Source organism: Dromaius novaehollandiae, chromosome 1 (genome assembly GCF_036370855.1).
Source record: "Dromaius novaehollandiae isolate bDroNov1 chromosome 1, bDroNov1.hap1, whole genome shotgun sequence".
NCBI classification, from domain to species: Eukaryota; Metazoa; Chordata; class Aves; order Casuariiformes; family Dromaiidae; genus Dromaius; species Dromaius novaehollandiae.
In genome coordinates this window covers 34,041,705-34,286,866 of record NC_088098.1, presented here as the reverse complement: position 1 = coordinate 34,286,866, position 245,162 = coordinate 34,041,705, and the positions used below count along the sequence as shown (strand labels likewise).

Genomic DNA, 245,162 nt, shown 5'->3' with positions numbered 1-245,162 from the left:
CCTTTTGCAATGAAGGTTTTGAGGGCGTTGCTGTTCAGAGCTGCCGGCAGGCCTGCACCGCGGCTCGCAGCATTTCTGGGTGAGGAGACAGGACGGTCTGCCAGAAGCCAATACACTTTCTCCATGTTGCATGCATGCCTGGTCCAGTTGTTCTTCTCCCAGCTTCAACTACATTTTAAGGCATATTAAGGTAAAATAATAACAATAAAGAAGAAATTCAAAGCTGTTCCAGATGACTTGCTGACTTTGTTTCTCCTGGACAGATTTGTTACCTCTATTTCCCTTTCACCTCCCTATCTAGCCTGCTCTATTGAGTTTGCCTACTATGGAAAAAATTCCTACTAAGGTGAGACGGGGAAGCATCAGGGCTGTAACTGCCTCAAATGGCCTGAAGTGATGCCGGGGTTTCAGAGGAGCCGGCCCTGCCAATGTCCCTGCGTTGGGTGGTGTCGAGGCCTTGCTTGGGGCTATTGCATTGAGCAGGGCCAGCCCTCGCGGTCAGTGCAGCTCAATCTAGAGACCTTGCATCAGCCAAAGTGCTCTGAGCCATCGGTTAAATCCCCAAGGTCTTGCACTGTGAATATAACTTCATGTTCAGTTAGATGATGAGGTGATCAGCCAAGTTAGGGCAAAACCTTAAGATCATGGTCATCTTCAGCTCTCAACTGTGCCAGTAAGGTGTGCTCAGAGGATGCTCTAGTGCAGCAGTGAAACAGCAAGTGGTTGAAACACACACAGACACACACACACAGACACACAGACACACACACACACACACACACACACACACACAGACACACACACACACAGACACACACACACACACAATTTCACAAGTGAAATGAGTCCCAGTTGTTGCTTATTTTTTATTGCAGCTCTGTGTCGGGGTGGCTGCTGAGCTACAGGCCAGCAACATGTCCGAAGTTTCTGCTGGAGCCCAGCTAACTGCACTCTCCTGGGTGCCTGGCTGGCGGCGCCAGTGCCCAGAACGGTTGGGCAAAGTCAAGTACGCTCAAACCCAGCCCCTGCCCTTTGAAAAAGTTGCATTTCATAGCAGAAAGCTTGGAGAGACAGAGGAGAGACATGTGCTGCAGGATTCATCTTTGTTAAGAGAGTTTAGAAACACATGCAGTCAGAAGTCAGTCCTCAGCTTGCTTTCTGATGCAAAGCTGAGGCGTGCACAAAGTGGAGCTGTGCACAGAACAAACAGGTTAAGGGAACAGCAGGATTTAGAAAACACATGCATGCAGATCTGAGCAGATTTATTACCTACCTCTGTGACTTTCTAAAGTTCACAACAACATTCAGATGATACTATTTTCAAAGCATCACAACTTAAAGTTAAAAAAGGGCACTGTATATTTTTGGCTCAGCTCAACATATTTTATTATTTATATTAGTTACAGAGAGTGAATTTTAATCCCTTTACAAATACCCCATCAGAGGCCAGGAACAGCCTTGTTGCACAAATCTTTCTATGGAGATGTGAATTTTTCAAATGGTTTAGCACACAGACCACGTCTGGCAAAGTGCAGCTCACAAGCAGCTCAAATGCTTGTGAGGGACGTCCGCACAAGTTCTTTCCAACATCTTTCCCAGCAGATCTTTGGTGGCTCACCTGACACAGAGGGTCAGCCCCATGACAGAGGAGGGGAGGAGAAGGAGGGGAGCCTGACCGCAGGCTGTCTTCTCATCTGAACATCCGTGGCATAGTGCTGAGCCTGGAGGTTGGCCGCATCTATCACCAAAAAAAAAAAAAAAAAAAAAAAAAAAAAAGAGAAACACCTCTTTTAAAACTTGCTTTTCTTTAAAGCCATTTACACATTTGTTCAGGGTGTCTAAATCAAAAGCCTAAGTGTCCCAGGAGAAGGGAAAAGGGCTGAGCTTTTTCTTCAGACAAGCTGTGCTTCCAAAACATGCTTTGGATATTTAGAGTCCAACTAGATTTTATAGGGAGACCAAGGTGCTGGCTTGAACTTGCAGTGACATCATTCACACCATCTCTTGGCACATCACACTCTCCTGTGCCTGAGAAACAGAACTTGAAAGCAGTGGGTCATGCACACGGCAGCTCCGGCGAGTTCATGGCCCCATATAACCACTCAGCATGATGATGGGCTTTCAGACACCTTCTTTCGGAGTCTCTGCTTGTAGATCCCACACATAATGGGCATGAAGCGGTAGTAGCAGACTGACCACTTGTGCGGAAAGGCTAAACAGCTGCAAAATCAAACCACAGGCAATGTTTCTTGCACTATTGGGTTTTGTAAAGGCCGTTCTTGTTTTGGGTCACACCCCGGTCTCTGCCTCCTCCTGCTCTGCCCAGCTGGGAACTCTATGGCATCCTATCAGCCTGGGCTTCCAGGAGCAAACCCTGCGGCATCTGCAGCACAGCCTACGAGCAAGCGTTTCCTAATGTACTCTACCCATTGAACCTGCAGGATGAAAGATGGCGCCTCAGAGCCACCAAACCCAGGCCAAGCCCACTGTAGATGTGAAGCTTCCTTTGGGGTGGGAGCTGCAGCTTGCAAGAAAGGTACAACTACCCATGTTTATGTCCTGCCCATCCTGTGTCCTGGATTAGAACTGTACACACATTTATGTACATCCTAGGTTTTCTTTGTATTAATTATACATAACATCTTGCATTTTTGCAAAGGACAGCATTTGGGTTGTAAAGTCAAGCACAGCTCTCAGGACAGCCAGACACAGTTGCTGTATAACCCCAAATAGGCTCCCCCCCAGCAAGCAGGTATATGCTACAGTGCTGTCCCTCCGTGTCCCCCAGGGCTACCAGCCTCTGCCCATATGCAGGGTGGCAGCGGCCCTTCACTAGGCAGCTCCTCAGGCTTCTCCATGGTCTTCTCTTCTGCGTGCAGCCTCCCACGGCTTCCCTGCACACTGTTCACCCTCTCTCCTCAGCTTTTCTGAGGTGTTCAGCACCACCACCCTTGTACAAACATAAACATATTCTTTATCTCCTCTCATCCTCCCCATCAGCCTGAAGGAAATCATCCCAATGCACTGATAAAGGTTTAGACAAAGATTAAGGACAAAATGTCCACTAATTCTGAGTGCCTGATATGAGACACATTGGACTTATTTTCCAGAGTCTGCAACTTTATAGCAGTTCATGTATCCAAAGGCTTCCTTTGTGGCTGCAAGTGCTGAATGCTTCTGCTAATCACACTCAACTCTCACAAGCTAGAAAACAAATGCACAATCCCCCATCTGTGGTACAGAGTGATTCATTAGCATCATGTAGGAGTGCTATGGCAGAAACAGAAATCAAATTTGGAGCTCCAAGGCAGCATTCAATTGCCTTAACCTTGACACCATCCTCTCACTGACCTCACTCACTGCGTGCCATCTAAATTCATTTGCAAATTTGGTAGGAACCCTACCACAGCATAACTCAGCTCCTTTCACCGGCAGGAGCCACCCTGCTCATAGGTTCTTAAGAAAATAAGATAATATGTAATCACATTATCAGTGGCTATCTTTTAATTCATACTCATAAAGCTGTCTGCATAACCTGCCGGGTCATTTTGTCATTCATAACTTCAGTATACAACATTTTGTAATCTCAATAAATATTCATCTAGAAGTGCATGCAGTCATGGGCATGTGCAATTTCTTCTTTCAAATAGATTAAAGAAATCCTGAATCTTTGTACAGCATTTTACTCACACTTCTCATCTTTGGGTTGTAACCTGTAGCTCCACAGAGAAAACTGCACTTGGCAGCAGTAGCAGGCAGCCCTCTTATCCATGCATCTCATATACCTGGGGATGAGACTCACACTTTACTAGCTGGTGTTGTGGTTACTTTCTGAGAGTGGAGGAAAGAGGAGTTTCCACAGTGTGATCAAGTAGATGCAAGCTCTGCTGCTTAGTCTCTCCACGCCTGAGTGCTTCTCTCCATCCTTTCTTACCTGACTCAGACATTTCTTTATTCCTAACTCTCGGGGGCAAGGAGTGGTTGTTTGTCTGCTTGCTTGCTTGCTTTGCTAGTCAGTTCTGGTCTTCTTTCATAGGATCTTTTCATAAATTAGGCGACGGGGATCTCTGGACAGTTACATCCTGGACAGTGACTATTGTGAATGGGTAAGAGACGCCTCGATTCAGCCTCATTCAGACTCCCCAGCCAGCAGCCCAGTGAGTTTAGCTAAAAGTATCAGACACAGCCTAAAGTTAGAAGCAACTTGAAGGGTTCAGGAGACCTCTGAATAAGGCAAGACAGAAGGGGGCTGCACACAGGTCCCTCTCCCACTGCTTGCTGCTGGCATTCATGCTGCAGACCCTGGCCAGCCAGGCTGGCAGCACGAGCCGGACAGGTCTGTCCAAGGAGGACAGCATGAAATCACAAATCTGTTTCAGAGGGATACAGAAGAAAAGGACCGCTGTAAAGCTTTCAAAGGTCTTCAGTAACATAACAAATCAGACTAACTCCAAAGGCGGTTTCATGGCTGTTCACTACTGCCAACTTGCTACCCACAATAGCCCATCAAGTTTCTTTCTTTCACTTCATATTTCCTGGTTTCCATTTCATTTATACACTTGCCAACTCTTCCTACCAGCAATTGCAATAAAAGCCTAGAAATTGTCCATCACCCAGTGAATGCGTGGTGCATTATTCCTAAGCCCATCAGGTGCCGATACACTTTGCTCACCAGCACATTCCCCTTGTGCTGCTTCCTGCCTGCCCAGCGACCCAAGCAAGCTTCACACGTAGCTGAGGACCACCAGGACATCATTAATTGTCCAGCAGGGAGTATTTGGAAAGGTGGCTCCACGCCGTTTAAACCTACTGCGCCATGTTTCATTGTCTGCTGTGTTACCCATCACACCCCGATCCCAGGAGCCTCGCCCAAACGGAGACTGCCTTGACCCCGGCCTGGCACTTCCTCTAGTCCTCATACTACCAACTGCCAGACTCCACTGGACAAACTGACCTACTAGGCAAAACCCTTATGCACTGGGCTCTGGCCTGCTTCAAGTCAGAGCTCTCAGTTAAAGTCCTGGTTCTTTTCAGCGTCCTCAGTTCCACCATTCGACCACCAAGGAGGTGGTTGTTGTTGGTACCACCTCTGCCCTTTTCTATCTGGAGAATGACCCCCCCACCTAGTACATCTCCCAGATGGTACTGCCAGTTAAAAAGCTGAGTTAAAAGTAAGAACAATTCATCCCCATGATGTGCTTTCCCCAGCCCCCAAACCACCAGATTATGCAAAGGAGGAAAGCTTTCTCTCCTTTTACAGTGACAGTAACAGTTAAGAGGGTATTTCCTGCACCAGAGGTTTGCTACTGAGTCAGTATATTTCTTTACTTTATTTGTCATGTGCGATGTGGTGATTCAGTAGCGACAGTTGCACCTCCAAGGCTTATTCTTGAAAGGATTCAATCGTGTTTGCAATGCAGCCGAAATGCCAGCCCAGCTGGAAACCTTCTCCCACCCACCCCCCACTCCAAAATTATCAGACCTTCCTAGTGTTTCTGCTGTCATGACTTACACCAATTCGCTCAGCAATGAGGCATAAAGGTTTTTCTTTTTGCTTTTTTTCTTTCATTTCTGGGTACCTTTGAGATCCATGGGAGTAAGAAGAGAGTCACCAACCCTCCCCAGAGCCCAGGTGAGCCGCGCAGACAGCGCTGCGGTCAGGGCAGAGGCTGCTCCCCCGGCGAGGTTGGTGCACTGACCCACTGGGACCAAACTGCTCTTTGTCAGCCCCATGGAGCTGAAACTGGGATCACCGAAAGCCCAGTGGGTCTCTGCAGCTGTTCCTCAGCATCTTTACAAAGTGTGATTTAGTCATATTTGATTCAGGTTTTTCCTCACTATTTCTACTCCGTTTTTTGGATAAGTTAAAACTCAGTAACTTTAAATAAACAAAAAAAGTCAAATAGACCCCAAGTAACTGAAAAAAAGCAAAAATCGCATATGTTCTGAATTCCCCATTTCTAGCCTATTTGGAACAGCATTTCAATACTGCGATAATGATGTGTTTAACTTTACCCTTTCCCCTTGCAGTACAATATTACTATAACATTTGAGCACCTTGTGGACCACCCACAGGCAAAAAGAGCAGAAATTGCATGGCCAGCACAACGCCTTGAATGTGAGGTTTCCTTGGGGATTTAGAGGACAATAAGAAAACAGTTTGTTGGCTTGTATTTTGACTGAAATAGCTTTTGATCGTTCAGACGAGGCTGTTCTGCTTGAGGGAAATCAGTCTTCTCTGAAGCAAAACACCTAAGTGAAATGGGGGGGCTGTTAAGTACAGAAACCACCTGAAAACAGCCGTGAGGGTGGTTAAATATTTAGATTTCTGTTTAGTTCTTAAGTGGATTTGATACATCCTCATGCAACAGCTCTGACTATGCTGCAGTACTCTCCTGTCCATTGCAAGAGTTGCTCTGGAAAAATTTAAGATAAAAGAAAAAGAAGGGCTGAACACAACATCTTGAAGGAGGAATGCACATTTCCACATTTATTTTTAACTACAATTTCCCTCCTAGCACAAGAGCATATGTGCTAGCAGGGCTACCATTTCTTTTGCATGCAGCCCCTTCAGCATCCCAGAAAATACAGGGAGAATAATTACAGGCAAAAGAGGTGGCTAGTCAGGAGGTATGTTTTGTCCCTCTCACTCAGTGCAACCAGTCAGGTCCTTTGGGACATGTGGTAAAAGATGAGCCAGTGCGTGGCCCTTTGAAACGAAGGGAGGAAATCTACTAAAAACCTTGCAAGCTGTTTACAATAATTATAACTTCATCAGTTATTAACTCCACCTTCCTATCCACTGTCTAACACTCTATTCAGGCTTCCGCCTCGTATAGATAGACAAGGATACAACAGTGTTATTTCATATCTATGAAGTTATTATTAGGCAAAAAATTTTGCAGTGAAGGTGGACTGCAGCTGTAAAGCTGCTGCCTCACTGCTTCAGTTGGGACAAACCTAAGCTGGCTCTTTTGTAGGATGTGTTTGGAGCCTAGAAGCAACTTCAGCTGAACCTGTGAAGTTTTGTTTGTCTCACAAGCTGTTCTGGATCCATTTTGCTAGTCATGCCCTCGAGATTGTCCCAGACTGGTGAGTATCTTGAACTGTTTGATCCTGCCCATTTTTCCCAGTTTGACAGAGCTCTCCCAGCTGAGTTATGCAGCCAGGCACAGATGGCAGCAGTGAAGAAGATCTGACAGTGGCTCTCTTCCGTTCAGATCCTACTGAATCATCCCTCACATGAAAAGGCTAGAGAGGACCTTGCAGTGATGTTGATGTAATTTTCTATGACACGCAGAATTAAAGATCTTAACCAGATGTTATTATTCAAGAGCTGTAGAACTAGTTCCAGAAAAAAGAAAAAGTCTGTTTCCAGTATTCATATTTCAGAAGAGATCTTGGATAACATACGAGAGTTGAGAAGAAAGCAGTAAGAGTTATTCAGAATTGTAGAAAAGTGTGTCAAAGAATGAGAGCCTTTGAACACAATTCAACAAGACTGGCTGAGCTGACCAAATGGCTCACTGCTGCTGGAAGAGAAATCTCTTCCTCCTACACGCCATCCTCAAATTAAAAAAAAAAAATAAAGCTTTCTGCTGGATAAGCTAGCTCAATTAACTATCTAGCTGATCAGGTGAGCAGAAAGGAGGAGATCTTTGAAAGGTATCTCAGCCATAGAAATGCCCTCTGCTGCTGAAACACTGAATCTAAAGAAATTTCAGACTGGATTCAAGGTACACATTTTAGTAATGATTTAAGTAACCATTAGAAGTTATTTGGGACTATAGCAGCATTAAGTAACCATTAGGTCTGACTTGGGACTATAGCAAATTCTTTATCACCTTAGTCTTAAAACCAGGACTTTCTAAAGGATACATTATCAGCTAAAGAGTGTTACAGGCTCAATGCAGAAATGACTGGACAAGGTTCTGATTCTTCCCCACATTACGATCATCTGGTCTGAGCTTTTGTCTAACAGCTTATCCCGGCCTTAAACATAGAAAATGACAAATAATCCCAGAACTAGGGCCAAATCCAGGTATTATATTTCTGATTACCTCTCTATGGTTTCAAATGACTTTATCATTCTTCTCATTCTGTTCTGTAAAACACGGCCGGGTAGTGTTGCTCCACATTGTTGAACAGCTGCCACATTTCACTCCAGAGGTGGATGAGGCTTATTAGTGGCTGAAGGTACTGTTGTGTGTTGTTTACATATCAATATTCTGTGAGTAAGAGGCATTACAACTTCAGCTAGTTGTAACAAAGCAAAGAGATCAAAGCCATGCCAAACCCTAAAATGTATAATTTCTGAAAAGCAGTAGCTTTTTTATTTCCTTCCTTGCTTTTGAGCTCTGAAGTATGTGTTTTTCACTGTCCCATGGCGATTGCAAGTTTTTGCTTATGTTGTTATGTGACGGAATTAAAAAAACTATATTGCGAAGGAGTCACGATAAAAACATCAGAAATTTGCATCATTTAGAGACAGGGAACAGAGAAAAGTTCAAAAGAAGGACAAAGAACAGCAACATGCCTACAGATAAGAGCCTTTATAAAGGCAGTTACTCATGAAAGCTCTGCAGCAGAATGAATGGCTTAGTATATTTTAAATGAAATGTTTTTGCAGATATGATCACTTCCCTGTCGCCTTCATTTTTCTGGGTACCAAGTATGGGTCACAGTGGGTTACGTGATTGTTCCTTCGTATCTTGGCAGGTTGCGTTTTCCAGTCCTGGCCAAACTCCACCCGGGACAATTGTTGCCTTCATTTGCTGGCAGATCGTTCAAGGGATCTTTTCATTTAAGTGACAGCTGAAAGGCATTAAATTATACAGTAAATCATTTAACTGGAGCCTAGAATGTGTGAACACTGAACCACAAACTCTGACAGAAGAGATTCAGAATTTATTTTCTGTTCTGAACAGTTTTAACATTAATGGTCCAGTTTAACCACATATAACAAGGATAATCTGTTCAGTTTTCAGCAAGATCTTCAACTGGATATTATATACCTCTTTGGTGGTTTCCTATAATTATTTGAGGTTTCTCGCTTGGGATTTTTGTTTTTAAAATGAATTTTATTCTCTTAAAAGGTGACAATGCTATCTGTGGAGGACAAAATCTATCCACACCACGGTTCAGCAGGAGCAGTAGCAAACCTCCTACACTTCGCTTGATCCCACCATGCAGGCATGAAGAATGAAGAAAGACAATCTGGGATGAAAAGCAAAAAAAAACATGACACTGTTCACACTCATCCTCAAATTCTCAACTCTTCGGGGAGGTTCTGCTTTTTGTCTTCTGGGTTCCAAGAAATGCTTCCTTCTGATAGTTTTATAAGAAAAAATATGTTCTTAGGGGGGAAAAAAAAGTTGTGTTTGACAAATCAGCATGTCCTACAAGAGCCATTTTGTTGCAAACTCCAACCCACTCTATTCAGGAAGTATCCTCATCCAGCATCCAGTCAATTTGTCTGCATATAAGCTCAGAAATGAACCAAAAAGGAAAGCCACATTCTGAAATCAATGGGGACCGACCAAGCCAAGGAGAAAGCCACAGGCTGAAGGAAAGTGAGCTCAGTAGGCAGAAGGAGACAGCTGTTAAAGGAAGACTTGCTGGGAGCATCCCAGGAGCTGGGAACGGGAGCTGAGAGCAAGAGCCGCTGCTGTCAGGAGACCAGTCATGGCTAGTGGCAGGGACAACACGCGCTAATCTATTTATCCTGCTCTGGACTGCCCCGGCAGTTTGGGAACTGGAGAATTAGTTATTTATTATAACCATGAACAGTTTTACACCTAGGCTAAGCCCAGCTTTTCACCTATATAACCAACAGCGAAAAAGCCTTGGTCATGGGAACGTCAGATGTGCTGTAGCCAGGTTAGCGCTTGGAGAGGGGCGGCGGTGTTACGGCCAGAGCGTGTGGCTGCCTGCAGAGCTGGGCTCCCCCGGGCCTCCTGCGGCGGGAGGAGATGCTGCTCTCGTGAATGGCCGAAGCTGTATGGAGGGAAACACGTCACCTTCTGTCCAGCAAAGGAGCTCCCAGCCACTGGGCTGCTTGCCTCCCCCACTGGCCCTGTGCACACCATCCACCTGCCCGCTTCTCTGTCACCACTGCCAAAGGGGTAGAGCGTCCCATTCAAAGTCACTGGGCTACCAAACTTCTGGGATTAGCTACAAAAGGAACCAACTCCGAAGCTACAGCAAAGCTCACAGTAACCATAGGTCTCCAGCTCACCACGTGAGAGGAGTCTCCTGAGCGCAGCAGCGTGAGTGTGCCCCTCCTGGGACCTCCTCCCACTCTGCCTTTACCAGGCTGCTTCCTCCAGTTGCATCCACTAGCATGGCATTGTAAGCAGAGGCCTTGATTTTAACATTGCTGCTACTTTCACCACAGTCAGGTGTCACATGTATCGCTCTCATTCCTGCCATCAGCTACCCTGCGATGTACAGGCGGTCAGTGCCACCACGCTCCCAACACGTATGGGGTAGCTGGGAAGATAAATGCTGCAGAAGCACCATCCTTAGCACCCTGGCATGACCGTGCTGGACTCCCCAGCAACCCTAACCTCTTTGTAGCCCCATGTGTTTCTTTGCCACTGCGCTTTCACCCTCATTACTTTCCTCTTTGCACAGCAGTTCATGCTGGTGGGGAGTTTGGCTTGGTCGTTTGGAGCAGATTAATAAAATAAGAGCTATGAAAGACACTGATAGGACTGCCACATGGCAGAGCTGAAGAGCAGAAGGATTCAGGAAGCCTCTCACCCTGTCTGTGAGTGTCTTCCGTGCCGCAAGCGACTGTCAGGCCGCCCTGCGGCCGCCCGGGTCTCCCATGACAGTGGAATTTCAGCCTTTTCGACTTTAAGCAGTTTGGATGGCTCCTGTGTTTGAAGTTGCTGGAACTACATCAAACGGCCACGAGCAAAGAATGCCGCTGAAGGATTTATTCAGCCTGGATATGAGTGTTACTGATGGGAGAAAAGGGAACAACAAAGATTTCTCAGCCACCATTGTGATCTCCCCATTTAAAAAATAAAAAAAATAAAAAAGTTTCCTTTTTACTATCAAAACCATTTGGCTGAACATTTTACTGCAGGCCCCAAGTTAGCTCCAAATTGCCTTGGTTACATAAATACCTCTTCCACCAGCGAGCGTTTGTGAAAGGAAAACATGTATAATTGAGTAGTAAACCTTACTAAGTGACAATCGTGTGATACAATACATTAAAAAGAAGCCAAACGTCAAACTTTCAAATTGAAAACCTACAGCTGGAAATATAAATTCCAAAACAATAAGCAAATTAAAATGCTACTGTAATTAAATTAATTAGTTTCACATTGGTATAATAATAAATCTCTGTACAAAAGGTAATAAATTGCAACATTTTTGCATAAGGAAGAAGATTTTTTTAAAAAAGATCATTTTTCTTCAGTTCCTGTTCTATTTTCCGTATTTTATTCCAGCTTCACTGAAGAACATCAATCCAACATATTTTCATCTTTATCTTAAATTTAGACAACTGAGTGTAATTCTGGAGAATTAATTAAAACAACAGAATTTAAAGGGGGAAATAGAACATTGTTATTAATTATGTGTTAATTTGTCTGTGCTGATCCACAGGTTATGATTCAAAAGGTTTCGTCCCTGATTCCTCTGTGCCTTTGGAAAAATCCTATTTTCAGGAGTGTTTCAGAGCATTTATATCCTCTCTTTCAGGAGAGCTCAGTAGCAAAACCATTGATTCATGTAAGGTTCAAGATGCACATTGTTCTCTACAGGACTGCAGCTCTGCAGTTCCTTACAAAATACAAGCTGAGAGAAAAACAAAAAGCCATGTTTAAGACCAAATAATATCAGTTTTGCTCAACATGCGTAAGACCCCCTGACCTGGAGAGAGGACAAAACAACAACAGTGCCTAGGTGAAAGAAACTACTTGAGAAATATTGCTCCTCTAGAGGGAAGGTACAGAGAAGATGGAGCCAGACTCCTCCAGGAGGTGCACAGTGATACCATGAAAGGCAACGGACATAAGTGGCAGCAAAGGCTATTCCAGCTCAGTAAAATGAAAGAAAAAAAAGAATTTACCATGCCAGTGTTCAAACACTGGACCAGGAGCCCGGAGAGGCTGTGGTTTCTCCACCCTTGGAGATACTCACAGCTTGCCTGGACACAGCACTGGGCAGCCTGATGTAACTTTCATGCTGGCCCTGCTCTGAGCAGGGCTTTGGACCAGGCGATCTCCAGAGGTCCCTTCCAGCCTGCTTTATTCTGTGATCCTATGATGGCCTCCAATGAAGGGAGACACGTAAGATCACAGACAGGTATGAATTGTACCTAATGTGTATGTGCTCATTCTGCATATTGTCTGAAGATAGGCTTGAGACAACAGATGAAATATTATCCAGTGTTTATGTCTGAGAAGTGTGACAGGCATGATTTGCTCAGACCTCTGTTTTGTTTTTTAAAGAGACAACACAGCCCATTCAACTGGGATGCGTAAGTAGGACCGATAGTGCTCAAACCGAAACTTTTGCTCCCTATCCATATCTGAAGACACTTGGAATTTGAGAAAATTCAGCCCTTTGGACATGTGTGTCCAAAAGACTTCTGTGGATGTCTTTGCATTTTGAGGCACCGCTGTAAATTTAAGGCACAATTTGCCATTGCTCTGCAGTAGTCATAATCTCACCTGTCATTGATGACAGGCTTCGCACACAAGCACACTTTGCAATGACCATAACCCTTGGGACCACAGCATTTCCCCAGGATCTTTTGCCACCTCCCTGCTGGACACTGGGTCACAGAGCAGGAAAGGGAGGGAAATGGATGGAGAGAGGATCAGGATGAGATAGGAGGGCAAAAATTTGCCTACCAAAGTATAACACTTTTATTTCATTTTAAAAAGGGACAGGTGAAATCAAGGGCCAATGGTTTGGGGATTTTTTTCCCCTCAGAAAGAAGAGGCCAAACAGAACTGTACATGAAAAGGGAAGAGCATCAATGAGTCAAGGAGAGGACAAGCAGCAACCTTAAATACCACCCCAAATGCTACTACCTTTCACTCTGAGTGGTGGCTACTTACCTCTCATTTCCCTGCTCAGCACACAAAGCAAAAATCCTCTCCTTTCAGTGGTTTCTTTCTGCCTAGTGAGAATTAAAATACCTAAGTTTAAGTTAGTATTTCACACTAGTTTGGAAATATGTCAGTTTTCTTGTGTGTATAATATAAATGCCTCCCACTGCAATTAGTCTCTGCTGCAAGGGGAGAAACAGCCTGCATCAACATTGCTTTTCTGCTGAAGTGCTGCTGCAGTTTCAGTTCATCATACAAATGTGGCATTGTCTCCTAAAATTACATTACTAATTACAGCTAATACACCCAAGCCCAGATGAATGAAACTTTGATCTGGGTAGCACCCCTACGCAATCCCTCTGGCATGTAAATGGCAATTACACAACAAGGCTCAAATACAGCTTGAAAGCAAAGATGTACGGCGAATTTATTTAGCACCCCTAGACTAAACAAGGTGCTTATTCCAGTGCTAGATTATGATTGACTGAGATTTACTCACAAAACATTTCCCACTGAGAATGTGCGACAAACTGCAATTATTACTAGTCCAGTTGTTTTTTTTTTTAAAAAAGCCCATCTTTAGCTGCTATTTTGGCTGGGCTGCCTGACATTTAGAAATCTACTGCCAACTTCAGCAGCAAAGCAGGATAGGGGAGTAGGTGTGGGGTACAAAAACCAGAACAAGGCAGGCTTAGAGGATGGCAACAAACAACAGGAAGGAAAGAGAAAGAGGAGAGAAAGGGAGAGAGAATGTGCCTGAAAGGGGCAAGGAAGAAAGGAGAAAGTAAGAGACATTAAAGGAACATAAGGACATACATTAAAGGAACATAAGAAAGCAAGGATAGAGAAGGGAAAAGCAGATGTGAGAAAATGAAGGAAACTGAGAGAGAAAATAGAGGAAACAGGTTAAAAAATAAAATTAAAAAAAACTAGTCAAAGATAGTTGCCTTGAACACTTGCCACGCATAGGGAAGAGCTGGACCACACGCCTTTGGTTTCTGAAGGTAGCCAGTTTAGGCTTCTGCTGTTGCAATCAAGCACATGAAATCCCCGTTTCTCATATTAAACGCTAACAGGCATGAATTCAAAAGCAGAGACCTCAGCATAGATAAACTAGAAAGCACTTGCCATGTGGCACCTAGTCCTAGATGCATTGTGTACAAGCTTTGCCACATAAACCAAACTGAAGGAACACGGAAAGACTTCACTTCAGAAAAAGAAGTTCAGGATCAATAATTTAGCAGTACACTATCACAGATCTAGAGAGCTGCTTAGAAAGCCAGGTGCAGAGCAGACATACCTATTTGATTAACAAGTATGTAGCAGTTACATATTGGGCAAAAAAATCAAAGAAACAATTTTTTCTCTGCATAAAAACAGGGAAGATTTTTTCTGCACTTCACAGTTACAAGAGAGGGTCACAAGCCAAATCACAATGGTGCTTTTTATCATCTGTGGTGGAAAGTAGTCATCACAAACATTTGGTTGATATATTGGTGGAGCTGAGATAGAAAAGAAAAAATTACAATCAATAAAAAAGCCAAGTAGTCTGAAAACATTTACAAATTTTTATTCTTTGAAGAGGCACCAAAAATGTATTTAGAAGACACAAATCTCATTTTTCTCCTTCTGCAGAAAAAACAAAAATAAACAAAGAACTATTGTGACAGGAAGACTGACGTGAACAAAAAAATAGAAAGGCATACTCTGTTTGTCTTAACGTGGAGGGTGCTACAAAGCCAATATCTTATTTTTTTTAATTCTGATTTACTCTTTTTTTAATTCAAGTCTTATTCTCTGATTTAACATCCACATTTAAACCTACCAAGATAAAGCATACAGCTCTCAAATAAAATTCAGTCATAACAGATGCAAATAGCAGAGTTATTAAAACATTGATTGTATAAAATCATCATTTGCAATAAGAACAATAATGCAGGTAACATTAAAATCTTAATGAAATTCAAGCCAAACAGAAGGCAGTTCAGGAGAACCTTGGTGATATTTTTAAGCAAGAATTAGGGACTAAACTGTGCAAGTGTATAAAAATCCTTCCATTGACTCACCCGAAGCTTATTTACTGGAATCCCGCATAAATATTCAAGGTAATTACTACTTAATCACTAAGTCATGCTGCCATGTGGGCCTAATTTGTTTTGAGAGAGATGGAAAATGGGAATTGTCTCTTTAAGCAACAGATCAGGGCAGGAAACCTCAGGAGAAGAAGTTCAGGTTTGTATTTCTGTGCATTATTTTTTTCAAGTTAAATCAGTCAAGCCAAAATTGCAAAGTAGATCTGACTGCCCAGTAACCTGGCCTCTTTTAATTCTCTGGAGTAGTAAGTAGGGTTTCTATCCATTTTCAGTCCCCACTCAGAACATCCTTTTCTTATAATTAGGAAAAAATAGGAAATTATTTAAATACCTTAATACCTGAAAAACAGAATTCCTGAAGTTAAAGGTTTCTTTCCATATCCTTGTGTAGATTTTACAAGACCACAGAAACCAAATACTTGTTAAGCAATAATGCTATAAGGCACCCTTTACAACCATGGGTCCAGATCCAGCAGGGTTATATTATATTTACTAGTTCTGAGAGATCCATCACAGCCAGAAGGTAAGGGTGCACATGAAATTTCACCAGATGGGTCTCATCTTTATGATTTTTTTAAAAACATCTAACCGCTTTCCCTTATTGTTCTAAAAAAGCTTGCTAAAATAGCAGCACAGGTTTCTAACTCACCTTTTCCCTTGAATGAAGGAAAAGCCACCATAGGAGTTAATGTTTTAAACTGAGGCCATTACAACGCAACCAAGCAATATCATGTTGCATCTGTTGACTTTGCCACCCCCTGAAATTGTAATAAGAACAGACTGAACTATGGTCATGACACTGAAATGAAGAGCACTGGGTTCAGTTCTCTGCTCTGATGCAAACTTGGACATGTGACCTTGGGCAAGGGATTTAGTAAAGGCCCATCAGCAAAATGGGGACAACAACCATATCACAGTCGCATAGGTGTGTCTGTTTGGGCCCTGAATAAGCAAATTCTTAAAGCCTGTGACATCCTATGGGACAGCAGACATAAAGATACCCATATACCAGATAGCAGGAAGAGTTTGACTGAACACTGTTTTGAGAAGCATCTCTCTTCTGACGCACAGTATCCAGGACAGCAGGGCTTCCAGCATTACAACTTCGATACAACAACAAACAATGCATCCTGTGGTCTTTTCCTAAGCCAAAAGCAAATGTTCCTGCAAAATATGCAATTAACAAGATGCTAAAATTGTTCTGCGGCTATGGAAGTGCTCAGAAACAATCATTTTTAGCTCTCAGATTATTTGGATGGATTTTTCAAGGGACTGGGTAAACACACCAGTCCTATAAGAACTGGTGTCAGCTTCAAACTTGTGTGTCACCTTATTCCTACAGGTTTAAATCTCCCACAACATTTTGATGCCCTCTTGTTGGCACTGGCAAAGCAGTCAAGATATTGTCATCAGATACGGCTTCATGGCTGCTTTGTGCTCTTAGATCCTGAGATGTCACAGCACGTGGAACAGGTGCCTGTGGCTGCTCCATGCTATACAGGTATTACACAAACAGTTGCGGGCACAGGGATCTACAGGACAACAAGACATTTGCTTTCAGTTGCTGGAAAAGGAGTTAACTAAGCACCTATGGTTGGGGTTAAAGACTAGATGCATAACAGATTTAGGACAAGATCTGTAAAGGGAATATGACACTTGGCACCCAAGAGTCAAGGAGCTTCCTAACAGAGTAGGACCCCTGGCACTCTGGATAAGCTTCCTGAGCTTAAAACTCAGAATACCTCAGAACATCAGAAAGATGAAGGGAGATGCTTTACTGATCTGCAGATAACTCAGAAGTGCTTCAGAAAGCACTTACATTGTTTTTATGGATTTCACCAGCAAGCATCCAGTTCTGAGACTTGTAGTCATGCATAGTGCAGAGTTCAGCACTCTGCAATAGATGTTTATTGCTTTCAGGGTGGAGCAGGTGTCTATGGCTCAGTGGCTGGGAATGGGCAGAACTAGGCTCCAGTACCTTTTCTAAGAAGTCCTTATGTTGTTTCTCCAATGAGTGGTTCACCTAAAAAGGAGAACCAATATTAGAAAAGGAAAGCAAACTCTGGGATTGTCTCTTCCCAGGAAAGGACCCAGTCAGCCATTCACACATACTTTTAGACCCTGTTTCTACATCATTGTGTCTTGAATTCCTTGTATCATGACCCAGGTTCACATACATATCTCTAACCTCACAGGTGAATGCTTTAACCACCAAATTTTATAATAATGAGGAAGGACAGCTGCAAATGTTTTTGGAAATCATAGGTTTAAGCTCATCTAGCAAAGAGGAAAAGAAAAGCCAAGTGGCCCACATTCTGGGCTGCTCTCCCAATTACTGAACCATTGCAGTTCAGGCAGGCACCATGTTTTATAAGAAGGAAGCACTGATCAGTTCTTCCAAAGACAGGTTGTAGGCACCTCAGCTGAAAGAAGTGGTTCAGGCTTTTTGCCCCATGTGAATGAAACTACCTTTTGAAACCATAAGTGATGAGGAGTTTATGTTTGCTGCATTTGGATAGCTTCCTGGTCAGTAGGCTAGCTACTGTAGATCTTCTGGGCACTCAAGAAGCCAGAGACAGCTGGTCCTAGGATTGAGTTTCTGCTCTAGTGCAGAAAAGCTGCCTTGCATTCTCCTACTTTCAGGCAGCTAACTAGGTCTCATCTCAGATGTGTACGTGCAGGAGGGGAGCATTTGTTGCTGAGGATCAGAAGTAAAGGGAGATATCTATCTCTGGCTGGCCATAACAAGTTAACAATGTTCACCCCGACATCACCTTGCTGGCATTGGGGGATCTTGTTGAACAGACAAATACCTGAAAATGACCATCTTAGAAGTCTAGCTTTGTTCACATACTCAGTCATGGACCAGAACTGCCTGATGTTGCCTGATGCTGAAAGTCCGAGCAGGTTCTCAGGGAGTGTTCCAAAACAAATTCCTGCTGAGCCACACATAAACCGCGTTTTAAACCCAGCTATTGTTCCTGCAGATAATGCTGCTTTTGCCACCCTGTTTGTGTTTGTCTGAGGATTCCTAAGAATACAGCTCCTCAAAAAGAAAGAGCAGAAGCTCCAAATTTTCTTCAAGTCCCTGGGAATGTCTCCTGTAATTTAGTTCTTCCTCTAGGGTGAGAAGTCTCTCTCTGCTCACATGTGCATATGATAAACACATGGATGGTTAGGGAAAAGGGCTTAGCTTTCCTTCCTCCTACACCACTCTTTCAGTGATTTTTTTCACAGAACATAAAGAACTTTATTTTTATCCCACTTTTAAAACTCAAATCCAAAGGGATATCATATAAGAAGCAGCTTTGCTAAAATCTGGGAGGAAAGGGCTTCTCTCTGGAGGAGAAAGCTTTGCACATAATGTTTTTCTTCCATCTCTTCCCCACCCCTCCCAATCTTTACCAATTGTTCAGTCACAAATTGAGAAAATACTAGGACTTTTATTGGTCATTCTTCCTTCCCACTTGATCCAGGTCCTGTCAGCTCTTTCCTTCTGAAAGGCCACCTGGCCCAGCTGTGGCCAATTTAACAACTAGTAACTAACCAAAAGCATGAAGGCAGCTTTATCAAGACTTCATTCTTGATTGTTTTGCTCTATAATAGACTGAGCAGGACCCAGGGTCTACTGTAACCTACTCTTCTCAGACAAGAGTGTTTCAGAATAAGGCAGTTCAAAAATAAATGAGTAATTTCTTAGACACAGAAGCTGTAGAGGAGATTCCACACTCTGCTGCCTCCATGGGTGTTGGATAAGAAAGAGACTTAATGTTGATTCTCTGCCACCATTTTGAGATTGTGCCATTGCATGCTACCAGCTAAGGAGAGATATGTTTCTGAACTAGAAAAGTGCAGAAAGAAGTCAGAGATCTCCAAGTAGCCTTGCCTGGAAAGAAAGGCAGACATACAACGGAGAGAGCACTCTTGAAGTGTCGTGCTGATAGGTTAGATACAGTGGGCAAGATTGTCTTTGCTCGTCTTTGAACCACCTCCATCCCCAGTGACGAGAAGATAAATACTTTGGTTTATCAACTTTTTCTTAATTTTCTTTATAGGAGGAAATAATTGAGATCAAATTCTACTAAAATCTTTTAAACTTCAAAGCCGATGCAACCCCATCCTGCTTAGGCTGTGTAATTAAGGCATGGGAGAAGCAGGGTCATGGACAGGAGGGAGTGTGTTTGCAAGAGTAACAAAGCAATGCTGTGCGAATGGCTGTGGAGTGGGAACCAGGGAAATGGCTGTTTAGGAAAGGTTCAAACCTGTTTTAGAACAAGGCAGGGAACATTTTGAGAAACCAGTAATTGCAGATCCTTGGTTCATGTTCAAATCAATCTGATTTCTTTTAAACTATTTTTGTAATCAGACTTTTTACCTCTCCATCCTCAAAAAAAAAAAAAAAAGAAAGAAAAAAAAGAAGGAAGAAAGAAACTGTTGTCTGTATGTACAAATGGTCTGATTTCTTGCTGCTAGTGAGTAGCAGATGCAGAAGCCATTTTCCTTGCCCAGAGTCATGATGAGTTTGAAAAACTTAATAATGGCAGCAGTGCTTCTGTTAAAAGTAATGATCTAATTTTGAAGGCATAGCAGCTCTACCTTTTTGTCAGTGAAGGCATAGCAGCTCTACCTTTTTGTCAGTGATTGTGGGGGTTTTTCCACCTTTGCAACGTTACTTTTTATAGCCACAGTTGCTGACTCTACCCAGTAACTAAGCATTACTGTCTGGCATGGCAGCACCGAGAACAAGAAGATGCGCCCATTTCATCTGTTTATTTTTAAAGCTTCCTTATTACTGTTGTTTTTGTGGGTTCAAGTACTGTAGGCCTGTCAGGAGATAAAGAGGGCTTTCCTGGCTGCTGAAGGCAGGCTCCAACATCTGCTCTGTCCAGAGGGAAGGAAAGCTATGTTAAAGGAGTAAAAAAAGACACAACAATTGTTAGCTATTTGCTAGTATGTTTAGGCAATGAGATCAGAGTGGTCAAGCTGAAGAAAAGTTTGCTCAGCTCTGATTAAGAGAAACAAAAAGCTTCTGGCACATAGGTTTTCATCTTACGGTAAATCAAAGTAGTCTCTCATGAACAAAGCCCTTTTTATATTTTACAAACTATAAAGCACTCCAGTGGGTGTTTACTTGTAAATGACAAACCAAATGACATGCAGATTTCACAGTACATTGGAAAACACTGGTCAAAAGTTAGTTTACATTCAAAAGCAGTTGTTGTAAACTTGATTGTATAACATGCTGATCTTTAACAGCAAACATCTGCTTATTCCTCTCAGACATTTATTTTCCCATTTTTCTTCTAACAAAATGTTTTGAATACTGGATAATGAAAGGATCGCCATGCCATGTAGAATATTCATGCATGTAAAGTCAATGTGTGAGCATTTTGCAGACACATCCCATGAAAGTTCATATGGTTTTACTACCAACAATATACCCCAGAGCTGAGAGGAGTGTCTGCCACAAAGCATAGGTAAATAGAACTTCATTTTCATGTCTGTATTTCAAAAGACTATTCTTTAAACCATTCCAAGTTGTCTGTAACCTCTGGAATATTGTCTACAGTGAAAAAATGATGAGAAACATTTGCTTCCAAACCTGACTCTCTAAGACTGAAAATCAGCTGCACACATTGATTGCAGGTAGAAGTCATTTGCCAAAACATGTACTAGAAGGACATTCTCACTGTGTTGTATACCTGCAAACCACAGGTATAGAGGTCCACATTATCAAATGTTCTTTCCACCTTCGTTCTGCTCCATCTGGACATAAGGAAAAACTTTTTCACTGTGAGGGTGGCAGAACACTGGAACAGGTTTCCCAGAGAGGTTGTGGAGTTTCCATCCTTGGAGATATTCAAAAGCCTTCTATGGGCTGTAGGTTCAAAATGCAACTCTCTTCATCTGACTAGCCCCGCCGAAACCTAGAAAATAGAGCAAAGCCCAAATACGGCATTTCCTTTATATAATTAGATTAAGAGGATCTGGAGTTGTCTGGTTTGAGGAGCTGTGCAATTGCAGTGTCAGTACAGCTCAAAACTTAAAAAAAGAATGAATGAACTTCATGGAAATCACCCATTGAGAATATTACTTGACCCCTGTGCTGACCATTACATGTTTCAGATGGATGTATTCAGATGAATGTATTTCAGATGGATGAGTGCATTAGGATAAACATACTGTACTTTTCAGAAGAGAAACCCACAGCAGCCATAGCAATGGGAGATGGGATCACTTTAAAAGCAATGTTTTCAGTCCTCGAGGGAGGAGAAGGTGCCTCATGCTACTCAACACTGATGTGAATGGATAAATAAATGCCAAAACCAGGGAGGCCCTTCTAGCCGCCAACCACAGGAATGGCTGGAGGCAGGTCTCCTAGCAGCTGGATGCACTGGGCCAAATCAGTTTTGGGCACCGCACTGAGCGAAAATAAGAAAATGGTGGCATCCTTACTGATTTATCCCTGGAAGGAGGATAGGGAACAAATGTGACTCTGTCATCAATAAATGATAGGTCTTCTCTCACTTGATGTTGGACGGTGAGCTAAATTTATGCTAGTATGCCTTTTCTAGTCAGTGGAGCACTTCACTGGAACTGCTCTGTTTGTTTGTTTAGGATAGGAAGAATCATGCTGTAGAAGTGCCTGTTTCTCTCCGTTACTTATAGGTGGCATCTAGAAGACTTATCTTAGCTACAAACATCTACACTGGTCAGATGAGATTCTAAAGTAAACTCAGAAAGCAGAAGCTCAGAGTGTTTGAGTGCCTTGGCTAGGAACCTAACTGTGTCTTTCCAGCAGGCATGATTCATACGGCTGGGGAAGGCTCACATATTTCTGGGAAACAACATGTTCTGGGTTTTACTTAAAAACGAGTGATAAAGGAGTCATTAAGCAATGCACATTCTCTGCTTGGTCTGCAATGGCATTCACCCCAGCAGTCCCATCCTACAATGGAGATACTGAATGGTGTGAGTAGTGGAGGAAGGGCACAGCTGAAGGCAAAAGGACTGGTGGAAGAAAGGTATGGGCACTGTAACGTGTGTGCTAGCTAAGGAGGCACAGTACTGTTGGATAGGAGCTTGGCGCAGAGGGGCTTTCACTTGTTTCCAGCAACTGCCTAAACTACATTTCTCTGTAGTACATTGAGAGGGACTGTGAAGATAAGGCATTTTGTTTGATGGTCAGGGTGGAGCACTGCACGGTGGAACAGGGCTGCGAAATGGAGGAGAGAGAAGCTGTGGAAAAATGGGTCTAAGACCAAATCAACAGGCAGTGGACTTTCCACTTCTCCTACCAACCCTAAAGCTAGGAGAGTTTCTCCTCTCACCCTCTGCCACTTGCTGAGAGATCCCAGTCCCCACTGTGAAAGGCTTGTCATCATACCCATAACAGCTGCCAAGCACTAAAATATCATTATGAAGAGTGTCACAGTAGCTCAATACTGAAGAAACAGGGCACCTTTTCATTAAAGTGAGGTGCAGCTCTACTTTGTATTGTCACCCATTCAGTTAGAGAGCAGTCAGGGTGCTTTGCTGACTGAAGGGACTGTGACATTGGGGTGGAGAGGATCACTGGGAAAGGACATTATCCAGGAGGTAGGACACTGAAATTTCACATGCTTCAAAACTGTTGCCCTTCTCAGAATGTCTCTTATCGTGCTATGCCGGCTAAAACAAGGATCACACAGGGACTGCATCCTGCAGGTGCCCTTGGTATACTATCACCTGCTCAGCCAACAAAGCACTGGATTTGCAAAGGTCTGGGTGCCTCAGGATGCAGGAAGGAACATCTTGCAAGTCTAACTAGACACTTAATTCCCATTCCCTACTTGCATATTTAGCACACAGGTATCTTTAAAAACCTGCCCCCACAGAAATTAAACCTTTTTTTAGGATTTAGTATTTTGTCAGTCTGTTAGCTGGATTGTTTGACAGTAACTCTTGTGCCCAGGGCTGTGACAATATTGAATATAGGAAGTTAAATGCCATGTTACAGGTCTGAATTTTTTCAAAGGTCACCGGGTGCTAAAATCATCATCCAAAGCAAGGTTCACCCAGCTGGAACTCAGAATAAAAGGGTAGGGGAAAGTCCCTCCCCACTTTCCTAATATTTGCATTTCTTCAGGATAGCTCTCCAAGCTGTTATTTGAGCCTTCTGCTCACTTTCTTGGTGCAAACAGAAAATTCACATCCCTGGCCTTCGTAACTGCTCTGTTCAGGCCAATCTCAGCACCCCCAGCCCTTAGTACCAACAGATGACCTTAGATTTTATGCAGATTTAGAAAGCTTTTCATGCAGAAAGAGCTTGCAAGGCTTAGGTATTTTATCACGTTAATGTGCCCCAAATTTGTACCAGTTCTGCAGACATTAGATTCCTTGGAGCCCCTGTTTTCTCCCGGTAGAGTTCGCTGCTAATTTCAGACATAGAACTGATCTCGCTTATGAGTGAGTTGACACCACAAAAGGGACATCATCTTACACTTTTCAACACTGATGAACTCCTGAGGACAACACATTCAGCTCTCATCATGTTCTCATTCTCCTGCAAGCAAAGCTGAGCTAGGAGAAAATGGTCTGCAAAGTTTGTTGTCATTCTTAAATAAGTGAAAATCTGGAGTCTTTGCTGAAACTTTCCTGCAATGTTTCTTTTGGTTTTGATAACTGCTTTGTATTGATAGGCACATGGTAATCGCATTACTTCAAAGGATGCCCCACTCCTGAACATGAGGAAGCACTGGTGACACAGACACCAGTATCTTATGGATATTCCTCTTAACTTTCTTCTCCTACAGAAGATTCTCTGCCTTTCTAGGCATAATTTTTCGATCAGAGCTCCTCTTAAAATATGGCAGATTTCCAGTAAGATAAATGCACCTGATCCTTGTTATTTATAGATACTCACACAGCAACAATTCAAATATTAGGGCTGATCAAGCCCTTACAATTCCCTCTGAAGTTAATGGCAGATGAAGATACTTTTTGAATATGTGGACATATTTATCCCTGAAACCTCAGAGGCACCTATCTGGAACACAATTAATAATACAGAGCAAACTAAAATCAAGAAGTAGCATTTTTGGATGTTATGACAAGAGTTTGCTGCACATTCTGAGAACAGTTTTTCATCTCTCAGTTGGTACGGCCAAATTCTAGAGGTACAATTAGGGATTTGATTTCCTGTAGAAATCAGTGAAATTAGGCATCTAAATACATATGTGAAGCTGGCTCAGAGAAATGTGAAGAGTTTCCCAATTTAGCTAAAATCCTGAGGGTCTCTAGTAGATTATACAGTAGCTTCAGCCTTCCAAGTTCATGCTGTGAGCTGCACTGGCCTTTACTCAGCCCCACAGCCAGGGAACCCCTACAAGAAGAGACACAGCTGTCATGCCTGCCTCCGAAAACATGAGGACAGCACTGAAAAGATTGATCCTAAGCAGTTTATTCAGTGTAACAGGACCTAAGGAGTTTATTCAGTGTAACATAGGAAGCAGGGGTAGCAGAGCCAAGAAAGAAGCCAGCCAAACTTTAATCATAGTACCCATCCACAAAAGCTTTGCTATGTCCTCTCCAGCATGTAGCAGGCATAGCCCAAACACAGCCACCTTATACACTAGGTCCTGTGGAGACAAACAAATAGTGATCTGGAAATAAAATCTACCACCACAAATTGGGAATTAGAGCCTAATCTGAAGAAAGCAGCTTTATTTCCCAGTTTTACCATGAGCTGTCTCAACCTGAGGTTCCCAGGCTACCACCATAGGATCCAGGGATTGCCAGCGAGAACACGGATGACTTCCAGGGAAGTCAACTCAATACAACTCACTCTCTTTTCTTTAGCACAGGTAAGTGCAGTTGTGCCTAATGCCCACTACAGAGGACTTCTAGTCCTTTTTAAAGAAGTAGGAGTATAATCCAACTTTAGTTGTTCCAGCAAGTTTCCAGTGGGCCTTGTAGATGAAGTGTGTTAAGCCTATGTGAGGGTGTATAGATCTACATATGGGTGCACATACGTATGTTCCACTTAGTGTGTTTTCTATAATAATACTTCCTGCCTCACAGGGCTTTGGGGAGAGATTGTAGAAATCCTTTAAGGAGAAGGTGTTAATATCTCCTCCTAAATAGAAAGGACAAATGTCTTTCTGACTGATAAGACAAAACAAAGTTCGAAGTTCTTACAAGCCATTAGGAGCAAACCTGAGGAGCCTGTTGCATACCTCCACTGGAGCAGCCTCTGAACTCAGTCTAACACATTTATTCTTACAACAGCCCTTTTGCAGTTGGAAAAACACTATTATTTCCATCTATACGGAGTAAAGCAAGGCACAGAGACTTACCGAGATATTAGCTCCTGTGGAGAGCCTGGTCCCCCTTAGCACCCTCTATACTCAGTGAATGGTGAAGTCTCTTACAGGCTGCAGTGCAGAGCACCTGAGTTAAGCTTGGCTCAGTGCCTGGAGGTACCCTTCCCTCTTCATCAACAGTGCTGAGGGGTGCACAGGGAACCACATGGATTAGCACTAGAAATTTAGTGGGTTCAGTTTCCCCTGTACTGAGTTTCCTTCAGGCCAGATTTTTCTGGTGAATCTGGAACTCAGTCAATGTCCTCACCAGCATTAGGCAGTTCCTTAACGCTGAGTTATCCTTGCTTTCTAGAGAAAAGCTCACCCAGAGCAATATGAATGTAGAGCAACAGGGTTCCCTAAAACTACACTTCATTAGGAGGCAAAAGCAGGGCACATCCAAAGGTGTTGCTCAGTGAAATCCATTTCTCTTAGGTCTAATGTTGCATGACAGAAATTTGCCATAGCAAGATGGCACTGTTAACGCAAATCTCACCTGTAGTTTTTCAGAACTATCTGTGTTCTGAGTACTGTCTGCTGTTGTACTTCTTTCTAGTGCTTTCTGATGACACTAAACTTTGAGGCTTTCCTATTCCCAGCAGAAAAAATTCCATGCCTTATCTTCTCAGTTACAAGTATTTTTTAAGGCTAAGGGATATCCAAATGTACATGAACCTGAGTCCTGACTGGATGTTGCTAATCTAATCACCGTTCCCACCGATGTCAATGAAAGTTTGAAGTATTAACACATTGTGGGATCTGTGTATATCAGCAAAACTGGCTACCACTAAGCAGATGAAGTGGTTAACCTGAAATCTCTCTCTGATCCTGATAGTCACATTAACATCAGTTTGCTTGTGTAGGTATCTTGTGCAGTCTTGACAGACAGACATCTAAGCCAGTACAAGGGTATCACTGTAGGTTTAAGACTTTAAGATCTATTTTAGCCACAATGCCCCAGCTGAGACTGAGACTGTGTTAAGTGATATACAAACACATAGTCAAAGAACTAATATCTAAAGCCAATGGCAGTGCACTGTGAACCTGGCAAAAGTGTGAAACAGCCTTCTTCTAGCCCATGTACCCCACAGAACCCACACTATTGATGAAATTTTACACCTGGGTCTTGACACAGCTGAGATGCAGATGAGGTACCTACCCAAATCCAAGAGTTAAGAAGCACTCTACATTTATCAGTTTAAATGGAGTAAGAAAATCCTTTCTCTGATGAGTGTACACACTAACCCAATCAACAAAGGTCTTTGTCTCTGCAGACTGACTTGCTCCACATCATGCAACAGATCAGGTACAGAAGCAGAAGAATCTAGCTCTTAGTCTTACTTATCTGCTCAATTCTGATGTCTTATTTCCTCTGTGCCATACCAGTGCATGATCCTGACTGCTCTCCTTCCTTCTGCACTGTGTAAGGTTCAGCTCAATGTTAAAGTAATAATTCCACTGTCGTTAGCACAAGTGCTAATGTTTGTTGCTACTTGTTATGGTGAAAGTCTGATGGTTAAACATAGCTTGAAAATTTAAAGGATGCCTTTCTCTAAATTTGGGAATAGAGAAAATTGTAAATATGTAAACAAGGAACAGGATAAAAAAATGTGGTAAGAGAGATTAATTCTAAAAAACTTTCTTGGTCTTGCTTGACTTTCTAGGTGACCACTAGATTGAAGAGTAAATGTTGTAAAATTTAGAAAATACAAACTAGGGATGGAGAACATTTTCCGTTTGTTTGTTCTGTCTGTTACAATTATGCTGTGGTTTGTGAATCATAAATCATGGAGTAGAACTGCTGCTACTCTAGCTGTATTATACAAACTCTGTCCTACACATGAATTTCATGTAATCCATTTGTACCCTACGGCAGTGTTAATATGTCCACCTGCTTATTCACTAGTCGGTAAACACAGAACAGGTGAAATCAGAAGGAAATTTAAATGAGATCAAAAGATATGTTCAAAAGAATGGCTTAAGCCATCTGGAATTCTTCAGAACTGCCAATCACAAGTACAAGACCCACTGGAATTTTAAGTGGAATTTCTTGCTTCCCTTTCGTTTCAAGCTGGAGGAAGTTCAAATGAACACTCAGCTAACAGTTGGCACTTTCTTTGTAAGACTCTTCATTGTTCTGAGAGGTTAGGTCAGACATACATTTCAACGACGCCAAGATTCAAACCCTAAAAGGTTGCTGCTTTTGTCTAGGGAGCTCTTCAACACAGAAAAAGTGGATTACTCTCTATTTTTCCATTGTTTCTTAACATACTTTAACTTGTCCTACATCTTTCTTTAACTGAAGCAGAACAAATCCAGGAAGGCCACAGGAATATTTGTTTGGCTTTTTGTTTGGAAAGTCTCTTTATTTAAAAGAAGCAAAATAAACAAAATAAGCCCCAAACCTTTGATTTCAGAGAGACTGGTCTGGCTACACCGTAAGTAAAGAAGCTATAGACTGCCTTGCTATGATTGGAATAACGTGTGCAATTCCATTACAGAATGAACGAGATTAGAAATCTAAAGTAAGTAGACACACATTTTCAGTCCTAAAAGTCATGATCTCAATTACCGGGATCCAAATACTTCAAGCAAACACCCAACAACATTTATATATGAAGAAGCAACATTCTTCCCTCTTCTTCTCCCCAGGCTTTTAAAACAAGGTTGGGTAAGGAATGCTTAATGCAACACCCTTAAGATATTCAAAAATGTTTTCAGTTCTATCTGAGCTAAGACACCCCAAAGCTAAGGTAGTAATTTTTAGGTACTTCTACGATTAATTTCAACTGTATCTGGATGGACATATGTTTACCACAAAATTTACCTCCCATGTATGCTTCATGGAAGCAAGGCCTCCCCTCCCTCCCCCAAACAGAGTGGCTTTTGGCCACTCGTGATCATATCACACAAGTAAACTGATGTTAATGTGAATATCATATCATTCAAAGAGAATCCAAGCTTGCATTTCCTCATACTACAAAAACAGCAGGCAAAGGTGGGTCCCTATCTGCTCAGCCAGTGCCTGCAAGACCTACCACAAGGCTTGGTAATGGCAGGGCACGGCTAAAACTGAATCCAGTATTGTGCTCCAAAAGGCAACGCAAAACGCAGAGCCAGCAGTACTGCAGACATTGTGACACTGTGGACATGCAGAGTGGGGTCCCAAAGCACACACCTCTAGCCTGATCCCAAGGACAGCATAGATACCGTATTTAGTCTATATTTATTTTGGCCTTAATATATAAATATATGATATTTGCATGGGATATTAGAATATTTCATTATAACAGTGTCTCTGAAGTGGAGACCACAATATGGAAGAACTCATAAAGGAAAGCAAAGTAAAAAAACCTCTTTTATGTCTCCAAAAGAGACTTAAATACATACATTTCTATCATAGCTGAAGCCCACAATAACCTGTGTGTGCTGAACAGTGTTTCATAGCCTAGAAAGTAATAATTTCAGTTGTAGAAATCCACGAAGATTATATCAACCACACACATTCCCAGAAAACAGATACTTTCCTCTTTAAAATACATGTTATAAATCTACATAGACTTTCACTAGAACACAGAAAGATATCCTTTAGCAGAATTAAAAGAGATCTTGCTGCCTTAAAATGCCTCCTGTTCTGCAGGATTCTTCTTTGTATTTAAATAGAAAAGCCATGTGAACTAGTGGCATTCACCTGGAAACTGAGAAATCATCTTGCTAAAATCAAAGAACTATCTGCAAGAGCAAGTTCTTCAGGAGGTTCTCTACTCCCTGCTACTAGAAACATGAATACATACAAGTAATTGTAAATGAATCAACTATATCCTCTGATGTTCTGTAAAAGATAAAATAGTAAAAAATGAAAATTAAAGGGAGAATAAACAATATTTGCGTCAATAAACAAGGAGTCAGTGAAGTAACAGAGTGCTTGTGGCAGGAGTGCTTGACCATAGCTGGGTAGAAACCATAACAGATAACATGCATTTGAACGACGCCAAAGGTAAATGCTGTAGGTTGAACCCAAACACCAGTATCAATCTTGCACGGATTCTTCAGCATTCTCATGCTCACTGAGATGTTGCTGTCCTTTCTTTTCCAGGTCTTCCAGTCTTAAATGTTAATTAGTCTAGAATATTTTTGTTCTCTCTGTTTTGTCTTAGAGGAGAAGGTCTAGTAGTTGCAACTCAGACTTCACGACAGCTTGAGAGATTTATCCTTCATCCAGTCTGAGGTGGGATAGGAGGGGAATGAAAGAACGAGGTCAGGGGAGTAAAGCAGATGTTAGCCTGAGAAGCACCAGGTATCCATGAGATCTCATCTGAGTGGAAGGTGCTCTTAGGATCTCTCTGCCCAGGGCAGGGATTCTAGGGAGAAAGGCCTACAGAAAAGCCAGCAGAGTGGTATGCCAGCTAAAAGGAGAAAGGAGATTGTTTATGTTTGTTTGGACACTGACATCTTGGAAAGGGCAGGTTTCACACAGGGTGTACAACCACCCCCCAGCTTTTTCTGAACTATGGGGTAGATTCTTTGTATGGGGTCATGGAGAGACAAGGACCTGCACAATAGACCCCCTGTCGCAAGCCACATGAAGGGATGGCAGCTGAGAAGAATATAGGAAGTCCAGCCCCTGGATACAGCCTGGGGCAACACCCTCCCCCTCCTGCCTTTGTGCCAGGTGGGGTGGGTCACAAGTGCTCTGCCAGGGGAAGCTAAAGGCATCAAGGTGCTTGAGATTCAGTGGTGAGTTACAGTGGATATAGAGAAAACGTGATTTCTGAAGACCTCAGAGAGATACCTAACGCCAGTTACCTCTGCCAAAGATCACTTAGGCTGGCTCACCTCACCCCACAGACCCACAGCCAAACAACTCAGTGTTTCAGAAGAAAAAGCAGCTCTTCTCCATTTTCACCCCATCTTCAAGTGTTCCCAGACAGATGCTGCACTTCTTAATTTTTCACTAGCTTTGATGCTTGTTGGACTGACCTATGACCTTATTTAATTTACTAATCCAGTCAAAACAGTGGACTGTTCTGCTGGGTTAATGAGTTGTTTCAGTTCACAGATGAGTCTGTCAGGCACCATGCTGGGTCTTAAAGAGGAACAAACACAGAAGAAGAGGCCTTGTCCCTTTCACCAGTGGTGAGCCAACTGATGAACCCCTATGTCTGTGAAAAAGCTACCCAAGAAGGACTACATAGGAGATACAGAACTGCAGTTCACTCTCTAATGGGATTGAAAGGGTTTATAATTTTCAAATGAAAGAGAAAAAAAATACTCTCCCAGAGACCTTGCTGGACACTTTCTGCATATGGAGTGATGCGGATGTGCGTATAAGAATGAAAATTTCTTCACAGTTTGTGTTAAGGGTTCAGAAAGCAGACTTACAGCTCTTGGCTTGACAAGGTATCCACAGAGGAGTCTACTTACCAGTAGCACTGAGGTTCCTCTTTCAATAATTTCAGAGGTTTTGTGGCAATCAGAGGTCCTGAAAATCCACCTCTTTATGTCCAACATGTTTTGCTTTGTACAAGCAAATCCAGAGACCTATGAAACTATATCAGGCTTCATTGGCTATAGAAAAGAATTTCATATCTGGTTTTGACAAAGTGTGGATGGTTAAAAAAATGTTTTGTATTATATCCAATTAATATTATTTCCACAGCAAAGGAACTCAAGTTTGGGCTAGGTCGAAAGTTTGAATGATGATTGACTCCTACAAGACCTATCTGCAATGTTCACAAAGGAGAAAATAAATGTTTTAAGGGTCTCATGCTGCAAATACAAACTTTTCCTTCATTTCTGAGAATCATAGACAATAGCTAAGTTCAAATATTATATCCAACATGAGAAGGATTTATATTTAGCTCTCCTATTGACACAGGAACCATTCACAGAACTAGGAGTTAGTGGTAGTTTAGGTGCCAGCGATCATGGTTTGATTACCTTTGTTCTGTGTAAGTAGAACAGAGTCCAAACCAGTAAACTATACACATCCTTGGGGCTTGAAAAGGGCCAACTTTCTACCAAGCCGAAAACAATTGACTCAAGTCAGTTGGGAGATGACTCTAAGCAGAAAAATGTTAATTAGGAGATGTTTAAGAACATTTTACTAGATGCTAAGAAAGCCACAATACCACAATTGGGAAAGAAGGCTGTGCTGGTTACAAAATAACCTGATTTAGAAGGAAAGCAAAAGAAGCTAAAAGCATTTTTTAAAAAAAGAATAAACAGAAGAAAGGAGAAATTGATAACAATGCATACAGATTATGAACTACAAACTATAAAAACACTGGTAAGACAAATGAAAACACACAGGTAGAGTTTTATGGCTGGCATATTGAAGAACAAAAAAAGAGTTTCCTTAATAGACCAAAACTGAAAGGATTCCTGACAATGGTGACATTTTATTACTGAAGAAAAATGGTGGCATTGCTGCTTTAGGAAGTGACATATTCTATATTTGGGAAAAGAGCAACTGTTTCCTAATCCTTTTACAAACACATTTGGCCTTGAAGACTTAAATCCTCCCATATCCAGACTTAAAGCCTCTCATATCTTTTCTTGTCCCTGTTTTCTCTTTTCTACACTAAACCAGGCAGGCTCGTTTCTTTTCAACCTTCTACCTTAGTTTCACGTCGTAGGCTGCTAAGGGGTCACACCTCCACCATTCTCTAAGGAGAGCGTGGATGCACTGCAGAGAGTGTCCAAGAGGTGACACAGCACTCTGCCAAAACTGGCCCAAACCCTTGCTTCACAAAGAACATGTTCATTTTAGGGGACAGGAGGACATTTTTTCCCAGATCCCCAGGAGCAGCTGATAGTGTGCAGAGCACCACCCTCCTTCCATCGTTCTACAGTGATTGCTACCCCTCCACCTCTACTAGCACACAGCATACCCTTACCACGCAAAGACAGCCAGGGTAGCTCAAATCCCCTACTCTTTAGCACAAAGCAAGGTCACTGCCTTTGCACAGAAGCAGAGCCTCAGCACTCACCTGTTCCACAGAGGCATCTGGGGTTTTTCACCTAAGTTAAGTCACATCTTAACTGCTCCAACCTTCACAAAGTGACCACTCACTTTAAAGTACCTTGTTCATATGACAGGAAAGCAAAACACAAGGCTAACTTTTTGCCTTACTCACACAAGCCTCATATTGTCTTTCCTCCATTCAGAAAATTCAACTGAATTTAGTCAGTACTCTTTGGAAGGAAAGCTAAGTCCTCAGAGAGTATATGCTGACATCATTTCTTGTCTGCCTCCAGGTGAAGCCAGGAGAGCTACTAGAGCTCCTCAGATCCATTTGTCTTTTCCTTGACAGTGTGGGATGTATATCCTCCTTTGGAGAAGGTAGTATAGTTAATACTGATTCACACAGCCTAGCAGAAAATAGATTCTGCTATAATTTTTGTATGAGATTTTTAGTTTGGGTGACAAAGGTAAGAGCACTGATGTAATATATCACAAATGGCTGCAGGGCCACTATTTTGCTTTGTATTACTAGCAACTGCTTAAGATGTTAGAACAGTATCAAGGCAACATGACACAGTATAAGTGAATTAGGGACTGGATAAATTAAATGTAAATGAAGTTGGGAGAATCACTCTCAGATGACTCTCTAGTCCTGTAAGGATCTGTACTTAACCCCACTCTAGTTAACATTTTTCAACAATAACTAAAAAAAAGAGAAAAAGAGAAGCTGAGTGTCTTAGAAATCATACAGACACTAAGAGCCATTCTCTAAGTCCTACAAGCAGTCACTAAATCTCATCTTAGCTGCCAGTTAATGTTGCAGATACCAACATTTCTCCCAGTAAAACCCCATAAATATCCAGATTTCTAAATCACGTAAACCTGAAGTCCTGATTTGCAAGGCACAGCAGAATTCACAGGAAGATGAGGAAACAAATGCCTGTTTGGCTGATAGGACCTCCTCAGAACACATCTACCAGGGCTGGCCTAGCACAGAGCACAGCCACAGGGCTTCTCATACTCCCTCGGTAGAGAACATGGTTTTGAACCCAGTTTTTTCCGCCTTATAAGATTATGCCCTACTGACTGTGGTACAGGCCAGTCTGCAGTGGGCTTCTTTCAACCTCTCTTGTTGAAACTGTTTGTATTTGCCTAAATTAGTTGCGTATTTGCTTGGTCAGGACTAATATGGAGATTCATGGAGATTCAGAGATGAGCTGTGAGAACAGCTAAAGGTTTAAGGGCTATCTTCAGTTAGTTTAGGGCGGGGAAAGCTAAAAGTGGTCGTTATCTACATACCTGCACGGGTACATCTGCTATTGGAAAGCACTTCTCCCCTGAGCCAATGTTAGGAATTTCCATTTAACTAAATTCAGAGAACAAGGTCCACCTTTCTAGCAGAAACAGATATCTAGCCATTGCAACTGCCATTGTCTGTGGAGACTGTATATCCCTGGTAGGCTTTGCAGGAAAACAAGGCTGGGTGGATTTGCGAGTGTGGTCTGCTCTAGTTCAAAGGGCAAAGGCTTATGAGTATGTTAGACAGGGAACCAGACAGGATTATTATAATGGTCTCTTCTAGTTTTATAATATATGGCAGAGGATAACAAACAGTTCATACAGCTTTATCTCTCACTAGAATAACTCCCTGCAACTTTATTTTAACATTTTGTATCAGACTTTAATAGGCTTTCAGGATCCCATATAGTTTACACTCAGAAATATTTCCATCTATTCTCTATTTCCCCAGATTTAATCTCCCTTCCCTTTTCTCTCTGGCTTCCCCATCTCATTCTACCAAGCAAAATGTCCTTTATCCATTTTTGTTAAAGCTCTGAAATTTGGAAAGAGGAGATCAAAGAAAAAATATCCTTGAGTTTGGACTAAACTTACAGAAGACTGAGCAGGCGTATTGGACAATATAAATAAATGGCATAGCTGGAGGCTCAGTGTGTCAAGAAAGGTAAATACCTCAGCACTGCTGTTTATCTCCTATTCAGTCCTCTTTCTAAGTTGGATTTGTAAATCATCAAATAATAAAGAAAGCGTTTCTAAAATTTTGGAGGGGAGAAGGAAAGGAGAACTATCAAGACAAACTAATTATTTACACTTGCACAGAAGTAAAGGAGTTCGATGTATTTAACCTGGACTAAATACACAAAACAGGCATTGTTTTAAAGTCATGAAACCACAGCCCATAGATAAAAATCCAAATCAGCTGTGCTATGAGCAGAATGGCAAAACCTCAGCAAATGATAAGCACCATCCCAGAAGTACATAGACAATAATAATCTCCACTAACACTTAGCAGGACAAACTCAGTAAAGCCCCCTCTTTGAAAACATTTTAGCTGACAGTCACTGTTCTTTTCTTGGAAGGATTTTGAATGGCATCCTACACTTCTGGCACCTACATAACTGTCATTTGCTCCAGTGGAAGTTATCTCTCCTCAAATATGCATAATTTGGCTGTTTTTTAACACCTTAGGGATGAAGTGAACAGAAGTCAGTCAGTAATACACATGACTACTCCCTTCTCAGTAACAGACAGACTTTCTAAAGTGGAAAAGTCACAATTACATACCCGTTCACACTAGTCATTAACATTTAACAAAGACTAAAGAGTAATTCATTTATGCCATTGGCATAGTTTACATAGTTTCAAGGACATTGAAAGCATGAAGAAAAATTCTCTCATCAGGTTCATTTGGTGAGCACTCTCCTTTTCTACCATGCCTGAACTCCCCTCGAAATCAGCAGGGAACATCTGCCTAGTAAGAAGCAGAATCAAAATCTCCAGCCAAAATCTCTATCCTCTGCTGGATAATTCAGAGGAGAGATTTTTGCCTTTAAGCTCTCAGATATCCTGGTCTTCTTAGGACCACCACAATTTTATGACAAGGAAGGATTTTCATTTGTTCCAATCAAGAACTTTCAACTGAATTTTAAAGAAAAACTGGAAACAAACTACAGGAAAGTTCTATGGAGATGAGAAACAGTCCAAGCTAAGGCAAACGAGTTAAAACTGGAAGAGAAATAAACCTGAAACTTACCATTTTTAGGAAATTGCACACAACAGAACAGTCTGTGCCCAACTTAAATTTCAAAGAGCAAGGATTATAACAACAGATTTTTGTTGAGACATGCTCAGGAGAAATCAGTTTATTCATATAAGATGCAGGACCATCCTGATATTGTGAAACTGTGGAAGATAACTAACATGTCAAAAGCATGACTGAATGCAGAACTCTCAGAGAAAGGGCACATCTTAGCGTATATTCAAGTGTGTGTTTTTTAAGTAAATAAACAGATATAAAATTGATAGTTCCAGCTTTAGTACCCTAGCAACAAAATGTATAATCAATCAGACACTGGAAGGAACAAAATCCCACAGTTATTACAAAATGGTAAAAATCTCTGAACGACAGTGCCACTTATGAGCAGTTTAGAGGTTACCAGCTTATACCCAAGAGGGATCTGTTTGTTTTGAATTGGCTATTTCAAAGAAACATTTCTTAAGCTTGTATGTGAGCCTGGAAATGATGGTGTTTGAGTTCAGCTTCTTGTTGCCTTTGGCTCACTGTGTCATAGTGACCAAGTGAATTAACTTCTCTATATCTGTCTCTCTCAGACTATAAAACATCAGTAATTTCTATCTTTGTAACCTTCAGACTGCCCTGCAAATTTTTTGGTTGTCATTTACTATCAATATCAGCCCTGCCATAATGAAATTCCAATTTCATTGATCCTTCTTGATGCCATAGCACATTATAGCTGTAACAATAACAGTAAGGATAACAATCATGATATACAGAGGTCTATACATTCTCCATCTGTGGAATTTATTCCTTAGCAAAGAAAAGGCTGTTCATTGATCTTCAGAGTAGCTCAGGTAACTGTAATGCTAAAAACCACGAGGATGCCATTCAACGCTGACTGCCTGAAATTAGAAAGACCCTGAAAAACTTTTCCAGCAGATAACCCTGAGGAATATCTGTCTCTATAAGAGGCATTGTCTGTCATATAACAGCCTATAAAAAATTCTGGCAAAGGCTAGTTATTGTAGCTGGTTAATGAGAAGACTGACTAAGCAATAGTGTTAACAGCATGAGGGGCTTCCCTCCTCCCTTCCTGCCTCCCTCAGTAGCTCTTTCCTTCAGTATTTTTATCTTATCTGTTGTTACATTATACACTTGCTATGTATTATTTGCTTAATTATTTAATTACGGGTTTCTACCCACAGTTATTATTAATCATTATACCAAAGTGGCACATGACAGGGTGACAGGAACTGAGAGAGAAACAGAAGAGTACAGCTAAAAACAGAGAACTGGGAGAAAAGATAATGGGTAGAAAACATGAAACTGAAAGCTCCAAAGAAACTGGAATTCTTCAAATTTAGGTGTTTGGATAAGAACAAGAACACCATCCTTTCCTAGAGACAACAGGAGAAGATGTTCTTCAGCTTCTGAAGAGGAAAAGAGGAGTGGAAAATAGCTAACTTCTTAATGATTCAGGGTCAAAGACAAGAGATCTAATGATAGAACATAAATTCATATGAACAGCTGTACTAGATCAGCCCAAGAGTGCCCCTACCCCAGTCTACAGCACAGGCCAGAAAAGCCTATGAAGGCTTTTGTTCGGTAACAGGGCAAACTAAGTGATATTTCCCTGGTATATTCTCCCAGTGATCAGCAGCCCTTGAGACAAAGGTGACATCTTCAAGTTAAGTAAGCTGGAGAAAGAGAGCCTATCTACACACTCTGCTATAGAGATTTGAATAGCATTGTACTCCCAGAAGGAATAAAACTTTCAAAAGATTGCTGTTTTGTGAGGGATAGAAACTTGATGTTTTTATCTGAATCTGAGCTTTTAATTCAAATATGCATAATGAGAATTAGAATGGGAATCAAAGAACAAACCCCAAGAAAAAAACTTGAAAGTGGAACCTGACCTAGCCTTAGAAAAAGCCATTTGCGATTACCATGCCTGGAGGTTTGAAAGGCCAGTTTGAAAGTTTTGGAGAGAAAGCTAGGGATGGCTGCAGGGCACTGGACTAGCAAACCACTGATTCATAGAGACATGCAGAACCAAAGTAAAAATAAAAAATCCAAGCAGGAGGTTTCAAGAAACAGAGTGATAGATTGCAGACTAAGAGAGCAAAAACAATACCAAGCATTATCCAGTCTTTGGAAGAGCTGTTGCTTTTCTGAGAAGCAAACCCTGTTTTGAAATGTCTATAGAAAATGTTTATTGCAAAGGACTATACCTAAAAAGAAGCTAAACTACTCTCTGCACAGTGCAGTAGCATTACCTGTAGAAGCTGTTCAGGAGGTGATTGCTTCTAGTAACTAGTAGGTCATCTGGAATATCAGTGAGACCTGTTTTTTCGTATGAATTAGACATTGATGTACAAGATAACATGACAGTAGAAGGTTTGAAGAGAAAATGTCAGCTGTCATGTACTAAACCAATGGAACTCCATCATACACGAGAAAAATCACTCCTACTGAGAGTATGTATAAATGTATATGAAGGCAAAAGAAAAATGTCAAGATTTTTCTCAGGAACTAGATCAGCTGCTCCAAAGTTTGAAACTTGTCAGACATGAGGATCCATAAAGATTCATGTCCCAAGAAAGACAACAGCCCATGGAGACTGAAAGAAGAAACACAGTAAAAATCAGGACTAAGTATAAAAACAGCAAAGGAAAAGCCAGACTTGGGGGAAGATGCAGGGGAAAATATCACTTTATCCCTCAAAAGTAGGGTTGGGGGGAGAGTGTCACTTACCCCAAGCCCTTTATTGCCACCAAGTCCTTCAGGTACTCTGAGGGATGGGTAGGCAATCACATGGGTGCTGAGCTGAGCACCAGAGCAGCCACTCTCTGGCTCTGCATGTCCAAGATCGGTTGGCCAAATGTCAAACCTAGTTTCTGTTCAAGGTAAGGGTCTAGACATCCACATCTAGACATCATGTATCTGAAATACAAAATGAGGTAGGCTCAATCTTCTTCAACAGATGGAACCTATAGGGGTGCTTAAAATCTACAGGCAGGCAGTTGTGAATATTTGTCAGGTACATCTCACAGAGTGAAAAGAGCCTTTGTACCTAATCTAAGCAGTACCTAGAGATAAGTCTGGTTTTCTCTTAATTTTTCTCCATGTGTTCTAAAAACTTTGCAATTATACTGTTTGTATTTCAATTTTTGTTCTTCTCTTATTTTCCACTTCCCACATCCCAGCTCATGCCAGCATGACTTTGGAGCATGGTAAACATCAAGACTACCCCTTCTACAGATGTGGTGGTCATGAGATGTTTCCATAGTGCCCAACACAACCACATGTTTTCTACAAAACCATGCAGGAAACAAAATGCTCCTTTCCTTCTCTGCATGAATATTTGGGCTTTAGTAACATGGGAGAAATAGAGGTGTCTGTCAGGGACAAATGTTATTCAGGTAAGCATTTTTGGCAATAGAAGTACTTGAATTCAGAAGGTGCTAGGAGAATATGCATCACCAAAATACAGTAAGAAGTTTTCTGGACAGCTTGCTATTTTCCCACCCTTGTTACTGGGTCAAATGTCTTTAAAGCTGATTCCCAAAGGATGCTTTCTGAGATTATTAGGCCGTTGCACCTGTCCACCTGGTATGGCTCCCATGTACAGCAACAGCACATGAACAATGTAGAACATATCAAGAATTTGTTCTCAGAGCACTGACAAAAATCAGCTGCTAAATCCACTGCTCTGTATCAAGTTCTTCACTGTATGAAACATGACCTCCTTTGATGTAAAGTTAAGGGAGCTTTTGGTGTCTTAGAAGATTAGTCTAACAGAAAACATACGAATATTATGCTTATTGTTTAGTGTGTTGAACCTCTGTCCTGAGAGATGCAGAAATCCTTCCTAATAAACGGAAGAGTCAAATGCAAATCTCACACTGATAAGAAATATCCCATGGGAATGTACTTAATAAAAGCTCATCTCCTTAATGCTTTGTCCTACAGTCTGCTCACAGCTTTGGCACAGTTTTATGTGAACTTCAGAAAACATAAGGTCTTTCTAGAAAACAGGAGACCATCTATAAATCCCTCAGAAAAACTGCAGCTTTATTTCTATGTGATTGGGACACCATAGCTACATAGCAGAAGTTAATTTAAAAAAAAGAAAAAAAGAAAAAACAAGAACTTTTGAACTTACGTAGAATAATGCTCACAAAAAGAAGAATGGAAAGGAGAGCTGCACTGAGTTCTGTTCCAGCCATGACTTGACACCTGAAGATTCATCTGATGTGATGCAATATAAAAGCGCTTTTGAAGGCACCTCAGAGCAACATGAGATTAGCCTTGCTGCTGGCTGCATGACCTTCCACATGCCAAGCTCTTCTTGGACTACAGAATGGGAACTTCTGGTCTAGCTCCTCACAGTGGCTCCTTATAGTTCATTTTCTAGGACATATATCTGAAGCAAGTTGGGGCTCCAAGTCTGCTTCCTAGAGCAGGTCTCATCATTTGTTATTTTGGGGTGCTTAGGAGCAAGGCAGCCACTCTAGAGAGGGGAGAGAGAGAAGCTCTGTAGTCACACAGGATCTCCAAAGCCATGTAACAAGAAGCAATGACTGCCCTGGACAATAGTGGTGGAGAATAGATGTCCTCAGAGCATCCCCACATGTATGTTGCTGCCAAAGAATCCCCAGCAAAAAAAGAAAGACATGTTCAGACAACAAAGACACTCTGATTCAGCCAGCTCCAAGTCTAGGTGCCTGACAAAGCTCAACAGGCAAGTAAAACAGAGGAATGTGTGAAAAAAATGAGTAATTTGGTTTTTGCTGATTTTTTTTCTATTATTCTTTGGATACATTTTCCTTTCTTTCCACTTCTCCTGCTTCTATATTGCAGGACACCTCCTTCCCCAGCTTAAACTTTCCTCACCTCCCCTACATAAGTTCCAGCCATACCTTGCAATAGCTTTTCTTCTCTCCAGTTTCAGTGGTGCTCCTGGCAGCTTGTTAATTAAGTGGAATCACTGTGCTGATAAATTTCCTTTTGGTGCCATTGTGAAATATTGAATAACATCAGAGATTTTCTCTAAACTGTACAAATAGTTGGATCCAAGTCAGAAAGCATTCTACTGAACCTGAGATGCCTGTGAGCATGAAAGAAGAAGAGAGAGATTGTTTTCTGCTGAAGTCACAGCAAACAGTTGACAGAAGACATTCCTTTCACAACATCTTATTGCCGAAATGAAGGGTAAAAATTACTGCAAAATGAGAGCTTATATACCTACTCTTCCTCAAACCAAAAGCCCCTCTATCCCTTCAGGGCTTCTCTATCGCTTAATAACTTCCTTGTTTATTTAATATGTATTGTATTCTTGCCAGTTGCATCTCATTTTGCACATCTCCAAGCATCCTAACTTGCAATTTTGGTTCAGTTCTGACTTTGTTAGAAACAACAACAAAAAACAACAAAAAGCACTAGTATTCTCTAAGAAGGACAAAAATCTGCCTTAGGTTTCAGCTGAATCAGAGTAGACACTCTGCAGGCAACTGAAGTTTTTGTTGCACTTAGCCCTCAGTTAGCAAAAGCCAGAGGCCAGCCTGTTCCACGGGTAGCTTATTGCTCAAAAGAATCTGTTTACAGAAAGGCACTTGTGTATTGTGCCAAATGGAGAGAAGGACAAGTGGTTATGGAACTCCTCCTCCTCCTCGAACAGTGAAGTTGTGAGAGTTAAAAAAGAAACAACAGTTCTCCAAAAGGGAAAATGCCAGAAGACTGGGGTGTTCCAAGTAAACTGATGAGGTTTTTTTATAATGTAGGACATATGATTTGAGTTAGATCACCTAACGGAAACATTTTAAAAATAGAAACTAAAAATCACAATGTCTCATTAGAAATGTGAGTGTGAGGTGTTGTCAACACTTGTAGATTTTTTTTCTTTATTTCACTTTCACTAAATCTAGCATAATCCATTCAAAATGTTTCAACCCCCTTTCTTATGAAATACTAGTCTACTTTTTCCTGTCGTCTCTATACCTTATAGTCTGGAATCAAACTGATCTTTTTACATTCAGTGCCATACTTTTATACACACATAATCTGTTAGTGATTAATGTGCCAGTAGACAGTGCTCAAAACATACTGCACAACTCTCCCTTTTTTTTACAGGTATTAGAAATCTCTGCAGCGTTACAGAGACCTTCCCCTATGTAGCTCTTAAGCTTTTCTACACAGAGATCTGTGCCTGCTAGACAAAGAGATTTTGTTCATCAGCCTGATTATGTTTTTCCATTTAGCTCTCAGCAGTGATACTCCAATTTCTTCTAAAATTTCTACTGTTCAGAATTCTGGTCACGGACTAAAACCTGATGTGGTATCTCAGGGTAGTCCAATGTCCAGCTGCCACCAGGGCTGGATCCCAGTTTTGGAATGCCTTTTCCCCACAGGCTATGTCATTGATGGTGGCGGTTCCTGGCTGGCTTGGCACTGATGGGATACTCCTTCCCCACAAATCCTCTTCCTTTCACCACTGCCCTGCACAGCCTCCCACGCAGCTGCTGAACTGTCTAGGCAATGGGTCTAAGCAACTAAAGGATGTTGTGAGGATAAAGCCAGGGAGGCATATTTCCTGTACTTCAGCCTTAAACTCATATCTTCCAAAGGAAACAGCAATGCAGTAAGCAGGTGGAGGCATCCCACAGAGCAGTAGTCATACCTGAAGAGCCGTGCAGAACCTCCAGCTCAAGCTGTGAACTTGGCCTGATTAAAAAATGCGCTATGACCAGGGAGAAGAGTCAAGAGACAGCTTACCCTCAGGTCTCAGCTGCCTTTGACAGCCCCAAGAATCTTCCAAACAGTAGTGGAAAAAGGAGTCCATTCTTCCTCATCTGAGACCATAATCTGAAGGCAGGCAAGGACCTAAGGTGACATCCACTTCACATCCTGAGGGGGGCTTAACTTCAAAGAAGAGTCTGTAAAGCAAGCAAACTAAAAATCTACATTGCAGCAACATTGCATATGATTTCAAAAGCCAAAAAGAGAGGCTGGAAATACAGCTCAGACAACATACTCATATTGCAACACTTATTCTGAGAGTAATAACTGTGTGACAATGCATGAGGCATTCCCTGCCCCAGTCCATCTCTGCATGGGAGTAGTGAGCAAAACAACATCAAGAATACATTTCATCTGTAATGATCTGCATATGTGAATGGCAGAGCTCGAAAATTATCTGGGCACATGTTCTTTCTGACAGAAAAACGGGAACAACAAGCAGGACTTACTCTCTACTCTGTGATCCTGGATGGAGTTTAAAGCTGGTGAATAATCAAGATGCAGCTTAGCAATCCCATTTCCAATTAGTCAGTCCATTGTGCTAGAAAACAAGAAGATAAAAGAAGGAATTCTTTTTATTTCTACACATATGGAATGGCTCTTTTCATCATCTTCAAAGAACCTTCATCAAAGCTTTCCGTTTTCTCCAACAGAACCTGAGAGCAGAACACACCTCTGAAAGAAAGAAATCTGTATCTCACTCATTTACTATTAGAACAGTTCTGACTGCAGCGAAGTCCCAATGCCCACGTCTTCTCTGTGCCCACCATTTGCGGTCCATAGTGAAATAACTCTAGACTGAGTGATTTTTAAAGGTAAACTTGCAATTAGCTCTGCAGCAGTGTTAGCTGCTTAGTAATTCCTTCAAATGACTTTTATTTTATTGGAATAAAATGAGCACAGGAGTGCAGTCTCAGAGGTGTACTTTACCTGTTTTCTACCAGAGGATGGCAGAGCGGGGAGGAGAAGAGCCCTGCCCAGCTCCCAGGCTGGAGCTTTGCTCCCACGTCCTTCCATCCTTCCACGCTCTCCGGCTTGTCTTCCTCTGAGAAAAGTTGCCTTCATGAGGCAGGTTCGCTGGCTGCTGGCTGTATCTACTTGCTGCTGGGAATTTGAGCAATCACTGGTTTTCGAGGATAGCACTGTTCTTCACAATAGCAAAGCTCTCAGAAACCGTACTTCCAGCCTCTGAGGGCATCCAAATTCAAATAATGTTAATAACTTTGGGAGACCTTTTTCCCTTCTGATGTCCAAACTTCCGGCCACAACATTCTCAAACTCTTCTTCATACGTAACAGAGCTGGAAACACACTGTTCTTGGTTTGGTTATGTAAAGAAAACAGATTTTCTTTTCTAGTAATAGCCTGATATTAGCAGCTGAGCTTCCAGAAAAAACCCACCCCAAGACAGTGACTCAATATCTAACTGTGAGAGCTTGTAACATAAGAAGAAGAGCAAAAAATCTGATGGGGAGAAAAATACAGACAGGAAGGGGAAAAAAAAAAAAAGCAAAGTTGTGGCTGGTTCTTAACAGGAGCATGGGTGTCGAAAATGGCCTTGCTTGTTACCAGATGGCGCACTCAGATCACTGTAGCATAGCGTAGGGGAAGGGAGATAAATCATACAGCTCTTTCCATAACTTCCCCTGGAAGCCTGGACACAGGCCGCAAATCTTGTGCAGGAGTAGGAAGAAATAAATATGAACGCAAAAGCTGAATAAATGAAACATCACATCCAGGTCAGGCGCCGCTGTGCACTTTTTTTAAACCAGCTATGAAAAATGCTGCTGATCCATTTGGAGAGGAAGGAAGGGGGGAAAGGGATGGAAGGAAGGAAGGAAAAAAGTCCTAAGTATTTTATTTTTATGCAAATATTAGGTGGAATAATCCACTAAGATGCCTTTGAAAACTTTATGAAACCTATGATACCTGATCTCTTTGTGACACAAAAGACATAAAGTCACTAAGGCTTCTGCGGGGCCAGTTCATACTTGGCTTCAGTAGCTTTCGCTGAAGGACAGGAGAAGGGCCTCCCGCGACGGACATCCGTGGATGAGGTGCCGCCGGGCAGCGGCACTAACGGCAGCCACTGGCCCTCCCTGGCGCCTCACAGGCCCTTCTGCCAGGCGCCATTTTGTGCCCCCGGGCAGCAGGTGCCGCCATGCTGCTGGCTCCTTGCCGAGAGTCCCCATGGAGCCGGGGGCAGCCCTGCCTCCGCCTGCCGGCCTGCCAGAGGGCACAGCGACGGGCCGGGGCGGCAGGGGGGCCATGGGGGAGCTGCAGGGCAGGGCAAAGGGAGGCACGATTTTACCGGCAGTTCTGCGTTTATGTTTCCCTGATGGCGGTTTGGTTTTAGATTTTGCCCAGTGAATCAAAGGGAGATCCCAAACCACCCTGGAGAGCCGCGCGGCCTCAAACAGAGTAAAGGACAATTGCTCTCTTTCAGAGCAATTTCCAGGGTTTCAAAACTGATTTATTTCTGAAGTAGCACAAGAAGGAAAACCCTTGCAGCAACTCTCTCACCATCAGTGCTTTCCAAACCAGGTTTTCGGTAAGGCCTGAGCATTTCCATGAGCTGCATCACTGCGTGTACTCAAAAAACTCACTGTGTCAAAAATACCCTGCCAGCCCTCACAGCGGTGGCACTAACCTGTTTGTCGCCGAGAGCCTGTGGCAGGGCATAAGCCAAAGGCAGGACATTCATGCGTGAGGTAATTCCTTTCTTGGGGATCACGACAGCTTATAGGCTCAATAGTCTGGCTAGCAGTATTAAGATAAGCATCACTGCACAGTAACCTGCTAACAGGGGAGCACGGCAAAAAACAAATCACCTGCCAGCAGAAGGGTGCAGTAACGGCTTCATTCTGTTTCCAGTTCACTTTTTCCTGATACTGAGTTTCACCAAATCCCGAGCTCGCAGGCATTGCATTCGCAGTGCACTGGCTCCTCTAACCCGCTGCCGAGGGCCGCGCGGGGCTTCAGAGACCGGCCATCGTGGCCTTCCCTGCAGGCAGCTGCCGGGGGAGCCACCGCTTCTGACACCAAGAGATTGGGTTGGTTAGAGCAAACTTCCCGTGACATTAATTCAAATAGCACTCAATGCTCACTGTGCAGGATGGCAATGCCTGTAAGGTAACAAATGTAACAGTTAAATGCCTGATGAACTGTGTGTCCCTGAAGGAAAAAAAATAGACAAAAATCGATATATTTGAAATACGGACTGGGAAAAAATAGCCTCTTTTCCACTCCCTTTCTTATCCATCCATTCTTCCCAAGCCCCATCTCAGTCTCAGTAACCACTTCAACTCACCCAGCGTAAAGTACAGACAGTCTTTCCCTTAGCCAAAGTTACCCAGATCTTGCCCAGATTTTGCCCAGACTTGCAAATAGAAACGGAGAAGCAAACTGGGCCATGATGGATTATTCTAAATGTAGGATACATATTTAAATTATGCCACTGGCACCTAGAGTATTTGGATGCATTTTTTCATTAATTAAATAAATAAGCCCTAGGTAGAGGTTATTCCCTGCACATTGGTTCTCTCCCCTTTTTCTATAATTTCTGTCTAATGTAAAGTCTAAACACACACAGGTGCTGGGAGCCAGGTCTCCCTCTCCCATCTCAGCGCTCCAATCTCTAGGATAGGGCTTTTCTGCTGTCTCTGGTTTGCAGCCTTTCCAGTGAATGCACAGACCCATCCATAGCTACGCTTTTAAACAGCAAGACTGTTGCCTGTAATTTTAGAAAAACTCCATGTCTTCCTCCCCCTTCACTCTCACGAAGCCACAGCCCACAGGATGAAATCGTTTAGCACAGAGCCATGGCCCTGCTCCCTGGAACGTGACTGTGGGTCTGCACGGTGTTGCCACCTCAAGAGGAGGCACAGGAAATGCCCCCTATGTATCCCCAAGTAGACGGTAGCCCAATAGTTAAGACCCTGCATCAGGATGGGAGGTGTTGCCAGGGGCTGTTTGGGGACACTGATCATGGGTGAGAACACCAGGCTGTAGGTTACTGTAGAAGGTAAAAACAAACTCCGGGGATAAAAGCAGTTTTTGGAAACAATGCCTTTCTTTGAAGCGTGTCTCAAAATGGAGGTTGAAAACAATCAGCTGCTGAATTTCCCCAGGCATATTTGGACTAATCATATTAGCAAGAGCTAAAGGCATATCTTGATGTAATGGCCAAAATCAGAACATTTCTGGCTCTGCTCAGGCACATCAAGAGATGCTCTGTGTTGAGACTCATTACCCAATGGCAAGCAGCAGCTCTAGCTATGCCAGCCAAGTCCCAGAGTCAATCAGAGTCAGTTTTTCAGCTTGATTTGACTAGATTTTTACTCACATGTGGATTTGCCAAGGGACACAGAGATGTCATAAGCAAAAGCAGAGCTCTAGCTGCTTTAGGAGTGCGGGAGCCAAACAGGACTTTTACAGAGTGTCCGGGCCTCTGTTGCTATGCAGTAGCTCAGCAAGGGTTTGTATTTCTTTTTAAGCATCTTAATAACATCCTGGTCTTGTTCTAAGAGCCTAAGTCCTTAAAGGGATCTAGGGTGTTTGTTTTCAAACGACCTGCATTCAGCTGGCACTTTTCCCTTTGCAGTGAATGGGACAGTGTGCATTCGGTAAGCCTGTGTCAAGCCTGCGTGTCTCTGCATATGTCTGTTCACTAACGTTTGCAAAGCATGCTCCTGAAAATTTGACCTGTAAATCTAAGGCTCAGCTTCTTTGGCTAGGATGCTGGCAAAGGATGTGTCAGGGGTACACATGGACCTGAGAAGTCAGAAGGTTGTGGCAGGCAGACAGCAAAATCCAGCTCTCAGTAAGAGCAAGTAATTCTTCAAGGCACAGGATCCACGCGCTAGAGACCCAAACATACTTTCTCCACAGACTCCAGAAGCTTGAAGAATACTCAGAGGTTCGACTGGGAAGTCCCCAGGGCAGGGTAGTGAGCTGGCAAGATGGGGTACTCATTAGTCTTGTTATGTTTTGTTTTCTTAGTAGTTTAGAAAAAAGGGTTTTTTTTCTTCTAACTGTTAGAGTGGAACAGCTCACGCCAGTATTTATGATAGAAACATATCAGCAGCAGGACCACAGCTGATTCTGTCAGGCAGTATCCGGTGACCCTCTCCTAGAGGTTGCTGACCCTCTCCTAAGACAAAATAAATCTCTACAAGGCACACAGTGAATCTTGCAAACTTCCTTCACCTGCCTGCAGCCTAAATCGTGCTTGCCAGCACATCCTCCAGAGACAAAAAAAGTGATTCTGCCTCTAAGAAAGAGTCTTTGCAGTATTTTACTCAATTGCTAGAGACACTGTTTCCAAAAAGACACTGTTAGGCTGTCTCTGTACTTTGTTTTTCACTGTGCTCAAGGTTAGCAAACTTATTAAGAGGAGGCAAGCAGAGCAGAGAAGCTGCAACTTGAAAACAAAGGTGAGCGTCTTGGAGACTGTTCCACACCTGATCAAAGATGAAAAAGATTTCCCAAACACTGAGATCATGTCTATGTTTCCTTCCCGAAGAATCACAGCTTTTTAGCAGCATAGCTGGCTTTGTGTAGAGCAACAGTGGCATCTAGTGATCACGCCTAGAAGATCACCGTGGATTTATATTAGCAAGAAAAGAAGTGGTAGGGGCTAAGGGCTGAGGAAATAGCACAGACCTACTGTTGGCAGTGTCTGCAAACCTGGTCTGAACATACTGAATCTCTATCAGTTAGTTAGCAACATTTTATCTTCACAGGCATTTTTTTGCGTTTTTACTGCAGATGCTATCATGCCTTGCAAACTGTAACAGTGAAATGTCCCACCAACCCTCTCTTTCTGTCGTAGCAACCTGGAGGGTTCAGCAGCAGCGTTGGTCTGTTTGCCTCTCACACGACAACAAAAGCAGCTGCTCTTCAGCGTGAACAGAGCCAACGTTTCCCAGTCTGGAAGGAAATCAGTGACTCAGCACTGGCTAGCAGGGATGGAGAACGTGGCAGCCAACATCAAGTCGTCTGCCCCTCTGCAGAGCAGACAATAGTCCTTCTATTCGCGCTGAAGAAAGGCCTCTTCTCCAAGAGTGCCGGGGGCCAGACAGTGAGCAGTATTGTTGCAGCTGGGTGAAAAGTTTACTAGTGCAGCGGACACGCAGTGTAAAAAATTATCATATACAGTAATCTTGAGTTCAAAAGGGCAGGATGTCTAATGTAACTGGCTGGTAGTGTGAGAAAAAGCAATCAATATGGCTTCTGCATTTTGGTGCAGATAAAACAGAGCAACAGATCTATATTTGAAAGAAAAATCATAAACAGTTTTATGAAAAGATGTCACTGGAAGCATAAAGAAAATGCAATTACAGATTCCAGTTGTGAAACAATTATAAGAGATCTGATACCACTTTTGATCTTTGGAATGACAAGTTCAAATCTCATTCAGCTTCACTCAGCTCTCCTCTCCTTGAGTGAATATCACTGATTGCAGGCAAGCTATAAATCAATTGTCTGTCCAACAAAGTTTTGATACCAGACTTCTACATGTGTGTTGAATGGCCACTAAAGACTTCATCTCCTTTTCCAAAGAATAGCCTTGCCCCCTTGTTGCTGGCCAAACTTGCTTACTCCACTAGCCCTTCTGTGGTGTATTTGCACTGTCTCCCTCCTGCCTTTGGCTCTGGGCTGGTGTTTGTGGCTTTGTGTCATTTGGAGAAGCCCCTGGAATCTGCAGGAATAAAAAGCACCACGTGTGCATACATGGGTAGGTTCAATGACAGAGAGCATTGGAAGCATAGAAACACCTTTTAGGTGTGTCCTAATAGGGCTGAAAAAACTGGTTTGGAAGAACTGCCTGCATTTCCTTAACCATAGCACAGTCCATCTGAAGTGCTGCCCTTAAATCAGGATTCTCAGCCCATTTCTAAGGCTTTCAGGCTGAGGGGTGGGCTCCTGGTTCACTCCAACTTCCCACCTTTTTTGGAGGACTCCTTGTGGCCGATACCATAGCATTTCCCAGGCAAGGGGATTCCAGAGGCTTGTGAACCTAAAGGGGAGGAATGGCCACGCAGACAAAAATGCTGGCAGAGCCAGCAGAGAGGCAAACCAGCATGCAGCAGGAATTTATTTGTGAGGGAAAGTCTGCTCTTTCCTGCTGTTGAACCGGTGTGGCAGATTCACACCCTTTGTGATCATCACATCAGCTGTGCTACTGCCACCACTTTTCCATTTAATTTCCCCACTTTTTAGCATTCTCTGCTCTCCCAGAATCTCACACAATGACAATGAGAAATGACTGAGAGCTTTACATATGGATTTACTTGGAGTTTGATGGGCTATTAGTCTCCATTTCCCCCACAAGTAACTCGACACCTTTTCTCACACCACATCCTACATCCACAGTAATGTATGTGACATGGAACACCGTGTCGTGTTCTCCTCCATTAAACCCATCCCTAGTCCTTACCTCTGCTGACTGTCGTGCCCTTCCTTAGCCTCTTCACCTGCTGTCCTCTAGTCCTGTGTCATACCACTGCTTTCTTAAATATACTGGAAATAGAGATTGGAAAATATATTTTTCACTACTTACACGAGGTATTGGTTTAAAACCTAAAAAGACTGATGAGAGGCGTATGTATATATGGAAATGCCATCTCACTATTGCAGTCTCTGTGGACTCCTCCTCCCCACGCCATTACATTTGGATGTTGCCATTTCTTGGTCTGCTATGTCTGGCCAAACCAGAGGCCCCTCCAGCCAGAAGTCTGGATTTTCAGTGGCACTACAAGCACCACAAATTTCCATCATGTCCTCCACAAATAATTCAGTTTTATGCCCACTGAGTTTCACTTACCTTTCAGTAACACAGACAAAATCAGATGGCTGAAAGCTGAGAAGTTGCCTCAGGGGAAGGCTGTGTCTAGATACACCATGTTCCTACAGGACTCCTTCCCTAGGCATTTCCTACCGTTAGTGGTCGGGGCAGGATCCTGGGCTAAGCAGACCAGCATGGCTATTCTTATCTTCTTGTAAACTCCCACCAAATCCAGAATCAATGAGTGCAAACAAGAGTTGGGAGTTCACAAAGGGAAAGAACAACCCAAATGCAGAGAACAATTGCAAAAACTATTGACTTCTGTGATGTAGAAAGTGTCTCTGTCTCCTGCTCCAGTATTCAAAATATGAGGCATTGTGTGAAGAATTTCCTCATGTTACCAACAATCATAAATGATTAGGAAAAATTCTATGTGCCCTTGAAAGAAAGAGAGAGACGACAACAGATCACACAACAGCCATTTACCAGCGTGCCTGCTGCTAACAAAACAGATGCAGAGGATCAAATCCCAGGTACTACTGTGGTTGAATGGTACATACATCTGCAAGATCCTGTGCAAACTGATATAAGCTGTGCTCTAAGCAGACACAAGCTTGCAAAGTCTTTAGGCTGCGCTAGCTGGGGAAGCTAACTCTGCACTGCAGAGCTTTAGAGAGCACTGTTGTGCTGCTTCACCCATGGTTACTTGGCCACCTCCATCCAGGCATGGCCTGGCATACCTACCTGTTAGCAGCACTTATTAGCTTAGTTTTTGGGCAGTATAATCATATCTACAGCCTCTCCCCATAGCTGGCTTGCACCCATCCGGCTCACAGTACAGACCGAGCAAAGCCAGGTGTGCCTGCGAAACAACTATGGCCTTATCCTGGCTGGGATTCAAGTGTTCACTCCCTTTTTAATGGTTTGCCACGTGAACAGGGCCTCTGTGAGCTGACTCAAGGTTCTCTGTTGCTGTTTCCCTTTTGCTGAGGCAGGCTGGGAGCGATCGCTGGGCTGCAAAGTGGGTGAACATTACACGATTCAGTTCCCCACTGACATCAGGCAAGTAATGGCCGCTCTCAGCGCATGGAGGATGAAAAAGTAGGACAGTGTGGGGGAAGAAAGAAAGTCCTTTCCTATGCCAATGACATAGGGGAATTTTTTTGGAAAAGATTTTTTTTTACTATTAAAGAAATGACCTTATGTAGCAACAGGGACTAGGCAAGGCCTGTTTAACACAGTGGAATCTATATGCCATTTTTTGTTTCATTTTCCTTTTTGCACTATAAGTAATATTTACCTGCTAGTTGATATTTAAATAAACTAGTGGGCATAAATCTAAATTGTTTCATTATTTGCATATATTCATTGAAGAAGAAGAAAAGACAGGTTTTCCTATAAGCAGCCAAACAGAACAGAGTTTATCCGACAGCGCAATTCTTGCATAGTTTTCTCAGCTAGATACAGGATGTGTTTTGCGCATTACCAAATATGGGTTTGAACCTGGTTCTGGTATGAGTATTCTGCACTGAAATGAATGCAACCTAAAGGGAGCCACACACCGATCACCTGATCCTTTGATTTGTTGTTTATATACAAGCAATCTAAAAGAAGCACAGACAGGAAAAGCTTGTTTTCCCTCAAAAGTCCTCGCACCTTTTGAGCTTGCCTCCCCAAAGCACCTACAGGTGCTCCTTCCCTCCTCCCAACCTCTATCCTCACATATTACCTCCTACAGCAGCACTTCCTGCTGATTTGTGGTAAGCCAATATGGTTTGATATGGTTTTATCAGAGAAAGACTTGGAAAAGTTGGTGGTTTTTTTTTTTTAAAAAAGCTGTGGTTAGCTAATAGCTGCTGCATGTTGCGTGTTGGATTGAGCACATCAGAAACTGCATCTTGCACCCTGAGGGAGTCTGGGTCCAGTCGCTGACTAGCCTGAAATGATCTTGCACTACAAACAGAATTGGAGATGACCTTCAATTCTGTGTCTTAAACCTTGTTAAATACTTCATGTTGGTCAAAGTGCTTTACAAAAACTAACTGAACTCCTCATCAGAGCCGAGCAGACAGATTTTCATGCTGTAGCTTTCATTCACCACTTTTAAGATCTCTCAAATTCCAGATAATGCAACCATAAAGGCTCTTCTCTTCAGGGGGGAAGGGTATCCACACCACTTCCTACGTCCACTGACACCATCCTGAATCCACCTTTCCTATCCCTGACACTACCAGACACGTACATTGTCCCAGGGACACCAAACTATCAGCAAGCAGGGAGAAAGCAGAGGTGTCAAAGTAAAGCAGTTCCCAGGTGTTTGAGAAACTAGTCACAAAACCAGTTCCTGCTGGCTGGCAACCCTAGTCTGCAGATCTCAAAGCACTCCCAGGGCTCCACGCAGACCCACCACTACGAACACTCCTTTCTCCAACAAAAGGTGAGCAAAACTGGAGCAAACAAAGCATTGACAAGGCAAGTGTCCCATTAAGATGAATTTTCATCTCTTTACGCTTCAGTGGCTGTCAGTGGAGCTCATGTCAGAAGATGACTTTGGCTCCTTGCCACTTAGTCAGGTGACTGTTGTCTGTGGATGGGCACCAGGTAACTCATTGCCAAAAGGTAAAGTAAAACTACAAAATGGTGAAATGACCTACATTATATCTGTATAAATAATTTCAGGTACTTTAAAATGCATGTTATGGAAGTTCCAATCAGATTAAAAGTCTCTCTTAAAATTTTCAACTTGAACTTTTACCTGAAATGGAAATATAATTGTAAAGGCTGTATTTTATTTCAGCTTGAAATAACATTTTGTTGCCTTTTTAGCAACCATTTATATTACTTTGGATGCATTCTAGTATGATTTTTGACAAGGATAAAAAATTACAGTTTCTCTAGCTGCACTTGTGGATGAAATCAATTGTTTGCCATCTGCAATTCTGAAAAACTGATTTCTTCGATCAAAAAAAAGATAGGCAATTTTGAATAATCTCAGAATAGCTTCAGACCTGTTTCCACTTGCAGGACTATAAGTATCCTCAGAACAGAATCAAATGCCCGTCCCTGGAGAGCTTCTCTTTGATGATGTGGAAAAGCAATCTAATGAACAGATGTCAATCTGACCCTAATGAAGTAGTTTCTCCTAAAATAGACTCCAGGAATGTTAAAAAACAACTAACAATACACTCATTTGGTCACATGGAAAAAGTATTAGTATGAGGAAGCCTTAGGGAGGACAAAATGCAGAGGTTTATGCAAGGGAGACTCCTACTACCGTTCCCAAGGCCCTCACAGTTGCAAAGCCACTCTTCCAAACTCTGGTGCATCCCCAGACCACATTTGCCAAAGGGATTCTCTAGCAAAAAAAAAATTGGAAACTTCTACGGGATTTCCTGGTTTCCTGGAGCTCTTCTGAACATATCTCCTCAGTACCAAGTGAAGTTGCTTTTACTGTATGTTCACCAGAGGGATTTCTTCATTTTTGTGGGGAACATCCTTTGAGTTATTGAACAACTGAGGTAATCATAGTTATAGGAAACAAGAAAATTGAATGCCGTCTTAGAGAAAACAAATTTTCCCACAGCAAACTAACGCACTGAGTTGCTATGATTCCTTCTCCTCAGTCTGAACAGTCCAAGTACAAGCCCCTCAGAGCACATTTGTTGATACGGAGTAGGTCTAAATCTCTAGGATTAGTATTTTATTGGCATTTCTTTCCCAAGACCAGTACGTGTGCAGAGCTTGCTAATTTTTCATTATTTAATCACATTTTAATGTGTTGAAAATTCATGCACTTGTGATATTTTATCAGCTTTTTTCAGAATGACAGTCCTTTTATTTTCACCATTTCAGTATACAGCTGCACAGTACACTCATGCTAGGTAAAAACAGGGAGATTGATTCACAATGAAATTTTGAAAAGTGCATTTCCTTTAAATCAAAGCGGAAACAACTCTCATACAGTCCATAATCAGTGACTAAATTCTACATTATTTTAAATTTACTCATTGCTACAAATAATCATAAGTGACAATACTACTTTGATCTGAAAATAAGGCAGGGGCAAGATTTGATCTATGCATGTTTCAAATTTATAATGTTCATACTTGTATATTATTTTATATCCATACACTTGTATAAAACACAGTAATAAAATTATCCTACAACAATAAACAGGGTATATTGTACAGCTTATAATATATGGCATACAATAAAACTGGTATCACATCCTATAGATTTTATGGCATAAATTAATAAATAGACCATGATATATTAATTTGCAAATTTAACAAAAGAATAATAAAAAGAGGAAGATATTACACACAGTGGGACTGATTCGTCATTACTGCTTTTACTCCAGATTAGAGTCATGGCAATCTTACGTCATGGGAAACTTGGAAGTAATAAGGTAATGAATCACAGTCAGTACGTGCAATATGGCAGAGCTATAGTATTTTAGGAGCAACCTGAAATTTTGGAGTTTGAGTGCTTGAGCTTGCAACCATGAAGTTGAATTATTCACATTTAGTGCCTCTGCCTGTCTGTTTTAATATATATAGAAAAACATCCATTATTTGTCTTATGATATTCACCAGCTTTGAAGGACTTCTAAGTGGGAAACAAGAAAAACATAGGCTTCTGAGAAAATGCTAGGAGAAATTAACAAAAGAGATTGACGGAGAAGTAGAAATTCAGCTTATAGCTTAGCCAGTGCTGTTTCACAACAAACCAGAACCAAGTGATGGATCCCATGGCAGTCCAGTGGATCCAGTCCACTTATACAGTGGCTGATATGCTGGCTTTTAATGATAAGTGGCAGCTTAAGTATCTCATCACTCTATTTATAGGATTGAAACTCCTAAACTACTTTGGAACATTCATATATTTTATATACTGCCAAGCAGGCAAATATGAATTAATTTTAAAAATGGCTGTAACGTAGATACTAGCTTTTAAGTCCACTGTAACCAGGATGTGTCATAACGTTCAAACGACTACACATACATATCTAATTTAGCAGTGCTGAAACTCTCCAGCAGTTATATGTAATAGAAAAATAGCAAGCCAGTGTTGTGGACAGACTTGTCTGTTATTTTCATGCTTGCTGACTAGTTATATTATAAACTACAGTATCAGAAGCGGACTGCCATGGGAAGAAAAGCATGAAATGCTGTTCAAGAATGTCCAAAGCCAGATGGCCCAGTAGGTGAGTGCAAATATTCGACACTGAAAGTGATATTTTCGATTGCTAGGGCTGCTTGTGCTTCCATTAGTTGTGGCTTCTCCAGCTACTCACAGAGCATGATGATGTCTAAGAGAGAAGCTGCAAAACAGCCATAAAAAGTGCTTTATGGATAGGTTTTGCTGCAACAGATGGGCAATTTGTCCTTAGAGCTTTGACAGAGACAGGAGGCAACCATGGGGGGGCTGAAGGGTTAAAGGCAGCTGGAAATTTTATGTCTGGATTAGATTTAAAGAAACAGTATGCTTCACACTGTAAATCGATGTTTATTTTACCACAGAACCATCAGAATCTACAATAGGGTGCCGGAGTGCATCTTCTCTAATCTATCCCATACCACACAAGAGCACAACTTTCAAAGACATGTATTTATACATCTGGTAACCACTTTTGTCCCTATTACTTTAATTAAAGTTTAGAAACTCTTTGGGACACACATACACGCGCACACATGAAAAAAAATACAATTTTTTTTGTTGCTGTCAGAAATAGGAAGTGCCAGGGGGTATGTCACCGTTTCTTGGTCCCACTGTTGCCACTGACAGACTTACTGAAACTTTTACTCATTTGCGGAAAGTGTACAGTTGGCGTTCTTTCAGTGGGGCCATACAGCCCTAAATTCCTGGCTGTGGCTGACTTTCGAAGAGGCTTGACACTGGGAAAAGGGTTGAAGACTTGCGACTTTGGGTTACTGGGCTGGGGAGATTTACCCAGGTTTCCACTGTCACTGGATGAACCAGAGGACTCAGATAAATGTGTCTGGCAGGACTGACTGGATGTTGACTCAGCATCAGCTTTGCTATCTGAGGTGAGTTCCAGTGCTTCCAGTTTCAGCTGAACCACTGACATGTTGGTGCTGGTGTCCCTAGAGACTGGCTCAGCAGACTGTCTGTCAGCCTTTCGGGGAGTCCTGTCATCCAAACCACCACCTTCTCTTTCTCCAACATCAGAATGTGCAGAAGTCTCCTCCTTTGCACCAAGACTATTTGTTTTACAGGTCTCACTCTGCTCATCTATTAGTCCAATGGTATCCCCATAGCCCAGCTGGCCTTTGGCCCTAGCAATATTCTTTCGATGAACTCGTATGTGAGTGCGCCACGGAGAGTTCAGTTTTGTTTTAAGATCTTCTTGGGGAATGGGAGACATTTTCCCTGTAGCATGACTTGGGATGTGAATGACAGCATTCTTGAGAGACCTATTATTCGACTTCATCTTCTTTCCTAAAAGAAGGTGGTTTATCACCGGGGAATAGTTTACCTGAGAAGGGAGAAGGCTGGTAACTGGCCCTTTGTCTGAAAGAAAGTGTTTAAAAGAAACACAGTGTTGTTAGAGATCAAAACAAATTGCTGTTCTAAGAATCTACTACCAAAGACAATTTCGATGCCTTTCTTGAGGTATAGCAAAGGTTTGTAGGACTGACGCTAGTAAAATCAGTGAATTTCTCTTACATCTTGGAGTCAAACAGAAAGCCGAAACTTGTGCGATAAAGTTTTCCTGACTCCCTCCCTGCTTCTTACCTATCGGTAAGTCCTGAGCCAGATATGCTATGAAAATAAAGGGTATCGAAAAACAGCTCTGTAATTTTTGGAATTGCAAGAGTGAGAACAACAGGTAACTGGGTAGTCACAGAAAGCACTTGCATATCCACTGCAATGCAATCCTTGCATTAGGTATAATCCCACACAAGTTTTTTGCTGTTAATGGTATACTTGCTATAACTGAAAGTTTAACATTAATATTAGCCTCTGATCCTCCCCCCCTCTTTCATTTCTCTTCCAACTGTAGGAAGCCATTCAGTCCTTACATGATGTCAGTCACATAAGCCTCTCCATGAGGCCTGTGTGACTGAAGAATGAGCCAATATATTTTTTAATGGATGAAAACACACCAACTCATTTCCATTAGGTACTCTGATTAAACCAGAGCAATAGACTCAGAATTAGGTGACAGTTTGATTAAACCACAAACCTGGCCATTAATCATGATTAGTAAGTTAGAAAGGTTTTTTGGCAATCCTTGGGAGTCAACATCTTACTGTTTGCACTGTTTCAGCATGGCTACTGCCTTTGTTCAAAGCAGACACCTTGCCACTATTAAAAAAAATTTCCTTATAAATGAGCTTAGTGTTCACGAAAAGCTGCAGCTGTATGGACTCAAATGTTCCACGCAGGATGGGCTTAGCAAATCTAGGAGAGAAATAAACTTCTCTACAGTGATCCATCTGCGGGGTTCAATGCTGACTTGGTAAGATGACTCATAAACGGGAAGGAATGAGTGGGGCGGACTGTGTTCAGCTTGCACACCTATTAAAGTCTTCAGCTCCTCTGCTCACGCTAACCCTAGAGTTGTCCAGTTTGCCAATTGTGGAAATAGACATTGTAACACAGATTGAAGCATGCTAAATAATGGACTGATCTCCAGCTCAGTTCTCACACCAGTATTATTAGAGCTAGATAGACTGTCAGCTGCAACAGAACATTTGAGCCAGCTCCGTAATCTGCCATGCCCTGATGAACTCAGGGAAGTTAGGATGATATGCACCGTCTACCTGCTCCTTGATCTAAAGTGTACTCATTTCACTTTTTAAAATGCATCAGTATGTCAACTCCAAGAATGCCAAAGATTTAATTTTTTAAATCAGAGAGATCAACGCAATGCACCCAGATAGCAAAAACACCTTTAAATACCATTGTTCAGCTGGTCCCTGGGACCCAAAAAGATCCCAGGGTCGTCATCTTCAGATCCTGACAAAAGAAAAACAAAAACATCATCTTCTCATTGACAACTTGTGGGTATGAAGTGGCATCCACTTTATTACAAATGTGTTACATACTCTATCCTCTTTTGTTTTCCCTGTTTTGTTAAATGTAAAACACCATTATTTGCCTTGTCTCCTATCATGAAGTCAGCCTGTAATAAATCAGTAAGTAAAGCAAGTTTAAGTATGTTACCTGCTCTGATATACACATGGTGAACCTGCTGTTGCTGCTTCTTCTTTATCCTGGAATATTGCTTTTTCAGTGCATTAATATCAGTGGTCATACGCTCCATCATCATGCTGTTAAAAGCAGCATGATACTCGCTTCGGCAAGAGTCTATTGCTCCTGGACTTAGTTCTGCAATGTTGCTGGAGCCCAGACTTTGTTCTTCATTCTGATCTGCACAGAGTGGGAATAAAGAGAAGATGAGGAATTCATCAGCATAGTCAAGAGTTCCTCACATTACCTGCAAGGGAAGTGTATGCCTGATTCCTGTTGTCTTATTTACCTATAGTCTTTAATGAAAGCAACTGCTATTATAATATGCATATTTGACACAGCTGCCATATTTTAATAAAAAGTATTATATTTCTAGAACTACTGCTTAATATTATTGGAGAAATATTTTTAAAGAGAGTACAAAACCAATTAACCTAACAATGGAAAGTGTGGAAATACATTTTATAAATTACCTGAAAAAACCCCAAGCCATCCCTAAAGTAATTCAAAAATTATTAGAGACTCGCAGTTGGCCAAAAAAAAGGCTACCAATCCAAGTTACAAAACACATTACAGTCAAGCAGGCATGGGATTAAAAATTGATCTAGTGATACTGAGCGAGAAGCAAGAAGCAGCAGTAATGGCCCCACAGGGACAAAGCTGCCAGTAGCAACAGAAGCAATGAGTGCAGAGCAGCTGAGGAGGAGGCTTCTCTCATCCAACAGCTGCTGAACAACAGAAGCAGTGCAATTTATTTTCAGAGCTGTTTTTAGTGCACCACCAAACTGGTACTCCAGGGTCAAGGGGTAATTCTTTCTCAAGGAATGTTTGTTTGTCTTTGGCTTAGTTTGCAATAGCAGCTTGAGGCTCTAAGGGCTAGCTTGAAGTAGCAGGTAGAGACGTAGAGTCCCTCAGGAAGAGAAAAACAAAACACCACAACATCAAGAGGAGAATTACAGCATATAGGTCTCAGCAAAACCAAGCCACAAGAATGGTGATGTGTAACCAGGCAACAGTGACTACTGACATCAGTCTGCCTTTTTCTAACTCCAGCCATTCTGTTTGCAGGCAGTCCTCTGAAGATCCAATGAACAATGTTGCCCTTACCCTGAACATCACTGAAAACAAGCAATATTACCAGCTACTTGTGAGAGGGATCTAAATCTATCTTTTCTTGTAAGCCCTTCTCTGCCTCCTCCTCAGAAACGTAAGAGATGAAACCTAAAAGCGCTGCACCTGTGAGAGAAGCTGTTTTGTAAGAATCCTCCCCCAGGGTATCATAAAATCAGTCTCCAAAGCCACTGTTTCACAGACACTGATGCGAGTTAACAATCTACTTTTCTCAAATGTATCAGAATTTTACTTTGCTTATAGAGCTTGCACAGCTGAATGTACAATTCTGTCAGAAACTTTCTTTCAGTGTGGAGGGATGTGAAAAAAATGGTAACATTTTGTCAGAACACCCTAAAGCATACACAATTTTTTTAAAAATGAAATTTGACACAGCCATAATACACAACATTCTGAACGTTTGGCCAAAAAGGAGGTGAAGTGACCTGCAGAATTCAGTTGCTGTTTCACCACTGACAGGTTCCAACTGTATTCAAGCGTATGTTAATAAAAGTCAAGAATATTTATTATACTTGCACTCTTCAGAAGATGCTGACTACCTAATAGCTCTCTTTGAAATTAGCAACAAGACAGGGTTTTTTTATATGCTTGCTTCTTTTTTGTGACTGGGGAACACTGGGATTGTGTGGCAAGTATTTATCCCATTTACTGAACATATATAGCCTTCAAGCTTAGCTTAGAAGGCATCTTCATAGACTGCAGAGCAAACCATTTGACATCTGCTGTAATCTCTATGTGAATTTAGAATACAATTTTCATAGCAGCTTTCACAGTTGAAGCTACAGATGATTTCTGCAAGGTTATGCAGATTTAACTAGATTTTTCAAAATCAACTCAAGCACCTTTACCTTTGATCTGTTTTTGGTACTTCTGGAGCTCTGGTACCAAAAACCCACTTAATGGTCCAAGACAGCCAATTGCATTGGCCATAGAGTCTTCATCATCTGGGTCATTCTCCTCATCGCTGTCTCTGGTTCTGCCAAGCCTCCTATCAAACGAGAACATAAGGGAAATAGGAAAGAAAGACATTCTTAAATATGAACACTAGCAAACATCTTCAGCTTCTTCAAGTGAGTATAAGGGAAGATGTCATCTGCCATTATCTACCTAAGATAAATAGTGACCCTATATGCCATAAGCAGTGCAGTTCAAACTTACCCTGAAAGTGAAGTTGATTTTACTGCAGCAGGGAAAGGAGTAATGTTGTATGTGTATTTCTCCCGTAATTCTGCCAGCTGTGGAAAGGGAAACTGAGCCATGGCATAAACAGTCTAGGGAAAAAAAAATGCAGCTTTTAAAATTGTCCTTTTAAGCCACAGACCCACAAAAAAATTCTCCTTGTACAGATTTGCATAGTCTTATGGGACTAAAGGCTGCACATTCTCATGTGCCATAAGAAAATGTAAATGGCTTAGTTTTATGATGCAATCAATATTTCCTGTAGGAAAAATAAAGAATGACTTACTAGAAAAAGATTTGGCTCAGAGTAAAAAATACATAATAACATGAGAGGTAGCACAGGAACATGTGCCTGTGAAATAGCCTTTAAGTCTGAGAAAGACCTCAGGTGGAAAGAGGATAATTGGAAAAATACGTTGTTTATGGAAATAAGGATCTCTACAAGGTTGTTCGCTTTCCATAACATAAGAATGTAAGGTCTTTTTCAACTACTGTACTTATTTCTTAATCATTTTCAATCCACTACTTGCCAGCACTTTGTAAACCCTCCTCCCCTAATTACAATTTCACTTATATGAATGCATTATTGAGTTTTCTGGGATCTTCCAGGAGACCTACTTTTCTGCCCAAGCATTCAACAAGATACTGACACTATCATAAATAGTACAGAGCAGATCCTCACTTGATGTAGACTGTTACTGATCCATTAAAACCAATAGCATTATGCCAGCTGAGCCCCAAGAGTTCATGTGATGGAAATCACTTCCTCAGCACAAAAGTTAGTCAGACAGAAGGACTTTACATTATCCAGCTAACTTTTCTCCTCTCATAGTTAAAAGAATAATAATAAAAGACTTATTCTATGACAAACAAAGAAACCACTCTGCAATATTCTGAATTCAACACAGCATTCCTTAGAACATAAAACAAGACTATTAAAAAAACTTTAATACATTTTATTTATTCCAGCATCCAGTAACAAAGAAGACAAATAGTTGTATATGCATTTACTTTAGCATTATTTTTCCTTTAAGTCATTTTGTAACAATGCAATGTGCATCACTAGCTGACCTGGCATAAAGACACATCATATTCATTGCAATACCACTGCTGATTTGTTCCTACAAATTTACTAGACTTTTTTTTTTTTTCCTGTTTTCACACAACTATTCAGGACCTTCAAATATTTGACACACAATTCATTTGGAGTCTTGATGCCAAAAGGAAAAAAAATAGCTGAAACAGCTTCTTGGAGCTTCTTTGAAAATCACAGCTTTTCCCCTATTTTTAAAATTAAATGTCTTCTTAAAGACAGCAACTTAAAAATTTCTCATTAGCTGTGACAGGAAATCTTGGCTTGCATGTTTTTCTTGTGCTATAAAGCCAGTGACGTTTTCATTTGAAGGCAAATGGTCAATTAAGATGAAAGGAAATTCTGAACAATTAAGATGAAAGGAAATTCTGAACAATGTCTACATAATCTATTCATGAGCAGTGCCTTGTCTGGGCTAAACACACTAAGAAAGTCACAAAAACGGAGTCAGAGCTGGGCCCTCCCTGACAGGAGGAGGAAAGAAATGCTTCTCAGTTGCAATGATGCAGGCAATTGGAGCAGGAACGACATTCCTGGCTGGATCAGGCACAGGGCAATAGTGCAGTTGAATAGGTTTCTGCATGAAAAAGCTTTCATACTTTGAGGTATGCGCAGGCTCTGAGGTAAGGAGGACGCCTTCAAAAACCCAGAGCACGCACTGAAGCTTTGCCACTCCATGAAACTACAGCGCTACCATGAAAGACAAATATTCTCTGGGGCCTGAACAGTGATATCCCGGCAGTCTACCAGACCAAGGAATTTTATGATCTGGAGAAAGACCTACCTCCGGCCCAACATGTCTGCGTGTTTCTTTGATCTCCATCACACTTTCCTGTTTTTTCACCATATGTCTCTCATATTTCCCCCTTCATGGAGCAGAGGTGTGTCTGGAATTTATTTCTACTCTTTATGTCAACAGCCTTTTCAGGTAACTTGTTCCATATGTTAGTTACCCTTTATGTGAAACAGTCAACCTGGAGTCCTCCCTTTACTCCTTGCACCTACTGTTTTAGATTATGCTTTCAGCTTTTGCATGTCTCCAATCTGTGTCTTTTCCAGATCCTGTGCAATTTCTTCCATTTGGTGTACACACTTTTAACTTAATTACTTGTTATCGGATTAAGCTAAAGGCCTGTACTTGCCATCTGGCTAAAAGATCTACAACAAAAATTTTATCCTGGTGCAAGTTCCACTGAAAATTCAAAACTTATGATAATCGACACCTGTGATTTCCTCCTTTCAGCAATGTTTCAGAGTCTAAGAATCTTGTTCCTAGTTTGCATGTGGCTTTGGATACCACTTGGTTAATTTTGGTGAAACTGTGCTAGTGGGATTTGCCTACGAACAATAAGCCTGATACAGCCAAACTCATTAGCTTATTTATGGCCATAAGGGACAGATTCTGGAAACATTAAAAAGAAATTAACTCTCTTCTGACCTTAAATAAATAGCTTTTTGTCAATCTTATGCCCTACTCTGAAAATGCAAAGCCATCTACACTCCCAGAAAAATACCAAGATGATGGGCTATGGCTTCCAAAAGAAGGTAAGCAATTTTGCTTTTCCAGATGGCTCACAAACGCCTCACTCAAGAGTTGGTTGAAGGCTTTTATATCTCTCTTTTCACTAGGAAAAGCAAAACAGAAAACAAACAAAACAATCCCCCCTCCCCTCCAAAAAAGTTAATGGTGAATACACTCAAATCAGAATAATGGTGTCTATATGAGATAGTCTAAAAATGTTACGATAACAGAGGGATTAATGCCTACTCCCCTCCACCACAGTAAGCACACAGGGATTCCTCTCCTTTTCCTGTTTTCTTCTCATCTCCTTCATACTGGAATGTTTTTTAAGTGTACAAACTGAATTAATTTAGTTGCTTATAAAAATGCTCACTTTCTGCAAAGGCATGAAAGTGTGCACTACTCATAAACTAGCACATAGTGTTGAGAGTATCTGCACACACCTGGCGTACAGCCTTCTGTCTCCGTGTTAGAACTAAAGGGGCTTATTAATAGGCCAATAAAATGACCTTACCAAATACCGTACTTGTTTAGCTTCTAGTCCTGAATATATACCTGGTCTAGCATCTGAAGTGCACAGCACTTACCCTTATTTAACTTAATTATTTAATCTGAAAAAGGGGTGAAGCTGTAGCCTTGCTTGCTCCTCCAATCCTTCCATGCTCTCCCCAGCATAACTAAAAAGAACCCTTTCCATTTAAGGGCCAAATTTGCAGAAGCTTTAAGCCCTCAGTCCTAGGTACATGCACCAACTATATGGACGAGAAGAGTCTTTAAATGATGAACTTGTACCAAGTATACATGCTAGCGAAGAGAACGAGGGCAAGAGTTCCTCTGATCCAGGTTAGACATTGGTCCTGTCAACACTTGCTCCTGAGGCATCAGCCATGCCCCCTGTAACTCCTAACTAAATAAACAGGCCTTTTAGAGCACAGTTTGTTTCCTGGTGGCCTAGAAGTGCCTGTAACTATTCACTGTCTTAAGTGAGGACACATGTAGCTCAGGTGTAAATGTCACTGTCATGCAAGTTTAAAGAAAAAAAATGAGATGACTGCCACTAACAGACTTCACTGATATGTGTGGGAAAGGCAAACTAGGATATTAACCCTTTCCGACAGTTGGAAAAAAAGTAACCAGGCACGAGCATACTGCTTTGATTTGAAAAAAAAATTTTTTTTGAAAACAAAGCAGCCTAAACATTAATCTCTGGCTGACTCCTCTGGAAAAGCTTAAAACAATATATAAAGACGATGCTTTCAAGCAGTCTGGATCCTTTCATTAATGCACTGGTTCATGTTTCTCTATTTTCTTCTCCAATACAGAGAGTGAATAGTTCAAACGCAGCCCAGCACAAGGGGTGAGATTCATCTCCCCTCACGCCAAACACCTACCTTGCCTAATTCTCTCCACTGAGGGGGAAGGGAGCCTACAGCGAGCAGCTCAGATGGACATGGCTACACTGCTGATGCCTGCCTTTACCTGCATGCTATCTCAACTATTGGATGGTTTCTTTGACTGAGCAGACACACAGAAAAGAGACACACTCCTACTTTGCAAAAAAACTTTATATCTACTATACTACCTCCATACCAGTGGCAATGATATCCTACCCTAACGCTCCTGTAAGCATCACACGGCATACACCTACAATATGAATATGCATATACTTTCCACTAAGTGCTTCTCATTTTTTGCTGAAGCACAAAGAGACTGCTAATTTGGTATATTCATATTATAATGATTGCAACAGTTAAGAAAGAATCCTTCCATCCCTGCAGTCTGTAAGCTACCTATGATTTATCTTCCATTATACACAACAAGAAAGAAAGAAAGCCAACACTGAGTCATTTAAGCACACCCCAGCTTTCCCAGCATTATTTTTTGTGACAAATGCCGCCACATCTTCCTTTTGTACTGTACTTGAGGCCAGGAACTGAAACATAATGCATATGAGAAGGCATCAGTTTGTGCTGCCTTCCTCACACTTCAATATCTGAACTGTCTTGTGAGGATCCATAACATCCAACTAAAAACCACGTGGGTACCTCTGACCAGCTGCATTTCCATTTTCGAAGCAAAACAAAGCCTCATTGCTGACCTCTCCTATCCCTAGAGCTCTCTCATTAGACAAAACCAAAAATATATATATTCTGAAAGTGATCTTTTACTTCAGGGCAGTACTTCACTGGTCTATGGAACTGTATTATCCCAGACAGCCAACACATATTGCTTCCAGTAATGGGCACACTATGTACAGTGACAAAAGTCACCTGCCAGCTATTATAAAAGACACATCCAACTTCATATTCTGAGACTAAGGCAGGTTAAAAATTTCAGGTGAACTATTTGCTCCCATATTTGCGCCACTTAATCATCACACTCTAACTCATCAAAAGCAGAGTTCTAGGAGTGTATCATGAACTCTTCACCAATCACGTAAATAGACAACACCTCATGGATATTAGAAAAACATGCATGTGCAAATCAATAAAATTGTATCTGCAACACTAAAAGCCCTTTTTCCCAGAACAATGTAATCTTTGTTCTTATACAATGACGTAAGTTTTAAGAATCCAGTGAGCGCAATTATCTACAAATGTCTTTGTTTATAGTCCACTGACGACTGTTCATGCCTTTTTTTTTTTATTCATGAGTTTTTTTTCCCTTTTCAGTTGATAAACTCTAGTCTCCCACAGCATCTGCAGAATGAAAAGGACACCCTGTAATGAATAACTGGCAAAAAAAAAAAAAGCAAAACAAAACAAAAGAACACTCTAAAAATAAGATGTAGAATCTTTTACTAGTCATAATTTAAGTAACGCCAGTTGGGCATTATACCACAACAAACTTTCAGCTGTCAGAATGGCATCCAATTTTTATCAAACAGAGCCTTAGTAGTTTTCTATACTTAATGTATAAGGTAAGATTTTAGCTCTAATTGCAGGCCATCCATTTGTTCCACTGACATGTTAGTTTAACCCAGTTACCTTATTTTTTATTCTTGGGAGAGTTTAGGTTTCTGCAGTTCCTGAATAAAAAGTGTAATTCTTTAGAAATCAGTATCCAAAGAATGCACAGAACACACAAACAATAATTATATCACATTTACTCACCTGCATGAGTTCATTGCTGTCAATCAGACTGTCTTCCAGCATCTCCTGCGTCAGCTTGCCCATGGTACTGTAAAACTCGTCTGCAGTTTCACAACACTCTATTTGCCTACATCAAAGTACATGTTGGGCTTTTGTTTTATTTTTACATATGATTATACATTTCCCAAACAAAATTGAACTTTCTGCACTCATAAAATATGCACTTCTATTAGTAAGCTTAAGTTCATTTCAATCCCCACACACACACTCTCAAATAATAAAGTCACGCACATCACATTAGAAATACTGCTGCAATAAAAGAATGGACTGAGCACAATTTACTGGCCTGACTGCCCACGACAAAGGATTCATGCACATACAGACAGGTTCTTCATTCTGCTCCTTTCACTTCTACAACTTGAGAACTGATAAATCCGGCCTCCTACTAACACAAGGGAGCTTTCCCATCAGTTCAAAAAAAGCAGCATAAAGATTTTTTGATTGCGTCAACACACATTCTTCACGAGGCACCAGTAAGCTGAATTCACTGGCTGAATTGTCTTTTTGCCAAATAGGAAAATTTTGTTTGGCCAGGAAACACTCCAGTGGAGAAAATTAATATGTATATATATATATAATTGTATTCAGTAGAATTGTGCTCACACAATGCAGAATGCAGAAAAATTCTCTCATATCCTGCATACCTATGAACACTATTTCAAAATTGTCTTTATCTTTAGAGATACAAGCATTTTTTTGCTTTTCTTTAAGTTTCTGAAAACATAAAATCACCCACAGAGAGTCACCTAAAGGAAGAGAAGAATGCGTAATATGCCTTTGTGAATGGCTGTTGGACACACTTTAGGTCAGTCAGTAAACATTCTCTCCCATGAAGGAAAATATTTGTTTGACTTCTATCCCAATGAAGTGTAAGGCTGGCCAGAAGAGAAATCTATCACCTCAGAAATACTGAGAATGAGCTTGAGCTTTAAAAACTTGTGTCATCACATAGTATTCAGTGCAGTAAGTGTCTCTTGTCAAATTAATCTTGTAACATCTCTCATAGACACGCAAAAAACAAGACTGGGCTATTCTTTTGCACATATATGCCTACGAGTTGGTCAGTTTAGCTGCATATATTATAAAGCCATTGTGTCACAGCTTGATTAAAGGATACACTGGCCTGATCCAATTAGAAAAGCTTTTGAACTTTCAAGGCCCTTCTTCAGACCTCTCAGAATAAAAATTAATCTTATTCCTACCAGTTTTTCTGAGAACCCTTGTCTGACCTGACAACAAAACCAACGAAAGATGGAGGTGAGGAAGCAAAGACGAATAATAAACCACTGGTTAGCTAGTTAAAATGAATCAATTCTTTGCACTAACAGTAACTTCCATTCAAAGATATCAATATATTTTGCAAATATTCATTTAACTTTACAGCACCTTCAAGGGGAAAATAAGTATTATTATCCTCATCCTGTGGATTAGAAGTTTATAGGTTTAAAAAGACTCACAACTTTGCAATAAATCTGGAAGAAATTAAAGTAATCCACATTCTCTTAACGTGGCTTGGGTATCTTAGAGCTATACACAAGTTAATTTTTCCTTCCTAAAAATATCCTTAAAGAAAAAGGAGCATACATTCTTTGGCAGGAAATCTAGCTCTAATAGTTCTACAAAGATCTACTAGGATAGATCTTTAGTTGGAAAAAATCATAGTTCAAGAATCACTCTGGCTGAAATCATTGTTTTGAGGAAATTTACTGAATGACCTATTATTCATCTAAGCTTTATCCTAGGCATTTAAAAATGAAATACCTGTGTCTGTAAGATGAGGCTTCAGACCCATTTTGCCATTAGCTTTTGGTCTAAAATCTAAGTCTAGCAAGCTGACTTGAGAAAAAGAAAAATATAGGCTGGAGAAGTAAATTGCATTTCTTCTCTGGACTTCATCAGAACAGAGAGGCATCACACTAACAACTATTTTGAAAAGGAGCTCTAAAATTGCTCTTTGTTGATTAAGAGAACAGTGATTCTGTCCAGGTAACTAAGATGAAAAAACAAACAAATTCAAAACAATGACAAAATCTAAAAAAGTGTAAAGGTGGACACAGATTTTTTCATGGTCTTTGGCATATAGCATCTTAAAGTTTTGGACTTGAAGTCTCCATGCCACCAGTTTCAGCCTGGTAACATGAAAATGTCTGGAAACATCACTGAAGAAATCAGGTATATACAGGAAAACTTCCAGCACACAGAGCTACTTCTGGTCTAAAATCACGATCTACATGATTCACCACTGGCAACTTTCCTTTTGCTCCTAGTACACCAGGAAAAGGAGGAGACAGTGTCCTGAGCCTGCCTAACTATGAAAAGATGACCATGATTTTCAGCTGAAGCACTGCTTGCAGCAGAACAGGATTTCTCTGCCGTGGCTCGGCCCAAAATGGACTAACTTGAGGCAGTCTCCATCTGGATAATACGGCCATTGAACATCTGCTGATCCAAATCCCATTTCCCAAGTGACACTGGGCTATGTAACAGTTGGGTTTCCTCAGGAAATGCTCTACTTTGAAAGGCAGTACTCTGATCTTTTGTAACAGTAAGGCTTTCTTCTCTCACTCAGCAAGCAGCTCCAGGTTTCTTCCTGATTGTTTACAATCACATTGTATAAGAATCCGCTTCTGACTACAGGAATCTTTACCATTTTGACCATTGCTATTTTTCTTCCTACGTTACTGCACACATCAATTACAGGAGGTATTCCTAAAACTAAAACACACTTGTTTTTACAAATCATTTGTCTTACCTATTTGTGACCTGGAACACTCAAAGAACTGAACATATTTTAGCCTCCCCCTGTTAAACTGTAGCTGCTGGAATGACCAAAAAAGTACACTGCCTTTCTCCTGAAGGATCAGAAGACAAAACTTCTCTTGATCTACCTTAAGTATCTACATTAGGAAACTACCATTGAACTATGGAGCTACTACTGAAATCTTAACATACTTTAGCTAAAAGAATGATTGAGCAGCGAAAAGAAAATAAAAGTAAGAGGTATATAATCAATTATTACAGAAATTTACTACTTATCTTCCCTAATACCTTCAGTCTCTCATGAACTCACATATTACTTTCCCAATGCCCCTATTTTTAACCTGCCCATTCCTTAAGTCTCCTTCCCTCAAAACACAAGCATAGCAGGACCTCCCACATTTTAAGAAAGTACTTCCCACACCATTTTCATGTCTAGAAAGATATTCATGAAAAGTATGACAATCATGAGACTCTGACTGTTGTCTCTGGTTTCACTTCTCTAAATCCCTCCCTGTACTACTACAGCATTTAGTGGAGGAGAAATAAACAAAATCGCAGTCTCCTCCCAGAAAAAACAGTGCCCAGTCTTCTTTCACTTCCTCATCTCATGTGATAACATTAATCATAAAATTACTGAATTTCAGTTGTTCAGTTTTTGTGACCTGTCTTCTTCTGCATCTCTGGTTAACCCATCACTGCCGATTTCTGTTAAGTGCCTTCAAATCTGTCCTGAAGCCACTTCATCTCCCACTCCCCACAAACAATAGTTTGGTGTGCAGCATGATTAGCTTGCTCACTTGGCCTTATTCTTATATGTGATTTCCCCACCCTGATCCTTCCAATTTTTGTAATCCACATGCTTTATTTTTGCCTTGATTAGATTTTACGGTAAATTCTTCAAAGCAGTGACTTTCTTTTTTATCATGTTATGAGTTGGAACATTTGTAATTGCAGCTTATAAGTGCACAGAGACTCAGTGCAATAGCAACTTTTATCTTGAGGTATAGTACAAAGTAATAATACACAATGGGACTACATCTAGCTTAATCCTAATGTAAATGATTCATGAAAGTTTAATTCATGAACTGAACAAATAAAGGTTTTAGACAATTATTATTCTAATTATTATTCTTTAGATTAAAAATGAAATACACTAAATGAGTCTCACAGAATGTTACTGGCCTATGCTGCTAATTTATTCTGAAAGAAAAAAGAAAAGAAACCTTCAAGGAGAGAGCTGAATGTAACCTCCCAGTGGTTCAGTCTCAGGGAAAAAAAGGAAGGTGAGTATTGGTAGATGTCACAAGAAAAATTTGATGTAGCTGCTGATGTCAACTGAAAGAAGTTTCCAGCTGAACGAGTAACTGCTTGGCATGTAAGAGCCCACACTTCCCATTGAAGTCAGTGACAAAACTCTCATTTCTCCGGGAGGACTGTTCATTCTCTTTGGAAAGCAAATATTTGCTATGACAACAGAGGCAGTTAAGAGGAACTAATAATTTCGTCTTTTGTCCTACGTGGCAGGTTTCTAAAGCCATAAAAGATTTTAATAGAAAGCTAGAATGTGCTTAGAAGCAGAGAATTTCAGGAAAACTTTTTAGCAGGACTTAACAGAACATAATCATGTAATACTAAATCATTCTTTTAATAACACTTAACTCTTCTCTCCGTAGAGCCAATGGGCTCAAATCCTTAAGTCCCTCTGCCTGGAAGGTGAAAATGAGGGAAATAACATCCCCAGTTTCAGGTACCTGAATAAACCAGCTAGTCACCGTCAAGTCTCTCTGTATTTCTTTCCACAGAGTATTTACCATCTCCCTCAGATTTCTCTGTACTTGAAAGTCCAATCAATATTTTAGCATAGCATGAAGCCATTATATGCAGACAACACAAATAACTGGAGACATCTGCTGCAAGAAGGGTTAATTCACTATCAGGCTCATCTTTCTGCAATCATGATGATGTTTTCCAGCATAGATTTTTGAAGAAGCCATAGAGATACTTCATGCAGCTTTTTCAAAGTAGAAGTATTCTCTCGAAAGACCACATCTTGCTTAGAATTGAAAACATGCTCTTCAGAACAACATGTAAGTTATATACACTGGTCATATTAACAAGAAAATCAGATAAAAATGATCACTTACTCTCCCAACTTTGCCCAGATAGCCAGGGCTACTCTCAGTATAATTTCAGAGCCTTCAAAGAACACTGAATCCCAGATCTTCAGAACTGTATGGTTAGGCAGGCAAGTGGCAAAGAGGGTCAGAAACCATTGCATTGTGAAGACGTTGGTAAGTGGGGGTTCATAGCCTCCTGAAAAAAGAAAAGAAATCCTTAAAGTCATTCTGATTCTACTGTTATTTTACAAGCAGTACAAACTGATGCCGTTCTACATGCCGAAATCTGCTAGTCATTCTAGTACATCTGTTGTTGCTCAAAGCCTTTTCAGGTTGCAGCTGTCCAAAGAGGAGCCAAGAACAAGAGCAATGAAAAAAGTGACATATCCAGTCAGCTTTCATTCTGCAGCACTGCAGAAAGCTCTAAGCAGCAGCACTGGTATTGGAGATGTCCGTTAACTTTGGAAAACACTGGCACACATTTTTGTATTGGAAAGATTGCTTTTCCTACCCCAAAGCCACAAGAGCCAAAAGCTTGTTTTTTGTGTTTTTTTTTTTAAAAAGATATATTTCTACAGAAACTAATGGGGGAAAAAAAGTCTTTAGCTGCATGAAGCTGACTGTCCTTTAAAGTCTTATCTGTGGTATTAAAATCCCAATATACTGTCTTTGCTAAGCTTCTGCCAACCTAGCAGAAGTGCCTATAACACATTCAGTTTTCTGAAATGTGAAGCAGTTGGCTTTCTAACAGTTTCAGATGAGATTTATCATTTCAGCCTGAAAACCTGAAATACTATATTCTTATTATGCTCAGAGTACTTAATGCATCCGAGGGCATTGATGGATAGAAGACCATGACCCAAAGAAGCTGCTGCCCGCAAAAACACTTTCAAAAAGCAAACGTGTACTTGATATCCTTTGTTTGGTACAGTCTGGAGATTCTTTATTTACTACTGCAATATGGTAGTAGATCTTTTCTAAGATGGAGCTCACGGTGCACTTAACTTCCAGACTGGGGAAAAGAAAACCAACCAACCTCCCACTCCAAAAAAGCTCAGCTGTACCCTGTTAAAAAGTAAGTCTGGAAGGAATGCTATACCTGAACTTCGCAGAGCAAAGCCAGGTAGCAACACAGAAAGTGTTGTTTTGCATCTGTGTATTGCTAGGCATCCAGGTGAAGAAATAATAACCAGCCAACACTCACTCTTACATTGTAACTCTTCCCAAAACAAGTAGGTAGGTTCTAGCAACTACAAGCAGCAAGCGGTTAGACAGATACTTGAGCAAAGCCAAGAAACACCCCCTTCAAGGTAGCCCTTGTACTAAGCTTGGTTAGCGTTAGCACTCCATGTTTTATGTCCTTGTCAACACAATTCTGTTTGCAGTCAACTGTTGGACCAAAGTATCTCCCTATTTATTTTTCCTGAGAAAACTGCCAATTTGTTAAGCTTATCAATAATGGAAACAGTCTTCTTTCACTTTTAACAATTTTAAATATATATTCCAAGCTACATATTTATGTAAATATTTAAGAGACTGTATTTTAGGCCAGTATACAAATGAAACAATAGCAAGAAGGAATTTAATAGCGTTATCTGTCGAACGTACCTCCACTTTCTCTGTTAGCAGCTCTTTGCAGAGTATCTAAGTGCTGGGACAGTTCAGGAAGTTTCATTCTTAAAAGATCTCGGAAAACAGCCATATCCACAGACAGAGCCCGGAGATTATTGACAAAATAGCTATCAGGAAGTACTTTATCAATTAGGTATATCATGATCTGTAAGAAAATTAAACATAACCGTAGGACTTACAGTGCCTGTTATTTTCTAGGAATAATGAAAAAAAAAACCCTATATATAATCCTAAAATCCTCTGTTACTGAACTATGGCTTTGAGCCAGTGGTGACACATGCCTCTGGCATCTCCGTTTACATGCACTCAGAGCCCTGGGAAAAGCAATATCATTTTAAGCATCCATGGGTAATTCAGGTATCTGCAAGCAATCAAGGCACAAAAGTTAAGACAGCTTCTTGAAGCTGTTCAGACTTTATAGACCATTAATGACTGAAATCAATTTCACAGTGAACTATGCCCAAATTGTAATCATTATTCAAATCAAAGACAACTTTTCACACTTCTGCTGCTATAGGGGTTTATGAGATGCTCCAAATTGTTGGAAAGTTCCACTGTCCTGGGTCTGGTTGTTAAATGTCCCAACTAGAAGACTTACCATCCAAATAATCATCTTTTTTTGCAAAAATGCAAGATATTGTTCATTAAAAAAAACTTTCTTCACACATTTTAATCTGTGTGATGTGTTACTGTGTGCTGCACTTCATCTTCCCACTTTATAAGGTGCTAAATTAATCGACATAAGACAATTTAAAAAGACTTCTGTTTCAAGTGAGACAAAGTTCAACTATATTGGTAACAGTTAATCAACTGGATACCGTGAAGCTTTTAAGAACGAACAAACGAAACAGAAATATGCAGAAATCAATATATATCATCAGCCCAGTAAAATATACTGCCCTTCACTTCAGGATCTTTACAATCTCTTTGCCCACTCTACAAATAGCATCAAGAGAGCCTGCATGTGGTCACCCAACATGCTATTACTCTCCGTTACTCATTTGTTAAAATTTCAGACAAGCATCCTTCAGAAATCTCAGATATATGAGAGAATAGGAAAGAACAGAAATCTTTTTGCAACACTGAATTCTGTTCTACTTCACTGGCATCTGAAGTGTTTTGAGAAGGATTTGTGTTTTTTAAAAGAACAGTTCCATGTATTTACCAGTTTGCAATACACATCTTTCACACAATATATATTTTTCATGACACATTCTCTACACATTTCTTTTTATTAGTTGATTTAGTAATTTTTCCCCCACAAAACAATGTGCTATTTATCTGTTTTTTATGATTCAGTAGCCATGTGACTCGTATCTGTGCTTTTATAACTTCCACGAGTGCGAGCTGTGATTTTCTTTCTTACCGTAACTTCATTAAGTTGCTAAATTTGACGTTTCTTCAGGGATTTAATATAAACAGGCTTACCTTAACTAATGAAGACTCAAGCTTCCCTGGCTGGGCACTCACCAAAGCTACCATGTCAGGTCCTGCGCTGTAAAAGCCCCATAGTCTCAGTAGTACCATCTGTTTCCTGGCTTCTGAGAGACACTTCCCAGTCACAGAGTTTCTGTTCAGTATTTCCTTCCCTGAAAGAGGACCTGACTCTCCAGCAAGCCCCTGGAATCCCCTCACTCCCTTAACCCCCAGACTCTGCAATAGCCTAAGCATAGTGTTCCCTATTGCTCGAGTCCTGAGGGGACTCTGGCTTGCAGCTTAACAGGCAAAAGATTCTGCAGCTTTTATAAAGTCACTCATCGCTTACTTTAGATAGCGCAGCGATTACAGTAACAAAACACCCATATGTGCCACCCACCTCAACAGTCTAAAGGGTTCTTCAGCCCTCGGTCACTTCAGAAACCCCTCAAAACCCCTCTCTCTCATCCCTCCTTGCTTGCCCTCCAGTTAAAAATGATAAAAGCCAGGTGCTTCATTCCTCTCTTGCCTTGACATTCTTCGTCTCTAAGACCATTTGTGCCTCTCAGGTTCAAGCTGGTGCTAACTTCCAATTCCCTCTCCTCCCTCCCTTTTTTTTTTTTTTTGTTTCTGGAGAAATTCAAACCTTTCAAAACCCAATCCAACTCATGCACAGAGGTTGGAGAAAACTGACTTTATTTTGGATTTACATTTTTGCCAGGTAGGACCCATTTGGGTGCTAACAGCCTTCAGTGATTTACCTCTCCAGAACTGGGTATGCTGGTGCTATCCCATTGCCTCCGTAATACACCACAATAAAAAACAATCCTAACATATAAGGATGCCCACAGTTCTTACAATTAGGTTGAAATTCATAAACCTTAGGCAATTGGATTTCCTGTACCATCACAGTATGTCTTAGGAGCTTCTGGAGAGTATATCATTACAATAAAATGTGACACAATTATAGTTGAAAATACTGATGAAATTTTTAGCAAGAATTATTCAAAGGAAATTTCCTCTATGATATAAAGTAGGCATATTGTAGTATTTTCTTACTATTAGAGGTAGCTCTACAGAATGAAGTATTAAATACCAGCTAGCTCGACTCTACTTCCAAAAGCTTTATATTTTAGGAGCTTTGAGTTAATTTAAGTATTTAGCATATTTAACATTATCTAAGGCAAAATAAACAACTCATTATCTCAAGAGCCACAATCATCTTTTATTAATTTGACCCCAACTCACATGTATGAGCATGTTTATTTAAGGAAACTTGCACATGACTTTGGCAAGCCTTAAACCATGTCCTGTATTAAGCTGGACTTCCATTTTGTGACATATTATAAACTTTATGAAGCCTCCTTTTAATTAGAATAGAAAATGCCTAAGAAATCAAACACTGAAATGAATAATGTAGCCCAGACAGTAGCTTCAAAGCTATTTATTCTCATTTTAAATCATATTTATTCTGTTTTTTCCTAGCAATTTGTTTAAAAAGATAGTAGATTTTTTAACTTCCTCACAGAAGCTGTTAATGGAAGCTGGAGGTTTTGGCTGCCTATGCAGCCTGGGGGAAGTATGGGGCTTATGGGATAACTTCTTTCAGAGTCAGTAGGTGTGTTCTCATTTATTTTATTAAGGCCAACTCCACTCATTACTGACTGAAATGTTAACAGTGATAACATTCGAACTGTCCACTTCAGCTTAGACAGGATAAAAAACAATTCACAGATATGAACCTGTATATTCCTTTGGGTCCTGCTCCTTTAGGCTGTCTACAAATCCATGCGCTGGTTTATTCTAAAATTCACCAACTGAAAGCAATCCTCAACAATGCAACAAACAAATTTTACTCACTTTCAGGGCGTCCCCTTCATTGCTCTCCATTACTTCCAGAATGAGTGCAGCTAGTATGTTAAAACCTTGACAATAGCCAACAGATTTATTCCATCTGGCATAAGCCAGCAAAACTCGTTTCAGTACCACTCGATCTTGCTCTGCCTCCTGGCCACAGTAAGAACTGCAACCAGTTCGGTGAAGGTCCTTTAAAGGAAAAGGGGGAAAAAAAAGAAGAAAAGAAAGGAAAAGGAAAAGAAAAAGAAAAGATATACATTTTCCTTCCCCTTTTAGCTCTTCTGACTATCCGTTTTCCTTCCCCCTCCACCCTCCCAATATGTATTCCCAAAGTTGATGAGAATGTTTCTTTTTTTAATTTGAAAACCTTTAGCTTACTGAAGAAGTGAAATAAGTTGAGCAAGGTCTTAAATAAACAAGTTACCTAAAAGATGTTCTTATGAAGTTGCCACAGAAGATATCTACGTTTCAAAGAGGCAAAACATAACAGCTGCATAATTCTTTTTAAAATCTTCCTCCACAGAATGCTGTTTTCTCTGGATTTTATAGATTTTCAGAAGTAAGGCTTCAGAAAAATGTATTCTGCGTATCTTAAACAGAAGCCTAAGGGAAGAATATTACATTTTTCTGTTTCCAAATCACTTTCATTGCATGGGTCAACCATTATAATGGTTGGGTCAGCAGAATGTCATGACTTGTTAATATTGCACAACACAGAATGAGAGATTAGAGTGGATGCTCATATGCGACTAATATTAACAGCAGCAATTTCAAGATTTGAAGCTAGATACAGTATTTCTAGTAAGCATTTGCCAATGACCTTCCCCTCCAAAACTTTGTTTTAGAAACCATTAGAGTTTTTGACTGAAACATGCTCTCTATTACTATCACATTCTTTGAAGTGGCAATTTCTGCTGAAAAAAGAAAACAGACAAAATCCTTTTTTAAAAAATGACCAAATGAAAAAGAGCAACTGTTTGTATGAAAGCGTAAAAGAACTGCCAAGTTACTAAGTTTTCAAAAAGTAAAAAAAACCCAAAGATGACATTGAGAAGATTTTAAGAGACTTGTGAGTGAAAGGCAAAACACGTAATACAATTTTTATTATCTCATGAGTAATTTCTATAGCGTTAAATTACCAAATACAGATGACAATTGTAATAATCAGGAACACAAAGTACTTTGCTCTGTGTACTCTAATTACGGTGACTCCAGAACATAAACAATCTCTCCTATGTAAATAGGCTGAGATTGAAAGAACCACAACAATATAAATCTCTTGCCCAAAAGTGGCTGCCGTTTTCAATAGAAAATGGCAATCAGCTGAGAAAAATACATAGGCGAAGACATTTCACTACTGTAAAATAACTGAAAATATGCTCAGTAACTATATCATAACACTGTTTAATCCCAGAAAATATTTATATTTATTTATAAAATATAGAGAAGAGGAAGAACCCTTGTGTACCTCTGTCTCCAGAAAATTGGGGAAAAATGTTCCAGTAATAGCTTTTTTTTTTTTTCAGTAAACACCAACCAGATGAATGCAGAAGAAAGACCAAAAAAGCAGAAAAAATAATTTTGGTGGACCAAGGGAAATTAAGGTATAATCTTTGCCAATGCAGAAGCAGAGAAAAAAATAAATCCAAACTCTGTTTCTTCTAAAAAAATCTTCACGTTTCATTAAAAAAAAAAAAAAACTAATTACTTGACTACCTTTACTATCTGGATGCCCATGGAGTCATCATCAGGATTACTTCTTTCATTAAATGCGAAACGCATTGTTTTGTCCCAGTCAATGGCTATACTGTGCAAGTATTGATCAGCTAGGGTCAGCCAAACCTAGAAATACACAAAGCAAGCCAGCAAAATGCATTATTTTTCAGGTAGAATATGAGCAGTTTATATGCACCATTAGATGAATCTCACCCGCTCTAGCCATACATCATCTGCTCTTAGACTTGAATTATGCAGAAGAGAACTATATTTAAAACAGTTTCTGAACAATCAGAGTCATACCTTGTTCCCTAAAACAGAAGGGAAGAAACAGCATTGTGTGCTGTTCCGTAAACCTCGTACAAAGATGCAAGTACATTGTCAGAAACTGAATCCACCTTGGCCATCCAAGATGGACGTCCCTCTTCCTGCGAGAGCCCTCCTGACCAGGTCAGCCCTTCTAACCTCATAACCAGCAAGGAGTAGTATAAAAAGGTAACACAGCTCCAGGTTTTCCTCAAACTCCACCATGGATCCATCTCCCGAAAGCTCCACAAGAGAAACCCAGTAGTGCTTCTCTCTCCCAGAGGTCTCTTCTGATCAACACTACAGAAGAGGTGGTGTCCAGTATAAAACATTTGAGATTAATCCCAAAGTATTACTCAGATCAGAGTAAGTTACTCATAAGAAGGCTGCCTAAACTGTTGGCACTACAGGTAGTTTTGAAAACAGACATTTTGATTACCCAATAATTACCAAAACAAATTTATATATGTATATTCAAGTTAAAGACAGACCTTCATTAAACATTTGAAAAGTTCCTGAACAATAAAGAGACACAAGAGACCACAAGCGATACAATGACAAAACAGTGGTGAAGCACTTCTCTCTTCAGGAAATTGAAAGAAATCATGAAAGCAAGTGGGAGAAGTTTTATATTAGTCATTAACCCACCCAAGTGAGAAAAACAATTCAGACACTTCCCACAGATATAAACACTTAAACAGTTGCATGCTGAAGGAATTTATAGACAGCTCACAGAATCATAGATTTTCTGCATTTAACCATCCCTTCCCACGCTTTCGAAAAGCCTCCTGTGCAGGGGAATGTCACTGTGCTCTGCCTCCAAACAGGCTTTGGCACTTCTCTCACCCTAGTGATGCTGTTTGACTGCATTCTTTACTTCTGCTAGCTGCAGAGAACAAATGTTAGATGCCACAGCTGTAATGCAGATGTCATCCTGCCCCTTCTACTGCCAGCAAAGCAGAAAATCACCCATCCTGCCAACACATCAAATACCTCATTCTGATGGCAATCTTAAAATGATTGGGAAACCAGAGGATAGTGTGAAAAGGCCTCATCCCTTTTTTCTTAACACTGCTCCCCTGGTTAGTATTATGTGGCCATGTGTGAGCAATCATATAGGCATGGGCTGGATGAGGAGGACAAGCGAGAAGAGAGACATCTGCCACCCATGCACCACAGAAAAAATGAAAGGGTAGTTCTGAGACACTTACTGCAGTGTGGAAAGAGAACTTTACAAGAAGAAAAAGGCTACTGAACAGATATAATGATTCACTGGAGTCATAGATTAAAAATAAAACTGTAGTGGTGCAAGGAAAATGATGCCCCTATAATTCTTCCATTTCCTTCCTCCAATTTGTAAAATGACTGAACAGTACAGGTTGGAAAGAAAATCATAACATACTGAGCTACACATATTTAATATAGTTTTTTAAAAAACTCCTTTCAGTAAAACTGCATTTTTAAAACCAAGATCATGTTTCTCATTTAGTTTTTACAAAAGACAAATATACATGTCTTCTTTTTTTAATACTAGGAAACATCAAATATTGTTAAAGCAAGCAGTAAAGTAAATTTAGTGTAATCCCGCTAGACCCTTTCCTACAACACTAACTCAGTGTAATCTCACATTAATGGCACTTTCTACCACTTTACATCACTCCTGAATTCCCCTGTCTAAGCAACTTGCCTTTTCCCATCAAATGCTTCTATGAACCCTCTTGCCAGCACTAGCATTTATCAATTTCGCCTTCCTAAGTACGACAGCCTACACTGGAGATTTGCTCTCCTTTCAGTCACTCTTCAGCTGCTGGGCAGCTTCACCAAGGCAATTCCTCAAGACTGACAAAATAAAGCAATAATATCTGCACTGGAATAAATTACCTAAGCCCCAAGCAGAAAGAACCTCACTGGTGTAAACACCATCTTTACTTGTCTCCTCAGTCTCTCCAGCTGCCCTATGAGGTGATCACTGAAGAACGTTAACTATGAAGAATCCTCAGTACAAGTTAAATTTAAAACTCCAAAGTATTTGTTAAAAAACACTGGTAATATTGATGTTGTTCATCTCTCTCTCGTGAGAAACCCACAAGGTGACATGCACCACGCAGTATACAGAACTACCTACCCTTCTCCGCCATTCTTTTGGTATGCCTGTTGGCAGTCTGGCCACTGCTTTGAGTGCATCATGCCACTAAAAGCAAAAACATCAAAAAGGGTAAAAATATGCCATTAGCTCAATGCAACAACAAAATCTACACCTGGTAGGTAAAATCTACCCCACCTTGGTAAAATCTATGCCACCTCAGACATGCACATTCATTTCATTTTACTGCCCACATTTCAGAGTTTAATTGCTTAATCTATTTTCAGGAAAAATATGAATTAAGGATATAATAAAAATGTAATATTCTAGGATACAAAGATTTATGTGGTATCTTAGAAAACAAAGAAAAACTATTGCTGTTTCCAAATACTAATCGAACAATTCTTTATGCAATCAGAAATAATGTACAGACGTTATGATGACAGAGCAATGCACTTTTGAAATAGGGCAAGTATCTTTATCAAAAAGAACCCAGTCTTTCAAGTCCAGAGAAAAAATAATTATATTACCTGCTGAAAACCATTTTGACCTAAAGATGGTTCAAGAGTGAATTTCAATTTTGTATCAACCCCTAGAAACAAAAAGGGAAAATATAAATGATCATGACTTTAATTTAGTTCAGAAAGAAAAAAAGTAATTCAAATAACACCAGATTTCAACTACATTTGTTCGAATAGCTATATTCCAATCTGTTTCTGTCAAGTCTTGTCTTCACAGTGAATTCAAGGCATATGTTAAAAAGTATATATAAACAATGTCTTTAACGCGGTAGTTCACAGCGTGATTCCTTTCACTAAAAATCATGTAGTTCACTGTATTCTAAAGGCCATATCTGAACACTGCAAACTGCCATATGCACCCACAGAAAAAAATATATACAGAGACAAAAAAAGAGTTTCTTTCCACCTGTTTCAACTTGATGTTAAAACACTTCATACTCATTTCTAACTTTGGCATGTTAAAATTATTCTATTGCACAGGATACTAAATATATTATAATTCTTCAAGACGCAAACCACATTTGGTCAGTGTTTACATTTAAACTTAGATTTTATTTTCACTATAAAAGCAAATTATGTTAATTGTTATATAGAATGTTAGCAGAGATGCTTTAAAACACAATATTACATAAAATATTAGGATCTCAACTGCAGCATCTGGACAGGCATAACAGGAATAATAGCAGCACTTTCAATTTGATTAATATCACACATTTTGAATCACAGCATTCTTTAGCCCTTCGAGTGTCGCTGTCCAAAGCACGGGTGCTGAACATTGCAGTCCTCCAGTTTTCTGGCACAAAGAATAAAGGCGGTCTTTATTTCTCCTCCATAATTTAGTATGACGTATTGCTTCATTTTTAGAATATTATGCATAGCTTCTGGTCTTCCTAGAATAGCAAGCCTAACATTTTTGAATATACATTTTAACAGCCATATAAAAAGAACTTTAATCCTGCAAGGTGTTAAGTATATTAAATCCATGCAAATCAACTCACCAGTAATACTCAGTGCTTTGGAAGACTAAGCCTATGAGTCTGACAAAAAACAAAACTGTAGTGGCATTTGCTAGTGCTCAAATGTTAAAAATCTGTCAGCATTTGCATACTGAATTGGTGATAAGTAAATTAAAACCTAGTTGCCAGATTAATAGAAAGACAAAGCCTTATCCTTCGAGGCTGGGGAAGGGGGGAGGGAGAAGAGAAAGAAAAGACAAGCAAAAAAAATCAGTATTGTTTAGAGCATTTTAGAATTGCATCACTGAGATCTGGGGAGTGGTGCTGTTCGTTCCCTGCCTCAGATTTTAAAAAACGCTTGTCAAATCTAGGAACGTAAGAGCTTCAAAACATAATACAAATGTCTTGAAAAAAGAAATCGAGGCTTAACAGTTATTCTTGGAAGTAACTGTTTATTAGTATTCCACCACAGGACTCCAAGGCACTCAGCAGGGATTCCTAATAGATAAATCTCTTAATAATAATTCAAAACAATGTAATAATGCCAGTAATGTACCAAGACAAAATCATATCACATTTGTTGTAAATATGAAAAAGTAAGTCTCATTCCCAAGCAGTCTAGTGGTAAGTACTGGGTAACCCAAATACCTACACAAAGATACCATGCCCAGAACTCCTTTTGTTAAGGTAACATAACTGACATGCTGTCTAACACTGCCTGGTAGCGAAGAAGCAATAACCTTCCAAAATAATCACGTATTCATTTCCGACACAACAGCCAAATACTGAGCACTTCACCGTTTTCCAAGATTTAAAGACCCCCAAAATAACTTCTCTCTTTGTCTTATAAAGTGCACAAGAAAGCTGCAAATAGAGACAGCCAGGTATACAAAAGAGCAAGCACAGTCAAAAATTATCTCAAAGTAAGGTAGAATTATCTATCATTTACATGAACATTATGACCAGGAACCTCACACAGGGCAGCAGATAGCTATATCTCTCTTGATTAAATGACACTGAAATGAGACTCTTGGATCTCAGTCCATAAAAGCTTATTAAATCATGGCAGAGAATTAAACAGGTGTGAAAATTACTAGAAATAAAAATGACATCCTACGGTAACACTAGGCTACATGGCTGGGTATCTCTCTACAGTACAATGAGAAACCTCTTGGTCAGGCCATGAATCATAATGTCCTGTAGAAGCCATGGAGCCTATGTCCACTTACTTGCTCCCAATCCCAGTTATATGCCCAGAAATATGTCCAAAATCACATGACATGATGCTTTTGATCAGATCGTGTGACAGGGGAGAGACAAAAGCAATACTGAGTAAGCCAGAGAACATACAGGGATGGTGCCTCATTACTGCTCTGAAGTATTTAGATTTCCTAAAACCAGAAAATTAGGACATTGTAAAACAAAAATACTGTACGTAAACATAAAATGAAGCAGCAAGACAAACAGTACAGACTGAGACATTTGCTTTTATCTAAAGATTTCAAGGGCCAGACAGGTTGGAAAAGCTATTCTTCTAGGAACGTCTTGTGACAAACTTCAGCATCCATTCCTGGGACATCTGCAGGAAGACAATCAGCAAGCTGGGAGCACCGCATTGCCTGCTACTTGTTTCTGGCACAGGAACGGTCTTGCAATGTGCAGCTTCTGCACTCTCCACTAAATTTGTCCCTGGACTTCACAGCTTCCCCAAGGAAATTAATGCCTATCCCTATTCCAACCCCCTCTTGGTTCCCAACCCTTTCTACCCCCATCATTTCCCTTCTCCTAATGAATCTCTCATCTCTGCACATATTTCTCCTTCTGCACTCAGTCCTATTAGTATTTTCATCCTTTCTGCTCTGATCTGGACCATCACCAGCCTTTCCCTGGCCTCCTTTCACATATAATCTTCCCTCCCTTACACTTCCATCATGTGCTACATCTTGCCAGTGACTCCCTTTAGTCCTGCATTCAGTTGCCTTCTCCCCACACACTAATGTAGACTCCCCCAACTCTCCAATCCCTTCTTTCCTCCTCGGTACACCACGCCTACCCAATCCTGCCACAGACCAGCACCCATTTTCACTGGATTTGCCCCTTTTTCTCCATTCTCTATCTCTGGGCCACCTTCCTCTCCATTACATAGGCACATGCTCCTTATAGACAGACTCCTGACCCTGTGGGGCGTTGTGGGAATTTTTGTTTCCAGCTTCTCTGCACAGACAGCCTGGCAGAAATGTACCACATATGCAGCAATAGCTCCTACTCTCAAGGACTGTAAGCTCTGTCAGTACAATTCAGACCTTTTACATCAAGCCAGCCAGGCTGTAGTGACATTTGACATATTAAATATCACCGCCAGGTCATACACTTTCAACTGACGCTTCATGCCTAAAAAAATTATTAACCCATGTAGGCAGGAATTCGTTGGGAGCACATATGAATTAATTTGTTTTACAAATACAAACATAGGTGAAGGTATTGATGTTTGTCACTAGTCAAATTCCTGAAGGGTAGAAGAATGCCAAAATAGAGCCTGTTCTATGCCCTTGCAACCAGGTCACCAAAAACAATTGCAGAAAAGCTATTTGAAGTTAAAACAGGCCCATTGGTCTTCCCACATAAAAGACACTATAACTGCTAATATTAAAAGGCTAAAAGAGGGAAGACTATCCACCTGGGATTCCCAAGCCCTAGGAGTCTTCCATCGCATGACTAAAATGTAGCACAGGACCACATAACGAGCCACAAGGGCAGAGAAAAACATTGTGGACAGCCAAGTATCTGGGTGAGGAATCAAATCCCTGCTCCACAGACATATTAAACAGCTCCACTTGCACAAAAGGATGGAGCTAAAGTCTGAGAATTTTTCAGAAGTACTAAAACACAATGAGTGTAGGAAGGTGACCTGTTCGGACACACACATATGAGCTATACAACCATAGCTTCAAACATATAAAGCACATCACTGTAGGTTCTTGGCTGTACTTAAAAGCTGCTGTTGAACCTCTCCCACAGAAAGTCAATAAATATTTTATGGAAAACAAACAAGGAAAAAGGCCTACAGCGGCTTCCTGCTGCAGCGGGAGTCAGAACTTGGAAAAGAAAAAAAAAGGCAACATGAAGTACCACCTTATTGTTGCTTCTTGTTTCAGAACTAGAAAGATTCATAGTCTTACCCTGTAATTTATCTCTAAATGTATGTGTTCATCTGCAAAATAAGAGTAAAAGTAACATTCTGAGTAATCCTACATGAACTCACTTCTGTCAACAGCCATAGCTCACTGGTAAGTGCCAAAGCACATCCAAAATCTGCAGTCCACAGAAACTTCTCAATATAAACAGACAGCAGATACAGACCACTAAGATAATCTGAAGGAAATTTTGTTAAGCTTATTTTTAAAAAGCCTCATTAAAAGCTCCATCACTATATGAAAACTTGCATCCTGAATGATGTCACTGTATTTACTTACAGATTAGGAATATGGAAACCCCAAATCAGTGGGACTTCCTAGCCACAGGACTATGACATTCATGCTTACACCTCCTATCACCTCTTCTAGTCTTCCTGGGAGTATACGAATGTCGTTACCCAGATAATGGTATTATCTGGAATAGCAGAAAACTGAAGGGAGCCGGGGTCAGAGAGGATTATGAGTCAGGAAGCCGCTTTGATAACAGCAACCCAATGAACCTACACCAGAATATATATGAAACCTTATTAACAATAACTAAGTTCTCTGTCAGAGACTATCCAAAACTAATCTCAAGCACAGCACCAGTAAGGATTAAGTGATTCCTAAAGCTGACTCGTATTTTTGAGTGCCTGACACACATGCAGCCAGTACAATGGGGAAACTGCATCTTACATATTTCTGTGCATTGTTCTGGGTTTTGATAGGCATCTACAGACCTTTATATGCCTAGCATTAGGCAGAAGATCAACAACATCCTAGCTACAGTGATGGCTCAGACATTATAAATTGAGTTTAGATTTCCAACACTTCGTAAAAAAAAAACGATCCAACGTTTTGATGGCAAGCAACCAAGATGGAGCATCCAGGAACAACTCCCCTCATTAGTGCTTTTGCTGAAAGCGAATCTCCCCAGAGCAAATACACAGTGTTGACTGACCACCTGGTTCCTACAAGATTTTAATGCTGAAGTAGAATCCGGAAGAAAACAGCTGCAAAATCGAGGCCTTCCTCTTTAAGAAAACCATCGCTGCGAATTTAGACAATACCGCGGCACAGACAAAGGCTGGGTGGGACGAGGGGGTCCCTGCAAGCCTAGAGCCGACGGCCGCGTCAGCGGGAAAGGCCCGGGGCGGCTGAGCCTTACGGCAGCCACGGAGCGGTGGGCGCAGAGGCGCCGGCAGGGAGGGTGCCGCGGGGCTCCGCCAGCCGCGCCGCGCCGGGCAGCCCTGGCCCGCGGGAGCCGCCGCCGGCGCCGCCCCGAGCCCTGGGCCCCGAGCCCGGCCCCGGCCCCCGAGCCCGGCCCGCCCGCGTAGGCCCCCGCCGAGGCAGCGCGGGCCCGGGCCGCCGAGGCGCGGCCATCGCGCGGGGCCGGGGCGGACTCGCCCGCCGCCCCCCGGGCGCATCCCCCCCGCCGCGAGCGGCTCCTACCCGGGGGCCGCATCTGCCGCCGGCCGCCCCCTCCGCGCCGCGCCGCGCCGCGCCGCCGCCATCCGCCGCGAGCGGATTAGGGGATTACGGCCCAGGCGGCAGCGGGGCGCAAAGCCACCGCCGGGCGCCGCTGCCCGCGGGATGCGGCGCGCCCTGCCCTGCCCTGCCCTGCCCTGCCCGGGCCGCGCCGCTACCTGGCTCCAAGGTGCAGAGCAGCCGCGGCGCCGTGCGGGAGATGCAGCTGCGCTTCTTGAGCACGTTGCTGAGGATGGTGCCCACGCCGCCGCCGCCCGGCCGCTTCGCGCATCTCCCGCCGCGCCGCAGCGAGCCCGTGAGCCGGTCCTGCCGCATGGGGGGCGCGGGGCCGCGGGCGCTGCCCGCTCTCGCTCTGCGAAGGGACCGGTCACGGCTGCCCCGGCCCTAGGGCAGCCGGCGGGGTAGGGCGGGGGGCATGGCCGGGGCGGTGCGGCCGCGGCTCTCTGCTAGCGGTAGCCGCAGTGCAGAGACAGCAAAGTCCAGGTGCAGAAGAGGAGAGGGAGGAAAAAAGGGGAGAGAGGAGGGGGGAAAAAAAGAGAGAGTTGCTCCCGCCCACAAGCCCAGCATCACCGCCTGGAGCCCCGGCAGCCTTTCCCCCTCCTCCCTCAGCCCCACCTGGGGGGCGGCCAGCGCGGCTCAGCCCTGCAGCCGGGCGGCCCCTCGGCTCGCCCGCCCCGCACGGCAGCCCCGGCGCGGAGCGAGAGCAGCAGGGAGCAGCGCGGCTGCTGCAGCGCGGCTGCCGCATCCTTCCTGCCCTCTCCCCCGGCTCCGCCAGCCCCCGCCGCCGCCCGTCCTGCGGCTGCAGGCCTACCCCGGGCTGCACCCCGCTTCCCCGGCTCTGACCCTTCACCACAGAGATCTGGCACAGCCTCAACATACATAAGCGCCATGAGGGCCAACCGGAACCTCACTTATTACTAATGACAACGTGCCCTGTACTAAACACTTCAAAAGGGAAATTCTGCCCAACAGCATTTTATCGGGTGCGTTTTCAAGTGCTACTCTTTCACCTAGCAGCAACTTAAGAGCGTTTGATGCAAAATTTCACTTTCAAATTAGTGGTTTGACTGACAAGAAAGAGGATTATTGGAAACGATGATAGCTTTTACAATCTAAACCACTCAGGGTTTCTATGGAAGAATAGATTTATCACATCACATTAGTCAGACTCAAAGATCAAGCTGCCAGGAGTCTACCTGCCAACACCTGCAGCTTTGAAACAGCCATTTGTCCTTTCATTAAGAGATGTTTTTATTATCACCCACGTTACAAAGATATGAGAAAAGTGGCTACAGCAAGCGGTGAAGCCAATTATGCAAAAGATGCATGAGATAAAACAAGAAGCAAGGCTGTTTTTTTAAAAAAAAAGTTATAGCTATCTTTAGAAGTTACTATTATTTTTTCAGAGAAGTATGATTTTGATCATGCTCCTTTTAATATCTGGTTCAATTTTGGAGAAAAGTCACTACATTTGAGCTGCTAGTTTGCACTGTGAATAGATAATTAAGTCTGTGTTGGTGGTTCCTTTTTTAACAAAGGTGACACTTCTCTACTGATGTAGATGATGCAGAATAACTTTATTTCAGTGCCAGCTGGAGATGATGACTTAGTGGTTAGAGAATCAAATTTGAAATGAATTAATCTCCCTGAGTGTACAGACTGTAACAGAAATATTTAAATACAGAAATAACCATTTAATCTTTCTTTCTCTTTTTCTCTTCTTGGAGTGATGTATACAAGTGGCATCATATCATTCTTCCATCATTTCAAGACTAATTCAACACCACACACCTTTGGCCAAAGTCTCAGCATCTATAGCCAGTTTTGGGACCCGCCGTATGTAGGTGATCTTGTTGAACCATTCAGTGAATCAGTCATCCCACAAAACTGAACATAAGCATGTTACCTTCAATTTTTAAACAATTACAAATCAGCTTTAAGAGAGATGTTTATATTTAACTGGTTAGGATAACCAGCTGTTTTGGTAGAACCAAAGTGAGAATTTGGTGTCCTCATTACTGCTATTTCTCCCCCTTGTCATCTTGTCACTCTACGAGAAAACCAGGAACAGAAACAGGACAATAATTCTGTGATTCAGTATATGGCTCTTTTTAAGGACAGGCAAGCCATTAAGCACACTTGCCTACATGTCAGCCTACACATCCATGCAACCTTGTTCTTAAGAAAAATGCAGCAATGAACTGCAGTCTCCAGCAGGAGACAAAATGAAGGAGTTAAGCCATAGGTCTGAAGACTCAGTGGATCATTAGCACAAACAGTTTCAGAGGCACAGAAAAGCCTCTCACCAAGCATACATATACATATTTTAAGATAAAGAGCCTAGCTCTAGAAAAATGGGTGGCACTGTTTTTTAACTACTGATCAGGCAAAGCTGCTAATTTGCCAGTGACAAGACTTGCTCTGTACCACTCCCTGGACTTGCAGACATCTAAGCATACTACTGTATGGCAGCAGCTTGTATAAGTTTGCTGTATTCACCACTGTATGTTGTAAATAGTCTTCAGTGGCAGGGGAAATTTCAAAGTGCATGGACACTACAGTTCACGCTGACAAATCACCATAGCTTTGAGTTGGTGAAAAGGCAACAGTTTGAAGGCTTGGACCCAAAAATGTCACCAGCCAGCATGAATCCAGTTTGATCCACCAAGGCATAGAGGTCCACAAGCTCTCACCTACGACTATTGGCAAGACGGATAGTGCTCAGAGAGAGAGGATTTTAAATTAAAGAGTTTTGCCTACCCCAGATACTTCAGCTCCAGATATTTAGTAATAACCAACTTGAGACTTTGCTTCTTTTCCCTGTCATTCATTTACTCCCTCCCACACAATACAGTCACTTTCTAACAAAACTTTTCCTCTTCCCTTAGCATCTCTTCGCAGTCTTACCACCACCTGCTAAATAGGCCTTTTTAAGGCCTGAGTATACTTTGTAAGAAATACTAGATCTTTGTAAGAAATACTAGTCTTGACCAGCTGATTGGTCCTACAATCACTGCTAGTTTTTGGCCAGGTTTTGACATAAAGAAACCAGCTCCATTTACCTTAAGCTTCCCTGTTCCTCAGCCCATTTCTATTTTGCCTGCACTGTGGCAATGAGGTAAAAAATGTGCAGCTGGAAAGGATCTGGAGAATGAACATAAGCAGATGGTGCAGTGGCAGGAACCGCAGCAGAAATGGGGCTGCATAGAAATATTGCTATTAAAGAAAGGGACGCTTCTCTTTTTCACACGGAGCTTTAACTACCCAGATGTAGGACTACTGGAAGGTACATTTCATTGGTTCTCTTTTGATGTGTGCAAAGAAGACTGAATATAATCAAAAGACTAAAAATGGTAAAAATCTTTAGCTGTGTCACTGTTTCTCATGAGCTCCATATCCTCCCTTTATTTCACACAAAAGCATACAGACCTTCTGTAATTATGATTCACATTGCAACATCCCAGTAAGAGAGTAAACAGTGAAAGTTTGGGGAGAGAGCCTGTTTACCATGCTTTTGGAAACCTGTGTTAGCAAAAATGCTAAAAGCGACATGTACTTGTGATCTTCAATTAACAGCTTTTCTTTTAGAGGACAAATATTTGGAACATCATGTCTTTCTTAAAATTTGATGAAAAACCTTTTAGTACCTACACAACTATTTGTCTAGATACATTTGGAAAAAGGAGTTGTACTATACTGTGCGCAAACATACATGAGAGGAAAGGCCAGCTCTGGAAAAAATCCAATTTAAGCAGTCAAGACAACAAAAGGCAGGAAGGTTTAAAAACACCTTGCCTCATGCAAAAAAGTCAAGCAGAAGATAATAGAGCACTTTCCTGACCTCTACACAGGAAGTACATTTAACATTAAGTTACATATTAAGTCTCGAATGGGATTTACACTAACACTGTAATAATGGTATGTTTTATCCGAAAGCATTTTAGAAATTACATACAGGCAGCATCACCACACCAGCTACTGGTACAACAGACAACTATTAGGCAGCATATCTATATCAATGGAATGAGGGAAAAATTTATATTGCAGTCACAAGCTCCGATGCACAAGATGGAGCCGCATCTGATAGCTTGAAAAGAGATCTCTGGCATGTTGGGTCCCCTGACACTGAAGGAGTATGGGTGCTAGAGCAATGTTGGACTGTCTCCTTGAGCGCAAGAGCCCACAAGGTGCCATAGCCCAGCACTCCTCCCACCTGTCTGCAAGTAGAGCTTCACCTTCTGCACTGGCAGTACCGCTCTGCAGACTCTCTTCATGACTTGCTACCTCAGACACCGCAGGCCAGCAGATGCTTTGATATGACTACTGTGCAGGCCACCTAGCACAAATGTTTTTCATGGCCACAGTTGGATCAGCATGCGAGAAGGCAGTCTACTGTAAGAATGGACACATCTGTATTAAACAGAAAGAGAAACCTGATTTTGGACTGACAGATTCAGTTCTGCCACCAAGCTGATGCCAGAAAATTAGGGCTGTCTTCATTGGGCAAGGAACGGTTCCAGGGACAATAAAAAAAGGAAGTTTTGTTATTGCGTTTGTGCCTAGAGAAATTCAGCTTATGTACACTAAAAAGCTGGGCTCACAAAAATGGTGCAGTGTGCTGACACACCACAGTCCCTTCAACATGTCATTAATATTTTAAACTTTTCCTTGCTTTAGTAATTATTTGTATCACTACGGTAGGTAAATGTTGCAAGAGAGGTCAGGAACTTGCTGTGTCCTATATTAGATGCCAAAGACAAAAAAAGTAAGCGTCAATCCTTGCATGCAAAAGCATGCAGTGCAAATATAAACTGTTCAATGGACAGAAAATAACATCTTTGATGTTCAGAGATAGAGAATCAAGATTTAAATGATCAGTCTTGGGAAGTGCAGCAGAGCTCAGAAACAAATCCAAACATGAGGAACCAGAGTCCAATGCTCCCTCTTCCTTTAAACTGCACATAGCCTATTTACTTATTCCCCCCTAAAACATACCTACTGTGTTGCTAGTTTTTGAACAGCACCTTCTCTTGAAGGAAGTGTTAAAACAGCAAGCTACTTGTTCTTGGAGAAATTAAGTCAAACTAGAGAGGATCTAGGGAATACTCTCACTAGAGAGAGCTCCATGGCAGTAGAGCTTTCTTTTTAGCTAAAATGTCTGAAAGAGACTATTACCTGCATGTTATTTAGCCATATCTGCACAGGACTGATCTAGAAAATGTAATTTAAAACAGGACTGCTTAGTGTAGTGTATGTCTTTCAACAGGAAACAAATCCACAAGACTTCTGTGGTAAGGAGCCCACAACTGTATAGACACTGCATGATCCTTCAGCCTATCATAATCAAGATGTGGCCAAGAGAAGACTATAGACTTGAGATTATTTATTGTGAGCTTTAATATTGCTTCTCATTCCCTCCCTTCCCTCCCATACACACTATCCACTTTTGCCTTCTCTTCTGCATGTGCGTACACTGGGGCAGGATCAATGAACATTGGCGAGGCAGAGAAAAGAGCAGGTCCCTTCAAAAGGGCCAGCTCTCCTTGACCTCAACATCACCTACCCATTAACACGTGCTGTAATTTTCTTTTGGGGAATGATAGGCAGTTATGCCTAGTAAGTGTATTTACAAACTGTATGTTATTCATAGTCATATTCCTTTTTGAAATTTCTGCCAGATGAGTTACAGTCTGAGGAGTCTGCTTAACCTTTCCAATACCAATGAAGTAACTTCATTGGAAACATCATGCATCTGTAGTGAAGGCATCTGTAAACCAGTTGTGAAAGCAGTCTCTAATACACCTGGCTATAGCATGATGGAATGGAGCTGTGGTGATCCACTTCCTATCTAACCAGGCACTGCATTAATGGGCAGTGAATCAGCGTAGGTTAAGTTGACCGCAGTCCCTCAATTCTTGCCTTGCTCTCACAGCAGCACAGGAGATGCTTCTGCAGTAGGATCACACAGGTGACTGAAAGCTCTCAAAAGCATCACAGGTAGCTGAACCAGTGGTACAGGCACGCATCTCAGCTCCCTTGAACCGGCTTCTGTTTGTGAAGACATAACTATTTACACAAATGAGTGAGGTGCAGAAAGACTGATATCTGTACAGCAGCAGAAATCACTATGGCCAGCAACAGCAGAACTGCAGGTACTTGGCTCCTCAACCTGTGCACAATCCACTACAGGACAAAGACTCTATCTTCCCAAGTTCTTTAGGAAACCACTCAGAAGTAACTACAAGCTTTTAAAAGTCCGTGCCTACAACATAACCACGTTTTAAGTTAGGAGTACATCACAAGTTATTGAATCTTCTCACTATATCATCAGCTCTCACCATCACACCACTAAAAGCTAATATTCTGCAGTATTTGGAGTTCCTAGGAAAAGCTGGTTTTGAAAAAGGAAGAATTAAATTTGCTGACAACACAAGTGGCAGCAATCAGTGTCAACGGGCTGGGTAGAAAAGGTGGCCTATTTCCTTCCAGGCCTGCCAGTTGGAAATGACTCTTCTGAGCTTAAGAGGAGAGAATGAAAAGAATTTCTGAAAAGTAGAAACTAACTCACGTTTTTTAATCAACATGTGCCACAAATCATCAAAAGCACCTCAAATATTTCAGGGAAAAAAAAATCTACCTTCACATTGTAAAACAGATGTGGTTTTGGAAACCTTTATCCTAACCAATGGTTCTCTGGCTGCACTGAGGGCACAAAATAGAGATCTAACTCAGAACCATCCATGTGGAAAACAAAAAGGGGTTTAGATTTGATCGTGCTTGATCACAGGACAGGAGTAAGTGAATTCCTCTTATTATGCTACTAATAGAGGACAGCACAGACTTGCACAACTGACTAAGCCTGATATTCTATTGAAACTATTTCTATTCACTGCGGTGCCTGTAAATTCTAGTTCTGGGCTGCAGCACTACTGTACGAAGAGCTGTATAAGCACAGCAAAAGATAGACTGCTCACTTTAAAAGAAAGAAGAGAAGAGAAAATGCATTAGCATAGGCGCATGGGGAGACAGTGAGATGATATTTGTAAATGTGACAGACAGCATTCATAACACAGGAGCTGCTGCTGTGTTTCTGAGAGCTCCATGGCAAAGACGAGTTCAAATGGACACATCTACAGGAGAGCAATGAGGCAGCATGAGGAATGAGAGATTATGTTTTAATCATCTACTCGAGTTCAGCATGACTAAACACCTACAAGAAAATACTGACGTGAAGGAAAGTAAGAGGTGCTTGTTTTAAAACCTGTTAAGTGTGGGATGGAGGTAGGAAGCATGAACTAACCTTGAATACTGAATACGAAATGACAAGTAACGCCACAACAGAGAAGAAAAGGTTGAGAAGGGATTTGTATACTAGAGCAATGGGAGCAAGACACTGACTAGATCTCCATTGTCTGTAAGCGAAGCATCAGCACCTAGCACACATAAATACCTATGTACAAACACTGAAACATACATGTGTTCATCTCAAACTTAAGTCTACTGTTGCATTTAATTCTCTCTACATATATATATGTATACACACACACACACAGATATACTGTCTTCCAAAAGGACATAAGTACACTCAGGGGAAAAAACATTTGCAGAAGTTTTCTTTGCCCCAAAGGCATCCAAATACACTCAATCTGAGAAAAACAATAGAAAAGTTGGTAACCGGATCTTCTCATGCTGTGAAATTACAGGGAAAAAATTCAAAAGCAGCATCCAGGGTTTTTTTTTCCTAATTTGGTTAAATTTTTACATAAATTCTAAAGTCATAACTGCCATTTGAGCATCACAGTGTTCTGTGTTGTCGTCATTAAGAAAATACAGAAAACAGTAGAGAGACCTATTTATTTCATATATCTCCTCTATGGGCTGAATGTAACAGTAAAGCAGATCACACGCAATCATATTTCTTTTTCCAAAGTGGACACTTGCACCTTATGAGCAAGGTGAAAAGCCATGTTATGCAGAGATTGTTATAGTAGCAATATACTTTAGACTCGATGCTACCATTTACTACAGCAGTAGTTAACAACTGGAACAGTCACAGCAGTACTTATATGCCCAGCAAAATACATACAGAGGACATTTTCAATATACAGTAATGAACTGGAGTCTCGGATAGTAAATGCCTCTTTTTGTGAGAGAAATTCTGTCTCCACTGAAGCATAGAATTAAAAATCTTATTTTGGTAATGAGCATATTAGGAAAAAAAATCTTTGAGGAGGTCCTACATAAAATATTGCCATAAAACATGAGTATAAAAATTAAGAAATGTTCCCTTATCTTGTTAAATGATAGAAAGTAAATGCATGTCTTAGGCAGCTATTCATATCCCAGAATCCTGCTTAAATGCCATGTGGTCATTTTAAAAAAAATAAATCACCAGGCTTACAGAAAAAGTAGAGAAATATATGAAAAGAAAAAAGAATACTAAGAACTAATCCTTTGGCAGGTATGATTTGTGGTCATGTTTACAACAATATTTGCAGGAGGATAGAGGTCACGGTGCATTGCAGGCTCTCGGCTCTAAGACAGAACTCTTATTCCCTTATTAGAATTTGATTATTTGCTTAGCAGCTAGCATAGAAATCGAATTTCACAGTGTGGTTTGCTAGTTTGATTGGTCTGAACTGCTATTTCAGAAACAGCAAGGTTTTAATCCCCCCAACATAACTAATGAAAGCAAAAAAACAAAACAAAAAAAACAAAAAAACACCACTATGCCCCTAAGATGAGATTTATCCACAGGCAGAACAACTTCAAAAGATCATAGATTAAAAAGCAGTTGCCAAAGTTAGAGACATAATGAACCACAGAACACCTTCGCATTGGTCTGAGAAACACTATAAGGGACCGTGCTTATACATAAAAGCTTTTACATATCTTTTATTACTGCACTGCTCAAAGCTAACACAGTCCCTTCTCCAGCATAAATCCCAGTACCTAGAGCCTCCATGGACATAACTCTGACATAGGGGAACAGAAAGAAAACTGTACAAGAGACTCTTGAGACAGCAGTTGGGGAAGTGAATGGCATTCACTCCAACATAAGCTAATATAAGCCCCACTGATCTCTTAGGACCACAGAATTTTCATCAGTCAGTATGGAAGTCCTCTACCGCTGCTCATGTGCTCTGACCACGCAAACGTCAGTCCCTGCTCACAGGTGCCTCTAGTTCACCAATGAAATGGAAACTTTCCCATTGACTTCTTGTGTGTGAATGAAGCTTTTGCAGCCCTAAGTCCCTCCAGACCACGATCCCCTTCTCCGTGGGCTGTAGCTTCATGGAGCACATTCTACAAGCACTGGAAGAGGAAGTGACTAACACAAAAGCAAATGAACCTAGAACTACCACCTCACCCTCTGTGAAAGAAGAAAGTAAGGAGTATTAAGCATTTAAACAAATTTGACAAAAAAACAGATTTTTATTGGGATACATAAGTAAGATGAAGAGGAGAAAATAGTTGTCACAACAGCATTACTATTCCAAACTTCTTTTATTCAACAGTTAAATGATGTTTCAGTCCATAACCCACTCTCATAGGTTAAGTTAACTGATGGTGGTTATGATTAATCAAAGGCTCATCTGGTACTAAAGCCTGAAACTTTAAGATTGATTTTAATATGTACAAGAGCACTGAAGTGTCAATTTTGGTGATGGCAAAGGCAAAAACTAAAATTCAGAACTGCGAAGCTCTGTACCTGGCTCTGGTTGCTTATTTACTACTATACAGTTTGGGGCAACGCATTTCATTCCTCTGAACTTGTGCTTCTCCTACCAGCCTTTGACTGGTCTCGTCTCATTAAAAGTGTTTTCAGAGTCTCTTACTCTGCATTTGTCCAGCAACAAGTGCATCAGGTTCCTGACTTCAGTGGGCATCTCTACATATCACTATAAACAATAATATTTAATTCCCCAGTTTAGAATTCTCTTTAAAACAATCAGCTGTGTACACCAATTGCCTCCCCATTCCGACTTTCCTGAGTCTCATTGGATAATTATTTTTCTTTCAGGGTCCCTAAAAGGCCCAATAGCGATTGCAGCCAATCACTATTAGGCCAGATGAAAAATTAACAGTAACATATTGAAACAATACATAAAACTGTTAGACTATGATGTCTCATGCAACTTAAGGACCAAACAGAACAGTTCATGCTCTGTATTTTGGCAATGTGTTGTATAAATATCAGGGAAAAAATTATAACGATTGGTACCTTCCTAAAATCACAGCAACCTAGTAATCATTATTACAGGGAGCTAAGTCTATAAGCTGTTTCACTGCTGGCAAAATGTAACAAGAAGTTTCTAATTTTTACTAAGACAGAGATAAATAATAGGCTTATGTCACTTATTTTTTTTTCTTTTAAAGAAAGGTTCTGGTAAGATGATGTAACATGGAGAGGCAACATGGACTTAACATCCTTTGCAAATGTCAGTGTACCTGAGGAGCACTCATTCACAGCTCAACAAGTCAAATTCAGGTTATAACTCCAGGGGGCAAAATATTTTAATAATCAAAGGTTCTCATTTTAGCCTTCCTCCAGAGTTGCACTAGAGCAGAACTATAAATAGGAGTATTGATCTGAGTGGACGAAGTTTGCAACCCACTTTTCTCACATCTTCTTTTTAAATGTCAAGCCTGTCGCACAAAGCTGCAAAAATTTAGCCACTAGCACTGCCTGATGCTCCATAAATTAGTCTATTCCTAGCACTAATTACTCCAAGCAGCTGTTATCCTCCATCTGATCTTCAGTATCCAGGAAATCTTTTCTTCAAAGAGTAACTCAACCAAAGAATGCTTAGTGTGTGCCTGATTCAGAGATAAAATGCATCTAAATTATTTAAAGGCCATGTAGCTTATTGGGCAGTTTCAATGAAGCCCCATTAACCCTCCTGCAAGTTCGCAATGGTGAAAATGCTGTTATTTCACTTGGCAAAAGAGAAAGGTTATTTGTACTGAAATATAATCCATAGAACAATAAAAAAAGGAAGCAGTGCTAAGCTAGACAAGTAGAAAAGATTGTATGTACAATCTAATTGCACAACTCTTTCCACATATAAAAGCATGTCACAGAAAGACTAAAGATTGTAGTGACATGGTGTTATAGTTACAGACCTCAGACGCCCATCCTGTGAGCTTATTTACACAAACCCACCCTTACATCTTGATTGTGCAATATTTGCCATAGATGCCATGGGTTTTCCCTCTCTGCAGGAATTGGAGCAGGGTCTGTCATCGGTTCAAAAGTACCTAAAGGATTTGTGAAATGTGAATGCTGGAAATATTTCCCATGTGCATTCCTCACACATCACCTTTTGCAGTACTCCCAGTACAGTCAGCTTCCTATCAAATTCCCATTTAAAGCAATGAATTCCTAAGTTATATCCCGGACACCAACAGAGTCTTGCAGCAAAGAGCAAGACTACTTTTGATTCCGTCTGTGACGGTGTTGCACAGAGCAGGGTGTTGAGCACTTCGCTGAGGAGGTGCACAGCCCAGCTGTATGCTCCTCTCCCGCCCCTGCCTGACACACGCTCTGCCCCAGGCAGACTTCACTGGGCCACAGCAGGGTGATAAATTCAGCTCACACTAATCCTGAACCTACATGGAAATCAATATTGCAACTCATTTAAGCAAAATAATTCAGGGAATAACACTATTAAACTAACCAAACTCTACTACTGATCAGGTATCCATCTCAATGACTACAGATGGACAGAGGAAATAACTTGGCCAGTCGATGTTATTTCTGAGGTCACGACTAGCTGAAGATGGAGTGTAGATAAAGACCAGGCTATTTCAACTTTCTTATTGTCAGCAGAAAAGAGGATCCTTCCTTCAGGCAGCTAGAATGCCTCCCAAGTCTGAGTTGATCAAAAATCATCTTCTGAAGTCACTGCAGTACTGCAGAAACAACAGGTCACTGATCTGAGAATCACTTTGCTCAGGTGAATTTGTATATAAGCATTGCTTGATAACTTATAACACAGACAATAATCTGCCATCACTTTAATTCGCATTTTTAATGCTTAACAAGTATTTTACATAACAAGTACTATACCCAATACATCAACTTTTCATGGCATAGCTGTTATGAAAAGCATAATTCCGTGGACTCAAAATTCTATATGCATCAAGGAATTAATCCCGTCAAGTCAGCTCTGTAACAGTACTAGCAATATGGTTACAAAGACAACTATGGAAAAGACGATAAACAGCCAATACCTGGGTCTTATGCATATATAAAATACACACAATCTCAGACATAGCACAGACAACCATTTCACTGTTGCCACAGCTGTCAAAGAATATTTACAACAGCCTACACCAGATGATGCAGGACAAGAATTTGGTAGCGATTCCGCAATCTATACATTCATATACTGAAGAATCTGCATTTTCTGTCACAAACTGGGCCTAGATTCAGCAGCAATATTATTGTTTACAGAAGGATTTACTAAATTCATTGTTCAGGTCCATGGTAATACTACTTAAGAAAAACTTATTTTACATCATATGCACATCCTTCTCAGTTCAGGCTCCCACTGCAATACAATAAGCTTTCAGGTTTGCTGGAATCTTGGCTGCCTGAAGCTGAATGAAATATAATAATCAAATGGCATTTAATTTTATAAAAGCATATACACAATTGTAGTTGGCTCTTTCTAAAGGTTCTCTGGCGATATTTTAAAGCATCACACAATTTATTAATAATCCTGGATAACACTGAGCAAGTCAATTAAGGTCATACCTTTATCTACAGTCATTTTTTCCCATGCACAGCCTAAACCCAAGGGCCGGTGAACTTCACCATTCAACTCAGAAGAACTGCAGCCCACTGGCCAATGCAGCTTACAGACCAAGAGCACAGCTACAGTCCCCACTGTGCCAAGCTCAGGCATCAGTCCTAGCTTGACCTCCACCTAAATACAGGTTCTGCACCTTCCCTTTTCTGGCTACCCCATTACTTCACTCCCCGCAAACGAGCACAAGACACAGAATGGATTACAAAATTCTTCATTACCAGTCCTCAGCCCACCTCCACATCTTAAGTCATAAGTAACATAGAAAGCCTTCACTCTATGCAGCGTAACTAACAGCTTGTTGACAACAGCACTAAACAAAAACCAATAGCAACATTGCATTTAGTTACGTACTCATGGCTACAAGGAGGCAACCGACTGTAAAGAAAATCCACCTGGGGGAGGAGAAGAGAATGCTTTGTGGCTGACCAGCTTTGGTGACGGTTTACCAAACAATGAAAGGTGATTATCATATTTTCAAGCTTATGATTCCATTTCTTTTCATTTCCCCTTTCCCACAGAAAGCCATGCAAGAACAAAAGATCAGGCAGGACTAAATTAAGAACCATTCATTAAGAAAACCTAAAACTAACCGCAAGCAGCATTTCTTATGTATGCATTTCAAAAAGCTACAGTATCCATTTAAATTATGAAATTCATTCACAACCGTGAAGGGTAAAGCCTAATAATATAACCAAGCACACAAACATAAATGAGTTAATGGAGAAAACCACTGAACTGAAATATACAGCCCCTTGAGTCATTCGAAGATGACTCATCAGAAATCAGACTCCATAAGAAGCAAACCACCTATTTTAGCTGCACTAGAAGAGGAGTGTATTTTTGACAGATCAATTAAATAGTTTGTGCTATAAAAAGGTACTGAGGTAGATCAATCTGGCTTCAAATAACAGTGCTACTGAGTTCAATTTAAAATGTATTACTCTAACATCTGGAAAATGAGACATGCTTTTCCAAAATAATGATCTGCTTCACATCCACTTGGAAATCTAAAGAAGAGTTGGAGATGAATACAGCAAGTACACAACAGTTTCTCTTTTAATTGCAAAAGCAACAATAGAAATTGCAAAGATATTAGTATTTTTTATTCTTATTACAGAACATCCTCTCCTCTAATATGTATTTCAGACTTTTGAGTAAGGAACATGAATGTAGTATTGAACACAAGTTTAAAATTCGGCCACTAATTCATCATAGTGAAGATTCAGTGTCGTTTTTCTTTGGGTTTTTTGTTTGTTTTTAAAAGGACAAAACTGCCACAAGAGCAGTATTCACTGAATCTTTCTCTCTTTTTTTTTTTTTTTTTTTAAATAAGGAATGAAAAGAAATTAAACCATACTGCAGCAGAGAGGTTCTGTGGTAAATCACATACATACAACTGCAAGAGTACCTTAACTGGGATGCGAGATGGAATAACTTGCATAACTTCATCTGGATGAATTACTATGCACATACACAACTGTTTGCCCCAGGTTAAGACAGACATCTGACCACAGTGACAGTCAAATCAACATTAGCTGTAGGATGTTTTAAAAATTAGATTGTGGGGACTGCATTAAAAGTCCACAGCATATTGTACTAAAGCTATTTTATTAAAGTTGCACGATAAGCCATCATCTCCACAGTCGTGTGGGAGTCATTGATCTCAGTTACAAATAAGCCATTTGTCACCATTTGTTCAGCTGCTTCATATATGGAACTAAATATTTTTTGTGAACAGCATTTATTTACCAATCTATGCCTGATTTTTAATCATTTTGTCTATTTATTGTCTGACCACATTTGTAAAGCACTTATAATTTCATATTTAAAGAAAGGATATGAAAGCCATCAACCTATGAAAACCAAAAACATAAACATCAAACTCTGCATGAAATAAAATATTCTGTCTCCCTCTGCTGGCTCTGCTCTAAATCAGACCAGGAGGAGGGGAAAAGAAAAAAAGAAGTAAACAGTAGCTTTCTGTTTTTTGTTTGTTTTTGTTTATTGTCATCCTAGAGAATTCTGTATAGAAGTCAACAATGAAACAGCAGAAGAACACATTTACCTTTAATCTCAGTTTCTCAACCAGTATTACAAGAGTAATTAAATGTCTTTTTAAACACAGCAAGAGACACATTTAAAGTTATAATAGGTATATAGAAACTTTCAAAGAAATTTCATTAATTTGGGTGCTACTAAAAATATTTTTTCATTAAAAAAAAGACACTATTACTAAGTGTTCTCTTGATATAATTTCAACCTACTTTATAATGAATCAGATTTAAGCATCCCTGCTTGCCACCAGCTGCATGAGCCATTACCATGTTGCTGGATGATTTTACTTGTAGATGATGTATAGTTAACACACACATTTTTTTATTAAAAGGACAGGAGATCAAAATTTGCAATCAATGAAATTTGGTTTGCAATTTGATTGCTCAAAATAAATTTATAAATATAAGCAAGCTGTCCCTATATAAAAACAGGGAGAAAAGAATGAGTTGTCTTTTGCATATTATTTGGATGATAGCTGCAAAAGTAATTGACAAAATTATTTTTGATACATACGCCTTGGTTTATTTTACTTTATTTACTGAATTCTGCTTTTCCCAAATGGATATAGTTACTGTGTTAAGCTCTCTGCTTGCTAGGATGGATTTGAAATAGTTCACAATGCTCCAAAACAATTTAATTCTTTTTATTTCAAATAAATCAAAATTGCAGGAGTAAGAGATATGTGCACCTTGAAGCCATGTTTGGTACCAGGCCATCACTGTGATTTCTCTTTTACAGATTTAGTTTGCTGGAGTTTAAAATTTGTAGCATAAGAAGCATTTTTAAAATCAAACTGGTCAGCCACACACCTTACAAATCAAAGCTACAGTGCACAGTACTGCCCTTAGCATGTATCCAGCAGAGTAATTTATCTACAGTCGAACAGAGCCACAGCCATTCATACTTCTGATCAAAATGCACTTCACTCCACAGTGAATTTTGTTTTCTATGGTAATACTTATCTGTAAGCAAAACACATCAGCTACCAGTGACAGGGACTGATAACATCAAGAAAAACACCAAAAGTCCTGCAGGCCATGCTGACAGAGCCCAGCACCGGCAGGTACCCAGTGACCCTTTGCTCTTCCACATTTATTCTATCTGTTCTGCAGCTGAAATCCTGCACGTGCTGTGCTGGGTATCGTGCCATGCCTCTTCAGTGGAAGCCAGTGGAGCTGGAAAACTGACCCATGGACAGCTTTCTCTGGTTTGCAGAACTTTAATATCTTAAATTGGACAGTTCTGTGAAGTTTTTGCCTGTTTATTCTTTGTAGAAGACAAAACTAATGCATGATATATATTTCATCACAAAATAAGGGGTCCAATCTATCAACACTGCAATTCCCTAAATAACTGAAATGACCACAAAGAGCAGATTTGACAGGCAGTGTTTAATAAAGGGCCTGACATAACAAAGCTAGAATTCAGCACCAAGACAGGATTTCCATCTGTTTTTGAAACAGTATTGTTTGCAATTGGTCTGTACAGCCTGTGTAAAAGAACCATTCAAGCATCTGAATGTGATCTTAATGTTAATTTAAGACTGCAATTCTACTTTTACATTGGGACTTCAATACTGCCACATTGGTAATTTTTCTTCTTCACATATTCTATAAACATACCATGGAACTCTATATAAACTAGCTGAAGAATCACTGTATTCTAGATTTTTACATTTAAAAATTATTTTAATGATAACACAACTCCAAAGAGTTTTAGCTAAGCACTATGAAATTAATCTTAAAGAGGAAAATATGTAACAACTTTTCCTTCATGACCTGATAAAGATTTTAGTACTACAGGTTATCATAATGCTAATGCTGTACACGAAAGCACATTATAAAGCTTCATGGCATGTAACACAATATTGCAAACATACATTCTCATCAGAAAAAAAAAGTTTTTCAACAATAATAAACTTCTGCAAATTAATATATTGAATATTTTTAAAGGAGAGGGTAGTCTATAGAAAATCCAGTTTCCAAGGGCTTTAGTCAGCAGAAAAGCTCAGTTACGTTTCAATTATTTTTAAAGTGAATTTCTTAACATCCCATCACATTAACTGTTCTTTTTTTAAAGTTAAAAGATGAGACAATAGATGTTTCCACTGTTAGCATAATAGCTCTGCTGAGATTTTAGGACTTAACTACATATTTAGCAGCTCTACTTCTTAAGCCAGAAATCACCTTTTGCTAGCCATTCATCCCTACATCTCCTACCATCTTCTGCATCATACACAGAACTGAATCAGGGAACTGCTACAGAAAAGAAAAAGAAGATTTATCTTTTAATCAGATCACCTCTCCGATTTGGTTCATTATATACCACTCAGGGGTTGCTACCACTACAATATAGGAGATGATACAAATACAAGAATAAATTGTTGGAGGGAAGAAGGCCAGCTGGGCCTGCCTTTGGACAGCTGTTCATCAAGTTGCGCCTCAGACATGAGTACCAGGCCATTCAAAGTTGAACAGCCTATGTGAAAGGTTTATCGTGACATTCTCTGTCTAGTGCTAGTATGTCTGTACTGACAGATACAAACACAATCTGAATCTACTCCAAAGTCATTGCAGTCATCAGGAGTTCTTCGACCATTTCCAGTGGCTTTGGATCAGATCTTAAAGTAAGAAATAACTAAGTTTTAGTTGTGCTTGGACATACATGTTTATATTTCCTGAGATGTAAACTGGAAATCAGCGCTAGTTAAATTTTTTGTATTAATAATAAAAATACCTAACCTAAAAGAGATTTAATATACAAACCTATACAAAAGCTTCAAAACCTACATACATATGCATGGTTAGTAAGCAACAAACTGCATTACATTAGAACTTCAGCTGTCACCTTAGTTGTTACTAGCACGTTTAGAACATAATGCTTCTTTCCATTAATCTAAGTATGAAAAAGGTACCCAAAATCTGTAAAGCCACATTACCACATTCATATTTAGGATGAAATGTCATATCCCTTGGAGTCGATAGGATTTTACCTGACAAAGGTGCGCAGGATGTTCAGACCTTCAGAATTTATAGCCAAATCCTCTAAATACTTTAGCACATGCAAAAATCAAATAGTATCATTTAAAATGAGACTACAGTGTATGCTTAAGTGTTCACAGTACTGAGGACTCAATTATCAAGCTGATGTTCAGTAGGAAAAAGAGTAAATGAGAAAAAGAAATATGTTAAGTAGTGTATGTCAGACAAGAACTTTCATGCTTGGTTTTAAGTAGAATGAGAGTACTTACAAATACTTGAAAATAAAGCTTCACAGTAATAGACAAACCCTTACCTAAACTACATTAGCATATGCCACTACAGTAAGTTTTTTAATAAAATTTTTTACATGCACCTCAAAGCTACTACAGCCATTTTTGTGATGAAGCCGTGCTTTATTTACTGTACCTGAACATTTCTGTACCTGTCACGCTGCATGTTAATGAAAAAATAAGATAGGGAATGTTAGATTATTTTCATATATCCTTTCTAAAGGCATAATTTCTTTTTTATTTTTACAAACGATATGACATTCAATTTCACTTTAACAGAACTAACAAAAGCACTACAGTGTATCTTTAGATGATGACTTTGCCAAGTCAAATAAAAAGGTTTCACTGTGTTGGAAAAAAAGACTAAATGATTAAAGAGCAACATTTCTCTTCTTTCTCATGCATTCCTTTTGAAACCCCCAAAAACCACAGATGCTGATAAAGCAGTATGAGGAAAGTGGGTTTGTTTTACTACTACACCTCACCTTGAATCAACTGAGTTATGCACTGTTAATAACATTCTGGAAAGACAATTATATATGCTGTCTATAGCTTCCAATTAGAAGAATTTCCACTCACGCTATCTCCCTTATGCCACACAAAAGTCTACAGTTAAAGACAACATGACACCAATGAATTCAACTCAAGAATTCCTGCATATAAAAGCTGAAAAGCCTGGAAAACAACCTACAGTAAGAAGTGCCTCACCAACACACAGATCTGAGGCTACTACAGCATATCTAGCTGACTGCTTAGCTCAAACTGTACTTCGTCCATTCCCTGGCACATACCACAGACATCATAGGAAGCCAGTCATATACAAATGATAGTATAACCTGACCTCTTGGTTCGAAAAATAATTTAGAGATCACATATAATCAGATGCAAGGGCTTAAATGAACTACAGCCCACATTAATGAAATAAACTACTTAAACTAATACACGCGTACACAGAACAGTACTTACGTCGTTTCTGGGAAACCGCCTGTAAACAAGCTGTGACAATATCACAGTTCTTCTGGACTTTATGTACGAGTCTGTCTTTCTGCTTCAGAAGACGAAGCAACTTTGCTGACTGAACAGAAATTCTGCAATTCAGTTCTTGTTTTATAGTTTTCAGTTCATTGACATCTGCCAATAAGCAGAGAAAGTTACTTTAGTCCAGGCCAAAACATAAGTAAACAGCTTATTGCAACTGATATGTAAAGGGACTTGCCTCACAGACATTTATATAAACAAACTTTCCACAAATTAGTAGTTCTATTGAACAATACAGTTCCCAATACATCATTCCCAAAAATGATTTAACATCTGGAGACAAGAGGCTTTTGTACAGTCCTCCTCATCAGGCCAGGTTAGAGCTGTAAATCATGCCCCTTCACGAACATTCAGTGTCACGTCTGCTTGTTTTTCCATCATAATTATTTGATAGTTTCACTTTGGTTAGTTGACCATTGCAATTATATTTTCTATTAAGCAATTTTTTTCCTGGAACACTTGGGTTTATCTGCAAATAAACTAAACCTGACAATTGTGAAGCTCAAGTCTGCCAGAAATAAAAGGACCTGAAAACTAACAACCTCTTAGGACATAATACATGTAGCGTCTCTTCTAGCTGAACAAAATATGGACTCAGTATATCACAGACATTTATATGTATGTGCAAAAAATTTTTTCCTGAGGGTGTGCTCTGTCCAGTAACACCTAGCATCAGCACCAAGAAATCTCTCAGGAAAAAGAAAACTGGTCATTATTTAATACTCCAAGCAAAGAAAGCCACTGAGCCTACACAATCACGGTAGCTTTGCTGAATCCCTCACAAAAACTTTAACAGCAGGCGACACCCTTTCGGCTCTACTGCACCCGAAACAGCGAGGGAACAGCACGCACAGCACAGCTTTCAACGAGATACCGACTACCTCCTTCCCAAGGAAGCTGCGCATGGGAAACGTTTGGGAAGCGACAGACGTGTATACTTAAAGACTGAGGCAATAAATCAGAATGTGAGTGAATGTGTATGTGTATATATACACACACGCACATATATACACGCGTGTAAGCAATGATGCAGGGACTATACCCTTTGAGCAAGGCTCTTTTGCACGGTCAGAGGAAGAGAAAGAAGCGACAGAGCAGCAATTTCCAGCCCAGACGGCGGCACAAAGCAGCCACAGGCCCCGCAGGACGTAACCCTCACACGGGGCAAGGGGAGCACGGCTCCGCCAGGCAGCAGGGGTGGGGGCTGTCCCCCGTCTCCCCCCCCACCGCCGCCCCCGGCCAAGGACGAGGCGAGGGCGGGCGGTACCTTTCAGCCGCAGGTACTTGATGTGGCTCGGCCGCTGCTGCAGCTCCCGGAGGACGCGGGAGCGGGCGCTGCCCGACGGGGCGGCCGCCTCAGCGGTGGCGGCGGCGCCATCGGCGCGGTACAGCTCAGTGAGCAGCCCGCTCACCAGCGACGAGGTGCGGCTAGACCGGCGGCGGCCGCCAGGACCCTCCTCATCCTCTTCTTCCTCGTCGTCGTCCTCCTCCTCCTCCTCCTCCTCGGCCAGGCTGTCGGCGCTGCTCCCCCCCCGGCCCAGCGCCGGCTCCATCTTCCCCAGCGGCCGGCGGCAGCGCGGAGTTCCGGGTTCGGCCCGTTCCACAGCGAGGGACGGGGGGGGGCGGGAAAGCCCAAGCCGGCAGGACGTTCCTCCACAGGCAGGAGTAGCCTCGCGCCGCCCCCCTCTCCCCGCCCCGCCCCGCACCTCGCGGCGTGGTAGAGGCGGCGCGCGGTGATCGGGCTGCGGGTGGGGGAGGGCGGGTAGCCCGTCGCACCTGCGGGGGGGGAGGGGGAAGATTGCCCCGCCCCTCCCGGACGTGTCGCGGCCGTTGGCCAACGGTCACTCATCACGGCCGGAGCGCTGAGCCGCGCGACATGTCCGAGGAGCTGAGGGTGAAGGATGACTTCCCGGTTGCGTCTGCCCACAGGAAAGGCCGCGGCTACCTTAGCGTTCATCCCTTTCCTGTTATCTCGCTGGTGCGTAACACGTTCGTGAGACGCCGTCTGGTTGTGTGTCTGTGCTTTGTGCCTCAGAGGAGGGCGAAAAAAAGAGCACGAAGAAACGCAGGGCATAACTCTAATCGTGTAACTATGAGACTATAATTATACAAGTCACCATAAAACACGGCAAAAAACAGAGTTGATAATAGGGTTTATACTACCACCAGAGCTGATGCTGGGGGAGCTACACTGCTACCCTGTCACACAACCTGAAGCCCCTGTATCGCACCAGGTGATGCCGCTGCTGTCACAGCCCCCTTTCCCTGATACATCGTACGATTGCACCACGACATGGACACAGCAATCCTCTGTCACGCAGCCTGTTCCAGTCCCACTGCAATCAGAGGGCTTATTTTCCCAGTTTCTCCCTTCCAGCATATCAGGAGCTACACAGACCAAATTATTTTAATTTAGTGTTCTCCTCCATACAGTTTTTATCTTCAAGCTCAAGAATGTGAAACTTCTTCCCTACAGGAATCTTGCACAGATCGAGGCAACGGGACTCAGAGCTGATGAAGACGCTGTTAATTCACTGCGACCCTCTAGAAGGACCGTTGGTGTCGTTCGTTGATCACACGTTTCCTGGCAGCGTAGGCTAAATTCCTCGCGAATATATGGAGTTCCCAGCATTCCCGTTCCTCTGCCGAACTCCCCTCGGATCATGCTCCTTGTTGTTTCCTCCCTTTAGTTTTCTGCTGCATCAATAAGATAGTTTCCTTCAGGCTGAGAATTCATTAGCTACGATAGATGTAGTGACCACACTGCAGGCAGGCAGACTTTGCAGACTTTGCTAATGAGGCATTTGATAGCAGCCTGCAATATTCTGAAATAAAAAATGAGGACGAAAACAAAACACCGTTTCGGCCATCGCCGCAGGTGCCGACCGCAGCAGTGAGCCCACCCAGAAAGCAAGAGGACGGTGTGAGAGCGGGCGGGGTACCGCAGCCTCGCCACCACCCGAGGGCCGCCAAGTCGAGGCTTCGCAGGCGCTGGCGGGGATCGGGGCAGAGCCCGGCCGCCCGGCGCGGAGCACCGCGGCGCTAACTCGCTCCGAAGGCGGGAAAACCGCGCAGGTCCGGCCCGGCGCGAACCGAGACACTGCGCCGCCGCCGCGCGCCCGCCCCATGGCAACGGCGTCCGCGCGCGGGAGGGCGGGGCCACGCCGGAGGGGGCGGGGCGGGACGACGCGCGCGGGGGGGGAAGGCTGGGGAGGGGGGCGGAGCGCGCTGTGGGCGGGGAGGGGAACCGCGGTGGGCGGGGCCGCCGCGCTCCGCGGCGGCCGCCCGGGCCACGTGACAGCCCCCCCACCCCGGTCTCTCTCCCTGGTCATATGCCGGGGGCGGGGCGGGCCCAGGCGCTGCTTCCCCGCGCTCCGCTCTCGGCTGCGCCGGTGTCGCGGGGGGCGGCAGGCAGCGGGTCCCTCCGTCTCTCTCCTTCCCTCCGCGGCGGCGCAATGTTCCCCGCGGCGGCTGTGGCGCGGCAGCTGGCGCTGGCCGCGCTGCTGGTGCTGTGCCCGGCGGCGGCGGCGCGGCAGGCGCGGAGGCCCAACGTGGTGCTCATCCTCACCGACGACCAGGACGTCTGCCTGGGCGGCATGGTAACCGCCGCTGCCCTGGGCCCTGCTCCCCTTCCCGGCGCTCCCTCGGCCTCTCCGGGCGCTGGCGGGGGCCCGGCGGGTGCGCGGGGTCGGGCCGGGGCCGCGTGGGGTGGGGAGCGCTGCGGGAGGCCTCGCCCGCCCTGTCGGGACAGGCCGAGACCCCCCCCCCTCCCCGGTGCCCGCTTGGGCACTGCGCTGGCGATGCCCTGTGCCTGGGGCCGGGGGGGTGTTGGCGGCTTGGTGAGGGCCTGTGTCAGGTGGGGCTGCTCGCAGGGGTGGGCTTATCTTGGGGTGAAAAACGTGGTATCCGGGGCTCCATAAATAGCTGCGGAAATGCTCTCTTCTGCCCGCCGACAGGCAGAGTTCTGCTGTCGGGTGGCTGCGCTACCCCAGCGCTCCCAAAAAGGGGCCGAAACGAAGCGTAGCGGTGGGCTTCATCTCGAGAGCTAGGGGTGAAGTTTCTCCATAAAGATATGGAGGTTTGGGCTTGTGTCGGTCAAGCCTAGGGCTCGGTAGCTGCAGGTAATCACTGAATATTTGTGTACTTCTGCTCTCTTAGACTTGCTTGCGCAACCACTGTGCATTGCTGTGGTCACATGCAGTCATAGCGAAAATACACTTACGAATGACTTGCCTGGACACTACCTAGAAACTATGGTGACAGGCCTTGTAGCTAGTTGTGCCAATAGCTTCAAGACTGCTCCTTTAGCTGCATGCAGAAACATACTACCTAATCTTATTTTTGGTATCATTCTTCCAGACCCCTCTAAAGAAGACTAATGCCCTCATTGCGCAGATGGGAATAACCTTCTTAAATGCAGTAAGTTTTTGCATTAACTCTTTGAACTGCAGAGCTATATGTGTACAGTTTATGTTTTAAGTAATCGAAAATCTCAAAACTGCACCAATTATTTCACAAAGTACTTTACAATGTTATTTTTTTGAAACCAATCTCTAACTAGTTTCAGGTCTTGAAATGAATATAGCTTACGGTCATATTCAGAGTCTGAGAGAGAAGATTTCACTTCCTAAAAGTAGTCGTGCTAATTTACTCAAGCAGTGAAGTAAAACCGAATAGTCTAAATAGATTTTTTTTTTTTTTTAATGAACTGAGAAGTGCTGGAAGTAGTTACTTAAAAGTTTTAGTTTTATATGTGCTGAAAATCTGCTTCACTCTTCTTTTTCTAATGTATTATCGTGGCTAAAATAATGGAATGAATCAACTGCTAAACAATATCTTAATAGATACTTGTTGCTGTGTATAAGCTGCATCTAATCCGTAATGGGGGGGAGAGCATATGATGCAGAAACCTAAAGCTGGTTTCATGTGCAGCTTTTTGTCAATGAAAATATTTGAGATGTAATTCTGTGTGCCCAAAAAGTTTTTGAAGATTTAAAGTGGCTGGACTCTGATCAGTCTGTTATCTAATACCTCAAACCCTCAATTTTTGAGGAAATATTATTTTACAGTATTAATCTTAACTTTTTATCCTGTCTTTCCAGTATGTTCCCAGTGCACTTTGCTGTCCCAGTCGAGCTAGCATTTTAACAGGAAAATACCCACATAATCATCATGTTGTCAATAACACTCTGGAAGGAAACTGTAGCAGCAAATCATGGCAGAAGATTCAAGAACCATACACCTTCCCTGCACTACTCAAAACTATGTGTGGCTATCAGACATTCTTTGCTGGAAAGTATTTGAATGAGGTATTTTGTGCTTATATTTTTACTGTGACACAGTTCACTTGCCTTTTCTAACTTTCTAAAATATTCAGTGGCTTTATATTTGTAATTGAATATGGATTCTCCAAAATATTTAAAATGGTATGGATGAAAGATTCTCTTTGCTGAGGTAGAATAAATAAGATGCAAAGTTCCAATCCTCAGCTGAGCTTAAGATCAGGTTCTGTAGCTGCCTGAATATTTTTTTGAAGTTAACTGTGAAAACATGATGGAATCCAAAGCTGGGATTTTTCTGTTTTGTTTTAAGTTCAACTGTGTTAATTGCTAGAGATGATGATTTTAATGATGGTAAGAAATGGATAGAGGACGAGCATGTGGTTTGTATTAAGAACACCGTCAGGCCAGCCCTAGAGCAGGTTAATAATGTTACTTAAGGAAAAATATGCTTGTCTCAATATTCCTGATTCTTATCTAAGATTTTCTTCTTAGCAGGTAATATGTTATTTTAAATATTAAAGTCTTGATTGGGAGAACAGAAATTATTAACCTCTCTACAGATGTTACCCAACGTTTTATTGCTGAATCACTTGCATGGTGCACGTGTGTGCGCGTGTTTGTTTTATTAAACTAAGTTGTAGTTTATAGTACTTTATGGTAGGTCTTTAAAATTCAGCACTGATAAATCTCTAAGATTAGGCGTGCCTCTTGAGTGATGAAATTTTATTTGGAGCTAGAGGAGTTAAAAAGTTCTTAACAGCAGTTTTTTGCGGGGGTTTTTTTGTGTGTGTGTTTTTTTTTTTTTTTTTTTTTTTTGTGGAAAATGCTGGTGCTACAACAGGATAGCTGGATATGAATATTCTTAGCCAGGCACAAATCTGTCTCTGCTGATGTTACTGAGGCGGCTAGGGGCAGAGAAGCTCATTTTGCTTCTTTTGAGCATCCCTTGACTCAGCATAATCCCCTGTCCCTGCAGTGAGGGGAACCATGTAAGTGGGAGAGGGCAGCCGTGAGAAGTGTTGTGTTGCTCTGAGGCACCCTCTGTTTTGAATTTGGCACTGATTCAGCAGACACTTTTCCCTTTTGCTGGCTTAAAGACTGGCTGTTGTAGATCATTTGGCACTAAGATGACAGAGGCTAACATTGTTTAAAGTTAAAACTGCCTCTTCAGGCAGGATGATGGAGGCTGTTGGTTCATGCAAAATTTTCTTGTGTGCTAACAATTCACAAGATGCTAAACTTAAGACTGGCTTGTCACATACATGCCTTTTGATCACGTCTAATTACATGATGATATACCATATGTTCTATAGGATCTCTGCATACTTTCATGTGCAGAGAAAAACGGGAAATAAATTTTATATTTTGCTGGTGAATGCTAAGCTTTCAGTCACCTTCCTTCTAGTTATTTAATTCTGCTCTCTTTAACAGGCTGTACATCTGTCTTATATGTGTTTCTGGGGTTTTTCCATTCTGAAATGGAATTTGGCTAGCAGAATTTCTGACTGGTGTTGAATAAAGCACGTGAATGTGAAACACAACTTCTAGCTTTTATTCATCATATTTGAAACTGAGTCATTTGTCTCTTTCTCCCTCCCCCCTTCCCTTTTTCTTTCAGTATGGAGCAGAGGATGCAGGGGGAGTAGGTCATGTACCTCCTGGATGGAGTTTCTGGTATGCTTTGGTATGTGGCTGTTTTAAAAATATTTAATTTAGGTTGCTTTACAGTCTAACTTGTGTTCTAATTTTGCTGATCATGAAATAGCAGGCAAAGAGCATCTAACAGCTTAATGTAAAATTTCTTTCCTTTTTGCCTCCGTTGCATGTAAATTCCTTGTTTTTTTTTAATGAAGGCTACTCCTACTAAGATGTCTGGGGAAAAACTCTGACTTTTAAAGCCAAAAAAAGTATAACATAATATTAAAACACATGATGCTGTTGAAGACCAATTTTGAGAATTCTGCCGTTTGGTTATGACAAATACTTACATTTGCCAAATACTTGCTGGCAGTTCACATTGACTATTCCAAGTAATCAATATGGATATTGCTTTTTTTTTTTTGTATGTGTATATATGACTCTTTTCTCTTTCACAGGAGAAAAATTCAAAGTACTACAACTATACTCTTTCAGTGAATGGCAAAGCACGAAGGCATGGTGAGAACTACAGTGTAGATTACCTTACAGATGTACTGGTAAGAAACTTCTAGTACCTGTGATACAGAAGCTGCTCATGACTGGATAATACCTCATGCTGGAGGGTTAGGGGTTGGGGGGGGGCAGTTTACTAGGCTGCATTCATTCATAAAAAGTACATGATCATGCTGTCATAGTGGTGGGGCTTTACTAGCAAAACAAGATTCCAGATATATTAAAAGATTAGAAGTTTGTATGTACAAGCTGTGGACTGAGAGGTTAATATTGACTTCTGTGGCACGTGAGGAACACAATGCATGTAGGCAACCCAGTATTACCATGCTAGGTATCTGAGCATTCAAGAGCAGTATTTTTTCAGGCTACTTATCTGAAATAACTTATTTCAAGACATAAGGCTGTTACAAAAACTGTGTGTATTGTAGTGAAACAGATATAAACCAGGTCAAGATTTCAATGGGAAGTTAGGCACTTAAAAGTAACTTTACACCATGTTTTGTTTGTTAGTTATTACAATGTGTCAGTATCTTCTAATCTGTAACTACATCAAACTGATAACTTGGAAATACATTGCCCTTACACACAAAATTGATTAGCCTTTTATATGGACTGTTCTGAAATATGTAGCAGACCAAGGACATTTTTAGCCTCTTTACCCTCTTACAGTAGAGTAAAGACAGAAAGAAAAGGCATAAAATAGTTAAAAGAAAATTGCAAGAGTTACTTAGCTTTTTTTCTGCTTTATGAGTCTGTTTAGTAAGTAGTCTTAGTAACAGTGGGGCGCACTCTTCCGTGTGTGCACACTCGTGCGCTCGCTCTCTCCTTCCACTTTCCCTGCCCCCCCACTCAGTCTCAAGTTGACATGCTGTGTGTGAGCTCCCCAGCAATACCAAATAACGTACTCTAGCAGCACTCAAAAATTCTTTGCTAAAGATGAGAAGTCTTGTCATGCAGTCATTTCATAATCTTCCACTGAAACTCTAACGAGTTTCATTGCCAATGGGTTCTTTAACATAGACAGTTGCTTACTAGGAACTGACTGATGTTTCTTAGGACACTGAACAGCTGTCTGATTAAATTTAGATTTTACACTGGCCTAGGCTAGATTGGAATTGATAAGTCAGAAGTGAGGCTATCCTATTACTAGTATTGTACTTGTCTCTTTTGATCTTTCAGCAGCTCATAAACATTTTGACCAATAGTTTATTGCTACATAAAATGCTTATTTGTGGTGGGCTGCCTACTGATGAAGCAGCATTATGATAATTTTTGGTGTGTTGCATTCTGTGTTCAGCATGTAGTTACCAAATAGGTATTTAGCATCTCTAAGCTAGTGCTTGAGTTTAAGCCACTCGATGTGCAGTAACAGCCATGCCTACACTGCCAAATCTACAGTGAGAGAAAATCACCAGGAACAGGAATAAATAGCTGATGAGAAGTTTTCTGTTGCACAAGCTCCTTTCTCTCTTGATTGAGGGTATCTGCGTAATTAAGTCTAGTACTGAAAATCTGGACACCTGGATCTGTCTATTGCAGTTCTGAGATGCTGCAGTTTAATCTCCTAACAAAATCTAAGTTGACTAGTTCTACAAACTTCTCCACTTCTTGGTTTCTGAAGACCTTCATGTAGTTCTTATCCTTTAAGTCTGTCATCATATGATTGAAGCCCAGTCCTAGCTGGTTAGGTATACAAGTTGAGGAGAGGAAGGAAGAGGAGTTCCTACTGGGTTTTGTACTGTGGGGAATTCTTAGTGTATTGTCTCTTCCAGAAGAAAAGGCAATCTAGAGTGGGATATGGTAATCAGGCAGGAAAGGAAAATGTGATATTTGAGTAGTGAAGAGCTCATCTGTAAGCAGTAACTTTGAAGTCTTTAATTGCAAAGACTGACCAAGGGAAAGCTAAAATGTAACTCATTTCTTCCAACTTGCCACTTCAAATTGCCTATAGGCTGAAGTGAAAATGAGCGTGCAATAGAGTGGTACAAGTGAGTGGGACCTAGAACTACATTTTGTTAGAATTTTCAGCCTCACCAGCAGAAATGTGGCACCCACTGGAAACTGGGAGTTAGCTACAGAATGAGCATAAGTTATAAGCTGAAAAAAACCTCTTTTTAGAACAATTACCATTTCAGATAACAACTGAAACTGCCAAACTCTGATTTGCCAGGCCAGAGATTTGAGTCCTTTCGAGGCTCTCAGATACAGACTGTATTAAAGAAAAAGATATTTCTCACTTTACTCAATAAAGGGAGAGTTTAGGTAGATTTTCAGAGTAGGCAGAATGGGATGAAAAGTTGGAGTCATCCTTTACAGCCTTTTTGAGCCTTCCCGATCTAAATAATGTAAAGGTCCAAAGTAGAATGCTATTCAGAAATATGGGATAAAGGATTTGTTTAGCATGAATACTTGAGATATTAATTAATCACAAGCTGCTATTTTGGATGTAGATGTGCAAGCAGTAAGTTTCTGAAATAGTTTACACATTCCCAGTGCTATCAAGCTCTAAATAAGTTACATGTCTAGTTTGGATTTTAAGTACTCTTTGTTTTCCTTTGGCATTACAACTCTTCTCCCCCCCCTCCCCCCCCCCCCCCCCAAAAAAAAACCTTTTGCAGGCTAACATGTCTTTGGACTTCTTGGAGTATAAATCCAATTTTGAACCCTTCTTTATGATGATCTCCACCCCAGCACCACATTCACCTTGGACCGCTGCTCCACAGTATAAAAAGAGTTTTCAGAATGTCAGTGCACCAAGAAACAGCAATTTTAACATTCATGGAAAGGTAAGCTAGCTGGAAAGAATCTACATAGATTATTTCACAAGTTCATGAGAGCAGTAGACAATTAACCTGACTTGCATATTAAGTTTAAATGGTGAGAAGAATAGGCTGATACCATGACTACTGGTTGGTTGGTTATTTTAAATGCATAAGGCTGATTATTGTGACAGTGAGAATTTTGCATACTAATATCTTGTAAATAAAAAAAAATCACTGGAGGAAATTATATGCAGTACAACAGAAATGATTGATAAATAGAGAAAAGGTTAATTCCTTAGCCAATTTCTAGACCTTTCTGAAGTTCTTAAAAGGTTCTTTCATTGCCCTCCAGTATGTTTAAGAGAACATATAGGTAGTGTGCTATGTAAAGCTTCAGGTGAGGAATGAAGAGTCCTCCGTTCTTACACAGGGTCTGCTCAGATGGGCAGGATTGTCCATTATTTGAGTTCATGGAAAAGCTGTCCTTAGTTTACAAGTTTATCAGGCTGACCAGAGGCTTTCCTGAAATCATGAGCTGCAAGGACCAGGGTCACCACGGACTTTGAGAGCTTGCCTTTCATTTATTGAAATAATCAGACTTGCTGAGCCTAATGTTAGAAGCTTGTAGATATATTTGTGACAGGACAGTGCCTTCCACTGCCAATTCACTTAGCCACATAAGGTCCAGCTCAGACTGATCTGCTGCAACTTATTCTGCCTATAAATTAAAGTGAAGGTCACACACACTTAATCTAGTAAGGTATTTAACTTACAGGTTTCTGTATCTTTTTGTCCAATTAATGTCAAATGTAGACCTCTCTGTTGTTCAGTGCTCAACTGATTCACTTCAGGATTTACTCCTGACCTTCAGTATATGGGATGTCACTACCTGAATGCCTGCCTGGAGCCCAGTGATACATATATCTTTGAGGTCACTGTGACTCATGTAGTCTAGTCTAGGGTGAGACTTTTTTTTTTTTTTGACTGAAGATCATAGCTTGTTGAATGACTGTATGCTTATCAGCATGATGTAAAATCATCTGGAGGAAAGGGGGAGGAAAGGGTGCAAGTAGTAAAGAATGAAACTTAACAGATTGGGATAAAGTGTCTATACTAGGGAGTGGGAATCTGAATCTTTCTCCATGAAAGGAATCCTAAGTGTATCTTAGACTCTACTACTGTAATAACCAAATGGTATTTTAAAATAATAAGCTAGAAATAATTTGACCAGTAAAGTCAGCAGCTAGCCAAAAAAATAAAGCATAGGAGTTGCTTTATCTGTGGATACAGAATTGTAATCTGTTTCACAATAGGAAGAGACTAACATTACTCTTCTTCCTACAGACGGAATAGCTATGATCATTGACAGTCTGCTTTTCTTTAATTGGCGGTGTGTGGTCCTGGAGCCTAAGTCTTTTTGGAGCTTCACTGTTTCCTAGAGCAAGCACAATTTCTACAACAGTAATAAACAGGCATTCAGGCTCAGTCACTCAAGTCATTGGCGTTGTGATGCTTGCTAGGCAGCCTTGCATTGTACAGTCTTGATTCCTGAACTAACTGCCTAGCTTCCTTGCATAGTATGTGGGCAAGGGGTATTAAAAGGAGCCAGCTAGGGGGAATCTGCATAAAGAGTAGGATTAAAATTCTTGTCAAACTCTGGCCAGTTGCAAGGACTCTAATCTCTGCTTAAGATCCTCAGCTATGACCTATCACTTGGTATAGGTACCTGTCTTGTTTTCAAAGCAGGACTCTTGATACACCAGAGGAGCGGTGTAGCTAAACTCTTCTGAGACAGAAGTTGTCCAAGATACGTGTCACATGTTTTCTCTTGCATGGGTTGTTTTGCCTGCAAGATCAGAGCACAGCTATATTCAGGTCCTGCTGGCAAGATACAGTATCCTGTCTCAAGGTCTCCCAGATTTCCTTGAAAGCAGGATGCAGGCAGACAGGAGGACTTGGTGGACAGCTTTGTACGTATCTGGTGAAACAAACTTGACAGGGACTGGCAAGGACCAGATCTGAGGACACTGCATCAATATCAAATTTGCTTAAATCCACAAAGATATCTAAGTGCTGTGTGAAGTTCCTGAAACTTCAGAGAAAGCTAGAAAGAGCAAAGTACTCCAGAACAAGAGGAAGATTCTACTTCACTAGGTGGCTTATCAGTCTGATTTACACAGCCCAGCTGTGCTGTGGGGAAGGCCCCTCCTGAGCCCACCTCCAGTGAAAAGTGTGTAGGTGAGGTTGCCAGCCCCTTTGTTCTCTGAAGAACTTCTGCTGAGCCGGGGAGGGGGTGTGTGAGGTGGCTTCTCTTACCTTTCCTTCCCCACCAATAGGTGATGAGTGCTAGATGTTTGGTCTTGATCATCTGGTCAGCTTTCTTGCTGAGACAGACTTGGCATTTCTCCAGAGAATTATTTTACAATTGCCATAGAAGTAAGATCTGAATATTACTGCCAGGCCCAGTTTATTTTAATTTAGTAATTCTCCATGCCAGAAATCCATCCCTCAATTTGCAAAAGCAGAAAACAGGGAAACTGAGAAACTGCAGAACATGAGTCACTTCACTGTGAGTCCTTAAAGCCTGAGCCATTTCAGAGTCTGTCTTGTGACAGGATGGAAATTGTGTAACTAGAGGTTCCACAAAGAAGTGTCCCAAACAAATACAGGCTGGAGCTGAGGATGATGACTGGATGCAACTCAAATCTCTGACTTATTAAATGAAAGTGTAAAGTTGCACTGACTCTTCCTTTATTCTGCTCCTCACTAATACTAATCTAAGTTGTCTACAGTAGACCTTTCCATGTATCTGTAGAGTGGCTGACCCAGTTCAGACTGGTGCTTCAGGATATGCAAGTACATCATTTTTTATGAGTTAAACTGTCTCAGTTGCCTTTTGCAGGAAGGGAAGGGCTGTTTCTGAAAATTAGGGATGAGGCTAGAAGATATAACCCTTCAGTAAAACAAACACTCTTTTTCTGGAGTAAAAAAATCCAAATGAAAGTGTAATATTTCTGCTCCCCAAAATTTCTTCCCAGATTGCTTTGAAAAAATCCACAGCTATTGTTTTCTCACCAAGGCCTGAGTATACTGTAGCTATATTCTGCTCTTACAACTTAGATTTTACATGGACTGAAAGGAAAACTGGAGTCAAGTCAGTTTGATAGCATTATCTGGCTACTTACAGGAGTCATGCAGATGTTTTACCCTAAACAAGATTTCTGTTGTAGTGAATCTAACAAAGGTTTAGAAGTTAGCACAAAACTATTCACCTGTACTTCTCTGCTGCGCTAACCTTTGTCTTTTTTCTTCAGAACAAGCACTGGTTAATTCGACAAGCAAAGACTCCAATGACTAACTCTTCAATACAGTTTCTTGATGATGCTTATAGAAAGAGGTAGGGATTTCTTTTGATTCCTAAAATTCCTACTATCAGAACTCTTATCTTCCAAAAAAAAAAAAAAACACCCAACAAAAAAAAATCTTTTTAAAATGGGCTGTAGTAAGTCTGACAACAGACAGCCAGTTACCTGTAATAGTTTTCTGGAATCTGTCTTAGCACACCTGGCTTTCAGTTCACTTTTTGCAAAGAAACTTGCAATTGACTTCAGAAACTTTTTGCTCTCAAACGTTGCTATCATCTATCATAAAGACCAGTCATGCTGAGTTTCTCTACTGTTTCTCTGACTTTCCATGTACAACAGATTTTCACAAAATGTATGCTTCCTCAAAGGCACTTGAATGCCAGATTCTTCTGTGATATACATCAAATAAGATCAATTTATCTGCCAGCTCATCTGTTCTGTTAACCTTGCCTCTTGGTCTGTGCTCTTGTTAAATGGGAATATCTGTAATAACTGACTAGCTAAGGAGGATGGGTTTTTGTTTTTCTTTTCTTAAAATACCCTCCTCCTCCATCTCTTTTATAAGTGTGTGTGTAAAGGGAGTATTAGTTTATATTGTAGGAGTATTTTCTTTAAAAGTTCTGAAACAGACATTAATCTAACTTTAAATGTTAAACTCTGTTTTGGGCAGTTATCACACATTAGCTTGTCACTTTCGAGATGGAAGACTAAGTTGGGTTTTTGTTGTTTGTTTTTTTCAGGCACTTGCTTTATACAACACTTAAGTAAAATTATGCAATAAAATTTTAAATAAAACTTGAAGACCGTAGAGCCCAAGAAGTGAAGAACTTAGTTAATTCAGCATAATACTAGTCTGTGGACGTTTATTATTGGCTTAGCAGTCACTTGTCTCAACAGCAGACCCCATGACACAAGACAATAACTACCAGTTCAAGGCCTTTATATACACCAGAAAAATGGACCCTGATATTGAAAGACTAATACAAAATACCTGATGTAGTTCTCAAGCAGAAAGGATCCTCTATAGATAACTAAATTCATGGAGTACTTGTGTTTAATATTAAAACTAGGTACAAGGAAATAATAACAAGTGACCTTGCAGGAGATCACTCTGACTCTTCGTTGCTTGTACTGCTTCAAAGCTGGTCTTGGCTGCCTCCAGATAAGATTACAAGTAATCAGCGTTTTGACCTTTCTCAGACACTACAGAACAAAATCAACAAGTGGAGAAGACAAACAGTCTATTTCTATCTTAAAATGCTGCCTCAAACAGTACAGTATAGTAATCTATCTAGTTTGTTTTCGGAATACACAAGATAATCTGCTTACAGCATGTACATTGCTGATTTAAAGCATAATATGAATGCTAACAGCATTCATAATTCTAAATTTTAATACTCTAGGATTAATTACTTTCTTGTGTCTGTATAGGTGGCAAACTCTGTTGTCAGTAGATGATCTGATAGAGAAGTTAGTGAAGAAACTGGAATTCCATGGAGAGTTAGATAACACTTACATCTTTTACACATCAGACAATGGCTTTCATACTGGTAAGATGTTCATCGCTTACTGAAAACTTGTAGATGATCTGGGAATTGCTTAACTTGTCACCCTCATGACCGCTCCAGAAAATGGAGACAGCAGTTGTGAAAAACTATAGATGTGAAAAGTACTAATTTGAGTTGCAAGACATTCTTGCGTTGCAATTTTTGTTGTTGTTCACTCAGCATTAATCTCTACCACTATATTGTAAATGTAAATATAAATAAATGTATAATGTAAAATTAGGACAGAAATGGAGGAAAGATCTGTGTTCTGTAGAAAGAGTTGCAGTGAAAGAGCTGACCTGTAAAAATCTGTCTCAAAGAGCTCTCTGCAGTGTTGCACAACTGAGAAAGCCACATCTAAGCTGTTACATCCTGTAAAATGTGGCTTGTACTTCCAAGTTCTTAGTTCACATCCTCACACTTTGTTATTGTAGTTATTGTTAAGAACCTCTTCTGACTTTGTATAATTTCCAAGAACTACTTTTAAAGAGTAATGCAAAACTGTTTTAAACCTAAAACAAACCATTTAACTTTTTTCCCTTTCTGATGTTGTTGAATAGGCCAGTTCTCATTGCCAATAGACAAACGGCAGTTGTATGAGTTTGATATCAAAGTTCCATTGCTAGTTCGAGGACCAGGAATAAAACCAAATCAGACAAACAAGGTAAGATCAGAAATTAAGACAAAATACTTATTTGCTTTTAATATTGTTTCACAGTTACCAGCTTTAGGTTTAATTTATGCCCCTGCATATATAAGTGAAATCTGTAGGGTGGCACAAGATGCAAAGACCTCATTTAAAAAAAAAAAAAAAAAAAAAAAGCTATGTGCCCCCACATTTGATCAGTAAATTGACAGATTTGCAAACTACAGAAATAAATGAGGTGTGGAGATTACATAAGATTTTCCCACCAAAATGGTATTTCTTGAGACTGTTACAGGTTCCATTACCCTGTAAAGTTGAAAATAAATGCTGTTTAGATGTACCTGAAATTACAAGTACTTAAACTACAGAAGTCTTATTAAACCTGTTAGGTTCCAGTCTTTGAAACTTAACTGTTTCCCTCACCCTACAGATGCTTGTTGCAAACATTGATCTGGGTCCCACTATTCTGGATATCGCAGGGTATGACCTGAACAAGACTCAGATGGATGGGATGTCACTACTGCCACTGTTGGTAAGTGGACAGACAGGGATAGCAACCAGTAATTCTAGTAAAGGTTATTCTTTAAAGTGAATATTACTTCCTTCAATGGACTAGGTGGGCTTGCAATCCATATTCTCCCCTTGATGGCACTTTCACCCAGGGTTTTTATAACTTAGTGAAAAAGCAGATATGCTGTTTAAATGCAAGTGTATTTTGATAAGCTCTGCAGCTTCTGGGTCTCCTGGTAATAAAGCTATATCATCTTCTGGTAATCCTGCCATTTGTAATCATTTCTGTCAGGCTGTATGTTGTTTCTACCTTTTACCCTCCCTCCCCCTTTGATTAGGTCTTCTTAGTATGCACATAAAACAGAAGCAGACTGTGCTTACTTAAATCTTTTGTTTGCTTCAGTTCTAAGTAGAACTAGTGCTTCCCCCTAAATTCTGGCAAAACTTACGTAGTTTCATAAAGTAAACCTGACCTTTCCAATAAGTGACCAGAAGCCTATTTAAATAAAGCTGCTTGTAGCTGATCCTTTTAGTTTTAATTAAATTTAGTCTATAAATTGAAGGCAGATTACTTGGAAATGTAGGAGATCATCCAGATTTAAAACAGTGCTTTGCTATTAAAACCCTGTATGCAAGCCTTAAGCTGTTCTTTAGATGGAAGCAGCTAAAAGACATCTAGCTTAAATTCTGTCAGAATCAAAATTCTGGAACTCATTCTTTTATTGTATGTGTCTGTGATGGTGCTGTATGTTAATTTACAGCTTTTTTCCCCAGCTAGCTTTTAAAAAAAGTAGCTACAAATAGAACAGCTTAAAACTTAGTTGCTGCTTAAAGCTGTTTCTTTTCTTATGCCAAGGCTATCTTTTTCCATTTGTTGTGGTAGCTGGATTTAAAAGCTAAAGAGAAACAGCCTATAGAAAGATCTTGCCTGTAATATGGTGGTATCCTCTGGCCACATGGCTCCTATTTTATCTTACTGCATGATTCTTTATGAATCAAAGCTCGCACTTTAGTGCACCTTCTTGTCAGGGTTTAGGTTTTTTTGAATTGGATCTCTGTCTTCCAGTTACATGAGGCATTCTAACCAAAGGCTGAATATTATCTTAAGACTGACTCAAATTGGGGACCATAACTCAAACTGCTGCGTAACCAATGAACAGCTTTTGTTATCCCAGGCATGGAAAACGTCTTCTGATTCAGTGTAGTAAATAATAAGTCATATTAACTTCCTGTCCTAGAGAGGAGACAAAAATGTGACATGGAGATCAGACTTCTTGGTGGAGTACCAAGGAGAAGGATACAACGGCAGTGATCCTACCTGCCCTGGCCTAGGACCTGGTGTTACAGTAAGCAGAACAAAATTTGTTAATTCAGCAGCTGTTTTCTAATATTAAACCTCTGACTGTTCTATGGGCTAACCTGGTTCTAGAAATAAGCTTCTAGAGACTAGTTTTTAGGATCTCCATATGTAAGAGCTCTGTAGCTGCTGTACAGCAACAATGTCTAAGAGACACCAGCCATACAAAACTGGTATGTCTGCATACTGTTACAGAACACAATCACCCTTTCAATGGAAATCTATAGGGCCTCTAGACTAGAAGAGGCCTTAAAATTATCCACAAAGATGTGGGCTTGGGGAAATGGGTGGTAGTGATACAGTGTTCCTTATAAACCTGAAGGCCGTGTCACATGGTGTTTATCTGAAACTGTTGCTCAGGTCACTAGCTATGCTCTGAAAAATCAGAGGAGGTCATCCTAGTAGTGTGGGTTTTTTGCTGTTCTCTTTGGTGTACTTGAATTTTGTCTGGAAAGCTAATATATTGTGGTGGGAGTTAACTAGTACCACTTTCTCAAATTTAGAAGAGCTATTTTTGTTTAAAATCCCCAGTGGACACTTGCGCCTATTTTCTAAGATTTTTGGTGTTCATCAATTAACTGCAGTTGGCTTGAGCTGTTACAGACTTTAGGGACAGGACTGCTAGTTTCTTTTTTCTTCTAAAGTATTTGTTCACTGCTTCCTTCACAGCACTGTTTCCCAGACTGTGTGTGTGAAGATTCCTATAACAACACATATGCTTGTGTAAGGACACTGTCAGCTTCCTGGGATCTGCAGTACTGTGAATTTGATGATCGGGAGGTAATTCTTTGTCTCACTAACAGATGTTAACTCGTCACAACTATGCTAGTCACTGTCTGCAGTCTTATCTGTTCTCAAGGTTTGCATAAAGTACTCTGAAAAGCAGATTAGCATTGCTTGCAGGATAAGCAGTAAAGTGTTTAACTACTGATGAGAATGTTTGACCAGAACTCTGGTGGGGTTTTAAAAAAAAAAAAAAAAAAAAGGGGGGGAGGTGAAGGCGGGGGGGAGAGAAGGGAAATAGCCTAAACTGTGATAATTGCCTTCTAGTAGTCACCTAGCAGCCTCATGAAGAGCTGTACTAGGGCTGGGTTCAGTTCTGCCTTATCTTGATTCCATGTAGCAGATTCTTTTGTACTACAAATATTTTTGTTACATAGTACTTCTGCTGCTGTTGCTCTTACGTTCAATTGCAGCTCTCTTTCTGGGGAAGAACTGAAGTCTCAGACTAATCATCATTTCTCTTCTACCTGGCAAGCATTTGCTTGCCTCTTGTGTGCTTGCCTCTTGTGGCAAACTTTCAGAAAGAACCTCTAACTTTAGCTTAAGTTGTTTGGGTATATGGGACATAACACCCCCTGCAGAAGCAGTTCAAATCATTAATGAAGCACCAGCTTTATGCACAAAACTGAAGTGTTACAGGGCTGATCTTACTTGTGCCCATTTGCGCAGAGTCAATCCTAAAAAGCATATCAGGTTCAAAGCAACTATTTGGGCCACAAATTTAATCAATCACCCTGTGAGTAGATATATAGTAAACACAAAACTATCAGGTGTCCCCAACTGCCATGACAGCATACAAAGCACTTTCTGACAACTTAAAATAAACTTAGAACTTACAGCAGAAGAGCAAATCCCATAACTAGGTTGCTGCAGGGAGACAAGATGACTGTATAGCTGATTAAGATGCTGATTAACAGACTCTGCCCTCTTTTCCATTTGCTGACAACTTAGGATGAAGCAGAATGAATGCCATATCTTTCTTTGTAAAAGTAGACTCCAAAGCTGATCTCAGTAGATGTCATGTCATCTTTTTTTTTTTTTTTCTATAAGAGGTATAGCTGTTGCACTTCTGGGCTACCCAGTTTACGTGGGTCAGCTAAATTAGGACTAACTCAGGAAGATGCAGCAATGTGGATTTTAAAACTTTGTACTGAATTTTACGAGAGACCTTGCAACCAAAGCTTCTGCTGACATCTTTAAGTTAGACACAACCCAGCCAGCTTAAACCCAGGCGTTTAACCAACATCTGCTGCAATCGCACCTACTGTAGCACAGACAAAACTTTAGCTGAATTCTTGAGGTATGTTTGCACAATATTTGTTCTACAAAATAGTTCAAAGACTTTTTCTACCAAAAACTGAATCTGCCCTAAAATCTTCCAAGCAAACCTTCTAGTTCTCAAAGCACACAATTAAAAAAAAAAAAAAAAAAGCTTTCTTCTAGTAGGCTTGTATATTTGTATTCAGTATACATTGTATACATAGTTAAGACACATCTCAGTTGTACAGCTGTATGTACACAGATGGTTGTGAAACTGTATCTGTTAAGATCAATTAATGAAATGATAGCCATGGTCAGGAATTTTCCCCATGGTCTTTTGCTTTCTATTTGTGAGCTTTAAGGCAGGGTCTATTTATCTGTCAGAAAAACAACTACTATACAGCAGACTGGGGTGTATGTGTTTGTGGGGTTTTTGGGGTGTGGGGTGGGGTATAAGTAAAAACACTTCCAACAACACTGTACTGTATCAAAACATTACCTTTACCTACCAACTTCCCTGCCTTTGACCACTTTGCCACTAGGGCAAAATACAGCTTATGTATGGGAATGCTGCAATGTAACATTTGATACTGTATGTTGTCATAAACTGTTCTTCTCAAAAAATGTTAATTAGCATTTAGCTCTTAATACACTGCAAGAACTTTCTTCTGTTAAACAGGTGTTTGTGGAAGTATATAACTTGACTGCTGATCCACATCAGATCAATAATATTGCTAAAACAATAGATCAAGAAATTCTAGAAAAGATGAACTATCGATTAATGATGCTGCAGTCCTGTTCAGGAGCAACCTGCCGTACACCAGGTGTCTTTGATCCCGGGTAAACACTGTTTTGACTGGTTATAAGGCTTTTAAGTATAACCATATATTTTTAGAAAAAATAAGTTTTCACAAAGGTATTTATGGTGGAATAGAATATCACTAGCATGTACACTTTTGTTTAATAGGGAGGATTTCTTGATCCTTCTATTTTAATCTTTATTTTAATTTAACCAACAAAATATATCTTGATAATATTAATACTACTACTTTAACCTTGTTAGCCACTGTTGACTTAGAATAGTGGAGCTTACAGCTATACTGAGTAGTCAGCAGACAAGCAACTTCAGGTTTGCCTGCAGATAAAGAGCTCCGCATATTTCTGTAGGCAGAAATTACTTGCTCTGATTATTTCTGGAGATGCTGTTAGTAAAGAAATACTTACTGCGGGACCTAAGCTGTATGTATTAGTCAACGCTTGTAAGTAAATTGCACTTCTTAGCTCAAAACTAAAAATCATTTGATTTAAAGCCCTTTCTCTTAGGGCATTTAAAATGTCCTTTCAGTTGTGCTACACAGACTTGTAGTGTGAGACAACAAAACTTTCTACTAAAGTGCATCTCCTGAATACTTTAATATTATACATGTGTGCTGTTAGTATGGTGTAGCTAGTATTTATTGTAGCAGTAGTTTAGTACAGCTACTATTTATTTTTCTGATAACATCTGCTCCTTAGTTCTGTATCATCATGACTCATCTGTTGCAATATGTAGGAGAATGTCCCTACTGTATGCTATCAAAAAAAAAAAACCCCAGCTATTCATGTAGCATTGTACCAGCTATTCTAGAAATACGCTATTTTTAGAAGTATTAGTTACTACTAATTGTAGCTCACACAGCTTGTTTCCTTTCATAGGTACAGATTTGACCCACGCCTCATGTTCAGCAATCACGGTGTTCGGGCTCGCAGGTTTTCTGCACAGTCCTTACAAAGCATTTAAGAGCTTCTTGCGGTCAGCTCCCACTGAGCAGTGTCTCCAGTGACTGCAGCAGGTCTGTCTCTTAACTTTCATTGATCACAGCTGGAAGACTATTAATGGGCTGTTCAAACCCAGTTTGGAAGAAAAACCCTTGTCTTTAGCTGGTTGCCTTGTGCAATATGTATATTTACAGCTGAACTGTAATTCTAAATTGTCAGACATAGCTAATCTGTCTTGCTCAGATATTTGATTACCACCTTTGTCTTTCAAGTACTTTTTCATATCACAGGCACAGAGGTTACCTATGGCCTCTGAATCTGAACACAGTTTATTTTGCTCTAAAAAAAAAATCAATAAATACATATTTGAATTTGGTTAGGTAGGCAGGTGCTATTGCACAGAAATGCTCACCCATATTCACACCCTGTCATATGGACTTTCTTAAACGCTAGGTTTAATTATGGGCTTGTTGTACTGAGCTCAAAGCTGTTAATGACAATAGCAAACTAGCCCAAAATAGCATAGGAAGGCACTAGTCAAAGCTGTAGGATCTGACTGGCAAGTGTCTTGTGCAGAATTAAAATCAGTATGCTAAATACCTTCTTTCAACAAGACCACTTCAAATGATAACGATGCATCTTATAGATCTGCTTTGGTAGCCTGTAAACAAGAATGTAATTTGAACCTCATTCTAGTTTGAAATGCTAGAGTAGGTTAACATGTACTACTGAAACTTTCAAAGTTAAGGTTTTAACTCACTAAGAAGCCTATCAAAACAGTGTTGAGACTAACAAGTATTCAAGTAAGTGTGCCTGTTTTGAGCCGATTTAAGTATGTTTGAATATATGAACAGGAATACTAAAATTCAAAAACAAAGCACCACAATAGAGTTGATCTTTTTCTAACCTCCAGTTGTCTCCAACTGTCTAACATCTGAAGCCAATTAGATGCTTGAAGGTAAATTATTTTGAAAGTAAACTAGCTTTAAAAAAAAAAAATTTCTGCTGGGTAGTAGCAAGAGGGCTATTTAAGGCAGTTTAAGTGCTTCATAGATTTGCTTTCTCGTTGAGACATAACTACTCAGAACCTGCAGTAAGTGGCCTTCACACCAAAAGACTGCAAGCCAGACTTCTGACTGCAGTACATGATCACATGTTTTCCCTTTGGAAGGGTGATGTCATCTTTTCAACCTTCTTGTTAGTGTCATCTGAAATGCAGCCCATCAAATGAAACCTTCTACCAAGTAAACATGAAGTAGGCAACAAAGTATGACTCTCCCCAAATCTATGAAGGTACATACTCCCATGCATACATCCACAAACTGGATAAAAGCAATGCTATAAAGATCTGTTGAATTTTCCTCACTTCTGCTTCTGAAGGATAGATGTTGACCTTCATGTAGCTTAGAGTTGTAGAACTTCTGTGATGGTATACAGGTTAGACCTTTTTTATAGAGCTTTTTGTCTCAAATCTAGCTCACTGAAACAATCTCTAGAGCGACCAAACATTCGGAGAAAAATAATTAGCTTGAAAGGGAGTTCCTCAGCTGCAGTATCTGTATAAATGCTGGGGGTTTTGGTTACTATTTACATGCTTTCAGATACTCAAGATTTTTTTTTTTTCTCTCCATTACAATTGTAGCTTTATCTTGTTCTGTTTATTGAGCCTTTGTATTGCCCATCAACATCCTTCAGACTCTGGCTTCTCTTTAAAAACAAAACCAAAGTTGTGGGGTTTTTTATGCTCTCAAAGTGTTTGCTCTTGCACACTGAGCTAAGCCTAAAGTTCATTTAAGTAGTGTCTTGCTCAGATATTTTAGCAACTTAAACTTGTTCTTTGTTTAAGCTCTTTTTGGTAGCTGTATAGAGGCTAGAGTGAAATAAATTGATAGTTGCAAATTAAACCCTACAGGGTTCTATCAAATCAAAGAAATGACATGACAAGCTTCTACTTGAGTTAAGTTTCAGTGAAAGTTGTGTGTCATGATGCTTCTTAAGAGAAAAGAAATGTCATAGGTACAAATCTATAACTTGATTAATTTAACACTATCTATCTCTTCTTAAAATGATTTAAGCCATAGCAAGCAAATTTTTGTATGACTTATGTGCTGTCTAATACTTAATTGAAAGTTAACTGAATAGAATCAATATAGAATATTCAGAAGTGGGATTACAGAATGTGTTTTACTCAAACTATCACTCCTGATATCTGTACACCTGTAAAGCATTTTTGTCTGTAATGAGACTCAATATCCTACTTTTTTCCACACTCAGTGTCAGAGAACCACACTATACCTGTAATCCATCATAGGCAATAAATGTCCTGTTAAACTCAATTTCAGAATAAAATTAGTCAGTCCTTACTTACCAAAAGAGAATAGCTGTTCAGGAAAATATCTGCTTCGCTCACACTTTTTGATACAGACTTAAGAACTGTTCAGCAAAAGCATCTGGCTGAAGGAAGAACAGCAACAAACAGCTGCTTAGCTTCCACTGCCTTTAGAGGAGTTTGTTGCAACATGTCTGGTGTCTCTTCCAAAGAAGCAGTTAATTCCATGGGTATTTTTACAGTCCTGAATGGACAGTATTAATACTTATCCTTGATGATTAAAAGAATATTATGAAGGGACTTTTAACTCGCAGCCAGACCTAATTCCCAGATAAGTCATTTTAAAGTTAAATGCTCTTCCTAGATTTCCCTTTGATACATGATTTGACCATGGCTGTATCTATACCTTGTTACCGAAGGCATTTCTATTTAAATGAAGGGACCTTATAGGTGCAGAGTTCAAATGAGAGTGAAATGTGACTTTTTTTTTTTTACTTTTTTTTTTAGTTCATACCTGGTTCTGATCTAATAAAGCAGATATGGTACAGTGAGAAATACAGCTAACAGATCCCTTATTACATTAACCTAAAATGAAAACCTTACTCAGTATCATTACTTCAGCATAAGTGAACATAGCTAACTACATGCTTACTCAGCACAGGCCCAAAGAACTGACATTCTTGCATTTTTGGGAATAAATCTGTAAAAACTCACATGCATGCATACACACAAAGCAGGTGTAAAAATCTGTTCAAACTATCAACGTTAAGACTGATCTGTTACACAAGCTAAATACAATATTTGATTCTAATTAAACAATTGTCATTTTTTATTTTGATTGAATTAAAGTATACTTTATTTGTATTACTCTTCTCTGTATGTGAGCATACTTTGCTCTAGCATGTTGTGAGCATACTTAATTTCTGCTCTGTTTTGAACATCTGTTTAGAAAGTGCCCTTCCAGAGGACCCTGTTCACTGCTGCACTTTTGGGGAAAGACAAAATAAACTGCCTGTCAAATTTCTGATGTTTCTGTTACTGAACTAAAGTTAAACCTTTCCAAAAGATCAAGCTAAGAGATTGGATTCCTGATTTGTAAGCCTGTTCTCTGCCTGTTGTGCTGTTATATAACTGCCATTAGTGAATTTTTCCTCCTTCCTCATGGTCACAGTTACTGGATCAACCTGCAGTTGATCGTTATGTACAGTGTCTGGCAAAACACAACATGACTAATTTGCACTAGGAAAAAATAGTGGAATGTGAGAACTTTAATACAAACTGTATATGTTCAGATATATTTTCTTGGAAACTGTTTGTTTTCTATACATTCAACCATTAAGAAAAAGACAATGGAGAACTACTGTTCATAATTAAAAGCAGTATGTTCTCTGCCCCTGGAAAAGGGGAATAAGGATTCTTTCAAAATACGAACTGCAGGTAAGAATAAGATATACAGTACTCACCTTACAACCCTGTTAGAGTTGAATGCCTTGGATAACTCTGTGCAACTGTTCAAAAACATAACTATTTCCTTAAACTATAGAGGGGAGTGACTTGCATCTAACCTATTCACATCTGAGGCTTTCCCAAGCTTCTAAAACAAGCATTTCTATGCTCCATTTCTGTTTAGCTATTTGGTATTAGTTTCAGTTCTACTTCTTTGTTGCTGTAGCAGCCTGCTAAGTAGAAAAAATGTTTAATAGCTGCTTGAAGGAATACTGCTATTTTTCTTTTGACACACCAGCTCATGAAAACTTAAGTCTACTGTAGCACCACAAGAAAAGGCAGTTCTGTATTACCTAGATACACCTTCCCATTGTGCTCAAAGACATCACTGACAGTCCAAGTGACACTACCATCAGGGTCATGGAAACTTTCCACGATGTCTCCTTTGTCGTTAATTTCTAAGAACAAGCCATGCTTATGAAGAAAAATGCTGTAGAATGATAGAGGAGTCACCTGTTTTAGAAAAAGAAATACACATTTCTAACATTTCATTCAAGGGGCAGGGGGAACAAAACATGTGAATAGAAAGAAATGGAGCCGTTTGTTAATATACTGCTTTCCAGATGTTGCTCTGGTCAGACTCAGCTGTCATTTATATCTTTTGATAATATCCACTGGATTGTGTCTGAAGCTGGCAGCCTAATAATAGCTCATTAATCTTAAAGGACAGTCAGTACCTGCTTGCTAAAGAAGGTGTGGCTATTGCTTGAATCTATCTGAGCTGCCAAAAGCAGACCATTTTCTAAAAACAGGAATAAAAGGGGCTTGATAGAGTGCAACTGAATCACCTACTTCTATTTTTCCTGTACAAGTTCCAGGGAAAAGGCAGCATAGTTCCTAGTTGTGATTAAACAGGCTATTTATTCTAACCACACGACTGCTGCAGGACCAGGATGACTTGCTCATGGTTTACCTTGTGAAGAGTTTGATTCCTATAGCAAAATCTCTGTATTGTGCAGAAAGGGTTCTTTACCTGCCTTGAAAAAATACAGTGTTGCTATAAACAAAAGGATGAGAGCTTGCACATGGACTGTTTTTGTCAAAAACAGCCTTATAAATGGGTTCTCAGTGTTACCACAATAATAAAAGTGCTATGGTTTAAAATGTAAAAAGAAACCAATCCTCAAAAGTGCCAATCCCCAGATATTCCAGAAGAGCCTAGGTCTATATGTGTTGGGATGAATGAGGGCTGGTAAAGATCAAGCAAAGTTTCTTGGACTTCCTAAGGAAAAATAACAAGTTCCTTGGTACTGTTCATGCCTTAAAAAGTTAACATTTTTTTGAGGAAAAACTCCCAGTGGTACCAGCAATTAAGTGACACTACGCAGTGTCAAAGTTACCTTTGCAATAAATTTCTGCAGTGTCAAAGTTACCTTTGCAATAAATTTCTTCAGGAATGGGTATGGTCCTAAAGCATCCAGAAAAGGAGAAAAAAAACTAGGAAAACGAGTAGTAGATATTCCAACTCTGTATAAGCCTTTCTTTGATAATCTGATGTTGTCTGGATATCCAGGTAGGTTGTCCACAAAAACTTCTTTTTCTCCTGCATTAGCTCCGCTTACCCAATAGCTGGAGGAAAAAAAAAAAAAAAAAAAAAAGGAATTCAGTAGGTTAGTCAGAGGGGCCAGGGCAAAAATACAGCAAGCTTAACAGCATGGAAGACACGTCATTTTGTGATTCATACAAGGAATTGTTCAAAATTAGAGGAAGGAACTCTGCAGGAACTGGTAAGTGCTGAGAGGGACTACATTTGAACAGCAATGATTTGCCAGTAAATTTTCTATATGTAACATACAGAAACTGTAACAACAGTATCCCCAAAAAAGGATCACATAGTGTTGCAACTTATAGAAAATGTGCCTGTCAAATGAAGACTAATATTATATTTGGCTTTGTTTTTGTAGAAAGGGAACCTAGTGAATTCCTTTAGAGCTACTAAGACATGTAAAATTACAAAGCATTACAAAAACATGGACTCCCTTTAAAATGGAAGAAATGTGATAGTATGCTGATTGCTATAATCATGCAGTGACAGTTGCCCTTTGAGGTCTGTTTTAGGCAGTTAAGGTATAATTGTAATACAGGAGTAATCAGGTAACTGTAATTAATAAAGACTGAGGGAATTAGGGCCCAATACATCAGTAAATAGGTATAAAATAATTTTGGCAGTAGAGAGAGAGCACCTGCTCATTTCTACCTAGATTTAACTAAAACCTGAGATTCTTGCCTTTAAAAAGTTTTTTTTTTTCTGACTAAGTTTCCAGTAGTAACCCTGTTAACTGCTTATCTTCAGTTTAAATTCTAGAAAAGTGAGGAAAAACAGAAGAATAAGAAAACATGAAAATCCTGTCTGCAAATTGATTAAAAGTAAGCAATATATGCTAATATGTAATATTTTATATTCAGGAGGAGAAAAAAATTAACATACCGTATGATTCTACATATGCTGGTTTCCGCTATTAATATATAATCTTCAAAGGGAGACAATGTAATCCCATTTGCCATGTACAAGCCACTGAGCACTGTTCTCGCTGTTCTCGTTACAGGATCATAGGTCAAGAGGCGTCCAAGATGGTTTGTTTCTATTACCTTAACCAATACATCTAATGAAAAACTAGTCTACCACAATACCTGGTTTCAATTAGAAAATATTCAGAAGCTTTATTAACATAATTTAGGCAAAAGTAGATCTTATAGATGGCAGTGTCATCTTTACAAAAACAGTAAGTTCACAACACTAAAGGTGCAAACTATTTCATTCACATTTTACAGCAGTGAATTCCCAGGCTGATCACAGCATTCTCTCAAAAACACAGGATAGGGGGTGGTACAAAGCCTAGAATTCAAAATCTGTTCCTCTGTAGTTCCTCCTTTAGCAAAATATTGAGGCCTATGAAGCCTCTATTACAACTGCAATTACAATTACAACTGCAAAGAGTCCATGAGTGTTTTTCTAAAGCAAGTAAAGAGTTGACATTTTACTTCAGAGATTAAATAATTATGGTAAGTTTTCTCTAAAAGATCTGCAGGATAGCTTTGAAATGTGTAAAAATAAACCTTTACTTTTGTCTTTTTTACTGGAAGCACCTTGTCAACACTGAAATACTAATTGAAAAAAATGAGCTAGGCATAATGCACTATCAAACAATAAAACTGATAGCTTAAGAAACAGAAAGCTACACATAAGTGATTTCAGCTATTCCTCTTTTTCTTCCTTTAATAACTTGTATCTCAAGTCCTGTCCCTTCTTCATGCTTTAAAAGAATTATGTATTTCCCTTCCTACAATGCTTCCCCAGCCTAATATTAGCCAAAATTCTCTGTAAAGATGAGACTCAGCAGGAACTTTATGTCTGTGACCTTACTGAACTTCAGCTTTACTAACAGACAGTTTTTTCTGGATAAAGTTTTGTTTAAAGGATATGATTACACAGAAAAGATACCTTCAGGTACAACAGCAGTGAGCTACCTTGCTTTTATGGCAGAATAAAAGCATACTTGTAGACAGTTACCATAGAGGAACTAACATGCTGTAAAAAAATCCAGATCATAGCATATTACATGACATTTTCTTTGGGTAGCCACACCCTGCTTTTCTTTTCAGAAGAGCAGCTACAGAACAGCGCAGCCCATTCTCTGCCTCAGGGCCTGAACATGCTGCCTTCATAGCATGCTTGGCTGAAACACCAAAGAACAAGAGAGGAAACTTGTCTCTTCTGTACCTTAGTACCTACTGCTGCCAGTACAAAAATTAACACTTAAGCTTCCTGAACAAATGGCTAAGAAGATTACCTCATCTCACCTCATATTTGTGATGCCGTCTCTCCCACTTGCTACTTGAATCCGTAAAATAAATCAAATTGTTCTTTGATATTTCTAATCCATTTAGGAATTTGAAAGGAATTCCATCCACACCTAGTTAATAAAAACGACGACTAAAATAAGTACAAATTCACCAAGTGTTCAAAATGGTTCAGATCTACACAAGTTCAACACTTTAGACATTTCAAGTCCAAATCTTGTAGCTAATGCTATCCTAAATCTGTCCCAAGCTAAAAGCCAAGCTCCAAATGACTTTCATTTGCAGGGAAAGATAGTCAGGTTGCAATTCCATGTGACATGTACCAAGCAAAAAACCCGTGACATTAATTTTTGCTTTTCATTTTTTTAAAACAAATCTTAAAAATATAAAGCATGTTAAAGTCAATGAGCTTTCTATCATAGTCCCCCTTATCACTAGTACTGATCTCAAATGATTGAAGTGCCTGATTTTCAATTTATATACATGTATGAAGACCAAAAACAAGCTCAATCAACTTCCCCACTGACTGTAGCATCACCTTGTTCACTCGATAGCAGGAGGGTTTTCTCTCCTGTCCTTGGATTGACTTTATACAGGCCAAAATAAGAATCTGCCACAATCAAGTTGCCATCCTGATCCACTCGGACTCCGTGAGGCCGTCCACATATTGGTTCATAATCTGGAGTTCCTGTGATACAAATAGGAAAACATACAAGACCAAGAGGCTGACAAAACAAAAATACCAAAATGTAAAGTCTGAAAAGCACTAAACTATCCTCCTTGAATAAATCAGATCCTTAAAAGCCTCCTTAAACTGCATCTAAAAGTACCTCGCAAAGGAAGCGACAGGATAATGTCAATCTAGTCATCTCTGTTTCTTCTGTTACTTTAAAAAAAAATTTGCTCTCAACCTTCAAAGAAATTCAGCACTACTCTATTTTCCCGTACAACTTTAAAGATGACTGAAGACCTGGTAGGATTACTAAATAAGTAAAACAAAACTGACTAGCTAAGGGGAAAGAAATCTTTCCTCAGTTATTTACATTTTTAAAGCTGCTCTTTAATTTATATCAATAAGAAAAAGATGGAATAAAACTGCTTTGAGGAAAGATTTAACTCACTGCTTCCCTTCAGCTGAGGGTCCCAAGTTCCACAGGTCACCTAAGAGTCCTGTAAAGCATTCCTCAGGTACAACTACAGAAACCAGATGTACTATATTTAGTATCTTTATAGTAAATACGTTTTCATGTGAGCACTGAAATTAATGCAGCTTGAGATCCAGTATGATACTTCACCAAGGAAGGGACTACGTATGTTACAGCTCATCAGAAGGGTAACACATCAGCAACACAAACTGACTGACTGACTGACAGCTGCAAAAAAATTAACAGCTGAGTGCTGGTCTCACTCTGGATGGATCGCTCATTTTGGTCTCTAAGCTTCCATATGGTCAATTATTTTCACAAGGCTAAAAAAGTTCATTAATCTGTGAGACTTGTTTCAAATTCAGTTGAGGCTAGCCAATAGCACAGGAACTTCAGGGACAGGGAAGGTTCCTACAAAAACTGTTGTAAATTAAGGAAACCAGGCAAACAACAATCAGCTATTTTAATGGCTTTTCAGGCCTGCTTGATTCATCAAAAAGCAATGAGATAAAAGGGTGGTTTTTACCCTTTGCTTCAGTGTTTGTCTCCCTCCTTTATAAATAAAGAAAATTCAACCTTTCAGTTCAGTTAGTGATGATGGAACCACGACACTATTCTTCTGCCACTATTCTCCCATTCGTTTGCAAGATCTGAAGTGTTTCTAAAACACATTTTGATCGTGACGCAGGAAAGTAACAGGATAAATCAATTGTGTCTTTAGACCACCCTCAAAAAGCTTTATATAGATAGGCTTATATAAGTTGTTATTCTGTATTTAAATGGAAATCCATGGCAAGTCTATCCAAATCACTCTCAGGGACTACATTAGTGTGCCACTATGCCTTAATCCTGCCTACACTGGGAAAACTTGAATATATAATTCATCTTAAGTAAGGTTGCTCAGCACCCAAACAGTGAAGCTGTAGTACAAACAGGCCTTTAAAAGAGTAAAAGTCCAACTGGTTAATAAAACAAGGCCTGGCGGTACCTAACTGTAGAAACTAATGGAAAAAATCCATGAAGGCAGTAGTAGGTTTAGGGGTTTTTTTTAAAGAATTTTGCATGAAAGAATCAGAAAGTGTTAACAGTAGGTAAGGTGGCATTTCAATTTCTCATTCAACGCTGTTCATATAAACAAGTTAGTTGTCATTTTCACATCAAAAGCATCACTTACCACATTCAGGCATATTCTGCCCCATTTGAGTAATGAAATGCAACTGGTCACCACTGATCATCCACAGTTTCCCATCCACGGTACCAGTGTAGAGATTACCTTAAATTTTAAGTATTTTAAAAAACTGTTTTAAAAGAGACCAAGGCAAGTAAAATATACTATATAAGAAGGATACTGCTCATTACTCTGATCTCCTCCTCCTCTCTCCCGACTTCTACATTTATATAAACACAAACACATAAAGCAACAAAACAGTCAGGAAACCATACAGCTTGTTTTTTAGTATTAGTATAAACAGGAGTTTAGCAAAAAGCTGAGTTGTTTATATGTTTATTTTAAGTAAACACAGCACATGAACAGCTATTTTAAGATTATTCTGGGTTAACAAAGAAGGACTGCACAGATTCATATACTGTCAGTCGACATCAATGAAAGCATCAGCAAAGCTCATACATTCTGTCTTTCCTCCTGAGGGTCCTGCAACATTAGCAGCTAGCCAGAATGTTCAGCAGACAAAAGGAAAACATTATAATGACTAATCCAATATAAGACGATAACCCAGCTTCTACATCATTAAAATCCTAAGTTAAAAAAAAAAAAAAAGAAAAAAGAAAAAATTCTTTTTAAAGGAGTGATGTTTTGCTTTCTTTTTTAATCATCAGAATAATACCAAAAATGTGTGAGTTTGCAACAGAGGACTAAGGTCTGTTTTTACTGGATGTCTGCTTAGTAGTTGCTTTTTTCTCTGCTTTTAGAATATATAAATTAACAAGGCAATATATCACAGAATGTTTTCAAATCTTACGATGTTGTACTGTAACTCCAAAAACTTTTGTAAGTTTTTGTAAGTAAGAGTATCAGAGGAGAAACACTACCAGTGATTAAGCCACAGCTTAGTCCAGGCTTTGAAACAGTCCAAGGCACATGACTAATCCTAGACTTACTGTTCGACAAAATCCACTTTTCCTCTGATGTGCCTGTGATTATAGAGACTGAGGTAAACGAAACATTATTTTGCTTGCAGATGAACTGCATTTTCGCCCTTTGTTTATATTTTAAAAATGTGAACTGTTACTTGGCAACTGGCATTAACAGATACAGCATAAAAGATATGCTACCATTCTCACATAGTATTAGTTAAAACCATGGATTCTAACTTTGTCCAGTGAGCACTTATACCACAGCTTATAAACAGATATAAAAATGTCTAGCATCTACTCACTCACATCCATGGAAAAATGTTATGAGCAGATAGGACAGATTCTCAAGGTATCAGCTGTCAGATCTAGATTAAAAGAATTGTCTAGGATTACTGGCATACAGAAGGCACCTGTTTATCCAAAGGGAGAGCTTCGGAGCCACTGTTCAACACAGTAATTTTGCCCGGGAAAAAATAAAGACTGGACTTTGCTGTCATCAAATCTACTGGCATTCTAATGCCTCCCTGGGCATGCTGGAAACAGCTGAAATTTCTGATCACATACCAGATTCCATATTTAAAGAGAGAAATCTTAGACTTGTAATGCTATTTCCTATCATGCTATGCACTAAGCTACTATGCTATATTTAAATTTATATAGAAAGTACAAGTGGGTTTTGCACTAGACTTGTCTTATGGGTATTTGTAGTAAAAGACAAAATATATCTGTTCTAGTTATTACCCATAATATTCCATCTTAACACATATGGAAAACAGCATTTACCTAAATCAGGCAACACCACAACAACAGTTATTACAATCTTGGTCATATTGTATTATTTTAACAGACTGAATGCAGTCTCCTAAAGTATCCTTAGAAGCAGGGAATATCCGTGGCAGAATTAACACAATCGGAAAAAAAACCCCACCATAATCAAAACAGTATTTTATACAGCCTCATAGAAGAGGTTAGATTTGGCAACATGGAGCATTTGCAGGATTAGCAAAGCCCTCATACTTAAAATATACTCTGCAAAACTCCAATCATAATCACTATGCTTTCTGAAAGTTGTAAAGGAGGGAAGGCAGAATAAAAAATGTGATAAAAAGACAATTTAAAATACAACTTCTGAGGAAAGGAGGAAGGAAACAGTTTTAAGAAAACACTTAGCCATTTGCTAGGAATGGGTGCCTCAATGCAAACAGTTGAGCTAAGGTCTCTTCTGGTCCCACGCTGCTATGACTGAAAAAATGTTTAATTTCAGCTTGCACAATGGCAAGCAAGAGTGTTCCAGATGATTACCTCTTACCTATGTAAAACACAGCACAAAACAATGTCTTTACGATAAACATGTCCTGGACTATTCAGTATTTCATTGAAAAATATCATAAAACTAGCACCAGCAGTAAAAGAGGGTGTCTGAACTGCCTGACTCAAACGGCTCTGGATTTGGAGTTGCTAACTTCTCAGTACTGAATTCTGAGGGAATCTATGTTACCCACTTCACATCAGGAAAAAAAATAATTCCTCCAAAACCGGCAAGTCCTGAGTCCACAGCACTAAACCTTTGTCCTAAACAGAAGATCACAGCATGCCTCCTCTATTTTACTTGAGTTTCACCCCAGTCCCTACTTTATCTACACTCTGGATAAGCCAAGTTGTTGGAAAGAAGCAAGAGATGCCATGCTGCTAGTTACCTCTTCAGCCCTCTGCTTCCTATCATCTGTATGGTTCCTGCACCTGTCATTTTGCCACCTCACAGCTGCCAGACAACCAAGGTGAACTACGTGTACAGGTAAGCAGAAGATTTATATTACAGTAAAAAGTTCTTTTATATTCCAACCTGGTCTAAAAATATGTTTTTCAAGATTACACAAATTTTAAAACAACTCAGTGTGCCTTCCCGCTTTGGCTCTGTTGAATAACAACTTTTGAAATAAGATTGTGCTGAACCTGATAACTGACTGCATGCAGCAAACCAACACTGCTGTTAGACGCCTGAAATGGAAAAAAATAAAAGGCAAGCTTACAACTAGTTCTACGTCAAAAGCTCAAGCTTAGCCTTACGTTTGGAAGAATACCCACAGAAATATTTAGTTGGTTTTGCACATTACCTTGAAAGAATATGCCATTTCATAACTTTTTTTAAATTGTATTTTGATACAAATTCTATGTATTGGCAATTTGTGGATCTATGTTTTTTAATACAGCAGTAGGACATTTGCTGTGTCCTTGCAAGCATCAGGCAAGGAAACACTCTGGAATATTTCCTGAGAAGTGTCTACACATGTAAAGATATGGAAGAACATACAATGATTCTAATATTCTTGGAGCATTCGTTTAGCAAACATTCCCATTTCTCTGTCTTTGGATTTAAACTCATTAAGTCCTTTCTTTTAATAACCTGACAAAGCAGATAGGCCTGTTCAGCCTGTGGAAGAGAAGACTGAGGGGGATCTTATCAATGTGTGTAAGTTTCTGAAGGGAGGCTGTCAAGAGGATGGGGCCAGACTCTTTTCAGTGGTGCCCAGCGATAGGACGAGAAGCAACGGGCACAAACTGAAACACAGGAAGCTCCGTCTGAACACGAGGAAAAGCTTCTTTACTGTGACGGTAACAGAGCACTGGAAGAGGTTACCCAGAGAGGTTGTGAAGTCTCTGTCCTTGGAGATATTCAAAAGCCATCTAGACACAATCCTGGGCAATGTGCTCTAAGTGACCCTGCTTGAGCAGCAGAGTTGGACTAGATGATCTCCAGAGGTCCCTTCCAACTGCAACCATTCTGTGATTTTACCCATTTGGAAGCTACCTACTTGCCTTCATCATCAACAGTAAAAGACTCAGGACCTTTCAGTTGTCCCATAAAGATTCTTTGTCCACTCTGAAGCTTTTTATTCACTTGCAATGATCCAACTAGGGCAGGAGGTGGTTTTTCAAATCTGCACCAAATGAATTATAAATAAGATGTAAGAAAGAAGACAACGCTGGACTATAACATTATCTTAAGGGAAAATAACAGGACTTTGTTCCAGAAATATTAGTAACAGAGTATCTTCTCTCTCAAAAGAATTCATTAAAATATTACTTCAGACTAAATTAACAATTCTGTGAAGCTAACAAGCACAGGCTAAAAAGAACACAGACATTTTAGAAGACTTTTTTCTCAAATCAATACACAAGCAAAATTGCCATCATCCTGAATGAGTTTTATTCCCACTCTAATAATCTGTCTACATATATGTATGAATACTGCACTGGTCACCATTGTTTTGCTTTAAACTCACTTCTTAAAAAAAAAAGAATTGTGCATCTATTTTCTAACTTTTTGGCACACAATTTCTCTTGCATGTGAACTTATGTAGTTTGCTTTATTTGCCCCAGAGGATGAAGGGTACAGGGAAGGTTTTGAAAACACTAGTATTTTGTGATAAGCACAAGTATGCCATTGAACTGAGAAGTAAAGTTCAGCAGGGGAACCTACACAAATGGTTCTGGATCAATAGGAGACGGTAAAAAGTAAATGCCAGCACAGGTAGCAATGACTGCAAGTGGAAACCCCCATGCTGGGAACCTAGGAGGGAAAGAAAACAATTGTACAGTCACACACACACAGGAGGGTGGGAGAGGAAGGAGAATCTGTTTTTTTAAAAAAGTCAAAAGATTTCATGACTAAAAACGACTTAGGACTGAAAGCAACCCCCTGAGCACTCCCTGCCACGGAAAGGTCTGGCCCAGCAGCACCGCCACCCCTTTCTGCCCAGCGCCGGAGCCCATCTGACCCCGTCACTAAACAAAAAAAAAAAAAAAAAAAAAAGATTTCTTGTGCGAAGTCACGCTTCCAGCATTATGTAACTGCCGTTAACTCCACGCACACAAGCTCCGCTACTTGCGCGGCCGCCATTTCCCCCACTACCTGCCCAGGCAACGCGTCCCCTCACGCGGCGCCGCGGCCCTCTCGGGGCGGGCGGGACGCGACCCCTCTCCCGCCTCGGCGCTTACATGGCGTCGCCGCGGGCAAGGCGGGCGGTTGAGGCCCCTGCGACGACGGCTCGGGAGGGGGCGGGAATTTAATGCCCGCCCCCTCCCGAGCCGTCGTCGCAGCGGCCCCGAGCGCGACCGTTGCTCCCCCCAACCGCCCCCGTCATGGCGCCGGCCGCGCCCACTCGCCTCCGCACCCGCCCAGCGGCGGGGCGGGGCGCGAGGTGAAGAAGCACGAAAAAAGGCGTTGTTGTTGTTTGGTCCTTTAATTTAAAAAGCCGATAGTGGAATAAATTACTAAAAAAACCGATGGGCTCCTTCTCCGCGCATTCAGCACGGGGGACTTCCTGATGGATATGCTGTAGGCTAACAGCAACAAGCTGGGTTCACGCACAGGTAAAGGCAGGTTAATTTTAAAGGTGATATTTGTTATATACAGGTGAGGCCATCTAATGTTTCTTGGCATTTAAATACGACCATCAACCACATTAGCTTCTTCTGGAGCAAGAAAACAGATAAAATGAGGCCAGTGCTTTATGTGAATTCTAAATTGCTTTTCTGCTAAGTCTTCATTTTGGATACATTTTCTAAATGTAAAATTAAGGATCTGAGTAAGCATGTTGTTACGCTCTACAAGGGGATGTGCAGAGGTATTTGCGCTGCTAGACAGAAGAGTACCCATTTAATGTTAAAAAGCAACAAGTTTTAACTGCCATTTTAATCAGTAGAAGTTAGTATCATCAACACTACACTATGGCTCAAGAGTCTACAAAAAAAAAGTATTTAAGTATTTTACCTCTGCTGCTTTATTAAATCATGATTAAAATCAGTGGGTTATGTCAGTCTAGCCTTAGGTAGAGTGGAGAGGGGTGTGTGAGGGGTGTGTGTGGGGGGGGTGTATACATGCACACACATATAAACATGCATATATGGATGGATTTTATTATCTAGTTAAAATTTTGTTTTGCAAAATTAAACTTATGTAACACTTTAAAAGCTAGTCTGCTTTCACAGCAATTTTGCAGGACAAATTTTAGGCTGAGTCTTCTGCAATTTTATATTTAAGATCATTTATCAATCTGTTTATTCAGTGCTTAAAAGGGAAACAATTTCTTCAATCATGTTTTAGTCATGTATTAAAATAGCACCTTAGGAACATGAATTACCTTTTATGTACTCTTCATCTACCTTTTCACACAACTTCGATAACAAAACTGAAAGTCTGACAGGCACTGCAACTTTCTGACTCTAGGAAAACAAATTGTAAAAACACCACAGAAAAGTGTCTCATTAAAACTGTCATTTCCTATTGAATTTTAAAGAAAATGCCAATGGAAATATTTCTACTACTCGTGTGTTCCAGCTCGGCTCTTCAGAAAAAAAGTTTTGAACTATGTGCCTGTTCTGTGTACACTTTACAGACTCTTAAGAAATTGTTTAAATAGTTTTTAATAACTACCACCATCAGATACCTGTTCCTAAGAACATTAATACTAGGGAGTCCTTGCAGGAGCTGTTACTTATTTTTTCTTGTTTTATTTGGTAAGATTGATTGGTCAAGTTTTAGGGGTTATTCTTTATCAAAATCAAGAACTAAATTAAAATACAACTGTGTACTTCCACTGTACAAGTATGATTAGGACACATGCATACATATAACTAGAAGTTATCTGTTGCTCCGTATGAACCTTAGTTTATACTTAGGGCAAGCTGTATCTCATTACCCGATTTACTGTTATGAAGAAGTCTCATTCAGTATTGAAGGGATGACAACGCAAACTTCAGATAACAGTTAAGCATGGAAAATAAAAACACACCACATAGCTAAGTACTGCCAACTTCAACTTTAATAATGGAACCATCACTTGCCATTTCAGTAATAACTTTAAGGGGAATACAAACTTCCCTATAAAAATAAAAACTAAACTTGTCAAAATTATAAATAGTTTAATGTTTGTTTGTTTTTAAAAGACATACATTTTAATGTTTCCCTGCATTTCCCCCCATATCATTTAATCATTCTGGTACCATCATATAATGAAATGAAAACAGTTTTGCAACACAGCTTTCATAGTTTAATTTGATGCTAAAATTAAAAAGGAAAAAACTGGCCAGGCATGACCATTTCTTTTAAACTAAACCTCTTGTAATTGCCAGTGTGTAAAAAAAAATTGTAATAATAAACCCCACACATGACATCTTACAATAATTAACTGTGGACTAAGAGAAAATTAAAATATAGTAAGTTTGTTTTGGTCATTCCCCCTCCCCCCTCCAATCAAAACTTGTAGTGCATACAACACTGATTGAGGGTTTTGGCTAAAGTAAACGCAAATGTGCCCACTTAAGAAGACTGATAGTTTAGTTCAAGTAAAAACAAAAATTCACATATTTATATACTCCACTTTTAGACTCAAACAGTGTTTAAATCTGAGCAACAAATGGTTCAATATTAACAGCGATTATGTAATGATTACATAGTTATGGGCAGATACATAAATTAAGTAGATCTTAACAGAATACCCATCAACATGCTGCTGTATTCATAGAAAAACAAACTCTTAACAAAACATAAAAGCATTCCCTGAACCATTATAAAGTGTCTCACTTGAAGATAATATTACTAACTCACACATGCACTACAGTTACATGTGAAATTAAAAAACAAACAAGATATGCCATATATATACTTTATAGTTAGTCCTACTTTTAATTCCTCTTAACACTTTAACACATTATGATTGTCTCATTAAGTTTTCAAATTCTTTCTGCAAAAAAGAGACAAAACTGAAGAGTTTTTTTTTTTAAAAAAAAAAGTCTGTTACTGAGGAAAGGAAACAAAGGCACAATTACGTCAAATTAAGAGGAAGAACAGAAGCATCTTGGAGTTTCACACAGTATCCATTAGATGTCACCAAAGTGTTAACAATTCCTTGGGAATTTACAAAGAACATCCTAAGATATATATATATAAAAAAAAACTGCTGCTCTTAAATCTTTAGCACTATTTCTTTTTAACTCATTAGTTTCCTTTCTGGCATAATGACTAAAGTATCACTTACTCAAATCTGCCTCATGCTTCTATTGCACACCCACTTCTTTGGTTTCTTTTGAACGTGCTTCTTTAGATAAATAACTCTGAAAAAACAATTACATTTACAGAAAAGTAAAAAGTTTTTTCTTGCTACATTTTTCCTTTCTTTTCCTTTTCTTTCAAATCAAGTAAATCAGCAGTCTACAGAATTTGGTAATCAGTTGTTCAATTAAGAATTTTTAAACCATTAGGAAAAAAACTCTGAATTACTAAAAGCAAAACTTACTAAGCTCAGTCAACACCACAGCTAGTAAATTCTGATTTCATGCTAAGCTGGGAACATGAATAAGAAATGCTACTTTCTTTGCCTGACTGAGCCTTTAGCAAAGAAGGAAGCAGAGGAATCTATTTTTGTCTTTCAAATATGATAACTTTAAATTGTCCAGCCTAAAAATGGATCACTGAGCCAGAGGAAAGATCTGACTTACGATAAAGACCAATGCATCTGTAGTTACAGTTTGAACCTAAACACTCCATTACCACGAGCTGGGTACTTCTCACAGAGCTGTCCAAGACTAGTCATTGTCCACATTTCGGAATTCAAGTAAACAGCCCTTTGCTAGCTTTGCTGCACCTCTCAACCCCCCACTACGCATTTAGGAAACTGCTTCTCCAATAATGACCTGTATGTGCAGCTCCATTTCCATTCTTATTTAGTTTTCCCCTCTCATTGCTTTCCATTATGTCTATTAATTATTTCTTTTCCAGTGTGGATTTATGCAAGTTAAAAAACCCTAAAAACTTATTCACAATATTATAACATCCTAAAACTTTACTCTCGTAAAATTAGTATTTTAACTTTCCTCTGTATAAATACTATTTCCATTTAAAACCAGTCCTTCTTTGTCAGCTGTTACAGTCCTTCCTCAGCTCTCACCTTCTTTTCAACTTTCTCTTTACCTTCTCCAGGAAGACTACTTTAAAGCCTTCCACAAATTTCACAGAACAAGTCATAAAATCTCACATGTTTTCCACCTATAACAGTTCTCTCAAAAATTATACAGTAACTATTTGAAAATAGAAAGGTAGTGCAAATCAATTTTATCTCAAAGATAGTGCTCCAACTGATTCTTGTCCAGACAGTTTTATTCATTTTTAACTGATCAATTTGCACATCCTTACTTGTAAAGCTACCATTAAAGCAAAGAAGAAAAAAAAAAAAAAACTTATTTCATAGCATCCTAGAAAATTGATTACAGTTTCACAGCTTGCACCAAGATGACCTGGAAAACTCTCTAGGCACATAGAGGGTTGCAAACTGATGTACAAACATGCAGAATCCCTTACTTGTGGGTGCAAGATGCTAAGTGACTTGGCTTATGGAACTAAGTCTATAGCAAAATTCAGGTACCCTGGCATCACAAAACAGTCTTCTGAATAAAGAAAACTACTCTTTGCTGCTCTTTGTACATTGGTTTTGGCATGCTATATGGCATTTGGTAGCGTGCATTTTTCCTGAGTGTGCTTTGGCCCCCTTTTAACCAGGTTTCCACACCCCACCAAGGGCTTCTTCAAGTTTGTCTCTGTAAGCTGCATAACGCTTCTTTAAGATTTGCAGTTGCTCATCTTCCTCTTTGTCCAGTATACGCAAGAAGTTCTGTAGTTCAGGAAGACTAAAAGCTTCCCACTGGAAAGAAGAAGAAAAGATGAATAAGGTGAACAGGAAATACACGAGTAATTTATACACACATATATACAGTATTAACAAAATACTTGTTTGTTTAAACAAAAACCTAGCCACTCAAAACAGTTTAGAACTGAAACAGCATCAGACTCCCTTCTTGCAGATCTCACACATTTGAAAACATATTTTCTCTTTTAAACTGTTTTTTGTTCTGTAAGTAACAATGGGTCAGTCTAACTACAGATAAAGTGTTTACAAAAAGCACAAAATAAACACTGTGAGAAAAAAAAAATTCTAGCATTTCAATGTACTACACAAAACAAGTTGAAGGCATTACTTAGCGGGCAGTTAAATTGATGAACGCTCCTTAATACCAAAGACAGGAAACAAAAAGCTTGAACTTTGTAAGTAGTTTCGTTTGTACACTAGTAACCATGGTCCTATACTGTCTGCAACAGCCAACTAGATGACAACTAACGTAACTGTGTTTGGGAAGTGAAATTTCCTATGAAACCTGCAATCTGGCCACAGCTTGTATACATACAGGTTTCTATTCTAACATGTTTTGACAACTAATGAAACAGAAAGGATGTAATGCACCAGATAATGCCCTTCCAGATGCAGTACATTTCACCTTTCCTAACTATTCCAACTTCAAGCTTTAAATACTGGGTAGCTTTTGTATCAATTTTCCTTATTATTGTTATTATTTTATTTTTAAATTAAGCCTGACACTCAATACCATTAACATCTTTGTGATCCAAATTACATGTCTGATCCAGCAGGCATTTTACAGGTTACTGAGGTAGAAGGATTTATAAGGGAAAAAGATCGAATAAACAGTTTTGTGCATTTTTTTATTTATTTGTTTTAAAATAAATAACTAACCAAATAGGACATGATGAGAATTTAAAAGTAAACTATAAACAAATCTACTGTTGCTTTTGGTTGACATGTCCCCATTGTGTATGCTGCATGTGTACACAAAAATGGACCCTCATGTCAGCACAGATAAAACAGAAGCCAATCCCCCCCGTCCCCCCCAAAAGCAAAGCATGAGCATAATGTACCATAACTTCTCCAGTTTCGTGCTCACGTAGAACAAAACTGAGCATTTCTGTTCTGGGGCCTGCCACCAAACGCAGATAGAGTGGATGTTCTCGGTCTGACAGCTTGCATGTATAAACTGCAGAAGAATGACAGTAATTATCATCCTTAGAAATCATGTGTTTCACGTGTTTTGAATGATTAATGCTAGCTAATGTTAGAAATTTTAAAAGACATGCATCTGTAGCCACAAAATTTACACAGTCTGCTGTTTTTGGATACACACTGTTTTTGGATAAATGTTTTAAGACAAATGTTTGGAGAAAATGTTTTAGGGGAAGCTGAGCACAACATTGATGATAACAGTGCATTCAACTAAGAATGAAATGACTTGTAGTCAACACAGCATGATATCTGAACACAGGCAGGAAAGAAAAGAAAATACACAACACATATCTGTTGCAATAAATAAGTGTTTAAAAGATCAAAGCTGTAGTATCTCCGTTCTGAAACCTTTTCACTTGAGATCTCATATACAAAGTCTAGAAGACAACTCTGCCTGCCTGATGTGATTGGCATGACTGACAGCCAGAAAGGTCTTAGCAGCTGACTGCTGGCAATGTCCATTGAAGAAGCTGGATTCTAAGTGCAAGAACATCAAGTTGGCAAAATGCATTTTTCACTAAATTATTATTTTTTGCATCTTCTGGAATTTTCAACCATAGTAATATATAACAAACTTAACACCAGTCAGTTCAGGGAGAGAGTCACATGCACCAAGTAGCACTTTTGAACATAATGCAAAGATTGGGCACATGCCTGTGATGCTAATCACCTGAACAGCTGTCTACCATTGCAGGGATTTCAGGTATTAGTGACATAACAGTTTCTCTTTCTGATCTGTCCTGTAATTTAATCTTACAAATCTGCAATATATTGGTCTATCTCAAGTCTTAGGGCTCAACAAGGGGGCATCTGAAGTGGAATGTAATGGACTGCAAGGCGCAGGAGATCAGTGTAGATGATTTAATGGGCACTCCTGCCTTCAGCTCTGTGAAACATCCCCAATTCATTTACACTCGTACACTCACTACTTTTCACAAAAAACAGATGAGACAGCCTGAATATGAGAGAAGAGAGCAAGACTGTCACCTTCTTTTACCCAAATTCTTCCACCCTGCTTATTTCAAGCATTCCTATAACACAGCTCCCAACCCTAACCACTCCACCATCAAAATGCCACAATTTTTCTTCTACCTTGGTCTTCCTTGTGACAGCGCTTATAAAGTGCAAACTTCGCAGGGTTGTCAGCCACCAAAAACTTTTTGAGCAAGGCCTCAATAACTTCACGAACAGTATTGGTGCTGCTGATGTGAAGTGTATTCACATAGCCGTTAGGCAAGTAAAAAGCAGTTTCATTATTGCTGTGAGCACATTTTCCTTGGTTCGGGGAAGACTGCACAGTGATAGGTCTGCATAGTTCCATCTGAACTTTGATGAAGCCAGTGTAAATCCCATTTGAGTTCTACAGTAGGAAGACAAGTATCAAACATTAAAATTAATAGTGACTAATTCTGACATATTTTTAGTGGAGAGGACAGATTATATAATGTTCACAGTAAACAAAATACCATTGTAATACATAAGATCCCATAGGAAAGATGCTGTTTTACTAATTCAGACATTTATTCTTTCTGCTGTTGCTGCCAAATAATAATTTCTCTTTTAATAATCATAACTGAATTTTAAGATTTTTAAGATGCCATCAAGCAAAAGGCACTATGAACCAGTGATAAGTTTTCACATTGGGAAAGAACCATGAAGCGGAAAAGACCACACAAATGCTTCTTATTAACCATCGATTTTATGTACAAATACAGAAATTATCTCCCCACATTTCACCTGTGCTTGTCAAATTAGTCTAAGGGATTTAGATGCTCAAATCCTGTTGCATTTCAAGGAGAATCAGAATAAATGCTAATCTAATGAACATTTCAAATTATTTATTCCAATTGCTTCTGAAAAAGAAAATAGCAAAACTAGTCAAACATTATTGAACTGGAGGACATTAGGTAACCTCGGTTTAACACGGTAAGCCCTGACCATATGAAAATACGTAACAAAAACTGTTCAATAGATAGTCATTCCTATATGGTTTAAGATACAATGGATTTTCTAAATTTGCTTATACCTAAAGCATCAGAAAAAGCTAGACAAAGCCTCAGTTAGAGTTTACTAGGCAGGTAAATGTGAATTTTATTAGAATGGTCTGGAGCAGGCTCGACTGAGTCCCAGACCTCATCTACAGTCCTTAGAAAAATCTATATACACATTCCATTGTCTATGTTATGCGGGAGGGGGGCAGCGGAAAAAAAAAGTCTCATCATGCTGAAAAGCTGCAATAATATTCTGCAAATTAAGCCTCCTACAATAAATATTGTATGTTTTAAATTTTCTCATTGGTTAAACATCTTTATCAGAGAGATACTTGACAAACTTTTCTATCCAAAAAGGGTAAAGATACCTTCATATTTACCAGCTAAGAGGTTTTCACCTGACAAATTTATATTTTAGTGTCAACTGTGAATTTATTTTAAGTGCATTAACTTTTCAAATCACATATAGATTTGTTCCTACTACAATTTCTTTCATTCCACATAAAAGACCTGAATGGATTACAAACATTTCAGATGCAAGATCTAATTTCCAGATCTAAGAGAGGGCCTACGAAGTCATTAACCCACAGACAGTTTCATATGTAAGATTCTAAGAATAAAATGATTCATAATGCACTACAAAGGGTTACAAGTCAATGTTCCTATTACAAATTACAGGAATTTTATGCAAATCTTACCAAGGTCATCTTTAATTTATCAGTGACAGATGAGTTATAGCTTTGTATCTTCTCTTTAACTTCTTCTTTACTGAGATAAACATGAGGTTCTCTCTCCTTCTGAACATCCTTCAACAACAACAACAAAGACAGCAGTCTTAGAAAACAAAATAAAAACCAATTCATATGGCTTTGGATATGAACATTCTTAGTCCAAATTAGTCCAAATTTCACTGAGGCTCGACATGTAGTAATTATCTGTACAGCAACAGAAAGGATTAACAAGCCAGACGAATCTAATGAGACACTGGAACTGAATGGAGACAGTTAAACCAACACACCCAAAAACACTTGTGTCATTTTTTGCCAACTGTTTTCGTTCAAATATTTATCAGTAGCATGTAAAACAGCTCAGCTCATTTCATGGCTGGATTTGTTCATGTCAATGCTATTCAATATTGTTAAGAATACAGTTACAAATTTCATGAACTATTACTTAGGGCACAAACAGTGAAATATTTCTAACTAGACAAAGAATATATACAAGAATAGCAGCACGTATTAGCAAGTGACACCAATAATCCCCAAGTATGCCAACAATGTAAGAGCATCCCTCCATTCCGACATGACAGCATGTTACACACAGGGTCACTGACTACTACGTGAACCATCACAAGTTAAGTCTCTAGCCGTACCACATTACACCAAATTCACGTTTTTTCAATGGGGAAGAACCTACTGGGTTTTTCAACTGCTGCTTTTATGAGCTTGCTACAGATTTTACATGCAGCAGTAAAACCAGTCCCTGGAGTTGGATTTTATCCAAACAAACATTTGTTCCCAATCCACATTACTCCAGCAAACTAGCGTTATAAATACACTCTGATTTCTACCACTAGCACAAATGCCTTATATAGTAGGAAAGAGTTTCAGCTCTCAGCTTTAATGATTTAAGACATCACTTAGAAAGGGAGACTTGGAAGGCTTGAAGCCTTCAGGGTACATCTGAACACAGGAATACACATCCACTGTATGAACAAACTGCCAAGTGACAGCATTTCAGTCTGTCATTACAAGCACATCCTAGTGCAGCTCACACTAAGAAAGGATTTCCTTGACTGCAGTAGCCACTCCAAAACCACAGCGAGTCCTGTACAGCTCTCGGCACACCTCTGAGGCACTTCAGTCTGCCAGAACTGACCCCAAAGACTAGGGGGAACTGTCTCTGATGTGGAACTGTAAGTTTCCATTTGTCGGAAAGAATCTGCAAAAATTGTTTCTGTCTCCTAATTTAAAACCAGCTAGTTTTAGCTCTTTTCGGCTTAGTTTTGCCTTTCCTATATGGTATTTTGCTAAATGATATACTAGAGCTCACTCTCCCAGAGCTATAAAAAGGCAGGCGTGGTCCAAATGGAGAACTGGAAGCCAGAAACCCTGAATTCCTATCTGGGCTCATATACTTGTTTTTTGTTTTTTGGTTTTTTTAAATTCAGAATGCCTAGCTTTATGTCACAGACTAGGAAACTGAGGCAAAAAGGAATACCTGCAAAATACAACTCCATGATTAGTTCCTTAAGCACAACTCTTACTATGATTCTGTAGCATCTTGCACAGTAGCCAGCTCCACCGCAAGCACACATTGCCAATCTATTACAAAATACCAAATCACTAAATATTTTCAGAATCCAAGTCTTCTTTCTCACTAGAGAAATTAAGCTTTCTTATCCTTCTATTTTTCACCACTCCCCAGAACTACCACAATAACTGCAAATACAGCTTCATCTGAACTTTTCACTTCATCTCCTCAGAGGCTCCTATAGCTTTGTAGTGGTCTGTCTGGGGCCAGCTGAATAGATAAAAAGAAAAGAGGCACAGAGAAACCAAGCCAAGCAGTATTTTTTTCTCCAAAATTAAAGTAAATGCTGTTGCTGTTTTCGCACTTAAAATATCCACAGTAAGAGTCCAGAAACGGGAGCACTCAAAATGCTGGCTTCAAATAATGTTGTGGGGGTGGGCTGAGGAAACCTTAGCAATGGATGCTGCAGGGACACTGAGCAATCTGCAATCCTCTGGCCGTAAGAATGCGTCAGAGCATTTGTAAGATTGCACTGAAGAATCCAAGCTCTAACTTGGACAGGTCCTAGTCTTCATAGCTGCAGCCAAGCCCTCTCACATGAACGCCAACCAAAACTCATCTTCCTCAGATTTGAGCAGGTTGGGAGGTTCATGCCTCTCCAATCTGCTAGTACTAATGACGCTGAACTTCCAATAATGACACCTCAGTTTGAGTATCCATAATTATTCCACTGCTGATTTTTCAAGCAGGTACCTTTCAGCTACCATCCTGGGTACCTGCTGACTGTCATACCCTCCTGACTGTCATCATGAGTACTGAAGTCATCCACAACATCCATTATTATCAGCAGAAACCACTAACCAGGAAAGAGGAACAAGACACTGACCACCTTTCCTATGCATAAAGCCTCAACCTGTGTTTCAAAAACATCTCATTAGCTTTTGTACATCTCAAGGTTTAATCTGGCAAAAATGACTTTCAATTAACTGGAGATTACGAAAAGAACCTATTGTCTTTATTGGCACAGGTAAGTTCACAAGGCTGACAGCTAGAAAACATCCTGTCCACATTAAAAAAAAAGAAAAGAAAACTTGCTAAACAATTTAGTAAGTGTGAACAGACAGCAAGAAACTTACTCCTCCTATTCCTATATACAAGAGTTTTCATACATGTTTCTGCTCCAAAAAAGTTACATTTTCTAACAAAGTAATAGAAACTTGCTTAGGTAAGAACAGACATGACCCACTGCGATCCAACTCGTCCTGTGGACTGCCAGGGAAGCAGGCACTAGGAGTGAAGCCCAAGCATGACGCCTAAGACAGTTCATTTCTGCTGGACAGCCTCTCAGAGTCAATGCAGGTACCTCTGTAATGTGCATTGGAGGGTGCAGAGACAAACATTAAAGAGGCTCCTGATAGAGCCAAACGCGTTTGCAAGAGTGGGTTTGAGGATGCAGGAGCTGATGGGAACACCGGGAGAGCAAGGTGACAGCACACGGTGGTGGTAGGCTGGAGGCAGTAGCTCCACCAGGCCAACGGTGAGGGGGATAGGGAATGGGCACGCTGAGGTTCAGAGTAACACCCGCCTCCTCAGGTGGGGGCTCAGCCACTGAACTGCCCATCATCCGGCGCCATCATCCCTTCCTTCAGCCAGATGTGACTGCCTGATTGAACACACCATTGGAATTTCTGGCATCCTGCATTAACAGCAGAGGCCAGGGAATTCTGGCAAAGTCTAGTTTAGCACAGAGAAAATGTAGACCCCTGTTTACGCAACAGCTTGGAGAACTTCATTCTGTAGTACACTGGCAACAGATATAGCTATAACTCATTCTCTAAACAACCAAAGCCTCAAATATTATTTTAACGGCATGTAGACTATGCAAAACTGAACCGAATTAAAAAAAAGGGGAGGGGGAGAAGGGAAAGCACAAACAGTAGAACTACCAGGATTAAAACATTAACATTTCGCAGAACAGACTCTCCCCTTAAAAACAAAAAAGCAAGAACCCCCACACAATAGGCAGAATCCCTGTTTACATCAGTCATCATTTTCACCTCCATCCATTATCCCTGACCATCAAGACCCCAGATTGTGACTGAACAGCAGAGGATACCTGTCACAAGAAAGGAAAAGTGACTGCATCCCCACAGGAAACCCAAGCTTGACAACCCTGAGTGAATCTAGGGATATTCCCCCCACTCCTAAACAAAAGCTCAGAAAACTCCAGCTGCATGCATGTCAGGGGATATGCTTCAACCAAGCAAATGGAAAGTCCTTGCTAGCTAGACACCTGTGCCTATAAAGAATCATGCTGCTGTCACACAGACTGAAGAGAATAAATCCCACATGACTGCTGTCAGGAGAAAGAGCCAACGAAGAAATACCTCACTGAATTTATTATGAACAAGAAAGCCTCAGACCACTATGATACACTAGGTCAGTTGCTCGGGGTGAATACCATGCACCCAGATAGCACACCCAGATTTGAGGCACCTGTGTGTTTTAGTTTTCCCAATTACACTTTACCAACACACAAAATGAACTTGCTGACAAGGCATACAACTTTTCCCCAACAGTCTTGGAGCTGAATTGTTCTCAATATACAGCGGCACTTAACTTTTGCCATTACAGCTTTATCTAGCCATGTTCTGAGTTAAAATGAATAAATGAATCTTCTTTGACCAGTGTACTTAAAAGGCAGGGGAGGGGAAATTTTGGCAAAAATCTTGTTTCCCACAATTCTCTTTGTTCCTGTTGAATTAGTCACCTCATAACAGCATCTACTAAAGGAAGTCCTCTGCTAACTCTGCTTAGGTTTGGCCAATCAAATTCCACTTTGTTATCTCAGTAGAGGTATCTATTATCTGTAGAAAACCCCAAGTCATTCAGGACAACAGAGTAACAGCAGCAATTAACTAATCTGCACCATGCTTTGCAATACACTTGCATCGCCCTGTCTGTAAATGGCTGCTAAGTGGTTGAAAACACACTTTCTCAGAGCAGGACTACTGAGAAAGCAGCTACTCCAGCCATAACTGTTTTATGAAGCTAGAGGGAGCATGGGGCACTTCAGAGGTAAGATTTAGTCACAGCTATGTCTGGCATCATCTGTTCCTGTGACAGTTCTGCCTGGTCTGGTGAAAGGAGAAGTCACTTTATGTAATCTGGTGCTCAGCAACCACAGGCCAAAGGAAGCCTTTTCCACTGGGGCACTCCTGCGACCCACGCACCGCTCCACGATCGCTGGCATTGCTCCCCACAGCCAGTGCATGGCAGACGCGCAAGGACGCGCTCTACGTGCAGCCAGCCACGTCCTTCCCATGCCAACTAAGAGGCAGCAGATTCATCTCCCAACTCCCTGTTAAATGCCCGGTGTGCATGCCTTGCACAATATGCAACATACAGATTTTGCAACGGTCTTTCTTCAAGAGTTAGTGCTGGTGGTGAGTTTCATAAGCACAGATCCCTGTTTACATCACAGGAGGAGGGTGAAGTATCTGCACAGGCAGCACAGTGGCCCACACTGTGCCCTCTTCTGTCAGACATGTTCCAGACCCAGATGCTGCTACGCTTAGCAAGGGCACTTTTGGGTGCTGGTGTTTGAAAAAGGAAGCTTCTGTATGAAACAACGCACAAAAATTTCAATGTTGTTTTGTTCAAAACATCAAACCCGAGTTAGGTACAGCTTACCCATCGCCAGGTATTAACCAAGTCACAAGACGATCCTCTCAGTACGGGCTGCCGTGATGTCATCCTTTCTGCCTCCCAGCCCAATTAAGAAAGTGTGTTTTCCTCATCAATACTCTTGGTCTCCTTCCATTCCCTGTTTCTCATGTTATCTGGTATTTCCTGAGCCCAATGTAGATGTGGAAGACAAAAATAATCTTCAAAAGACAGCTGAATGCATCAGACCCTGTGTGGGTGCTATCTTTGGGTCCAAAACACCAGCTCTAGTCAAAGCTATTAACTTCCTGTGAAAATCATGCTGTACTTTCCAACATTTATAGCACACACCACTGATGACCGTTTGTATTAAAACCGTTCCTCAGGTCACCCAGAGCAGCATTTCATTCTCACACAAAATTCCTAAGCAACAGCTGCCAGAGAGAGGGAAATGAGGCAAGTGCTTTCATTTCCCCAAGGGGAAGAGCTGGTTTTTCATTAAAGCTCATGAGGCAATACCTCTTCACAGTTGAGCTTCCTCTCAACAAAAAGAACAAAAAACGTTTCCCCTCTTATCCACTCCGTCCCCCCTCCCCGCACCTCTCATTTATTGTATCATACTTGTTTAGAGAAGAGGCACTCTTTTTACATTTATGCACAGTCCAAGGCTCCCAGAGGCTAGTTCAGTATGCATCCTCAAGGAACACAACTAAAACTACATGACTCACAATTTAAATAAAGTGCAAATCAAGTTGTGGTCCCAAAGAAGAATCATCGCACCACATCTGGGACTTTTATAAAAGTCCTAGCCCCACAACTGCTGCCAAAGCCCAGCCTTGCATGCAGCATGCAGTGACAACATGCTAACCCAAACAGCTAGCAAGCTGCCGTGGAACTAGGCTAGCAAACAGTTGCACAAGCATCAAAAAGAGATGCCCATTTTCCTCAGGATCTCTGACTTGAGACAGGCTTCCCCAAACTGCCACTACAGGCTTTTATTTAGGAGGGATACAAGAACGTCTCTCTCCTCTATCTAACCCCCTACTTTTATAAAACTTCTGGATATATAGTAAAGGTAAAGATATAGAAAGGTAAACCTGTACCAGGAATGTATAAAAGTGTTTTTGTAAGAAATCTAAGGAATCGAAGACCTGTGGGAGCTTCAAGCCAACTTTTAAGCATTGTCAGCCCTCACACTTCATATTCATCCCACACAAAGTGACCCTTGATTCGGTCATATCCATGAAGACAGCCTGATCTTGCTGTAAGTAGTGACCTGGAATTGTTTTTCAGGTGAAGTGCTGAGACTTTGACAAATAAGAAATGCAGTCTAATATCTCTCACTATAGAGAGAGATAGACAGCTAATGCATCTTTCTTAAATCCTTTCTTTAATGCAAACATAACTAACAGTGCTATTGTGACCACAAAAAAGCCAAAATGTTGGGAGTAGAGAACACAAGAGAAAGAATGCAGAGAGGGACCTCTGATCTCAATGAAGTGATTGCTACTTCCCCAAGAAAGCAAGCTTTGTTTTCTTACAACCTGCCAGCACTCCCACAGGACATAAAGAAATTGAAACCTTGCAATTAAATTATTTTGAAACAAACGTCTTGCTTTTTCCTCATCCTAACTCTCCTGAGAGCAGAGCAGCTTCATCAGCAAGCGCAACTCCTCCTTCCACCCCAGGGCGAGTCAGTCCCCAGAAGATGCCTCCTGCTTTCGTTTGAAAGCCTGAGAATCACCAGATAAAGATACTGGAAACGTCCATCCACAAATGGTCATTCAGAGACACCAGTAGCCAAAATGGTATAGCAGAGACAAATGGAAAAGGGGAATATTAACTAAGAAGCCTTGAGGAAAAAAAAGCAGCTCCAAGCTCTGCACCTCCTCCTGTGGCTGCAGCCTGAAGTGTTTGTGTCCTCCTTAGCAGGCTGAGGAGGTTCTTTGGGTCAGGGAAAAGGCAAATTTCTGACAGGACGGATGAGGGCAGAGTAACTCCTGTAATTCTTTTTTTGGACTCCACGTGATGCAGTTCCCACTCCTGACTCAATGGCATACAGGCTAGGGAAGCAGTCTGTAACACATCGAAGCAGGCATGGCTCGCTTGAGCCTTAAGCGACGGCCTTGGCAGCCAGGATGAGCTGGACAGCAACCTGCACCACATGCTCCTGAGGCAGGGGGGAAGAAACGTCCTGCGGTCAGGTGCGTGGTCTGGCCGCCCACCCTGGGGTTCTGCCTCCGACAGCAGCAGAAACAGCAGCTATTTAGAGAGAGCACATGAGCCTGTCTGCTTTCTGCAGCCTAGCGCCCCTGGCATCCACAACTGTTGCAGCAGGAATGTAGCGGGTACCTCCCTGCCTAGTCCTTTCAGTATCCATTTATGGACTGGGTGCCTAAGCATGCACCGAAGCCCTTTCGGAACCTGCCGATACCGTCCATCTCCTCACCTCCTGTGGCAGCCAGCTCCAGAAATTCACGGCTGCAGCACAAGTATAGAATTACTGTTCTCTGTTTTAAAATCTATCAAATAACTTCCATTAAGTACCTCAGGTGCCCCCTAATTCTAAAACATCAGGATGTGGTGACCCTGAGTTGCACATTCAGTTCATCCACCACCCCTGTGATTTTTTAAACCATTAGCATACCTCCGCTTTTCTCCTCTCCAAAGTTAAGAGCTCTGAGCTTCTTTCATCTTTCCTCCTAAGCCAGCTGCTCCACGCTCTTGATCATTTTAGTGAAGGGCAACTAACTCCAGCATGTCTCTCCTGCCACATGGTGACCAGAACTGCAGGCTGAACTCGTGACAGGGGTGCGCCAAAGCCTGGGTGCTCTTCATCTAACAACCTGAAAACTGCAGGTGTGCAGAAAATCTGTAACTAAAATACCAGTAGTGCAACTTGGTCTCTTCCCAGGGCACTTTTAGAGTGGTCAGAGAAGAGCTGGGGTAGTTACGCATAAGTACCATTTCTGGCATAATTTTACAAGGTACAGCCCTTCCAATGAATAATACATACTTGTTACTTCCAGACAATTTGCAGTTTTTGCTGACTACCACTACACCATGTGGCCTGGCATACTTACAAAAGCACTGAATGACAAAGAGTGAAGTAAAGTGTTGTCTTTTGTCCTGACCTCCCTGAGGTAAACACTCACATATTTATATGGTGAATATTTTTAAGTGGCACAGAAACAAACCAGAAACTTTAACTAACTTCTCTTTATTCCTTTTAACAAATTGCTTTCCTTCCAATAGAGACAATATGAACACAGCTAACGTGCAGGCGTTGTGAAATGAATGCTAGAAAACTGAATCTATTTCTTGGTGACACTAAATGAAACTTAAGCAGCAATGTTAAGTTTATCATGATCTCACCTCTGAAATCCCCTAGTTACAAACCCTGTCATACCCTATATGGCTGTACTTTAACTACTGGCATGCGACCCAGTTTTAAAAAGTCAGTCGTCTGTTTAGAGTCTGAAAACCAACTGTATGAAGAACAGCATCTGAGGCCTGGCATCAGCTTTTATCCCCAAAGACACAGCAGGTCATAGGCAGATTTGCAGTCTTCTCAGTACTTTGATATATTTTAAAAGGAATTCATTACATGATTTTAAGTAACATGTCACATCCATTTCAGTTTTGCAAATTTCAATTAAACTAGATTTAAGAACCAAAAGCAAATAGTGAGTTCCTTTAGGTACCACCTGCAGAAAGAATGCGAGTTTTGATAACTGATTATTTAAATAGATAAGGGGCTTAATGAAGTAAAATGGATTAGCACCCTCTTTGTAACCTGCACATCAAAATCTAGCTTTTAGCAGACACAGTTATACCATGTCATTAAGAAACAAGCTTACACAAGGTATTATCTAGAAATCTAACTAGTTTATCTTGGAGAGAAGTTTAAGTGTTGTCAGAAGCCTGAGTCACTCACTCATCCAGTTAGCAATCAGACACTTCAGTAATATTAGGACCCTGTTTCTCCTTATACCACAGTACTTGGATGTGAACCTGAAATGCAAGAACTCAACACACTCTAACAAAAAGCTGGAAAATGTTGCTTGCAAGGAAAAATGCCCTGGTTTTCAAATGCGTTTATCTCTATTTTGCATCAAAACCAGAACTGGAAACCAACCAGCAGTTCCTAGGGAAGTATAAGGTGGGAAGAGCAAGCCACAGGCTGAGCAAAGAAAATGACGGGCAGTTTTTGCCCCATGAGTATTGCTAGTAATTCTCTAGTCTGGGACAAGTTCAGTCACGGGCCTTGCCTGAGCAGAAGCTGGGTATCGTACAGGACCTTTACTATGTGCAAATTCCATTTTTTCCTGTAGCCAAACCCAGGAGGTGAACACTGGTCTAAGTGAGTCGAAGACTCTATCATTTTTTTTTTTTTTTAAACACCTGACAAAACCTTGCTGTATCAAGAAAAAGGTAACTACTTTCTACCAGGCACCACTTTAGGTTGTGTGTTAGAAACAGTCTGTCTGTAAGTGGTCGAGGCTCCACCAACCACAGCCATTTTTGTTTGGATTTGTTCTCCTTGAATGGGGGAGGACCCTTAAAAACTGCACAGTAATAATTTTGATCTTGGAAACATCATGTAATACATTGGCTCCTCTGATACAGCACAACCCTGACAGACAGTTTCCCTGACTACAGACCGCTAGAATAAAATCAATGTTATTTAAAAAGATAAAGAGTCTTCTAAAGCAAATACTGATTATGACGGTAAGTTCCTTGCTGAGGAACGTATAGTTCCCTAAATGCTTTGGAGAAGTTACAGGATCTCTTTTGGTCAAGTCTGGTGCTGACCTCATATTTGAAACTTTCCAAAGGCAAAAAGCCCCTCCTCTACCACACACTTCTCAAAAAACTCCACAAAACTTAACAAGCACAATTATGTATTTTTCAAATAAAATTTGCATTTTTAAAATTCGCAAGAGCTTAAGTCATTTATAAGTTATTTAAAATAAAAACAGTTTGATCATAAGCAATTATTGGTATATTAAAAAAGTATACATCCTCTAAGCCAAAAAGCCCATGTATTTTCTTAATATGTTGAATATTATCATAGTACAGACATATTTGCATTCATAAGCATTTACAGTCAATTTACATAGCTTGCTGCTTTACAGGGGTACATCTAATGGTAAGAGCTAAAAACTAACCCATCTAAAATACAATGTTTTTCCATGACTGCAGCTCTTTTTCAATAGAACAAGGTAGTTTTTCATGAAATAGTCCATAGGAAATATTTCTACACCAATATGAGCTATCTCATTGCACTTTGTATGATTAACACTCTACTGAACTTCCACAGAAAAATTAAAAGAGGAACCAGTCTCTAAGTAGTTGCCAGTATCTTTAAAGAAGCATCCAAATTAGATGTTTCACCTAACACAGACAAAAGAGTACACCCCTGCACTCTAGCCTGCATCTAGGATTTCTCTCTCCTATTACAGGCCAGAAAATTTAGATTACCTGCCACACTTCATTAACAGTTAATAGCGTACTGACTACTCCCTTGTGTACAGCCTTGATATTAGCATGCGTTATTGAAAATAGGATAGGAGCCAAAATACATTTCTGAAGAAGCACAATAGGATCATTAGCTTCATCTACTACAACCAGATCTGCTCTGGCAAAAATTCAGTATTGCAGGGAGGGGGGCAAAGGGGTGGGGGCTGAACTAGGCAAGCATCTAAGCACCACACCATGTATCACTACAGTGAAACTGGCCTTAATGATAAATCATCATCTCTTTTTAAAATCCCCACCCATAAGATGTCAAATACTGAAAAATAAATAAAAGAACCCTTTAGTCAGTTAGGTCTCTACCTCAAGGCTGCAGCAAGCAGGAATTTTGAGGTCTTTCCCAGCTTGCGTTCAATCTGACAGAAGTTCCAGTTTGAATTTCCTGAAGCTTCAGAGTTCAGGTTTGACTGCACTTCAAGAAAAGGGCGTCAGGGAAGGCTTCAGCTGGCCTTTGGTCCAACACTGCTGCAACGCCCTGGTGTAACGTTGTTCTCATCTTGCAGATGGTGCATTCAGTCAAAGGACTCAGTTGAGAAGACGGTGAAGCCAAGAGCGAGTGTCTGAACCCTCGCCGCCTAGCCCCACGCCATGACCCAGGGATCGCAAGCTCACACTTAGGATGCTACCTGATCCTCAGGTACTTGCACCGTGAGGGAACTGAGCAACCCATTCTGCAAGATTATGTCCTGAATAAAATCAATACGGCAATGAAAATATGCTTTCTGAAGTGTTTTTAATCTCTTGTTTTTCTATACCTTGTTTTTATTACTCGCGTGTCTATTTAAACAGGATACCCAGCACTTCTCTTGTGAGCAGAGCGGGACTGACAGAAGGACAAATTTCTGCACAGTTTAAATGTTCTTTAAAAAGAAGGACAAAATATACCACTACCATTACAAAAATGGAAAACTGTCACGAACTGTTACCCAACTCCACCCTTTTTGTAAAAATATACTTATTGAATAGGTGTTGGCTGCCTAGTTTTGATATGAACAGGTTCTCCAGAACACACATGCATTTATTTTTCAGAAACGAATCTGGATGCCTCAAGTTTAAGATATTCAGGCTGGGATGATTTTAAGTGCTTACTGCTCTTGAGTGTATGCCTGCTTCTCTGCTGTTACCACAATTTCAAAAACCAGTATGTGTCAGATCCTCAGCCATCACAGTCCTCTTCTAGTAACAGACCGACTAGCAGACCACGAAGACTTCTACATATCCAGAATATTACTTTCTTAATTAGGATGAACACAATATTTGTTCTTTTTACTATAATGGAGCTGAAAAAGGATGGGATAAAAAAAGAAAACAAAACAATTAGCAAAGGAAAGTCTTTTTTTTTTCAGATGAGAAAAATTATATCACAGCTTATATGAACAACCATTAATCAAGCTTGCAGTGTAAGACAATTACAGTGCAATACACATTTTAGCAGACACTCCCAACTTATACACATACTGTGCTAGCCCAGTGCCATATATCAGTAGACCATTTATGCCACTGATAACTGCAGCGGTGACCTGGGAACACTGTACCTTCTTGATCAGCTCACAATTTCCGTCTCAGGGCAGACAATTCTGTAGTAATGAGCCACTGTTACAATTGCCCTGTAATTCTAAAAATCAGATTTTTTTTTTAATGCCATCGAAAAATCAGAGTGGAACGATACTAGTATTATTCAGATCAATGTCGGCAGGATATAGTGGAGAGAGAACAGAGTAGGAGGTCACCACGGGTAGGCTTTCAGGGGAGGTGTGAACAGAGGACTTTAAAACATGGTTAATGAACATGTCACTGGAAAAGCTGGATAAACAAATTTTTCTTCTGAGGAAAGGTCAAGAGAACCACACTAAGGCTGCGCTGGAAAAAAGGGCCTGCTTGCTTACAACCTGATTCTGTGGCCCACGTCCAAACTCAAGTTATTTTGCCATGCTGGAGAATGGCCACCAGGAAACTCAAGAAGGGAGGAAAAAAAAAACATGCTTTGTTCTTAAGCAGCAAATGGGAGAATGTGTTGACTTTACAACAGAAAGTTCAGAAGTTGTTCTTTCTTCTTTCCAAACAGCTATTTCCCTGCTTTTATGGGCAGGAAGCTACAGGCACAAGGAAACACTGCTGCAACTCCACCTTTCCTTAGGCTCAACTTACGTTTCAGGAAATGTAATCATGAAGCTCATGAAGACATGAGATCTGTTATAGCTGATACACATTTCAGGTGGAAGCAGAAGACAGTCTACTAAAATTTTTCAAAAAGGTTTTTTTTTAAAAAAAAAAAAAAAAAAGCGCACACATTTGCTAATGCTAAAGAGAACAGTTTGTTCAGGGGGAATCAGTACCCCCACACACTCTGACAGACACTCTCAGAGGACAGGATATCACACAGGGGGGCATGAGAAAAAACAGTAGAATCAAAGTTGCTTTAAATAGACAACAAATGCCACAAAACAAAGCCACAAATTAACTTCTAAATAAAAGCTCCTAAAACATCATTGTTATCATTTAGGATAGAATTTTCTGTTAAAATAGCAGGAAAATTTAAATCACTAGGAAAAATCTTGATGATTCAAGGTGGGGGTGAGGCGGTCTGGGGGGGACTTGTCCCAATCTTAGAACAAAATAAAGCTAGCAAACTGATGCAAACTCCGTTTTGACAGAGGACAACAAAATGAAAGCATCAAAAAAAATCATCTGACTTGAAAGACAGCATTTTATTTTTATATATATATATATATATATATATAATAATAATATATACACACACGTGTGTGTATGTATATACGTGTGTGCATATAAAATATAAACTTGTGAAAACTGACCATATTAGAAATCTATCAAAATCAGCAGCCGTTCTTAGCATACAAATACACACTTGTACACCTGAAGCTATATAGACAAGGGGAAACACTTCAAGAAGAGTTTGAAAACATGAGAACTCATGACTTCTGACAAGCACAAAAGCATTAGTCCTGCAGACAGACCAGTCAGTAGGTATTCCTTGATTCTTCCACTGAGAATATGTAATACAGGTAAACTAACACAGCCTCTCAAACTGCAGACTTTCCACATCTGAAGGACCTCAGCTTTACACACCTGAACCAAAACAGTAATGAATTTTCTCAAAGAAGTTTGTTTTTTATTCCAAACTCATGTGGACAATTTGGCTAGAATGCCCAAATTCAAACTGCTGTCAGCAGCTCCTTCTTGTAACCTGTATTGCAGAAACTCTTCAAATTAGCAAACAAGCTAGGTGCACATAAAAAACACTCCTGCCATCCCTAATTGCAGGGGGGTGAGGGGGCCGCTGGAGGAGGAGCGCACCACTGCTTCTGTGCAGCACTCTCGGCCAGCCAATACCACAATATAATGCAAGACACAGGGAACAGAGCTGCCAACTGAAGGCAATAAAAGAGCGCAGAGAAGGTATTTGGTTTTCTGTTTTTAAGAGGCATACATTTAGCATCCAAACAATGATTTCCATCTCACTGAAATGTATTTGGAATGCTGAAAGTAATGCAGTAAAAAGTGTCATTTTTACACCTAAATTACAGGGCATCCTTGGGCTTCGGATAAAGTTCTCTCAAGATGGCAGAACCTGGTCCTTGATTATTAAGATAAATCATTAGTAAATCCTAATGAAATCAGTACAGTTATTCATGTAATCCTAATTCATTAGGATGATTAAAATTGTTCATTAGTAAACCCCAATGAATTAAGCAGAGTTTCTCACATAGCAAAAGCTCTATAAACATACCAAGGTGACGCACACCGATGTACGTGTGTGCATGCACACAGAGGAAAGATATGGGTTTTTTTTTTAAAAAAAAAAAAAAAAGGTTAACATCAAAGTGCGGAAACACTGGGACTTAAAGGGAGCTTACTACACATTTTTAATCAAATGTTTTTATAATTCAGAGTGGGAAGGAGCCAGCCACAGCTGGCTGTAGTATTATATATTCAGCATTTCATAAAAAGAGCAGAGGTAACCTAAACAAGCAAATTACAAAGGATGGAAGTGATCTTAAAAAAAAGATAATTCTGTGGGGAGTACAATTTGAGATGCCACCACACCTCTCAGTTTTGCTTCATAAGCTGCATTTTCATAAGCTGCATTTTATATCTAATTTCTCAAGCTAATGCATTTTACTAAAAAAATAACAAGTAAAGAACCCCAAACATACCACAGGCTTAACTAGACTCGAAAATACCACATTTCCATTAACACATAACAAGCTTACTCCTATTCTAAGGAAAGACATTGCTCAAAAATGGCAACATCAGGAGAGAGAGCTCTCCCCTCTCCATGCTCCTCAGGACTTCTATGCTGCCACAGAATTACACTAGAAATGAAGCACACCTGCTTCCAGCCCCCCTCCTCCTCTTCCCTCTCCCATGCAGACACTCAAGTTACAGATCTCACAGCCTGTATCCAAGAGAGCTGCGGTATCTGATCTAGGGACACAGCTTCCCAAAACACCCTATCCACCTGACGAGGTAGGCACCATCACATACCACACGCCGTGTCCACTGCTGAAGCGCCAGATGGGTGCCCGTAGTTACGACGGATGAAACCGGGCAAGAAACACTCACATTTTCCACCAGGATGAATCATAGTGAGTGACAATTACTTAGCTGCACTCATTTCCTGTTCCGAACATCTCAGGAATCCATTAGTAATCGCTGCTCTTCCTGCCCACACCAAGCACCTATATCCAAGCTGACTGCAAAGTGCTCCGAATGGAATGCCTTGCATGGAAACCCAGAGGCATACTGCTGTCAAGAAAGTCATGTTCTTATTGTAGTTACTTCAGATGTTGCCAGTAGAATAGGTAACAGTAATTCTTACTGCAGAAGTGAATTTTTTTTATGTAATAATACATAATCGGTATGACTAACTGACTGCTGTAACTGATCCTCTGCGATCTTGTGAGTAGAAGAGACGTTGACTTCTAAGAGGCATCTGTAGTATCTTGTGAATAGCCCATGAATTGCAGTTATCAAATACACTCGTATTTTTTATGACTACTCACGATCTGGGCTCCTACCCCTTCTGGAATCTCCTTGCAAACTACTACTGGTTAAGAGAATAATTTGTCAGCACAACTGGAGATTCCTGAGAATAATTTGCAAATCCGCTGTAAACAGTAAGCTTAGCAAACCTTTATAAAAGGTCGCACATAACTTGGTATTTTAAAACATCCTCTTAAACAGATATCTGAGTCTTACTGTAAACTTAAACGCAAGAATGCTGAGATTATGGGTGCAGAGATAATGTTGCCTAGTTATCAAGAATGCTGGCAATTGGACGCTGGATTTTAGTATTAACTTCTCCAGCATTACAAAATCTTCCAGCTCTGACTGCTTCAGTCCAAAAAAGTACCCCTACAGAACGGGGTACCACTGCCTTCTATCACCACCACAGCTGTTTACAAAGCACGATGTCTGTCCATGGCCACAACCTCCCCGATATTTACTATCTTGATCCAAACAGCTTAAGCGACTGTGCACCTGGTAGCTCTGAAAACCAAGGTAGCTCTGGAATACAAAAAGCATTGAACAAATCCAGTGTAGCAAGATTAAAAACTGAGAATTTATATAAGGAAGAGGAGCCAGGAAAGCACAATAATCATCATTTAGATTTAGAAGTTATATCGTACACAACACTCCCCCACATCCAAACAAGCTGAGAAACTCTTCACTTTCAGCTTTCTTATTAGAAACAAGAGCCATAAAAATGCTGCCAAGGGACACCTGGCCCCTTCAGAGGCCTTTAATTTACTTTCTCTGCAGCTGGATAATGGGGAAACACAGTATTTTCCACTTTCCACTCAAATCAGGAATGAAGGGCCATTTCAGATTTTGCTGTGAATACACATGTAATTTTAAGGGGAACAGGTTTAGTCTAGCAGTCTTTAATTACATCCTTTGGGAGTAAAGTACTAAGCAAGGGTAGACCATGTGCTTTAATGAGAATTTGAATACTGACACTAAGTAATGGTTTTAAGTACATCTCATTAGAAACATGGGTGTGGAAAGTTATTAAAAACGCTTTCTAGACACAAATATAGCACATATTCAAGTGTCAAATTTGCGACAGTAATTTGAAAATAGATTATTTAAACAGCACACAAACCATTAGCTCTATGAATGAAACGGAGTACACAAATATGTATTGACAAAAACTGCAGCAGAGAACAATAGCCATTTTTTCAGTTGATCATAGTTTTGATGAACTAAACTTTGATCAACTTTGATGCCTGAGCTGAGGTTCCCGATACTACATATTAAAATGACATTTTTTCCCCTCTCAAAACCTCAGCAAAAACTGCTCAATCACAGCAAAGGAAGAGATTAGAGGGAAACAGCTGTTTTGTCCATGGGAAAAATTCTGATGTATGTCTTTGGAGCAGCTGTAACAGATTGCATAGCTAAAGAGTCCAGAAGGATGCGTGTGAACAAGTGGGGAAAGGTAATGCAGTCACTGTATGATTAAGGAGATGTATATCCCAATGTTTCCTAATTGCTGCTTAGTCAAGGACCACCTACAGTTAAGAAAATATAAACGCATAGGCCTTTTCCAGCACGGTTAAATTTGTTTTCACCGATACCCAAATAAAACCTAAGAATAAACTAACTCATTTACAGTTCAGCAACATCATTGTGTTTCTCCACAGAGGACTGTTTTGCTCACACATTTGCAAATGCAGGTATTTTAGGTGATTTCTGGCAATACTTTCACCAAGCAACTGTGACTGAGGTGGGGAAAAAACCCTGGCCTGCAAGATGCCATCCCTGCCTCCTTCCCTGGACTCCTTCCAGTTTCTGCAGGAAGGCAAGAAGTCTCTCTCTCTCTCTCTCTCTCTCTCTCTAGTAAATGCAGCTCTGTGGAAACAGGTGTCATCCCCTGCCCTGAAATGGTGTTTAAGTACAAAACAAGTCACAGATGATCACTAATGGCAAGTTCTCTGCTTTTAGGGGGTCTGACCTGAGACCTGATAGTAATTAGGATTTGCTAAGTACTGAACATCTGCAAATGAAGTAAACACAAGCAGGATCTGTGCCTTCTCTGTACTGCAAAGTATGCTCAGAAGTCGTATCAAAACCGCAGATCTAACCAGATCAGAAGACTTTTTTTTTTTTAAGCTACACAGACAAGGGATTCAGATTCAGATCAAAACACCTGAATAGGCTCCTATATTCCCATCTAGCCAACACAGCGAGACAAGAGGAGCAGGAGCCCATCATTTAAACCCAAGTGCCAGGCAGCATAGTTGAGAAATCCTAGTGCATGCAAGATGCCTGTGTGGGGCTGGTGGGACACCTGCGGTCCTGGAGTGACAACCGGAGACCTGGCAGGACACGCATCCCACAGTACCTAGAGGGACAGCAGACACCTAGATAGATTTAGGCAACCAAATCTCACCCTACACGTTGACTTGGCGGTGAGATGAACAGCCCTGAGCTCGGCTACCAGCACTGACCGTGCGATGCTTGCATTCAGACACCTGCATGTAGGTGTTTCAATCCAGAGCTGAATCCTACCCCAATGACACTAGCAAGAGGCAGACTCAGAAAACAGAGCAGAAAGACGAGGGGATTTTTACCATGTAACACATAGGTAAGCTATAGATTTCTGTGCTACAGGACACTGGATGGTAAAAGTTTACATAGGTCCAAAAGCAACTAGAGTAACTCACAGAAGAAAACCTGAACTGCAAGTCACTAGAGGCTGGAAACACGCTCTGCCAGAACACCGCTGTGTATTTGCCCTGTTTCTCTACTCTTCCCTTGGCTTCTATTGTTAGCAACTGCTGGGCAGGATACTGGTACAGAGAGACCTTTCTCTTGACTTCAGACAGGTACTGATACATTCCCTGTGTTTCAGCTTCCAGCACAGAATGGGAACGGTATCACTGCAATCAGAGAGAAACAAACAGCGAGTCCCGAACCTAAGCCTGGTTAACCGAGGTGACTGCCAGACAACACCAGCACAAATCCTGGGACAAATAGCCATGAATTACGTAATCCAACCCCAACACAAAAGCAACTGCTTAAAGCCAGAAACATGAGTAGTAGCGCACTTGCAGATGGGGAGAAGCTGTTAACATGTTATTACTGGAAGGTATGTTCACAAACATTTGTGAAATACCATAGGAAAAAAAAATCCATGTTGAAATGATTAATTTTTCTTTTAAAACAAACTTTGAGTATTGTGCAGGACATTTATGGCCTTATGCCACATATTCAACAATAAAAAGGGGAGAGACTCATCAAGATTATCATCATACATTCTGTGTACTGGATGAGGCAGAGACTCTGTGGGAGGGATGCTGGCAAGCAATAATGTAATTAAAAACTGTAGTTTAACCCAGAGAGACAAGGAGAAGGAGTAACTCTGGCATTTCCAAACTAGTGACAACCTGACTTAGTAATTCATTTTTCAAAAATAAACACTCACTTTAATGTGGCCATCTATACTAAGAATTATTTTATCATGTAGAAAGCCCAATCCAGAATTCAAGTTCTACAGAGCTAGGATTCATCATAAAAAATGAAGGCTAAGATGTTTTCAGATTAGAACAGTTACACTTTACTTTACACAACCATGCCCTGGCTTATACATACATATACATGCATTTACATCTATATATACACCTAATCAAGTATTTCTTAAAGTAGACTACAACATACGTAATTGCTTTAAATAGATTTTTTTCAAGAGCTTCTGTCTTGGGGGAAGAGGTTATTTAGCTTTTTGCATGAATGGTGTTGAAATATTAACACTTTACTATAGATGTTTTATTTAATTATTACTCACATACTTGTTTATGATTAAATACTGTTATAGTAATCACTTTCTTCTCCTTATTAATGTGTTCCTCTGTTCCTGTTCAGCACTGCATTAGTGCCTCCTCGAACCACCAGGCAAGATGGTGGCTACCTCGAATTTAGCTAGACCATTCCATTTTTCCCGCTCCTATTTCAGTTTCATGAACAATTTGTCAGTGCAGGTCTTGAATCTGAAGTCAGTGTTTTACTCTCAACTTGTTTCAGAGCTCTGTCTGAAGGCCCAGAGAGAAGCTAGTTATACAAGTTTTTTCCTGTCCTACTAAGGGAAAGTGGTTTCTTATAGAAAAGATTTTGGAGAATAGTTGTTCAGAGGTCTCAGTTAAAAATACGCACGTGCGGGCACACGCATATACACACACACACACCCCAAGACAGACCTTTACACCCAAAGAAAGCCTGGCATTCCAAATAACATGACAAAGTTCACAGAAGCCAGCTCTTGTTTCAACCCATGGGGCGGATATGAAATTATTACAGCTGACTTCCATTCTGACAGGTCAGGAGAGATCTGCAAATATTATACACTTATGGAAACGAGGCTGAATCTATCTGGCCTGGGCAAAATAAGAAGCAAGAACTACCCCCTCTGTTAATAACCTTCAAGGCAGGCAGATCCGCATTTCCTAAAACATGCCACTCAACTGGAGCAAGCGTCAGCCGCCTGCAGAGGTGCTACTTCTGCCAGAATATTGAGAAAGAAACAAGAAGAAATGTGGCAAGTCCTCAACACGTATAACCTTACCTAAGTAAATATATCAAATAAGGAGTGACCTGAAAGAAATATCAGTCAAACTGTCATCCCTTGCTGCGAGAGTGGAAGAAAAACACATTCAAAGGATAATAAAGAAAGTACAGGCAGATGGGGTATCTGGTCAAGAGTTCAACACTGCATTCAGGTTTCCTGGGGTAATCAGATACTGCACGGACCCAGCATAACGAGACACCCTTCCTGAGCAAACAAAAAATCGCTGGCTGGAAGCTAACAGGACAGCGTCTGTGGTCCTTGGTACTGGAAGGACCAAAACCTGACTTGTGAGGTAACTTGCAGTCAATTCTGCATATATATAGCCTGCAGTTAGTCAACAGAGTTAATTCCCTTCTTGCAAGGCAGGTATTTTCCTCACTGTAATGAATACCAGTAAGAGAAGAAAGTGCAGATCCTACGACATATATTGTGTATGTTAAAAATACATACAGACTCTGTAAAAACCCATTTGGATAGTTGTCATTTACAACAATTCCCTAACCTAAGTAATAATTTTACCAGTAGAGGCAAAGAGCTACATCCAGCGCCACAGAAAAAGGAAAATGAAGTTCCTTTGACCTTTCACTTGGAGCTGCAGAACAAAACAAACAAAAAAACAAAAACCCCAAATCAACCCGCCTTTGTTCATTTCCACATTTTTTTCCAGAAACTTCCACTGATGAGGAGGCTGGAGGGAAAAGAAAGTTGTCTGAAAGTACTACATGAATAAGAACCACCTTAAAGAATCCCACCATCTGTTGCAATTTATATCAGAGACCTGTTTTAAAGCATACACCCCTGCCGGGCATGCTGCTCCTCTTTCTGGCCCCTCTTGTATGATTGAGGGAATTCTGCCTCAAGTAGCATGAACTCATAGCTACCTCCCAGGGAATTAGATAAAACGGAAGATATGAGTCTTCCTGAACCTTCTAGTCAGTGAGCATCTCCTAGCATTTTGCAGTCTGCCACTGCCCTGATTCTGCTACTATCCCAGTTTTGCTACTGCCCCACAGAACTGTCCCGTCCTGAACGCCAGCGAAGGAAGAAGGGGGCTATGCCATCAGGGTAATGCTGCTCCAAGCAACTACCAGCAGGTCACAAAAGCAATGCCTACCACCTGTAGGAAGGAGGAACGGAAATACCATTTTTTACAAGCAGGCCTCTGAAGGACATTTCATAGCCACCCTCAGGGTGGTCAGCTCCACATCCAGCTGATAAGCTATGATATGGCTATGATATGGTGGCACCAACACAGTAACAGAGATGGGGCTCCTGCCACTTCTGGCTGCAAAAAAACAAACAACTAGTGGCCTCCTACACAGGACTTCTGAAAGACAGACTTTGTGAGTGTAAATTAGCTTACTACCTGTGAAAGACTGTGGGTTAGAAAGAGAGTGCAGATGGACATCCTACCTACCCAACAAGGAGACCTCCGTGGGGGGTAAGATAGAAATAATGGCATTTGGGGTGAAGGAAGCAGCTACAGAGAATGCTCAAGGCCACAAGAACCTGCCTGGGAGACAGGAGTGAGATAGGAAGCAGGTATGTAGCTGCCATCTGACAGGGAAAAGGAGTGGCTGTGGGAGGTACACCCACAGATGACAGGTAGAGATGATAAAGATCCAGTAAGCAGTATGGCAAGGACAGGATGAAAGGGCTGAGCTGCAGATATGCACCCAGGCTGAATCGGTGCACTGGAATGGAAAAGACTGGGGAGTGCTCAAGTGGGGCGGCTGTCCTGCAGCAGGAAGCTGCTGCACTCAGAGACATGAGATCAAAGTCATCACAGGGAGCAAAACACAGTCAAGTAGGGCTGGCCGAAGATAACTGAGAAGGAAGGGGCATGAGGAAAAGATACAAGCTGCTGCTGTGAGCGGGAGGCAAACACAGTCACTGTTCTCAAGTCACTAGCACTTCCAGCACCACAACAGCCTCAGCATCAGGAGGGCTCATGTGCTAAGCGAGCAGTGACCACGGTCCATCACGTCAAACAAAACTGTTTTCTAGCAACATCAAGCCCTCACAGACCTCCAGGCACAGGTAAAGAAACATTTTAAAGGAGCAGTCTGAAAGCCATTTATATTGGCTCCTGCTATAAATGCTGGGTAGTTCAGGACATACCAGATGCTTCTCCTCAACTCAGTTTAAGGATTTGCTATAGAGAGAAGGCAAAGGCTTAGAGTGCTGCCTTCCTGACTTCCGGCTCTCCGGAATCCCAAGCCGATCCCAGCCAAGGCTCTGCCTTCACTTGCAGCATACCCTGCTGTCTGGTTTAGCATAATGTCCTTTGATCTCCCTCCAGCAACTGCTGTCTTCCTGCCCCTTCCCGGGGCACTCTGGGAGCGCACACACAGAGGTAGCTATAGCAGCCTGCAAACACATCAGTGCAATCCTCCTTTCTTTAAAGATACTATTCACACTGCATAACAAGGGGAAAAGGAAAAGGAAAAAAAGAAGGGCTGACTGCAACTTATCGACGGACTGGTAAGTCAAGTAGCGTAGCTTGCTCAATCATACAGTAGACTAGGTAAAAAGAAAACTGGAGGCAGCAAAGCTTGGTGACCTAGGGGCATTGGAAAAAACAGCACAGTTGGTTGCCACTAATGAAGACGGAGATGTGTCTTTCTCCTCACTGGTGGAAGCCAAGTGGAAAAACTAGAAGCATTTTTCTGCAGTTGTAAAAGTTAAGGGGATCGAAAGTGCATGTCAAAAGGAATGGAAAGCAGATTCTTCTCCTATAGAGGTGCACTTTAATTCATCCAGTATCTTCAAAGGTCTGGACGCAGCCACTACTTCTACAATTCATATACCTATTCAGAGTTATCAAGTGTCACTGACTAACTTCAAATTAAAGCACATGAAAAGTCAAAAGCAAGGTTGCTACACATAAAGCCAGATTCTAAAAAAGCAGTGCTGACAAGTCTGTTTTATTTAAAAGTATCTATCACAATAACTAAGACCTTTTAGGAAGAGTGTTTGTTAAAGAACAGCTAAGTGTAGTACTAAATTGAGGCTTACAGACCTCAAATGCTATTTCCAAATTACCTTCCATTTCATCATCATATTCAACAAGTGAGAATATGGAAAAGGCTTTTTTGAACTTCAAGAATCTGACGCCTGATTTTCATAACTGTCAAGTGCTTGCAGTTGTCATCAACTTCTTCTGAAGGTGTAGGACTACAGAGAGTTACACTAAAGATTAAAAAAATCCCTTAATCCTTTCCATAGAAGACAAATCAGCAACAACAAAACGTACTTGCACAGTGAAGTCCAAAAAGACTATGAATTTATATGTTAGTCCTTAAAATCTGATCTTTATGTTTAATGAATGGTTAGACTTCAACAATAACATAAGGTTACTTTCTTATGAGATGCCTTCTGCAGTGGCAAAAGTGAACCACAAACATATGGAAAACGCTGCATGGTAGCTGTGCCTTGTGTTTTTGTGATTTAAAAATGGAAAAGATAGGTTTCTTGTCATTTTCAACATGTTGCCAATTCTCAGTTCAATTTTGCTAAAATAATTCCTTTTCAGCCTGACACTCAAGACTAGCCAATAGAGAAGATTGATAGCACTTACAAGAATCAATTTTCTTGCTTATGAGATGACAAATACCCTAATGGACCCATTAAGTATGTATTAGAATATCAATTCAGACTTGCAATGGAATTCACTTTTCAAAGAGAAACACTCAGCCATTAGACCTTTCCAGAAGAAAAATAATGCATTCAGACTTGAAGCTGTGCATCCAAGTTAATATTTACCCAAAACAAATAATTCAAAATTGAAGCTACGATTTATTTTCTTAATGTTCAAGACTTAAGAGCAGTAGGTAGTACTGCATGGTGTAAAGCATGACTTGAAATCACCACCTCAAAAGAAATTTGATTTTTTTTTAACATTGTATAGTCAATCCTATACTACAGGGAGGTAGGTGGAGAGCCTGGGGTTATCTGGGTAATGGAAAGAGAGGGAAAGCACTGGCAGTAGACAGCACGAGGCAAAAAAACATAAGCAGCTCCATGCTCCGACATGGCCGGTACTGAACTACTGCTCCAAGTTCTGCTGAACACAAGTCAGCTCCCTCGCAGACACCAACACATCCCTGCAGCACAGGGCACTGTAAAGCACTCCAGCGCGGAATTTGTTCCCCGCATCTGCCCACTTTCCACACCCAACAGAAGGCACCTTGCCTGGCAAGATTAAGGCTCTAAGCAGATATATGCTTTTCTGCTGACAGACATGCTCAAGCAGCCTCACTCTCTCTTTTTCCTAGATCAGTGGTCTTACTAAGCTCCCTGATCTTATATACTACTGCTCCTCCAATAGCTGTATCGGCACAAGTGAGAAGTAGAAGGAACCAGTGCTGCACTGGGCATCACTGCCACCAAAAACAGTTCATGTCACACCATACTGTTATTTGCTCTAGGGAGCAAACACTAAAACATAACCACGCAAACAGAGTTGGTCAAACAAGAGCGTGAAGTCTTCCTAGGTGGTGTGACACAACCCAACAACTTGCTGCTCTTAAGGAGAAATGGGGTATTTTCACTCCCCTTCCCTGGCTCTTGGCGTTCAGTCAGTCCCTCAGTGAGCCAACCTCAGCTCACTAACCTGCCAGGAAAGGAAAGGAAAGCTGGCAAAACAAGGGCCAAGCAGCACGGGAGCCACTGCATCAACAGGGTGTGGAAGAGCTTCTTCACCACTTTCAAGCTGCTAGATCCAACTAGTTAGCTCCATGCAGTGCCAGCCAAATACCCTAATAAACTGTTACCAAGTTTTTCGTTTGTTACTTCTTAAAAGCAAAATATTAAAGCCATTTCCAAGCAGAACTAGAAAGACAGTGTGTCCTAATTTTCACTGGAATCCTTAACCTAGCTGTGTTCTCTGAGGAGAGTCTGTATTCTGCTGAGAGCACATTTTTAAGCACTACCTGAGAAAATTAGTAAGTAAGGCAAAAGCTCAACATATAAAAGGTTAAACCTAAGGGTCAGATCCAGAAAGGGATTTAGTTTTCACATGTCGCTTACGTGGGTTTTGAAAGATGATTTTTTCACCATCAGTGAGTTATTTGTGAAAGTGCATCATACTGATGATAGATGCAGAACCGTTTGCTTCCTAGTTTTATTCTACTGTTCTCCACCTGAAAGAGTTTGAAGGTCTCAAAAAACAGCACTCTAGCAGGAAAGCACTACAGGTACCAGGATTGGGACTGCTTGTCTCGTCAACAGGAGATAGCTCAAGAGTCCAATCAATAAGGGACAAAACCTACTGCAATAGCCCTAGAGAGCCTGTACATGGCCAGTCCTCTTCCAGACTTGCAAGTCTGGCTTAGCAGGATAAGTATTTGTAATCACTAAGCCCAGAGATACTAGGTATGCCCGAGCAAGCAGCAGAAAGCCTCAAGAAGTCAACATGCACCTTCAAACTTGGACTCCCCCTTAATTTTTTTCACTCAGAGCTGACTGACAACCTCGTAGAAGACCTCTGCATCAGAGCAGAGTCAGGCCTGTGTGGTTTTGCCCACTCCACTCTATAACACTTTGGCAAGCAGAAGATACATTTCCTCTCCAACCAGAGCCAGCTGACACAATGAACTGTCAGCTCTTCAGCAAGGGACAGCTGTCATCTCAGATAAGCATCATCCAAATTTTGACTGGGGGGGGGAAGGGCCTGCACTGAAGAGAAGTAGTCTCATGGGAAAAGGCTCCCCGAAGTGACATGAATGCCCACATGCCCTTTATGATACTACAGAATTGCTGAGATCTGTTTTATGCATTCCAAAACTTAATACACTCACTCAGAAAGGTACATACTTAAATTAAGTACAATCTCACACATCCAGTCTTTGGCTAGTAACCTTAAAAACAATTGCTACTGGAAACAAATCATGGGACATGCTTATCCAGTAAGTATTTCAAAAGCACAGAACAGCAAACTTCCGCAGGCAGAAGTAGTATTTCCTTTATTAACCTTTCTAATCAGACTTAATGTTCAAAATTTCCTATTGTGCTTCACGTATTTGCTATAAATCATTTGTTTATAGACCATCCTGCAGGATGAAACATATTTCTTTAAAGCACCAATGTCATGTTATGCAAATGATCAGCTTTGACAATAAAGCAACACATCCTTAATGTAAAAGGAGGCATGGCTATAAAAGGAAAGCATGTAGAAAATACTGAAATTCAGTTAGATGGCAAGCTTGAATATTCTGTTATTTTATTCGAAACTACTTTCCTGCTTTAAGGTCTTTTTACTGATACTACAAATAGGCAAGCTTTCCTCAACAGCCTCTCAAGTCTACCGATACCTTAGAGTAACAATTAAAAATAAGGTAAGAATTTCACACACTTCCCATCAACTTGCTGCTAAGAACAAACATTACACACCTTAGCTGGGCCATGCAAATGGCAGTCAGGCTTTCAGAATTACAAAGAACTGAAAGGAGCCCTGTTTTCCAAAGACAGAGGCTATAAAAGTAAAGAAAAAAGTAGCAACCTTTGCTCCCATGTATAGTCTCTATTGCCTATGACTAGGTCATAAACACACTTCAAATCAACAAACCTTCCCCTCACCCCCTTAAAATACTGAAGATTGCATCAAATGGAAGGACATTCTGCGTATTTGTTTATAAGCCACAAAGCTCTCAATCCTGACCTTCTTACATCATTGCTTAGTTTAAAAAAAAAAAAAAAAAGCGTGTGTCTGTGTGTCGGGGTGGGGGTGATGAAGTTCATCTAGGTCAAACAACTGCAAAAACCAAGACATTCCTTTCCCTTCACTTTATACTGGAAAAGACTAATGGGATTAAGATGAAGACAGATTTGATCTGTTTTTCCTAACAAAAGATTTTCCAAGGTTTGCTTCATCTGGAGGTAAGCAGTCTGGTAAAGAGCCCTTTGGTTTCTGCCATATACGGAGAAATGGGCCTACACGCAGATTCACAAAAAGTATTCATGGCTCATTTAAAGTACTGACTAGTGACGGTTTAAGCTGTTATAGAGAATTAGTTCTACAGAAGCTAGACGGTTTGTTTCTTAAAAAACTAAAACTAAACGCCACTCCTTATTGGAAATTATCTCCAATATCATAAAGCTAACTCCATCCCGAAGTTTGGAATCAAAAGCCAGACTGTCTGCTTTAAAAGAAAGCCAGATCCTTTGAGGTTTAAAAGTTCATTAAGGATATATCTGTCTGTTTTTATCTTTGCCTGCTTTCCACTAACCACTCGTATCACCGGACGTGCAGAATCCCGCCTGAACCCCGAAGGGGCATGCTGCTGAGCACAGCTGACCTGGCTTCCTGGCCAAAGGGCCAGCACCCCTTTGAAGGGAGCCCTGGGACCTTCACCCCACGACAGCAAGGACTGAAAGGCAGAACTGAGGGAAGGGCAGAAAGCCAGAGCATGGGGCACTCCAGAGGAAAAGGAGGTAACCTCTGTGCTCCAGTGAGTGTACAGAAGTCTAGGGAAAAGGTAGCCAAGCCCAGGAGCATTCATAGCCTTCCGGTACTTCGAGTACTAAAGCCAGGCTGCCTTCGCCAGCTAGGCAGGCTCTCAGCTGTCTAGGGGAAGAACTAGAAATTCAAACAACTGCATAGGAAAGTATCTAAAAACACATAGGATGCTTACTGCTCTCTGGATAAACACACAGAGCCGACAACAGTACAAGTCTCAGAGTCAGCAGCACTGCGCTGCTGCTAAGGGGCAATTCACTGTCCTTCCCCATGTGGAGCAGGGTGCCACCACATCAGCGAGAAAGCAGAGGAAGGGCAGCAGAAGCTGCAAGCCAGAAACTGCATTTAAAGCAAAGCTCCTGCTACAGTCCCCTCTCGTAAAGAGCCCAAGCTGTGTTCTGGAGTAGTGCAGGCCATAGAAACACAATGTTATTTACTGAACTTTTCAAAACTTTCAGGTCCTCATTTGTTCTAAAAAAACAGGGCTGTTCTAAAAACATTTTCTGACTCAGATGACCCAAGGTCAGGGACAGTGTTAGCTCCAATTAACACTGGAAGTTCTTCCAGTAGCCTCTGGAAGGGCAATGAAGAAAAACAAGTGGTTTTGCATGCAAAGGAACTAATGAAGCCTGGTTTCCTATGGTCTCATGTACGATGTGCTTGTAAACTAACTTGCACAAGACTTTCACATGGATGGCTACAAAGGTGCAAGTTCTAACTGAAGTTCTTATTGCTCATATGAATTATAAGGTTTCTCTCTCACGCTGATTCCCTGATGTTGAATGACATCTGCTCACACTGCTGCCTTTCTTCTGGTCGGAGCACTAACAGGGACTCCCTCTGCAAGTCCTGCTTACTACTCAACTGAAACCTGCAGAAACTTCAGTATCTGTGTGTCCCCCATCCCGCAGTGAGATCTAGCCAACGTGTTCTAAGCTTAGAAGAGACAAGGGAGAGATTACCAAAGTCTTGCTCCTGTAGGAAACACAGCTAAAAATGGACAGCCAGTACGGTTTTGAGATCCTACCACCAGTGACATAACTGGATAGTTTTTGTGTACTTAAAGCTATACTTTTATCAGATTAACTGATTTCAAAACAGCTACACACCACAGTTCAAAACACTGAGACACAGCAGGAAGATACTTTTATTTCTGCCATCCGTGCTTATACTTGGTCTATGTGCACATGGCTTTCAGCTTCCCCAGACATCAACCAAACACTCTGCACATACCCTACACATCCATTAAGTCACATAATTTTCTAATTGCAATAAAAAATGAGCTTAACAGGTTCAGAAACACCATTTTTGAAAGAGCTGCTTGTAAAAGGACACTGTTTTATCATTAATGTGGGCACAGGAGAAATGCAAGTCAAATTCCTCATGCACCTTTGTAAACTGTGTAAGTATTCAAATACAAAAAAAAACAATTTATTTTACTCAGTGTATTAATTTTACCTCAAGGGGCAAATATCATATGACAGGTCACCTTGAAAAGGAGTAAGTCATATCATTAACATAGAACATTTTCAAACTAAAAGAAAAAAAAGGCATCATCTAGGTTCAGGGTGAAAGAACAAACAGGTACTGAAGAACAAGACCTCCTTGAAAGGGCAGTTTTTAACTGCATATACTTTGCAGCAAAGGAAGAGAGAATTTGAAACAGGACAGGGCTATGGTTGCATGGGCATTTGCTAAGTAGGTCTGTGTATTCTGTCATGCAGAATAATAAAAAACTCAAGAGATAAGCGCTTCAGCCTGTATAGTGCTTGGACACCTTCCCAGAATTCAGGTCATGAGCAAAGACTCTCATAAGCAATGAAGGGTGCCAGAGCAAACACTTCCACGCAACTGGTCTGCATTCGCCCGTCTAGCCCAAAGTTAAACGATGCACTTTTTTTTACTGGCAAAAAGGCAATGCAAAATTACAGTTAGTGGACAGCAGCTTTGCAAGCTTCAGTCACTCACTTTCACACATTATCACTGTACATCAACACCCAAGTTCTAAATACTGCTATACTTAATATACACTTAATATACTCTAATGTGTTAGCTTAAAATATCCTGGCTTCTACATCTATTTTCAAAATGGTTCTTTAGAGAAGGACAGCCAAAGCATCCTGAAGTCTGCTGGAGAAAGTCAGCTGCATTCCAGCCTAGCCATATTCTGATAAAAAGAGTTTCAAGTTCAGTCTCAAACTACATCTGAAGAATATTTCTTCCATCCTGCAAAGGAAGGTGAGGAACTAACATCAGACTGTCATTGCTAGTCTTCAGCAGGGACAAATGCTTAACAACCTGTCTGTTATCAAATCTTCCAGAGAACAGCAGCCAATGAGGGATTTACAGTTAATAATTACCCAAAATATTGCTGCTTATGAAGAAGTTTGCTTAACAGACGTTTGATAAGTGCTGTTAGTAAACATCTCCTGAAAAGCATTTGTGTGCAATGAGGTACTGTTTTGTGACCTCTTCAGGCATCACAGACCTGAAGGAAGAGGTTTAAAAGGACACACAAAATAATAAAGGTTGAATTGATGGTATCAGCTCAAAGCCAGTCCAGCCAGTCCTGACAAGCAAAGAAAACAAAACAGGCAGTGCAGGAAAAGATGACAAAAAACCTCCACAAACCAAAACAAACGAACAAACAAAAAAAATCACACACCCCACACAACTTTCCCAGTACACAAGCTGCTCCTGCAAGTGCTGCTGTCTGCAAAGCACAGACCTGCAGTCCTGCCTACATCAGGTCAGCATTCCTCTTCCCTGCACCACTCCAGAGTGCCCACCAACCCACACCCACCAGGCTACAACACACACCACGGTCTCCACCCAGCCACCAACCTTGCCGAGTTTAACTGTCCACAGTGTCCAGTCACCACCCAAACCTCTGCTCCAGTTCCCAGTGGGAGCTCTGGGCCCTCCCGCTTGTTGCTGTTCAGCTCTTTGGACACCTCTCACCCCAACAGGGCCGTGCGTCCTGCCTGCCTAGATCCAAGCATCCCAACCAGTGCACAGCGAACGCCCAAACTACAGGAGCCTCCTCCCAACGTGTCCTTCACCCACGCAGAAATCTCCCGGGAAATCGCCCCTTCTTCCCAAGCAGCTCAGTCGCACAGACACCTTATCCCAACTGCATACCTGAGCTCCCTGAACAGCAGGGAAATTGGCTTTTTTTCCAAAGCCATGGCAGCAAATCATCTGCCAGGGTCCCCCTGTTAATGCTGGCATGTTGCAAGGGGCTTATGGAAAAGCACGCTCGAGCAGGGGCTCAGCCAGGCAGCCATAGCCATGTACACGGACTAGAGTCTGCTCTAGCTCTTGCCTCTGGTCACACCATCCCCTTTGCTCATGTAAAGGTTTCCACTCTTCAACGGGTTGCTACAAGGCTAGAAACTGAGCTAGGACAGGGAAAAGGGAGAGCCAGGAAAGGGAAGAGACAAAGGCCCAACAATTTCCTGTGTCCCCACACCCTGACACCACAGTGTCCCCACAGGGTCACGCTCGTGCCCCACTGCTCTGAGGGCCATCGATGGTCATAGCTCCATTTTTCAGCTCTCAAGCAGAACCAAAACTCATCTTATATAAAATATTTATACCAACTTCACAGTGTCCCACTGTGTTAGATTAACCTGAGGGCTGACTTCAGAGACTAGTAAAAAAAAAATGAGACGCAGACTTCAAACTGCCAAGCGCTTTCAGGTCTCAGAGATGTCACTTAGGCTCTGGGCCATCTCTCCCTGCTGGTGTTACCCAGTCCGCTACTGATAGTCCACACTTTCCCCTGTTTGTTTTAACAAAGTACCCGAAGCAGACTGATGTATTTGTAAAATATGAGCGAACGAGGAAAGGAGGGAATTTCTACATGTCTCATGCAGTAAAAACTACCAGAGTTTTTAAAAAAAAAAATCTTCAAAATAATAATCATTTAGCACATTTTAAACTTAATATTTTTCTTACATTGATAGCTATACAATTACAATATTTCTCATGACCCTGACTAGAGTAGGACTACTTAGCTGAGTCCTGTCCTATTTTTCATCTTCAGTCTTGCAGAAAAAGTGATGCTGCCTTACAGTTTGACCAGGAGCTTATCAGGTGATGCTCTCCCTCTTTGAAATGGGCAGAATACATGATGAAACAGGAGTCAAGATGCTCAAATATCTCCATTTAACGTTTAGAGAAAGGGAGAAGGACTATAGAGCCAGTCCTCTCTTTTCAGAGGTCCATTGGGAGAGCAAGATCTCCTGCAAAGAGGAGCCTCCTCTTCTCTTGCTGTAGGTTCTTCTTCATCGGCATTTCTCTTATGTCTTCCATCCAGTCACTGAGAGCAAATGATATTTTTTTCTGCTGGAGCAGCTGTGGTGCCCCAAAAGCTGCCCATATTCACACTTGTGAAGACAGCGCTAATCATCTTGCCATAATCAATAAAACTCTAAAATAACAAAGTGGACTCTATAGGCAGTGACTATAGGCAGGTGGCTTCAGCTGTAAAACTTTGTATGAAGTGGCACGAAAATAGATACTGATAATACTTTTGTCAAGCAGATTAAAATCTTCCCAACCTTCCACCAAAACCAGGAAGCAGGAGAACCTTCTTGCAGTTTTAAAAAGCAAACAAGAGACTTGATTTCTATTAATAGACTTATGACTGGAGTGGAAATTTTTATAATTTCTTGATACTGAAGTTATTCAAGGCACAGAAAAGAGTCGAACATAGTGAAGTTACTTTTTGGTGTGGCATGACATTTAAAGTATTTTTTAATATATTTAAAACAGTGCGCTCAATTTTATTCTCTAAATGAATGAAGTGGCTTATAAAAACTGTTAAGGGAACAATCAAGGGATGAAGAATAGGAGAATAGGAATAAGTGCTAGAAATATACAAATAATACATTTATTTTTTAAAGCAGAAATCTGCAAGTAAACCCAAGGTTTACATTGCAATCCTATTTGGTGCGCTATTTTCCATCATATCCTGAAGAGCGAACAGTTTTTCCCATGGAGTAAACTCTACTGCTTTCTCTCTGCCCATCTCCTTTCAGTAATATTATTCATGGAAGAAGAAAAAAACAAAAAAAAACACCCCAGACTTTGCACCTTCAGCTTATCTGTAGCATTTCGATTGAACAACCAGTTAGGAAGTCTGTCCAAAAGCTCTTAAGGCACATCTTCACTGCACAGCCTGCCATGGCTGTTCTTCTGAGCAATCCTCAAGTGTGGCTCCACAAGGTAAGCCAACCCCAGACAGGCCTGCCGTGGTGCCACCCTCCCCACCAGCGCACTCCTCCATCCACTCTGGCACCAGTACTGCTCCTCATGCAACCACATAGAGACCTGGTGCAAGGGAGGGACCTGGCTAAAAACTAACCTAATTAGTTAAAACTAAAGCTGCAGTGAAGCCACACCCACTGCTCCAGTTATGGCCCACACGCTCTAAAATAACTTTAGACCTGCAGCATCCACACTGTAGGTGTGTTGCTAAGGCATTACAGGGCACAACCCATGGAAGTAGGATGAACTGTGAAGTCCTTTCATTTGTTCCTCTAGGTTGGTGGGATAAATCTAGGACACTGAAGAGCTGGTCATTCTCAGCACCCTTTACAAAATATCCAAACAAAAGCATACGCTGAGTTGTATCAGACTTGTGTTTTGACATAAATTATATCTTGTGAGCCAACCAGACTTTGACTGTTTGAAACAGTCTTGTTTCTGCCACAGTTACTACCATATGTGAAACTATTTGCTGAAAGATGGTTTCTTCTTTTCTATCTTCAAGATCTCTATCTCCAAAGATGAAAAAATAGTCTATTACTTACAGAAGCAGGAGTTTAAATTCAGACATAACATATGGAGCACCTACCCTGAATTCTTCATATACTGCACTGTCCCATTGTAAAAATGTTATAAGCTTTATTACATACTACAATATTTTTCTGATGTCAGCCATAAAGGCCTAGATCAAACTATGCTCATTTTAACATAGAACACTTAATTTGAATTCAAAAACAACAACAACAAACCCCAAGGGTGGCATACTAGCATCTTTAGCACTTGCTTCACCAAGCTGCTTCAGAAGTTACTTCGAGCTGTGGATTACAATGAAGCTTGCCAGGCCTCCCATCAGCTTTGGCTGTCAAAGCAAAATCACTAGGTTTTCTATTACTTTTTTTCCTTTCTTGCAACACCAGGCTATTTTCACAGAATAAATCATTTTATCACATCATGATGCAAGCACATACTTCACTGAAGGTCTATTATCTTCACATCTCAAAAACTACATATTCCAGTGGTAACTAGAACTTCACAAATGCCTCAGGGAAAAAAATCACAAATCATTAAAATCAAATATGCTTTGAAGAATATTTGGGATCTGTTTCTGGCAGTGGGGAAACATGTTCCTTTTATTTTTTTAATTAAATCAGCTGTGAGTTTTAAAGTTCAGAGCACTAGAAACTACTTTGATGTTTCACTTCATATAACTATCAACCTTTTAGCACAGTATAAACAATCATGTTCCCCCATCTTGAGATAAGCTTCATACCAAGTGAACATGCAAGTGAATCAAAAGCAGCTGTCAACTTAGACAGGCCTGTCAACTCTATTCATAAAACAAAATAACCTGTGACATAATTCTAGTAATATCTAATTATAAAAAAAAATCCATTACTGGGCAGATGCATGCTGTAAACAGAAGACATACCAAAAGGTACTAAAGGCATTTCATAATTTCTGTTCTACTTGAATAATCTATAACTTATTTTTTCGGTATTTGTACTAAGGCCCATCTCCCAAGACTGAGAGGTGTCAGGAAGCAATGGAACAACAGTTTGGATATCTGAAATGCCAAAAAGTCTTCTGACAATCATTACATTAAAAGTCTTAGAACAGTCCCTGAGGTTCAAAAAGTGGCAGGACTCTTCTCAAGGTAACACATTAAGAGAAGAAAACTAAGTCTTCCCTGGAATTTAACTCAGCTGATAAAACATTCAACTAAAAATCAGCAACTGGAGAACAAGCCAGACTCCCCATGGGAACAAGCCAAAACAACAGTGTGCTGCCAATAATTCCCCTGACTGAAAACACTGTTCCCGAATTCATCTCAGGCACAGGTGAGCGCAAAGCATTTTGTGAAAAAACACAGGATTAACCTCCCAGGAACCTCTCTGTAATTCTGTGATCAAAGATGTCAGCCTGATTTGCATTACAACACCTGCTGTATTTCAAACTTAATTGATTCCTTGACAGCTGGGCATTTCAATACCATAACCGTTTTATAGACAAGCTCGTTCTTATTCATAACCTGAGACAGGTCTATACCAGGAATTATTTCTCTTCTATTTTATAACACACCTGCCGCTACAGTATCAAGACAACTATAAATGTGCTACGATTTAATAAACAAAAGAGAGGAAATCCTGATGAAATACGCTGTATCAGCAAGTAAACCACTTCATATTTGACTTCCAGTGACTTTAAAAGTGTCACTGGTTTTCCTCCTCCTTCAAGTATTTGACATTTAGTTGGGATAATATTGCATATGCTTTAATCAGGTTTAAAATGGGAAAACTGTCTCCTGACTAATTAGCACCCGACCTAACCCAGAATTAAAAGCCCACCATACTATGTGCACAAGCTGTCTGCTTCATTTTTCAAAAAAATAAGAATTCAGAACCAGGCTGACAAAAAGCTGAGATCCCACAGCCAAATCCACCTCACACCACCCTCTTGAAGTCAGAGACATGAGCTAGTTTTGATAAAGGCATTCTCTTGGGATTTTTTTGCACCTCTAATAATATAGTCTATTGAATATTTTGTTAAAAATACAAGTTGCAACTACAGCACAGAATTAAAAATCTTGTAAAAATATCTACGCTATCACACTTACGTTAAAACATGGTGGTCAAGGCACTCTGAATTTTGCCAACATTATTTTTCATAAAAAAATGACAAGAATACCTCTTACATGAATAAGTGACCAACAAAGTTCAAAGAAGTGGATCATATGGCTGGCTGAACACTAATACCTGTTTTCAGATTCTGTACAAAGTTGTTCTCATGAAAGCCAGAAGTCAGACCCCGAAGCAATACTTTAGAGTAGAGATAGACGGTATTAGATTTGTCAGCAATTCTGTTGTAAAGTACATCAGTGCAAATGAGTCTCAAACTAAAATGAGAAAGTAATTTGTCCCCCAAAGAATAAAACAGGTTCTCAGGTGGCCAGGACTTTGAAGGAGGAAGAAAAAAAAAAGAAAAAAAGAAATTGTGCATTTGATATGGGAATTAGTTCTATTACACACTGTCAGTAATGGATCCCTGACAGAAACATCAGAGGGAAGCACAACACAAGTGAGAAATAAGAAAACTTAAGAAAGGCAACATAAGAAAGGCAATTCTTCAACTTTAGATTAAATGAGAACAGAAAAATGTGGTCAAAAATAACGTGATGGTCTAATTCAGAGGTTTATCTAAGTGCTGTCCAGAAGCATTTACTGTCTCCTCAGAGAGCCAAATGTTCATAGTCTCTTTTCTTGCCACTATAATGAATTAAAAGATAACTAAAGCAATTCAATGCTATATTAAGCACTGCTTTCCCATGTAAACAACTAAACTGTATTAGTAAGTAGAAATGGATGATCCAGTCCTCAAATTCCGTGATGGTCCACCCCATGAGAATATCTCATCTAGCTACTTTGAATCCATCAGCTTAGATCCTGAGATCCACTTATCAGGCTCTAACAGTAATTAAACGGTTTTCAGTACGGAAAGAGAAGATTAAGATTTTTGTCATTAGCCATCACCCTAAGGTGCATGTTCTTTGAAGGGGAAAATGGTATGTTCTTAATTTAACAACTAGAGAACCCCTAAAGATCAAGCTAAAGGCTCTTGGGATTTGGTTTATCTTAACCTGACCTGCTAACTCATGCAAGAACTACAAACTGTTCTTTCTATTAGATTTTATATCAAACTTAGCATAAAGATTTGCATACACATCCAGAAAACAAGATTTTAGAGTTCGAGGTTACAGCTTACATAGATCCTGCATTTAAAAATTGCTGTATTATTTTAGGCTCCCTACAGGCTGGGAATGTTATGACAAGAGAAAGATTTCTTTAATAAAAGATTAAGTTCCCCTTTAAAAATTATAATTGTCTTCTGTTGATTATATAGGAGTCTGATTACTGTTAGCATCAGGCTGCGTGCTCAAGTGATGTTCCCATGATTACGCATCTGGTGTTCTTCCAGTACCTGCATTTGTATATGGGCGCGTGATGCAGCAACTGCTCCAGGCATAAACTTAAACTGTCCATTTCTGTACAGGACATTAGAAAATATTCCCTGGTGCACAAATATGTATAGACCACATTTTAGCCTACACATGCAGCAGAACAGATATAATACTTTGTCTTTCAGGAGCTCAGACTGAAAGAAGAAAGAAAATCTGAGTCACAAATCCACTCCCCATCTCAAAGGAGGCCTTCACTGTACCTCACATATTGCCATAATTTACTCTAATTTGCTCTCAGAGGCAGAGAAGTAATCCATTTGTCACCCTGCAATAAATGCAGCCAGTCTAAGCAAAAGCCTTCTTCCTCCTTCCTTCCCTAATCATCAAAAATAAAAGCAACACCCATCTCAAGCCTTCAGCTGCAAGGGCACAACTGCCAGGACCACACCTCAGAGCGTCAAGGATTTCAGCAGGTTCGGGAGCACTGCCCATTTTGACATTTGCCTCTGTTTTTCCTCATGAAACCACAGCCACCGCACTGGTATAACCTTTGGATCACAGGTGTCTCTGCTGCTGGAAATGGGGAACTTGCATCCTTGGCAGAGGATTCAAATGAACACTGCTTCTCCTCATATTTCTGTTCCTTGGTCTTCACTTCACAGATCCAGAAATGCTTCTGAGGAAGCCATCTCTCCCCACTGCTTTCCAAACTTAAAAACACACACACACTAATGAAAAATATATATATATTGAATACACTCTGGGTAAGTCACCAGCCTGGACAGCGAGGGGATTGGCTCCTGCAGCTTGCTGCAGCATCTACCTGCTGTGTGTTTTAGGCATAGCCTAGGTCAACTGTTACACATCATTTTTGCTACTGCTGGCAAGCTAACCAGAGCCACAAAAAAACAACCCATCGCTTACCTTTTACAGGTAGCACAAGGCACCTGTATATGCCTACATTACAGATTTTTGTGCATATCAAAAAAACATTTTTCTTAAAAAAATCATAATATAGTAGTTCAAACTACATCTATTGAAAAATAAAATCCTCAACTCTTACGTTGCTCTCACAGCAACATTCAATCCTGAACTTACTCATTTCAGACATTGGGACAAACAATGAAGATCAATTCTCCCATTATGCAACATGTAACTACCATACTTTTAGTCTTTTATTCAGTGCCAAAGAACATGCCAGTTTCTATGTACATAGGCATTGGGGTCACAGTGAAATTATTAGTGCAGTTGCTACAATTTATATGGCTTTACCAGATGCTTCTCAAACAGACCATGAAGACATTTTGTAACTAAATGATCAGTTCAGAACAGAATGATTTCCATAATCTTAGTCTGTGTGTCCATAAGTGAATGCGCGAAATCAATCCACCGGTGAAGGCACTAAGAAATCCCCTACAATAAAGACTACTTGCTATCAATAAGGTGTTAAGCTACTTTTGCAGCATGAACAAATTTAACCTGTCCCAAACTTATCTTCAAAAGGGTCAAGCCAAATCATGAGATGCTCTGCTTCAGTGACAGCAAGGTAAGTGCTGAGTTATTAAGGAAATAATTATCATCTTCAGCCACACAATTTGATCTCCAATCAGGCTTACTACTAATCAGGCTTTAAACTCGATCTTCAATTTTTATTACTACTAATCAGGCTTTAAAGAGACAATATTGATTGGGTACTACAAATACGTAATACAGGCACTAGGTACCATGAGGAAAAGTACAGCATAGTTAGACTGTACATCCATGAACTTGAGCACATCTAACATCAATTAAAAGATAGAAAACAAGAAAAGTAATGCTAATTATGGGCAACAGAGATAACTATAAAATATTACAGAGAGTAACCTGCTTTGTAATCTGCCCCTAAACATTCAGCCAATGTTTTTCTATTTTATTGTTGTACATAATCTCTAAAAGGAACACAATTGCAAATATCATTTTCCACAATTACTTAGCATGGACTCATCAGAATTTCTGCGGTAAAGCAGAGAACCAGGCAGACAATCTGACAAAACACAGTAAGTACTCCTAAATAAGCAGCATTACTTTAATACTTGATGTTTCCTAAGAGGCAGATGAACTACTACCGTTTTTACTATTACTTTCAGGACAGCATAGATTCCTCCTTACAAAGGAACACAAATTCATCTCCAGCACACGCACAGATGAGTAACTAGATGATGATCTTAATTGCTACATAAATCACATGGGGCTACTTAACATAGCCAAATACACGTCTGCATAGGAAGTTCTCTCATCAAAACTGTCTGTAGCATTTCATCAACATTGCAAAAGAGCCAGGATGCCAAAGGAGAAAATGAAAGAAGCAATTACTCATCCTAAGTCAATTATTACGTCTCTTGGGTGTAAAAATGTGTGCGCTTTATTACAGGTACCCGAAAACATAAAACTTTAACAATACCATAGTTAGGTCAGTGCACTAAGAAGGCATTTCCCTAAACTCAGTGTGACCTACTGGTTTTAAGAACTTTGTAAATATGAAAGCACCATTATTTTTACCTCTGCGGAAAAGTGTATGTATTAGAGTTTTGTCCTGATGTGCACAGCCTGCTGAAGTCACCAGAGACTTAGCTTTCTGTCAATAAAAAGAGTTTTAACTACAGGAGCCATCATTCAGATTTATCTCTTCCTGACACATTGCCTGGCTTGGTTCACCAGCATATTGTCACAGGCAGATGCTGCATTACAGATCTATTGCTTCATCTAAAATCCTCTCTTAACCAGTTTACTTAGAACTGTTAATCCAACACCAGTGTCACTGGCTTTTTAAACAAGGGACAAAAATACAGTATTCGTTTTTACTTCAGTTTTTCTTTGTATTTTTGTTCCTGCAGCAGCTAAATATTAGCCAGCAAGTTCCTCTAAGATGGCTGTTCTGATGTTGTTCTTATACAAAAGTCTATAGCAGAAATAAGAAATTATGAAAACAGGGTACTAATCTCCCTTCATTCCTTACATAGCTTAAAAAACAAAAACATGAAAACACACAACTCCCCCCCAAACATACCCACTTACTCTATTCAGATGATCCTGAGCTCATGTGCTCTGCAGAGCATTTTTCTGAATTCACCAGACCCCTCAACCTAAACAAAACTTCTTGTGTCTTGCATGTATATTCATGAGTCTAAACAAGATATAGGTTCCTAATACCTTCTGACTTTAGTGGAAGTTAAAAGCTCCAACAGTTCTGCCTTTTTGCCTTAGCATTTAGATAAAGCCCATAGAATTATCCCAAACTCAGTTACATTACTGAAACTTAAATCTCAAAACATCCATGCATACTAGGGACTCCTGAACTTGAGTAATAAGTTTAGCTACTGTACACCAAATGCCCCAAAGGTGACTCAAAGTCTTTTTTTTCCCCCAGACAAGAAAGACAAGAAATATTAATGATTATTTGGTGATGTTCAAGTGAACCTCAGTAACAAATGCCAGTAAGTACCACATTGCCGGTACTCCAAAAGTTTATGCTAATGGTGAAACAACTACCTGAGACATGCCTAATATGGTATTAATACAGTAGACTACAGAACAAAGTGAAAAGATAAAGAGTTAATAATTACCTAGTCTGAAGATAGCCTGCCAGTGTTGCTGCACTCATGACACTTCAGTCCTGTTAATGTTCAGCAATTTATTAGATGTTTTAGTGACTTAAACGCCTCTTTATAGTACATTAATCCAGCTCTTCCAAAGAGATTTCTTAAGTTTTGTGTTAGTAGCTCCCATCTCACATATAAAACATGAGCTTGGCTATTATGTAAGTCCCCAAAATATAAATCAATGTTTATCAGAACAAATTATGATGATAACCAGTGTACACCAAGTTGTTGTTTTCCTCTGCACAAGGGCATAAATCCTGTCTCATCCTTAGAGGTTGCTAGAAATCTGTAGGTGATTTTGAGTTCAAATTCAAACAGCCACGCTCTAAGCTACCTACGTGGAGTGCTTGATGTGAAGTTTACAAGACAACAGGGCAAAAACACAAAAGCAAAATAAAGTATGCTAGTTTACTCTGACAGTGACATAGGCTTAAAATAGACACAATCTACCATTGCTCGTTCCTGCAAGTGGTAACTTTCAATTATTCTAGCTGCACCAATGTTTATCCCATAATATTCACTGACTGCAGAACGGATTAAAAAAAAAAAAAAAGGAATGAAACACACTACTAGATATTTCTAGCTTTATTTTTAATAAGCTTCATGACTACATGTCAAACACAAATTAACCTTTTTGGCTCCAAACAAAGCCTATAATTAGAAACCTCATTTGTTCTGGTAGTGAGGAGAGCCATTTTCTCTGGAGAATGTTACTGAAAGGAAACTAAAAGAGTTGAAACGGCCAAACTACATGAAACTTACTAATAGAGGACATTATTAACACAAAGCTTAGGCTAACTGAACTTAAATAGTTACAAATAGCATTTTAACTCCAGAAAAACAGATTTCTTCAAAAATAAAATTCCTTTGGCTATCTTCCTCTCAATGAAATCCTCCAAGTCATAGAGCAAATTCTTGTGGAACAAACCTAAAAAAGGGGTTCCGCACACAAAAATTTCCTATTTTTCTCCATCTACACCTCACCCATGTAAAACCACCACCACCACACCTTTCTCCACAAAGCACCTCTTCTGCCAACAGAATAACAGACCTCCCTGGGACTAGTTAGGGATGAGACTTCCACCCACTGCCTTTCATCTCTTCCCTTCGTACCTCCTCCGCTCTCCTATACTCCTTTTTTCATTTCCAGCATTTTTATTGATATCCTCTCCCATCCTGCCTACCACCCCTGTAAATGCCACTGAAACACAGAAGACGCAGTACGAAAAAGTGACGTAGCAGGGTACAGCCTCTTGCAACGTGACATCCTACAGGGGAAGAAACCAAAAAAGACTCTCATGGTCTGGAGGCCATGAAAACCAAGACCAATAAAGAGAAGAGAGGAGGAGTGATCTGACTTCAAATGGGGAAGGACCAAAGCTGAAAGTGAGGAAACGAGACTGTTCTGAGGAGCAGAAGGAAAGTGCGCATGTCCAGAAACCACCAACAGAACCCATTACATTTTTCTTGCAAGCATTTTTACAGAGCCCAAATGAAATAATGAAAAAACAAGCATGAACAATATGGTTGGGGTTTTTTTTCCTTTAATTATAATGGCAATATTCAAGTGTCAAACTTCACATCTCCAACCTCTTTTATATTAGACATGAAACACATTTTGTGTGCAAACTATTCAAGACTTCAGATACTGAATACAAGCCTCGAAATTTGCCCTCCAACAACTGAGATCCTGTGATCTTCACAGCACTTCCAGTTTCTGAAGCAGTGTTTCCCCAAATACAGTCTTGTCCTCTCTCCCAGACCATCACACACAAGATCTCTCAGTCATTGCCCATAGCCTGATTTCATGTTTCTGTTACAGTTCCCAGGGTTTAAAAAGAAAAAGAAAAAAAAAAAGCCTAGCGCACATAGCCGAGCCCAAAGCTGTCCCCATGTGCGTGGAGTGCTCTTGAGGGAAGACAGGAACTTAAGGAGGTCGAGTACTAAGCCAGATGCCAAAGCTCAAAAAGCACCATTCGCCAAGCTCCGTAAGAAAGGAGGGGGGAATGATGAGGTTTTACATCAGCATTGTTCAAAGCAGAAGAATACAGGGAATTGGCATATGGAAGGAAAGTGTGAAAAATACACACAGGAAGATGATTATTCCTCCAACATATGGCAGGGCTTGCAGGAGCAGGCATGACTGTTTTCACTTTTCCTGAAAGGATGGGGGTTGGCGGGAGGAAGGAGGGAGTGAAAGGGGTCAGCTTTCAAAGTTTGCAGAATAACATCTTCTTTTGGTATTTGCTCTACAGGGAATGCAGGCTTTCCAAAGACTTGATCATACAGAAGCACGGGTCAGATCTTGCAAAAGCATATGCACAGAAATAACCTTACCTCACCTAAGTAGTCACACTGGCAGGACAAAAATATTTACACTTCCTCTTTTTTCATGCATTAAATGAGTCATTTAAAACATGCAAGAGCACCACACTGATCTTAACCTAATCTCTGACACTTCAGTTTTACAACAGCCACAGATGATACAAGAAACATTAACTAAAACTAAACTTTTGTGAACCACAACACAACATACAGCGCACTTTGCCCAAGACTGAAGTATTCCTTGCTTAGGTTTCCTTTCACAAAATTATTTTGGATCAACCATACATACCACTTTTATTAGAAAAAAACTGTGAAAATTATGTTTATTGGCTAATGAATCCCAGATTTCATTTAGTTTTTTCCTCCCTCATGTTGTTTTACTGACAGGAGGTAAGGGCAGTGATGGAATATGTAAAAGTCACCTATTCTAAAAGGACATTGTTATTGGGAAGGGTGGAAAATAGACCATGTACATGTCATTCAAAACACGAATGGCTATTCAAGTGTGAGATCTATTAGCTTCAAGACTGCCTTCAACCAAATGAAACCATGTACATTGGATCACCAAACTCAATTTGTCCTGGAATAAAAGTGTTTTTCCCAGGGGGCTTTTGCAGGGAAAGGGGTTGGCAGTCCACTGCACTTCCAATAGAAGTGATCCCTGCCCTTTGCAACTTACAGCTCAGAGAGAAAGCATCAGAGCTCCCCAGGAGGAGCAGATTGCAAACTGCACACCACAACGCAGCTCTGCAACACCACAGCACTCATCATATGCTGTAATGGTTTCTATGCTGCTTTTTTTTTTTTTTTTTTTTTTTTTAAGAAGTGGTACGAAAGAGAGGAAGAGACAAATTCCTATCTTTAAATACTCTACAGAAGATTAGGCTTCACAGGCAAATCCAAAAGGCACTATTATGAGATTTTTACATCAGAATTGGTATTATTCCATTTACACTGTCTTAGCTGTATAAATCGAGGTATTTAAGTAAGCTGTCTCTTTTCCCCCTTCCCCCCGCCCCCAGTTAAGCAGAAGACAAACATTCACCAAGCTACTTCATTTCCTTTTTTCCTTCTTAAAGACTTAAGTATATCAAAGGTACCTGTGCTCATTTCTTTGGAACAAAAAGGAGCCCAAAAGCTACTACAGCGTTTGTCTGTAAGCTGTCATGAGCTGAAGTTCTGTTTTTTTTCCCCCATGAGATGGGGGGAAGAGGGAACTAAGAGGAATAAAAGTAATTGCCAGTGCTTAAGTCTTCTGCAAGCAAAAGCCACACTGCAAAACTTAATATCTGTATAGTTGAGAAAGACAAAGAAACAATAACTAATAGCTCCACTCTTTTCTCTTAGCTCAGGGGACATAGTAGGCATTTTTTGCCTAAACCTCAAATACAAACCAAAAGTAACATCCTCATACATACAAAGAGTCTTATTATGATTGTTATTGCTGGAAGGGGAAACTCACTCTTACTGACCACATGACTGTTGAAATCTACATTCAGCATTGTTTGGGGGATTTTTCTTTCCTTTATAACTCAGCAGCACAGCACAAGTAGTAGTAACTTTATGACTAGAAACATTTAGCTGTGTGTTTCTGATGCTGCACAGTCAGCGATACAGGGGATTTATTCCAAGCAACCCAATATGTACTTAAACATGCACCCTGCAGCAACTCATTGCAGTACTACATTGGGGAGCATTACTAGAGCAGGATATTAAATTTTAAGCCCCCCCCCACACACACACACACACACTTGATTGGAGCAGTTAACATAACACTAAGCAACTTACATGCTCACACAATCTACTACTTACATAACTAGCAAGTAGTAAAACAATTTGTATTAACAGCATTATAAAGACACAAGTATGTTTTTAGGAGCTGAATCAAGATCTGAGCCTTCTAACATCTCCTTAGTCTGGCAGCAGTTAGATATCTTTGCGCACAATACTGTAACAGGCCGGTCTTTAACAGCCAGGTGGTAGCCTGCCCTGGCCAAATAGGTTGTTAGCGCACACAGTTCAAGGACACTCGGCAGGGCTTGCCAAACCCCACAGCGTCACTCAGATTAGTGGGAAACTGAAGCACAAAATGAATGAGAAAAAGGATACCTCTGATGAGGGGTACTGCGAGGAGCATCCTCAGGAAGCAGCAAAGAAAAGCTGGCTCCAGTCAATTTGCACAAGGCGCCCGAGCTCAGATGTCAGGAGAGGGCGAGCCCAGACCCCCCGCCAAACTGGACAGAGAAGATTAAAGATCCAGAAAGCTCCATGCACTTCCCTGAAGGGGAGCAGGAGTTACCTGAAGGGCAGCTAGAGGGTTTAAGTTTTAAACAAATCTCAGATGGGGAATAACAGTCGGAGGACCCTAGAGAAACCAAGGTCGGCTTTCTGCAGCACAACATAGCCCAAAGGAAACAGCTGTGGGCAAAGATGAGCCTTGACAAGACCATGGGGTGACCAGAGGGCATCCCAGGTATCCACGCTTAGTCAAGCAAGTTTTTAGCTATGTCTCCATAGTAGCAGTATTACTAACACCAAAGTGCAGTGGGGAAAAAACACCAGCCATTCGTACAAAGAATTAGAAAAGCTACAACCAGCGAGGGTAGCAGGGAAAGAGCTAGCATAAAGAAAACAGACTCAACAGCTTATTGGTTTCCAAAGATAAAAAGAAAGCACTATCTCTAGAAAGAGATCCTGTGCTTCAGGAAGAGGAGAGAAAAGTGAGTGGGCTGGACTGCTTGGCTCAAGAAACGTGAAGTTTACATGCTGTTCAACCCTAATCTCACAGGATACCGTTCCATTTTGTATCGCTGAAGTGCATTTTGCTCCTAGGAGAGGCTGGCTGGGTTTGGTGTGTTTGAAGGCTTCCTGAATATACCAGTGCTTAAACTTCTCACCGTTCGTGCGACCCGGCAGGTCCTCCACGAACATTTCAACGCTGACCACAAGTGCTTTGTTTTCCTAAATCGCTTCTTCACTTCAAAGTCCACTTGCAACCAATTTCCTGAGCTTGAATTTTTAACCCCAGATACTTAAACTCCACTCACGGCCTTCCTCTGCCAACAAAGCGGCTGAAAAGGCTGTCATTCATCCCAAAATTAGTGCTAAAGCAAACGAGATTGCCGACGCTTGCTATACTGAAAAGAAGAGCTGAAAGCAAAGCTGACAGCAGAGCTGATAGCGGGATTACTCACTGCCAGAAACATGTGATTTTTAATCACACCCCCAGCCTGCCAGAACTTGGGGTGAAGATTTGCAATTTAGTTCTTTCAGCTAGGTTTTCAATAGCTGATAACGAGCCACTTTCAAAAAAAAAAAAAAAAGGCGGGGGGGGAAAACTCGAGCAGAGCTGGAAACCCGTAACACAGCGCTACTTCACAGCGACCGTCAATCTAGTACCCGTGGGGCTCAAATCCCCGTCTGGGGGAACGCGCCCGCCGGGCGGCACCGCTGCCTCCCCCCTCACACCGCCGAGCCCCGCGGGCTCCTCCGGCACGGGCGCCCCCGCGCCCCGCTTCGCGGCAGCCCCGCGCCCCGCTCGGCCGTTACGGCCCGGCCCCGCCCCAACCGCCGGCACCGCGCGGCGCGGTCGGCTGGGGCCGGCGGGGAGGGCGCCGCGGGGCAGCGGGGGAGGGGAGCGGACACGTGGAGGCGCCAGCGGCCTCGGCGCGCAGCGCAGCCAGCCGGGCTGAGGCGGCCGCCCCGCTCCCCGGCGCGGCACTCACTTGCGGGGCAGCCCTGGTTTTGCCCGGGGGCCGCCTGAAGAAGGAGGTGCGGGCGGTGAAGAAGTACTCCTCGGACTCCTCCTCCTCCAGGCTGCTGTAGCCGCTGCTCATGCTGCTGGTCCAGGTCATCGGCGGCGGCGGCGGCTGCTGCTGCTGGGGCCCGGCGGCGGAGAGCGCCGTCCCGGCCGCCGCATGGGGCCCCGCCGCGGCCGCTCCTCTCCCGACGCCGCCGGGGGGGGAGGAGGAGGAGGAGGAGGAGGAGGAGGAGGAGGAGGAGGAGAGGGAGGAGGAGGAGGAGAGGGAGGAGGAGCCGCCCGGGCCGCTTCACTCTCCCTGCCCAGGCGCGCCGCCGGCCCCCGCCCTCCGGCCCGCCCGCCCTTCCTGCCGCGCAACTTTCCGCGGGGCAGCGGCGCCCCAGCCCGGCCCCGACGGCCTTTCGGCCCTGGCAGCAGGTGAGGGCGGGGGCGCCCTTCAGATCCCCCCCCACTGGCCCCAGCACCGTCCCGCGGGGCGGCGGCCGGGCGCCACCTGCGGCCGCGGGGCCCCGGTCCCCCTTCCTCGCTCGCTGACTACAAGCAGGAGAGTGAAGGGAGAGAGGGGGCTAAAGAAACCAGCCCCCAGCCTGCCCCGTGGTGATTATCTCGTTTCGTGCTCCTCTGCGTACGGAAACGTGCGGAGGGATGCATTAGAAAAAAAAAATACCAGTGGCAAGCAAATGTCTTTTCTGGTTCGTCCTTGTAGTAATCTTCGAATTCAAACTTCTGGCAGACCCAGTCCTGCAAAACAATAACAACCTTTAACCGGCGCTGGTGGTGTGGGCGGCCGGCCTCCCCTCATGTGATCAGGCCCACAGCCCGTAGAGTAAATGGAATTTGTGGCCCCGGGATGTGACGGAGGAGCGAAGCTCAGAAGATTCAGCAGAGGAGATTAGACAAGTACACGGAGAGCAAGAATAGCTAGAACTATAACTGGACAACATATTTAAAAACAAAAAGTTCTGATAGGCTGCAGGGCATAAATCAGCCTCAGTTATGAATGGGGGAAATGACAGCGATTCCCTGGAGGCCAAGTCACTCCATATTTATCTGCTTCAGAGTTTCTCATATATTCCACTAATCTATCTAGGGCTGGTCACTGTCAGAGACAGGATACTGGGCATAAGGTACAGCTTCCTGCAACCACACTGTTGCCCAAAAAGCAGCCTTGCCCTTCCTCCACACCCTCAGCGCGTTCCTGGTGTCTCGCTGTGTCCATGCTGGTGATCGCGGTGGTGACTCACGCCAGCCACAGAAGCCTGAGCAAACCCCGGGGCTGAAGGCACAGAGGGGAATCGGGAAGGAGGGCAGCCTTCCCCTTCAGCAACAGCATAGTCTTAGGTTAAGCAGATTTGAAATTGTATGTTTACCGAGCAGTGGTCTGCTCCAATATGTCAATTCCCCTGGTCTTAATATGCAGCCACAGATTTATCTGGGATGCCATGTCTCCTACTCCTCCCCTCTACCCATGTCTCCATCTTGCTGGCCCCTCACAACCTCCTAGCCCACTGTATGCAGCTCTTCTTATTCCACTCTCAAATGAGGACTGGGTCTGTTTCTGTCCGTTAGGTGATCTTCTCCCACCAATATGCATATAGTCTGCTATATGTATTGATAAAGTCACCTCGACATCAGCAAAACAACTCACACTGAGAACTAAGAACAGCTATTCACTTGGAGAGGGGGGAGAGGTTTTTAAATCCTTGTTTTCCTGTGTACTCTGAGTCTTCCAGCCCTTTGTGTTGAGTTTGGCATCTGGCACATTAGGAGGTAGCAAAGCTTTTAAAAAACAAATCATCGAGTTTAACTGTGGGTGTGAATGTGTCAGATCTTGTTGGTACTGTCAAGCTTCACGGCATTCAAGATAGTTTTAAATTGAATGCCAAGTTACTTGAATGTAAGTAAAAGAGGATTAAAATACTTGCTTTAGACAAATGAGCTTTGTCTTACCTGGTTTACCAAGCCCAGTCCCATGCCAAAAGGAAGTAAGGGCTTCCTTAAGAGCTTCCAGCCCCCAAAAGGGCTTGCCTCTGAACCTACTCGAGACCCCGCAACCTCAGTTTACAAAGTTTTTGGATGTAACGCCCCGAGCAGCGACCATGATTTAAGTAGATTAAGGTTTTTAAGTGACTTGGGTGCACTGCAAAAGGGGATTTGCATTTCCAAACTACATAGGTGTTTTTAAATGGTATCCGCTGAGACTGGACTGGCTCTCCGGCAACAAAAGGCATTGTGTGTATAGCTTGTTTGCTTAGCGTCAGCCTCAAAATTGATAGCATGTGGGTGGACCCTGACGCTGGCAGGGAAGATCATTAAGACAATAAGCTGCTGCAAGGGAGCTTCAGTCCATCTGTGCAATATCAACTGCAAGTCTTGGGCTTGAATTTGTATGTTCTCTGGCAGCAAGGCATAATATTTACCTTGTCTGTAAAGAATTATTTATACTCATATCACCGAAAAATTTAAAGTATCATTTTCTCTTGCTGCAACAAGAACGGGTGGAAAAAATGTGTCCACGTTCTTCATGATATATCTTTCAATGGGTTCAGTCTTCAAATATAGCTTAATTTTTAAACCTGCTAACTTTGACAAGGTCCTCTTAACTTTTTGAGATGTGATTCTGAATCAAAAAATTCACTTGAAGATACAAACAGATGTGAAGTCTTTCAATTTTGTTTTTCATGGTGCTTGCGAACAAAATATCTAAATCCTGTCAAATATTTCACAAGGCTGATTTTACATTGTAGTCAGAGCTGAAACTCTCAACTGAGGTATCTTTCAGGAATCCTATATAAACCAATGATGACTATAAACTGCATTATTGGGACAGTAATTCAACTTAATGAAGTTCAGATAAAGTCTGCTTATTTGTCAGGCCTATATTTTATTTATGATAGCACCAACAAGCACAGATTTTCCTTCTAAAGCACAGCCATATGTTGTCACTTGAGATACTACTACCTGGTCCACTCTAAACACAGGCCACATTATGATGAATATCATGTAGCCACTAAAATCTCAACAAGCTTTAAAAGGAAAAATAATTCCCCCTTGGACATTTCCTTTCAGCTTCCATCTGTCAGTGATTACTGTTCTTTTACATTATATCATAGCCTGGGCTGATATTAAGCATCAAGGCGCCCTCGCTGGGAGCTGCCAGCGGCTCTATCCTCCACTGGTGGGACTCAGAAGGGCTATGTAACACACTGATGTGTGGATTACACTTCCCCTCTGGATTTTACTGTTCCTCTCAACAGCATATTTTTTAAGGTCTCTGTCCTCAAACACTTTTCCTCCTTCTCAAATGGCTTTCTTAATCTTACCTAAGTAAGATCGGTCCAAGGCTTTTCATTTGCTTATTAGGTACTGCATTAAACGTTGAGACTACCAGGCTTGGATTATTTTTGGTCCACTCTGACAAGCTCATTAGTCAGTGAAAAAAATAACACTGCATAGTGAAAACAGAGTGCCACATCTCAAGATAAAGTTAATAATATACATTCTGAGTTCTTGTTCTTCTGGAGAATTAATGAAGCATTGGGTAAAAATAATGAATTTCAAAGTCAAGAAAGGTGGCCCAGGAGAAAGATTTAAAAGCATATACAAGTAGTATCAGGCTCTCAATCAGTCATTCAGAGATATAAAACTTCAATCCAGTGAGGAAGTATGCTGGCTACCAGTTACCATATGATCACACAGGCAACTGGCAAGACGATGGAGATATATTTTTTTAAAGAGCAATTAAATTCAAATAGCAAATCATTCTACTAATGCACCTGTGAAGAAAACAAGAAGAAACTTTCTTGTTTTTTTAATACAGCTTAATGACAGAGAAATATAATTTCAGAATATTTTTAAACTATAGCCCGCCCAAGCCAGTTAAAAGTAGTAATTCAAGTTATACAACTAAAAATAGTAATGGGCACTCTATGTTCCAGCAAAAAATCTCATGAATAAAATCTTAATAAAAGGCAATCACAGGCAAAGACGAACCATGTAATATTCAGCTATTTGTTACGTAAGGGGAAAAAACAATATTAAAAATCATTACTACAATCAGGGCTAAAATTCAGCTTTACATTACTTTGTGGTTTTGGAGAGTCACTTCAGAGAAATGAAACATCAAGTATACCTTCCAGAAAAGTGAAAATTAAAGATGAACTTCTCAAATGGCAAAACAGGTCTGAATAACTTGATTAATCTGGTAAGGATTTGGACTTTCAGCTACTATAACTGAAATAACCTTTAGAACCAGATATCAAATTTAATGAAGGTGGACTGCTTCACAAGGTCTTGCAGCTTCATTTGTTTAATTGCATTAAAATAGTTGATCGCTGGTTTTTATAACAACCTTTTAGGTATTTGAGGACTCTTGTTCTCCCATTCTTCTCTTTTCCAGACTAAACACGGAGACAACCGATAAAACATTGTATAGAGTTTACATTAATTCCATCAGCAACTGCATGGTGTTTACATGTTTCTAAAACATGCCCTCAGCCCTCTGACACAGAAACTTGGAGAACTCATTAAAATGGCAAATTTACTAAACAGTCACTCGGCTAGTAGCAATGCTTTGACTCTCCAGGCCCATGATGCTCAGTTCTGTACCCCAGGCTTGGTCTTTTATCTGCATATTCACCCAAGTGTATCAAAAGGCACTGTGTCAAAGCTAAAAGCAAGATACAGCACAGAGTTGGAGAGACCTGTAATATTGTAATATGTAAGACTAAGTTCCTACTTAGATAAAAACAGTAGCGTGGAGATCCCAAGAGCATCTCATTCCATCTTTTTAGCCACAAGGATAATAAGGAATTAAACATATGCCTAAATTTTAAATATTTTCAAAAACTATTAACCTACGAAATACTAACGCATGAACTCAGTATCAGGGAAAAAGCAGACGGCTTGGCAGGTCTCGCAGTCAGGCTAGATGCAGCCTCATGCGTAAGGGAGGCATCTGTGGCTTCCCTCCTTTTCTATTTCCCCTGCATTCGGTGGCCACGCGGGGTCAGCCTGCGAGAGTGTTTAGATGCTCCAGCAAGGAGGACCTGTGGTGGCCACACAGCTCCTGGGAGGCCGGCAGCAACATCTGGTGGGGTCAGTGAACTGAAGGGAAGCTGGACCTGGGCTGCAGGAGGGACACGGTCAACTCAGGGACTAAACTTCCTTACCCCCCCTCCCCCCAGTAAATCTGCATTGCTTTCCGCACTAGTTCGCAAGAGTTTCATTAATGATCCTAACAGTAATTGCAATTACTGGGCATTTGCAAGGCACACCTAGCCCCCAACTGCTTCAGGTGCCCTTGTGGTCTCTTCAGGAACCTTGCAGTTCTCTCTCTCATCTTCCGTCTTTCATACACCTTTGCATGTACTGGCACTGATCCCGTAAAGGCTTAAGTATGTACATAGTTTTATCTGTGATTAGTCCCTATGGACATACTACATCTTAAAGTATGCTCAGGAGTGAAACCAATAGATGTTTGTACCTGGTAGCACTTTGGATTTGGCTTGTTTGTAACATTTTACAGTGCAAGATAATTATTCCATGATGTTCATGGTGCAAATTATGTTTGCATAGCAAAGAGAATCCAAAAGGCAAGTTGCAGAGGAAGAAATGCAGAGTTTGTGACAGAATACCCCTTTAAAATCAGAATGAATAATGTAGGGATCGTGTGGTTTTAGTTTTTCTAAATTCCAGCTGAAAACAGTGGTAATTTCAAATGATCAAAGCAAAGTAATAAAGTTGAAATACACCCAACACAGAACAGCCACTCAGGCCTGTAGTTTCCTTAGACCAGTAAACTTTCTGTTTACTCATTTCTTCCATTTGCCTTGAATTAATAGCTCAGGTCTGTTTAGTACCATTGGCAGCAGTGACAATTACACTTTGATTCATATCCAGTGACTTGTTAATTCAAACAAGGTCATTCCAGCCACACAGACATACGAGTGCAGACTGAAAACAAACAGGAGCCAGCTAAAGAGCCTCTCCCCATTTCCTTGTGAAAAAATGTGATGGGGACATGTACTTGCTATGACAGATACAACTTTAGACAGTCTTAAGAGGAATCCTTCTCTGGCTCCTAAAATTCTTAATTCTGCTCAACCCTTAAGACTCATCAGTGCAGCTCTTTTATCCAAAATCCTCAAAAAGAGAGGGATACCTGGAAACTAGAAATGATCTGTGTAATCTCTTTCTTTCTTGCACTTCCACACACTTGCAGTCCCACACTAAATCCACAGTCTTGATCTATCATACTTAAAGTAATTGAACACAAGCTAATAGGCCCCAGGACAAGTTCACTTCCACTGTCCCGTCTTGGGCTTGTGCTTGGAGCCATCAGGCTTACATTATCTTGAATGGAGATTAAAAAGAGGACAGAAAGAGGAGATTTGCTTGTCTCCTTTTTATGATGCTACAAACATGTGGCCACCTACCACATGCACAGTCTTACTGAGGTCAATAGAGCTACTCATAATTTTAAACATGCGCACAGTTTGGAGGATTGGGAACCTGGTCTCAATTCCAACCTAAAGTTAGAAAGATACAGCTGTATCCTTCTTGACAGTATTGGAATTACCATAATCTCTGTTAGATTTGACAGCTTCCCAGAATATTCAAGAAAGAACCCTTTTTATCTCAAAAAGATTTTAATGTCATTGGATCCAGGTTACTAATGTGACACAAGACTGCCCAGTGCCAGACTGCAAGCGCAAGTCTCACCTGGGGAATATTTTTGCAGTTTAAAGACGCTGCCAGGAAATCTGGCCTTGGCACGCAGGAAGGGCACCAGCCTGCCACCGCAACATCCTGCCCTCATCCCAGATCCACTGGGGCCACCTGAAAGACGCCCATTGACTTTGGCAAGATTTGGATAAAGCTCAGAAAGCAATCCTTTTCTAAGTGTGTGTGGTTTTTTTCCAGGTTTAATACTTTCTTGAAAAATTTATTTGCATTCCAATTAGGCGTAAGTACTCTGTAAAACTGGGACATTTGCTAGTAATGTTTCTTTCTTTCAATCCTGTTGACTATAAACAGAATTATTAAACAGGTACTTTCTTGTCACATATGTTAAAAAGGTAGATTTTACAATAAAAATGATGAACAAATATTTCATATGTCTATCATATGTTTTATGAGAGAGTTTCAAAGAGCTGTGCAAATATACTGAAGTGAGCTTTGACATACTCCTCACTCTCATTTCAAAGGTTGGGTTTCTGTGGCACAGACAGATCAGTAGACGTGCCAATATTAGTAACAGCTCAAAGCTGAAAGCAGTGTTATGACATCTGGAAATCTGTTCCCCTTGGCAATGGCCTTTTTAGCTTGTGCTGTAGCCAGCCCTAGCGATGTCAGCCCACAAGGCTGTCAGCATCCAGATGTAGCTCGAGAGCCCCGGCTCATCCTCCCTCGTACAGTCCCGTTGGTGGGAATAGTCAGGCTCAAGCATAAGTAAAGGAAAGCTTAGAGGTCTAAGGAGTGCCGTCATCTAATTCTCTGTAAGCACCAGGCCTTACCAGGATGCGTGGTAGAGCTGCTACATGAGAAAATACAATCCTAAGGAAATATTCTATAATAAAGTGTACAGAAAACAGACATTCTCCTACTTTTAATTCTCTTCCTAATTGCTAACAGTATGTAAAAATACTTGGGGCAGTAAAATTAACTAGGACCTTCTGTTTCAACTATAGAAACCACAACTGTGGAAGCTCAGCATGCTTGTGAATACCAGGAAAATGTGAGCCCTAATGCACTGTAGCTGCAATCTGATTCCCAGCATCTGTCCCAAAACCAGTAAATAGGTGGGGGAAGGGGCCTTCTGATCAGGCAGTCAAGTATACATCGTCATCTCCCAGACAAAGAACAAGAAAGTCTCATGTCAGACTATGTAAGAGAGGTCATTTTGTTCCACTTAATAATAAATCTAATTGTGATAATATAGTAGAAACTCCCTAGAGACTGTACACACAGGTTTAGGACTTCCTAGTAAATAATCTTGACAAATGTCCATGAACACAGATATCCCACAAAGACAGTAGGGTTTGACAGGACAACGGGTCTGAAAACATGTTGCTGAAAGCTTGCCTGCTCCTTCCAATCCCACCCTCAGCCGCCACCCGACAAGATTAGCCGTGAAGTCCTGTGCCCCAAGCCTGCGAGCCAGCCCTGTCAGCTGAAATGCTGGGGTTTATAACGTAGCAGTCTGGCTTGTGCGTCCACACGTGCTCATGCGCTCACCAGCTCGTGGGCCCAGCAGGCAACAGAGGAGCTGCCAGTTGCTACTGCAAGACAGTGATTTTTTTTTTTCTGTACCTTGACAATGCGGCACGAGGTTAACATTTTTTGACATTTTCAGTAGGATGTGACCACCTTTGAAAATTTTGCCCAAACATGTCTTTTAGCTGTATCTCACTAACACCTTTTGCATTTGGTTCGTGTCCCATTCACCAGCCTAAAAGGTTCCTGATTCCCACATTTGCTGACTTGCTCTTCCTCTGCAAGAGTATCATTGCGGAAGAAAAAGTGGAAGGGCAGTTTAAAGAGGGGATGCAAATGCAAGGGCTAGCAACTATGGAAGTGAGAGATATGTAAATAGGCCACAGTAAAAAACAAAGAATAAAGGGAACATTTGAAATAGGAATCTGATTTTTCTATCCAGAATTTGTGGAAATCTCAGAACAAATGACCACACAGATTTCTGGGTGGAAAAAGCCACACAATTCTAGGAAAGCTGGGATGTAGGATTCCAATTCTGGATTTAGAAAAAATATACTGAAAAATTAAAAAGGAAGATTACCAGAAAAGTAGAATACATGAAAGGACAGCTAAAGAACACATATGTATTAGGGTTGTAGAGAACTAGAAAAGAGAAAAGCAAGAAAGAAAAATGTGATGTTGTTTTCTTTTCTTTCAAAATTGTAGAATGATGTGCAAAGCATCTTGAATCTACAATTTAGCCGCTTCCTGGCTTCAGATACAGAGGGAAGAGGAAAGGAGGAAGTCAATGTCTCACATTAACGAGAAGCCCAGCACAGCCACAGGCTGCACCGATCTGGTCCTGAGGTGAGAGACTTCCTGCTTTTGTGTGGCTCCTGCCCTCCTCTGCCTACATTTCACCACTCAGCCCTAGCAACACTTTAGGAAAAACAAAATGACCGGAGGAAAAAACAACATTTACATGCAGCAGAAGCACCTTCACAGCCTAGGAGAAAGAAGAAGGGAGATGGGGAGGCCCAGGAGGAGCTCCTCGCGCAGGATTTGCTCTGCACAGCCTTCACTGCCTCCACGGCTGATCGTGCTATGGGTGGAGAGGTCAGAGCCCCAAACCTGGGCTGAGGCAGTGCCAAGTTGATGCTTTTTTTAAAAAAAATCTTTTTCATTAATGAAAATGCCCTGCTTTCTGACTGCCTTTTCAAACCCAAGCTGGCCTCCCGCCCACCCGCGTGCATGCCACGACGCAGACCCTCGCTATTTTCTCTAGTCCCCTGCATAGGTGCCTCAGACACAGGCTACAAAGGAAATCTTAATTCTGGCATTTCATATGCTTTTGCCTATTTGTTATAGATAGCCTTTTACATGCGGTATGTACGTAATGCTCTGTGACAAAGGACTTGTAAGACTTAGGCCTACACTGTCAAATAATTTAGCTTCCCAGTTGGGTCCCAGGCCTGGTGCTCTGACAACCTATGTTAGACCTAAGTTCATTTTTGGGCCCTCTTTTAGATTCAGTCAACACATTGCCTTTGACATGAGACCCAGTTCTGTTTCCAGGGCCAGTTTGTTCCAGAAATGGCTCATGTCGGCAGTACGGCCTACGCTGCCTTCCTCTGCTCCTCACCATCCCCTCGCGCTGTCCCCATGGCATCGTGCCCTCAGCCTCCTCGCATGCTGCCCAGGCAGGCTGAACTGAAAAAACACCCGTGCCATGTCTTAGGTGCACAGGTACGGGCACACAGCCTGCTCTGCGAGGGGACACCTCGGAGAAACGTGGACATGAGCCACTTCGCACTGCATGGCTGGAGGCTGGGGATCGCTCCTGGCATGGAGGCCTTCAGCAGTACTCATATATAGTCAGGGCTGGCTTAGGGGCTGTGCTACATCTACTGATCAGTTTTCAATCTTATCTTTAAAAACAAAATATTTAATTAATTTAATTTTACAGTTACTGCTTATTTTTATAATATTACACTTGTTTTGTAAAATCAGAAAAAAACCCAAAACCTATTCTTCCAAACTTTTCTTGGATAATAAACAGAGGATCCAAAATGTTAATGCTGTTATAATATGGCTGGAGAGAAATGGCAGAATAACATGTGAAAAACGTGTTTAACATTGTAGTACATTTAAACGTGAAGTTTTGCAGGATGCAACTGCAGGACATAACAAAAACTACAGAGACCCTACGCAGAACCAATGTCTCTGGTATTTTCCCACTACACTAATGTCCAAACTCTGACATCATGACCAAAGATTGATTTTTTTAAGACTTTAAAGAGGTGTAAACTGTTAGCTTCTGGAAACGGAATTAAAATCTTAGTTGTAAACTAAGGAAACCCAAAGAGATTTTTATAAAATCACTTGTAATTGTTAGCCAATCCCTTCTCTTCAAACATGGTCATAGACTCACTACGGAGAAGTATTATTTACATACCACTGTTTGAGAAATCTGATGGGTTCAAGTTATACATGGGAACGAGGCCTTTACAAAAGAACCATTTGTATTTCAACACTGCCTTTCTAGAATAGCTTGTATTTTATAGAAACGCCTTTAAAAATCATAGCAAATGTTATGTCCCAAGGAGAATTTGGGGGGAAGGGAACCAGTGGAGGTAAAGCAGATGCATCTAACTCAAGCTGTTTTGCAACCCGTAACTCCAACATTCAGTGCAAAGCATATGCTATATTTTCTACTTGAAAGCCAATTGTCACTTCAAATGAAAATGGTTTTGTATGTGCTGCACTGTTAAATTACACAGACACAGAAGTCCATGCTAACTAGCTGTTTACCTCTGTGCTTTACCACAGCACATAAGTTATAATCAGAGGAAGGAAACTCCTAGGAGATCTAAAGGCTTTTAATTGTTTCGGTGTGCAGCTGGTTTGAATTACAGCAAATCAACACCGCTCAAGGTCAATTCATAGTTCAGCAATAGCTGCTTTAGCAAGCGAATTTAGTTTGTTTACACCTCTTCTGAGGAAGGTTTAACTGCTTGGTTACTTATTTTATGGATATTTCTAGGCTTAAGAAACACCACAACAGGTGAAACTGAAGGAACCTAGGTTGCCACAGCTATTTCCTTTATATCTTGTACAACAGCACTGGGAAATTTTTAGAGCAGCTAAATATAGCTTTTTTCCTACATTTGAATGCTTTATTTCAATGTGTTTTCTTTTCTGTTACTGACATAAAAAAGGCTCTCTCCAGACTCATGAAAACATCTCCTGCAACTCTGATTTTCTTTACTGTGTTGGGATTTGTCACACAAACAATGCAAGTAGAGATTAAGGTCTGACACAAGTATTTATTCTTGCCTTTCACTATCAATCTGATCTGCACCCTCCCAGAGGTTCCCAGTCCCTCTGCAAAGATGGCTCAGCTGTTCCTGAAGCAGCTGCCAAACTGCCTCAATTGAACGCTTAGCATGTTAGGATAAACTGGAACCAATTCCTTTTTTTTTTTTTTTAATAACACTAGGCTGAGATTTGCCACAGCAGAGCAGCTGCTTCATTAGCTGAGGCATCCCTCAGGGCAAATGGGGTGGGCAGCAGGGGTGCGAACTGCTGCAGTGATACCAAGGTAAGATGGCATTGCTCAGGAGTTAGAGACCTCCAAGTGATTTTTGTTTTAAAAGGTCTTTGCGTCTCATACATTATCTTTGAGTCCTGCCAATCAGTGATTACTACTGCCAACGGTACGCTGTCTCCATCATTTATCTTCTCTCTCTTGTGCCCCAGCTGCAGCGTGAGACCCCACGTGACCCCAGGGCAGCCCTGCGGCTCCCCTCCTGTGCTCGGCATCTGGAGTGCCAGGCCTGGAGAGCAACCACAGCAATGGCCAAAGGGAGGGGGTGTCTGCGTGACTCAACGGATCTACAGATGCGTGCCTATGTCCATATGTGCTGGTAATTCTATACCCTGGGTGCTCCTCTCCTCCCCGACATGTGACCAAATTAGTGGAGTCACGGGGTAATTGGAAGGTCTGCTGCACCTCAAGGATAGAAAGCAATCAGTGAACGTGCAGTTGATTTGCAGACCTCAAAACATGTCAGAAGCATTACTGAATGCAACATCACAGCACAACGACGCTAAAGAGCTCCCACTCCTTGCTGTATGCATAAAGGCATCTACCATCTTTTCATTGAGGTCTGAAAGTCTTTTTAAAAACTCTGTTTTGAAGACCTGCTTTTAAATCAACTTTGGAAAACTCTAAAAATGTTTTAGAAGAGGTTTGTGGCTGGGCTGTGAGGATGTGAGACGCAGCAGCGCACCAGCACCACAAGTCCTACGTCAGAATTTTACATCCGCCTCCTGGAAGCAACCTCACGCCACAACACCCGACGCCGTGCTTAGCGGGCGGCACTTCTCCACATGGCCTTAACATCTGCGCCAGGATCTGCTCTTTGGGGAGGATCTGCCCCTCAGTCCTTGGCTGCTTTCAGAGGCCCCTCTGCTGTTCCTCATGGCGGCTGACAGCAGTCACAACCACTCTGTAGTGTGGCAGGTACCCTTACATGGAAACCTGGTGATACTTTCCCCTCCTCGGCGGTAGGCATACCCACTGCTGTAGCTCTATAAAATAGCTTTACGGGGTTCATTTCAAGTAACGCTGGGAAGCAAATGGCAGCATGTGCTCCAGTTCTCATTCTTCACATAGATAATAAGCTAAGGTGCATTTACAAGGCAGCGTGTAAAGTTCTGCTAGCTCCTAACTTGGACAAGGGATTGCAGGCATCTGGGCCAGACTGCACACGGCTGCCAAAATGAAGCAGACGGATGGGAGTGCAGCAAACTCTCTCTGATATCCTTGCCAGCAGATTCTGCAGGTCAGCTATTGAAATTATTTTCAGATCAGCATATATTAAGTTTTGAATGCAGCCTTTTCCAAAAGGCCACAGCAAAAGAATGTTTGCAAAGAAAGGGGTGTTCTTGGAGGAAAGCAATTTCCTACAGAATCCATTTCCTAATTAAAACACCAGAAAGGTGGACGATTTTCCTAAAACTGGCACTGAGGGCATATCTGTGACATGGAGATAATTACTGGAAGTAGCTGAAGTGAAACTGCCAAATCTGACTACAGCACAATTGCCAGAGATTTTTTCCTTCTTAATTGCAGCCAAAAACCACAGGTGACTTAAAAGAAATGAAAGTGTGAGGAAGAGTGTGGAATGACCAGGAAATGCTCTTACACATTTTGGTTTAACACAATATAGAGGACTGGTCCATGAAATGCTGCCGCAGTCCTTAGTATTAGAGACAGTTGCCAACGAATCTTAAAATTATAGTAGCCTGGGGATGGGTGGGATGCAGGCATGCACATTTCCCTCGCCTCAGAGGCCACATGCCTGCTAACCTCTCTTTCTGGTGCCAGAGGCAGGGGCAGTTCCTGTCCCCAGCTTCAGGAACGCCCTGGGACAAACTGAGCTCACTCCCAGCAGGCAATCTCAGTCCAAAGGAGGATCAAAAATATCAGCTGAGGATTTAAAAAAAATACAGTTAATAAATGTTTACAAACTGTTGGGGAAACTGGATCTGTTGTTGCAAAACTCTGGTCTCACTGGCTCCGTTTGACCCTGTATTTCCTTTTGCACTGTATAAGCTAATGCAGTGGTCTTCATCCTGAAGAGTGGGGTTGCCCCAGGGCAGTCCAGACTGTGTAATGGGAGACAGCGGGAGAGAAGAAGAAAAAATACATACTGGTTTTGTCTGCCCCCTTTGTCCCTTTTCTGTTCTTCTCTTCCTCCTGCTTTAGGAAAAGGTCTCTCTCCTCCTCTTCCTCACTGCCTAGGCTGCAAGAAGGCAGCACAGGACTAGGCTGAAGAGACTGGAGTCGGTGGGGAAGGGATGCGAATGGGCTGGGGAAGGAGGTGAGGGTTGCTCGCAGGGGATGAGATACATTACTTATATCCTTAGGTATTTCCGTTAATTGTGGGGGAAAAAAATATAAAGAACTCAGTAAAATCACAGTTCACAAATGCAGCTGTCAAAGATTTTACTCCTTTCCCTCTCTCATGATAAGGTACCTCTGAACTCGTCCTATCTGTAATCCACAATTTCAAGAACTTATCCTTGCTTTCCTTCCCCCACATTACTAATTCTTTAACAAATTCAGGAATATTCTGTGATAAATCACTCTGCAGTACTTGATTTCAGTACAACAGAAGTATGGGCAAGGCACAAACAAATTAAAAATCTATAACATTTTCAGAATGTAACTCTACTTGCTGTTGATACACCACTGTGCCACATAGTACATTTATCTGCCTATAATACTTTGCATCCTCAGTGCAATTATGAGCAGCAGATAGGCAAACAGCATTATTCACAGTGCTACAGTTTCCAAAAACTTCAGTTATTTCTGCCTCCTCAAACTGAGACATTTTTGAGGTAGCATGAAATATCAGGTTTGCATTACACAGGCACCTTCCTCTCCCTTGAAAAACAAAGAAAGGAAAGCAGGAGGGGAGACACTAAAAATTAAATTAGTACATCTGAAAACCGTGGCCAAATTGACTCGCTGAAGGCCATATCTAATCGGTTATTAGAAGAGCAAGCACTGCGAGTCTGGCTTCCTCACTCTTCATGCTCTAATTCCTACCTCCAACAAATTGCTTTATAATAATCATAAGACCTTTCTGATGAGTCATATATGCAGATAAAGAAACCTCTCTCCAAGGTTACAATAAAGGAAAATATTAATCAGGATGGCAAAAAGAAGAAGGTTGAGGGGAGAAGACAGTGCAGATTGAAATCTCAGAGTGGAGCATGTACTGAGAGCAACCTTTCTCCGGACACATCATGGGAAATGTAAAAGTAATGGACAGCCTTGCTGTACACAAGTCTTCCTTCCCCAATAAAAGTGTTGCAGAATAGTTTGATATAAAAGCTTAGTGAAATCAAGATGACATCTTTGCACCCTGAGGTCAGCTAGGTAAGGGTCAGCCCCAGACAGGATATGTAGTGCTGACCTCATCCTGCTGCCCCGCTGCTTTGTTCCCACTTAGGATTTTAAAACAAGATAATCACTGACCGTATTTATCTTGTTGTAAACAAACACTCTGTCAGAGAAGACAAAGCGTTAGAAGGGGATTGAACATGGCCACCTACACACTTGAAAGCGCTGGCAGAGAAAGAGATTGAGAAGCACAGGATACGATTTAGGCAAAGCAAATGATTCTGGCTTACCAAATTGACTGCAGCGTATCAATAGGCAAAATATCTTAAAAGGGCATCTGCAGCCCTCCACTGGTTCGTGGGACTAGATATAATATATGTATTAGAACAAATCAAACCTATAAAGTTTGTAGGGATCTACATTGTGTAGTTCTGACTCTGGGTTTGGAAGAAACAGCACAGCAGCCTTTTGGATCTGGGCAACTTCCTTCTCATGGCAGTAAGGGACCAGAAAGTCCCAGGAATCAGAGGTGAAGGATTCCCAGTAGGACCTATGTGGTGGGAATGGAGGCTTACAATAGCCTGAATAAAAGCAGAGAATGCAACATGACAAAATGATTACGGCCTGAGCTCTCTCACAATTGCTGTGAGGACCCAGTACTTTTTGGTCAATAAAGTCAGCTACTTCTTTATGCTTTGGGTGAGAAAAAGGACCACTCCTCAGAAGTTTAAATCATATGACCCCATTGCCACTGCTTTTAAGTGACACAGTAACTGGTGACAATTTCCTTCCTCCTAATAAATATGTTGAAGCATTAACACTAACTACATAGCTGCATTTGTACACGCTCATATGCATTATTTGTAGTGTAAACAAGAAATACGTATTTTCTTATTCACAGTTCCTGGGGAGCAGACTGACACGAGACAGTATATACAAGAATGGAGCTTCACTGTAGATCAAGACCGTTGGAAGAACAGGGACGGCCACCCGGTGCACATGCACAGCCAGTGAAAAACAGAGTTTATAGAAACAGGAGGGCTCCTCTGTCCACAGTTTGGCAAGAAATGCATATGAGGAGAAGGACTCCTGGGGGACCATCAGGACAAAGACTGAGAGCAGAGCACCAAGGAAAAGCCCAGAGAGCAGCTTCTAGGCAGTGTCCTAGTTGGAGGAAGCCGTGAGTCAGGAAACAAAAATGCTCCTGTTGTCTGCCTCAGTTTGGGAAACAAGGCTTCACACTCCTCTATGATAAACAGGACTGCATCGGAACAACACAGGGCTCTATTCTCTACCTGTTTTTCCAACAGTTGTCTGTGGGACTGGTGGTTGGCAAACTACTTGGATCAAAGAACAGGAACAAATATTTTCATATCTTCACCTAGCAATGTTATCATTAGAAATAATCAAAAACTGCTCCCCACCTTCCTTCCCCACCAGGGGAGGTTTTGCATCATGCCTTTCCGTACATTTCCAACAGCTACTAACAAAAGAAGCCTGATACCTAAAAAAAAAAAAAAAAAAAAAAAAAGTTTGAAGCTCCCAGAGTATCTTAGCCAATCTGGATGTGATAATGGGAGGCAAGTTTCACAATAATCCTTTCCCCCCCCCCCCCCCCCCAAATCAGCTCTCCCTGGCACCTTTCTATTTGCTTAGGGCAGCTCTACAGGGGGTGAATTCAGTAGTCTGCCACCATGATTCCAGGCCAGCCTCCTGCCCAGACATCCAAATGCAAAACAGAATCAGTCTCGTGAATAAGGGCACTGGAAAGGGTGCAACAGGAAACATTGTTTTGATCCCTCACTGCACTTGGAAACCAGTCACCCTCGAGGTTTAGTAGGCAAAAACAGCCCTGCTATGGCTGTTGGTAACTCCATTTTGGTCAAGGTGTTTTATGGATGTAAAGCAAAACCTCAGGCAGTCTGTGAAGGGAGGAATGAAAGCTACTCTCACCCTATTTACCAGCCTATCCATCTCCTCCCTAGTGGAAGGGGAATTTAGTTGTTTTCTGTCATCTACTTCATATTGACTTTTGGGAAAAGGCAGTGCTGCGAATGTGCAGCAACAGAGACTTGCAGGGATGGGCCCCGACAACACACTTCCCCATTTCCCAACCAGCACTCATTTATTTGCCTGCTTTGAGAGTCATAATATTTGTCTTCAGTTCACTAAGGCACTCAAGACACTGTCATAGTTAGTGGCTTGTCACCAAGCAACTGGGCAATTTACATGTACAATCATGTAACACATGACATATAATAGCAAACTACCTCTCTTCAAGGATATTAATGCACATTTTTATGCAAGCAGCCAAAATCCATTTGCCTACACACACACCGTCAAAAACAATTGTCCTAGCGACTGTTGTCCTGATCTGCACTTGGAAAATCCACCCGAAAGATAATAAAGAAACTGCACTCTGATCTCTTTGCTTCAAACTATCATAAACCCAACCCCCAGGATCCCGGCTTGTTGCCAGCCCCCCCCCCGTGCTCAGGCAGAGCCCGGCCACCCCTCGCATTGACCTGCGCCTATTACCGTGTTATATAACATGCACAACATATAAAACTGAACACTGTAGAGGATCAGTTCCCCTTGAACTTTTTCTCCAACAAGCCCAGGCAATGGTTTCTGAACATCAGAGAACCACCAGGAACTCGCAGGACATGCAATCCTATATTGCCGGTATTTAATTTCTAACGTCTATTAAACTAAGATCATCTGTGCTCTGCTGGGCCTGCTGAGATACTGTGAAGATATTAGTAACTTTGAATTAGCAAGAAAAGTGCCACAATAAAAAAAAAAAATACAGTTAGCATTTTACATGAAATACACAGCACAACACTGACGGCACAAACTGGAAGGGATTGTGGAAAAATGGTTGTGGTAAGTATAGTCTGTATTAGAAATAAATGGAGGAAGAATAACATTGATCTTAGACTATAGTGACAACTGACAATATTTCAGGTTGAAGCTGGACACAATATTAGGGAAGCACCGCTTATTGTGTTCTCAGGAGACTATATGAATGACTCGAATATGAAAACATGTGACTTAAAAATCAAAAGTGTATTTTAAATGTTCCATTAGTCTAATAGCAGTATTTTCCTGTAATTTGAAACCTTGCCTGCTTCTTTTATGTAACTAGAAAGACAGAGCTGTTTGACTGGAGTTGATCTGGTTGCTAAACAACCAATAATTGATCTTCCTAATTGATCTTCATTGGATTTCAACAATGTGTCCTTTAAACAGTGGACTTGCTACCTTCCTGTTTGAAAGGTCAGGCCTATGTATTATAATCCAAGTACTTTAAAGGGAAAATAAATTCTTATGAAAAGATTTAAAGATAGATTTCCTTGACATGAAAATGTGTCATTTTAAAATAATTTTTTAAAACCATAATGCTGTAACAACATGAACATCAGTCTTTACCCTGATTACATCTTTGGTCTGAAAATTCCCATGAGGTGCCAGTAAGTTGAAGTTTACTCTGTTAAATACATGAATTCTAGTATTGTGTTATTTGGCAGTATGATGGTACAGGTCCACTCACCATGTTCCTGATCCAGTCCTACTGGGCTTCAAGCTAATCAAAGCTTCATATTAAGAATGCACCAGAATGGCTACGTTTAATAAAAACCCTGCCATGAGATGAGTTTCTTGGGAAGGAGTACAGAGATATTTGACCAAGCTAAACATCCTTTTAAGCTTCCTTGATGTATCAGACCTACTACACATGCACTCTGCAGTGAGTCTATAAAGGGTCCGCATAAGCTAGCCAAGATTTCTGGATGCCTGGAAACCTGGGTAAAGCACAACTTCACTGAGCTGCCAGGCACCTGGAAATCACAGGCAATCATAAAAAAATCCTCTAGAATTCTGACGAAATAAAAATGCCACATGGGAAATGAGACATTTCCAAGAAACCTGAATTTGTGGTAATTCCAGCAAAAAGTTCTTGCTGACACTTTCTGACAAGAGATGGGAACCCCCTGACCGTCCAGCTGGAAAGAGATTGTCAGAATAACTCAGACATGTGGCAGTTTGCTTTCTACGACTGTTCTAAGTGAGGTTCCTGAGGAGATCGGTAGGAAGGCAGCTGCGGGCTGTAAGGACTGTTCTGGCAGCAGAATGAACATATAACTTTATGGTAGAGCTCAGGGCTTACAGCAACCGTGGCTACAGAGAGGCTATGTGAACATGATCAAAGCCAGACTGAAGTTCTCCTTTGAAGCTAAAGCTGGTTAGAGATTATCCCCTGCCCCCTGGTGGAAAATGTAGATTAAAAAAAATCCAATTTGTTTTAAAATTGTCTCTGTAAAATATTAAAATTTTCATTAAAACATAGAAAACCAAAAATGCCTGCAAAAAAGTGCTGTTTCCTGGAGAAAGCAGAGCATTTTCATGAAAAAAACATAAGGTTAAAGATCCAGTTTTCAATGAAAGAAACTCCCCCTGTTTAAATGATTCTTTTGGATGAGCCCTACTTGCAACATTTAGCTACTTTCTCAGTAATCATTGACCCAAGTGTTTATCCAGTCTACGCTAGCAAATCCGACAGACTATTTCATGATACCTGCTCGAGAGAATATGGCATGCAGCTATGAAGTTAATAACTTCAAATATCTGATATAGTCAATTAGACCTTTTGTAGAAGTTGCAATGCATCTATAATTGAAAGATTCACTTTGTGAAGTTATATTTGTAATATTCTTGTGAGGGATGGCTGCAGATGGTGCTGACAGAAGAATTATTGTGGATACCTATTAAAATATTTTTGAAAGCTTGAGACCAGTTTCTAACCTATATAATTTATCAAGGCTTTTATCTATGCAAAGTGGATTTTTCTAAAAGTAGTCTGAGCAACATGCTCAGCTGGAACTGAAATCAGCTCCAGATTTAAAGTCACTCCCAGTCACTGACAAAAGTGAAACTACGTTCAGCCTGCCAAAATGAACGTCATTCGGTTTTCCTCTTTTCCCTTCAACTACCACCAAGCTCAGTCAGGTTTAATAGAGATTTGAAATACATAGACCATAAAAACCATGCACATTGTACAGAATACAAGCTGCAACCAAGAGCTAATGTGGGAGAGCAATCAACAGCAGCTTTTGTTAATATTCAAGAGATGTAAACATCTCCCTGGTGATATTTTGTTCTGTACTGCCAAGTTTTTTTCCCCCAAAAGGGATACTTTTGAATTTTTATGTCAAACCACGTCAGCTCTGGGTGGGAAGAACAGAAATTACTTTCAGTTTCAGTAATTACATTTAGATTATAAATCCAGTGCTCATCCAGATCCCAAAGTTTCCATTCTTGCACTGTGAGATAGTGTCAGGCTTCTTCACAGAAGGTCCATGAACTTTGAAGCAATCGTGGGAAAACTATGGCTGCGATTATCCAAGCCAGCTGGGATAACCTCTATCCCCTTCTATAAGTTACCAAGGGCCTAGGGGCTTGTACAAACATGATCTACAACCACCCTCTGTCTTTGGAAAGCTTGAGTGCAGTGGGACCTGCTTGGGAAGCCATGCCTTCTTGAAGGACAGAAGAACTGTGTTCAGAGGTCACACAGAACAAATCAATAAATTTGATCTCTCTGGGGAAAAAAGCAGGGGGGGAATAAAACCCCACATGATCACTTGATGCTTTCTAGACTTTCAGAAGCCCTCAGCAGCAACAGTGAAGTGTTGCTCCTGAGGTAAGACAGTCTGGTAGCAGAAGGCAGGATTGCTGGAATGGGACCCTGTTGGGCTCTATTCATTCCTGTCTGCCTGTTCCCAGAGGAAACTGGCAGCTTTTTCCTCAGCTTTCTGAGAGCTCTGTTGCAAGATCACAGAGAACTTATATCCATCACTTCCTCTGTTTAATCTCTATATGAAGCCTCTTCAGCAACAAAACATTTAAGGCCACAGAATTAGCAGGACACCTTTTCACCTGAGCCATATTCTTCTGTCATCAAGTACTTGCAGTACATGTGAAATTGTGACAGCTTCATTTACAAGTATTTAACTCCACAGTCTTGCTGTTCTCTCAACATAGGCCCATGTGGAATTTTCCTAGACCTTTTGATCATGAAAAATATGTATGTATACACAGAAAAGAGCTCAAACTTCAGGGCTTTCAAGTCCCAATGGCTTGTAACCAAGTCCAACAACATGTTTATATTCCAGATTCTGAAACAAGCTCTGCTACAACCAAAGCACCCCAAGGTCATTACAGCAGTACAAAGTGCAGTTTATATCACCTGGATCATTGCCAGACCAGTGTAAAATGGTCTTAGGTGTTACAGAGTTAACATTTGTCTATCATTATACTTAACACAATCATATGCCTGTGTGGATGAAGTTATGTAAATATAAAGTTGCTATGTCCGGTCACAGGGAAGGACTTAAGCCATGCTGGGCAGTATGAGAACTCCAATATAATTCCATGAGAACACCAGTATAACTACTTCCAAATAGTGCTTTGCCCACATATAATTATTTGGTTTTAAAAAACATGACACCTGAAAGCAAAATGGCCATCCCAACAGAAAAAAGAAGTGCACAAAGCCTAGGACTAAAGCCTGTTAGCAAGGTATTCCCCTCCATAAATATTATTAAGTTCCAGCAGATCTCTGTAATCCCTTCACATTTGCAATCCACACTCACTGCATGGACAGGATATCCACAAACACACGCATAACAAGTTTTTGCAGCTATGCATTTTACTACCATAGCAAAGAGGCTTGTGCAATATTAACTGCTTTTGCATACCACGTGATTTTCAGTCAGGATGCAGACAAAGCAAAAGTTGGCATCACTGGAACACTTACCAGTTTGCTCTTCACTGGAGACTGCTCTGTGCCAAATATCCTCCATCTACATTAGCAAATAATGGGGTACAACAGGAGCAGGTCTGTACAGCCAAAAAGCTGGTGCTGAGGACCCAAAGCCCTCAACATACACACTGCAAAAGCCTTACTTCAGACAACCTCTGTTCTGGTCCTGTGGGCTGGATGCCTCGCAGTGGCAGGAGCACCCTAGGTGCACAATTTAGGGGACAGTTCAGTTTCACCTGAAAGGAATCAACTTTGTGTGCTTCAAGGCTGCTTGCTCAAAGCAAGGTAAGTGAGGACAACTGGGAGATTTGCTTCAAAAGCACACTGAGACTAACGGAAACCCTACAGACTCAACCCCATCCATCAGAGCAGTTCAGAATAACAATGCAAGAATAATTTTGTAAAGTAAAAGTATTCAGCCTTTTCCCATCCTCCACCTCCCTGATTATCTTATGCTAAACACCTGCTCAGTTGTGTATGTGAGGAGGAGAGGGAGATAAAAACTTCAAACAGAAATAAAAAAATCACCTTCAGGCTGAGAGTAGCTCCAGAAAATTTTAGCACAGAAGGGAAAAGTAATTTTAAAAAGGCAGCTGAGCTAAGAGTTACATTTCAATAACACTAACATGTAATAGCTCTTGTAAAAGATCTTTCCATTCAGAGATCTTAAAGTGATTTTAAAAAATTGTAACTTTTTTTAACCTAATGAAATCTAAGTGCTAGGAAGACAGAGCCATAGGAGCAGGTAAGCAGGAGAGCAAGAAGTGAACTCAAACCTTGTAGCATCCAGTGGTAGCCGGGTGAGCATTTCAGTTTTTGTGCATGTAAATGATTGTTGCTTCAAAATCAATGCATGATGAAAGCTGAAAATAGCATTTGAACCGTCACCTACTTGTATCAATTGTCAGGCATACATCGACCCAGGAAGCTATTGAGGAAAATGGAGCTTTGCTAACAACCGTCACCCCCAGCAACCAGCCAAATTGTGACTTTTTCCAAAAGGAAGCAGTCAATAGAAAAGAATGGTATTTCTTTGAAGTAGTCTTATTGCACACAAACAAATGCACATGCAATCCTGCTTCCCTGAGGGTCAAACAACAAGAAATAGTTTCCTTGCTCAGTGTTCAGAGCTGCTCTCTCCCAAGAGAATACTAGCTCTTTCCTAGATCTCTTGCATGGTCTAGCATGCCTTTTTGACTATAAATGGCTTTTAATGGCCTTCTCTTTCTGATCCTGTGATGCTTTCTGGCTCATAGTCACCCCTATTACCAAAACTTGTGTTGTGCCCTCCTGCCCTGCCCCACCACTCCTCCTTTCAGCATCTGGGTAATTCCAAGTCACTCTCCCCCAACAGCAAATCATGGGGAGCACACGAGAGACAACAGTGTCCTCAGTCACACTTTGGGTGGCTGGAGCAAGCACCTCCCCTAGCAAATAAACGCTGCAATTGCAGAGCAAGTTCTGCACCGCCTGGAGCACCCTCAGCAAGGACACGGAGGAATTTTTTTATGTCCTCTCAGGAGTTTCTACTGGTCAGGTGTAAATTTCCATAGGCTTAAAATCTGGCTGGACTTTCATGGATGACAAAAGGTAAAGGTACTTGAAAAAGCAAAAGCTGTGAGCTAATTCTCTTAGCAGAGTACTAAAGATGTACAGGGTTCATCATTGCTGTAGGAGCAGCTCGCTGTTTCAGAGGAGCTGCACTTCTGCCCCCAGAAACGCGCTGCTTTGACCTGTTCTCTGAACAAAGCAGGGCAGGGGAAGGGCCCTGGGGGTGAAAAGCAAGCAGTGACACTAGTGGGGGGTTAAGGAAGGAAAAGAAGAGGCACATCGTGACCACTTGGAGCTGCTGGGGAATCCAGGCAAGGAAAACTGAAATTATCCTGTGGGGAATTTGATCAGAATTGGGGGATTAACACCACACTCAGACAATACTGGTATGGGATTTAATAGTGGAAAATAGCCAAGACCTTCGTTTTATTTGCCCCCCAGTGGTACCACACTCAGCAGCACAGGACAACGGGGTCATCTGTTCACCCGGTGAGTGGCTTTATGTGACAGCTGAATCCATCGAATGGGGAGCTCCAGCCACATGTCTCACCTCAGCCATGCTCTCATCCCATGGTGGCCCAAGTCAGGAAGCCAAACCAACAGGAAAAAACACTCCCTTTTTTGTGGGACTGCTTTTCAGCTAGTTTAGCTGAAAACTGATGGGGGCCGGAGTGCCCCAGCTGGCAGCGGCCGGCTGCAGCATGACCCAGCCATACTGTGAAATCACAGTGGTAGGTGGGAAATTTAGCTTTGCTGGCCATGCTCAAAGTGAGACATCACGCCCAAGCAGCAGGGTGAAGCAAGCAGACCGCACTTAGTTATCCAGCTGACAAGAGAAAACAGTAATCACGCCAGCGCAAGATCTGTTACCTGCCCGTTGTTGTTAGATCGATCTAAGGTGTCACAGGCGGCGAGGCAGTCCATCAGCTTCCCATGCCGCCGGCAGCCCAGGTGCACCAGCTCCCGGCAGTGAGCATGGCAGGTGTATTTGCAATCTGCAGCACGCACACAGACAAAAAAGCAGAGGAAATGTTTAGAAAAGGAGCTGCTGCAGGCAGAGCCGTAGGAGGGAGATGCGTGCCGATTTGCTGCCTGATCTCAGAGAAACTACTTCCTACCCCTTGACTGAATCTCCCAGTCTCTAATATGGATAATGATGGTTACAAATTAATCATAGTTATTTATCATAGCTATACTTATTCCAGATGTAGGTTCAGTGGAGCACAGGTGACAGTGCAGGACACCTTCCTGCATCATGCTGATGCAGTCACAGGGATGCCGTTCTCTAGTTGGGTCAGAGCTGTCTCAGTACGAACTCTTTGCAAAATCTGTGCCAGGTGCTACTAACTAGCTAAGGCAACGTAGGCACAAAGGGGACTGCTCTCAGAAGAGATACAACATTTATATTTTTCAGATAAAAAGTTCAGTCACTATCACATGGTTGTATGTTGTTTTAAACTTGAGGGTCTCTTAAGAAGATATACATGAATACTGAAAACTGAATGAGAAATTCATCTGAAGTCTTCATTAACCTGCCAAACCATAAAATCACCTTCAGGAACAATTCAGAAATTTCACTTTCTGGCTAGAAAAATCAACTGGAACGACTATTGGAAATGCAAATTAATGACACCAGAGACAGATGATCCCATCTCTACTACCAAATTAGATGATTCATATGACTTCCATTTTCCGATTTCATACGTAAGAAGCACTTTAATGGTATTTGTAGAAACAACCCGGTATTTAGCTCTGAAGCCTTGTTGCATTTGCTGTTTTCCTCTGTAAGTTGGGTAGAGTTCATTACACCACTTTTGTCTAGCACTGAATGTGACTTTCTATTTTTAGATTCTGTTTTAAATTGTTTATAGTTTTGCCAAAGAGTAACCGCTCGTACTTGAAGTTTCCATGCTGGGGAGTGTCAGGCTGTTTGTTTGAGAACATTTCAGCTAAAACAATTCAGCCATTTCTAAGAAGGAGTTTAGGAGGAAATGCTTTGATTTTCCCAAAACTATTCTTACAAACACATTTTTGTTACAAAGCTATACACCTTCCCGGCTTAGAGGAAAAGTCTGAATTCTGGACGTGCTTTTTGTTCCCTTGTCAGCCTTTGAAAAATCTCCGTTCGCTGCACGTTTGCTTAGAGTCCCATCACAGTTCCTGAAGAATAAATTCTTCGAGGTTCCCATATACAATGAAGACTTGTCAGCACAGTGTTTTGGGGCAAGACAGCAAGGCTTTTCCTGCAACACCACTCCGCCTGGCTGTGGCCTGGACCACTGATCTTTACTATAAGATCCTTGTATGGGCAGGGCATCTAAAAGCAAAAATTTGATGGGGGATCAGGTGTAAGCATACAATCACATCTCTGCTCTATGAGCCAGAGTGCCTGATACAGATTTTATGCTGTATTCACACTAATGCAACAGGAAATACATTTTATTTGGCACAAAGTCTGCCAATACAAAGTCAATCTGTCAAAGCTTTTTGAACACGTGACCCAGGAGAGCGAGTCGATCCTGGATCAGCACTCTGCACCGTACAACTGTGGCACTTCTGACCTAGCGGGCTTAAAACCGACTGACTATATCACTCTCACTACACCACATCCCAGGTCAAACTATTCTCTGGACATCAGCACATACCTACCAGCTACATATGGGGCAAGAAGGATCTTGCTGCAGTACAAATCAGGATTACCTACAGAAAGAAGGCTCTACCTCTGTAAAACCATTATTGTATATAATACGGATTTTGGAAAATACGAAGCAAAATAGGCAGGAGATTGCAGGGGAAAAAAAAGGATGGTTAAGGCAGCTGGATGGTGCCAAGGTTGCTGTCCCTGCACTTCTGTGTGACGCTGGCAAGTCATTATGCCAAACTGCTCGCAGTTGCTGACTACTGTCTCGGTGCCTCACCTGCTGGGTGCCAACTTTGAGTGCCTTACTCTGATGTGCAGGAAACGTGCAGCATCCCCAGCTGCAAATTTTCCGGGGAGGGGTGGCTCATCACCGCTACAATTCCCTGCCGCCACAGGTGGCACGGCGTGTGGCACACTGCACAACGCGCAACCTGGGAGATGCCGAGCTGCAAAGCAACCCCTCCGCCACCCTCACGTTGCACCTCGCTGCCTTCCCTGAGCACTCGGGTCCTCGCTCTTTCAAACTGGCCTCCCAAAATAAATAGTGTTGCCAGCTTAGACTCCTCTGCAGCTGTGTTTCGTGTGCATAGAGCAGGGATTACCTTTTGGATCGCTCACTTGCCCCACAGGAGGTCTAGAAGAAAAAGGACACTCATATTTGTGAAGCCCTGGAGGGAAAAGAGTAATTTTGTATTTGGGAAGGGACCCAGTAAGATGAAGTTGAAAAGCGTTATCCATTCGTTACAACATTAAGTAAAATACTGCCCCGTTGTTCGTTCGATGCGCAGGATAGCGCAGCCTGCCCTGCACGCTGCATGAGGCACAGCGCTCTATGGGAAAAACTGGATGTGAACACATGATTAAAAATGACATTGTAATGCCTATGCAGAAGAAGGCCAAATGAAAGTAATACTTGCATTTCTTAATTTTCCTTAACTTCTGAGTTCTTTACTTTGCAAGTTCAGCTATCTTTTAACAGTTTTTTGTCTTGGTTTCTTATAAAAATGCTTCTGAGGTTGCATTGCTTGTCTATCTTTCCATCCATCCCCTGCAATCCTGAAAAACTTGACCAATTTCAACCAAATATAGCCTAAGAGATATTTAAGATCATATCAGTTCTATGAAAATTACCTCCTGGGTAAAGGAGGGAGACTCAAACTAATCCCCACACTCAGGGAAAGGCAGGCAACAACTTGGCCATTAGGCAGCTGTTTGACAGTGTCTGGACAACCAGTTGCTACCTGGCATCTCCTGGCCTGTGAGGAGGTTACAGGGAATAGTGGAGATAGTTAAGGGAAGGATTTAAGGGACAAAAGGCACAAATCTGTAGAAAACCAGGCTTCATTAGTTCAACAACTTTTTTGGATAGTTATGTGAGTATCTATACACAGTATGCACCCATACTAAAGACTCATTTTCATAAATAATATTCGGAAAAATCTGCTAGCTAAACAGTGTTCAAAGACAGGATTACTAATTGAGTTAGGAAACATCTTCTCTCAATGCTATTTTGCTTGTCATTTATATTAATTTTAATTTGTGTGTCTATAATGTCATTTGTAAGACAAGCCCATAATTTCCTCCCAGCTATTAGAAACGTAATTGCAAAAAATAGAAAAGCTTTATCTCTGAAACTCCAGAACCAGTTTTGATCATAAACTAGATTTTAGTATACTGAATATAAGCTTCATGAGGACAACAAGAAAAAAAGATATTTTCTTCCTAGAGCAATAATAGTTACAATCTTTTATCTATGTATTTTGTTTTTAAAAATCACTGTTTTATTCCATTCAAGGAGGTGTTTCACAAACATGCAGATAGCATCAAATTAAAAAACAGTATCCTCCTTTTTAGGTGATCCCCTTCAGGCTACCCCAAAATTGCCATGAGTTCAAAAAATATCTGTTGTTCTGCAAACAGGGTTTTGGCAGACGGCATGTTGCTTGGAAAGCGATCGGAACCAGGTGTTCTTTCCTGAGGGGGGCTGCCATGAAGGCTGGCCTTCAAAATTTAAAGATTTGGGGTACTGGGTACTGTTGATAAAAGCATTCACTGACATTTAGAAAAGCTAACAGGTCTATTATTTTACTTATTCTGAGACTGTCTTGTACACTTCAGTTGTTTACAAAAGTGATGCATATAGAACATGTGTAGGATTTATTTACTGCATCACTAGTAAATACAAAGTAAACATATTTATTAAATACATAAATACCATCTTTTAAAAGTTGTGTTGTCAACTACTGAGACATAACCTAAAACATTATTATTTCAGATTTTATTGTAACATTGGCTTGACTAGGGTCATCGAAAAAAATAACTTAGTAAATTTTAAAATTACATGAAATCAAGACTGCTCATACCCTGCCTTCACGAGCGTGGACTGTAAGACTCCAACGCATTCATTTTACGTGAATAGTCCCTACCTGATGCTTGGGTTTTCTTCACCTGAAACCTGATTTTGCTTGAGAGCTTGTAAATAGCTGTTCCCATAACCGCTTTGCTCCGAGGCTGCACAGCAGAACGGCGGCAAGTGCCCAGGGAGGCAGCTCAGCAGACGCACTAGCAGCAGACCCCGGTAATTGAGCATCACTGAATCAGACAGAGGCAGGCAGAGGCTCAAGAGCAAAATCTCTCCATCCTGCCGTGGGCTTCTTCCTTGTCCAGTAGATGTGTGTGTTCATCTCTGTGATGCCCAGACAAATTTAACTTCCAAATAGCTATGCAAAATGGATGTTGTGCCTGAGCAACTGAAGCACAAGGGAAGTTCAAAGCCAAGTTTACATCAGATGTGTTTGTATTATTCTTCAGCTGCAATAACTTGAAAAAGTCTTTTTTTGAATTTTGAGGAGGGTACACAATTTAGTTCTGCTACTGCTCGCGTTAGGAAGTCAGACAGTAAAATCATCTTTACTTGATAGCCTGTGGCTTGGCTCCCAGTGTCACAAGGGACATTATTCCTGTAACTGTGCTAAGGAAAGTATGCTTACAAAGCTTCTTGGAAAAATATTCCAACTACATAAGGTGCTTAATAGTTTATTTCTTAATCGATATTCAGCCAGAGGGTGACAGAAGGAAGGAGGAGGATGCTATTTCCATTCAGCAATGTTTCTTCTGCAAGACAGAATTGCATTGTGTTTCTACAATACATTGACATCAGCACCTCATATTCTAGTTTGTACACATCTTTCAAATTCCTCTAAAGCTGTATCCATCTACAGGCACCACTTTGTTAGCTGAGGTCTTCTAATTTGCAGCAGTTCACTCTGCTTTCACCAGTTACACCGCCTAGGCCATGAGGCCCATATGGGAAAGGAGCATCCCATAGTAAGAGTCTGCTATCATTTTCCCAGGGCACAGAAAAATGATAAAACTGCCTTAACTTGCTTCCTAGCAAAATGCTCCAGGAAGCAGGCTACAAATATCTCTAAAGCAGCTCCCTACCAGAGTAGCACGCAGGGGCTGAATCAGACTGAAAGTTGTGGCCAGATGTGCCTTCTCCTTCAAGCAGAATAATATTTTGCTGAAAAGCAGAAGCGCTCTCTCATTCAATCCCCTCTTCCTACAGCTGTTGCAGCCCACTTGAAAATATTAGCAGGCAAGCATGAATATAAACAGCGAAGGAAGAAGGCTTGCAAAGTGCTGGTGCCAAAGCTAGGCTGCGAGATCAGAGGCAGTGGCGCTCACTGCTCACAGAGAATTCAAATCAAATTTTGCAAGCTTGATATCTTGGAAAAAATCAAGCCGTCCTTATGTAAGTATCATGGTCAGAAAGTTCCAGCCACTGTGTCAAATTTTCCATCTTCTCTTCCCTCCTGCGCTGCAGAACGCAGGAAGCTTCGGAGCCAGCCGCGCTCTCCCTCCGGCACACAAACAGCGAGCAGCTGCGCGGAGCCGCAGGAGGCCAAGGGTCCCACTCGCTCCTTCCTTGCAGAGCGACAGTACAGAATCTCCTGCACTTCTGTTTATAAATATAAGTGCTGTTCACCCCTAGAGAAGCACTACAGCAAACATAGAAGATTATTAACATCTGCAATGTTTTAGTATGAAAAGGATGGTAGACTTGTAAGGTATAAGAAAGAACATAGAAATCCATGAGACTTTGAACAGGGATGTAGAAGAAGCAAATGAAAGTGAAAGAATACTAGCTGATAGAATAGACTTCATAGTATAAGTGTGCTTTTCCTCAACTTTGCTAAAATCCTCATATTTTGCTTTCGTACAGCTGGCAAATAAAAACTGGACTACAATCTTTGATTAGCAAAAAACAAACAACTCTCACACTCTTGTCCATCACTACATCTAACATATTCATGCATTTTACTAGTTGTATAACAGACTTTAAAATGTTATTTATGATAAAATCCTAAAAATGAAGCTAAAAATCAAAGGAATATAATTACAGAGAAGTGATTTCTCAAGAAATGTTAAACCATGATCTATCTGTCATTTTAAAGAATTGCAGCTTTATCAATACCAGTCCAAGAAAGTCCGGATGTGATACACTACTCCTTATGTTGAATATTGACCTAGTGAACAGAATCATTTTGAACAGACATAGAGAAAATCATACTGAAAAACTAAGATGAACCTAGGTACTAACTGTACCAATATTGTCCGCTTTAAAAGAGGATGTATTAGGCATCAGAGCAAGTCTTATTTTAAAATACAAATCAAATGCAGGCATGACAATTTAAAATATGCTCAGTTTAATCAATTGCTATGAGGAGAAAAGATGATATGTATGTATGAGACAAGCATATTACTTACAAAGTTTTAATGATTATTTGAAAATAATGGTATTCTCATGAATTCAAACCTGAGGCTGTTGCTTGATTTATATCTTTGTTACTTCAGACCAACAAGAATAATTACTTTGGATGCTGACTGGAGAAGCAGAATTTCAAAGCTCCTTTTCAGAAAGAGCAAGAAATAACTTGTTAAGAGATACCCAAAATTTGGTTCCCATTTCTCCACACGTCCTGCATTCTTATCAAATGGAAAAGGGCACCAACGGAATTTTTTTGTGCTTTTGAATAAAAGCTAGAAACGATTAATATACATTTACAATAATTTTGCGAAGACTGCTTTACTAGCAGTTATTTTTTTCTGACTGCCTGTTTGTGCGACCCCACATGCTAGCATTGTGCAACCCACATATTTACATAAGCATCAGATAAAACCGAATCTCTGTCAGGCTTGCAACGCCATCTGCAACTGTCAGCCCCATGCAGGGTCAGGAACCCCAGCCTGGGAATAAGCTAAGCTCCTGTAACCAGCTGTATTAGGGGCTACTCACGGTGATTGAGATAAAATGAACCAGAGTTCCCAGGGCCCACAGCTGCAAAGTCATGTATATGCGTATTTTTGGGGCCTCAGCAGAATATGGGAGCTTTAACTCTAACATAGCAGTCCATGACACAACCCAGCCCAAAAGCTCAGCAAGTTTTTTTCTGTGAAGCATCTTACCAAGCTAGCGTTTGGCTGCTACACATAAAAACAGCTCTATTACTGACGAGTTTAAGGTTCAAAGTTTTGAGACGACTGTTCATCATCTAGGCAGGCAGTAACCTGACTTAGCCACATCCAAAGGACATTATGTTTGCAAAGCAGGAGAGAGGCCCCAACTCCAGGGAAGCCCCGAGGAATAGATGAGGTCTAAAAATCAGCAGCCTCCATGAACCTTGGCTTCTCTAATGTCCCAGCTGCCCGGGAGCACAGGGACCCATCTCTGAGCACCTGCGTCAGGTCAGTGTTGTCAGCTTATCAACTGCAAAATAGGATGGAGGAAAAGGCAAAACGAAATAAACAGACAAAATTGTATTTTCTTCAGTTTCTGTCATTGGTACCTTAATAAATCTCTACAACTGTGTAGTCTATTTTGGGGCTTTTAAAAACCTATTTTTACCTGATCTTATCTTAATCTGGCTTGTGCTAGAGGGTTTGCTAGATGGCTGGCAAACACCAAGACATACGAGTTCTGTGGGTACGGGCATCCTCAAAGCGTCGGGTAGCGAAACAGGCTAACCAGGACCAACATCCCAAGACAGGTCGCCATCGTACCCAAAGGTGAGAAGGAGACACTGCCATCTAGCTGCACATTTAAGAACTAATAATGCAGGAGGCTGCATGGAGGAAGCATCTTCAAGTGACCTCCCTTAGCCACACAAACTTGCTGCCAGAAGCCACAGAGAAAGTGCCTGACCTCTGAGGGAGTTTATAACACTAAGATTGTCCACTTGCTATACCAACAATTGTAAAACACACACCTGAGGCAAGACTAATGCTCGAGCTACTAAAATCTACAGTGGCTCTTAGATACTTACATGCCTTTGAGCACCTGGCCCTGTGTGACGTAGGAACATAAATCCCATTGATTTACTCTAGAGCGATTAAAGAATTAAAGTCAATTTAATCTCTTTGTAAAGCCCATCTGTATTTTTATCAGCCTGACAAGTTCAGTCTCAAGTCCTCTCCCTCTTTCCAGTGCTCGCCAACAGGCTCCAGCTAACACCGGTCGCAGGAGATGCTTTCACAAACCTGAGCTCCTGAATTACCAGCCTACAGACAAGCCTTTGCTCCTGGAAACTCCTATACTTGTGGATAGATAACACTCTGCATGCAATCCTCTTTACAACCACCATTCCTGCAAAAATGTAGCATCCAGTGCCTGCCGGACCACCCTGAAATAATCATAAAATCCATTTGCAAACAAGACTGAATAAATTTACTTCATTCAATCAAGGTAAGGGTTAAATTGTTAATTTGAAATAGTGGAAACAGTTCAAAAAGAAAAGCACAAGGCAAGAAAATACAAATTTAGATTGTATTTACTGTCTTCCTTACCTGTCTCAACATCAGAGCTAGCTTGTGAGGTAGCTGCTTCACCTGCTGGGGTGACCCCAAGGCTCACATGCTTTTGGGAGGGAGATGGGGGGCACAGAGCTCAAAGCTCTCCTTCTGCAAACTGAAAATCTCCTTCCTTGTGAGGACTTGACACCACATTCCCTGGAACGAGCTGGGCACTAGAGCACCACGCAGTAGCGCGTCTGTGTGAAGGAGAGCAGATACTTCACTTCTCCTTCCTCCTGATGGTCTCTTGCTATACACATCTGCTGTGCTCTTTAGTTTAACTTCCAGGCTGCAGCTTTATGCCTACTCTTTTTGTTACAACCCCCCTGAAAAATGTGTGTGAACTGCACATCTTGAAAAACAGTCTCCTTAGGCTGGTAGCACCTGTTTTCCTGTGAGCTTTGGCTAAACACCAAGCGTGAAGTGATGAAATGGGGAATGGGGTGTTGCGATCGAGTAATCTTCTTCTCCCCATGCACCAGCTAGTTTTCTGCGGCGCCCATCTGGGGACACTGTCACGTTCTGCCAGAAACCTTAACACTTAGCAGACCTTCAAACATACCTTTGAACACTGTGATTCCCTTGTTTCCCAAAGTGCCCAACACAAAAATCGCCAGACATGGTAAGGCTCAGTCTGCTAATAAATGCAAAGACTAATAAATTATACCCATACTTTGCAGCTAGCAAGAAGGGCATGTATAAATGATCAGCTCTCATTAATACTTTTCCAGAGATGAGCTCTCAGAGAAGTAACTGCTTCTTCCAGCTGGTGCACAGACATTACCGTCCTCACCTCTCCAACGTAGTCAGGGAGGGGAGGCTGACTTCTTCTGAAGAGTAACTTCAAACACGGGATTACAGACATCTTGATATATCACCTTATCTACACTTCTATAACAGACTTCAGAGAGTGCTTTGTACTGCCTGGCACACGTAACTGGGAACCACACACCTATCACATGCAGGCTGAGGAGAGAAAACGCCAGTGACAATTTTACGAACCTGTAGAATGATGCACTTTATTTACCAGGTTTGACAGTGACAAAACCGATACACCACAAAACAGCTATATTTCTAGCTCGAGTGGGAAAAGACTATTTCTGGAACAGAAAACAAACCTTTTTCTCCATTTCTGATGTTAATGAACTGGAGCAAAGTTAACTACAAAGAGAAAAAAATGCTCTGTAGATAAAATAAAAGATTCAATGATGTGCCCTGAAAAGCAGCTTTGTGTAATTTATGTACCATCTGGCTTCCCATAAAATTAGTAGTTCTTCCTTTTCTGCTGATTTGTGTGCGGCTGCAGTAGTCGTGAGGCAGCTCTAGGCAAGGCCGAGCAGTGCAGGGGAGCATGCAGCCTGCTCCGAGCACGGGTGCAAGCGCCCTGGCAGCGCTGCGTGGTGCCGCACGCGCCGCGGGGCAGGCCAGGGCCAGCAGCAGCCCAGGGAGGGCCACCTGCTTCCCACTACCTTTCCCCACGTGCTACGAGGGGCCGAAGAGCTGGAGAGGAGCTGTGGTGTTGCACCGAGCTCAGGGTTGCGGCAGCGGCGTGGCAGCGGAGTGGCAGACGGCAGTAAAAAGGGAGCTCCAGCTCCTCTCCGCTGACAGACCTGCCTGCGGGTGTGTGGAGCCTAACCACAAACCTAATGCACTGTACACGCTACCAAAAGTTTAAAAATCGTCCAGGACATTTTTAAATTAAATTAGATTTTCATATGAAGCTTACAAAAAGCTGCATACTGAAACCCTCTCCACCAAGAGAGCAGAACCTGAATAAAATCGAGCTTGGGTATCTCAGCTCTTAACATCTGGCTTTCTTTTTGTGGACATTTCAGAAAATTCATTTAAAATCCACCTTTGAGAGTACTGAAGTCACAAGATTTTATGTTTGGTGAACATCTGCTCTAGGAACACATGGCTCTATAAACTTCTGAACTCAAAATGTGATGGAAAAATAAGTGAAGCATTTCTGTTTAGAAGTTCAAAAATTGGTCCAAATTACTTAGACAATTCAGCTATGTCTCATGCTGGTACTTTGGGACTTGTCCCCCTTTTCAACATCATTAAAAACTTTAAAAAAGAGAGAGAAAAATCTTTCCGCATCAAAAAAAAAAAAGTCAACTGTTCTATACGCAAGCTCAAAAAACCCCATCTGGTTCTTGATAGCATTTACTCCAGTGCCCTCTATGGCTGAACACCTATAACAGCTAGCATGAAGTTAATTCACAGACTGGCATTTTCTTTGGTTTTCCTTTTGTTTAGAAGAAACCTGCACAAAAAGAAAAATTGGTATTAAAAGTATGGCTTAGGCTTAGCTACCTGCACTGCCAAGAAACTGTGAGTTAATGACCAGATTTTAGTTAATACATTCCCTTTTTTTTAGTGGAATTAATAGCACAATAAAGGCAAGATTTTCAGTTCATGGAGTGGATTACAGAAAAGTGCTCCTGAGAACTTGCAAGAGAATTGATTTATCCGACCAGAAAATCGGGAGTTCGTTCTGAATTTCTACTGAAGAATCAATGTTCACTCTATTAGTGGATATAAATTATACTCTAGCAGGACAAAAGCCAAGCCTTTAACTGAAAGATTACTTTCAGTGAAATCTAAATACTTGAACTTTCTGCTAATAAAGCACAAGCCTAACAAATGCTTGTGCTTGTTCAAAAGAGTGATAGAGTATAATGTATTAATCATCTCTAATACTGAGTGTAGTCCAATTCTGAGCGTGCTTTTGCATGCTGCATCCAAGGTTGGTCTACGTTTACCGGACTATGTTTACCGGACGTATGAGGCTATAATGTTACCTTATCTCTTTAAAACAGGTAATTCCACGCTACTAATTTATTTATGTTCCTCTTCATAAGTGACCAATCCATGACTTTTCTTTTGGCTATTCTGGGTCATCATTCCCACCCTGATTGTGGACCTTGAAGCACAAGGCTTGAGGAGGTGCTTAGTTTAATATATAGAGTTGTTCATCCTCTGGCCCTCCTGTTTCCTTCCTACTAGTCCCCAGGGGAGCACAAGGAAGCAGTGAGGAGCTGCTTGCTTCTTCTACTGTTTGACATTGGCAAAGGAAAGAAGTGTAGTAGTAGTAAAACAGAAAGTAAAATTAAATCTTCCAAAGTACTTTAAAGAACCTTCAGAAGAATAGATCCACACTAGGCACGGGTTGTAATAGCAGTTACTGGTGATACTGACAGCTGCCACATGGCGAGGACATTCACATCTGTAATCCCGATCCATGCAGGGGGTCTGCAGGGGATCTGTGAGATAAAGTTTGGTCTCCTGAACAGAATTCCAACTTACATTTATTACAGGCTTATAAAGATCTTAATAAATCTCAGGATGCGAATCAGGATTTTTCTATGGAACGGAGGCAGAGTAGGGAAAGAGATTTGTCTTGTTCCACTTTTACCTGTTACAATTGGGGAAAATGGAATTTAGTGGGATGCCACATTAGTCTCATCTAATTATCTGAGAGATGGAATAAAACAACACATTGATGCAACTTGCAAAAGACACATAACTGGTAAGAGTTGTGAAAGATAACCACTATAGAGAAAAACATATCATAAGTTATACCACTCTGTTAGTGTCCACTAACACAGTGCATCTCCTGTGGAAAAATATAGACTTACAAATTAGGGAAACACTAAACAATTATTTAATGGATGGAGAATTACACAGAAATCAAAAACAGTGAAAGAGGCTGTGGTTTTCTCCAGTCTTTACCAGCACTGCACTTGAAAAACACAGGAACAGATGGACTAGATTAGACCAAAGGTTCATCTAGGCCAGTATCCTGTCTCAGGTAGAGCCTACCAGCAGATGCTTACGGAAAATGTATAAGAAAACGGTGAATTTTGAGTGATACTTCCCCTTATGCCCTCCTGGTCTCTGGCAATCTGCAGTTTAAAACAAACAAATGAGCCAGAGGCTGTATCTGCATCTTTTTATTTAATATCCCTTGATGGCTCTTTCCTCCATGCATTTATCTAATCCTTTCTTGAATACATTTATACTTCTAGTCTCCAAAACTTCCTGTGTCAATGAGTTCCACAATTTAATTATGTGTATGTGTGTGTATGCTAAAGAGTAGTTTGTTTTAAGCCTCTTGTTTGACCATTTCATGGCATGCCCCTGAGTTCTTATGCTATGAGAAACAGCAAGTAACTACGCTTTTTTCAATTCTCTGTGCTGTTCATATTTGTTCAGTAGCATGTTCTTTTTGCAGTTACCTCCTATCCAAATTGGGAAGCCCTGGTCTGTGTGAGCACAGTAATCTCTTCAATCATCCAGAGTCTTCTTTTGTATCTTCTAATTCTTCCGTATCTTCTTTAAGATGAGGTGACCAAAACTATGTTTTATATGAAGTGTAGGCACAATACAGCTTTATAGAGTGAAAAAAGTTTTTTGACCACTTCCAAGTGGTAAAAACTAAATTAGAAGCCACTACTCTATACATGCTGTCAGAGCATTTTCCCCTATATGTATTAGTTCGTACTTATCAACATTCAATTCTGTTTCTTTGTCCAGTCACTACGTATGATGAGATTCTTCTGCAACTTTCTGCAGTCACCTTTAACCTCTCCTGAAGACCTGTAAACATTGACATCCCGCAACTATCCTCTTTGTTACTAAATATGTTTTGTGTTGTATAGATCCCTGCACAGTTTCCTCTAGAACTAGGTAAGTGCACTTCTATGCAAATGATACAAGAAAAATTACATGTATCCTTAAAATAAATAGAAAAAGCACATACGTAGATTTTTTTAAAGCGGACCAGAAACTGAAAAACATGCTTACACAAAACAAATGATCTTTAAATACTTCCATTAATAACCTATGTATACTTAAATGAACATTAGACGCTATTAGATGCTATTCAATGATAATTAAGAACATTCAAATCAACAGGTCTGAAGTGTCTGAAGTAGCCAAACAAGTTTAACAGTAAAGACTTCACCCATCCCTATTACAGATAGAAAACCTGTATGTATGGTCTGATCATAAATGGCCATTGTCTCTTACCTGCTTCCAATCTGTCAAAGTATTAAAAGCATCTCTAGCATTATATAAATAGCAGCCATGAACTAGACATTCAGGAAAAAAACAGATAAAGTAATCAGGAAAAGCTGGATCAGAAGTTTTGTTTACCCCCCTTCCCCCCCCCCCCCCCCCCCCCCCGCCCCCCAGAGGTCCCTACGAGATATGAACTTGGGTCACTGTATTTAGGGCACAGAACAGCCATGTGCAGTCACTTCAGCTTGTTTGCCATCGCATTAGTTTTCAACAGAACTGATTTATATCCAATCTAGTTTCCACTGAGCAAGCTCTGAATGTGTCTGTCTGCTCCCTCTCCCAAATACAGCTAATTAATACTTCAAATGATATTCCCTTGGAGGCAACCATCTCATCCACCTATTTGAGGTTAAATGCTTCAGGAAAACAGTTTCTGAGTGTTGCTACACTCCTTTGATCACTAGGGTTGGGCAAAAACTCTCTCCTTTATTCTCTCCCCTGAATACCCTGCAAGTACTCTAAGCCCTAGCTTGGCCTGACTTACCTAGCACACCACCACGTGTTGCTCAGAGAGCTTCTGCCAGCAGCTGATGCTAAGAAGAGAGCTGGGGCCTCAGCAAACTCTGGGTGATGGCGAGGGTGTCCATTCTTACTAAAACTACAGGGGATGTACAGGCGCTCACTGGACAGTTGCAGGCATCCGCGCGGGAGCGACAGAGCTGACTATGCAGGCTGTAGAGTTGTCACGTGCCGTGGTCCTGCGTGCGCAGGGACGCAGTGGAAGGTGTGCTGGGTGCACTGCGAGACCCACAGCTGCACAGCAGAGGGGTCTCCGTGGCTCACGCTGCCCTGTCGCAGCCCCTCGCAGCAGAGACGCACAGAGCACACAGCCACGGGAGCACAACCCCTCTATGGCTCCCAGGGCTGGCTGGGAGAGTCTCGCCTTCTCCCTTACCTCATCTCAGTCGACCTTGAAGTTTTGTTTGAAAAAGCACAGCATAAATTAGCTCTGCAATTTCAGACTCACCAACCTGCATTCCAGCACAAGAGTGGGTATGGTCTGGGCTGGCGATGGGCTGTAAACATGCCCTGACACCGAGCACAGCCCAACGTGGGAACCAGGAGCCAAGCAGCCTGTCAACACTGTCAGGAATAATGACCCCTGCATACTTATGGCACAGTCCAAAAAAGAAATAATCGCATCCATTACAAACTGGAATTGCACACACCACAAGCCAGGCTCTTCCACACAGTGCAAGTTTACAGTCATGAGCTCCTTAAGCACTAATTAGCTCACACCTATCCAAGTGCAAATTAAGCATGAACTACAGGACGATATTGCCATCAGCTTGATGGTCACCTCCCTACACCGTCCACACCACCTCTTTGGAGCAGAGACAACAGAGATCTGTAACTGTAAAGATTTTCCCCTTCCTCCATAACAGACACTAATTTCAATCACTTTTGCAACTGTGTTTTGACAGGAACACAGAAATACAGTGACATTATCTGTTCATTCATTTCCCAGCTATGTATTCTCACAAATGCTGGGTAAGAATCTGCTACCTTTATATACCCAAAGTATTTCCAGAACAGCACAATTAAAAAGGTTATATAAGAATATATGTGCTTACAGTATATGACATAATATGTTAACTAGACAAATGTAAAAATAAAAAATTAATTCACAAATATTTTAAACTAAACCTCTTTAAGTTGACATACTACACTAAAATTATTTTATGTTCTCTATTACTGTGTGTTATAGATTTCTTTTTCTGACTGAACACATTTTGGACAGACAGCTAAAAAGTTGACTTTTCTTTTTCTGTGATCAGTTTGCAGAGAATTTTAAACCTTTACGTGTGTTCTTTCAGCAGGAAGCCAAATTAAGGCATAGCATTATATTTCTGCACTTGTTTCCATAGATTTTGCAAAACATACATTCTTACATAAACATGATTTTATAATGGATGTTTGACCATTCCAGCCAAAAATCTTTCAACATCAATAAAAATAATCCATTAACTTTAATGCTAGAGAAGGACTAAGAGAGTAACACACTCCAGCAGAAAAGCTATGCAAAGTTCCCACCAACAGTGAAGTGTAATAATCAACTTATGACTACATGAAAGATCCAGTTAGTATAAGATTTTGTCAATAAATTCTCCCTTCTGCCCTCCTTAAGACCTTCCTACATACCCAGCTGTAAGAGCTCTCACTAGCTGGGAGCTTACAACAAGGCTCTTCATGAGTTGGTAGGATTTGGTGAGAAACAAGGCTATGCAAAATCATCCATCCGAGATTGCCTTAATTTACTTTATTTATTTATTATAACAGCTTCAAAGCAAGCAGGGTTTGCTACTGAGACACTTCAGTGAAAGCAAAAAATGATTGCAAGCATTATGCTTTTCATGTTTTCCACAGGATATGATGGGATGCTTTTTTGATGAACAGGTCTAAAATTTGTTTTTCTTCTGTATGAGGCTGAAAAATGTCATAGAGGTTTAAATCAATGCAGATCATAAGCTTGTCTCTGCTGGTGCTGAGCTTCAGAAGAAACTGCAAGAAACAACAACACTTGTCGGATCTGAACCACAAATTTATCTCAGACTAAACCCTAATTGTTAAAAATTAGTTTGAACACTGACGCAAAAAGATTTGTCTCTTTCAAAGCTTTTCTTGTGGCTTTACTGTCATGATATTGAGTATTCTTATTCCTCCAGATCCTCTTTAAACCTCGTTACATTCCTGACCTCAGCAGCATCCTCTGGTAATGAGTTCTACAATTTAATTATATACTGAATAAAAAAAAGAAAAAAATCTGCTTTGAATTTGTCGCTTCTCACATGTGTTTAATGTACCCTTCCTCTTCTGCTATGAAAGAGAGAACGGGACTCGCATCTATTTTGTCTTTTTTAATCACTGTTTTTTATACTCTTATCATGGCCCTTTATGATAACGCTTTCTAATTCCTTTATGTTTCCTCTCTGAGTTCTCTCTAATTATGCACTTTATGATGATAAAACTTCTTGTCACATGATCTGTCAACACAAATTCTATGAAGATGTTGCAGGAAAAAATATAAACACATTTCAAAGAAATAACGGCTACCAGGTTTGAGCTCTTGTAAAATGTTACATGTCCTTGACAAAATGCTCTTAAAATATAGCACCTACATTTAGCATATTCTGAACTACAGTTAAAGCCTATTATTTTAGTCCCATAGCAAGTAATTCCATCAAAAAGTTATTGAGCATCACCCTAGAATTTTCCTCCTAAAAGAAGCTTTTTGAATTATGTCCTCCACATGGAAAACTGTGCCTAACTTCTTCAATATTAACAGTGTTATTTAGAAATGAGTATGTCAGCTGTAGGCAATAGTTCATGGCCAAAAATCCCAACATATCCAAGTAGAGGCTGGAAAACTAAGGACTTTTGGGAACAGAAACCTAATTATGTTTTGATAGATCTTGTTAACGTGGCATTATCAAATACAGCTTTCTGATTGCAATTACCTACAACAGTCCTAAATTCATTGTCATACGTAAATACTAATTTTGTGCTTCAGCAGATTTTGTTGCTGGGTCAGAAAGAGAGGACAAGGATTTCTGAGACATGGAGTGACGGAAGCAGAATGTAAGCAACAAGTCTGAGGTACTGGGCAGTGGCACAGTGCCCATCCGTTGAGGCAGATGATCTATGATCATCTAGATTCAAAATCTAATGAGAAGCATATTACAGCATGTAATTTCTACTTGTCATAACAAATCAAAATCATGAAAGTTTCTCTGTTTTGTTGTTGAAGGAGTAATTTATTCGTTACAGCGTAAGTGGCTAAAAACCATCAGTAGGTGTTACTGAAAGCTTTAATTATTACCTGGGTTATTCACTGTGGACAAACCCAGAAATGCAGAGTTACTCTGCTGGCTCATCCTGGCTGACCTAATCAGAGAGATTCTGTTAGAGTCAATACAGGAGCAAAAACTGGCAGAAAGACAAAGCAGCAGGGAGAAAGAGCTTGAAAACTCTCATATCCTGCAGGCTAGGGTAAATCTCTTTCTGTTGGCAGGTATGTAGACAGTCAGTAGCGCTTGCATCAGACTCATATGCTAGAGAACTCTCCCAAAAACCATATGGAAGGACAACTTGATAAATAGAGTTTAAAAAGTGTGGTGGTGCCGAGTGAAGGAAATGAGAGTAATCCGGTAACGGGAGTAAATGAAAGTGAAAGTACTCAAGCAAAATTCTGGCGACTCACATAAAGGCAGAAATGTTCATGGACATCAGTGTAGCTAAGGTTTCATACCATGTACTGTCTTTGCTAAAACCAAATAGCAATCATCAGGCCAAATGGGAGCCATATCAGCTCCTCTGTGGCAGGAATGTAAGGACCTCAGCTTCCAGTGTATTACAAATGCACCTGACAAGACTGACTTCCATAAAGTTATAAAAAGCTTGAGCTGAATTTTTGCAATTAAGTTTTTTTCTATTCAGATACAACCTTGTGCTAAAATGTCATATTTCCACAATTTTTGTGATAACCATCTCATTCTATGGGAGGAAAAGGACATGCAGGGCACTTCTGACACTTTTCATAATTTTAATTCAGAAGAGATGTTAATATACACTAAAATTAGGGTACAAAGGAAAACATATCCAACATGGGAGGTGGGAGAACAAAATCTACAAAAGTGTTATTTTAAAAGAATATGACTCAGAGTTCACATCACTTCTTATTACAAATCATAGATGAAGTTATTCTTCCATAGTATTGAGGGAGAAGGTAATTGGCATATAAACCTTTTCACATATGAGTCAGTCAGCAATTAGAGCATTCAACAAAATTTAGTGACAATTTTTAGCCATTTATGCTTTAACAGCAAAAGAGACACATGAATGACTTGATGCATTATGAGACTAGAGTTTGCCAATATTTTGTTATATATTTTCAATCACAAAAGAAAACAGAGGTTAAAGAATTGTTTTAGTCAAGGAGAGTTTTGCCGTGGATTCTAGTGAACTGAGATTTTCCTCTGGATGAGTGAAAGCTGTGGACTCCTTCACATAGGAAGAAGTCACAATGTCATTTAGACATGTGGCAAAACAATGTTTCTATGATAGATATCAGATAGTCCAACTTGTCTTTCCTGTTTCAGATTCACAAGTATGTTATTTGAAGCCCAACACTAAATTGCTCAGCTGCAAAATTGACCCAAATCTTACTCTATACAAATTGATTTGCTATTATTGTTGTAATATCTGCAGAACTGACAAGTTCCTCATTTCATCAAAACAGTCCTTGTCAAAAGTAGTACCATCTTGTACAAGTAGTCTTTTAAGAATAACAGCATGAACTCAGCTTCTTAAGCTATGGGGAGGGCATGCTTCTCCAGACTCCCTGGGAATATGCCTCAACCCCAATTTTAATAGACACTTCTAAAGGCATAGGGCAGTCTTTCAGCTTCAAGGATATTTATGAAAATTTTAATGAGAGAGATGCAAATGCTTCTCTACTAGGACTGGACAACGATCAAAATATTGAATTGTCTTTAGAAGTAATGACTTTTACTAACTGATGAGTTGAGTGGTACTGCATTTCAGATGATAAAATGGAAATTAAGGACAGTATATTATTGCCAAACACCAGGCCCCTCCAAACTGCTCATCACTGTATGAACACTGAGTTCAAGTTCACTGAACAATGAGTTAAGAGCTTCAGACAATTCATTCTGCATCCAGGCTTCTAGCTAAGCTAATAGATAAGGCAATTCCAAATAATTTTCTGGCAGGTCTTCAAATCATATCAGAGCGCCTACGTACATACTTAAGGGAAAAACAAGGTATTAATCTCAGGTCTATAAAAATGGGACACCAAATATCACAGACCTGAATATTAATATGAATAAATTACAAGTCTGCAAGAGAATTCCTCATGTGAGCAACCCTAACGTTCTATTGTGTTTCCAAATTATTTTTACAGTTATGTTTAGTGAGCCTCACAGAATGCAAAAATTCAAACAGTGCTGGACTGGAGAAGTTATCCAGCATAATGGAAAGAAATTATTTTTCCCTTTGAATCCCTTTTTAGCAGGCAAAACATCTTAAGAATTGCAGCCGCAGACTTACCAGCAGACTTCCAGAGAAGTTTTACTGTCCTCCTTCTTGAGCTGCTCAATGATTTAGGAAACCAGTAAAAAAAACGTGCTATCCTTCTCATGGTTTTGCTAAAGTCACTTCTTATTGCCATAGTTGAAAGTGCTCTACAGCTATGTCAAAAACAACAGAAACACGTATCTGGAAGGGGAGAGGAGAGCCCATGAACACCCACACACTGTATGCTAGCTCTGAGCTCAGCCAGCACGTCTCAAGACCACCTGTTAGTCCTAAATCCCCTCCCTCTCAGTCACTCGGCTCAATGTCCTTTAGACCTCCCCTTTTATTACAAGAAGCAGCTATATTAATAGATGCTTTGGCTAAAGAAAGACTAATGCTTCAGAATCTTAACCTGGTACTGTATTTTCAGTAATGCTAAAACAAGAAATATTTTCCACAGAAAGGTTTTGAAGGGCTCATTGTTCATCTCTAGCTACCTTTTCCAGTCTGTAAACAAATAAATTCCAAACCCTACAGGATAATTTCCCTTTCAAAAGCTCTTTATTTTAAACAACAGGATATTCCCCAGAGAGAGAGGTACTCAAAGATCTTCTTATGAAGGTTCTTAGCAATAAATTTAACAGAGATTTCTATAGATAAAGTGTTTCTAAAAAGGAACTTTTACTTTTAATGGATTTTAAGGCACACCTAAGAGTCAAATTATTCATTGCCACAATTTATTTAAGTCTAGCTTTCATTAATATATAGTTATCCAAAGAAATTATCATCTCAGCACTGAGACCTCATGCTTCAAACAAGAAGTATATTTAAATGTAAATCCAGAGATGCTATGAACGAATATATCCCATCCAAACATTTATCATGAATTCTAGCATTCACTTTCTAACAGCAACACAATTTAATCATTTCCCAAGCTTTGTATGATCTCAACTATGTCACATGTCTCTCTTCAGCTTATTCAATTTTTTTTCTTCTGCTGAATATGGATGGTAGAGAATACTGAAAATCAAGACTAACGACATTATTAAACAAAGATCCTTTTATATCAACCATTAAACTACAGTAAGTAAGGGCTTTGTTACACTAGCTATGTTCACAGTGCGCAGTTAATAACTTCTAGAATTCACAATGTATTTTTCTGCACTAAAATATGTGAAATATTTAACCCCATTTTATACATCAGGCATTTTAAACATACTGCCATTTCTCAGGACCAAGCTAGATAGATTGCATTTGCTTTGGTCAATATTTCTCTGAAAGCAAAATAAACATTTCCATTTATACTGTATCTGTCACAATTCTTCAGTCAGTGTCAATTAAAGAGCAGAAGTCAGAACTTAAACTGCCAGACATATCTATTCTTCTAGCTCCACCCCATCATACCAGTAGGCATTTAGCAGCAAAGCGACAGTTTTAGCACAAGTAGGAGGTCTGTCACCCAATTCAGCAAAGGCAAGGATCAGAGTTAAAGGCCCAACAGATAACTTGCTTCTTTGAGGAAATGACACGATTTTGAATGATTTAACAGCATCTACAACTATTGAATCAAATAACAAGGACATCACTAAAAATTATACATAAGAAAATTTAATGAAAATCTCAGTGACATGCAGAAGAACGCTTGATATTTCAGACTAGAAATGAATACATGTTAATACTCAGTTTTATAGTTTGATGAAGAGCCCACATAAACTTTTTTAAACTTCAGCAACAGAACTTTGCTGTTTTCTTTAGCAAGGTAAAAGGAAGATTTTTCTTCCCTAAACAGAAAACGCAGGTAGAACATTTTTGTTACACTAGCACTTTATGAGGCTTAAAGAATAACCAACAAAACACACCAGAATTTAACACCGTAAAAGGGTAAACTGACTGCTGATAAGAACAATAAATCTGTGGAGGTTTACACCTTACAGTGTTTAGTGCCTTAGTGGAACAAAATACATGCAAGACCATAACATGTTGCATATTACTGTAAGGCAAAGAGAACCCAATCTATACATAAAAATGTCAGTTAAATAAATCTGACAATCCTGCTACAGAGCAAACGAGAACACAAACCTGAATTCAGGCCGAACCGGCTGGCAGTAGTAGTTAACCTTGCGATAATTTCATGAGTCCTTCATCACGTTTAAGCTTTTAGGCTCTAGTTAAACCAAAATGTAGAATTAATGGATGATATTCCGCAGCTGGTATGACACGGGTCATCAGATTAGGGAACTGTGATGATTACAGTGGTTTCTGTGAACCTCAGCTTTTCACTTTAGAATATGTACCACTGTACTCCACACAGTAATGGACCGCTTGTCAGCCTGCATCAGCTTTAACCAGCTGGGCTAAGGAGAGTTCAAATAACTCCTCCTAAGGCAGCTCTGCTTATGTTACATTGAAGCACTGACTGAAAGTTAGAAATCTACTGCATTTAGGAGGTACTATGCAAAGCTAGATGTGTACCTTTCAATCTGCCCTAATGACAAGGCAGTGCAGAGATGCTCTCCGAGGAGGGCTGAAGGACCTGAAATGTGATCAGAGCCACACTCTTGATCCCTGCCTCCCTTTAAGACAGAAAGCTGTGTAAGGCTTTTTCTTGGAGCGGATTTCAACCCCCAGGTCATTCTCTGCTGTCAGACCAGCGTGTTGGAGGAGGGGAGGAAGTCACTCCCTGCACTCCCTTCCCACCTGCCTGGGAAGGGAGGTGGACAGCTGTCCCCCCGCTGCACGGGCAGCCTCTGACCTTCCACCTCCCTGCAGTGCTGCTAAGGTCAGATCACAGCAAGCCGTAGGAAGGTCAGAAATGGCACACACAGGCTCCACGTACGTGGTGCGGTTCCCAAGCGCTCTTCAGCCACAGGCCCAGACGTGTGACAAGGCTCCCCCCTGGAAGGAGAGCAGGGCACGTACCCCATTCTCTCAGCAGCAGCCTGATTTCCACATGGAAACCTGTGTACACAAGTAGGAAAGAGGTCCTGCAAGTTCCTAACAGGTCCCCTAGGCCCAAAGGGGTGCGCTTGCAATATGTCTATCCAGCAACATAGACATGTCGCTGTCTCCCTGTGACATGAAAAGCTATAAAGATTAGCTCTGAACAGAGCTACATGGTGATAGTGTGGCTGCTTTATGCTACACTGGTGGAGCTAAGTGGTGGTAGTGAGAAAATCAAGAAACCCAAACAAACAACATGCCCCAAATCCTTGCTGTTACAGAAAGTATTTTTAAGCAGTATTTTAAACAACTAGTGGTGTCTGATTGGGAATATTCTCTTGTAATTTGCTAAATTAGCATAGTTTAATTACAGCTAATATAGTCTTTCTGTGTTAAGCATTTGTTAGAGCAACACTACAGTGCTAAAACACCATAAAAATGAGGTCCAAGAACGAGGCTCCAAAGTAACAGGTTTTCGAGGACCTGATCAATACTGCCAGTTAGGGAACGGATGCAGTGTTTTCTCTGCTCAAGTCCTCATTGAGGAGCTACTACCATTTTTACTCCTCCCAGCTCTTAGGTAGCAAATGACTGAGATGAGCAAAGGATTTCATTTGCTTTGATTTATGCAGGACTTCTCCATTTAGTCTGGGTTCAGACGTAAGGATCCCCGTGCATCTAGTCATAGTGGGAACTGTGTGTAGGAAAAGCTATACATACTAAGGAATATTTGTTTGCCTGCATCAACAAATGGCCTGATTAGCTGAGCTCAAAACAAGTTTTTGCCTTCTTTGTAGGGACAATAATGTATTTGGAAGGCTGAGTGGTCTCTTTCTAATCTGTCACAACATTGGTTTGTTG

The 245,162-nt window shown here is 40.9% G+C and overlaps 4 protein-coding genes across 9 annotated transcripts; 1 reads left to right on the top strand and 3 right to left on the bottom strand.

Annotated features, from left to right (window-relative positions):
• Nucleotides 1-53,911: 53,911 nt before the first annotated feature.
• On the bottom strand, nucleotides 53,912-107,301 carry TBC1D30 (TBC1 domain family member 30). 4 transcript variants are annotated; one of them, XM_026092355.2, is made up of 14 exons: nucleotides 106,871-107,301; nucleotides 105,532-105,696; nucleotides 80,814-80,875; nucleotides 80,326-80,391; nucleotides 77,895-78,020; nucleotides 76,182-76,367; nucleotides 72,882-73,050; nucleotides 71,301-71,469; nucleotides 66,358-66,463; nucleotides 60,609-60,721; nucleotides 60,299-60,438; nucleotides 58,293-58,499; nucleotides 58,029-58,085; nucleotides 53,912-56,633 (listed from the first exon to the last, which is right to left on the bottom strand). In XM_026092355.2, the coding sequence occupies exons 1-14, from the start codon at nucleotides 107,154-107,156 to the stop codon at nucleotides 55,852-55,854; spliced, it is 2,634 nt and encodes an 877-aa protein (XP_025948140.2). In that variant the 5' UTR covers nucleotides 107,157-107,301; the 3' UTR covers nucleotides 53,912-55,851. The 4 variants fall into 4 exon arrangements, with proteins under 4 accessions (XP_025948140.2, XP_025948141.2, XP_025948142.2 ...); XM_026092356.2 differs by lacking the exon at nucleotides 58,029-58,085; XM_026092357.2 differs by lacking the exons at nucleotides 105,532-105,696; nucleotides 106,871-107,301 and adding an exon at nucleotides 86,580-86,781.
• Nucleotides 107,302-108,875: 1,574 nt separating this feature from the next.
• Nucleotides 108,876-130,377, top strand: GNS (glucosamine (N-acetyl)-6-sulfatase). 2 transcript variants are annotated; one of them, XM_064508589.1, is made up of 14 exons: nucleotides 108,879-109,202; nucleotides 109,963-110,022; nucleotides 110,706-110,912; nucleotides 112,504-112,569; nucleotides 112,982-113,080; nucleotides 115,655-115,822; nucleotides 119,113-119,195; nucleotides 120,595-120,713; nucleotides 121,271-121,374; nucleotides 121,787-121,888; nucleotides 123,105-123,212; nucleotides 123,893-124,003; nucleotides 125,946-126,106; nucleotides 126,962-130,377. In XM_064508589.1, exons 1-14 carry the CDS (start codon nucleotides 108,936-108,938, stop codon nucleotides 127,044-127,046), a joined length of 1,740 nt encoding a protein of 579 aa, XP_064364659.1. In that variant the 5' UTR covers nucleotides 108,879-108,935; the 3' UTR covers nucleotides 127,047-130,377. The 2 variants fall into 2 exon arrangements, with proteins under 2 accessions (XP_064364667.1, XP_064364659.1); XM_064508597.1 differs by lacking the exon at nucleotides 126,962-130,377 and having other exon boundaries at nucleotides 108,876-109,202; nucleotides 125,057-126,033.
• LOC112978707 (adipocyte plasma membrane-associated protein-like) lies at nucleotides 121,376-141,957 on the bottom strand. The gene is made up of 9 exons (XM_064508612.1): nucleotides 141,899-141,957; nucleotides 141,381-141,470; nucleotides 140,717-140,838; nucleotides 136,980-137,078; nucleotides 135,199-135,348; nucleotides 134,661-134,773; nucleotides 133,288-133,448; nucleotides 132,200-132,428; nucleotides 121,376-131,312 (listed from the first exon to the last, which is right to left on the bottom strand). Coding segments are annotated over exons 1-9 (1,164 nt in total). The 5' UTR covers nucleotides 141,901-141,957; the 3' UTR covers nucleotides 121,376-131,114.
• Nucleotides 141,958-143,706: 1,749 nt separating this feature from the next.
• On the bottom strand, nucleotides 143,707-221,727 carry RASSF3 (Ras association domain family member 3). 2 transcript variants are annotated; one of them, XM_064508582.1, is made up of 5 exons: nucleotides 221,615-221,727; nucleotides 150,497-150,604; nucleotides 148,900-149,167; nucleotides 147,666-147,781; nucleotides 143,707-146,598 (listed from the first exon to the last, which is right to left on the bottom strand). In XM_064508582.1, the coding sequence occupies exons 1-5, from the start codon at nucleotides 221,666-221,668 to the stop codon at nucleotides 146,449-146,451; spliced, it is 696 nt and encodes a 231-aa protein (XP_064364652.1). In that variant the 5' UTR covers nucleotides 221,669-221,727; the 3' UTR covers nucleotides 143,707-146,448. The 2 variants fall into 2 exon arrangements, with proteins under 2 accessions (XP_064364652.1, XP_025948194.1); XM_026092409.2 differs by lacking the exon at nucleotides 221,615-221,727 and adding an exon at nucleotides 197,224-197,478.
• Between the last annotated feature and the right edge of the window lie 23,435 nt (nucleotides 221,728-245,162).

Coding starts and splice junctions, on each gene's coding strand:
- TBC1D30 (XM_026092355.2), bottom strand. CDS start 107,156: ATGGAGCCGGCGCTGGGCCGGGGGGGGAGCAGCGCCGACAGCCTGGCC. Junction 76,368..77,894: donor TGGGCATCCAGATAGTAAAG/GTAGTCAAGTAA, acceptor TTTCCTTTAAAG/GACCTTCACCGAACTGGTTG. Junction 58,500..60,298: donor GTACCAAAAACAGATCAAAG/GTAAAGGTGCTT, acceptor CACTCTGTGCAG/ATCAGAATGAAGAACAAAGT.
- GNS (XM_064508589.1), top strand. CDS start 108,936: ATGCCGGGGGCGGGGCGGGCCCAGGCGCTGCTTCCCCGCGCTCCGCTC. Junction 121,889..123,104: donor TGTCACTACTGCCACTGTTG/GTAAGTGGACAG, acceptor TTCCTGTCCTAG/AGAGGAGACAAAAATGTGAC. Junction 123,213..123,892: donor GCCTAGGACCTGGTGTTACA/GTAAGCAGAACA, acceptor CTTCCTTCACAG/CACTGTTTCCCAGACTGTGT.
- LOC112978707 (XM_064508612.1), bottom strand. Junction 140,839..141,380: donor ATTGATCCAGAACCATTTGT/GTAGGTTCCCCT, acceptor CATTTGGTGCAG/ATTTGAAAAACCACCTCCTG. Junction 134,774..135,198: donor CCTGCTATCGAGTGAACAAG/GTGATGCTACAG, acceptor TTTATTAACTAG/GTGTGGATGGAATTCCTTTC.
- RASSF3 (XM_026092409.2), bottom strand. CDS start 197,352: ATGACCTGGACCAGCAGCATGAGCAGCGGCTACAGCAGCCTGGAGGAG. Junction 150,605..197,223: donor AAACCAGGGCTGCCCCGCAA/GTGAGTGCCGCG, acceptor TTGTTGTTGAAG/GATGTTCAGAAGGAGAGAGA. Junction 147,782..148,899: donor CTGTCACAAGGAAGACCAAG/GTAGAAGAAAAA, acceptor ATTCTTCTGCAG/TTTATACATGCAAGCTGTCA.